The following is a 288,358-nucleotide window of genomic DNA, read 5'->3' as shown; positions in this document are numbered from 1 at the left end:
AGCATCGCAGAGTTGGTGAGAGAATGCAGAGAAAGGAAATTTCCACTTAAGAAGCTTTTTAAAAGAGATAGTGTTTGGGGGGTAGAAATGCCCCAGAAAGACTCGTAAGTCAAATCCCACAACAGGATTCAGTAGTTTACAGATCCTATCCTGATCTCCGAGGCAACCATTTCAGAATCCCTAGGTGGTGTTTGCCTGTATATGGGGATTTTGCTTCTCACTGTCTTTCATCACTCTCAATACCCCCACGAAAATATCCACATAAAAAGGGAGGTAGACGTGAGTCAGCTTCTAACGTACAATTTAACTCTCAACTCCTGCAAAGGCTCGAGTCCCTGGAGGTGCCAGGGTTCCTAACCGCCGCGAGCAGAGACGCTTGGAGCAGGAGGGGCCGCCAGAGCCTCCTCCTATTGGTTGCTCGAGAGCCCCGCCCCTCCCCGCCCCGCCCCTGGTTTCTGTCGCGAAGGACGCTGTGTCTGTTGGTTGTCAAGATGGCGTCGGCGTCGGCAGGGTCGCCGCTGCCACCTCTCCCGTTGTCAAGCCAGTTCGCCGCCACTGCTATCGTCGCCACCACAGCCACTAGCGCTCCTGCGCGGGAATCAGAGCTGCGGCGGTCAACCTTTCTGCGCCCGTGACTCGGGCGCTGAGACAGAGTGTAGGGAGGGGCCGAGGAAGAGGAGGAGGAGGAAGTGGGAGCTGCCATGAGGGAGGCGCTAGGGGCGAGTCGGGAGACGGTGCTGAGGTGAAGGATGCTGGCCTGGAGGCCGGGAGCCCGGAGCGCGGTCGCGGGACTGGGCACTGAATCCTCGGACACCCGTGACAGACCCCCGCTCAGTCCTCGGTTTAGCGGCGGGCGTCATCGACCTGGCGCTTACCTGTATCCTTCCTTCCCAGCCTTGGTTGTCGGGGTAGCGTGTTGGAACCGGGACCCATCTTTTTTCTCATTAGATTCCCATTACCACTGACGCAAGGTAATAGAAAGTAGCTAGTCATCTTAGTGCGGGTATTTGCTTTAGCACTGTCGTCGCTCCCCTTAGACCGGAAATTATACCGTTTTATCCTATTCTATGACTGATTCCTCCCATAACTCCCCCCGACACACACACCGTGTTATCTTACCCCCATTCTTCAACTTCGTTGTAAAATTTTTGCGAATTTCAAAATACATCAACTGTGTGTTCTTTGGGGATTGTTTTCTTGCCTTCTAGAATTGTCATCATGTTCTTCATATTATTCATCTCCTGATTAATCAGCCATGCCACTTGGAGAGAATTCCACAAATAAGTAAAATGTTTTGCTATCTTAAAGAGTCCATTTTAACACTTAACCTAACACCCCAATTCATTTACCAGAGCTACTAAAGCCTAGCACAGTTAAATAATTTGTTTTGTTTTCCATCCTCTGCCCAGTCTGTTGTCAGAGAGACGGCAGAGAAAATGAGAAGCAAAAGACCTGGATGCTTCATGCGTGGTTATCTCTGACCTTTTCCTAAGAATTGGTCGAGCCCACCTTTGATGTTGCTGTTGATTGCATTGCAGAAAATTGAATTTTTCTTTTCAAAATATGTAAACCATGTTTATTCCTTCAGAGAATGTTGCGATAATTAGCATTTAACCTTTGTATTCTCAAATTGCTTGGTTGGCAGTGATGGTGTTGTATAATCATCTTTATTCTTGTCTTCTCTTTCCAAGTTGACCCCGTTTTTTTTTTTTTCCACATTGTCTCCTACTTCTGTGATGTTACAATTTTAACAGCAAGTTGACAAACAATTTTAGTTTGGTGCCTTGTTCTTTCGCAGACTGTTCTAGGTGCTAGGGATTAAACTCTAGTGAGGAAGACAGATATGTACAGAGCTTCAAATCTGTTAAAATATCCCTCCTCTGATCATGCTTTCCTTTTGCTTCCATTCCTTCTGTCTTTCCTTTCTTTGGCTAAATTCTAAAAATGGTAGCCTGCAGTAGCATCTTCTAGTTTCTCTTATCTATTCATTATTAACCCCATTCACTTTGGCTTTTGCCTTTGCTACTCCCCAAAACTGTCCTCTCGAAGATGTGTTCTGAAATAAACAAAATCGTTTTCTGTATGAATTGGATTCTATCCCCTTGACATTGTATTTTTTTGGAACACTAAACTATTACACTAACCCTAATTTATCTTTAAGCATTGTAAATGGCTCATTGACAAAGTATACCTTTCCATTGTTTTCATTAATGAAATGGTCATACATTTAATTCTTTTAATTTGATGTGGTATGAATGTTGATCTAAATATCAAAGAAATTCAGCAGTACCTCAAATGAACAAAATGAAAAAGACTTAATTACAGAATTGTAATGATGGCTTCCTCTAAAGACATATTACTAAAAATATTCTTAAATACTAAACCTATGGTTAAATTTTAAAAAGCTGTAACTGATCATTTCAGTAGATGCCCAAGAAGCTTTGATAAAATTCAACAAATTTTGCCACATATATATATATTAGTTTATTTGTGTTTTTGCTAGTATATATATAAATATGTAGTGTGTCTATATACATACATATTTAAATAGGGATAAAGGAATTCTTTTGACTATATTGAAGACACTAAATCAAGAATCTCATGTTACTAGTTGAAGAAACCATTAAACATCTTTTAAAAATATTAATTTGGATATTCTTAGTATCCATAATGCTTCCCATTGAATACCCGGTACAACGTAGCTGCTCAAATTTATTAAATGACTGACTAAATGAAAAAAATATATGAATTTAATACTCAGAGACCATCCAGCTTTCTATGTAAGTCAAAATTTCTTGACTCTAAACGCTATAAAAGAACAAAACTTGATAAAGTTTACCTAATTAAAATCAGCTAAAGTTCTATTATTTCAATCTCTTATAAGAATTCAAATAGAATAAAGTTTGGGTTTTTTTTTTAACCTAAAGGTCTCCCATGTCCCTTTTACACTGAGCCTCTTTTTTCCTTCATGTCTCCAATCTTTTCCCCTTCCATTTTATCCTAGCACCTACTTTGTCTCTCATCCTTACCTGATTTATATCTTATTCTTAATTATCTGCACATATTCTCTCACAAACATCCTTGTTTCTTCGTACCCCAAAAGGATGAGTAGAGTTAGCCAAGCATGAGCTAAGTTATAATGGCATAATATATTATGGCATGTTCTGTTAATAATAAGTATCTTAGTGTGGCTGGGGATAGGATTTATGTAGGGAAATGTTGAGAAATAAAGTTGAAAAACAGACCAGATTATAGAAATCTTTGTATTCCAAGAAATTTGAATTTATCATGAAGATGATAAGGAGCTTTTGAAAACAACGAAGAATGGAAAAAACAATCAGATTTGCATTTAGCTGGCTTTGTGGAGTTTCAAAGGGAAAATGACAAGTTTAGAAGTAAAAGGTGAGTTAGAAGACTGCTGATTCCAGGCAAGGGATTTAGAATGCCTGAGCCAGGGCTGTGGAAGAAGTTACAGAGAAGAAAAAGGGTCAGAATAGCTCTGATAAATTCAGCAGAAATGTAGGTTGTGTGATACATAATTATTTGTTATGGTAACACATTTAAAACATCCTAAATGACCTCTGATTGGAAAAAGATAAATTCAGGAGAAGGAGAGATTAGGATGAAGAAGATAGAGTAGATTAGACTGTGCTTTTAAATTATAATCGTGTGTTACTTACCCAATCCATCATCCCATAGTATTCTTGGGTTTGTTTGTTTTAATGTTAAGTATATAGAAATTACCTTCCTTCTAACAGGTATTTAACAGTGATTCTTATGGAAATATCTTACCTATATGGTATAGCTTATATGAAAAACAAAATTTAACCAACCATCAATTATTTTTTAAACTTAAAGGTCATACTTTGAAAAGATGCAAAGGCAGCAGCATCTTTATAACTCAGCAAGCAAAAAATTATATATGTATATATGGAGAGAGATAGTCATATGATCAAATTTAAGAATATATAGTTGTCATAACACTACAAACTTTACATTTGTGATTTTCTTTATGTTCTTAAGATGAGATCTCAAACATGTTGAACAGAGTACAGAATTAACTCCACTTGCATCATAGTTCTGTATGCTTCTTACCTGAGCGAATGCATCTTCCCCTGAGCCTCTTGTGTATCCTGAAAGGAACTTGTACTTTCCTCCACTGCCATGTTGTGACTTTTAGGAGCCAGCCATCTTGTTGAAGTCTGACTCCATCGAATAAAGTAACTCTATTAGAGAACAAAAATCTTTAGCCGTTTCTGTGCTAGCAAAGAATAATATTTCCTTTTCTTTTATTTCCATTTTTATAAGTCCTTCAAAAGAAACTTTAAGTTAAAATGTGTATGTGTGTGTAGGTGTATGTTTGTATTGAAATGGTACAAATTTTTACAGTAAAATGAAGATAAAATGAATTATGGCCAATGGTGTAGAGGTGGTTAATAGCAACATAATGGAAAATGAATAAGCCCCCATTAGTTTCAAACATGCAAAAGTTCAAATAAACATGATGGTTTTGAAATATATATAAATTTTTTTTTATAATAGTACTGAAAGGATCCTGAAATTTACTGAAAAGTATAATTCATCTATTTTCTGTTAGTGAAATATAACCTCCTTCATTTTCATATACATGCTTAAGATAGTAACTTGTTAATCAATACTCAAATATCTGTGTAATGAAAGAAATGATATGCATTCTCCTTATCTGATGTCTAAAAGTAATTTTTTCCTCTAGAGAAAGTGAGACGTATCTTCAATTCTAATACTAAAACAGAATTTTTTACATAAAACACTTGCTGGTCATATACCAACACTAATGTGTATGCATACTAATTGTTCTACAAAAATCATTGTGTCATTAGTATATGGCTATAATTACATTTATCAGATAGCACTGACACTTATTCACTAAAGACATGAACCATTGTCCTTAATTTTATGCTATCATTAGAGATATGAAAATCCATCTAGAGAAAAATTTAGAAGAAGAACGCCAAATATTACTGCAGCAACAAAAAATATGTCGAAATCAAGCACGTAAATATTTTGTGGAATCAAACCGGAGAAAAAAGTAAGTGTATTTTATTTATAGTATAGAAATTAAAAGTCATTATAAATTAGTAGTGTCTCTACTTTGTACCTTTTTATGAACCTAAATCCTGACATGCTTTATCTGTAAAACACTAATCAAAATTTATGTGGTTTTCTACATTTTATATTGTTTGTCTACCTAAAGCACAAAGAATGTGGTGTATTTATAGTATTGACTATGACCATAGCCATCTGTTCTTGTTATAGAACTTCTGATCACAATGTCATATACACTTCTTAAAATGGCTATAAAATGTATTATCTTCTTTATGTATTATTTCATGATAAATTAAAAGATTACCAATTAGTATTTAGTCTCTAATAGAATATGATTTGGTTTTAATTTATTATTCACTTCTGTATAATTTTTCTGTATGCACTATCTTCATTCACCTAATCAGAAAAATGGGAGGAAATCTGAATAATGGTGGAAATGTGATAAAAGAATTTTATAAATGACTGCCATTAAAAAAAGTTTTCTAGTATAAGCTGGAAACTAAAGTAAAAATGCAAACCAAAGACAGTGTTTTTCAATATTTCTTTAATAATTAGATTTTTAAAGATAATGTGGTAATGCCATTTTTTATTGTTTTTGCTACCTTGTTCATATTTCTACAATATATGAATAGCATAAAAACTCTAAAGTTTATTAACTACCTCATTGGACATATGTTGCAAATCTCATTTGGGGAATACAAAATTATTTGCCTGTAATTTTTTCTAGCATATTTCTCTTTAGATTAACTCTTTAATTGTCGAGTGTACTTGAAATTATTGAATGACACTTGTTTTTGTTTTGTATTTGTATGCTTGTTTTTCTCCTATTTTTTGGTTCCTGAAGGCTATAACAAGCACATGATAAGTGTTCAATAAAGATGAATAATCATATGTTGAAAGAGTCATGGGCTTTGGAGTCAGAGATCTAGGTTTCAGTACTAGCTTCATGAGTTAGAGCAAGTTATTTAATCTCTTTGAGCCTCAGTTTCTCATTTATAATTTAAAGTATTAGCATCTATTTCAAGGGATTGTTATGTAGAACAAAAAAGAGTATTAGGAATAGTTGAAAACACCTAAAAATAATTACTATGGTATCTAGCACATAGTGCTTCTTCCCTATTAAGCTTATTTATTTTGTTGATTAAGAAACTAGTATTTGTGAGTTGTGTTTTCTAATAATTGACTTGCTCTGTGAAATAGCAGACTTTGTATATGGAATTTGATTCATAACTCCCTGTCTTCTCTTATCACATATGAATTCTGATGTAGGAAATATAGAAGAGAAATTTTGGTTTAAAATTCTAAAAGGCAGAACATTTTCCAATACAATTTCATTATGTTTTATTTTTCTGTTATCCTACAATGCTTTGTAAAGACATAAAATTTTTTCTTTTAAACACTAATTATTTGTCTCTATATTTCACCTCATATAAAGGAGATCAAATTATTCACTTCTGAATTTCAGAATACGTCTATCCTTATGCTCTTTTTTGGCCTTACTATTATTTATCCATTTATGCTTTACATCATCTAAGTTTATGCTGTCCACTCACATTATGGTCACAGAGTTGTTGGGTTTTTTAAAGCATTTTTCCTATAAGTAAAGACAATCTTCTTTCACTATTTCTGTCAGTTATACTTTGACATTGTCAGTGCTGTCCTAGTAGTATGCAAAGGAAAATGTTCATAGTACCAAGTGCTCTTTATTTATTTCCATTATTTAAAATCACACATTTTTGTTTTCTTTTTTCCCTTTTTTTTTTGCTTTTTTTTTTTTTTTTTTTTTTTTTTTTTGCTTTTTTACTTGCCAATGTTTTTCTTGTGTGTTTTTATCATGTTCTCCATTCTCTCATTCAGTATCCATATAATGGAGTCCTCTTTGTTTTCCTCCAACACCTCTTCCCTTCCTTCACCAATAGGTACTAGTTACCTTTTAGGCCTATGCATAACTGGCATCCAGGGACTTTCCTTTCTTGCTCTTAGGAGTAGGAACCACAGTTTCTTGCAATTCCTTTTTTTTTTCATTTTGTCTTATACCATTAGTTTGCTAGAGCATATCCTCAAGTAACTTTCTAATACGCTGCTTTCTAGACTAAGAAATTTTAACATATATGCACACGAATAGGAAATAAACCAATTTATTTCCTACATTGTTTTTAATTTTGAATTTTAGAACTATCTTTTGGTAAATAAGTGAACAGGTGTTTATTCATTCAGCAAACATACTTGATTGAGTAGCAATTATTAAACATCAAGAGAAAAATTATTTTATCATTAAACTTTAGAAATGACAATAATCTGATTAAATGTGACTTCGTGAAGAAAAGAATTTGAAATAAATTTTATGAAGTAAAGAGCCCAAAAGAAGCCTTTGGATAGTTTTAAAACAATATAATGTAAGTATATACGGGTGGTCAGACAAAATGTCTATGTAACTAACTCGTAGAATAATAGAATAAAGGACAGAATAGGGGAAATTGCCCAAATAAAAAAAAAAAAGAGAAACATTACAAAGTAGCAGGAAAGGGACAAGAACTTTAGAACAGTCACTAATATTTACAATTATAAAGATTCCTTTAAATATCCTAAAGGCAGAAAAAAATTACCTAGAGAATCATGGAATGAATTATTGGCAAACATGAAGTGTGGGGTAGCTGCGTTATCTATTAGTGAGAATGACAGAGCTTAAGAGTTACCCATGAAGCAGGAAAAATATACCCTTAGAATATAAAGGAATTAACTTTAATCAAACCACATATAAAGACATAGTATAAGCTAAAAAAAAATAGATTCAAATTCTGAAAAGTTGCTATATCAATAGGTTTAAATACCCACGAGTATTTACCAAACCACATATAAAGACATAGTATAAGCTAAAAAAAATAGATTCAAATTCTGAAAAGTTGTTATATCAATAGGTTTAAATACCCACATATAAAGACATATAAAGACATAGTATAAGCTAAAAAACCACATATAAAGACATAGTATAAGCTAAACCACATATAAAGACATAGTATAAGCTAAAAAAATAGATTCAAATTCTGAAAAGTTGCTATATCAATAGGTTTAAATACCCACGAGTATATTATCTATAATATTTTAAAGGAAAATTAAAGAAATTTAGGATATTTAGAAGCTATCTTTGATCATTTAAAATAATGTCATAGAGAAGAGCCATTCACTCAACCTTTACTGGGTTTAATATACTGGAAGATAAAAAATAAAATACATGATTCCTGTCCTCAAATTACTAATAAAGTAATAAAAGATGTCAATGCTATACAATAAATACTACGATAGAGTCACCTACAAGGTACTATGGCAGCATATTTTATTTACTATAAGACAAGGAAAAATTCCTGGAAGAGTAAAGTCTTACTAGATAACCAAGAATTAGCCAAGGAATATGAGGGGTAAAGGTATTTTAAGGAAAGAGAACAATATGTGAAAAAGCTTAATATTATGAAATATAAAAGTTTTGTGTGATTTATGCACAGAAAAATGCAGATGAGAATCAGAAGATGAAGCTAGAGAGTTGGTAGGAGACATTTCATTAAATAGCTTTTCTGCCAATCTAAAGAAGTTAAACTTTATTCTTAGGACTCTGAGATGCTGTTGAAAGAGAAGTGTTATGATCAGATTTACATTTTAGCTCATTATAGCAAAGGGGTAGAGGGCATATTGAAAGCACAGACTAGAGGCAAAGAGAACAGGTAAAAAGCTATTATACAATCAGTAAGAGAGTGAGTATGGAGGTAGAGTTGAGATTAAGTAGATAGGGTCAATAGGAGTCAAAGATCAATATGGGCAGTGCATGAAAAGCATTGTCAGAAATGGAATACTTATAGGTTATGCAAATTTTAACATTTTAATATGAATCTAAATTATAATGTACACTTCTATTTTTTATATAAATTATGATAAATATGGTTTGATCTTTTCTTCATGCCATAGAATCATTATTGTGAGCATGAAATATTCTACTCTGTTATATTACCATACTGCCCTTTAGCTTTTAAGCTTATTTAATTTATAATCATAGCCTCGGACAGGTAAGCTTGGTGAATTCTTATATTAAAAATTTTTTTCTCCCTCGCTGTTAGCTGTAATTTTTCTTAAACTCTTTATTTTGAGATAATTCTAGATTCACACACAGTTGTAAAAAATAACAAGGAGAGGTCCCATAATACCCTTTATTCAGTTTCTCCCAATTGTAACATCTTGCAAAGCTATAGTTCATTCTGACAAACAGGATTATGACATTTATACAGTCAAGATACAGAACATTTCCATCATCACGAAGATTCCTCATGCTGCCTTTTTATAGCCAAACTTATTTCCCTCCCACACCCACCCCTTGGAAACCACTAATCTGTTCTCATTGCTACAATTTTTTCACTTCTAGAATGTTACATAAATGGGATCATACTGCAAGTTAGCTCTAGGGTTTGGCTTTTTCACTGAACACAATTCTCTGGAATTTTTCCAGGTTGTTGTATACATCAGTAGTTCATTCATTTTTGTTGTTGAGTATTATTTCATGATATGGATGCACAAGAGTTTTGTTTAATCACTCACCCTTTGAAGGATATCCAGGTAATTTCCAGTTTTGTTTTACTATAAATAAAACTGCTATAAATATTTACGTGTAGATTTTTAGATGAACATAAATTTTTATTTCTCTGGGATAAATGACCAGGAACATATTCGCTGGATCACATGGTGGTTGCATGTTTAGTGTTTTAAGAAACTGTCAAACTGTTTTTCAGTGTGACTGAACCCACTTGAAGTGTAAGAGTGATCCAGTTTTCCATACCTCACTAGCTTTGATGTTATCACTATTATTTTATTTTAGCCATTCTTATAAGTGTGTAGTAATATCTCATTGTGATCTTAATTTTCATATCTCTAATGGTTAATAAAGCAAATTATCTTTTCATGTGCTTATTTGCCATCTGTCTGTCCTTATTTTTTTCCTGTCCCCTTTGAATGAAATTTCTCTTAATGTCTTTTCGCCATTTTCTATTTAGATTTTTTTTTTTTTACTGTCAAGTATTTGATAGCTCTATATATTCTAGATAACTAATCTTGTGTCAGATATGTGGTTTGCCAATATTTTCTCCTACTCTGGAGCTTATCTTTTCATCTTAATTGAGTCTTTCCCAGGGCAAGGGTAAATTTTAATGAAGTCCAGTATATCAGTTTTTCTTTTGGTGTCAAGTCTAAGCTCTTTGCTGATCCCTAGGTCCTGAAGATTTTCTCCTATGTTTTTTCCTAAAAGGTGTTAGTTTTGTAAACTTTTTATAGCTTATAATTTTATGAACTGCATAAAATTTATAGTTTTATAGTTGTGTCTGTGATAGATTTTAAGTTAACTTTTGTATAAAGTGTGAGACTTAAATCAAGATTCTTTTTTTTTTTCGCCTGTGGATGTCGTTAGTCCAGCATCATTTGTCGGAAAAGCTATTTTTCCTCCACGAATTGTTTTTGTATCTTTTCAAAAATCAGTTGAGCATATTCAGTTTATCTATACATCTGTCCCTCCACCAATACTACACAATTTTGATTACATAACTATATCATAAACCTTCATTTTATTTCTATTTTTCAAAATTGTTTTAGGTATTCTAATTCCTTTGCCTTTACATATAAAATTTAGAATAATCTTGTCTGTATCTGCAAAAACCGTTACTGGGATTTTTATAGAAATTTCATTATTACCTATATATCTATGTGGTGTAGGGAGAATTAACATCTTTTCTATGTTGTCTCCTAGTAAATCTACTGAGTTTTTAATTTCAGTTGTATTTTTCAGTTCTAAAATTTCCATTTGGGTCTTATTTATATCTTCTATTTTTTTTTGAGACTTTCTATTTTTTTCACTTGCAAACATGTTCATACTCATTGAAGCTTTTTTGTCATGGCTGCTATAAAATTTTTGTCAGATAATTCTAATGTTTCTGTCATCTTGTTGGCATCTTTGGATTGGCTTTTTCCATTCGGTTTCAGAATTTTCTGGTTCTTGGAATGAGGAGTGATATTCTATTGAAACCTGGACATTTACTTATTCTGTCATGAGACTGGAAATTATTTTAACCTTCAACTTTAGCTGACTCTCAGTGGCACTGTGGCAACAGGAAGACACCATCTTATTACTGACAAACAGGTGTAAGTCTAGGTTTACCACTCAGCAATTGTCGACCTCAGGTTGGGGGAAGGCTCCTTATGACTGCTAGACAGTAGTAGGAGTTCCAGCTCCACATTGTCTCCATTGACACCCTGGTATGAGTGGCCTCATTTAAAAATGTTATATTTTATTCTTAAAACTATTTTTTTCCCAATTGCATTCTTTAATTTGAAAGAGTGCTAGTTTATCCTGTTTTTACATTTCTTTAATTTCTAATCATCTCAAAATATAATTGAATTTTAAACTTAAATATGATCATATCTCCAGAAAGTTGTAACTACATAAATCTGAAACATGGTTCCATTCACAAAATACATTATATATATATATATATAATCACAAAAGGCCAACTCTCCAATTCTGCCTGTGTCTCCTCTGACCTCAGATACTCTTCATGCTACTGCTTGGGTTCTACTGTTAAGGGAAGTGTGGTCGTGATGGTTATCTGTTTACTTCTTAAGAGTATTTCCAATAGAACAGAACAGTTATTGATACTCCATAGTTATGGATTCCTGGGAAACCAGGACAAACAGTTTGGCATATGGCCATTATTTAATGAGGTAGCTCACTTTCAGCCAAAGTACTCTACATGTTTTATGAGACAGCATTGAACATGGTTAAACAAACCCTTCACAAGTTGCTAAGGCACATTATCCACAGTTCCCAAGATATGGAAACAACCTAAATGTCAACAGAGACATGGACAAAGAAAATGTAATATATATGTGCCATTGAATATTATTCACCCTTTAAGAAGAAGGAAATCCTGCCATTTGTGACAACACAAATGAACCTGGAAGACATTATGCTAAGTAGAATAAACCAAACACACAAAGACAGATACCATATGATCTTACTTATATGTGGAATCTAAAAAAAAGTTGAACTCAGAGTAATAAAGTAGAATGGTGGTTATGAGAGGTTGGGGGGAGGGGTGAGAGAAAAGGAAAAATTCAAAGGGTACAAATTCTCACTTATAAAATGAATAAGTTCTGGAAACTTAATACACAGCATGGTGACTGCGGTTAATAAGAATGTATTATATACTGGAGGGTATTTGCTAAGAGAGCATTCTCACCACACACATGCAAAAAATAGTAACCGTAGGAGGTGATGGATATGTTAATTAGTTTGTGGTACTCATTTAACAGTGTACAGATATCAAAACATCATGTCATATACCTTGAGTTTATATAATTTTTATTTATCAAAAATAAATTTTAAAAAAATCTTAAGTTGCTAAGGCAGACCATGTTTCTTCTGTGAAAAAGGCTAATTCCAGGGTTAATGGGAAGAAGCAAAATAATCTTCCAACTCTGATTTCTAAAATGGCAGAGAAACTATCATTCTTATTTTCGTCACCAGCTCCTTTCATTCGCACACTTACCATAGTGCATAGCACATAATAGCATAAAAGGGAGTCTGTAACTAGTCATTAAGTGAATAAGGAAAGAACTATATTAATCATCACTACAATTGCTTATTAAAACTTTTTTATTATTGGGCCTATCATTGAGTTTAGAAGTGGAAACTTCTGCTTGTTGGTCACATTATATCCCTGGGGTAATTTGATTCAGACCAACACAGGCTTTATTCCTTATGATCCTGGAAAGTATTGTGGGAAATTATTATTACTTTATATATACATTTTAGCCTAGAGAACAGGGTCCTTATGGAACAATAATAAATAATAGTGATGGTAATTTGCTATCAAAATGACCTTCTGATTATATCAAAGAACATATCACCTCTTAGCTTTGGAAAGCCATCATTCCTTCACTGGCAAACTTTGCTGAACTGGTGGTGATTATTTTCTCAATTTCTCTAAAGTTGCGATTTTTTTTTCTTTTTTCCAACTCGAGGTTTTTGCATGCTGTTTCTTCTGCCCAGAGCACTTTTTTTTCTCCCATTATTTTCATGACTAGTCTTCTTATTCTAAAAATTTTAGCTTAAGTGTCGTGTCTCAGAGACATTTTACCTTATTTAAAGTGAGTTCCCTTGGTTTCCTATGTCAGACTAGAGTTTCCTTACTTCATAGCACTTATGACAATTAATGATTCTTTATTTACTTGAGGCAAGCTACCAAAATAAATGCATAGACTATGTCTAACATATTGTTATATTTCCAGAAGAGAAATTATTATTAAGTTAAAATAATAGAAAACTGCTTTTATAAGTGCTCTGATCTATTTAAAGTTGACATATGGGCAAACATTTATTCTATTGTTATTTATTAAGCATCTCTCAGGTGCAAGGCTTTGTGTTAGGCCCAGAAATTCCACAAATTAAATTTTTAGTCCCTGCACTCAGTGAACTTAGAGTCTGATGGGAGAGGCAGGCAGTTAAAATATAGTTAATTCTTTAATTCAGCAATTCAGTGGAGTGCCTGCTATGTTCCAAACACTATGCTATGTGTTGACACAGACACTGTCCTTCTTATAACACTTAGAGTCTAATAAGCAATACAGAAATTAAAATAGATAATTACAATTTAGTGAGATAAATATTATGATAAAGTTAAGCTTAAGGTTCCATGGGAAAACAAACTTTTGTTAAGTGTGGATGTTGGAGATAGAAGTGCTTTAGAAGAGAAGAGAAAAATTACAAAAAGTTTGTTACATAGTATATAATATAGTCGATATTGTAGAAAGTGTGAAGAGACAAGTAGATATTTGATAGCTATAAAGGGATGAGGTATAAGGAGTGATTTGTGCTCTTCACTGTCACTTTTAACTATTATTCTTTTTTTTAATCTAAAATCTTCCAGGTCTTTTAAAGTACATGTCATAAAACTATACCTCTCACCACTATCTCTCCTTATTGCAGTCATCTATAGATCCTCTACATCATTACTTGAAAGTTTTAGCACTCAACTCTTTTTGTCTCCCCACCACTATTCCAGTGATAGTGGACCATCCATCCAACTTGGTGACCTGTGACAATTCCTTTGTCAGAGGTAAATATGTATTCTTGAGCTTCATATATTCAATGCCATTCAGCTGTTACCCTCGACCTCCAAAATCTCAATTTCAGGCATCTTAATCTCTGATCTACATTTCCTATATTTCCATATAACTCTTTCCAATTCCCTGAATTTAGCAATTTTAAGGCCACACCCAAATCCATTTATCTTATCACCCTTTCTCTGTTCATCTCATCCCTCGTATCCTCACTTCTATTAAAACTGAGTTTACTCCATGTTCTATCATTATCATTTCCTTGCATATACTTTCAAATCCTTTGTAGTCAGTCTCTACCCATCATAGCAACCACTGTTCTGATTTCTAACATCAGAATTCGTTTTGCCTATTTTTGCACTGTTTCTGGTTTCTTTCACTCAATGTTAAGATTTATCCATGCCATTACATATATCAGTAGTTCATTCTTTTTTTATTGCTGAGTGATGTTCCATTGTAAGATTATACCATGATTTGTTTATCCATTCTCCTATTGATGGACATTAGGTTGTTCTAATTTGGGTTATTAATAAAGCTACTGGCTGAAAGATAATTCGAGCCAAAATGGCAAAACGTGAGAGAATAAGTAAGACATCTTTTATGGACAATACGTTTCATTTCCCCTGAGTAAATCCTTAAAGTAGAATTGCTGGGTCTCAATGTATTATATGTTTACCTATATAAGAAGCTGTCTGTCAAGTTTTACAAAAGGGCTGACTGACTATTTAACACACACACCAATAATGTACATGAGATCCAGTCGCTTCATAACCTGCTCACTCAATATTTTTATAATTTTAGACATGCAGTAGGTATAAAATGATTTTGATTTGCACTTCCTGGATTAGCCATTCGTATATGATTTTTGTGAAGTCTTTGTTTAGATATTGTCTATTTTTATTTGAGTTATTTGTCCTATTTTTTGAGCTGAAGATTTTTTATTGTGGTTACAATTCCTTTGTCAGAGATAAATATGTATTAAAAGTATTTTCTTGCAATCTGTGGCTTGCCTTTTCAATTACTTAATGAAATCTTTCAAAAAGTAGTTTTTGGTTTTTATGAAGTATAGTTTATCAGGTTTTTGTTCTATGGTTACTTCCTTTTATGTCTTTTCTAAGATATTTTGTCTACCCCAGGGTTATGAAGATAGCCTTGCATTCTTTTAGAAAGTTTATATTTAGCTTTTAGGTTTCGGTTTATCATCTATCTCAAATTATTTATGTGTGAAGTTATGGAAGGTTTGAGATTCATTTTTCCATAAGTTTATCTAGTTGCTCCAGTACCATTTGTTCACAAAATTTTTTTTCTTTCTCCATATAGTGGTCTTGGCTTCTTTTTCAAAAATCAACTGACTATATATGTAATGATTTACTTCTGTATTCAATATTCTGTTTTATTGGTCTATCCATCCTATACCAGTACTACACTGCCTTGATTATTGTAGCATTTTAGAAGGAATTTTCAACAGCAGAACTGTTGACATTTTGGATGAGAACATACTAGATACCAGTAGCTTATCCCAGTCGTGACAATTAAAAATATCTCCAGACATTGCCAAAGGTCCTCTAAGAGGGGAGGGGCATAATTGCCTCCATTTGAGAACCACTATCTATAGTGAAATGAGGTAGTATGTATCCTCCAATTTTGTTCTAATTCAGGATTGTTTTTTCTATTCTATTTTTGCTTTTCCATATAAATACACTTACCTAGATTTAAGTAAGATTGTGATGAATTTACAAATCAAGTTAGGGAGAATTGCTATCTTAACAAAATTGAGTCTTGTAATACATGAAATCTGTGAATAGGGTATATCTCTCTTTTCCTCATCCCCTCTTTTTGTTTTGCTTTGTTTTGTTTTGCTTACTTTCTCTCAGCAGCATTTTCTGGTTTTCAACGAAGAGGTCTTATAGGTCTTCTGTTAAATGATTCCTAAGTATTTTTTTATTTTGCAAATTTTGTTTAAATTTTATTTTTCATTGATATGTGTAGAAATACAATTGGTATTATACTGACCTTGTTTTCTGAGAACTTGTTAAGTTCACTCATTAGTTCTAGGAGTTATTTCAAAATTTTCTTAGGATTTTCTGTTTATGTAATTGTCATCCACAAATAGGGAAATAGAGTCCTATCTTTCCAATAGATATGACTTTTTTTTATTTTTGCTTTATTGAACTTCTAAAACCTCAGTACAATAGGGAATAGAAGTAATATGAATGAGCATCTTTGTCTTCTACCCTTTTGCAGGGAAGTAGTCACTATTTCATCATTCACTATGCAGTTTACTAGGGATTTTTGGTATATGCCCTTTATCAGATTGAGGAATTTCTCTTCCATTTCTAGTGTACTAAGAGTTCTTCTCATAAATGTGCATTGACTATTGTCATATAGCTTTTATCTTTTATCTGGTCAATATGGTGAATTGGATATATACATAAATGTATGGATTTTATATATATATAAATGTATAGATTTTATTTGCCAATATTTTGTGAAGGATTTTTGTATAATGTTTATAAGAGATGTTGGTCTATAAATTTCTTGTCATGTCTTTGTCAGGTTTGAAATCTGGGTTATGCTGGCTTTATAAAATATGTTGTGGAAGTGTTTTCTTCACCTCTATATTTTAAAATGATTGTATATAATTGTTATTTCTCCTTTAAATGTTTGACAAAAAAAAGTAATAAAATATCTAAACCTGGAGTTTCTTTGTAAAAAGCTTGTTAATTATAAATTAAATTTTATTAATAGAGTTTTTCATATTTATTTTTCTTCTATATCAAGAATTTGTCCATTTATCTAAATTATTGAATTTATTAGCATAAAGTTGTTCATAATATTCTCCTTAGGTGATATTAATGCCGTGGTATTTGTAGTGATAGTCTATCTTTCATTTATAATCTTGATCATCTTTGAATATTATTTTTCTTTCCTTCTTTGTTCTTTTTTTCCCATAATTTTTTGTTTGTTTTATTTACCATTCTTGTTAGTAAGTTTATCAATTTTACTAACATTTTCATAAGCAACTTTGTGTGGTCTCTTTTTTGTTTACTATTTTATTGCTTTCTTTTCTTATTTTGATTAGTTCCTTTCTTCTTTCTTGAAAACAAATTTGCTTATCTTCTAGCTTCTCAAGGTGGAAACCGAAGTCATTGATTTTTAAACCTTCCTCCTTTTCTATTATAGGCATTTGGAAGTTACAAATAGTTCATAGTTCTCTCTGAACTATCTTATAACTGCATTTAATTAATTTGATATGCTGTATTTTCATTTTCATATCATTTAAAATTCTCCATTTGATTTCTTCTTCGACCTGTGGCTTATTTTAGAAGTATGTTGTTGGGTTTTTGGTTTTTTGTTTTTTTTTAAATTCCAGTTGTTTGGAGCTTTCCTATCTATTATAGTTGATTTCTAATTTAAATCTATTTTGGTCAGAGGACATACTCTGTGAGATTTAATTTTTATGAAATTCATTGACATTTATGTTATAGCTCACCGTAAGATCTCTTACATTGTACTTAAAAAGAATGTAAACGTATATTACAATTGTCAGGTATAAATAGTTGTTCTATAAATATCAACAAGGACAAGGTAGTTGATAGTGCTGTTCAAATTTTCTGTATTCTTACTGATATTTTTAATCTGGTTGCTTTATCAATTATTAAGAGAGGATGATATCATATGCAAGGATAATTGTGGATTCACCAGTTTCTCCTTTTATTTCTATTTGCTTCATGTATTGTGAAGCTCTGTGATTAGGTGTATACATATTTATGATTTTTATGTCTTCCTAAAGAATTGATCCTATCATTATGAAAAGTTATTTTTCATTCTGGTAATACTTCTTGTCTTAAAGCCTGCTATGTCTGATATTAACATAATCAAATAAATTTCTGCTTTCCCATCCTTTTGCTGTCAACTTATCTGTATTTGCAGTGGTTCTCTTGGTTCTTTCTTTATATCCAACCTAGCAAGTGCTAAATCAGAAACTAAAGAACTGTGAGGGGTCTGAGATTTTAACCTACTTGCAAGCTAGTGATTTAACTTACCACAATTTCATAAACATTGTGGTAGGATAAAAGCAAACATAAAACCCCGCATTCAAAGACAAAGACTGTATATTACGCATGGGAAAAGCAGCAGCCCAAAAGATAATGCAGTGAGTGGGGTTCATTACAGACTAGAAACCACAAAATGTGGAAACTCTGATATTATATATGGCTGCCACCCATCCTCCCCTGGAGAGAGAGACAAAGAAGCCTTATCTTTACTGTGGAATGTAAGCAAGTGTTATCCAGGGAAGGGAAGGAGAGATATTTATCTTTAGTACCCAAGACTATCTCCAAAAAGGGAGATCATCACTAAAATAAATCAGTAATACTAAGATCTCCTTCTTACCTAACTAGATAAATACAAATTTTTCTCATTACCAGTGAAATACTTTAGAAGAAAAATATAAAATATAAAATATCTCTGGAACACACATCTCTGTTTTTAAAACATATATATACATATGTGTGTGTGTGTGTGTATTAAGTGTAAGTTGTTTTGTCTAATTACATGCTGCACTATCAGCCTGAGACATAAAGATGACAGTTGCCTAAGGTGGCAATTGCAGTCCATTAATACTCAAACTGAATAATTCATGGCATAGTGCTGATTACTGAGAATACTTTATTATCAAAATACTAATTTCAAATTTTTTAGTCAAAAAAATGTAATAAATAGATGTAATAAATATTTTATTAACATGGAGAAGTAAACAATTTTTATTTTAAATATTCCTACCCCACTAAATAAATGTTAGTTAAAATATATATATTGATTTAAAGTTATTATTCTGATTATTTACTGTTGTGTAACAAAGCACTCTAAAACTTGGCAGCTTGAAATAACAACTTATTATAGTTCTCTGTGTTGACTGGTTCAGGTGGTTGAATCTCACTTGGAAGTCTCATGATGTTGCACTCAGATTTCAGCTGTGGGTGGAGTTATCTGAATGTTCAACTGAGCTAAACATCCAAGATACCTTCTTATCACGTTTTGTTCTTGAGCTGGGGTGACTAGATCAGCTGGAAGCTAGGCAGACATCACTTTACATTCTCTTTCCCTTTAGCTAGCTTGGACTTCTTGGCATCATGATCTCAAGGGCATCAAACTTTTTACATGGCTCTGTCTTTCTTTCCATAGAGTAAGCATTCCAAATGACCAAGTGGGAAGCTCCAAAGCTTTCAGTCTAGCCTGGGAAATCACGCAGCATAACTTCTGTAACATTCTGTTGGCTATAAGAGAGTCACAGGGCCAGCCTGATTAAAGCAGAAAGGACTACATAACCATTCATTGGAGACTATCTTTGGAGACTAGATACCATAGGAGGACACTCATGTTTTAGTCCCCTTGACACTGCCATTTTAATCTCAAGTAAGAGCATATGAATTTAGAACTTTTTGAGTTGACGATCAGCTTCTGCCAAGCAAGCCTTGGCTCCCTCCTCCTAATGGAAAGTAAAATATTCTATTAATACCTCCATTTAATTGCCTTTTTTTTTTAACTCTCCGAAGTCTGCATTACCAAAAAAAAAAAAAAAAAAATGGTCTGCATATACTTTATTTTTCTTTTCTCAACTCTCAGTTGTCTTTATAGTTATATCCAATCTAGGTGTCTTATGATTCAGATACAACTTGAACCTGCCTTCCTTCTTCCTCAAAGGTTACCTTTCTCTAATGTAGTGGAAATTGAGGGTGAAGTAGGGAAGTGTTTATTTTACCCTCTACCCTAATTGTTCACCTAGTGTTTTTCCTCAACTGACTCTAGTCATCCCCAGTTTTGTCTGGGGCTGCTGCTGGTTAGTGCCAAGAATTTTTGAACCTAGTACCCTTGATAGAATGCTATTAAGTCTACATGTATGGCAGCAGAAGTATAAATCTCTGGCAGGTCCACCATTCTCCAAGGTTCCATCACACAGGGTTGTTAGGGGTATATCATACTTCATCAAAAGATTTCCAGTGGTGAGCCTTTACTATTTAAAATAGACTAATTCTTTTTTGTATAGAATTGTCCTGTGTATTATATGACATTTAGCATCCCTGGTCTTGGGAAACTAAAACCTAGTAACCTACTCAATTATTGTGAAAATCAAATTCCACAAATTCCCAGCCCTCCTGGAGAATGGGAAATGTCCCAGGTTGAGAACTATTGGATTAGAGTATTTAAAGGATAGAGAAAAATTTGGTAAAAGTAAATGACAACTATATTCTTTCCTACGGTCTAAGGGAAAACTTACAATGTTAAATGAATCCCTTTAAAGAAACTAAGAGACCGTCTTAGTTTCTAACCTGGCTTTCTTGTCCAGAAGTCTAGCTATAAAAACCTTTCCTCTAGAAAACATACCACCCTACCAGCAGAGGTTCTTGTCTATTAAGATAGCCACTAGTCTCATGTGTCTATTGAGCACTTAAAATGTGACTAATGCAAACTGAGATGTAAAAATACACTTAGTACACTAAAGGATATAAAATATTCCAATTTTTATATTGATACATGCTAAAAAAATACTTTTTATATTAAGTTCGAAAAATATTGAAATTTCTTCCAGTTTTAATGTGGCTACTAGAAACTCTAAAATCACATATGCAGCTTACATTTTCTTTCTAGTAGACCATGCTGAAAAATTATGTCTTAGTACAGAGACTTTTAGAGTTTCACTCTGATTAGACAAAGGAGCTTAAAGCTGCACTTACATTGTATATTACATAAGTTGAGGAAACATCATCAATTCAAAGACCTGGAGGATTCTTATGTTTTTATTGCAGCAAAATAAACATAACATAAAATATACCATTTAAACCATTTTTAAGTATATAGTTGTGGTATTAAGTACATTCACATTGCTGTGCAGCCATTATCTATCTCCAGGACTTTTTTAACCTTCCCAAGTGAAACTCTGTACCCATTAAACACTAACTCTCCATGTCCTCGCTCACTCCAGCCCCTGCAACCACTGTCTTTACAAATTTAACTACTCTAGGTACCTCATATAAGTGGAATTGTACAATATTAGTCCTTTTGTGATTGGTTTATTTTACTTAGTAGAATGACTTCAAGGTTCATCCATATTGTAGCATATGTTAAAATTTACTTCCTTTGTAAGGCTGGATAATATTTTATTGTATGTGCATGCCACATTGTGTTTCTCCATCTGTGAATGAATACTTGATTTGCTTCCACATTTTGGCTATTATGAATAATGCTGCTATGAACATGAATATATAAACATTTGCTTGAGCCTTGCTTTAACTTCTTTTGAATATATTCCCAGAAACAGAATTGCTGGATCATGCCTTAAGTCTAAGTAATTTTTTGAGGAATCACCATACCATTTTCTACAACAACTGCTCCATTTTACACTCCTATCCAGCAAGGTATAAGGAGGATCCCAAATGTTGTCACATCCATGCCAACGGTTGTGATTTTCTGGCTTATTTGTTTGTTTGCTTCTTTGTTTTTATAGTAGCCATTTTGATGGATGTGGAGTGGTATCTCATTGTGATTTGGATTTGCGTTTTCCTGATTATTAGTGACATTGAACATCTTTTCGTGTGCTTATTGGCATTTGAATATCTTCTATAGAGAAATGTCTATTTAACTACTTTGCCCATTGTTTCATCAAGTTATTTTTGTTGTTGTTGAATTGTAAGAGTTCTTTATATGTTCTTGATATCAGTTGTTTTTCAGACATATGATTTGAAAATATTTTTTTCATCCCCTGGGTTGCTTCTCACTGTTAATAGTGTTCTTTGATGCATAAAAGCTCTTAATTTTGATGAAGTCCAATTTGTTTTTTCTTATGCCACCTGTACTTTTTACGTCATATGCAACAAATCATTGCCAAATCCAGTGAGGTTTTTCTTCTATCCTCTAAGAATTTTACACTTTTAGCTCTTACATGTAAGTCTTTGATTGATTTTGAGTCAATTTTGTATATGCTATAAAAGGGTCCAGCTTTATTCTTTTGCACAATCCAACATGGACTCTTGAAGGAAATTGTTTTGGGAGATAAACATCTTCTCTCACCTGCGGCACTACTCCACTACCTTCTACCTACCACATACCACAAGGGTTAGACTACTTGAAGATGTATAGCCCTATTGGCCAGAAGTATAGTTCCCTAAATCTGAGTTATTTAGACAGGAATAATGCCCCAACTAGTAGATGTCATTTCAAGGATGGTTAATAGTAACCTATGATGCTAAAAATTTTCAGAAGTTCTTACCATCACCCCAATATCATCAATTCCAAAAATATCACTTGGAGGTTTCTTTATCAGTGAGTTGCAGGCTTCCCTTTTCATTTTTCTTATTGTCCAGTAGATAATTATTGAAACACACACACAGGTTTTCTACAGACAAAATTAATTCTCTGAAAGTTTAAACTGTAGTTTAAACTAGAGGATATAACTCAAGTGCCTAGGGGCAATCAGAAATTTATGGAATAAGAAAGTAAAGAAAAACAGGGAATGGTAAGGATTACAGGCAGGTGTTTGTAGCCATGTGAGAATAAGAGTACAGGGATGCCAAATCTTCATTTTCAAGAGAAGCTGGAAATCAAGATTTTTATGTAAATTGTCTGGATTTTTAGCACAGTGCAGACTTAACGTGACAGCCAATTTTAAAGTTTTGGCCTAAAAGAAAAAGAAATATACAGTATTTTCCTGACCGCCCTATAATTTGCAAGGCTGCTTCTTTCACCAGTGAATTAGTTCTTCCTATTACAAAATGTAACTTTTTAGAAAAGATTTTTTCCACAGCAAGGCTTAGGAGATGGAAAATTAGAAAGTCTCATTGCAGACTTCTCCAAATTGTCCACTATATTTGTGAGTCTGTTTTTGATTAGTTTGTTCTTTTCGTTTCTTAGATTCTGCATACAAGTGAAATCATATGGTATTTATTTTTCTCTGTCTGACTTATTTCACTCAGCATAATAACTTCTAGGTCCATCCATGTCGTTGCAAATGGTAGGATTTCATTTTTTTAATGGCTGAGTAATATTCCATTGTATATATGAACCATAATTTTTTTATCCAATCATCTGTTGATAGGCATTTAGGTTGCTTCCATATCTTGGCTATTGTAAATTGTGCTGCCATGAATATTGGAGCGTATAGTCTTTATGAATTATTGTTTGGGGTTTCTTTGGATAAATACCCAGAAGTGCAATTGCTGGGTCAAAAGATTATATCCATTTTTAATTCTTTGAGAAACCTCCCGACTGTTTTCCATGGTGGCTGTACCAATTTGCAATCCCACCAACAATGTATGAGGGTTCCCTTTTCTCTGCATCCTTGCTAACACTTGCTGTTCTTTGACTTATTGATGATGGCCATTCTGACAGGTATCAGGTGATAGCTCATTGTGGTTTTAATTTGCATTCATCTCATGATTAGTGACCTTAAGCACCTTTTCATGTGTCTATTAGCCATCTGTATTTCCTCTTTGGAGAAGTATCTGTTCAAGTCTTTTGCCCATTTTTAATTGGATTGTTTGTTTTGTCGTTGTTGAGTTATATGAGTTCTTTACATATTTTGGATATTAACCCCTTATCAAATGTATCACTAGCAAATGTCTTCTCCCAGTCAGTTGTATTTTTGTTTTGTTGATGGTTTCCTTTGCTGTAAAAAAACTTTTTAGTTTTATGTAATTCGATTTTGTTTATCTTTTCTTTTTTTTCCCTTGCCCAGGGAGATATATCCAAAAAGAAATTACTGTTAGTAATATCAGAGAGTTTACTGCTATGTTTTCTTCTAAAGTTTTATGGTTTGGGGTCTTACATTTAAGTCTTTAATCCATTTTCAGTCTATTCTTGTATAAAGTGTAAGAAGGTGGTCCAGCTTCTTTTTTTCTTTTTTTGGCGTGTATCTATTCAATTTTCCCAACACCATTTATTGAAGAGAGTGCCTTTACCCTATTGTATATTCTTACCTCCTTTGTCATATATTAAGTGAGCATATAGGTGTGGATTTATTTCTGGGCTCTCTATTCCATTCCATAGATCAGCGTATCTGTTTTTATGTTAGTACCATGCTGTTTTGATTACTGTAGCCTTGTTGTATAGTATGATATCAGGTAGTGTGATAACTCCAACTTTCCTCTTCTTTCTCAAAATTGCTGTGGCTATTTGAGGTCTTTTATGGTTCCATATAAATTTTAGGATTGTTTGTTCTAGCTCTCTGAAAAATTCCATTGGTATTTTGATAGGGATTGCATTGTTTTTCTAGACTCTATTTCATTTATTTCCACTCTGATCTTCATTATTTCCGTAATTCTATTCAATCCGGGCTTTGTTTGCTGTTTTTTTCCTAATTCTTTTAAGTGTAAGGTTAGATTATTTATTTGAGCTTTTTCTTGCTTCTTGAGGTAGGCCTATATTGCTATGAATTTTTTTTTTTTAGGACTGCTTTTGCTGTGTCCCATAGATTTTAAGTCGTTGTGTTTTAATTTTTATTTGTCTTTAGGTATCTTTTAATTTCTTCCTTGATCTCATTAATTACCCATTCGTTGTTTAGGCACATGTTATTTAGCCTCCATGTGTTTGTGTATTTTCTAGGTTTTTTCTTGTAGTTGATTTCTAGTTTCATACCATTGTGATCAGAGAATATGGTTGATATGATTTCAGTCTTCTTAAATTTATTGAGACTTGATTGGTGTCCTAACATGGGGTCTATCCTAGAAAATGTTCCATGTGCACTTGAGAAGAATATATATTTTGCTGCTTTGGAGTAAACTTCTCTGAAAATATCTGTTAAATCCATCTGGTCTAGTGTGTCTTTTAGGCCCATTGTTTCCTTGTTGATTCTTTGCCTGGAATATCTGTTCATTGGTGTCAATGGGGTGTTAACGTCTCCTACTATGCATGTATTACTATTGATATCCCTCCTTTGTCTTCGATGTTTGGCAATTTAATTATAATGTGTCTTAGTTTGAATTCCTCTTGTTTGGGATTCTTAGTGCTTCCTGAACTTGTAAGTCTAATTCCTTTGCCAGGTTAGGGACATTTTCTGTCATTATTTCTTCAAATAGATTCTCAAACCCTTGTTCTCTCTTTTTCTATTAAGGTACTCCTATGATCCAGCTAATTCATGCTTCATGTTGTCCCAGAGGTCTCTTAAACTATCCTCATTTTTTAAAAAATTCTTTTTGTTGTTGTTGTTGTTGTTGTTGTTGTTGTTGTTCTGATTGGGTGTATTCTGCTACCTTGTCTTCCAATTTGCTGATTCGATCTTCTGCTTCTTACAGTCTATTATTGAATCCTTCTAGTGTATTCTTCATTTCAGTTATCATATTCTTCATTTCTGTCTGATTCTATTTTTATGGTTTCTTTGTCTTTTTTTATGCTTACTATCTCCCCGTCAATGTTCCCATTGTGTTCATCCATTCTTCCCATAAGTTTGTTGAACATCCTTATAACCATTACTTTGAACTCTGTCTCTGGTAGGTTGCATGTCTCCATTTCATTTAGCTTATTTTCTGGAGTTTTCTCCTGTTGTTTTATTTGTGCCATGTTTCTTTGTTTTCTCATTTTATTAGCCTCTCTGTGTTTGTTTCTATGTGTCAGGAATATTTGTTTCATCTCTCAGCCTTGGCCAGATGGCCTAATGTGGAAGGTGTCCTGTGTGACACAGTGGCACATTCTCTCTGATCCCCTACGCTAGGGGCTCTGGACATGATCTTTGTGTGGGTTGTGTGTGATCTTCTGTTGTTGCCAAGCCTTTATTGTTCTTAGTACATCAGTGTATAGAATTGATGCTCAGGCTAATTGTGGGAATTGGTTGCACTCACAGGGTAAGAGTTACTGTGTTGGGGCTGACCCCATTGAGTAGGATTTGCTCTATCAGGCTTGTGTACCTTTGCAACCACCCTTGGTGGGTACCACTAATTGGACTAGTCAGGAGTTGCTCTTTTGCTGTCTGATGCCAGCCTCTGGATGCATTGGTTTTGTGGTCCCTTGGGAGGAGCTCCCCTGTAGGCCAACATTAGCCACTGCTTTTGATTGCTTAGGGCTACCCGGTGGGAACTACAAAGTGATACACAGATAGTTGTTGCCTATGCTGGATCTGTAGGTAAGTAGAAGAGACAATGCTGTAGGCAGCGGTTGGTTATCCCCTGTCCCTGACCTAGGGGCAGTTTAGCAGAGGGACCAGTGCTCCTGCAGGTTTGACACTGCCTGTCAGTTGCCTGTAAGTTTCCAAAACTGGAAGAGCCTCTGGGTAATATGTGTATTGGATGGTACAGGGACCCCAGGAGTCTCCTGGATCTATTGAATAAACTTCCCCCTGCCACTGCAGTGTCAGTTTACATTCAACGCTTTCTCTGTGGCTCCTGTACAAGTTTCCAATCTTTGCAAGGTCAGCCGCTGCCCACCTGGGCCTGAATGTGCCTGCCACCCCAGGGCAAGGGCAGCTTCCTATCTACGTGCAGTGGGCACTTTGTATATTAAATGGGGCAAGAGCTCAGGGAGTCAAGGGCCATCAGGCCAATACAGACCTCTGCAATTAAGAGATTGCAGCTCGTACAATCATCAGTGGCCTGCCCACAACTGTTTTCCCCGAAATGTGTTACTGCACTAGCCAAGGTATGTTGCCTGCGCAGACTGCACAACCCCAGAGCCAAGCAGAGCATGAGAGGCTGCCTGTCAATGGGCTGCAGGCCCTTTGGGGCTTGGGTGAAGTGGGATCTCAGGGAGGCAAGGGCCTCAGTTTTGCTGCAACTTCTGTGCCAAGGTGTTCCCGCTGGAGTCACAGACCACAGTGAGACCAACTACAGTCTGGGGCGGTCCCACAGACTCCTGCGCTCCACAGACTCGGTATTGCAATTCTTGCAAGCAACAGAGGTGTGCTTGCCACTGATTTCCATGCAGTGCCCACCCTGTGCTAGCCAAAGTTTGTTCCCTTGTGTAGATTGGGAGATGGTGGGGGAGGGGCAGGGCTGTGGCAGTTCACTGTCAGTGGGCCCACCTGGGGAAATTAGTGAGTAGGGTGGGGTGGGGTCTCAGAGAGACAACTGCAGTCAGATCAATACATCCTCAGGCTTGCTGAAACTTTAGTAACCATTCCTACATTCCCGCAGAAGTCCCAGACCACAGCAAGACCAGCTGCTTATATGGGACTGGCCCACAGGTCCCTGATATCCACCCAAGTTTGTGTTGGCAGCAGTGATCTGTCGGAAACTATCTTGGAACTGCGGTTCACAGCACTAGCTGCCAACTGGGAATGTTTGGGACTGAATTGGTGCAGGGCATGGTAACCATCCAGCAAAAAAAAAGCCTAGGCAATGTGCAGGTTGGGTGGGGACCGCTGATCCCCTCAGGCCAGTGTTTCCTAAAGTCCCTGTGGTAGGGGTCTGCACAGTTAAGCTGGTGTGGTCTGTAGATTGCCCAGTGGGGGGTCCGGGCTAAGGCACAATGGTGGCTGCTCTTCCAGCCTTTGTTCTGGCACCAGATAATGCAGACTTTCTCGTTATGAATCCCGGTGAGCCTCTGACCCGCTGCCAGTGTCTTGGGTGAGTGTCCACAGGTCCGAAAGCCTGTGAGCGGGTACTTCAAAGGGATGCCAAGGGTTTCAGTCTCCTTGCATCTCACCCAGATGGCCAGAATCCCCTCTGGTTTTTACAGTCAGAGTTATTGGAATCTCTTTTTCCCTGTACTGGGTTGGCGAGCCCCTGAATGAGGCCAGGACCCCACTCTTCTTCAGGAGAGCCTCTGCAGCCTCACTCTCCCTCCTTGTGAGTCTCTACCACAAGGGGGTGCAGGTCCCGCCCGATTCATGACTTTGCCCCTCCTACCGGCTTTGATGTGGCTCCTTCCTATTATCAGAGGTAGGTTTTAACAGTCAGCTGGACTTCAGGTGATTCTCCACATTATTTTATAATTTAGTCGTAATTTCAATGCAGACCAGGGAGGAGACAAACCCTGCTTTTACCTAGTCCTCTATCTTCCTGCAAACTCCGCTGCAGACTTCTCTTTGTAGCAAAAGACCTGGATAAAGTTTTGAAATAACCACTCACAGAAATATTTAAATTCTTAGCCGAGGGTTTTTTTTTTTTTCGTTTCAAATGTGTTATTCCTAAGTAAACTTTTAAATATGAAAACATCATTGCATAATAAATGCATTGTTTTTATTGCCTAATTCTGTTATCTTCTCTATGTTTTAAATATAGAGCTTTTGAAGAGAAACGAAAAGAACAAGAAGAAAAAGAACACCAAATCAGAGAACAAATACTTCAACAAAGGAAACAGAAGTTTGAAGAAGTTACTGAAAAATTCCAGCGTGCCCATATTCCTCTTTCACAGAGGAGGAGAGCAGGTATCTTAATTTCTAGAAGAATATGAGAACGAAATGAAAGTTATAATCACATTTGACTTGAGCAGACTATAAAATAATTAGGTAACAAAGTGGAAATTTAAACTAAAAAGATTAATATGACTTTTTAAGTAGTAGGACTTCAACCAAATGAAAAATGGCAATTTAATTTAGGTTTAATTTGGAGCATATTTGGTTGTTTCTTTTGATCAATTTTAAACATTCATATGTTTAATTCTACTTCATAATGGCGTATAGTGTTTTGTTTTTTTAAATTGATCTAGTAAGCTTAATAAAGGAAATTTTAACATTTAGGTTCAGTAAACTAGTGTCACATTTACTGACATTTTGGTTCAAATTCATATTTGAGAGACTGGCAAAATAAAGAGAGTCTACAGAAAGATATAATGCAACAATCTAAAACCTAGAACCAAATAAGAATTTAAATGTGATTATGGTTCAGTCTTCAGTATCCATCTACATTTTTTATACCTTAAATAGTAACAGAATTAGCAACAAAATGTCAAAGCTTCAAATAGAAAAGGAATAGGCAGCACCTTTATGTATTCAACAAACATATGTTGTACCAAGTTGTACTAAGCCCTGGGCTAAGAGGAGATACAAAGAAATCCAACTCACAGCTTATTGTGGAAATGAGAGTAATATAAACAACATCAATAAATATGATGACAATTGCCATAGTAGCAGAATTCAAAAAGTACTGTAAGAACACAGAGGAAAGAACACTAAACCTGTACAGGGACATCAAGGACACCACCCCTGGACAAATGACTTAATATCAGTTTTGAAGAATAAGCATTTTGCCAGGCAAAGAGAAGGTAAAAATCTTCCCAGAAGAAGGAACAACTTGTGCAAATAAATTATTTCAGTATACTGAAGCATCAGATGGGGGTAAAAAAAGGTCTGAGGCTAGAAAAATAGTTGGAACCACTTTTCAAATTAAAGTTTTTTAACTGGAATGTAAGATCATACTGTAAGCAAAGGTAGCTAGTAATACTGCTAAAAATAATAATAGTTTAAATATGATAGAGGTTTATTTTTCTCTTGTATAATATGAAATCCTGAGGTAGACGGTTGAAAGCTTGTTCGACAGTTATGCGGTATCACTGGAAACCCAGACTCCTTATGTCTCTTAGCTTGACCATCTTTAGTATGTGGTTTAGCTTCACCCTGATGGTCACATAGTAGCTGCTGGAGCTTTAGTCATCATGTCAGTGCTGTAGGCAGGAAGAAGGAAAAAATGTAAAGGTCATAATGGTATACCTCTTAGCTACCTTTAAATTGTTTATATCTTTATTTGTTTATATCCAATTGGCAACTCCATCTGCAAGAGAAACTGAAAAAAAAAAAATTTTATGTGGCTACATTACCACCATTAATAATATAGATTCTGTTGCCAAGAAAGAAAAGGAAAATTGATATTAGATAGGAAACTAGGGGTCTCCGCTATAAGTAGACTTGTTTGTTAGAAAGATAATTATAGTTACAACATGGAAGATGCATTGAAGTAGACACATACTAGATTAGACAGAGTATAAAGAGATTATTTTAGTATTTGCAGTAAAATGTGTTAAGCTGCTAAGTTAACAGACTACACTGGATAGGATGATAAGAGCTAATATAGTCAGGAGGTATAATCAATAAGATTCTGTCCTAATTGACAGAGCAGTTGAAGAAAGGCCAGGAGAACAGTCCCCCTCAACACAGAGCCTCACACATTTTTAGCATTCAATAAATACTTTTTTAACGAATTAATTTTTGGCAGGTAATAATAATATTAATCAAGTTTACAAATAAAGAGGAAAATTGGGTTAGAGGTAGGAAAGATCATTTACTAAATTTTAAATGCACTGACTTTGAGCTTCCCATGGCTCATCCAAATGGGGCAATCAAATCATCAACTAGAAATATGGGTCTAAAATTTAAGAAAAAGATATTAATAGAAATGTATATTTAAGAGTCACTAATGAATAGATATATAGTTGATAAATGAAGCCATAGGAAAGATAATCTAAATAACAGAGTATAGACAGAAATTGAGGATGGGTCCTAAAATAAAATTCTTTATGCACACTAAGTATGTACTGTAAGTGGAGCAAGAAAAACTACAAGTGGATTTTGAAAAGCAGAAGTACATGGGAAACAAAAACAAACAAAGAAAATAATATATAAGAAGGCAAAAGAGAAAGTAGTTTTTAAAAAAAAAAAAAAAAAAAGATATGATCAGTTGTGTGGCTGCAGAGGCACCCCTAAAGGAGACAGGAGTCCTAACCCCATGTGGGGGGCTCAGCAGCCCAGGAAGAAGTGTTACCACAAAATCTAACTATAAAAATCAGGGGAGATTCTGGCCATCAGGGTGAGATAGATGGAAGGAAACTAAAAACCCAGATGTCCCCCACTTAAAGTTCCCATGCACAGACTCACCTGCAGACACTCATCCTGGGCGCCAGCAGAGGGTTGGCAGCTCAGGAGGCACAAGAGACATAGGAGGAAAGGCTGAGTTGTGTGGTACTGGAGCAAGGGCTGGCGGGACAGCCACGATTGTTCCTTTTTTGGAAGCCCCTCCAGAGCAGTGTACAGATGGGAGCCATTATGCCTGTGTTGAACCCTTCCTCCACACAGCCAATTTTGAAGCTGCATTGGCCTTGTGAGATCAGCCCTCCCTACCCAACCCACAAATTGTCCACAACGGCCTGTTGCCAAGATGTCACCACCATCCTGCCCTTTCTCGGGGCCATACATTCTGTGCAAGAAACAAAACATCGGCTTGATCAATATGCACAATTTAGGGCAGACATGTGGTGGCTGACCCCTGCTGCCAGCACGAGCTGTAGTATCTTGCATGGATCACAGGGCTTTGTGGGCCTGATACAGATGGCAGCTGTCCTCACTGTGACTTTTGAAGGAGTTTACGGATTCAGAACTGACAGCAAATCTGATGCTGTATTGGCCTGATGGTGCTGCATCTCCCTGAGACCCTGTCCTACCCAACCCACAAATTACCTGTGGTAAACTCATTCCCAAGTAGCCATCCCTGTGCTTTCCTTGGGCTACAAACTCAACAGCAAACAATAGCACTTAGCTCCTGCAGCCTGCACAAGGCCTATGCATCACAGGAGAGACTTAGGTGGCAGGCCACAGTATTTCTTACTACAGTATTTTTTAAAAGATCTCAGGTGTTTGCAGACCTGAAGTGGGCAGCAACTGGCCTTGCTATGATCTGAGACTTTTGCAGGAAGCCACAGAGATAGCACTAGCATGAAAACTGACACTGTAGTAACTAAGGGAAATCTGCTCACTCTATCCCAGTGACTCCCTGGGTCCCCAACCATCCCAATTTGTGTACCACCCAAAAGGCTCTTCCAGCTGCATAGTCTTATGGGCAACTGGTAGGCAACCTCAACGCTTAAGGTGCAACAGACCTTTTGCTAAACTGCCCCAGGATTGGTACTGCGGGTGACTGGTCTGCCGCTTGCAACACTGTCTCTCCTGCTCACATTCAGATAAGCAACCATCCACGATCACTTTGTGTCTCTCACCAGGTAGCCTCGAAAAATGAAAGCCAGCAGCTGACCTTGGCCTACTTGGGAGCCCCTCCAAAGGGGCCCCAGAACCAACACATCTGGAGGCTGGCATCAGACACAGCAGAGCAACACCTGACTGGCCTCATAAGTAGTACATACAAACGGTAGTCTTGACCGGTACACAAGCCTGCTAGGGCAAATTCTACTCTAAGAGTCAGCCTCCACACAGCAATTCATACCCTGTGGGCATGGCCAATCCCCAGTTAATCAGCCCAAGAGTCAATCCCATTTACTGACATGCTAACAGCAATAAAGTCCTAGCTACAACAGGCGAATACACACAATCCATACAAAGAATACACCCAGAGCCCCTAGTGCAGGTGATTAGGGAGACTACGCCACTGGGCCACACTAGTAACCTACTATTTAAGGCCATCTGGCCAAGGCAAGGAGACATAACAAATCTTCCTAAAACATAGAAACAAACACAGAGAGGCAACTAAAATGAGAAAACAAAGACACATGCCACAAATGAAACAATAGGAGAAAACTCCAGGATAAAAAGAAAAAACTAAACTAAATGGAGGCAAGCAATCTACCAGAGACAGAGTTTAAAACATTTGTTATAAGGATGCTCAATGAACTTAGGAGGACAATAAATGATCTTAATGAGGACTTGAACAGAAAACTAGTAAGCATAAAAAAGGACATAGAAACCATAAAAAAGAATCAGTCGAAACTGAAAAATATGATAACCTAAATGAAAAATACACTTGAAGGAATCGATAGTAAATTAGATGAAGCAGAGGATCAAATCAGTGAGTTGGAAAACAGGGCAGCAGAAATCACCCAATCAGAACAGCAATGAGAAAAAATTTTTTTAATAAGGATAGTTTAAGAGACCTCTATGACAACATCAAGCATACCAACATCCACATCATAGGGGTACCAGAAAAATAGAGTGAAGGATTGAGAATCTATTTGAAGAAATAATGACAGAAATCTTCCCCAACCTCGTGAAGGAAAACCAGATATATAGATCAATAGAACAAGATAGAGAGACCAGAAATAAATCCATGTCTATATGCTCATTTGATATATGACAGAGACAAGAATATAAAATGGTGTAAAGACAGTCTCTTCAACAAATGATGTTGGGAAAACTGGAAATATACATGCATAAAAATGAAATTAGACCACCTTCTTATACCATATACAAGGGTAGACTCAAAATGTATTAAAGACTTAAATGCAAGACCCGAAACCATAAAACTTTAGAAGAAAACGTAGGTAGTAAACTTTGATATTGCTACTAGCAATCATTTTGGCTATATCTCCTTGGGCAAGGGAAGCAAAAGAATAAACCAATGGGACCACATCAAACTAAAACATTTTTACACAGCAAAAGAAACTATCAACCAAACAAAAAGACAGCCTACTGAATGGGAGAAGATTTTTGTCTATGATATATCTGATAAGTGGTTATTATCTAAAATTTATAAAGAACTCATACACCTCAACAACAAAAATACAATCCAATTAAAAAATGGACAGAAGAGCTGAATATATATTTCTCCAAAGAGGAAAGACAGATGACCAATAAACATATGAAAATATTATCAAGCTTATTAATCATCAGAGAAATGCAAATTAAAACCACAATATGATATCAGCTCACACCTGTAAAAATGTCTATGATCAATAAATCAAAAAACAAGTGTTGACAAGGATGTGGAGAAAAGGGAACCCTTGCACTCTGTTGGTAGGATTGCAAATTGATACAGCCACTATGAAACACAGTCTAGATGTTTCTCAAAAAATTTAAAATGGAACTACCTTTTGGTCCAGCAATCGTACTTCTGGGTATTTATGCAAAGAAAACCAAAACACTTAATTCTGTGCAAAGATCTATGCACCCTAATGTTCATGGCAGTGCTATTCACAATAGCCAAGTTATGGAAGCAAACTAATTGCCCATCAACTGATGACTGGACAAACAAGTTATGGTTCATATGTACAATGGAATATTACTCAGCCATAAAACATTGAAATCCTACCATTTGCAATGACATGGATGGACCTAGAGGTTATTATGCTGAATGATGTAAGTCAGAGAGAGAAATATAAATAAATACATATGATTTCACTTATATGTAAAATCTAAGGAACAAAAAGAACAAACTAATTGAAAACAGACTCACAAATACAGAGGACAATCATGATAGCCAGAGTTGAGGGGGGTTGGGAGGCTGGGTGAAAGGGGCGAAAGGTTAAAGAGGAACAAATTAGTAGTTGAGAGATGGTCACAGGGATGGGGAACACAGAATAGGGAATATAGTAAATAATGTACTAATAGCTATGCATAGAGCCAGATAGGTGATACAGTAATCAAAGGGATAATTTCATAAATTATATAAATGTCTAACTAATGTACTGTATACTTGAAACTAATTTTAAAAATAAAAAATATATAAATAAAAATAAATGAAAACAAGATCCAAATCAAGATACATACTATTCTGATTCCATGTGAGAAAAGAAGAAAATTAGAATATATATTTTTATTGCTTGTATTTGCATAAAGAAACAGTGAAGGAACACATAAATGACCAAGGAGAGCAAAACTTTCAAATGTGTATCATATATATTTATTTCTGAATATGAATATATTACCTATACAAAATAAATTAATAATTTAAGAAAATTCACTATCAGTGAAAAACAAAACTATGTAAGACAACAATTTGTCTATTACTTTAGTTTATTTCCAAAATGTGAGTGTTATACTAATGTTTTGCCACATATGCATAATAGCTGATTCTTCCCCTTGCTACAAAGAAGGGCAACATATTGAGGGTGTCAATGAGGTTAGAAAATTGTTAGAGTGAGAATATTAGAGTAAAAGATTGGGAAGGATTGGAGCTAGTGGATTAAATGATATAATAAAGCCCTAATACACAGTAAGTACTCAAAAATGTAGGCTTAAATTATCATCAGTGAATGAGAGGTATTGACTAGAGGTCATTTGATAACAGCGACAAGAAGTAATAATGGTGGCTGTAAATTGACCTAAGATAGTTTTAGTTAGTTTCAAAGTTCTCTTTGATAGACAAGTGGTGGAAGTTAATAAAAGTAAGTCTCAGACTATAATCTAGCATAACTAGACATTCATTAGCAAAACAGATGCAAAAAAAAAAAAAAATCATATAACTTGTTCAGTATGCTCAATAAGGTCCCAGTTCTCTATTCTTTTAGGTTCTCTGACTATACCTTAAACGAAAGGCCTACTTAGGCATTCAAAACCACATTCCAAAAACTGAATTCTGTACCTTCTGGCATTGAACAATCAGAAATGTTTCTGTATTAATGTCTGGGCCCAAGACTGATTAGAGATCAAGCCTCAGATGCCATCTATAAGGGTGAAGGATATAAACCTCCCTAGATTCTTATTCTGTTTGTGCAGCTGTTGGAAGTGATTAAAATACTTGTAGCAAAATTCACTTGTTTTGAATACCTTGAATTTCAACAAAGAAAGCCTATATTTAATATTCACCAGGCTACTCAACAGGCTATTATTTTCACTAATAAAAACCCATTTTGGAGAGGTCAGGGGCAAAATGGCATAAATGATAGAAGCTTCATTCTTCCCCTCTTGCAACCACATCAAAGTTGAGACTCAAACACAGAGCAAACTGCAAGCAGAGTCACCTGAGGGTCTAGAGGGACAAAAGTTCTACAACTAGGGAGAGAATAAGAAATCACCCTGCAACAATTGGAGGTAGGAGGGAGTGAAGACACAAGACTGCCCAGTCCCGAGTGGCTGAGTGGGACAAAACCTATGGCAATGGCAGAGGGCAGCAGCAGCAAAATGGCCAGTCCACAACCAGACCTTCAGGGTAATGGACCTGCTTGCTCTGATCACCAGCGCTGGGTCAGCTATTCGTAGGGCACCAGAGACTTAGAGGAGGACACTAAGTTGTCAGAGCAAAGACTGGAGGTGAGGCTCTCTCCTGGGCAGAAGTGCTGGCAATATCCATTGTTGTTCTGTTGAGCCCTCCCCACTCCCAGTGCTCCAGATGCAGCACTGCCATAGCTGAGACATCATCAAACTGGATAATAGAGGTTGCTCCACCCATAGGATTTCCTGAAACTCCACCTCTCTCAACTCTTGGCCCTACCCAAGCCATATCCAGCTGTGTCCTTGGCAACTCCTCTGCCATTTTCTGAGCAGCGCCAAGACTCACACTGGTGGCAACTGACCTCAGTTTCTGGTATGGCTTCTTTAGACAACTATAAGCACGGCATCTGTGTATTGCTTACTGAATCTTAACAGGTGGCCCTGGAGAGGCACAGGCTGGGGCTAAACGTGGCCTGCAGTAGAACCCCTCTCAGAACTGTGCTACTGGACACCCACTACACAGAGCCACACTAATAAGACTGGGAGACTTAGGAGCTTTGATTAATACATAAAAACAGACAGGCAGCCAAAATGGGAAAACAATGAAGCAGAAACTATATGAAAAAATAGAACATAGATCAAGGGAAAATGGAGTCAAGCAATCTTAACAGATGCAGAGTTCAAAACACCGGTTATAAAGATGCTCAATGAAATTAAGGGAAGTGTAGATGAACTCAGTGAGAACTTTAGCAAAGAGATAAAAAAAAAAAACATAAAAATGGAGATGGAAATTATAAAAGGGAACCAGTCAGAAATGAAGAATACATTATCTGAAATGAAGAGTATTTTAGAGGAAATCAACAGTGAAGGAAGAAGAGGATCGAAACACCAATATAAAGGATGGAAAGGCAAAGGACACCCAATCAGAATGGCAAGAAAAAAGTAACTAAGAATACAATAATTTAAGGATCCTATGGGACAAAATTAAAGCTGACAACATCTGTGTCATAGAGGTATCTGAAGAAGGAGAACAAGAAGTTGAATATATATTTGAAGAAATAATAACGAAAAATTTCCCTAACCTGGTGAAGGAAATAGACATACAATCCCAGGAAGCTCAAAGAGTTCCCAAAAAAATGAACCCAAAGAGGCCTGCACCAAGACACTTCATAATTAAAATGCCAAAGGTTAAATACAAAGAGAATCTTAAAAGCAGCAAGAAAAAAAGCCGTTAGTTACCTATGAGGGAACTCCCAAAAGAACGGCAGCCAATTTCTCAAAAGAAACTTTTCAGGACAGAAGGGTTTGGCACAAAATATTCAAAGTGTTTGAAAACCCAGAATCTACAACCAAGAATACTTTATCCAGCAAAGCTATCATTTAGAGTCAAAGGACAGATAAAGAGCTTCCCAGACAAAAATAAGTTAAAAGAATTCATCAACACCAAGCCAGTATATCACAGGAAATGTTGGCAGGACCTCTTTAAGAAGAAAAAGTACGTATCAAAAACATGAATAAAAAATGGTGATAAATACATATTTATCAACAAGTGCCTCAAATAGAAAAGAATTAAGTGCTCCAACCAAAAGGTAAGGAAGCTGAATGGATGAAAAAAAAAAAAAAAAAAAAACAAGACCCCTACCTATGCTGCCTACAAGGGACTCACTTCCAATTAAAAGACACACAGAGACTAAACAGAAGGGAATGGAAAAAGATATCACCTTGATGGATCTAGAGGGTATTGTGCTGAATGAAGTAAGTCAGGTAGAGAAAGACAAATACCACATGATTTCACATACATGTGGAATCTAAAGAACAAAATAACAACAACAACAAAAATGGAAACAAACTCATAAATACAATATTTTGAGGGTTACTAGACCATGAGAAGGATTGGAAGTTTGGGGGAGACTGTGAAAAAGTGCAAAGGGATTGAGAAGTACAAATGGATAGATAGGAAATAGTTAAGGAGATATAAAGTGTAGCATAAGGAAAATAGTCAACAATATAAAAAATATGTAAGGAGGAAGACTGTAAGTAACTTGATTTAGTGGGCTAACCACTTCGTGAGTTATATAGATCTCTAATCACTATCCTATACAACTGAAACTAATATATTTTGTATGCCAACTATAATTGAAAAAAAATTCATTGAATTGTACAATGTAAATATGAGTGACTAATTGTCTATTATACTTCAGTAAAGCTGGGAGAAAAAAATGTAGATCTTTTCCATTGTATACGATATTTTCTTAATCACATATTGTATGCACACCAGTGACTGCTGCTTTACTATTTTCTTCCCTTGATCTGTCTCATCATATTGTTTTAATTATCTAAGCATTAAAACATATTAATGTCTAATAAAGCAAGTAATCTCTTCCTTTTTGTTTATTTATCCAGAAATTTTAATTGTTTTGATGTGATAATTTCCCTCAAAATTAAGTTGGATTTTTAAAACTTGGTTTGCATTAAATTTATTCTTTGATTTAGAGACTGACAGATGTAAAAGATGCAAAACTTTTTTTTACATATATGTGTTTTATTTTATCTGTAAGTGTATCTCTATTACATTTATCTACATATATTTATCTAAATGTATGTGTAGATATTTATACACATTTATTTGAAAACATATGTAGACATGTGTTTAGTTATTTATATACTCGTATGACATTTTCAAGGCTAAAATCCTAGCTAAATGTCTTCATTAGGGAAAATGAATGCGGCAAAATATGCTTCTGCTGCCGCCACACACATTTAACTATTTAATTGGGAATTTGTACTTTAATTAAATCAATTGGTGATTATTAGTAAATAAAATTTGCACTTAGATTTCCAAAAAACCATTTTGGACACTAAATATGCTAATTAAAAAATAGTCAAAATCTATAGCTTGATAGTATCTGCCTCAAGAGGATTGGTTCTTTATGATTAGAATATCTAGCAAACAATCTCATAACTGTGTATTCTTCACTAGTATATACTATTACCCTTTGATTAGGGAAATGGAGAATCTCTGGAGTTCACGTTTGAACTAACCCATGCATAGTATTATACTGGTTTCACTTAAACATTGTAGAGTAAATAATAAACATTGTAATAGTGGGATAGCCTAATGACATGGGTTTTTAAAGGAGAATGAGAAAAGACAGTTTGGAGGCGTCAATGAAGAGCAAAATCAACTGTGCTACCTCTAGGCCCTGAGGTATATGTAGTATGTGATGGGAGAAAAATAACCTCTCTACTTAAGAGGGCTTCAGGAGAAGCAGTATTCTTAAAAAACACTTGTGTTTTAATTTAAACAAGAAGCTAAATTAAAGGTTATCAAAGTAGTGTGTAGATGAGTGTCTATATAATGTGTGACTTTGAACAAGTCACACACATTCTCTATGCCTCAGTTTCTCCAGTTGCAAAATGGAGATTCAAATAGCATCTATCTCTCAGATGGGTACTGGGTTTATCAGAGTGAGCACTTCATAAGTTATGTAAACGTCTAATCACTATGTTGTACACCTGAAACTAATATAATATTGTATGTCAGCTATAATTGAAAAAAATCAAAATATAAGCTTTTTTTAAAAATAGGCCAAAGTGAGCATTAAATTAGATAATACTTATGAAGTACTTAAAAATAATCTCTATACCAGTAAGTGCTCAATACATGTTGATATTTTTACAGCTTCCCCTTTTCTTCATAAGAATATTTATAAATTTTGTCAGAAATATATGGAACTCTGAGATCAAATATAATGGGGTTTGCATGCAAAAATGAACAGCCTCAAAATTTCTCAAAGTTTCTTTTTTCCTGATAAATATCCTTAATATTGGTGATGAGAATTTTGATGTAACAATCTCTCTTTGGAGAATTAGATGTCTAAATTTAAACAATTTAGATTATTCTAAAAAATATTTTATTTTTATCAGAGTTTTAAAGTAGTATTTTATCATCGACTAGTTAAATTATGTATAAAGAGATCATTAAAGATGATTCTGTACTATTTGATCTTTCTTTATTATCTCCTCAGTTTTTCAGAAACCAGTTCCTCCATTAGAAGAGGCCCTCAAACAAATTCAAGAACCCAATTTAAAATCAAAAGTGAACTTTCCCTCTTCGCACAGACCAACAATAAACTGGAGGTAAATAATTTATTATTATAATATGTAAATATTAATGCACAATAATTGAATAGCTTTCTAGTTGCTGAGTTTGTAGGCCTTTTTATCGGTTACTTCTCACCTCTATTTCAGTTACTATTTTGTTTTCACAGATTGAATTAAGTAGAGTGGAATATAAATTGCCTCATGAATCAGGGAAATTTTCAATTTGTTGTTTTTATTATTATAGTGCTGCTTATGTTGAATAATTTTCTATGGAAACTATCATCAAAACCATTTTAAAATATTGATACTGGTTATTCATCTTTACTGATGAAAAATTGTGTTGATTGGAATAATATATATAAGTAAAAGGAGTAACTATATAGTAGAAATGGGTTTTCCTCAATGAAAATCTTCCCTTGTTATTGGGAAAAAGCTACAGTGTCTCCTGCTTCCTCTCCAAGGTTAGCTTAAATGAGTCATCTGGAAACAATAGAATGGACCCTCCAACTACAGAGTACCCTCTGACATCCTGTATTTTCCATTTATTTATTACAAATGTTTATTAAAGCCATTGCATGCATAGCACTAGATCAAGCACCGTAGAGAAGATATGGAGAAGTATAACATTATAAAATATAATCTCTAGTATATAATGTAGGAGAGAAGTGAAATAATGCTTTAAAGGTATAGAATAATACCAAATGAGTAATAATGATAATATTTAATATTTATATAAAAACAGCTACAGTTCAGACATGAATTATGTTACCATTTTACCTGCATAGTGTTATTTACCAAAGTATTTCAATTTTTAGAGTACTTGTGGCCAATAGTTCCCTTGATCAGAACTAAGGACAATTAAATTCATCCTCAGTCTTCATTATAGTTCAGGAAAGACTTCAAAGAATAGTAAACTCTTCATCAAAGCTTTGAAGAAAACAGAAATTAATCATAAAAATAGTAAGCAAATGGCATTCCAGATAGAGGGATGAGCATGTGCAAATGCCAAGAGTAATTGAAGGAAAGATGTGTTGTAGGCATAAGAGTGTGGTTGAATGATAGAATGGAAAATACCAATAGCTTGGCTAGATATGAGATTGGTGAGATAAATACATTTGTATGCTTAGGAGTAAAACTTTTATCTTGAGAGTTTAAGAGATGTCAATGAAGGACGTAAAGCAAATGGATGATAAAATCAACTTTTCTTTTTTAACATCATTCCATTCTATTGTGAACAAGTGTGGATAATGGATTGAAGAGGACAAAACAGTAGGTTATTTTATTATATGTAACTGAAATTATATGGGTCTAGAATTCCAGAGAAAGATCTAAGCTTAAGATATTGGAAGCCAGCACAACTGATGAGATCAGCCATGGAGAATATGTACTGTGATGGCAGGACTAGGCTGGAACACTGAATAACAACATTTAAGACGTGAAAGAGAGAGAGAGAGAGAGAGAGAGAGAGAGAGAGAGAGAGAGAGAGAGAGAGAGAAGCCTGCAAATGGGAGCAGAATGGTTGATGGTAGAACTAGGTTGATGATGAAAACTAAGGAAGGAGAGAGTTTCATGGGAGGGAAAAAACAGATTGTAGAGATCGTTGCCTTCTAGGGAACTAATAACATAAAAAGTTATATTCATCAGAATCTTGACAGGAAACAAGTGGTACATTTAAAAGGGTGACTGAAAAGAGGTTAAGAAAGGGACTGGGAAGCCAACAAAGAATGGTAAAGCACCTCTATAACAGAAACAAAGTCAGTATTACCACACAGATCTGAACTGAGAAAAGCTGTAACTATAGAATAGGACTGCCAGACGGGATCTGTAGTCCTAAGCAGAGGAACATTGCCACTGCTAATCCAAGCCCAGCAGAGAGGAAACCAAAAGAATAATTATCAAAAAACCTCTTTCTTCTGTCACCCTTTCATTTTTTGCTGAGTGCCTTCATTGGCCAAACTTATCCACAAATAAAAAGCCAGGGATCCCTCAGTCTCTGCCAAGCAGAGACAAGTAGAGAAGTGAATCTGGAGTGGCAAAGAGAATATCCAGCATAGAAGCAATGCGTCATTTTTTTCTACAACAAAAAAGTCACACTAGCAACTTTTGTCAGAGCAATTTTATTGAAGTAATCAGGACAGAAAAGAGATTGCAATGAGTTATAAAGAAATAGAGAGCAAGAAAGTAAAGATAACAAGTGTAGCTTGGCCGTGAAAGGAAAAGAGTGACAGAACAATCGCCAAGATAAAACAATAGACAAGATAAAAACATGAACTAGATAGGATCCTCTGCCCAAAGAAGTCTTGCAGTTACATTATAATACATTGTAATGATAGTTAAATTATAATACATGTGTAATACCATGTAACAGGGGCTGTTACAGAACTATTAGCAACATGATAAAGAAGTACAAGATTGAAAGTTGGAAAGGAGACTTAAAAGATGAGTATGAATTGTCCAATAAAGAAGCATAAGTTGGATTTAGGTATGTTTAAGCCTACAGTGTTGTAAAAGGCACAGATCCCTAATGAAATAGGATTTGTTAAGAGTGGCAGGGCTGTAGGATATGTTACTGGTAGGACAGAAAATGATCTAGAAATGCAGATTGAGATCAGATGTGAAATTTTGTGTGTCTAGCTGGGAAGCTTGAACTTTATCCTATAACAAGAAGAAAACCAGTGGAGGATTTTAAGGGGGGTGTGATATAATCCTCTTTATTATTTTAGAAAGGTAAATGGTATGAGTGTTGGAGAATTAAAAGGATGATGAGGAATTAGAGGCAAGGAGACGAGAGAAAATTAATGGGATGATCCAAGGGATGGATCATTACTGCCTAAACTAGAATAGTATTATTTTGTCTAGTGGAGAAAGGACAGATCTGATAAAGAATAAAAATCTTTTGGGTTGGTCAGAAGAAAAGAATGAGAGAGAAAAATGAATGAAAATGCCTTTTCACTGCAGAGAAGTGATATAAAGATAAGAGTTAAGAATGTTAATCATGTGGAAGCATAAGAATTGGAGTATGGAGAGTATAGTAGCAGGAAAATCAGGAGGATCTAGTTATGAATTTAAGAGGACTAACATTAAAAAGGTGGTAGTGAAGGAAAAAAATATTTCATGGAAAGAATAGATTATGACTTCGGTATATGATGGAATAAAAATGGAAAAACCAAAAAAAAAATCAAAAGAAGCTGAAATTTTGAGTTTTGATGACTGAAGGAACTTGGTGACTTTAAAAATAAAAAGAAACATAATGAAAGGGTGTAAGTTTGGCAAGATTACTAAATTTTATTTGAGGCTTCTGAGTAGAGATAAATATTCAAGTAGAAATGTATAAAAACAATTTGATCTGAGATAAATGAGAGATCAGAGCAATTAGAAATAGATTTGAAAGTCATAATTGTATATGTTATTGCTTAATTTTTATAAGTACTTATGTCTCCTGAACCAGATTGTAATTTTCTAGAGAACAATGGCTAAATTTTACACATGCAGGTATTCCCTACAGTGCTTAGCTCAGTGCTGTGCATATTGGAGGTATTCAATAAATACTTTTAATGGAGAAACATCACTGACATGAGTGAACACTTCTCAGAGGGTGTAAACTGGACCTGAAGCTTAATAAATGAGGAGCCTCTTCATCAGAGACAAACATTAAGAGAAAACTCCAGACAGAGGAGTTTTTGTGAAAAAGCATGAAAGGACATGTTGTATTAAGGTAGCTGAAAGTAGTTCAGTTTGGCTAGTGTGTATAGTGAAAGATAGGTTGGTTGGAAAGGAAGCCAGCAGTTTGCTCTAAAAACAATTGCTGAAAGATAAAGCAAGCATACAGCATTTAAATTTTAGAAATATTGCCAGAATGGGAAAGAACTGGGTAAGACTAAAGGTGGGAAAATCACATTAAGTGGTTCTTTACTTAATGAATATGATGACTTCTTGAGCGCTTTTAGGAGCCAGAATCAATGTGATTTGGTAACTGTTTAAGAACTTAAAAGTGATTCAAAGGAGTCAGGGATGACTCTGGAGATTGAGTTTGGTTAATTAATAATTAATTAATTAGTGAAATAATTTATCAAAATGAAGGCAGTAGGGAAGAAGAGGCTGAAAAGAGGGAGTCAATGAAAGGGGGATAGTAAATTGAGCTTGACTATGGAGAGAATAGTGGCAGGAAAATCAGGAGAATTTGGGGATGTTCCAGGGCCAGTTTCTCATGGTAAAATATCTCGGCCATAATATAGATATGAGAGTTACAAATGAATGGATGAAGCTAAAAGCCATGGTTCAATACCCACCAGTGGTAGTCTTGGGTTTGGCTAAACAATCAAATTCCCATGACTACAATAAGCCATGTTTGGCTTCAGTCAGAGGACAGAAAACACTGCATGTCAATCTTCAATAGGAGGAATCCTCACAGCAGGCCACAAAACATTCAAAGGGCCAGTCTTTACTATGCCCCTCTCCCCACAAGTGACAGACGGCTCAGCTCTAAAGAAAAGAGATCACAATGAGTGTGCATACACCCAGTGTAGATTGGAAAGTCTATGTTCCAAACAGGACCAATATTTTTTGAAATGGTTCCATATGTATAGCTTTCAGGTCCATGCAGGACATGTGCAATTATAAGAATTACCACACTCAGGGAAACCCAAAACTATAGCTTCCTACCAGCTATCTATGGTTTTATTCACAGTCTTCTCAGTCCAGATGCAGTTTACCAATGAAGGGTCATTTTTAACATAATCAATGTGCATTATAATACAGTTGAAATCCTACTAATAATCCAAAGTAACAGACTTAGAAAATTAACTCAAAGTCAAATTGGTCCACAGAGAAGAACAGATTTTGTTAATTCTTCACGCACATATAGATAGATAAGATCACATAGATAATATAAATAAGATTACACAGAGAGTATGTATGAATAGGTAAGCACAGAAGGTCACATAATTTTCAAAAATTCTAGCATATAAAGGAAAAGCAAAGAAAGAGGAGCTCAAGGAAGACCCTAAGGAAGAACAACCAGAGAAGTAGAAAAATAACCAGGAAAGCATGATGATGTGGAAAACCAAGGGAATTAAAATCAAGAAAGATAGCAGTCGAGAGTGTCTATTTTTGCAATTATTAGGTCAATTAGTTAATTACTAACACAATCAGTACATTGAAGTAGTAGAAGTGGAAGCCAGATAGCAGTGTGTTAAGGACCAAATGGAAATTGAGGCAGTGAAGGCAATATAATTACAGAGTACTTATGGAAAAACTTGTCTGAAAGGGGAAGATGACAGGCAATTAGAAAGGGTTTTAGGGTCCAGGAGGAATTTAGAGTGATAAAAAATACCAAACCATTTAGTGTAGAAATAAGTAATGTTCATTTTTATATATAGGTTTTTTTCACTCTCAGATTTCATTTTCTGTGTATCAGTTGTTATTCTTCATGTTATCAGACATTTTTAATATAGAAGCTTTTTGTATTATGAATGAAAGGATAAACTTTTTTTTCAACAGTATATAGTCCTTAAAGTCTTAGAAGAGGTAAAGTATCAGAGAAACTTTAATTTCCCTATAGCAAAAAAATATATAGTTATCATTATACCAAGTCTGTGCTACAACTATTAAATAACATACATCATCTTTGTTTTATGAGGAATTATCTTCATTCTAAATTAGAATCAATAGTTTCCATATTATTATTATAATATGGTATATTACTTTAATATACTATAACTTCATGATATCTATATCTACTTACATATACACATACACGCACTAAATTTTTTGTATTTGAAGAACAATAGATGTATATAATTCATAGAGAACACTATGGTTTACTTACTTAAAAGTTGAAATTTTCTCTGCAGATAACTAGCAATATTAAATAATGTATGTGAAGATGCTTTATAAACTATAATATACTGTACAGAGATATTAAGGATATTAAGGATCAGGTGTTAATTTAATAGAAGTATTTATATGTACTATTTATAACAAATATAATTAAGCTGCAAATATTGATAAACTATTGTTACATTAAAAAGACAATTTCTGTAGAATATAAACCTAAAATGTGTTGAGGAGCATTTGACAAGATAGAGCATGCATTTATGATTAAAACAATTAATAAAATCTGTATAGAAAGAAAGTACCTCAACATAATAAAAGCCATATATGACAAACCCTCAGCTAACATCATACTTAATGGTGAAAAACTGAAAGCTTTCCCTCTAAGATGAGGAGCAAGATTAAGGATGCTTGCTGTCATCACTCATATTCAATATAGTTTTGGAAGCTATCTAGAGCAGTAAGGCAAGAGAAAGAAATAAAAGACATCCAAATTTGGAATGAAGAAGACATTGTCACTTTTTGACGTGATTATAGGTATAGAAAATCCTAAAGACTCTACCAAAAAAAAAAAAAACTATTAGAAACATTAGATAAATACAGTAAAGTTGCAGGATATAAAATCAATGTATTAAATATGCTGAGGAATATAGTACTATTATGTGCTGCTTAACTGGGATACATTCTGAGAAATGCGTAGTTAGGGGATTTCATCATTGTGCAAATGTCAAAGTGCGCTTACACAGACCTAGATGGTACGGCCTACTGCACACCTTGGCTTCATGGCATGGCCTATTGCTCCTGGGCTACAAGCCTGTAAAGCATGTTACTGTACCAAACAACATGAGATTAAATCAAGTGCAAGAGAAAATGATGCAATCAAGAGACAGTAAACATGAGATGTATGAGGCTGCTGACAGTATAGCACTGCACACTATTTTACAACAAATTATTTCTATAAGTAGAAATAGCATACTCTAAAATAATGATAAAAATATATATATAGCATTGTAAACACATAAACCAGTAACATAATCATTTATTATCACATACTTTATATTCTATACTTTCACACAACTGGCAGTGCAGTGGGTTTGTTTACACCAGCATCATCACAAACATGAGGAATACATTGGGCTGAGATGACAAGATGGCTATGCTGTGACTAGGTGATAGAAATTTCTCAGTTTCATAATAATCTCATAGGACCACAGTCATATATGTGATCCATTGTTGACCAGAACAGTGTTATACAGCACATGACTGTAATGCCAAGAAACAGGGAGCTTCCAAAGAAATGGAGGTACATCAGTACCCATAAATAATTGTTCTAATATGGGAAATATTAATGGTAGATAAAAACAATTTATCTAAAGGAGAAAAAAATTATATGAAGACATGGAAAGAATTCAAAGATAAGCCTCAAGAAAAATCAGAGAATGTGTTCATAGGAAAATTGAAGCAGCCTCAGGAGATAATGAGATAAAGGAATGTTAATAATGGATTGACATTAAAAATATAGGTAATCAGCCTTCCATCGCATCCAAATCCTTAACACAAAGATAATATACTTGACCCTTCTGTTAGATATAGGGTAAAAGAAGCTATAGTTTCTCCTACATTAAATTTTTATAATTTACAATGATATTAGATATCTATCTCCAATATCCATGTATTTGTGGTGGGACCATCAATTCTAAACCACATGCCACCCTGAGAAATCTAGCCAGAGCTGAGCAGTGTTTTATTTGACCTTTATTTGACCTTTGTACTGGTGCTTTAGAACAGATTGTCTAGCCTATATAAATTATCTGTACGACTATCAGACTTCTGAGAGGTGAAAAGACTCTAAAAGCAAAAAACGGGAAAGGGAAACCTGAATAAGCTATGTACATTTCGCAGCCCATGTGAAAGCACACTGATCAGATCATGTGTGGACCTTAAGGACAAAAAAAATATATAAATCAAAAGACTAAAGGCAGCCCAATAAACCAAAAGCCATCTTAATAAGGCTGTCTCTCTACCTGCCTGTCAAAATGCTTTTCCACCTGTGCAGATCCATTCCTGCCTGTCCAGCTGTCTCCACACCTGATCCCTCCTTACCTGATCAGCTGTCTCCTTCACGAGCCTACCATTCCCAAATTCTTCCTAACTATCCAACTGTTTCTCCCACCCGCCAGCCCCATATCCTGCCTATCCATTCATCTGTTTCTTCTACTCTTCCTAAGACCTTTTTACCAGCCCCATTATTGTCGAACCCAATCAAATATCTTCCTCGTCCTCCAGCCCCAGTTGCTCCCAGATTTTCTAGCAGTTTCCCTTTTCTGCCAGCCCCAGTTCCTTCTGGACTACCTGACCATCTACCCCACCCACCCCAAAGTTCTTCAACCATTCCTCATTCTGACTCACAGAGCAAGTTATTTTACAAAACTTTCAAACCCAAACATTTCCTTCCAGTACGGCATTGTACCCCAACCACTCTAATGCCTGCCCTTGTTCATCGTTCCCTTCCAACTCAACTGGTTGTTTCTCCAACCCCTTTGGAAGCTCTTCCTGTTTTGAAGCATTCTGGTTTAGCCAGTCATCCCCCTCATCAATCAGTGCCCACTCTTTCTTATATCATTCCATTGTCTGAACATCCTGCTAGTTTAGATCCTTTTCAGTCAGTCCAGCAATCTTTTCCACAAAACACAACATTGTCAAATCTGCCCCAGGCTTTTGTAGACCATCCACCTGCCTCAATTCTCTCACATCCACCTCCTCATCGTTCTCCATCCTCTTCTTTGTCTTCATCTCCTTCTATTTCTACATCCTCTTCTTCATCCTCCATACAGTGTTCTTCCTCTTCATCGAGTCTTGCCTCTCCTTCACCTTCCTCTTCTACCTCTCCATCTTTACATCCTTCGTCTATTCCTCTTTTTTCCTCACCTTTGCATTCATCTCCCTCTCCATGTTTGCTTCCAACTTATTTAGATTTTCCCTCCCCAATTCCTCCTGTTTCTTCTTCCTTTATGATTTCTTCTTCCTTTCCCCCTATGCTTCACTCTCCCTCTCTTTCTACTTCCCCGTCTCCTTTTATTTCTATCCATCCCTTCAATCCTCACTGGGGGAAGAAAGTAGAGAAGAGAAGAGAAGCAAGTGGAATAGTGAAGAAAGAAATAGAGAAGAAAAAATTGAGAGACGACAACTGTAAAGGTAAATAAATTAAGTTTATTAGATAATTTGTAGATTTAGCAATATTTGTTTGGGAAGGGTGATTGAAGGGGAAGGTATATATAAGACTAGACATAGTAAGCCTAAAAGGAAGAGAGTGAAACGTACTTTCAATGTTTAGAAACTTGTGTTAAATAACATCTTGCCCTTCTTGATCTCCCTGTGGTCACAAAAGGATAGTCAGTAATCTAGTACTCACTGACTATTCCAGTTCGTCCAAATAAAGATATATATGGGTATTGGAGATAGATATATGTCACATGTGTCACTTTCCAAAATGTTTTTATCTTCATTGACTTGATAATTGAATTCAAATAAATCAATAATAAGTGCCCGTAGGATTCACACTAATGGCCCTATTGCAGAAGCTTTCAGCTTTTTTATATACCTCTTCCCCATCCTACCCCCCTCCCCAAATCTTTCTTTGTCTGCTTTGTGCATATGCTAAAATGTAATATGCTATGTTTCCAGAAGATGAAAAATTCTAATAGAAGATGATATCATCCCCTAAGAATTTTTGAATGGCACTTTGGCACACTAAAAGTAGACTCTACATTAAAGGTACCCCTTCTGTGGCATGAAAACCATGCCTATATATGTGACACAACTAAAAATAAATGTGTACACTCTTCTCTGTAAAGTAAGATCCAAGCATCTAAACCTAGTAAACTAAGATGGAAATTCCTACCTACCCTGATAAGTGATTTTTACCTTTTCTATCTGCCTGAATCTTCGACCAACTCTATTAAGGTTATAGGAATACCTACCACCCATGGCATCAACTCAGAACAAAAGGTAATGCAGATTATTATTATCCAGATAGGAATGCTCTTAAAGAACTGAGGGCTGACTCTACATATCTACAGGATTTCCTTCTATAGATGTCCTAAACAACAGAGGAATACGACTTAATAATCAAAGCTGTGAATAATTGGGCATTCCTACATAAAGATGGAGTGCTTTATTGCAGTGGTCCCCAAACTTTTTCACACCAGGGACAGGTACTCCTATGAGAATCTAATGCCTAGTGATTTGAGGTGGAGCTGAGATGGTGATGCTAGCGCCGGGGATTGGCTACAAATACAGATGAAGCTTTGCTCACTTGCCCACTGCTCACCTCCTGCTGTGTGGCCCAGTTCATAAAAGGCCATGGACCAGTACGAGTCTGCGGCCTGGGGTTTGGAGACCTTTGCTTTATTGGAACTAGAATCCCACAACCATTTTTATTCTATCGATTACCCTAAATTCCCATTCCATTATATCTACATATTTCTCCAATATCCTTATATGTGATTATCTGGACACACATGCACAAATACACATACACTACATGAATGTGCCATTTATATGTATATAAAAAGAAGTTAACTTCATTTAAATGTACTAAACATTTTTTGTATGATTCACAGAGCTATAGATAATGCCTTGCCTTCATCACTGTCAAAAAATGATCATAAACATCAGAAACATCTCTTATCCAAAATCAATTGTGATAAAGAAATGAAGGAAAACAGCAGGACAAACTTGGCTGCTAACAAAGATGTGTTCCAGCTTAAACTGGTGGCAACTCAGAAACTACTAGAAGATCAGCATCTAAGCAGCTTGCAAGTATGAAATTATAAATATGTTATTAATATTTTAATACCTAGTAATAATATTTCCCATTTTTCCAGTGCTTTTCACTAAAGAAATGTATGCCATTAGCCAAAGATAGGCTATGAAAGAGAATGTGGATGAATCAGCACGAATTTATCACAGATACTAGAAAATATTTTTTTAGTTTTTTTCTTCACCTTTTATTCATTTTTCTACTTCCTCTGTTCTTCTCTTTCTATCTCTTATTTAGAAAAATATTCTTTATGAATGTTATTTTCTGACAAACATGAAAGCTCTTTGAAGGTACTATGTAACATAAGTATCATTGTTAAAGATTAGATTATAAAAATTAAGCTCACTATTATAATACATGTGGACATTACATTCTTAATAAATATAGAGCACAATTAGATAGAAATAGTGTTTCTATTCTATAATTTAGGGAATTGACTTTGTTTTTTTTCCCACCAGTGAATGGGATTTCCACTAATTTTCCTTAAATGTTTATACACTTTCTTTTTCATGAGTAATTACACACATTTATGAGATTTTAGTAGGCTGATATAAAGATTAAATTCATAACCTTGCCCTGATTCATTTAATAATTAAGTGATAGTGGCAAGGCAAAAAAAAAAAAAAAAAAAAAAGCAAAGCAGGAGGCTTTTTCTTGTTCTGATGAAGTGTCTTTCTGTCATAAACAACTATAAATTTGAATGAAATATATGAAACATGTTTTTAGACATTAGATAATGGGCAGTACAGGATATGATCTTGAAAAGGGGGAAAACAAATGAAGTAAGCCCTATAATCACGTAGATTTTTTTACCAAGGCATATTCTCTGGATAAGCCTCAGAAAAATCCACAGGTTACCCAACTGCTTATCAAAAAAAAAAAAAAAAAAACACTCTCTTAAAAAAGACTGAAGTCTAGTCGTACAACCTAATGCTTACAATGTCCAACATTCAATCACAACTTACTAGACATGTGAAAAAGCAGGAAAATATGGCTTATAACTAGAGGAAAAATTAGTCAATATAATCAGATACAGAAATTACAGAGATGATGGAATTAATAGGTAGGAAATTAAAATCATTTGTATCAATATTTTCAAGGAACTAAAATAAAATAAAAATAAATAATGAACATGTATATTTTAGAAGAACCAAACAGACCTTCTAAATCTGAAAAGCATAATATCTGAAATGAAAATTTCACTGGATGGGCTTAATGGTGTAGGTATTACAGACAAAAAGATCAGTGAACTTGAAGACAATAATAATCATCTAACTGAATTACTGAGAGAAAAAAGACTGGAAAAAAATAAGCAGAGTGTTAGTGGCCTGTGAGACAATATCAGGCAATATAACATAAATTTATTATTATTATGTATTATTATGAAATGGAATATTGAAAGAAACAGTGGCTTAAAATTTTTCAAATTTGATAAAATTATAAATCCACAGATCCAAGAAGCTCAACAAACTCCAAGAAAGATAAGCATGCACAGGTGCACGCATGCTTACACATGCACCCACACACATACACCACAAAGGCACATCAAAATCAAATTTTAGAGAGAAAAAAGATACATTACATGTGTGTGAACTTTTAAAAGTAAGAAGGACAACTAACTTCAAGCTGAAAGGCAGTGAAACAATATTTTTTTAAATTCTTAGAGAAGAAAAATGGCCGATGTAGAATTATGTGTCCGACTAAAATATCCTCTTGAAATGAAGGCAAAATATGCATTTTCAAATAAACAACTGAAAACCACTGCACCACACCAGCATCTTCACTACAAGGAATGCTACAGGAACTTTTTTAGGCAGAAAGAAATTTCTATAAGGTGAAAACTCGGATCTATTACTGGTTGTTATGGTGAGTAGGGACTGACTACAAAGAAGAATGAGGGAACTTTTGGCAGATGGGAAGGTTCTATATGTTGTTTGATATGGTGGCTCTGTGTGAATAATTTGTCAAAATCCATTGAACTATACATTTGAATTAGGTATATTTTATTGTAGGTAAGTATACCCTCAATAAAGTTGATTTAAAAATAAAACACACACACACACACACACACACACACACACACACACAAACCATGTTAAGTCTAGTACAGTTGATACCAGCAACTTATAAGCAAGACTTGAATCTGATGATATTTTATTGTTTAATGGTACAAAAAATTCTGGGGGGAAAAAGTACAGTGTAGTGAAATCGGAAGTTGCTGAACTTCTTTTGAGGTACTTCAGGAAATGAAGCCATTACAGACCTATGCAAACAAATCTTAGAGCCATGGACATCACACTTATACCTAAAAGGACCTTCTAAAACATCTCATTATAGGTAATTTCAAAGAAAGTCCTCCAAACCTTATTACTGTCAATTAAAATAACCCAGTTTCAAAAACAGGCATTGGAGGATCTGTGCTTTGTTTTGTTCTCCTAATTAGGTTGAAATGACCATCACTTTAACAAAAGATCACAGTACTGAAGAATGCAATAAGCAGGGACAAATCCTAGTAATATCAAAACAAATTCTTGTGAATCTTTTTCAAAACTTATTTCACAGTAATATATCAATCAGTAAACATTCTGTGCAAACTAAAAATATTTCTATTCTATAACTGATTTCCTTGGTTTCTTAGCTAAAAAAATAATGTATTTTAGTTTAATATCAAAGTAATTTTTCTAAAATTTGAAAAATCTTAAGGGACACTTTGAGTTCATTTAGCTTTTTGACTACCTCTACAATTTAAAGTATTCTTGAATCTATTTCTATATATGTGATACAGATTAATACATTCTAGATATGTGTGAGAAATTATAAATATTTTAAAGCATTTATTATACTTTTATGTTATAAAATTATAATATATACTAATAAATTTTATGAAATTTCAGTGATATAGTGATGAGAATGTCCATGGAGTTTATGGAAACTATTATTCTGCTGAATCTCAAAAAAAGAGCCATTAAAAATCAATAGTTCTTAACCCTAAATCCACATTAGAATTACCTGAGGAATTTTGAAATTATAATAATACCAGTACATGGAACCCATCCAAGAATTAAATCACGAGGACTAAGGCATAGATATTTTTATAAAGCTCCTTATGTAATTCTAATATGTAGCCACAGTTGAGAACTCTACTATAGAGACGACAACATTGATCTTTATAAAAAGATGTAGCCCTTCCAACAGGGAATTCATTTTAGGAACATAGAGCTTTTAGGAGCTTCATTTAAGCCCAGTGAAGATTTCAGGAAAAAATATCATTTGAAAATAAGCTATTTTTTAGAATTTCACAACACTCCATATTCTGGAATAGCAATAGCAAAATTCTTTTCTAAGCTATAGCTGTGACTAGAATAATTGTGTAGTTAACATTAGGTGTAGAAATTAAGGCAAACACATTATATTATAAGTCTCTGTTAGCTTGCTCTTTCTTACTCTAAAGATTGCTCCAGGGATATAGATTATTTATACACCTACACTGTTTATAGTCATTTTACTTACTGTATTTTATATGCAAAGGAGGATTGGGCTTAGTAATAACAGTGTGTTGAATCATTACTTTTGGCATTTAAAAATTTCTAAACTATAAAATAATATTCTTTATTTTCTTTTAGAAATTTTGTGATGAAGTTAATCAGATAACAAATTCTGAAACCCTTTCAAGTATAGACAGTCTTGAGGCTGGAGAACACGAAGAAATATATTTAACACTTATTAATAAGGAACCTTCCAACTCGATCCAGAAGAATTCTATTTTCCTCAAATCAGCAAATCTACAATCAACTAATCTAAGCCTCTTTGATGAAGATAAACTGTCATTCTCTAAAACTCAACATATAAATAATTGGCTAATAAATTTAGATGATCCAAATACTGAAACTGCCACACCCTTCTCAGATATTTTAAGTAAACCTAATGTTCTACCTTCATATGAATGTGTTAATAGTAAAGAAGAAAATTCTTCTGCTCTAAGTAGAACTGTGGAAGGAACCACAAATACTGTTAATAATTCAAGAGCCTTTGTATCTAGTCCACCCACACATGTGCAAGATAAAAGTGAAAAGACCTCTGAAACTAGCACTATGAGGACAGCTGACTCCTCTTCTGAGGCATTCAAAAGAGAGAGACCATTAGTTAGTGAGAGCCCAACATTTAAATTCAGCAAAGCATGGAACACTTCAGATTCTTTAACCCAGGAAATGGCTACAATTTCAGACCAAGAGAAATATTCTGAATTAACTCAAGAAAATAGAACTACTTCAGTTCCTACTTCATTTTTACCTGTGGCAACACCTTTAGTTTTGCTCTCTAATACACAATCAGCTAGACTTTTACCAAAGAACAGTATACATATAAAAGAAATTGACCCACTGCAGTGTTCTGATAAGTTAAAGAAACTGAAAGATGTAAAAGATGAAAAGATAAAATGTTTCAATAGTAATAAAGAGTTGCCTTTATTTTCAAACAATGTTCAAGCTGCCTATATACCTCACAACTCTGATGCAAAAGACAAAAAACAGAAAATAACTGAAACATCAACATCATTGTCTAATGTAATTTCTAATTGTGACTTAGTTGGTCAGCACAAGAAAATGAAATACAATGTTCATGAAAGAAGTAGTGTAAGGTTTCTTAAAAGTATTTTGAAGAAAGAATCTAAATACGAACATGATTATTTTAAGGCACTAGTTATAAATCAGGGCTTTAAGTTAGGAAATCAAAAAGCAGAAGCTATCAAAGATAGTATTGAATTAACAAAAGAAAAAGGAAACAAAGCAGGAATTCCAAAGACTATTAAAAAACTGAGGTGGTTTGATGAAACTGGAGATATGGGGAGAAATACTGAAGATAATCATTCACTGAACAGTGGAATAGAAATATCTCAACAGTGGTCTCAACCATTCCACATTCAAACAGAAAGTGGTGCTGACAGCAACGTAATTAGTGTTCCTGCTTATGCTGTGAATTCTGCTGATAGAAAAAAGCCCAAGGATGATTTCTCTGGAAATGATGCTGCATTGGGAGGATCTGGAACAGACCATGTGTCTTTGAACTCTTTTATACCTTCAGGTCATAACATTGCTAAACAAGCCTGGCCAGCCTCAAAAAAAGAGGAAGGTAAATCTTCTATACATAGTGGTGATTCTAAAACTAAGAAGGGTAATCCACAAAGAGGTGGAGCAAAAGTAATCAGGACAATATCTGCTAAAGTCCAATCAGGTTTTATATATCCAAACAGAAAAGGCACTGTTATTCGACCACAGTCTACAAGCAAGGCCAACACATTTCTACAAGCTCATGGTAAATTAATTGTACCTCATCCTCCTCCTAAATCTCCATTGAATATTAGGAGTGATAAAAATATACAAGTGTCTCAGTGTCAATCAGTAATGCCTGAAAATTCTCAAAACATTACTACAAATAACTATTTTAATACAAAACCTGTGCTTCCAACAGAACACAAGTTGAATCAGTGGAATCAAGAAAGTAGTCTTCCACTCTCACATATTTGTTCTGACTTAGTCACTGTGATACCATCTGTACCATGTTGTTCTTCTGAGGGCCAGACTTCAGCAACAATAGATCATTCACATGGCACTCAAATGATTACCCAGCAAGAAGGAACATTACATTACACCCAAAGATCTCCTGTTTATGAAGGAAGTCATCACTCTGTGACTTTTAGATCTCCTAAAGAAGAATCTGTTCCTGCATGGAAAAGACAGCATAATATTCTAGGTCAAAATGAAAAGGCCGATGGTAAGAATAAATTTATATATTTTTATAGATAAAATGTACAACTTTTTTAATTCATGTGAAATGTATTAAGGCATAGCAATGTATATCTTATAGATATTAATGTTAAATAATAGCTTAGCTTTATAGAAACAACTTATTTCCCTTATTATTGTGCCCTTGTCTATCTAGTAACTGAAGTTTTTAAAAGAATGACCCAACCTTTATTCAACTAAAATTTGAAACTTTGCTAGCCTCCATTTTTTCCATTACTTTTCTTTTTAGTTTAAAAGAGGGAGAACAAAGAGTCAGATCTGATTCATATTCCTTATCATTTTGTCATTACCTCAATATTATAGTCAAAATGTCTATCAAAATAATCATAGTAAAAAATATTGTTTAACTTATTCTAAATAGGTAAATAAATGTTATAATATGTTTCTTTATTTTTCTTTAAAATGTTTGTTGAATTGAATTGTTATAAGCTAATAATAGAAGTGCCAAAACTCTTCATCTTCTTTCTAAAAGAGTGGCAGCTCTACTGTTATCAAGTATAGATGTTGGTTTTCATATGGAGAAAAAATGATAGCATTCCTTTAAACATTTTTGAAAATTAATTCTCTACAGAATGTCATTGTGCTTTATAGCTGGTTGATGCCACATAAGCTATTTTCCTCTAAGGGAATGGACTAGAAGTCCAAAAATTTTCCTACCAGTGGGAATCAGTTGACTGTTAAGAAAAAGGTAGGACTTGAAGAGAAAATCAGAAAAGCACTGCTTTCCTTTTCCCAAAGATATGAATAAATATTAAGAGGATATAAAAAGAGAATTAGTTTAAAATTGAATATTCAAAGTCTTCTTCAGTTAGACCATAGAATTTAAGGACCATGGGATTATTTTGTGATTCATCACTGTATCCCCATGTCCTAACTATGCCTGGCACTTAATAAAATACATGAACTTTTCTTGAATAGATACAAGCCATATTAACAGATGGGAAGCTGAATGCAAAGACTGTAATCTAAAAATCTTTAGCATTTACCTACAAGAGCCCAGATAATATATATATTTCATTCTCTTCTTATCCAGCTATTTCATCATATAACTTTAGTTTTCACACTACTTCCAAAATATGAAAGCATCATACAGATTTGATATGCAAAAGCAAATAATGATGTTATGATTGTTACTTTTTTTGAGTTCCTACTCTATGCCAGTTACAGTGCTAAGTCTTTTCACTTATTGTCTCATTTAAACCTCATGACAACCCTGAGAAATAAGTATTTTTTAAAGCCCTATTTTGCAAAGAAAGAAATAGAATTGCCCAATGTCAAGAGCTAGTAAATAGCAAAATTGTTATTTTAATCTAAATATCTATGGCACCAAGTCCCATGCTTTTTCTACTAAAACTGTATAATAAATATAGTTATTAAGCAAATATATATGTGTGTGTGTGTGTGTGTGTGTGTGTGTGATGTTGGTTTTCATATGGAGAAAAAATGATAGCATTCCTTTAAACATTTTTGTATACACATACACACACACACACACACACATATCGGAATCTGAGCTGATCAGGAAAATTTTAGTAAATATAGTTTTCCAATAGCTCGAGCATGAGAGGGTAGCATATTAAAGTTATGTTCGCATTCTCTGATAAAGGAATAAAATATATATATTCATATAGAGACACCCTTATTTTCCCAACTTTTAATCTAAGAAGGTAGTTATTAAGGGTCTTTGTATAAGGGACACTGAAAAATATAATGAATTTTAACATTTGCAGCCACGTTTTTTAAAAGATAGAAATAGTCAAACTATCGTACATCTTTATACTTCTTAATACAGTGATTATACTTAGAAAATCTAATACTAGCAATACTAAATATTTTCTATATTCAACCATTCAAACATTTTTTAAAACTGTATAAATATTAAACATTTCAAGTAAACCCTAAATTATAGTTCAATGAGCATCATTTCATTTCTTTTTCCTACTCTCCTACTTACCAGGTCATTTTTATTCTCGCACTCAGTGTACTCAGGGTTGAAAATTGTGGAGGGCATCTTGCTCTCTATTAGCATTTCCAGAACTCTCTAGCAGAACTCTCCAGTAAAAACTCTATTCCCATGAGGCCCAAGCTATTCAACTATACCACCTCCTGATTTCTCAAGTCATTTCTCCCTTCAAAGATGACTTTGACATCTGATTCACAGTCTTCCTTTCCCTGAAAAGTCTGCAAAAATACCAGTGATTTGGTATTCAGGTGAATGAACAATCTAATACCCTATTCTCTCTCAATCTTTTTTCATCTCTTGATTTTCCGTACCATTCTGCCTCGAGTGCCCATTCCCTTTGTCATACTCTAGACTGTGTCAACACCCATAATTCCTCTACTTCAAAATCAGTAATTCAAGTATATCCTGCTCTTTGACCACAATATGGTATTTGCACAAGGATATTTAGACCAGTGGAATAGAATAGATTCTAGAAGCAGACCCACATATTTGAAACCCACATACTTGATTTTTGGCAGAGGTGGTAGTGCATAGCAGGGAGGGAAGATTTGTATTTTTTTAAATGGTGCTGAGTCAGTTGGATGATCATATGGAATAAGCTGACCCTTACCTCACACCATACATAAAAATCAATTCCAGGTGAACTGTAAATATAAATATAGAAAGTGAAAAAGAAATACTTCTAGAAGATAATATAGGTAATATGTTTATGACTTGAGGATGGGCAAGATTTCTTATGCTGACATAAAAAGCACTAACTATAAAGGAGAAAATTAATAAATTGTACATTAAAATTAGAAACTTTTTTTTAATCCAAAAACACCATTAAAATATTGAAAAGGCAAACCCTGGAGTGAAAGAAGATATCCATAATGCATAATACTGACAAAGAACTCATATCCAGAGTATATAAAGAACTCCTATAATTAATAAGAAAAAGATGACCTACAACCAGAGAAGCAGAATCAGTTAAATATATTAAGATTTACTACAAAGGATTGTAATATGTGAAAATGAGGGCTGTCTAGACTTGTCGAAATTTGCAAGGTGGGCCATGAGGAAGGGCAGGCCAGAACTCATAGGGAAAGACTAAAGCTGTTATCCACAAACAGAATTTTTTATTCTCTTAAGGAAGCTTCAGTCCTACTTTTAAGGACTTTGAACTGAATGAATCAAGTACACGCAGATTATCTAAGCAAGGGTCCCCAACTCCTGGGCCACAGACTGGTACCAGAACCGGAGCCACACAGCAGGTGGTGAGCAGGGGGCAAACAAGCGGAGCTTCATCTGTATTTGCAGTCGCTCCCCAGCACTAGCATCACTGCCTCAGCTCCACCTCAGATCATTAGGCATTAGATTCTTATAGGATCACTGGCGCCTGGGGCCAAAAAGGTTGAGGACCACCAATCTAAGGTAATCTCCCTTACTTAAAGCAAACTGATTACAGACTTTAATAAAATCTATAGAATACCTTCACAGCAACACCTAGATTCATGTTTGATTGCATAATAGCAAACTGTAGACTAGATGACACATCAAAAAGACCATCATACCATTTTTTTTTAAAGCCAAAATATTTGAATAAGCTTTTCATAAAGAAGGATAGCCAAATGGTCAATAAACATGAAAAGATCTCAGCTTCACTCCTCAGGAAAATCCACATCATAATTACACATCACAATGTCTAAAGTTAAAAAGATAGAATGATAAAGATATATAACACCTAAAAACTCATATCTACTAAAGTTGAGCGTATGCATATTTTATGACCCAGCAAGTCTAGCCCAACAGATTGTGTGTGTGTCAAAAATTCATTCATATGTAAACCAAAAGACGTGTAAAGATTTTCATAGCAGCTTTGTAGCCAGAACCTGGAATTATCTCAAATATCTTTCAACACTACAATATATAAATAAAGCAAAATTCCATCATTCATTCCATGAAATACCATAATGAAAATGAATGAGCCACTACTAAGAAACATTAACATGGATGAATCTCACACCATAAAATTGTGTAAAAAAAAAAAATGTATGTTTTATGTACATTTTTTCACAAAAAAACTATATATTTTTTTTCTACCACTTTCATGAACAGGTAAAACTAAGGCAGAAAGTATATGGAAACAGGTAATGAGAAAACTTTTTCAGTGCTGGTAATTTTTTTTTAATCATAAAATATGGATATTTTATTCCAGCTCTGGGAAATGAAAAAGAGGGAGTAGGGAACAAATTCTTCCATACACCATTCTAATTTAGCCGACATTAATTACAAAATGGTAAACTAAATATATATGTGTATACGTATGTAGATATATACATAGCTATTTTTTTTTCAGAACTTAGTCTCATAAGTGCTCATATATTTACACTGTTTTTTTTTTTTATAAACACCCTTAAAAGTCATCAAATGTCTCTTCGGTAATCATTTAATATTTTTTGGATTGTATTTGCTGTTTGCATTTTAATCACTTGTGATTGGTCAAAGTGTACATTAGAAGGTGTAAGGGGAAATCTTGCTTTTAAGTTATACTATATGCATTGCAGTTACCAATGACATGATTTTTTTCATCATCATTTGCAAATTCACACATCTTGTAATTCTCTATGTAGACTCTTCCAGCTTCTGGTGCTGTACATATCTGCATCTTCTGGATGGGACTGCCCGTGATCCATGAGCTTGGGGTCAGGCACAAACAGTGAAGCACCTTTGGTGAAGTCTCATTTGGTCTTTGTTTCAGAGTTGAGTTCTGTTGGCAAAACTACTGAGTGTTTCAGATTATAAATTGTTTTTGCAGGTATTTCTGTTTCAGCAGAGCTTCCCAGCCTAGTTTTTACTTTAGGTTCAGGAAGTGACTCTTTTTTGTTTTTGTTTTTGTCCACAATGATTTAACTGTTTCATAAATTTGCTGGCTTGTAGCATATGCCTTTTTCCCAGTTACCTTTGCAATTATTACTGACTACACTGGGTAACAAATGGTTGCTCCTAAAATGGCCATTCCCCAGTGGATAAGCAATTTTCTTAAGCCTAGAACTTTTTCTTGCTGAAACCAAGCCTGCCAATCCTGAAACTGTAATCACTCAGATGGAGGCAAAGCCCATTTGTAAATTATCTGGCAGCTCTTCAACCTATTTAGACTGGAGAGGTAGTGCAGTATATAGATGGGGAACTGCTCTGGTTTCACTAGCTGCTTTCTGGATTCTTCTTTGGCTGCATGCGCACTTATAGATGTACTCATCAGACTTGCGGGCACGGTTGTCACCTTTCCCATCCTAATGGCCACCATGTCTGTGACCCTCTCTGCCCAAGTTTTCCTCAGTGCTGATAATGTTTTATTTCTTGATTGGGTAGCTGTGCAATTTCAGTGTGTATATATAATTCTATACTTATAATCTGTGCATATTTCTATAGGTGATTGTTCTTCAGTTTTTTAAAAAAGCAAATGATGTTGGCATATTAAATACTAAATATGAAATCAAAAAGAATGCATTTTATCCTTTTCCAGGAAGTATTAAGAATACCTTCAAGGAATCAAAAATTTGATTACTAGAAAGGACCAAAGATTCAATTGCATTTAACTTCCATATTTTATGCATGAGGAAGTTGGCACACATAATAGTGAAATTATATAGCCCAAGATGACACAGCTTACTTTAAAGCAGAGCCAGGATTTTTGTCTTGTAGCTCCAGTGTTCATACCTTAAATAATCCTAGTTTTCATGAGATCGGACATTTAATCAGAAACACTGAACAATTTTTATTCTAGGTAAAAATTAGATAGCATTTACTATATGCCAGTCACTATTCTAAGTACTTCGTGTATGAAAACAAATTTAATTCTCCCAAGAACTCTGTGAGATAAATAACATTATTCCCATTTTGTAAATGAGGAAAATGAGGCACACAGAGGATTCATAACTTGTATAAGTCACATCACTAGGATAAAAGGCATAGCAAGGATTAAAATGCAAGCCCTCTCTCTCTAGCATTTGTGCCCTTAACCACATAGCTATTATGCTTATTTTTAAAAACACCCCCTATGTGGGGGGAATGGAGATGTTAATGTATATAATATATAAGAACAAGTTAAAGACTAATAATAAATGAAAAACCTCGTACCCACTGTCCAGTTTTAGAAATAGAAAATTACTAGTATTGTTGAAATCTTATATGCCACTTCCCAACTGCATTCCCTTCCTCTCTTACAGAAATGACACTATATAGAATTATGTTAATGATTCCATGCTTTTTAAAACTAATATTGCCACACGTAAGTGTATCTCAAATGATATATTATTTAATTTTGCCTAGTTTTGTAATTTATATAAATGGAGCTAGTTCATCTACATTCCTTTTTTTCCATTTTTTATGATTTGCATTCTATATTTCCTTTTTTTAATTATAATTGACATTAAATATCATTTTATATCACCTTCAGGTGTACAACATAGTGATTAGACATTTATATAATTTATGAAGTGATCTCCCAAAAAAGTCTAGTTACCCACCTGGCACCATACATAGTTATTACAATATTATTGGCTATGTTCTTTATGCTTTGCTTTAGATCCCCATGACTATATTTTAACTATCAATTGTACTTACTCTTTTCACCTTTTTCACCAAGCCCCCCACATCCCCTCACATCTGGTAACCATCATTTTGTTCTCGGTATCTAAGAGTCTGTTTCTCTTTTGTTTATTTAAATTGTTCTTTAGATTCCACATGTAAGTGAAATCATATGGTATTTGCCTTTCTCTCTCTCTGACTTATTTCACTTAGCATAATACCCTCTAGGTCCATCCGTGTTCTCACAAATGGTAAGATTCCATTCTTTTCTATGGCTGAGTAATATTCCATTCCATGTATGTACCACATCTTTATCCAATCTTCTGTTGATGGGCACTGAGGTTGCTTCCATATCTTGGCTATTGTAAATAATGCTGCAACAAACATAGGAATGTGTATCTTTTTGAATTAGTGTTTTGTATTTCTTCGGATAAGTACTTAGTAAAGTGCAATTCCTGGGTCATGAGGTAGTTCTATTTTTAATTTTTTGAGGAACCTCCAAACTGTTTTCCATAGTGTCTGCACCAATTTTCAATTCCACCAACAATGCACAAGGGTTCCCTTTTCTCCATATTCTCGCCAATACCTGTTTGTTGATTTATTGATGATGCCATTCTGACAGGTGTGAAATGATATCTCATTGTGGTTTTAATCTGCATTTCTCTGATGATTAATGATGTTGAGCATCTTTTCATATGTCTATTGGCCATCCGTATATTCTCTTTGGAGAAATATTTATTGAGGTCCTCTGCCCATTTTTTAATTGGATTGTTTGGTTATTTGGTGTTAAGTTGTATGAGTTCTTTATAAATTTTGGATATTAACCCCTTTTCAGTACATCATTGGTGAATATCTTCTCCCAATCAGTGGGTTGTCTTTTCATTTTGTTGATAATTTTCTTTGCTGTGCAAAACCTTTTTAGTTTGATGAGGTCCCACTTGTTTACTTTTTCTTTTGTTTCCCTTGTCCAAGGAGATATATCCAAAACAAAACAAAACAAAACAAAACAAAACAAAACTGTTACTAGGAACAATGTCAGAGAGTTTACTACCTATGTTTTCTTCTAGGAGTTTTATGGTTTCATATCTTACATTTAAGTCTTTAATCCATTGTGAGGTGTTTGTTTGTTTGTTTGTTTGTTTGTTTTTGTATGTAGTGTAAAAAGGTGTTCAAATTTTGGAGTTTTTTGCATATGTCTATCCAGTTTTCCCAACACCATTTGTTGAAGAGACTGTCTTTATCAAAGGGTATTTTTGCCTCCTTTTTCATAGATTAAATGTCCATGTAGGTGTGGGTTTTATTTCTGGGCTCCATATTCTGTTCCATTGATCTATGTGTCTGTTTTTATGCTAGTACCATGCTGTTTTGTTTACTATAGCCATATAGTATAGTTTAATATCAAATAATGTGATACCTCCAACTTTGTTGTTCTTTCTCAAGATTACAATGGCTATTCGGGATCTTTTATGGTTCCATATAAATTTTGGGATTATTTGTACCAGTTCTTTGAAAAATACCATTGGTGTTTTTATAGGGATTGCATTGAATCTATAGATTGCTTTGGGTCGTACAAACATTTTAATCATGTTAACTCCTCCTATTTATGAGCATGGTATATGCTTCTATTTGTTCATTTTCTTCACTTTCTTTAATGTCTTGTAATTTTCTGAGTACAGGTCTTTTGCTTCCTTGGTTAAATTTATTCCTAGGTGTTTTGGGGTTTTTTGATGCAATTGTAAATGGGAATGTTTTCTTAATTTCTCTTTCTGATAGTTTGCTATCAGTGTATAAAATGCAACCAATTTCTGAATATTAATTTTGTATCCTGGTATTTTACTGAATTCATTTATCAGTTCTAGTAGTTTTTGGTGGAACCTTTAGGGTGTATTCTTCTATGATTTGCTTTTTTCAATCAATTTTGTTTTCCAGAGTTTTGATTAATTTAGCTACACTTCTTCATATTCATTAATTTACTACATTTTACATATTACATTAATACGCAAAAATTTTTAATTCTTCTACTATTGAACATTTGGGTTGCTTTCAGTTTCTTGCTTTTATGAATAATGCTTCTAGGAACAGTTTTATACATCTATGAATATACAATTTGCTGGGTCACAGGGTATGTATATTTTCAACCTCACTAGGTAGTACCAAGTTATTTTCCAGAGCAATATGCTCACCAAAACTGCCATGTCAGGCTGTGTAATGTTTTCAATCTTATGGGTGGGAAACTGTGTCTAATTATAACAATTTGCATGAATTGAGCATTTTTCACGTTTATGCACTTAATTGCATTTCCTTTTCTGTGAAATGTCTGCTCTTGGTTTTCTTTTTTCCTTTACTGATACTTTTTAAGTATATTTTGTGATTCTGTATCAATTATATGTGTTGCAACTATTTTCTGCCAGTTTGCGATTTGTAATTTTACTCCTCTTGATGATTAAAAGTTTATTTTAATGTGGTCTTTTCCTTTTCAGTTTGCTTGCTTGTATGTATTTGGGTATTTTTTTTTTTTTTTGCAGTTCTGAGAGAAAAAATATTCATCTTGACAATTGTTCTTTAAAAAGAAAACACACAAAACTAAATTAAAAAAAAAGAGTTTGCCATAGCTGTTTAAAACAATATAATTTTAGGCAATAATAATCAGATCTTTGGAAGTACTTCTGTACTCTACATTGTTTTAGGCTATATATGTTAAGGGCTATCTAAACATACTGTGATGACTCAAGACTATGGAAGGAAGAGTTAGGTCTGAAGACCAATTAAAGGAGACTACAACTAAAACACATGATAGCTAAATACAAATATTTGAAGGTTTATTCGAAGGTGTGGAAGAAGGAGAAAGGAGAACTAAATGAAGGTTAAAAATTGCAAAGATGTTTTCAATTCAGCATAAGAAAGGGTTTGAGCTAAAACCACCAACAATGGGGTAGTAGCTCCCGTCACTATACCATTCAAGCATAGGTTGAATGTCCACATCTAAGTAACTGAGATCTATGAATAAGAAGTTGAACTAGTTAACTTCTAAGATAGCTTCCAAAACTATAATTCTATGACTGTCTCCTCAATTTGTTTATAGCTAAAAATACTACAAATTCAAAAAAATATAACACTTTACTAAAGATTAGTAGATTTATTTTGAGTTTTGGTAGTAAAACTGTCATACCTAGAATTTTCATGTGAGCCTAGGAATTTTGCCAGATATGCCAGTACAAACTATATTATTTTTGCAAAAATATGAAGGTTCTCAGCTACTATATTAATTACTGATAGTATTTAAGTTCTTAAGTGGAACAGTACATAAACAGTTTTAAACACATACTGTATCTATTCCTGGCATCAATAATTTACAATCCATAAAACTGAACATCTACACAAAGAACAATAAGGCACAAAAACAATTATGCTACAAATCATGTACAAAAGTGTTGGTAAATCTTGCTTTCAGATTTATGAACAGCCTGAAAAGAGGTAAAGATTTTTGATGCAGCAGTTATATGGCCAAGTTAATTTACATTTTTGGTATTTTTAAAGCTCTTCAAAAATGCAAAGAGAGGGACTTTACGAGATTTAGGAGAAGACAATTCCAAGCATAGAAAACAATATGCATAGAAAACAACATAGAAACTTTATTGCTGTCCAAATTATCTCCCTAGAAACTATAACATTTAATATATCTAGCATTTAGCTTCTTTAGCATTAGCATACCCATATGGATGGGAATAAGCATAATGCAGTGCTTTTTGAATGATAGGTCATACTCATGAGTGGATTATGAAATCAACTTAATGAGTGATAAGAATTTTTTTAATGAAATATAATTTTAGAATCAGAATGTTCTAGAATAAAAACTACCAGAGGACATCATATATTGTAAGGGTAAATATGTTTTGCAAAACTGTATTTGCATCCTGGATCACAATGCAATATGTGCTTTTTTCTGTGAGACACAGTGAAATCAGAATAAAAGTTACTAGCACGAAGAGTAAGAGCTAGAATTTTAAATTTTAGAGACTTAACTGCTTGGAACTAAATCCCAGTTTTGCTTTTTACTGGCTCTGTAACCTTAAGTAAGTTGCTTATCCTCTCTTGTGCTTTACTTTATCTGGAAAAATAGTGATGATAATAGTGCCTATAGCTTTAGAAAAATGCCTGGGCAATGATAAATGCTCAACAAATACTAACTAGAATTACATTATTTCTTATTATAAAAGGTCAGATGTTCAATTACTAGCCAACTGTAAAAATCAAAAGCTTTTGTGTCTTTGTTATATAGATTTAGAATGATATATAGTTGTATATAGTTATAGTTTTATATGTAGAGTGATATGCACATAACTATATATGTATAGCTGTATATAGAAAATATGTAAGATAGATATTTCAAATATCTTATCAATTATGATGACTTTATTTCATATCATTAGCTATAGTAACATCAATTACATTCAATATTCAAATTTATGTTCTCCACTACATAGTTTCAGGGTTAAAATATTTTCATTTTTTCCTCCTTACCTGAACTTTGATCACAAAAGCACACACATACACACTTCCATGTACTTCTCAAGACGTTTGTGTGTTTACACATATACTCATACTCTGTGCTGCAGACCAACTGAATTTTTTGCCTTTCAGCCCCAATGAATTTTTTAACTTCATCATTATTATTTTGTGCCTTTGGTCATAATTTTCTCTTTGACTCAAAGAGTCTTTTTACTTGGTAGCTTACTCCTCCTTTAAGACCAAGCTTAGGAATAACCTATGTGAAACCTTTCTTGATTCTTACAAGAACACTCTAACCTCTGATCTTTTGCTTAATTCTGTTTACAGCTCTACATACAATTCATTTTACTGTAATAATCCATTTAAATTCTCCTAAAATAATAGACTCCAAAAGGTTTTATTGTACCACTATTAATAAAGATTTTGAGCACATATTATATATATATGCCATACACATGTATTACTGTTAATATACGTGAAGCACCTTAACCAGAAATAGAAATATTTTAAAAATGAGATAAAGATGAAGTACAGACTTTTAAAATAGTTTTTAAATTTTGTATTTTATAAATAACATACTTTAAAAATTTATAAAAATAATTTTATTTATTATGTATAAATACTTTTTCTCAATATTAGTAATGTTCCTCTGAATGCTTAGTTTCAAATATCTTATCAGTTACAATGACTTTATTTCATATTATTAGCTAATATCTCCAGGTACAATATGAATTTAGGCTGAAGTTTGTTATAGTTTTTTAGATAATTATTTAATTTGTGATTCTAATTTGTTACAAACATAATTATACTTCATTGCCATTATGTAGCAGAGTTTGTAATAAGAATAAGAGAGGTGTCAGTTCTGCCTTTCTTATTTACTTGTGCTTGCTTTATTAGTATTATCTTTGATCTGTGATTTTACAAGAATGTGTTTTCAGTTACACAAAAGATGTAGAAAATAACATAATAAATATTCATCTACCCACCACTCATCTTAAATAATGAAACATTACACATACAATGGAATCCCTACAAAACTCTTTCTTAGCCTCTTTCTCATTTCATGAGGACTCATTTAGGTACTACAAGATATCTATAAATGCATTTACAAGGGCACACACAAAATATAGTACATTGAAGGAAGCAAAAGCGCATTAATGAATAACACTGCCAACCTCCTCCAAGATAACTTTGTTTACTGTGTGCAATACATAACCATCTACCTTGCAAACTGACAAGGGTGCCAGTGTCAACCATGTGTATTTTTTACATTCGCAAATGGAAATCCTCACATGCTGAAGGCTGACTTAAGTTATACTGGATTTTCGACTGCACAGGTGGTCAGTACCACTAAATTCTCCAGGTTGTTCAAAAGCCAACTGCATTACCATAGTAGGTTTAATTTCTAATTTTTAGATAATAAATATAAAGTGAAATTCTAATATGTTCTTCCTGCACAAAGGTGATTTATTTGCATATCCTTCTGGTATTGTACCACACTTTGGAGATCACTGCTCTAAACTATAAACCCCTTCAGCAGAGATTTTTAAAAATTCATTATTGTAACTGTGCCATGCATAGTAAATATAAGAGAAGCTCAAAAAAAGTTTACTGACTGAATGAAACTTAGAGTTTTCTGTAATGTTTGAAGGTAATTTGGAAATCTGTGGTGGATATATACTCCTAATTCAATTAATGTAAATTTTGACATTGTGCTGGCATTTGTTTAAGATTCAACTGTTATGAGAAGAAAAAGAATCGTTGAAAATAAGCAGAAAAATATTTTAGAACAGAAAAAACAAAACTCTGGATGTATAGGACAGAAGTACAGTGAGAAAATGAATGTAAGTACATCATTAGTAAACACCTCCTCCATTCATTGGTGGAAAATTGCTTAGAAAACAGAATGTTCTAAAAGGACTGTGCTCTTGCTGAACTGTGCATTACTATATAAAAATAGCATAGCCAAAGCTATTGTGAAGCATTATTGGACTCTCTATGCTAGGAACTTATTGTACTATAATTATTTGGTATATAGTCAACTCTGGAAAAAAACTGAAGTCATTAACAGCAATGTTATTTAAATACACATTTTTAAAAAAGAAAAGTAAATTAGAGCCATAGGTAGAGGAAGCAAGTATGCTACAGCCATGCTACCCTGAACAAGCCTGATCCTGGCTGATCTCGGAAGCTAAGGATGGTTGGGCCCGGTTAGTACTTGGATGGAAGACCCTTTAGGAAGATTAGGTGCTGTTGGCATAAAAAATAAAAAATAAAAAAATACAGGATTGTAAACTGACAAGGTCTTCGCAATCTGTGAGGTCAACCAAGGGTTGCCTCACTTGAAAAAATATAAATAAACAAATGTTTGTTTGTTTACTTGTTCATTTATATTTACATATATTATGGGTATATAAATATATATATATCCATATCCTATTTGGATCCAAGCTTCCTGGAGGACATGACAAAAAGGAAAGTAGGATGTTACATAGTTTTCAGGGGATATTGATCATGATTTTGTTTAAGGTATTGAGAATCTTCTTTAAGGGACCTTGAAGTTCATAATGGATATATTCCTATTAACGGTCAACAACAAATGAAGAGGAAGTTTCATACAGCTGTTTGAAAAAGAGATCTTTGATAAAAGTCAAAAGCATAATACTATTAATTTTAAAATGAGCAAAGGTAATTCTGTGAGCTAAGTAAATCCGACCTAAAGACAACATTTTCTAGAGGTCTAACTTGATCCAAGGATTGAATTTAAAATATTAAAAATTTTAGATAGATGAATGAGTAGCATTTTGCTTGGAGTCTCAACTATAAATATTACTACTTTTGATTTTTAATAAAACTCCACTAGTACCTTATGAAGACTTTCTATTCCAAGTTATAGGTTGAGTGTCCTATTCTTTGTTATAGGAACTATTGATTTTTATATGAGTAAGATAACAAATATGAAGAAAAATCTGCCATGATATATCTTATCAGCAGAACAAAAGTCATTTAATTATTTATGTTAATTAAGTTAACCTATTAACAATATATTCTTACTGCTTAATACCAAATATAGTACTTAATTACAAACATAACTTTCTAATTACAAATATTATAATGCCTAATAAGTACTTTGTACATGTAATAAGTACATGATGTTCACATCAGACATCTCAAAATCTATAAACTGAACAAATTTTTACGTTTATTTTTTATTAATATATTTTAAATTTAAAAGTAATAGGTTATAACCAAAAAATGAACAAATTATATTTTAAATGCCTGTTGTTATTGCCCTCTCTAAATTCATCTTTATTTTTCTGGGTCTTATTCTATTCCTCTATGTCTTGCTCCTTTGCATTCTATCTTACTGTATTTAGAGTCTATTTTTGTTCTTCTACCCAGAAACCTCACATCCACTTTCACATACACATTTTCCACTCACACACCTACTTACACATCTTCCAAAGTCTTGATATCTTTAGAATAGGTCAGAGTTTCTGAATCAAAATCAAGTTTCGAAGTTTAACTTTTCCATCCCTGTTGTTTTTGCTTTGATTTAGGGTTTGGGGTTTTGTTGGGTTTTATTTATTTATTTATTTATTTTCACTCAAAAGCCTAAACAAGGGTTGCTCAGTCACTATAGCATTGTTCCCTATCACCTTGAATTAGAAATGTATTTTATCATACTAGATTTTTTCCAGCCTACTAATTCTATGTAGAGAGAATCTAAAAGATAACAATGAAAGATAGAAAAAGCACAATTATTACTTAATGACAGGGTCTCCATCCAAGGTATTTTGAGTCTATAATAGAGATGAGGCAAGGCTACAAGAGCTATTGAAGTCCTGTTACAGAAACCATCATCAGTTATTCTTCAGACCAGATGAACAAAAGCAAGGTATAGTCATAGCCAGGAAATTTTATCTTAGAGAAAGTCATTTTTTTAAGTGGAACAGAATGGGAGTAAAGAAGCAAAATAGACCACGTCCAGAGAAAAAGAGTTAGTACCCCTCAGAGAGTGTTGAATGGGTATGCTAATTGCCAGTGCTCTAAGATTTCCCGTTTCCCAGTTGATATGCAGCATCAAGGCAGCTATTTCTGATTTAAGTTTTGACTAGTAGTTGTGATTCACCCCTACAATGATAAATCAACAAGATTATAAACCTTTAAAGTTTTTTTTAACTTTCCTTTAATTAGCACTTTTGATTGCCAGCTTACTTCCCTCTTCCAGATATTCAAGACAACACAGCAACCTGAAAATTTTCCAAAATTAACCTAAAACATTTTTTTAATATTCAGTTATCATTGAAGGGCCTTAATTCAGTAATTCTTGGTTTCTACTCAAAAAAAAAATAGACAATTTACTTGAAAATATATACAGCAAATAAAAGTTTTTCAAAAGTTAATGTATATATCATGAATTTTAAATATGAAACTATGTTCTGATTTAATATTCTATTTTTATAGAATTTTGGACAAAGTGTCCAGCTAAGTTCATGTGAGCCAAAACAAACTACAAGGGGTACTTCTAATATTGAAAAAGGTATGTTCTAGTTTAAACATTTTTCTATGTGCTTTGTTCCCAGTGATCTTTTTTCTTACATGTATTTTCCCAAATACTTACATATTATGTGAATATTAAACCACCGTTTTGGACCTAAATTCTCCTCACCCTACACATTTAGGTTGTTGTTTTTCTTTATTTTAAATAATAATGTACTGAACATCTTTCTACATTAAGCTTTTCCCTGATTTTTCAATTATTTCTATAAGGTAGATTCCCTGAATTAAAATTACAATAATTGCCATAAAATTGACACCTAATAAATATTTGTTGAATGAAATTCTGTGTATTAAATGCATTCTGGATCAAAGGATATAAGCATTGTAATGGCTTTTCACACATAATACTAAAGTATTTTTTTTGAGTGTATTATCAATATAAATTCTGGCTTGTGTGCTAACCTAAGATAGAATCACTTCCATTGCTTGCTTACATCACAGGCAAAGAAATGTTGTTTTGTTAGATTTAATTTGTACATCTTTAATTAATAATATGCTTAATTGTTTTTGTATGTATATTTATTTTTGATGAATTGTTTCTTTATATTTTTCTCTGTAGATATTGAAGTTTGAGTATTTTCTTACTGATTTCTGTAAATCCTTTAAATATCAAGGATTCTTACCCTTTATATTAGTTGCAAATATTTTTTGCTGCTTTATTATTTGCATTTCATTTTACTTATGTTGTATTTCATAGATAGAAGTCTTATTTTTTAATTTGTCATTCAATAAATGATTTTTGAGAGCTAATTTCCTGCCTTCAACTACATATTGGATATATAGTAATGAAGAAACCATACAAAAGTCTTGCCCTTCAGAAATTTAAAGCCTATTAGGGAAAACTAGCCTTAAATAAATAAGTGTATAGTCTTTTCTTAGTGATTTTGCCATTACTTCTAAACTCAAAGAACCTTCCCAATACAGAAAGTTAAAAATGTTTCATTTTCTTCTAGACCACTTCAATAGTTTGATCATTAAATTTAATTATTTAATTTCTTTGGAATTTGTTTAATTGGATGGTGTGAAGTGCAATTCCAAATTATTCTTTCATAAAAAACAAATTAATTTATTGAGCGATCATTCCTTTCTCTCAAGTGTCTGATCATACGTTAAGTTCTTATATCTAATTTGATCTATTTCAAGGCTGTCAGTTCTATTCAGCTGATCATGTAATTTTTTAATCTTTCCTTAAGTTTATTTCTCTTACCCGTTCATCTTAATTGCTATTCTAAAGACAATTTACTTTATCTTCTCTTTGTACTTCCAATGAATAAAAAAAGAATAGCATAAAAATAATCTAAACAGAATGTGTTTTTTCTTTAGTTCTGGTAACACTCTAGGAATTCGTATTACCTTACTGCCATCGTTTTGAATATATATATATTTTTTTAATTAGAGATGGGAAAATCCTAGATATAGAGGATCCTGATAACTAACATGCAAACTAACAGAAGATTCACTGGGTTTCTATTAGTGAAAAGAATACATACAGATATGTCAGTTAAGTATGAATAAGGGCTGATCCCAAGACAAAAAGGGATCAAAGAATAGTTAATGTAAAGTTTCTGTAGTTTCAGAGAGTACTTCTGAATTTTTGATGGCTGAAAACTTAGTGAAAGCTTCAGTGCCTGAGGATGAAATTCTAACTGTCATGAGTAGCAAGCAGCTACAGAAACCAAATCTGGCTTTAAATAAGACTCAGCAATTCAACATCTGTGCACTATCAGCTGAAGAACAGAAAATCCTACAGTCCCTTAACCGTCTCAATGAAAGGTTATACTGTAAGTATGGAAGAACACCTTTTGTAAGAAGTGTTATATTTTGTACTTCAGTTATTTTAATTTAAAACTTAATTCAGCTTAAAATTGAAATTAAAGATACAGAATCTATCCAGGTTATCACCTCTTAAATCAAGTATATTACAACTAAAATATTTTTGCTATGCCATATTATTTCAAGTATGTCATACTCATGTTGTTTACAATGATACCAATGTCTTTGGCAGGGTTAGCTGTCTTTTAGGAATGTACAAATACACTTCTCCTTCAGCAATGTGACAGGCTAGGTATCTGTACTGACCATCCATCAAAAACAACCATAAATTCTAGATTAAACACTTTAAAATTTTTAAATATAGAAATTTTAAATAAGAATAGGAACTTAATATAGATAAGAACTCAAAAAGAAATTGAGAGTGCTGTAGCTAGCTTTCATCTTGAAAATATTTAACACAGAGTGTGAAACACAGCTTTGCTTTTCATGGCTTCTCACAAAAAAAAATATATATATATTACAAGAGACAAAACCCAGGCCTTACTCAAGATGTATAGTCTTATAAAATATCATCCCACCTTAAGCTGAGTCTCCCAAAGAGCTACACCCTACCCAGACACACACACACACACACACACACACACACACACACACACACAGAGAAGTGATGAAAAAAGCTAGCATATCTTGAAGTGAGCAGATGAGCAGAGCAGACTTCAAGCTTTTTTCACCTCACCTCTCTTTCTGTCTCTCTGTGTATATATGTCTATGTAGAATGTAGCTCTTTCTCTAAGAGATTTTGTTAACAACAGACTCTACAGAAAATTCTAAAGGATATACTTCAGCAGATGGAGAGTAATCTCATATAGACAGTTAGAGAGGGTAAATTTTAACAAACATTGTATAAAACAATAAATGTAATAAAGAAGTGTTTCAAAGAGAAAAAAAATAGAATTTAAATACCAATCAGAAATAATACATAATTTGAGAGAACAGAAACGGTGTTAAAGTGTACTAGTATTCTGTATTCTTAAGGAATTGGGTAAAAATACAGATTAACTTTAGTTGTTGATAACTGAAGTATGCCTGTGGCAACAACTAAAGAAATATATTATGCATCATACAAACTGGTAGAGAAGGAAAGTGGCATACAAAAAATCAGTCCAAAATAAGAAAAGAGAGAAAAACATAGACAATATAAGACAAATAGAAATCCTGCCCTACGAAATGGTATCTACACGTATATTTACAATAAATAAAAGCAGATTAAAGGCTACATTTAAAGACAGGCTGTTGAAACTTTATAACACAACTGTATTCTGTTTATAAACAAGATGTTTAAAATATAAGGATATGGAAAAGCTAAAAGTAAAAGATAAAAAAAGATGAAAAATATGTACCAAGTAAATTCTAACCAAAGGAAAACTGCTTTAGATGTATTATTAATAGACAAAACTGACTATAAAGCAGAAAGCATTACTGGACACAAAAATGATCACTTCATGATATTCGAAGTTTTAATTCAGGAAAAATATATAAAATATTTTCATTTTGTATGCATTTAAGACCATAGCCTCAAACTATATAAAATATTTTTAGCCATTGTGAGAGATTGTTTTTTACTTTGTCAGTAATTGATAGAATAGACAAAAATATTAAACAGGTGTATAAGAATCAAACATGATTAACTAACTTGATCAAAGGGACACATTCTTTGCAAGTGCACATAGAACATTTATAAAAATGGACCATGTGTTATGCCATAAAACAAACCATGACACATTTTAAAGGATTGGAGTCAACCATATCCTCTGACCACAATACAACTTAAATAAACATGAGTAACAAAATGATATTTATTAAGAAATATATTTCTAAATCATAGTTCTGAAAAAAAATACCATAATGGAAATTATTAAATATTTAGATACAAACAATAATACAAATATCTTATATATGTATATATTTATCATGGCCTCACAACCTTGCCACTACTGACATTTTGAGTAAAATAATTTTTTTGTTGTGGGGGGCTATCCCGTGCATTGTAAGTTGTTTAGCAGCATCTCTGGCCTCTACCGACTGAATGCTATAGTATAAGTATCTCCTAACATTGCCAAATGTTCCTTGGATGGCAAAAAATCACCTATGATTGAGAACCACTGAAGAAAAAAGAACATAATATATGTACATACATTCCTATATAATGCATAGTATGTGTATGTATTGTGTGTGTATTCTGCTCTTGCTGAAAATATGGAAGGCTGGAATGTGTCAATGTGACCCTAATAAAAAACAGATAAACAACAAAAGTGTAGCTTTTCTTGAATGCATTAGAGAGCTAAAGTCATAGCACAACCAAGTAGCCTAATATCCAAGGAAAAACAGGGACTCCCTAGGAGAGACAGGACATGACTATTGGCTCACCTGTAGCAGAGTATGGGAGAAAGAAATACCAGGTTGCATACAAGCTTATATTAGGAATTCTGCTTATATTTTTAACAAAGTGCTAGAGGATAAGTGTGAACTATTGTGAGAATATGAAACCCCTGGAAACCACACACACGAGTTCACACTCACTCGCAGATTTTTTTCCATGAACCTACATGGTGTATTAATGGGGAAAATAGAGGGCAGGTCAAGAAACTAGAGAAATCCTTCCTTAGTCCTGCAGCCCAGAAGAGGGGAGCAGCCACTGCATTAGAAAAGGCATGAACTTTTCTCTCCTACTGCATAAAAACTATGAGGTACTGAAACAGAGGCAGACAACTTTATTGATTGCCCCCAGGGCACAAATAAAGTCTTATAGTGCTGGCAGAAAGGTAAAAGAAAAAAGCCTGTTCCTGTTGGGGAAGGCCCAAGCAACAGGTATGGACCCAGATCATTAGAAGTATCTTGCTATCAGAGGAGAGGCGCAAAACTCTTGCACAAATCCAGCCAAAGATACAAGATGAAGTTGACTTCCATGGCAAAGAGGAGCAGGATGACTAAGAAGATACGGAGGACATGCCTCGGTCTGAGCCTGGACCAGGAAAACAAAAAAAGTCCCCTACTCCCTTACCACAAGGCCAGCAAATGCCAACAAGCAAAAAGAAATCTGCTGTAAGAGAGGCAAGAGCATAGGGAGAGCCTCCTTCTATTGTGAAGATACACAAAAAGGCCAAAATCTGAGAATAAAGCAGGAACACTGAATTAAAAAGCCTCCATGATCCTTGCAGAACAGAACTTTAGAGGAATTTGAAACCAGTGATGTACTGAAGGTAACCATAGCAACGACAAAACCAAACCCAGCTAAATTCCAGACTAAGTTGATTAACTACACACACACACACACACACACACACACACACACACACACACACACACAATTGCCTAGGAGAAGAGGCATGCTGATTTCCAGACACACATACTGTTTACCTGCATATCCACTATTTTAAACATGAATTCTGGCATTAAATCAAAAATTATGAGACACATCAAAAAAGCAAGGAAAGAAACTCACTGTCCAGGATACAAAGCAATCAACAGATTGAGACACAGAGATGACCCAGATGTTGGAACTATCAGGTAATTTTTAAAAAACTATGACTAATATATTAAATGTTAAAATGGAAAAGGTAGACAACATGGTAGAGACAGCATACATGAACAGATGGAGAATGTCAGTGTAGAGATGAAAACTATAAGAAAGTCAAAAAGAAAAGTAAGTAATAAAACACCGTTAACAGAAATGAAAAATGTTTTCTACGGGCTCATCAGTAGACTCAACACAGCTGAGGAAAGAATCAATGAATTTGAAGATAGATAATAGAAAATTCCAAACTGAAACACCAAGAGAAAACAAAATGGTAGGGGGAAGAAAACCCAGAATGAACGATCTAAGACCTGTGAGACAATATAAACCAGTCTAACAAACATATAATTTGAATCCCCGTGTGAGAAATGGTAGCTTTTTTTTTTTTTTTTTTTTTTTTTGCTAGGAAGAGGAGCTAATGATCTTTTCGGGTTTCAGCATAACCCCTCTCAAATAGGATGAACACCCATTCTTGGATCCCAGATAGCACACTGACAGAAAAGCTATGAAAAACTGGGGTCATTTTGAGACAAGCTGTTTGTCACTGTATATTAGAATAACTGGATATCAAGTAGAAAAAAATTAAATTGAATTCCTTTCCAAATACCATACATAAAAATAAGTTCCAAGGTGATAAAGATTAAATGTGAAAAAAATATGTAAAGCTTTTAGGAGATAATATAATATTTTCTAGCCTCAGGCTAATGATTTCTTAAGCCCGACAAAGAAATCTTTAGAGGAAAAATCAATAAATTTGACTATATTCAAATTACAAACTTTCTTCATATCAGAATCACTAAAAGAATGAAAAGAGGGGGAAAAAGACTTAAACAGGGATTTCACAAAGGAAATGCAAATGACAATAAACAATAAACATTAATAGATAATCAACTTCATTAGAAATAGGGAAATGCAAATCAAAACAATGAAACATAGTTATGTTCTCATAAGAAAGATAAAGGTTTAAAAGCCTGGCAATGCTAAGTGTTGGTAAAGACATACAGCAATTGGAGCTCTCACTGGGTAACCTCTTTAGGAAATGTTTTGCCACCACCTAATAAATTGAACATGAACAAACCCTATAACCCAGCGATTTCACTTCTAGATGCATATCCTAGATGAAACCCTGCATATGTGCATCAGGAAACATGTATAAATCTATAGAGATCATCATTATTTAAAAGCCAAACTTTGAAAACATCTAAATATGCTGGAGTACTATTCAGCAGGGAAAATGAACAAACTAGAGCTACGCATATCATCATGGATGAATCTAAATAATATATAATTTTCAGCAAAATAAAAAATCAAGGGGAAAAAAACAGTACAATTTCAATTATGTGTAGTTCAGAAAGAGGCAAAACTAAACAATATTCTTTGGAGATGTATGCATATGTGTTAAAACTATAAAGAAACGAAGTCAGTATAGTGGGTTGCTTCTGTGTGAGTTGGAGAAGGGAGTGCAATCCACAGGCAGTGTGGAAGTAGGGAGCTCCAGAAAACTTCTAGAAAAGTGAAAATGTTCAGCTTTCATAATCAAGATAGTTACACAGACATTAGCATTATTACTATTATTAATATATGCATATGTTTTATATACTCTGTGTTAATTCTAAAACTAAAATAAGAGAGTAACAAAAGCAATGTAAAACTAAAGCTATAAGTTTAAGACACAAAATTAGTCAGGTAGAGTAAAAACCTTAGGTCAGTTTTTTAGAAGGCTTTTTTTCTATTAGATACTTCTACATATTTAAATGCTTCATGTAAAAGATTCTTCTTTAATTTTTTTTCCTTTGCCCAAACCTTTCTATTACATAGACAAAAGCCTAAACATTGAAAATGCAAGAGTTGACTTAATTACTCAAGTTTTTTGTGCCTTAATGGCTAAAGAAATATCTCCTCTATCTTAAGATACTCCAAGAATGAAAGTCATTTATTGGTTAAAAAAAAGAAAAAAAATTAAAAAGGAATGAAAACCTAACATTCGAATAAAGATTGTTTTATAATACTCCAAGTACTATTATTAACATAAGTTTTATGTAATTGCTTTTAATCAAATTACTTCCATTTCCTAACCTAATATAAGTATAAACACTGCTTCTGGGGACAGTAGAGAAAGAACTCTCACTCAATTTTGAATATTTTGACACATTAGAATTTAATATTTGATTCTTTAGTCATTCTTCTCTTTTAATATGCATAACAATTACTTTTATATCATGGTATAATCATTTCAGATATGCAAGAAACCATTTGCAAAAATCCATCAATCAAAAATACCTTACAAATAAAGCACTTTTGGTAAGTATTTTAAGCTTTTGTTTTTATTTTAGGAAACCATGTGTGTAAGAATCCTGTACTGATATTAATTTTTCTTGAGATTGGCTTTTAGAGAGTTTTTCTCCACAACTTTCAATTATGTTTTGCTAATCAAGCAAATATATTCTTGTTTTTAAAAATTGTAATATAAAAATTTTTACATCCAGAGTATTTTGTCAGTAATGGGAACAGCAACATGTATCAGTGCACTATTCTTCAAATAATTTTAGATATGTAGCCTAATTGGAAAATTGTTAAGAACTTTACATTAGTGATGAGCCCATTCTTGCCCATAACCCTTTCATATCTTCAGGGTTCAAAACTAGACATTACTATTTTGAATTTTCTTTTCTTTTTTTTTTTTTTTTTGCCTTGGCACTGGATTCTGGTAAAGATAACATAAATGAAAAACAGTCCTTGCATTCAGAAATTCTCACTCAAAAAGAGAAAAAGACACGCATGGATAGTATATACAAATAACCCTAATACAAAGTAAACTAAGTCTGTGTGATACAATCTTAGGAAATCACACAAGGAAGAAATCATGTCTGCCCAGAGGTGATTAGGAAACATTCAAGTCTAAAGAAAAAGGGCATCTTCAAACTAAGACACTACCTGTACTCTCATAGTCCTCAATTTAGGTGTTCAACAAAAAAAAAGCATTTTGTTATAGAATTAATTACATGTTTGCTCAATTATTTTTTATCATGTACCTTCAATTTTGAAATCTTGACAGGAAAAAGTAAGATTATGAAAGTATATTTCATTTCTTATTTGCTTTTACATAAACAGTTATATATTTCTTACCCATGTTCAGATTTTAATATGTTCTGGGTACAGTAGTAAATAATGGTGAATAAGAAAAAGGCTATGCCTACCCTCATGAAGTTTATTATTTACCTCTAGGGACATATTTCTTAGAAGAGGCCCTTTTGGTGTGGCAGTCTTGGTGCTGTGATTTTTAGACACAACTCTTTTGGCAATGGTCACCTTGACTCCTGATATATTTTTTCATGGTTACTTTTTACATGCTAGTTTGATTTTTTGCTCATTTGCATTCTCACCAATTCAGCAATTTAAGTAGCTTTTGCATGATAATTTTTCTGTCTAAATTTTGACTGTGCCAATTTTCTGACATTTATGACATTTATGATTCTTCACTTCAGTAAGATAAGACTTGCAGTGATTGAGATCACTCTTCTAAACACCTCAGCTCAACTTGAAAACAGTGTACTGACTACAACTAACTGAGCGGGATTGTAAATACTACTCAATAGGAAGAGAAAATTATGTAATCAGCAAATTATTTTGCTGTACACATTGGGACACGGTGTCATTATACTTCTGGAGTATTTGACAAATAACGGAAAAGTTAATGGTCTGGATTAGGGACCACTGGTAGACTTAAAATCATTTTTCTCTTTCATCTTTTTCATTCTTTGTGACAGATGGTAATCTTAGCTTTATTTGGTTTCTTTGTCTCCAAATATGTTACTCTTTCTTATTTTAACATTACTAAAATAGGTCAAAAAACTTCCATTTATTTTCAAGGAAAATAATGTAAAATCACAGAGTTATGAACTACCTGTTTAAAAGAGCAGGCATCAAAATTACCCCCTTTCTCCTTCCCCATCAAAACTTAGCTGCCATATTCTGCATGGGAATTTGATTGTTTTAATTTTTCATTTGCCCTTTTTTCTGCTATTTTCATGTTATTGTATTCTTCATTTGGATTTACCAAGTGTTGACACTTGCTTTATCTGATGGATGGATGGATGGATGGATGGATGGATGGATGGATGGATGGATGGAAGGATAGTGGATAGATGGAAGAATGGAATGGAATGGAATGGAATGGAATGGAATGGAATGGAATGGAATGGAATGGAATGGAATGGAATAGAATGCAATGCAATACAATACAATACAACACAATACAACACAATACAATAGAGTAGAATAAAAGATACATACATTCATACATACATACATACACACACACACATATATACATGCATACACGAACATATAATTTAATGAACTATTTAAAGTAGATTACAGACATAATACTTCCCCTCTAAATACATAATACAATATTATCATTACACTCAAGAAATTTAATATTGATACAATATTATCTAAAACACATTCCATATTTAAAGTTCCTTTGTTTGAAAAAGTCTTCTGTAGCTATTTCATTTCTCTGATCCAGGATCCAACCCAGGATTATACATTACATTTGGTTGTTATGTCTCAACCTAGAAACGTCTCTTCACTCTTTTTACTCTTTCACGTGCATTGACACTTTTGTGGAGTCCAGACCAGTTGTCTTGTTGAGTATCTCATGATCTGGATTTGTCTGATTGTTTTCTCATAATTAGAATCAGGTCAACATTTATGGTGGTTGCAAAGTTTCAAAGTTTATGTTTTTAGAGCCTGTTTGTTTCCTTTTTATCACCTGGGATTACTTCTACCTACATCTTGTTCTATTTAGCTGCTTGTAATTTGTTTTGAGCCCAGAACAGATGTCCCAACTTTTCAAGTGATGTTTAAAGCAAGAATAAATAGGTATAAATAGGTGTCTCATCTAGGAATAAAGTATATGGGCTTTAGATATATTTTGGTCTTTTAAAACCTTTCAAAATTTGTTCCTGGATCTCCATTATATTTCAAATAAGTAAAATTATTTAATATGTAAATTCTAAAAAGGCAATATAGAACCCTAATTATAAACTTTCTATATGTATGACAAAAGAGATGACCAAAACTATATTGTATTTACCAGGACAATGGTGGTACAGCCTAGTTCTTCAATAGGGAATTTTCTTTAAAAAAAAAATAATAATAATAATTCATCTCTTCATACAATAACAGAAATATCTATTTGGGAGTATTTGTTGTTTTGGAGATGTTGCAGGTAAGCTTTTTATTAATATTTTTATTTTACATTTCAGCTCCAGTGTTTTCATACCCATATGAACTTACAACAATTTTGTTTTTAAATTATATGTATCGTATATATCTGGCTTTACAATTTATGTGTATAGTGTAGTTAATTTGGGAACTGAATTTCTGAACCTAGCAGCATTACACCTACTGGGTTCCTACTACTGAAAATGGTTTCATACATATCTCTTCTTTAATCTTCTTAGCTTGGGACATCAAGTAATTCTCTCAAGTCTAAGAACTTTTCAGTGGCAGAGCCAATATTTACACTTTCTCCTCTTCCCCAAAATCTATTCTACTTTTTAAATCTTATTTTAATTAATGACACCATCATCCACCAAATTTCCTAGACAGATTTGTATGTCATCCAGGCTTCTCATTCTCCCATACCCCTAGACAATAAATCCTAAATGTTATTAGGATTTATTGTCTAGGATTTATTGTCTATTACCCGCCCCCATCCCTACTAATAGTGTCTTAGTTTAAGAATTCATCATGTCCCATCTGGAACACCATTTCAACAGCCTTTATGTTTACTTTTTCCAGTGTATCTTTCACACAATTATCACCAGAGTAATTCTTTACATGAACATATATCACTCTCCTGCTTAAAACCTAACCTCAGTGGTTACCACCACCTAAAAGATAAAATTAAAACTTCGGAGAACTGCTTTCAAGACCTTTCTACCCTCACCTCCATTTCCTACCCAGCTCAGAATTTATACACTGTTGAGTACAAGTAGATCTCCCTTGATCTCCTCATATGCTTCCAGGGCCCATGCTGCTCCCACTGCCTCATAGGGCTTACTCTCTTAAAAACCTTTCTCCTACTTACTCTTCAGTGTCACCCCTTTTAGAAAAGCTTGTTCAGCCTCAGCTTTGTGCTGTTTAAAATTTAGTACATTCTCCTTTTGGCAACCATAGCAGCCTAATTTTTTTTTTCATAGAAGTTATCATATTGGTCTCTTCCCTGAACAGATATTTCCTTAGTGTTATCATGTGTCAGGCACTCTGCTAAGGCTAGGACTAGAAAGAAGAAAACACTTCCCCTTCCCTCAAGTAGCCTGTGTTCTAATACAGACAATGTAGAAGCAATGCAGTGTCCTAGAATTGCTACGGGGCATCCTCAAGGCACCTGCCATGATTTTTCAGTGTAAAAACTATGAGCCTTATAAGCAAAACTTTTATTTGGAATATTTTACTTACTTTTAAAAATAAAATAAATTTAATGAACTTTTAACAATTACCTTTCCAAGCATCTTTAGCCCAATATATGTTGTTAAACTACTCCTAAGGTGTTAATGTTATATGGCTCCAAGTGCTTCCCCATAAAAAATAAAATTATTAAATTTTGACCACTTACTCATCAGATTACAATAAAAAGTACCTCTAAAGCATATCTTAATCAATAGTAAAGAGTGAAGATTGTGAATTATTTTTAGTCTGATACCTTGCATAAAGTGGTACTCATTATGTTGAGACTCATGTATATGTAGCATTTGAGAATTTGAATTATGAGTTTAATCTTATTAAAATCTATAATCTAGAAGGAAATGCACTTTAAAGTCTATGAATACTACAGTAAAAGAATATTCTGAAATTATGTTACAGAACAGTCAGCCAAGGACCAGTCTATCTCCTGATGTCGAATCCAGATTGCAGAGAAAATACTGATGAAATATAACAGTGACTATTAAATGGAATCATTAATTTTGAAAATCTCCTGTAAATATATATTTCTGCATCTGTTTATGATTAAAACACTATAACCATAAAATAATGCTAAATCATAATATGGGTAATGGAGACCAATTGACTGGTTTACATATATGGTATAAATTATACTTTATTATGTATTTAATTGATAAATGCATTTTTTTGTAAATGGAAATACTTCATTATTTTCAACATGCATGCTACTGGAAATAAATTCATTATATTTTAAAAGAAGAGATATTTTGTTATTCAAATTATGTATTAGCTACAGCTGTAAAGCTTTGTTTTTCTGAAATTCCTAATAAATTCTATTAAATTTTTGTACAGTGGTGTAAAAAGTTTATGATTAATAACATCCCTCATAAATAGTAGAGCTATTTGTTTAAGACTTTGAAAGATCTCTGTACTTCAGAGATGTTACCAAGGGGTCTTGTTCTCTATTTTGCATGTTCAGAAATTAAAGTTATCACTGTACAGGGGTAATTAGTCTCTAAAGAACTGACTACACTAACAAAGCTCATGAGGTAAATGATAAATATAAAAAATAAATTGCAATCCTAACTGGATTACTTGAATTGCCTTGCCTGTTCAGTATGTTTTTTCCCCCAATAAGAATGTCTCCTGGGGACCAGGTTTATATTAGAAGGTTGTTTTTTAAAGTACAGAAACAAAGCCAAAAGTTGTATGATGATAAAAAATATTTTTTTCATAGAATTTTGATAGTCTTATACATTCTTTTATTTTCCCTCAACTTTCTACTTCAGGCTCTCATCACCTCTCATCTGGACTATTTCAAGCTGAATTTCTTACCTTTGGCACCAATAAGGCTGCTAGAATGACATTTCTAAAGTGTGAGTAAAATGGCCAGAGTGAAAATCTATCTTATCAACCTCATCTTAAAGGTTTTCAGAGCTTCCCCTTTGGCTACTGGAGAATATTTGCACTCCTTAGCATGGCATTTAAGGTTCTTCATATTCTGAGTCCTCCCTGCTTACCTACCATCATCTCATCCTTCTTCTCTACCATATCACTTTATCCAATATACCAAACTCCTTATAGTTTCCCAAATACTATGCTAGTTCATGCCTCTCTGTCTATATATCTGTCTATATATATACTATACCCTTCTCTCTCACTCTACTTACATCTGCCTAATAAACTTTTATGCATTATTTTAAATTCTGCTCTGGTTAAACTTTCTCCAGTTTTTTCTAATAATTCTCTGTACTACCTCCTCTATATAAATTATGTCCTTTGTACCCTGAATATAATTTTTTGTGTATTTATATCTCTTCTTCTAGATCAAGAGCTCCTGGAAAGTAGAGATTGACATTCATTTTTGTGCCCTTAGGAATTACAATATGGTACCTCGTATCAGATGAAATAATGAATAAAGGAAAAACTATTTAATGTTCAATTTATCAAGCCCCTGTTATGTGCTAGTTACTGCTTTATGTGTTAGAGATACAATAAACATAAACTAATTATTAAGTTGCCATTATGGAACTTAAATTTTAGTGGAGAATGCAGATTTGAAAACATAAGAATAGACCATCAGATAGTTACAAAGTATACCGAATGAAAACCAGAGCATGGTAAGGGGGCAAAGAGTGATAAGAATACTATTTTAGATAGAAAGGTAAAATGGACAGAGAAGGTCTCTGAAAAGGTGAAGTAAGAAAGTTAACCTTGATGGCGGTGGGAGAATAGCATTCTACATAGAGGGAACAAATGCAAAGGACCTTATACAGGAACAGGCTTAACATATTTAAGGAGTAGAAAAGCCAACACGGCTAGTGGAAATGAGGTTAGAGAGGATCGTATAGGGTTTGTAGGCCATAGGAAGGATTTGGGATTTCAATCTAGAGTAATGTGAATGAATCTTTTGCAGAATTTAAAGGGAGGGAGGGGTGTGATCTTTTTAAAGGACCACTCTGGTGTCTGGAGAATATATATACTTAGGGGAGAGAAGGAGGTGGCAAGTATTAAGAAGGAAGACTAATTAGAGAGTTTTTGCTGTATCCTAAGTGAAAGTTTATAGCTTAGATAAGGTTAATAATGGTGATGGTGATACGAAATGGTCAGATACAGGGTGTATTTTGAAATATTTATTTTATGATGGATTGGATGTGAAGTATAGAAGAAAAGGAGGAATCAAGGATGATTCCAATGTTTTTTTGGCCTGAGTAGCTGAGTGAATGATTTACTGAGATGGAGAATACAAGAAGAAAAGCAGGCTTAGGTTGAAAATCAGTTTTTAGGTTTAATATGCCTAATAGCTATCCAGGTGGTGATATTGAATAGACAGTTAAATACAAAAGTCTGGAATTCAAGGGTGAGGTCCTGGCTGAACATATAATTTGGGAATTGTCGGTGTGTAGATGGAATGTATAGCCGTGAAATTGGATGAAGTCACCTGGAGAGAGAGGGTATATATAGAAAAGAGATCTGAGGAGCCAAGCAAAGAAGGGAGGGATCAACTAGATCAAAAGCTGATAATAAGTTTCAGATTAAGACTGAGAAACTCTCATTGGCTTTGGCTACCTGGAAGCCATCAGTTGCTTTGACAGAAATGGTTCCTGTGGTATTTTGGAATAAAAACCTAATTGGCATGAGTTCAAGAGAAAGTAGAAAAAAGATAACAGGATATTATTAGTAACTTTATGGTCATAAACTTAAAAGTTAGACAAACTAGACGTGCTAAGCAGAATAATGGTCTCAAGATGTCCACATGTTCCTCTTTGGAAGTCATGAATAGATTAATTTACATAGCACAAGGAATTTTGCAGATATGACTAAGTTAAGGATCTTGACATGGAGATATTATCCTGGATTATCTGGGTGGGCCCAATGTCATCATAAGGGTCCTTATAAGTGAAAGAGGAAGGCAGGAGAGTCAGTGTCAGAGTTAAGGGAGATTTGTATATGCTAAACTACTGGCTTTTCAAATGGAGAAGGGAGCCACAGGCCAAGGTATGGCCTCTAGAAGTGGGAAAAGGCAAGGAAACACATTTTACAGAAGTAACACAGCCTTGTCAACACCTTGATTTTAGTCCACTGAAACCCATTTCAGATTTCTGATGTTTATAACTGTCAGGTAATAAATTTGTATTGTTTTAAGCCAGTAAGTTTGTGGTAATTTGTTATAGAAGCAATAGGAAACTAATACACCATTTTATATAATATTCATGTGAACATCTTTGGGGACAGTTATTCTCTCTACTATAATCCACCTTCTGGCCCCCAAAGATGCACATTTATTTCACATACAAAATACATTCACCCTACCCCAAGGTCCCCAAAGGTCGCATTAGATTACAACATCAACTCAAAGTCAAAACTTTTATCTAAATCTCCTCAGATCAAAAGCCTCATCTCATCATCTAAATTAGTTATGAGTAGGACACACTCTTCTCCATCTGTTTACTTGTAAAACTCAAAACCCAAGTAACCTGCTCTCAAAATGTAATGGTAGGATAGGCATAGGATAATAGTAATGGACATTTTCATTCAAAGGGTAGATAATGGAAGAAAAAAAGGAGTCGCTAGTCCCAAGAAATCTCAAAATCCAGCTGGGCAAATTCCATTAGATTTTAAAGCCTGAGTAATTCTCTGTTGTTCAAGGCCCTACCCTCTGGCTCTCCGTTCCACTCTGTGGGCTATCCTGACTTTCTCCTGAAAGGTCGCACACGGTTGCTGCCAAGTAGTCTTATCAGCCTGTTACATGCCTATAGAATTTTGAGTATTAGACCACCTTCTTTCATTTCATATTCTGTCTGGGGGTTTTTTGGTCCAAATTGACAATGTTTTTGCTGATAAAAATTTTTCTAAAACCTTGTGGGTCTCCTGGGTATGTTATAGGAATTTATTCCATTAGACAAGAAGCTCCTCCAAGATGGTCACACCACTATTTTTGGCTTCTGCTGAGATAGCTGAAGGGATCTATGAGTCACACACTTAATGTTTATGACATTATATACTGTGATGTTTTGATCTTTCCATAATGTTAGGAAAAGATTGTACAACCATGTCATTAGTTTTTTCTATCCTGACAATGAATCTCTTAAGTTTAGTGTCTCTTGCAATTTGGCTAGACTGAGAATTTCTCAAGTCAAGTCATATTTCTTTTTTCTTTAACAGTTCTTCCCTAAATCTATCTCTTTCCTCTGGTGTTTTACTATAAGCAGCAAGAAGAAATCAGGAAGGACCTTCAACACTAGAAAATCTCCTCAGCAGAATGGTTTCCTATAGGCAGAGGTGTCAGACCAGGGTGCATTTTATCTCCCTATTTGTTCGATATCTGCACAGAACATATTGTTTGATATCTGCACAGAACATATTGTACAAAAAAACTGGACTACACTCAGAGGAAGGAGGAGTGAAAACTGGTGGAAGAAATATGAATAACTTAGGATATGCAGATTACAACATCTTACTACCAGAAAATAGCAATGTTTTGAAATGGCTTCTAATGAAAGAAAAAGAAGAAAATGTAACAGCATACTGCATTTGAACATCAAGGAGACAAAAATCATGACTACAGAAGAAATATACAACTTTAACAGACAATAAAAACATTGAAATGGTTAAATATTTTTGTTTACCTTCATCCACTCATCAGTTCAAGTATAGACTGCAGCCAAGAAATCAAGAGAAGGCTAAGACTCAGGCATCAAAGAAGAATTAGTAAAGATCATCAAGAGCAAAGATGTGTCATTAGAGACCAAAGTTAAGATCATCCATGCCCTTGTAGTCTCAATTATTATGTACAAATGAGAAAGTTGGACAGTGAAGAAGGCTAATAGGAAAAAAAAACAAAAAACAAAAAACCATGATTCATTTAAAATATGGTGTTGGAGGAGAGCTCTACGGATAAGGATACCGTGGACTACCAGAAACTGGAGGGTCCTAGAACAAATTAAGTTTGAAACATTGCTGGAGGCAAAAATGACAAAACTGAAGCTGTTCTACTTTGGGCACATCATGAGAAGTCAGGGTTCTTTAAAAAAGACAATCATGCTGGGAAAAATAGAAGGCAACAGGAAAAGAGGAAGACAGAAGATAAGATGGATTTACTCCATAAGAGGCTTGAGTCTACAGTAGCTGAGCAGGGTTGTTGAGAGCATTATATTGTGGACAGCATTTGTTCATAAGGTTGTCGGGAGTCATTACTGATTCAACAACAGGTAGCACACCCACAAATTCCACTTTTCCATTTAACTGCAGGATACAATTCCACTAAGCCTTCTGCCGCTCTATAACAAGAATGCCTTTTCTTCAAGTTTTCAATAACATATCCCTCATTTTCATTCTGAATCTTTACCAGCAGCTCCTTTAACATTCCACGTTTCTACCTATAGTTGTTCATAATGACCTTTGTATTCTGCAAAATGACATATGTTTTCTCATCCATGTTCTTTGCTTCCTTCTGCGTCCTCACTAGCAGAGTCATTAATATCCATATTTCTTCTAACAGTTTTGTTCAAGGTACTCTAGGCTTTTTCTACCTTGCTCCAAAACATTTTTCCAGCCTCTGCCCATTGCCACTTTCACATTTTTAGGTATTAATTACAGCCACACCCATGTTTACGTGTTAGAATTAGCCAAAAGAGAAAGATTGGAGTGACCAGAAGCTGTTGTTCTTAGTAGATCACCATGGTTAGTCACAATGGTAGACACAGCAGTGCCCAACAGGTCCCAGCTTGTATTTACTCTTCTACACTCTACAGCATCTTCCCAACTAATGGGCTCCCTGCTAAACCAACAGCAGCTCCCAGCCCACCATCAGACACTAGGCTGCAGACCCACAGGGACAGCTTCACCTAAGCAGAGTTTTTCCACATGAAGCAGTTTCCATAGATTTTTTTCAACCTCTCTCTTCATGTTTCCACTTTGGCCACTGGGCATGCTTGGATTATCATATGTCCCTACAAGCTTTAGCTTGCCTACTGACAGTAGCTCGTCAAAGAGCCTAAAGACTGACTGCTTCCCTGATCCTCATTGGCATCCCTCACTAGTGCAGGCTAAATATTGATCCCCTGCCCTATGTACTCTGGTCCTCCAATTCTCCCCTTCCAGACCTTCATTCTCTCAGCTCCTCTCATGTTCGGTTAAAATATTATTCCTGGAATAAATCCCTTAGTCCCATAATTCTTATAATGGCTCTGTTTTCCTGACTGATACAGTCTGAAAGAAGAGACATACAAATAAGCAGACATTTGTAAATCAGTGTAAAAAGTGCTCACTTTGCAATCTATATGAATACATAAGCGATAAGTGACATTCCTAATTCTGAAAAAAAAAAGCTTCAGAGTTAGCCAAATGAGTATTGTTTCATAAAATAAAGAGAGAAGAATCTCCCAGGCCTAGTTGAGACAAAGAGCCAGGAAAGCGTGAGAGAAAGCCAGAGAGGGAAGCAAGGGCTGAAGTACTCTGTAGGTTGCCTTCTGACGTACCCACCCTAACCGTGTGAAATGGGATATCATTTGTAAAATTTATAAAATGATATTCCAATGGGATAAGCAAGCCAAAGGGGTATGTCAGAATGTTTGTGAAGCATCCCAAGCACCTCAAATAAAAGCTCATCTTTATATATATTTTTAAAAAATTGTATTTATATGCTTTTATAGATGTACTCAGCAGCATCCTGCATGCAAAACCAACTTTACAGTTAATAATCCCTAACTCTAATACCTTTTATTTGTACACCAAAGGAAGGGCAGTTAAAAATGATTAAAATCCAAAGTCAGGCTACGCCAACAAAAACAATTAGTAGGCTGGCAAAGCAGGACAAAATTTGTATTTTACTAGTACTTATACATTATTGCTTTGTCCTTTCATGAAGCTATTGTATAACCAGAATCCCTGTGCAATACCATAACACCACCAGAAAGAGATGTAAGAATTTTAGTAGATTCAAAGTAGGTTCTGTTTAAAATGTCAAAAGTAGAAAGATAAATGAAGAGTAAAGATTTCTTGTGAATTAAAATGGAAGAGAATAACACACTATAAAAGTGAAGCCTAAGTGAGAATGCGGTAAAATAAATATTTAACTTTTTAAAATAATATAAGAAAGAAAATTGCCTTATACAATCAGTTTTAAGTTTTGGGGAAAAAAAATAATTTCCTTTAAAATTGAGACATTAATTTGGAGAAAATCAAAGCATCACTTTTCTTAATGAATACACTTATAAAACTCATTACAAGTGATAGTCATCTCTTGGGCAAAAGATATCAAAAAATCAAAAGAAAGGTTTGGATACATTTGTTTAGAGAAATTTAGACAGGTTTATCTTTAAAAGTGGAATCAGGGAGGATTACTTGCATACAAGAAGAGAGCATGGAAATACATTTGGATGTTTGGATCTAAGGATGTGTCCTGGAAATTTTTTAAGTAAAGGTTTTAATTAAGATATAACAGAAATAACAGGTGAATAAACAAATGCATATATAGCTTGACAAAATTTTATGAAGTGGACACGCCTGTGTAACCACCATCCATATTAAGATAGAGAACATTACTAAGCACCTCATAAGTATCTATGTTGCTCCCAAAAGATAATTGCTATTCTGACTTCCATCACCAGAGATTTGCTTGTCCACTTTGGTCTTTTATATCAGTGAAATCCTACTTGGAAAAACATGTAATTAAATAAAATAAATAAAATTAAAATAAAATAAAATATAAAATAAAATAAAATAATACAATTAAATAAATAAAATAAAACAGGCATTAGGAAGGATTACCATGACAATCGTATGTAATTGTTAGCAATTAAATGTACCAACACCACTCAGTAAAAGAAACTTAGAAACAAATTTTTTTTCGGTAAGTTTTTTTCCCATTTCTATAGATCTACATTTTAATGCAATAGGTAACTGTATTTTCATACACTATAAACATTAGCATACTGTTATAATTTTTATGTTTCTTTATTTTAATCTTAGCTGTTTCCAAAGAGGTTGCTATTTCCCCAAATAACATTATTTTTCTGTTAAAAATATTTTTCCTTATCTACTCAATTTACATAACTCTTGAAAGAAAATGAAATTATAAATGATATATGGGATTGTGTAAAAGGGAGAGTTGTGCATGACATATATACATTTTGCTCAATTTTGAGACATAAATAAGTTTTACATCATGCTGAAAAAAAAACACTAAAAGCACTTTAAAATCCATTATTAATACAGTTCAAATGACTTGCAAATTTCTAAATTTGTTACTTCTCACAACCCAGTCTATGAAATATAACACCATTGTATAGCTGGCATCATTTCTTATCTACCTTAGCTGCATGATTTTAAGAAATTTTAAAGCAATACTTTTTATTTCATTTGATTTCATAAACGATTGGTGAGGCCATAATTATGTCCACTGTTTTGCTGTAGAGCCATGTCACAACCTCCAAAAACATTTCTGAATATGTTTACTGAAACATATGCTGCTTCCATAAGTGCCCTGCTCCTTCACCAAGAGGCAGAAATTACAATTGGACAAAGTTTGGGGTCATTTAGAATATATAATATGAAGAGTACAACTGAGACTTTTTATCTCAAAAATAATTTCAAATAACATAACTAATATTCTAATTAATATAGTCATCTGAACAAATATATGTATTTTTGTTCCTTTAAAAATAAAAATTATCTGTAAACAATTAATCTATTAAGTGGCTGTAAGCCTTTACTATCTTTATGTGCATATACGTTCAGATATCTTAGAAACAACTTTTTAAACCTCATTAGTTTGAGCCAGAATGACAATGCCTGTGTTCCTGTAAATTTTGACACTTTTAGAGGAAACTATATTGTATGCATATACAAATAACCATACACACACTTGTATATATTTTGTTAGATTATTGCATGTGCTAGATTTTCTTAATGTCATGTAGCTTTATCTTTTTCAATAAAAATAATTCTTTAAATGTATAACAATATAATTTAGTTTTTATATCTCTGTAAATATTTTATATAAAAAAAATCTAAAAATTTTTATTGCTCTTTTTTCTTTGACATTGAGAAACAGGCTCTCCTCATTCACAATGCATGCACTAATTTGTTTAACCCTAGTAAACAAAGTGGTTATAAAACAAAGTACTTTCAGAATTGCTAACGGAGAAACAAATTTACCAACTAAAGTACAGGTACAGTGTTTATACCATTCTTTTTCTCTTTAGCCTTATTCATTCATTCAACAGACTGTTTTCTAAAGTTACTTCGGTCAGCTCCTTTCAACCCAACCCCTTTCAGTGCAGTTATGTCATTAATTTTAATACAGTTAGATTTATTCATCACAGTCTGCATTCTATGATGAGTCATACATCTTGGCTGATTTTTTTAATTTGCACATAGTAAAACTCACCTTTTGTATTATGCAATTCTATAGGTATTGACAAATGCATAGAGTTATGCATTCATTACTACTGTACCATGAAGAATGGCTCCGTCGAGCCAAAAATTCTCTTGTGCAGCCCTGATCCATTTTCTGTTCTTTTGATTTTACTTTTTCCAAAAACAGAGAATTCTAGACGAAAACTTGTGGTACTAAATTGGCATCAGAGGTATCAGCATAAAGTCATGCTTTTTAAAAATATATATGCAGATAAATGAATAGAAATAAACATATTTCCTTGCTCTGTCTACTAAGAGGACCTGATACTTAGATCTTTGTTTCTAAATATCACTGTCTAATAAAAGGAAGTAGGGCTTTTAAGAAAGTGATTAATTCCAGGATTAGTATGGGGAAAATACATAGGCCTGGAGTAAGAATATACTATTAAAAAATTAAAATGGCAACATTTCAAAAAGACACAGGAACCAACGTGAGAGCTCTCCCAATAGCCAAAGCTGGAACAATTTGAACGAAATAAATAGTAATAATATTATAACACAAAGGATAAAACAAATATATATGGCCGTACTGATATAAATAAATGATTGAATAAATAGATGGGGAAGGAAGAGCAACTCTCCTTTACAGAAGAATTTCAATTAATAAATGTAGAGGAAATGAGGAGAATAAAAAACATCATAATTAGAAAACCATGCAACTGATTATTGCAAGCGAGATCCACAAATGAATACTAAAATTAGCTGGAAAATTTAAAAAGAAAAAAGATATTTACGTAGCCTCAGAATATCTCCACCAAAGTATTTATTATTTATAAAGGGAATAAAGTAACTTTACAGTAGAGAAACTTGGCAGATAGTGCCTGAACCAAGTAAGAAAACATGTCAATATCATGTTGTACCCCTCCTGAGATAATGCACTGAGAAGGGTACATCAATTCTGTGGTATTCTTCCTGAAAATCTGTAACCTTCATTTAATCAGTAGGAGGGGGGGAGGACACAAAATCAGACTAATTGAGGACATTCTAGAAAATGCCTGATACTTTTCCAAAAGTGCGAAGGGCATGAAAGAAAAGAGGAATAATCACAAATTAGAAGAAACTAAAGGACATAAAATGTAACATGATGTCTTGGATTGGACCCTGAAACAGAGTAAGGACATTAGTGAAAAAACACTGGTGAAATCCTAAGAAAGTCTGTAGTTTAGTTAACAGTATTATACATGTTTGTTTTTAAGTTCTGATGACTCTATCATGGTTATGTAAGATGTTAACATTAGAGAAAGCTGGGTAATGAATATATAGGAACTCTCTGTGTTATCATGACAACTCTTCTGTAAGTCTAAAATTATTTCAAAATTAAAAGTTAAAATTTTTTAAACTCAAAACGTTTTAAATCTTTGTTGTACCATATGTCCCAATTTTTGGTTCAGAACAAATGTCACTATAATTATATGAAACATTAAAATATACACATAATAGTTTGTTTAAAAATGTAGTGTGTGTGTGTGTGTGTGTGTGTGTGTGTGTGTGTGTGTGTGATTTAGTTTTGGTATGGATTATACAGAGCAATGTACCTACTCACGGAAATTAACAATTTAGACAATCTGTTTGAAAGCCATATTCCAAGTCCAACATCAATAACACTAAAGAAGAGAAATTTCACTCTTGTCAAAGTAGTAGAAGAGCCTCAAGGTGTTTAACAACAAGGTAGTATTTCCCACTGTGTCTGCAGGGGCAGCAAAGGTAAGAACTCTGGATGGGAAACACCGAGAGAGACTTTTTGAAGCCCACAGAGTTCCCCCTGGGCAGAAGGCTTCACTTCACCTTCACCAAGGTTCTCATGGTCACAAGGCCTCATTTGCTTATGACATATGTCTTATCAAAATGAAAAAAATAACACCTCTTATTGCCATAGTGGGGGAAAAAATAGTAAATACCAGTTATTTGAAAGAAAAAGAAGTCTATTTGCCAAGAAAAAGTAATTTTATCTTGCAATAAAGATCTTTATCCTGTAATAATAGCTAACATTTATTGAAAGCTTACAATATGCCAAATCTTGTGCACAGCTCTTTAGATGCAGGATCTCATCAATCCTAGCAACCCAATGAGGTAAGTATTGTTGTTGTATTTATATTTCAAATCAGGGAACTGAGGTGCAGTGAGGTCATGTAATGTACCCAAGGTCACCAAGCTAGGAAAAGACACATACAGGAGTCAAACCAAAGTCTATTTGGCTTTAAAGCCCTCTTAACCCTTATAATGTACAACCCGGTCTCATTACAGAAAAGAATTTTCTAGATGATTGTGAGTATGGGTATATCTACAAGATTTAAAACAAGCAAAATTATTTTTTCATCTTTTTGCAAACATATCTAAAGTGAATATATAACAAAATGTTTATAAACAAACACTTATACCATTTGGATGGAGACTTGTTCAGTTCGTTGCGTGGTATGTAGGGCATGTCGAAGCTTGACTCTAATTCCTTTAGTTTTTATAGACCACAAGTGAAATGTACTAGGCACCATGTCTTCTTGATGCTACAGATGTCCAGTATTACATGCTAGCCAAATGGCAAACAAAACCACTTTACCCACTTGACAGTGTAAATAATAGTGTAAGAAAAGTATAGAGGAACAAGGACTATTTAGTCTCAGTCATGTATTTCTAAAGTACATATCATCATTCCCAAGGTGTCGTGGGGGGAATACCTTGGAAACTTAAATTATCCTCCAAAATTCCCTTTCCTTTTCTTATATGGGCAGAGCCTAATTCTTCCTTGCTATCATCTAGTCAAAACAGTCTGTCTTTGGTTTGCTTAGGAGGTTAACAGCTCCTTTTTTAGTGGTATATATGGAAGGAGAGGGTAGAAGGGTCAATAGATTACACAGGAGATTATTTTATTACATCATCTGTTCATAGCACTTTTATTTGCACATTTATTAAATGTGCATTTTAAGCACTATGTTGACAGGCACTACCACAGCTAGAGAAACCAAAACAACACATCCTCTGCCTTCCAGTGTCTCAGTTTCCTGGGGAAAAGAGACATAAGTAATCAACTGTAACAGGGCTAAAATTGGCCCCAAAGGAGCGAAGTAGAGAAAACACATACTGGAAAAGTCAGGGTATTGGGGCTTGAGGTGTAAGTTGGGGTTCACTAGGCAAAGAGAAGCACAAACAATTTTCCAGGAAGTAAGAACAGCATGTACAAGGCAACTACAAGTAGTTCAGCATGACTGTAGCTCAGGTTGCAAGTTGGGGAGTAAAGGGTATGAGGTTGGAAAGGCAGACTAAATCAGAAAGACATAGATAACTGCCTTTTATTTTCACAGTTGTCTCCTCACTAAATTATAGAATGTCTTAGTTCATTAATATATTCCCACCTAGGTGTATAGCACATAGAAGGGCCTCAAATCACATTAACGGTCCAACATATTTTTAAGTGTAATTTTATGTCGATCATAATCAGTTGTAAAACTAGGTTAGTATGTCTTAAGCCATTGTGTCTGAGATTTAAAAAAAAAAAAACTAATGTAATATGCTGTCCTCTAGTGGTTATAAAACAATGGACTTTTCTATCATGGTCAATGCCAGTAGCTTTTAGTTTTCAAAATCAATTCTAGTTGTTTCCATATCTTGGCTATTGTAAATAATGCTGTAATGAACATGCAGATGCAGATATCTTTTCAAGATAGTGATTTCGTTTTCTTCAAATAAATACCCAGAAATGGAATTACTGGACATATGGTAGTTCTATTTTTAATTTTTTGAGGAATTTGAAAGTTGTTTGGATGTTAACTAAACTTCTCGTGGTAATCATTTTGCAATATATACATATATCAAATTATGTTGTATACTTAAAAATAATACAATGATATATGTCAATTATATCTCAATTGTTTTAAATGCTGGTTACAACCAATATAATACCTTCACTCAGACTGCCACTCAGTTTGAAAATAAGTGGTCTCTGACAAACACTTGTTTTATTTTAATATATATTTTATATATATGTATGTATGTATATATGTAGACCGATTCATGATATAATTCATTCTAAAAGTAGATGTAATCTAATTTTTCTCAAATAGTAAGTTGGTTAAATTTAATAATACAAATAAAATTCTCCATATACTAATATTAATAATTAGAGTAATATATTTTCTAATTTATATACATTTCACATGTATTATCTCAAGTCCCTACTACAAAACTCTTTACTTTTATCCTTCAGTTAAAAACTGAATATCCTCAAGAGTAACCAAACGAATGTATGTAATAAAGCTTATTGTTATAATAGGAAAATTTAATAAATCACTCTACATGACAATAGGAAATCTATTAAATTATGTATTTCATATGACGACCATTATACAACCATTAAAATCATGCTTTTAAAGAACACTTAATAAAATAAAGTCTTAGCAATGATTCATTACTAAGAGGAAAAAGAAGGCTATTTGAGTTACACTTTGTGTGCCTTAACTATGAAAGGAAATAAACATGGTGAAAGAAAAGCAAGGAAATTAGTGCAACAGAGTATTAGCAGTAGTGGCTTCTCAGAGACAGGACTTCAGGAGATTTTAAGTTTTCCTTAATAATTTTTCCTTTGCTTTTCATACTGTCTACTTTGTGTACTTATTACTTTTTTATCAGATAAGTCAAAAAAATTAAGAGCATAAGGGATTGTCTCCTTTGATAAAAGTATACACATGAGAGGAGAAAGAATGCTCCTCCAAGTTAGACTTTCCAGATTTCCAATAAAGCTGAATTACAGACCAAGTAACAGATTTTCCACAATGAAGGATGAGTTTGCTTGTCACAAAAGCATCTTCCAGGGCATTCTTTAAACAAATATTTCTAAAAGGGGCTTCTGTGCCTTCAGAATCAAAGGTGGGTAACTAAGCATAAATGTGCTTTTGTGAGCCTTTATTAGCCGGCCGGGGACTGACTCTCCACCACACAGGGTTAGAAGAGATCAGCCCCGAGCTCCCAGAAGAGGCAGTTTATATGGCCACCAGCACATCCCTGAGCAGATCACCACACCCTGGTTAACAGTTGGCCGTTAGCATATCCTTGATCAGATTACCCTGGTTTACAGCATCTCCTTGATCAGCTTACCATACCCTGGTTAACAGAATCAGAAATAAATATTTAATGCTGGCTTACTGGAAAATTGTCCACCCATAACAAAAAGTTCCCTTAATGATTGTCAATGCTTACATTTCCTAAAATTTGAATTATGACCTAACAAATTTATACAACCCTTAAAATATTTTTAAAATATATTCTCCATTTTTAATGTTTTATCCTCATATTTTATTGTTTATGTAGTAGTTGTCGTAATGCCTTTCTCCTAGAGATTTTTATATTGCCTAGATATTAAAAGAAGTATAAGCAGTAAACTTTCAAAGAATTTTAAAGTAAGAAAAGACTTTACACATTATCTATTCTAATCTCTTCATATTAGTGATGAAATCCAAGTAATTTTAATGGCATTGGTTAAAGCATTAACATCTATGATTCTAATGTCCATGGAAATAAAACTAGTATTTTGCCTTTTTAGTTTCTACACTCCAGCAAAGAAAAAGAGAAAAAAAGTGAGAGCTTTATAAGTTACTGCATTTTTTGGAAATCAGTTCAAAGTTCTGTGATTTATTTATGTATTTACTCAATAAAACTCTGTCAGATACCCCTTACATCATCTCTGTGCTTGGGACTTCAGACTTCAATAAAGATCAAATACAGCCAGCCCCCTGTCAATAAATGTATAGCTTATGAGTTCTTATAGGCTGATAAACAAGCAATTACAGCAAAGTATGATAAATACTACAATAAAAGTGACAGATTGTAATGCAATCACATAGAAGGAGTATCTAACCCAGACTTAGGCTGTAAAGGAGAATTTGACTTCTAAACTGAGACCTGAAGGATGGGTTAGACAAGCAAAGAGAGAGAAAAAAGAAAGGGTAATTTCGGGCATCAGAAACAGCATTTGTCAAACTTCACCTGCTTTATCTTTACCTCATAAATCTCTAAATCAGAATACTGAGGGGATGTCCAGGCAAAGAGATCAACTGAACATACACTTTTCCCCCTGCTCCTTTTGGAATCCAACTTAAATGATGACTGAAAAATAAAAAGAAGAGAGTACAAGGACAAAAATAACAGGAGAGAAGATAGCACCAAACCTTTGAAGGTTAGAAAGCAGGTGGCCGAGTTGTAACTTACTTAGATAACCAAAGAAAGCTAACACCTATGCTAGTGGTGGGGAGGCCTAAAAGCAAGCCAGTCCATCCTGCAGAGCTACAGAAAAACTCAGGTTTGAAGGACAACAGGTAGTTATGAAAACAGGGCTAAAGGTAAGACTGAAATCAGGATTAGCCAAAAGTCTGTTTAAGCAGATCCCAGATCCAATTCCCCACACGATACAGCTGGGCAACTCCTCTACCAAAGCAGGAATGTTTCACAAAACTAAGAATAAAAGAAAACTTCTTTAACCCTGTTAAAGGGCATTTAGTGATTGCTGTGACACTCTCCTGTGATTCCCCTTTCACGACTGACTCCTCTTTGCCCAGCCTGTGGGAATGTTGGCAGCTGACCGGTCTCAAATGAGTCACTCTCCAGGCATTGCCCTCAGGCTGAAAGACTCTTCACACAGGGTCACACTCAGTCCCTGAGGGCAGCCCCTATCCAAAGCCTCCCTAATGTGTTATCAAAGGCCAAGCCCCTTAGCCTCAAGGTAGGACAACTCTGAACATATAACTATACAACAGCAAGAAAGAGAAAATGTAAATTTTTCAAGAAAAGATACCATTTACATCAATGGAAAAAATTTAAAGTACCAATGATGAATCTTTAAAAAGATGTGCAAGCCTTTTCTAGGAGAAAAATAAAACATTCAAAGGCATTGTAAAAGACTTAAATAAAAGGAAGGACATATCACATCCTTGGATTGAAAGACAATCTAATAAAGATGTTAGTTCTTCCCATTGATCTTAAATATTCAATGCAATTCCGATGAAAACACTAAAGGGCTGTTTGTGGAACTTGAGGAGCTGATCTGGAAATTTATGTGAAAGAGGAAAGGGACAAGAATAGCCCAGATAATACCTGTGTAAGAACAAGGCAGAGGTACTTGTTTTATCAACTAACAGGACTTAATATAAAGCTTTTATATGTATCCACAGGGATACATATAAAAATCAATGGAACAGGATAGAGAACACAAAAATAAATCCAAAGAAATCCAATTTATGGCAAAGTAGACATTACAGATCAATGAGCAAAGGATAGAAGTGACAGCTGCGGGATACACTGCCTAGATTTCCTTTCAAGCGATAACCTGTGCCAAGGAGGATACTGTCTGATGGCCTTTATCTGCTGTACTTTCAGCACCCACAGCAGCAGTCACAGGACTGCCACGCTTCCCCTGGGCTGTTCCCAGTAACTGAATATGCAGTCATGTGCCATATAACTACGTTTCAGTCAACAACAGTGGTCTCATAAGGTTATAATGAAGTTGAAAAATTCCTATTGCCTAGTGACAATGCCACCAGAACATCATAGCTCAACACATTACTCATGTGTTTGTGGTAATGTTGGTATACAATGTTTATAAAGTCTACAGTGGTGTACAGTAATGTCCTAGGCCTTTGCATTCACTCACCACTCAATGACTCAGAGCAACTTCTAGTTCTAAAAGCTCCATTTATTATAAGTGCTATATACAGATGTACCATTTTTCTTTCACAAGTGTTTCCTCCTAATCAGTTACATATACCTTTAATTCCATCATGGTATCTCAGAAGAACTGAACTAACATAGCTGGTACTGGGAATGGTCCAAGAAAGCAGCCTATAGGGCAGAGATTGTATCACTCACTGGCTGGCAAGGAGAACTCCAACCTGAGTGGAATGTTGGCCACAGATTTTCCCTGGAGCAAGGTGATGTCTCAACTGCTGAATATTTCACAGGTAATGACCTGGGGAAACATTCCAGTGGAGAAAAACAGGCTGACCAATGCAATAATTCAGGCCTTTAAAAGACACAGGAGTGACAACACCTGCAAGGACAGTGCTGGTTATTACTAAGTGAACTGAAGCCTTTCAGAAGGAAAATGAAAAACTGGGAGCAGTCAACAAACAATTAAAGGCTAGGTGTGAGAGCCAGTATATACTTGCAGTGGTATTACCTACAAAGAGATCCTTATATCCCTGCAGTGGAAGAGAGAACACAGCTGAGGGGCAATCATAGGACTTTAGAGTTAGAATTTAATTGCAGAGGAAAACAAATGCTGTGTTACACTAAACTGAGAGCAATGAAACATGGCATAGGGATGCCTGAGTAGATATCCCCAAGAATCCGGCCTCAACAGACCCCCAGCTCTATGCACACTCTCCTGTCATTGGCCCCAAACTGCAGAAGAGAGCCACCATCAAAGTCCTTAGCGATGCTGGTGCCTCTCGCACCGCACAGATTCTCCTTCCAGATCCTTCAGGCCCAGCACTTCTCTAGGTGTTTTGTCCTGCAATTTAACAATAGTTATCTTCCATCAGCTGGGAGAGGAAGTGGGCACAATTTTGAGGGGTACCTATTGCTCATGGTAGAGAGGCCTCGGTAGGGACTTCTCATAAGCGGTGTTAGCTTTTAACAGAAAGGGGTTACTGTATCCCTAGGAACTTCAGTGTTGGTTCTCTATAGTCCAGGGCCGAAGGTATAACAGTGATGGACATGATGAGCCCCCAAATTAAGAGAAACCTGGAAGCAGCACTTAACTTCCAGAAACTATGGAGCCACTGTTACTGTACCAACCAGCAAAGTTAAAGAGGCAGCCAAGAAGAGAACTTGATTGGAAAGGAGATGGTTAAAAGAATTTAGAGTTTCTTGGGGCAAAATTGCCAGTCTCCCTTGAAGGGTACTACTTAACATCTACAATCAGAAGGTAAGAAAGAAGGAACAGGAGGCTGAGGACAGTGGTTCCCAAAAAGTCACAATTCCTTTCTCAATTCCCAGACACTAGCCAATTTTTAGATGTGGAACTCATTCAATAAAGAGATGGCCAGATCCCAGGAAGAAGGACCCCACAATACCTCCAACAAATATGTACTATAAAGATTCTTTCAGTGCTCTCCTAAGGAAGGTAACCTATGCTATGGCCATTTCAGTAAGGGGAATCACCAAATATTTAGGGAATACTGGACACAGACTTTTAGTGCACAGTGATCTTAAGCTCCTAGAGGATGTGATCTATCAAAACAAGGAAGTAAACTGAGAAAACAAAGATATGTAATCTAAGAAATAAGGTGGCTGTGGTAGCCATTAGATTGCACCTTGCAGCCCTCCGATTATAGGAGTAGAATGGGCCAAGAGCCCAAGCTGCTGTGCTCTGAAATCCAGCTCAGTACATACTTCTCATGCATTGGTCCCAGAGAATGACTCCATGACTAAGGCAGGCTCACTTCTGGAAGACATAGGACTCTTCTGACAGGTCACTTGAAGACTTGCTTAACTTTCATTAGGCCACAAGAGGATCTAATACTTCTATCCAGCCATTCTCTCAGGGTCAGACTTGCCTTGTAGGCTGATGGATCCTTCAACCTGTCTCAGCTCCCTCCCCATTTTTGCTCACAGGTATTTTTCTAATAAAATCTTTTTCAATTTAACCCCATCTTGGCATCTGGTTCTTGGAGGACCTAGTGCCAACACACGAAAACACTAAAAAAGAAATCCCCAGGATGATGGCAAAGGAAGATCCGGTTGTGCATCAGACCTAGAAAGCCACCAGCCAAGACAAATACAGAGGGGATAGCTACAAGAAGATAAAAATGATAGAAAACCAACTATGTTTGAATATTATGTCTTACTCCACAGTCTGGTAGAGTAAGAATCAGCAATAAATTGCATTAAAACTAAACAAAAATCATAATTTTTCATAATAATAATAATAATAACAAAAACAAAAAGTTGAGCAATGAAAATATATTCATAGTATTCCAAGTGACACAGCAAAAAAATTATATTTACACTGTCATAATACAATTTTTAAATACTAATATAACAAAAATTATAATATATTGGTAAGTACTTTAGCAAGCTGAGAGAAAGAGAAGTGTGCTTGAGTATAGAGAATAGCATAAATAATATGAAGTAGGAGTTTAATACACCAGATATGAAACTGAAATATAAAGAGTGACAGTATAAGCATGTTGTTTAGAAATATGGAAGTAAAAAGAAAGGCTAAAAGTTATTACCTTGGGGGAAAGGAATGAAAATGGACCTGCTAATTGTTTCATAATAACTTGTAGACTTTCAAGCTCTGTGTAACTTTGGTAAAGGTTAAATTTTAAATAATTATTAAAAATCAATGAGATTGCAACAATTTGACAATTATATCATATATATCATAGGTATAATATATAGAGTTATTAGAAATCAATAAAAGACGAACATCACATTGTACCTTTGGGTCCACCAACTGATGAATGGATAAATAAAATGTGGCATACCACATAATGGAATATTATTTGGCAATAAAAAAGAATTAATTTCTAATTCATACTAATCTTGAAAACATTATGCTAAGTGAAACAAGCCAGTCACAAAAGGGCCACATATCATATGATTCTATTAATATGAAATGTCCGGAATAGGCAAATCCACAGAAGCAAAATACAGCTTAGTGGTTGTCAGAACCTGGGAGAGGGGGAAATAGAGAGTGACTGCTAATGGATATGGAGTTTTCTTATGGGGTTATGAAAATATTCTAAAATTATACAGTGGTGATGATTGTACAACTCTATGAATATTAGAAACCAATGAATTGTATACTTTATAATGGTAAATATTGTGGTACGTGAATTATATTTCAAGCTGTTGTAAAAAAGAAAATAAAACCACGAATAACATTAAAAGCAATGAAAAGTGTAGAGCAGAGGAAAATAGTAAGATTAAAAGAGGAAAAAAAGAGAAGAAAAGCAAAAAACCACAATTCTAGCAAATGTCTTTCATTTAAATAAATGAGTAATAAAGTATAGAGATCCTCACTCATGGGGTCACACTAAAGTTTGGGTCTCAAATTCTAACACAATAAGGATCATATTCCTCTCAATGTGTCATTTCTGTATACAAAATATGTTATTTTACATTTTAATTATCACAAAAAAAAAATATTCAAATAGCTCAGGACGGCTTTTTAAAAACACTTTTAAGGGCTAGGAATTAAAATAAAAATGTATCATAGAATCTTATTTCATCAACATGGAGAAGTAGAACTGTTTTCTCCTTGGCTTGAGGAAAAAAAAGAAGAAGAAATGGGATTTTTTAAAAATGTACTATTAAAGCTACAGGCTTAGCAAGCAGATAACACATTTTAGAATCTCGTTGATCTATACTGTTACAAAATATTCCGCCATATTTATTTAGGTTGCTTTCCAGATGTATGTATTACCTGAAGTCAGTAAGGTTTTCAAATGGCTTTTTTCCAAATGGATTGGGAAGGCAAAAATATTATCAAAGACCCAGTGATGCTTGTAGAGCCATTATAAGAAAAGATTTGGAAGGTATGCATGGCTAGGAAGCCAAGAGGACCTTTAATCCAAATGAATCATGAGCCAAAAGCATCATTTTAAATGAAAGAGAATTGAAATCAGTCTCTTCCATAAAACCATCCCCTCTATTTCCAGGCTATTTTCATGACAAGCTGGAAACTACATGTGATTTAATTGGCAAGATTAGTTTTTTAATCATTTAAGTCATATTTGTAAGTCAGTTATAAACAAAAGGTAATTTGCTCCCCAAAACATCTGCTAGAGTATTTCTCCTACATGGAGCTTTCATTGACACATTATTTTAATTAAATCAATTCTAAGTTTATGTATCCTCATCTTTCATCTTGAGTACCTAAATAAACATCAAATAAACACAAACATTTTTTAAAAAAATTTTTAAGAAAAGAAAATAAAAACAAACAGATAAAGGAATTCTTTTTAAGGAATAGGATATGTAAGCACTGCATTTTAGATATTTGAAAGATAGGATAGTGTGTAAGCCTCTAAGCTTAGCTAATCTATCTGTCTCTTGAATCTATTTTTTATTGTTAATGAATTAGAAATGCTGTAGCAATATTAAAATTTGCATATTATGTCCACACTTTTGTTCAAATAATCTTAAAATAATTTTAAATGTTTCTATTCAGGTATACCATTTTGAGTATTTCCCACTTTCAGAAAGATTTACCATTTTTATGTCCTAGAATTTCCAGAATACATTTAATCTTAAGGTAAAATTTAAACTCCCTATTAATAAAATATTTTAATATGCTTTTTTAAAGATTAAAGCAATCAAATAAAAATAATTTAAGTGACAATGATTTAACATATATAACCTGACAATAGATTTAAGTACCCTGTAAACAGAAAGGCAGGAAAGCTCCAACTAAATTTCAGTCAGCTTTTATTAAGGATCCACTTTGTATTAAACCCTCTTGAATCAAGGTACTCTAGATAATTTTCCAGAAGTAAACAGTGGTGTGCAGTCATGGGCAGATTTTAAACAAGTTACAGTAATGATAATTTACCGACATTTATACTTGATGCAAATGATATTGACCACTTAGCAAGTGCCAGGCATTTTGCTAGGCACAGTACATGATAATCTCATTAAATGCTCTCAGAACCTTATACAGTAGGTAAGACAGTCTTCCTCCTTTTAATAGAAGGGAACTGTGAAGCATAGAGATGTTAAACTTAACCAAAGCATAGAGAGATTAAGAAACTTCCACAGAAAGTGTAACAAGCTGGAATTCTAAATTAGGCAATCTGACCCCAGAATCTACTACAGTACCTCATGAAATTCAGAATGAATTTTCCATTGGAACCATATTGTAACTGGAATTAGTTTCATAAGCTAGTCTGTAAAAGCCTAGAAATATGACTAGACAATAGACTATACATACATAACTGGACCTGAATGACTGGTGAGCCAATTCAGACACAGAAAGTATTGGTAGCGATAAGAGTATTTCTTCTCTATTTTTAACAGTGGTCATTACCTTGAAAAAAGGGATTTTAAAACATTTTAAATCCAAAGAATCCTCAGTGCAAGTTATATCTCACCCAGTACTTCAATTTCTGAAACAAAAAAGAGTAGGATTGCTCTAACTGAAGTGGAAAAGAAAAAACCATACTCTCCTTCCTCTAGTCCCCAAAATAGACCCTGACATTTACCCAGAAAGTCAATGTTCCAAAGAAGACAGTCTGGAAACTGACTGTCTAGTGAAGTAGACAGAGATTGCCATAGACCCAGCAGATCTTATATTCCAGAAACCATTAGATAAAGTATCTTATAATGTTCTCATAGGAAAAATAGATAAATATGAGTTGTAAGATAGTACAGTTATGTGTAACAATAGAACAGCCCATCTAATGGAAGATCTTCAGTGTCATGCCAGAGGATTTTGTATCTGGTCCTATCTCAGTCAATATTTTTCATCGATAACTTGTATGAAGTCATAGAAGGTATGTCGACGAAACAGAATGAAAAACAGTTGTAAATTATCACCAAACATAATCAAAGAAAGTGTGAGCTGCAAACAGGAATATACATTTTAAAATGCTGAATATTTTCCACAGAAATCTCTTTTGGTGAGACTAGTATGCAGGAGTAGACTTTTGAAGGAGTCAAAGCATTCAAGACTTCATCTTAAACTCAATAAATCCAAAAGTTAACTCACTTCTTTTCTTATACAGAGTTAACTTTTCAGTTGTATGAATTCCCCAGGCTGCAGAAGAATTGCTCACAAGACCACAGGGAATGTCAAAATCAAAAACAGAAAACTAAACTTCAAGAAGTCTGAGTGAACTACAAATTAAATAGTCTAGAAACAGATACTAAAGCCAGTGTAAGGCACCAAAAAGAATCCAAAAACCAGGGAAAAGCAATAACTGATCCATGGATCACAAAGAGAGGTCTGAGTCAAATGTGGTTCTTTTGTTTTGCTTGTGTAAACTGGCCAGGGTGTGGGGAGCAAGGGCTGACAGCCAAGTTTAAAAGTCCAGAGTCAAAATTCTCTCAAAGGTAGGGTGGACTCAACATTTTCCTAGTTAACCCAATGGGGAGTTGCAATAAGTTCCAGGCTATTCTTGAGGTGAATGCATACTCACACACTCTCTTTCAACCACCAAGCACTATTACAAATATACTAAGTACCTGAGCTGAGCTGGTGTCAAAGCAATTTGTGTTCAGTTCCCTAACTCAGACTAACAGAATGTGAAGTAGAAGGCAGGGTTTCAGTTGGCCAGATGAAGCAAGAAAGTGTTGGAAGATGGGGTAGATAATCATGGGAGAGAGGAATTATGGTGGTAATGTCACAGCATTAGTGAATTCCACAAAGATAAAAGACATATCTCTAGTGAGTGCTGTTTTTGGTGTTTTTTTTATGGGAAGGTAGTGCATTCGTGTTGGAAGGCTAAATGAACAGTGCCCAGTAATTATAGGTCTATGTTTTATACTTTATTAATACCGGCACAAGTGTTTTTGAGAGAATTAAGTGATAACTCATGGAAAATGTTTAGAACAATGCCTGATAAAAACAGTACATGTTCAAAAATATTAGCTACTGTATTCTTATTATACTATCATCATTGTGATTGTCATTCTGACACCTATCAATCCTCTTCAGCACCTGTAAATCCTTCAGTTGCTGTTCAGCCACTGGAGCAGTGGTACAAGGAGATTGCAGCACCATGAAACAGGAGTGTTCCAGCCCAGATCTGAGATAAGGGAAAGGCTAGGTCTAGAATGTATGTGACTTCGACTGCCTTAGGTGTGTCTAGTGTTAATTGCTCTCTCTGGACCAAATGAGAAGTGATGCTTCCTGTAGGTTTAAGCTCTGGGGAGTTTGTCTAGGTTGGAGATCAGAATAAGTAAAAGCAAGTAATGATCTAAGATGCTCATTAACCTAGTGTCTCGGTAATGGTGACACAAAAGGAGCACTAGGGAGGTGGAACATCTGATGAAATCTCTATAAGTTCGCAACTACATAGGTATGAAGACACTTTGTTTTGGACTTAGGTAGGGAACGTACAGCTCACGCCCTGACCACCAAGCTCTGTTTTGAAAAGTCCCTGATTTAGGAGATTGCTTTCATTCCCAGGCAGAGTTTAAAAATAGCCTATAGTAAGTGTGACCTTTGCTCAGGATTCAAGGCCTATGTGTGTTGGGAAGCTGGGATGGGGTGGGGGTGGGGGGAGAGAGAGAGTATGACCATTTATGCAACTCATAAATAATGTTATCGGCAGCGCTCAGATGCAACAAAAGGGTAAAGTGTGAGTTTCCTGGCAGAAGAGACTGAGAGCTGGAGAGAGACACATGCAACATATGAGGAAAATGATCAGTCCTCATAGTTTAACCCCATGTGTAACTCATGGGGACAATTTTATAGATCACCACGGCCCTTTGAAGAACTACCAGCAAATGTTTCCTCTTCCAAAGCAGATTTGGGTTTAATGAGCATCTAGACCAGGACCTCTCTCTCTCTCTCTATATATATATATGTGTGTGTGTGTGTGTGTGTGTGTGTGTGTGTGTGTGTGTGTGTGTGTGTGTGTGTATACATATATATATATATATTTTACAAACAATGAGATCATTGTTACACAGCTTTTCTTAGCTGCTCTTTTTTGCTTAACAATATAACAAGAAGCTCATTCCATATCATTAGTGTTTTATCAAATGTTTTATTCATTTGACAAATATTTCCTGGCACATACTCCAAAAAGTTTCTCCCTGCCTCTTCATGGTCAATCCCCTCTTCTCTAACAACTACTGAGCCGCCACTAGAATTTTAACTTCTCTAAAATGACTCGTCAGTGGAATCATACAGTTAAGACAACCACATAATTTGCAGGACCCAGAGCAAAATAAAAATGTGGGGCCCTTTGTTAAAAGATTATTCAGAATTTCAAGGCAGTGAAAACAGAGCATTAAACCAAGCGCGTAGGCCCTTTGTGATTGCACAGATCACCAGCTCTACTTTCAGTATGCAGTTTTTGTGTGTCTGGCTTCTTTCACTTGGCATGGAGATTCATTTATGTTTTTGCATGTTTCTGTACTTTGTCCTTTGTTATCATGGAGTAGTATTTTATTGCCTGAATGTGTCACAATTTATCTACAAATGGATAGACATTTGTGTTGCTTTCATTTGAAGCTATTATGAATGAACCACTACAAGCATTCAAATACAAGTCTTTATGTTATATCTTTTGAAGAAAAGTTTTTAATTTTGATAAAATACAATAGATCGACTTTTTTCTTTTATTGTTCAGTTTTTGTGTTGTAAGAAATCTTTACCTAATCCAATGTAACAAAGATTTTCTCCCATGTTTTCTTTCAGAGTTTGAAATTTTGGGGTTTTACATTTAGTTCGCTCCATTTTGAGTTAGTTTTGTATATATGGTTCAAAGTACAATTGAAAGGATAGTGGTTTTGTGTTTGCTGTTTGTTTCGTATATAGGTAGTTGTTTTAGCTCCATTTGTTGAAAAGACCATCCTTTCTCTACTGAACTGCCCGTGCACTTACACTTAAGTCTATGATCTATTAAAGGGCTTTAACCAGAGGAGTGACAAGATCTTTTAATAAGATCATGTAGCTGCTATGAAGAGAGTGGATTATAATGAAGCAAAAGCGGAAGCAGAGACATAGTTAGAAGACTATAATGCAGGTGAGACATGATGAAAGTATGGACTGGTTTTCAGCAGAGAAGTGACAAGATCTCGTTGTTTTAATTGACATTTCCCTAAAATTTAAAGATGCCAAACATTTTTCATGTGCTTATTTTGTCATCCATTTTATAACTTTGGTGAAATGTCTATTCAAATCATTTCTCTATTTTTTTTTTTTTTTTTTTTACATTAAGTACCATGATCCATCGGAAATTCTTTGGTTGGTTTTTCGTTTTGTTTTGTTCTGTTTTTCTCGTCTTTCATAAAATATAATAGACAACTAGTTGCCTGCATTTACATTGTACAATTCGATGAATTTTTTCCCAGTTATAATTGGCATACAACACACCAGCCTCAGCTGTACAGCATATTGATTAGAGATCCACACAACTCACAAAGCGATCACCCCAACAAATCTAGCATCCCCTCCTTCCGCCAACAAATTCATTCCAACATTATTAACCATCTTCCCCATGCTATATTCTACATCCCCATGTCTACTCTACAACCATCCACCTGCACCTCACAATCCATTTGCCCTCTTTTTTCCCCTAATCCCCATCCCATCCAGTATCCCTCAAAATATTCTCTGTATCTATAAGTTTATTTCCGCTTTTGTTGTCATTGTTGTTGATTTTGTTCTTTAGAATCCACATGTACATGAAATCATATGATATTTGTCTTTCTCTATACAACCCATTTCATTCAATGCAATACCCTCTGGGTCCATCAAGTCAATATCTTTTTCCATCCCCTTCTTTTCAGTCTGTGTATATCTTCTGATCAGAAGTGAGTCTCTTAAAGGCAGCATATGTAGGGGTTTTGTTTTCTTATCCATTCAGCCACTCTATCTTTTGGTTGGAGCACTTAATTATTTTCCATTTGAGGTACTCGTTGATAGGAATGTAGTTGTTATCATTCTTTATTCTTGTCTTTAATACATGTTTTTTCTTCTTAAAGAAGTCCCTCCAAGATTTCCTGTAATACTGGCTTGGCGATGATAAATTCATTTAGCTTATTTTTGTCTGGGGAGCTCTTTAGAGTTGTCCTTCAACTCTAAATGATAGCTTTGCCTGATAAAGTATTCTTGGTTGTAGATCCTGGGTTTTCATTATGTTGAATATTTTGTGCCAAGCCCTTCTGTCCTGCATAGTTTCTTTTAAGAAATCAGCTGCCAGTCTTATGGGTGCTCCCTTCTAGGTAACTAACTGCTTTTGTCTTGCTGCTTTTAAGATTCTCTCTTTGTGGCCATGCCACCCTTAATATGCCCAATCTCATCTGATCTTGGAAGCTAAGCAGGGTCAGGCCTGGTTAGTACTTAGATGGGAGACTACCTAGGAAGACCAGGTGCTATAGGTGTTAAAAAAAAAAAAGATTCTCTTTTTGTATTTAACCTTTGGCATTTTAATTATGATGTGTCTCAGTGTTGGTTCTTTGGGTTCCTGGTTTTGGGGACTCTCTGAGCATCCTGGGGTTTTATATCTATTTCCTTCACCTGGTTATGGAAGTTTTCCATCACTATTTCTTCACACAGCTGTTCAACATCTTGTTTTCCTTTGGGTATCCTGATGACACAGATATTTTTACCTTTACTAGAGTCTCATAGGTTCCTTAAATTATTATTATATTCTTGGCTTCTTTTTTCTTACCATTCTGATTGAGTGTCCTCTATTTAGGGCATTTGATCCTCTTCTTTATTCCTTTATTTATTCCATTTACTATACTGTTCATCTCAGATAAAGTGTTCTTCATTTATGACTGGTTCTCTTTTATAATTTCCATTTGCAGTTTTATTTTTTTTTTATCTCTTTGTTGAAGTTCTCACTTAATTCATTTACACTTCCCATTAGTTCATTGAGCATCTTTATAACCAGTGTTTTGAACTCTGCATCTGTTAGATTGCTTGACTCCATTATTTCTGGATCTCTGTTTTGTTCTCTCATATGGTTTCTGCTTCTTTGTCTTCCCATTTCGGCTGCCTTTCCGTGTTTGTTTCTTTGTACTAAAAAAAGCTCCTAAGTCTCCTAGTCTTATTAGTATGGATTTGTGAAGAAGGTGTCCAGTGGCATAGTCCTGAGAGTGGTTCAACTGCAGGCCAAATTTAGGCCAAGCCTCTGCCCCTCCGGGGCCACCTGTTACAATTCAGCAAGCAATCCACAGATGCTGTGCTTATAGCTGCCTCAAAAGGCCACACCAGAAACCAAGGTCAGCTGCCACTAGTGAGAGTCTTGGCGCTTCTCAGCAAGGAGCACCTGACTCGCTGAGGATACACCTGGAGGTGGCTTGTGTGGGGCCGCAAGTTGGGGGAGGCATTGTTTCAGGGAATCTGCGGAGCAACTTGTGTTATCCAGTTTGATGACATCTCAGCTATGGTGATGCTGAGTCCGTGCACTGAGAGTGGGGAGTTCAACAGAGGAACAATGGATACCGCCAGCACTTCTGCAGGGGAGAGAGCCTCACCGCAGCCCTTACTCTGACAGTGTCAGTGTCCCCCTGTAAATTCCTGTGCAGCCGAACTGGCTCTGGTGCTCAGAGCAAGCAGGTCTGTCACCACAGAAGTATATTCGTGGACATGGCCCCATTAAGAGGCATCTATAGCTGGTGGCCGCAGCTGCTGCTGTCATAGCCTCTGTCCCATTAAGCCTCTCAGGACCGGGCCTCGAAATCTCGCCCCGTCCTACCTTCTGCCATTGCAGGGTGATTTCTTAGATTTCTCCCCAGTTGTATTTCTTATTTATCTAGATCCTAGATGATTTTTCCTTGCTGTTTTCTCCTTGTTTCTGTCACAACTTCGATTTGGTTACCAGAGGGATGAACAGAGCATCTATCATCTATGCCATTTTCTCTCCTCCTCCATTGGAAATTCTTAAACAGAGGAATGAAAAGATCTTTTAACAAGATCATGCAGTGGCTATGAGAATGTATTTTAATGAAGAAGGTAGAATCAGAGATGTCATTGGGGAAATTATTTATAATCCAAGTGAGTTATAATGGAGACTTGTTCTGGTGTAAGAATGGAAGAGAGGAAGAGAAATTTACAGATTTGGGATATGTTCTAGAAGTAGAATTGATAATGTCTAACCACTATGCTGTACATCTGAAATTAACATCATATTGACTGTCGACAGTAAATAAAAAATATAAAAATAAAAATAAATTTAAAAAAATTTTTAAAGAAGTTGAGTTGATAGAAGCTGCTGGTAGACTAACTGTGGAAGACAAGACAAAAATGAGGAATTTAGGGTAATTCTTATATTTGGGACATAAATAACAAAGAAGATGGAGGTGCTGTTGACTAGAATGGAAAAAAAACTAGAAAGTGGTAGAAGAAGCAGGAGTGTGTGGCAGTTTGGCCATGTTAAATGTAGGTGCTTATTCAACATCAGTATCAGATATGAAGAAGGCATTTGGAGATACAAGACCAGAATTTCAGAGAGAGGTCAGAGCCAGGGACTTTTTTAATTGGTATGTAGATGGTGTTTAAATCTAAGATAACTTGTTACATATGAAATTGTGTATCCTTCCTCCAAAATTCATAGATTGAAGTACTAACCCCCCATGTTATTGTATGTGGAGATAGAACCCTCAAGAAAGTAATTAAGGTTAAATGAGGTCACAAATGTGGGGCTCTAATCCAAAAGAACTGGTGTTCTTATAAGGAGAGGAAGAGACACCTGGACTACAAAACTCCTGTAAGGTCAAAAAAGAGGAACATAAAAATAAGATTTGGAAACATTGGAGGTCACTAACTACCTTGACAAGCACAATCTCAGTGGATTGGTGCAGACAGAAGTTTGACTGGAGCAGATGGTGGAGAAATTATGATATCAGACAGTGACTACAGACAAGTCTTCAAGATGCTTTGTGGTGAAGGAGAGCTAAAAAACAGGGTAGCAACCAGAAAGGGATATGGAGTCCAAAGACATTTATATAGGTTTGTTTTTGTTTGTTTTGTTTTTAGAATGGGAGGTAATAGTGCACACTTGTGTAAATGATCAAGTAAAAAAGATTAAGTAGAGAATCAAGTAAACAGAAAATCTAATGCAAGAGCGAGGGAAATAAATGCAGAAGCTAAGTCCTTGGGGGAGTAGAGGAGATGGAATCTAAGTAAAGGGTTTGATGTTTGATGGAGGACAGGGCAATACTTCATCTAGGTTGTCAGAGTTGATGGTGTGAAAATGAGGGAATTCTCTTTGATTTCTTCTATTTTTCTCATTCAAATAGGAAGCAAGGTCACCAGCTAAGGTGTGAATGAGAACGTAGAATTTAGAGGCTATAGTAAACAGTGCAGTATAGTTGTTTTAGAAAGTGGGCAAGTAAATGCACTACAGAGAAATCTCATAGGATTGCCCGGCAACGTTGAGAGTCCAGGGAGTAAAGTCTTCCTAAAAGATTTCCAACCGACTTGACCTTCTATTTTGACAGCCTACATAGCCCTCAGGTTCACCCCAAATAGGGGACTGGAAATACCTTCACTGAGAACATCGAACCTATACACAACCAGAAAACATAACTGTGATTCTGTTTGCAGGGAAGGAGGCTGGGTAGGCAACCAGTAGTATCTCCAATACTTTGCCAAATTAATAAATGAAGAAAAAGGATCTCATTGTTTTGATTTGTACTTATTTCTTTTATTATTAGAAATTTCATGGTTTTTTTTTTCATTTTGGTTGGTTATTTAATATTTTTCTTTTTGTAAATTGGTTGTTTACATACTTAACCCAACTTTCTATTTTTAAATTGATCTTTATGAGCTTTTTATGTATTCAAGATAGCAATTAATCTATTTTATTCATTTCAAAATACATTTCCAGTTATCATTTGGCTTTCTTGTCTGGTTATGGTATTTTCCATGCGCAGATATTTCTAATTTTTTATTTAAATCTGTCAATCTTTGTCTTTCTTGAGTATCATGCTTAGAAGAATGCTCCCAGGTAACTCCTGTGGCATCATGCCTTGAAGGAAAACCCCAAGATTCTGAAAATATTTATATATTTTTATAGTAATTTTATGATTTGATTATATGTATGTCTTTAATCTACCTGGAAATTGTTATACAGTGTGAGGTGAAGATTTGATTTTTTTTCCTGTGGGTCTAGACATTTGCCTGAATGTAGCTCTAATTCTGTTAATCCCTTAATTGAATACTATCAGTATTTTCCCTACCCTTCTAACTGTACCTTCAAAATAATATCCAGATTTCCTGTCCTGGCATTTAAAGCATTCCATGGTTCAGCCTATTTTATTTCCTATCCCATTTCATGGACTCTGATTTCCTTCTGGTTTTCAAACTGTATTCAGATGAGACCCAGGGGGGTGTGTAAAGCTCTCTGAGAATCATCTTGACATGGAATAAGGGAGCCAAACAGTTAAGAACCCAGCCCTCACTCTTGCTTCAATGTCAGAAACTCCCCTTTCACCTGATTTACATATTATGCTTCCAGACAAGAATTTCATTGGAGATTCAAATGCATTAAGAGGGGGAAAAATTCTTACCTCTATACATAAATTGATCCTCCTGTGCAAATCTCACAATGTCTACTTATCATAAATTAAGTTCCACAGGAAATAGACTTTGAGGTAAAGATCTATCCAGGAGAGGTTTATTGAGGCATGCTCCCCTATAAAGGAGTAAATGAAGTAGGACTAAACCAAGAAAGATGTTGAAAGTATGAAGCAATTACACAGAAATCTCAGTCAATCCTAGAAGGAACTCTGAAACTTGGATAAGATATCCTTAATTGAGGTAAGGAACAGTGTTGTCCAATCATTGGATTGTGGCTGCCCTAACACACTTGGATAAAAGAGTTATCTTCTGTGTGGGCAATTGCTGGAGAGAGACTCAGTTGTAAACCATCCACAAACCACAATTCCATCAGTTGGAGGAATGAGTGCCTCAGTTAGGCCCCACACACAGCATCTACACCATTTATATGCATTGACACAGACTATTTTTTCACCACCTCCAAATTCTACCCATCCATTAAGCCTAGCTCAAATACTATATATATATATATATATATATATATATATATATATATATATATATCTCCTCCATTAAATATTCCCTGATTGTTGTAATTGTAAGTAATATTTTTCTCCTCTAAATTTCAAGCACTCTATATTCCTCTTATGGTACTAAGGCATTTATCTTGTTCTACCTTCCACTAGAACTATTTTTCACTTTAATAAATTGAGAACTTTCAATGATTCAGGCAATATCATGGAGATATAGAGTGAACAAAACAGTGGTGATCCTCATCATTTTTTAAACAAATATTAGAAATTTAAGAGTTCACAGTAGTAAAAGAGTATGTAGGACAGAATTTAATTCAAACAAGGATGTCAGGGAATGACTCTCCAGAGAAGTGCTATTAAATGCAAAAGGCTAAGTAGAGAGTAGCTCAGTGAAAGGAGGTAGTAGGGATAGGAGAGGGCTGTATTCAAATAAGAGAGGGCTGCAAATGGTAACGTTGATATTTATCAACAAATATATATATTGATCCCTTCCTGAGTGCCCGATCATCTTAGGTGCCGGAGTTGAGTTCCATCACTAAACTAAACAGAAAAAAATTCCTTCCTCATCTCCACCATTAAGCTTACATTCTAGGAAATGAAAGAATCCAGTATAGCTAGCATTTAGAAAACAAAGGAAAAGGTAGTGCAGGATGGTGAAGATGCGGCCGTAGTCATGTAGAGGCAGACCACGCCAGGTAAGAATTTGAAAATTTTAATACTGTAGAACTTGATCAGATAGTTTTTTAAACAATCACTCTGGCTGTAGTATCTATGTCCTGCCTCCCCTACTATATTATAAGCTTTTTAGAATACTGCTTCGTGACTAATAAGCACATAACCCCCCTTTGTAAATAATGGACACCCAATAAAGAATAACAACAGCTAACACCTGAATTTCCTCCTGTGTGCGGGAAGCTGTCCTAAGCACGTTTTGTGTATTAAATCATTAATCCTCACAACCTATCACTTCTGGCTGAATGAGAGGAGGTATGCTTTTTCATATGGAGCATTAGAACCTAGACACACCTGAGAATCCACAATTACTCTCTAAGTAAGGTAAGGAGAGAAAGAGCAGAGAAAATAAAATCAAAATGCCACATGAATAGTTCCATATCCTTCCCTATTCATATCTTATTCAAACCAAATTATTCTAATTCACAGTGAATTACAAAAATAAGAAATACCTAAACATGAAAACAGTGTGATCCTTTAGCTGAGAAAGCCTGGCATACACATTTGCACATCTCTATGACCTTCATCGTATCATCTATATTAATAATTACTCAAGTGTATTTTTAAAGAAGATGATGAGTTGATGTAACAAAATCATTGTACTTTCTGAGGAGCCCTTTTATACAGATCATAACAATCCCATAAGTCTCAGTAATTGTCCATTCTGGCAGGGAAGGAGGGCAAGGAGGAAGTGGGGAGATTCTTAAATCTCAAGAATTCATCACCTGAGATCTGTAGAGAGACTTGCCTAATTGGGAGACCACCCCCCACCAACCCCTCCCTCATAGCACCCTGACATTGCCACACACAAATGAGAGATCCCCTGTGGAAAGAGGGACTGTGCCTGCATGACTGAGAAGCAAGTGTGAAATGGCTTAATGGTCTTTTCCTTCAAACAATCCCAAACAGTCAGCTCTTGGATTAAGTATAGGTTTATCTATAGGTTTACCCATTAAGAAAAAAGTATAAATAATAATCAAGAGTCACACCCTCCCCAACTTGAGCTTTAGAGCTTTATTTCTTCGCATCAGTTTCTCTAAGATCTGATGCCCTGCTGTCTCTAGCATTTTCCTCCATTGCAGGTAATAGTTATAGCCCTTCCCTGGGCCTTAGCTCCCCTTCAGCGCTGAAGACGTTTTGGATTGATCCGAGTAGGAAATTAAGGTACCTTGCTTTATGATGTTTCACCAACTTTGTTTAAACAAGTGTAACCAGGATCTTGCTATAAAAAAAAGTATTTTTATAGAAACTAAACAAGACTAACCTGAGTTGTACCCAGCCATTAGGAAGGCAAAAGGACTGTTTTTCTTGACAGCCCTAAGAAGCTTTAAATTATCGTCAAAGACAGGAGTTCTGTCACATTCCAGCCCATACTTGTTTATGTCTTCCTGGGGCCATAACTCCACCCCACCCCATCTCCCCCTCTGCCCCACCCCCACAGGAGAGGTCTTCCAGAAACAAAAGGTGGTCAGATTTAACCCTTTCCTTTGCCAGAGGGCCTTTTAACTGCCAGCAGATAGGTGACATGATAAACAACAGTCTACTGCTGTACAAAACATAGTCAGTTAATAAGCAAATAATAATGTTCATTTAGTTTGCACAAACCAGGTACTGTAATAAATATATATATATATATATATATATTTCCTCAATAATTCTTGCAACAACTCGGGTGAGGAAAGTGAGACTTAGAGAAGGTAATTTGCCAAGATACCTTCATACAATTAGTAAATGGCAGAGCGTCGAGTAGATTGGCTTGACCCTAAAATCCATGCTTTAACCACGATACTATACTACCTATAAATTAAATTAACAAAATGTTATCTTTAAATAGGCTTCTTAATCATTAAGAGCTCAAATTGTCTTAAATATACCCAGACAACAGTATACCTGTGAGTAAATTTAATGCTTACAACAAAAATATAACTGGTCAACCTAATCAAATATTTGTCTTTTTCATACCCAATATATAATATAGGTCAGTGAAATCATACTAGTTGATTTATTTACTCAATAAATTTTTTGGAATTTCTTCCTGTATGTCAGTCACCAAGAACACAGTGTCAAACAGAATGTTAAATAGAGGTCTCTGACTTATTGAATTTTACTTGCTACTGAGAGAAACAAATATCAACTAGAAAAGTATACAGATATTTAAATAACTGCACATTGTTATAAGTACTGTGAGAGACAAGTATGTGATATGAGAGAATAACAAGAAAAATCAATATTGATTGGGCTCTCAGGAAGGTTTCTAATCTGCAACTTGAAGGATGCACAGTAAGTAGTTAGGCTAAAAGTAAAGAGGAGGAGGTGTTCCAGGCAGAGGACATGATTTTCACCAAGGTTCTGAGCAAGAAAAGAGTTTGGCTCTTTCCAGAGCAGTGACCTCCAAGTAAGGGAGCCCAGGAAGGAAACAGGAAATGAAGCTGGAAAGGAAAAATATACACTATCGCAAGTTTGGATTTTACCTTATGTTCAATAGAAACCTATTAAAGGATTCTCAACAGTGTAGTTTTAGAATCTGATTTACCATTTTGAAAAGCTCATTCTGGCTGCTGTGTACAGAATGAGAGTCAAGAGGGCAAGAGTGGAAGAGGGAGACCAGTTAGGAAGTTTTACTAGTCTTCCAGGCAAAAGAAGGACAGTGACTAGGACTAATGTGGCAGCAGTGGAACCTTGAGAGACATGATACAATATACATTTATATAGTGTACACATTTAGATTATTATATTGCATGATGAATTTAATCTGGGAGAGGATGAGGAAGGTGTGGGACAAGGTGGGATCAAAGTCTTAGGTTTCTAAATTGAGTAACAGGGCAGATGGCAGTGTAGAATACCTTGAATATAAGAATAAAAGAGGGCAGAAGTGAATGGATATTACCTAGAGCAGTGCTTCTCATTTAATGTGTATGTGAATCACCTGATGAATCTTGTTAACGTGCAGATTCTGATTCAGTAGGTCTGAAGTGGGGCCAGAGACATTGCATTTCTAGGAGCTCACAAATAATAATGCTGTTGGTCCACAGATCACATTTTGAGTAGCAAGGCTTAACTCCAGCAACTTTATTTTATACACACAAGGTTATAACCTTCAGCCAGATTTTTCTTTCTATTTTTTTTATTTTTTTATTTTTATTTATTAGTTATTAGGCGAGGCAACCCTTGGTTGACCTCACAAACTGCATGAACCTAGTCAGCTTACAATCTCTTATTTTTTAATTTTTTACACCTACATCCCCTGGTCTTCCTAGGTGGTCTCCCATCCAAGTACTAACCAGGCCCGACCCTGCTTAGCTTCCGAGATCAGATGGGATCTGGCTTGTTCAGGGTTGTTCAGGGTAGCATGGCCGTAGAGTCAGATTTCTTTTTAAACCCCTTTTTCTTTAATCAGCCTGATTTCTTAAAGAAATGATATTTTAATTACAAAAAAAAAGTGAGCATAATTTAAAAATAAAGTTTCTGTAATAGGAAGAGATTTAATTTTAGATAGAGTACTTCACCCTTACTTTGTTCATTTGGCCAAAGATGAAGTGAAATATTTATTATGGACTGACTTTGAATAGCCAATGATCTAAACAAAATAACTTATTGATGAGTATTTTTTGTTTCAAGTAGTTGTGATCACTGTCACTATTTCATACTTAAAAAAAGTCAAAAATCAATTATTATTTATCATAAACATTCAGCCACTAGCATCAACCTAATATTGTTCTTGACTTCTAAGTACTTGCAGTATATCTTTTAGAAATCATTAGAAACATAGCAAATTTACACCAAGTAGAACTACAGAAAGAAAATAAGTGCTGTTTTGGCATATTTATATAAGTTGATGTAAAAATTAGCTCCCTCTTCATTTTATTGAATACTTTTGATGAGATTTACTTTAGGTCATATATAAGTGTGTTCTAAATTATCAGAGAAAAGCTAGTATCTTGGCAACTTTAAACAGTGACTAGAGAGCAAGTAAATAGTGAGGAGAGTAGTACTGAATTTTAGATGGATGAAAGGAAGCAAGTATAATTTAAATACATGAAATAGCGAGGTGACAAAAATTGTTCAATAAATTCCAACTAATTTGTAAGGGCTTTACGAGCAGGATCGATATGTTATACATTTTGGAATTCCCATAATGCCTAGTAATATGCAGGGTATGCAATAGTCAGAAGAAATGAATGTAAACCTGAAAGAATAATAACAGCTAATTACAAAATGATAATGTTTCACTTGTTAAAATTTCAGTTAAGTGAAGTGAATGGGAGGCAGCAGTAATAATTAATATATTTCTCTTATAGAGCCAATTTACAATTTAATGAGATAGTCAATATTGGTGTCTATGTTTCAAGGATGCAAAACTAAGCTTATAGAAACTAAGTGATAAAAAACTAGAAAGAGCTAACGAAGAAGAAAAACAATTATTTCTAATCCCATTAGTCTCTAGAGAATAGCCATAAATAGAGATATGTCAAGTCAAACCTATATATATAATGAGATTCTGTTCTTAGAAGCCCATATGAATAGAGCTATTAATATTAATGACTACCATACATTATAATTTTAAGTGTCAGTCATTGTGATAAGCACTTCATTCAAAAAAACTAATTTAATCTTCATTATCATGGGGTAAAAAAATTTTATTTTCAATTTACAGATGAAGAAACCTAGGCACTAGAGCTGGAATTGGATTTCTGATGTGACTTCTGATGTCTTTAAGCTATACTGTGAAAATACAAAAGTGATCATAAAATCAATAAAGATAAAACAAACCACAAACATGTAACACTAAACACAATACAAGAACTGCTTTGTAAATTTATATGGAACCACAAAAGACCCTGAATAGCCAAGGAAACCTCAAGAAAGCAAGCAAGAATGAAGTATCACAATCCCTAATTTCAAACTACACGGCAAAACCACAATCATCAAAATATTCCGGTGACGGCTTAAAAACTGATAGATACACATTTCTGGGCTATTTTATTATATTGAGATAGATATCCCAGAATATCTCAATGTAATAGCCCAGAATATCTCAATGTAATAAAGTAGCCCAGAAACAAACCCACACCTATATGGTCCATCAATCTGACAAAGGAGACAAGAATATACAACGTATACTGTAAAGAGATGGTAAAGACAGCCTCTCTGATAAGAGATGCTGGGAAAATGGGACAGACACATGCAAAAAATAAAATTAAATTACACCAACTTCTTACGGTATATACAAAAATAAAGTCCAAGTGGATTACAGACTTAAATTTAAGACCTGAAACCACAAAACTCCTAGAATAAAACACAGGCCATAAACTCGTTAGCATTAGTCTTAGCAACGTCTTTCTGGATATGTCTCTATGGGCCAAGGCAGGAAAAGAAATGAAAGAAACAAATGGGACTCCATCAAACTAAAAAGCTCTACCCAGCAAAGAAACCATCAACAAAATGAAAGACAACCTGCCAACTGGGAGAAGATGGCCACAAATTATACATCTAATAAGGCGTTAATGCCCAAAATATAGATAGAACACATACCATTTAACAGCAGGGAAACAAACAAGTTTAAAAAGGGGCAGAGGACCTGAATAGACATTTGTCCCAAGAGGACATACAGATGGCCAACAGACATATGAAAAGATGCTCAAGGTCACCAGTGAGATGAATGCAAATTAAAACCACAATGAGATACCATCTCACACCTGTCAGAAGGCTATCATCTATAAATCAACAAACAACAAGTGTTGGCTAGAATGCAGAGAAAAGAGAACCTTGTGCACCCATTGTTGGAAATGTAAATTGCTGCCGCCACTAAGGAAAATAGTTCAGAGGTTCCTGAAACAATTGAAAATAGAACTATCTTATGACTGGGCAATTCTACTTCTAGGTATTTATCCAAAGACATCCAATACACTAATGCAAAAAATATATATGCACCCTTATGTTCACTGCCGCACTATGTATAATAGCCAAGACATAGAAGCAACCTCAGTGGAAATGGATAAACAACTGGATAAAGATGACGTGGAACATATACACAATGGGATATTATTTGGCCATAGAAAAGAACAAAATCTCACATTTGTGACAACATGAGTGGATCTGGAGAGTATTATGCTGAGAAAGACAAATACTACATGTGAGCTCACTTATTCTATGTCTGATCTAAAGAGCAAAGTAAAAGAACAAGACAAGAAACAGACTCATAGATAACAGAGAATCAAGGGATGGTTGCCAGAGAAGAGGGTGGAGTCAGGGAGTGTCCATGTAAAAAAGTTGAAAGGATTAAGAAATACAAAGTATTTCATTGGGATTTCAGGTATATGTCTTCTTTTTGCTTCTTTTTCTTTTCTCTATTACATATGTGTTGTTTATGTGATTAAAAAAATAATAAGATAATTAGGAGTATCGAGCCTGAATTCATAAAGGTCGTATAGAACATATACCAATAATGCATATATAAATGACAAGTAACAATTGGAAAACTATCAGTTTCCATGTAAACACTGAAATTTAAGACTATATACTTAAAGTATAATCGCTGAGTATAAGGTTGAAAAAAAGATGAACTTCATCAACACATTAAAAACGATTTACTTTTGAATAATGAAAACGATAAGCAAAGAAGTTCCTAAACTTAAATTAGCATCTTAAACCCAAAATGAATATCACATATACCAAACCTCATCACATTGTACACTTTAAATATGTTCTGTTTATTGTATGTCAGTAATATCTCAATAAAGCTGGAAAAACCAAGGAAAAAATTACTATTTGGTTAGGTCCTATGGAAAATGTTTTTATAAAATATTAAGCAGAAACAGTGACCTGATTTTTTTTAAGAACCACTGTAATTCAGAGGGTTAGAAATGGTCTTATCAATGTACAGAGCTAGGTCAAATAGAAAACCATGAGGAAAAAATAAAACAAGATTAAAAAAATTATTTGTACCTGGACTATGGACAAAATGTGAAAATATCCCCATGACTCTGTGTAGGCAAAAAATAAACATAGCCCATAAAAGAAAATTAATTGGTCTTCATTAAAATTAAGAATTTCTGAGCATCAAATCTACATGCAAGCGACAGACTAAAAGGAAAATATTTGCAGTACATGTGTCTGGCAATAGACTCATAACCAGACTATCTGAAAACTTCCTACAAATAAGAAAATGACTGATAAAACTTTTTGGACAAAACACTTTAATAGGCACTTCACTGAAGAAGATATTCAAACAGCCAATAAGCAGATAAATAATTGCTCGACAACATTAATTATCAAGGAAATGCAAATTAACAATCATGATGAAAAATTAATACAACCTCACCAGAACAGCTAAAATTTAAAGAGACTGAAAATACTATGTGTTTGCAAAAATGTAGAACTGAAAATATCACACACATTGCTGACTGGGGTGTAAATTGATCTACTTTAAAAAAAACTTTTTGGCAGTATTTAATAAAACCAGTATGCCCTATGAGTAATTCTAACCTTACATATATTTCCATTTGGAACGAGTACATGTCTGTCAAAAGACATGCGTCCAAATGCTGATAGCTGTTTTCAGAATACCCTCGAACTGTAAACCACCCCGAAACATAAACTGTGGTATAGTGATGCAATGGAGTAACAAACAACGATGAAAGATAGTAGTGTGTGTGTGTTTCCCTCTCTCCTCCTGCTGCTCAGGAATAATCAAGATCAGTTTAAGACTAGGGGGAAAGGAAAAGGAATTAGCAAAGATATGGAAAAGAACGCTGCATTCTGAAGCCAGACACACTGCAATTAGACAAAACAACAAAAATTATAGACACAAAAGGTAATTTTCAACAGAAAATGAGAAATATGTTTCTATTAAACAATATATTGTACTATGTAGTGTGTATATGGAAGTTAACTTTTTTAAAAAGGAGGCAGATAGTAAGAAGTTTCCCAAGTAGTCACATAGACATATTTCTTCCAAAGTAGATAAACCTAATTAATTCAGAATAATTTTTCTTCAGAAATGTTTGAGTCATCAAACTCAGATAACTATAAATCCAAGATTACAGTGTTTGAAACCAGGAAATTGACCCACGCTGAATAATTATTACTAAGAGTTAATTTCTACAAGTATGTACTGGCAACTTTCCTTTTTCTCGGACCCCTAGTTTCCATAACTGCCAGGCCAAGGGTGGAGGAGTAGGCGTGCTGGGGCGAGAGAGGAGGGGTGGCACCAGCACCCAGGAGAGCCGACGCCGATTCCCTTCTCTAGGAGCCCCCTGCCCCGGCCGCCCTGCCGTGAGGTTGGTCTTCAGGGTCGGGTGGACGCGTAGCCCCGCCCCGTCCCGTTTCGTCCCGCCCCCACAACGGCGGGCTGTCGCGTCTCTATGGAAACGGCCACACTAATGCGCAACCAGGACCACGATGGCAGCCGGGGAGCCCGGGGATTTGGACTGCTACTACTTCAGATTCCTGCCTCAGAAAACCTTCCAGTCTTTGAGCACCCGGGAGACAACCAGCCGGCTCCGCCAGTGGTGAGAGGCGGAGGGGCAAGGAGAGAAGAGCCCCTTGGCCTTGGCTGCTGTGGAGACGTGGGCTGGGCATCGAGGCCTCGCAGTTTGGGTCGGCCTCATCCTGAGTGAAACCCCGAGGCCGCAGTAACACCTGCCCAGGGGCGGACTGGGTGGGTGGGACTGGCCGAATGTGTGCTCTCAGGGGGTGCCTGCCCAGAGCTGACCTTTTTTTCTTCCTTCGCTCTAGGTCCATGCTGGGCAGAATCCAGGCGCAGGCGTTCGGGTTTGACCAGAAGTTTCAGGCCTATCGGAAGGATGATTTCGTTATGGTTGGTATGGAGGTTGGAGAGTTCCATGGACCTCCACTGATTTTAAAATTTTTTTCCCACTTCGGAATGGAGTCTTAGGAACACTCCATTAGTTAGTGAAGTCGTTTTCTTGGAGCTTGAGAATAACGAAATGTGCAAATGGTAAATTTTAAAAGGTACTTTTACATTTTCCATCATTATACATTAACTCATCTTCAGTATCTTGCCATAGAGATCTTTTTCAATTTTGGAAAGTCAGTCTCTATTTTTAGTACGCACACCTCATTTTGGGGTATTATTACTGGGCTTTATTTACTAGGCTTAGCTTCAAATTAATTTTGGTTTCTCGAAATCAAATCTACACTAAGAACGTGCTCTTAACAGCAGTTCCAAATGAGGAATTCCAAAAGGAATAAGTCTTTCTTTAGCCACTAGAAGTGAGTGCTTTGAAAAGGGAAAAAAACTGGTGCATTCGTTATAATTCAGTCACGTTATTTTAAATCCTTGGGGGGGGGGTTCTCCTCAAGCAAATGGAAAATACTGCTATGGCCTATGATACTATCTTTGCCATCCTTGTCCTTAAGGCATTGACTTTAGTATATAGTTGGCGTAGTTTATTCACTTATTCACAAACACTTCCTGAGGGCATTCCATGTGCTAGAAACTCTGTCAAAAAGTGCTGTGGATACAAGACGGAACAAGATAGACAGGAGCCTGGCTTTCAGGGATCTTAAAAGCCTGTGGCAAGACTGTCAATAAACAAAAAAGTCATATCGTCTCATAGAGTGATAGGTGCAGTGAAGGAAATAATAATCTAATTAATAAACCAAAGTATTTACCATGAGTGTATATTAGTTTCCCGGGGCTGCCGTAGTAAAGTATTGCAAACTGGGTGGCTTAAAACCACATAAATGTATTATCTCACAGTTTTGGAAGCTAGAAGTCCAAAATCAAGGAGTAGGCAGGATTATGCTCCCTCTGAAATCTGTAGTTTCTACTGGTTGCCAGCAATCCTTGGCACTCCTTGGGTTGCAGCTGCAGAACTTTTATCTCTTCCCCTGTCACTTAGCCCTCTCCCTTCATGTGTCTCTGTGTCTCCTCTTGTTATAAGAACCCTGATCATATTGAATTAAGGGCCCACCCTACTCCAGTAGAACGTCATATTAACTAATTACATCTACGATAACTCTATTTCCAACTAAGGTCACTTTCTGAGGTTCAGGAAGGACATGAATTTTGATGGGCACATGGTTTGGCCCTTAAGGAAGGGTAAATTAGTTAAATGTCTATTTCCCTTTTCCTAAGATAGTATTATAACGTTAATATAATGCTATTATGCTACCTATGATGATGTTAATGACATTTATCAAATATTCCTGGTTAATTTATATTTTTTATACTAGTACTGGCTCTCCATAATTTTTTTAAAAAATTCAGGATTTAATTTGCCAAATTAAAGTGCTGTAAGGCACTCAAATATTTGTCGAATACTTACTATGTTCCTGCTGAGGAATGTTAAAAAGATAAAATGCTCTAATCCCAGCTTGCAAGACATATACAGTGTTAGAAGTTAGAAATGTAAAATGTTCTCTACAATACAAAATAATTACTGTAATGGAGGATATATCAGGTGCCCTAGGCACAGAGAAAAATATCACCAATTGAGGGACATTGGTGTCCAGACAGATTTCACGAAGGAGAGAGTAAAATTCATTTGGATTGTTGAATAGACACAGAATTCTTCATTACAGTCAAGAGTCATCCATAAAGTACAGCAGATTTCCTTAATACCAGCAATTTTTTTCTAATTTTCAAAATATTCATTTTATTTATCCTAATTTTTTCCCATGAGGTAGATATTGTTATTCCCATATTTTAGGTCAAAGAAATGTACCCTTACAATCATTGTTTTTCCCCACATAACTAATTTGAGAGAAATAAAGCATTGTGGCTAAGAACATATCCTAGAAGGAGGTTTACGTTAAAGCTGATGGATCTTCATAGGACTCCTCACTGGCTCAAGCTCCTCCCTTGGAAAAAGCACTTCGAGGAACTCTGAGAGATTCTAGCAGTATGGTCAGATGGCCATATGTTTTTTGAAAATGTCCAAAAGTAGATGTTTTTGTGTTCTTAGAACCACTACAATTATATAAGCTTAAGGCCCTATAAAACCTGAATCCTCCCCTGTTTTGTCCTCTCTTAGCTGTGTGTTCAAATTCCAACTCTGCTACTTATAAACTGCATGACATGGGGCAAGATACCTAACCTTCCTCAGCCTCTTTTGCTCCCCTACAGAACGATCATGTGCTTTTTGAATATGAAAATAATCTGATTATATGATGCAATTGTTATGACAACAGAAATTATATGTATATAAAATATTTCGCAAAATGACTGGCTCACATAAGTGCTATTGTAAACATTTTTATACTATTTTTCAAAGTGCTTTTCTATAGCAATAGTGGCTCACGTGCGCCAGATTTAGCTTTCATCACTTTTTATACTTTTTTTATACTTTTTTTGTCACTTATCTTTACAACAATCTGATAAGTTTGGTTTTGACCCCCATATTATAGCTAGGTAAACTGAAGCTCAGAATGGTTTAATAATTTATGCAAGAATTTCAAGCAAATAGTAGAATCCAGGCTTTCTGATTTAGCTTCCGTGTCATTTCTACTACAGAAACTCATAACTGAACAAAGGATATTGCTTAAACTAGAATTCCAGATTTTGGGTTTCCCTTTCAATTTAAAACAAATTATGTTCTGACGTTCATTTGTGTGGTAGTAAATGGATGGAGAGAAGAAAGGAAATATTCATCCAACAAACTTCTTTAATTCCTAGGTCTGTACGGATGAACAAGACACAGTTAAGAGGGGAAAACACCAAAAATTTCATTGTAGAGTGAGAAATTATACATAACATGTGCAAGCTACTGTGGTGACACAAATGAGAAAGTAATTTGTTTTCGACTGAGGTGGTCAGATGAGGGTTTATAAAACAAAGTCACTTGCACTAGGCCCTGAAAGATGAGACATTTATCAGGTAGACAAAATAGGTAGATAATGTTAGATAGGTGGAATGATACTTTAGAAGGCCTTTTGTGCCGTGTAAAGGAGTTTGAGCTTTGTCTAGATCTAATGAGGACTCACCGAAAGCTTTTCAGCTGGATAATAAAATATAAAATCAGTGTGGCAGAAGTATGGAGGGTGGATTGTTAGCACTGAATCTAGAAGCAGTAAGACCAAATTGGAAACTTGTTCTCCAGACAGTATATGGTGATGTCCTGGATTAAGACAGGAGCAGCAGAATGGCCTGAAGAGATGTTTAGGAGAAAAGCAATACTCTAAGACTGATAAGATATTGAGAGGAAGGCAGAGGAGGATATGTAGGATAACCAAGTTTCTAATGTGGTTGACTAGAGTGACAGATGATGCTGTCAAATGAATAGAAAATGCAAATGAATAAATGAAACGAGTTCAGTTTTAGGCACGTTAAATTTGAGGTATATCCAGGTGGCAATATCCTACGTAGTTGAATATAAGATCTCACTTTGAGTCTCAAGAGAGAGCTCTGGACTCAGTGTATAGTGTTAGCATCCTCACCTTGGGACTAGGGATAATGAGGGGAATCTGCCATATAAACTGTAAGGAAACACCTTAATTTACAGAGGTCTAGCAACACTTCCAATTACATTTCATGACTAGACTGATTATATCTCATGGCCACATACCACAGAGACTAGAAAGTGCAGACTTTTAGCTGAGCATATTGCTGTCCCAAATAAAATTGGGATCCCTTAAAGAAGGAGAGAACCGATATTGGATCAGAAGTGAGCAGTGTGCCATATAGATTATATAGTTACATACCTACTTATATTTCATATGTATGGCATATAGTAGACATACATTAAAGATTATATATAAACAGTATATTAATTTAGTAATGCTTTAAAAAAGAGAAATACTTTTCCACTCTCACATTTTATGAAACAAGTTTATTCAAATCTCCACATGCATTTTGACATTAATATCTTTGTTATCACTGTAATTAGTTTATGAATCATTAATGTTTTTCCAAAGTATATTAACTTAGTTATTTGAGATAACAGGGAATCCCTTCTATGCCTCACTGGAAATTCTATAACAAACCCAAAATACTATTTGCATTAGAGTAGGGTTTTTTCCTTTCTAATTCATTCTTGAGATGTATAATTGTAATGTTGATAACAGCTATCATATTGCTTTATTTAAGGGCCTCTATGAAGACATTTTTACTGGCTCCAGGTCAACTCACGGCAGGCCACTTAGCCTACTTCCATTTCTAATGACATCTAAATGTAATTATAAATTGATATCACCCAGAAATAATTACTAAATCTGAATTAAATTTCCCCTTTTACCGATTCATTCAGAAGACCTCTAAACAGCATTCAAAACCAGTATTGATTGAGGTTAATTCCAGTTTATATTTTTTTCACCCCTCAAAATGTATATTACATAAACTAAAATAGTTGCATGAACACTAGTTTAAAAGACTTTGCAAAGTTATAAGGTAACTTCCTCTTTTTCTGAGGAATAATTTGAGGAAATGCTATTTTTTTGTAATTGAGTATGTATGAACCTCTACCATGTTTACCTTTATCCTCCACCACTAGAATGTAAACTCCATGGGAACAGGGATTTTGTCCTGCTTGGCACAGTGTAGACATTCACAAATACTTGTTGAATGTATTATCTTTACATCATACACCTGATCCTCTTCCCAACCGCCCCACCTGTCCCTCACCGCCACACCACAGCAGGAAGTGAGCAGCTGTCAAGTGAACCAAACTTCTGTATTCGCAGCTGCTCCCCAGCACTAGCATCACCACCTCAGCTCCACCTCAGATCATCAGACATTAGCTTCTCATAGGATCACTGGTCTCTAGTGCCAAAAAGGTTGAAGACCACTGTACTAAATGGTATTCATTCTTCCTGGTTTTTCATGCAAAAATTCTAGGAGTCATCTTTGATTCCTTCTTCTCCCTTTGTCCCTTCCTCCTAAATATTAACTGAAATCCGTCCACTTTCCTACCTCCCTACTTTCTATCAGCTTGACTGATGTGAATATCAGATCATCTTGCATTATAACAGCCCCCGTCCCTCCTAACCAGTCTATATAGCCCTTCAATTCATTCTGTACACCTCAGCTAAAATGAACCTTTAAAAATATAACTCTAACCACTTTTCCTCCATTTAAATCCTTTCAGTGTCTTCCCACTGTCCTTAGATCAAAATACTGATAAATCTAGAGCGATCTTAGATCAAGATTAAAATTTTTGACTTGACGTACAAGGTCTAGTTTAACTCCCCAACCTCATCTGACCATTACTGAACCTCTTTATTTTCCTTGACTAGGATGCCGCCTCTTTTCTTACCTTACAGACCTTAAACTTGCTATTTTCTCCTCAAAAAATAGTCTTTCCACTGTCCTGCAAAAACTAGAGGATAGCATGTCTGCTAAATTTTCAGGAATCTTTGTTTGCTGGTTTCTAAACTCTTGGCGGTTTAAAAATCTACCATGGAAATCAGTTGCTACAAATTAGCACTTTTTTGGAAGGAAGGGGTATCAGTTGCCCAGCTAAACTCCTACTCATTTTTCATATCTGAACCTAAATGTTCTTTCTGCATTAACTTCTCAACACCATTACGTTAGGTCTGCCTATATGTATTTCTATAGCACCCTGTGCTTTATAATTCTCATGGCACATTAGTTAATGTTTCTCCTTTTAGAGAGGGAGAACGTAAATTCCACGAAGTTAGGGACTGTGTCATTTTTTTTGGAATTAGGAAGTCAAGTGTACTTTTAGTTGAGGGATGGGAGCCTGAGCCAGATACAGAAGAATTACTGATAGACAAAGAAGTGAAAAAGATTTCTCTTTCATGAAGCTATTTAGGAAAAGAGCTTAAAGGGAATGTTGGAATACAAGAATACTTACTATAACAATCTGAACAACACATAACACTTCATAGAATTGACAGTCTTTCTCTATCCCAATCCTACTCCCTACCTTCCCCACCTGCTCTTCTCACAAGCCTACAGCTACCACTTCTGAGATAACTTTTTTTGTTGTTTGAATGGTTTGGTATATATTCTTCTATATTTTTCCTTATGTAGAGGCTTTATTTTTGCTTCGTTTTATCATACACATTACTCTTACTATATTTCCACTCAAAATGCTTATGGTTTTCTTTCAAAGTCAGTACAGCAGATGTTTATTGAGTAACTGCTATATGCCAGACCCTGTTCTAGGCCCTGAATATACAACAATTAGTAAGAAAAACAAGGCCACTGCTCCTGTGGAGTCTACATTCTATTCTAATATGGACTTTCTTTTCAATAACTGCATACCGCTAATGGAGATAGACTGCATTTTATTCAATCTTTCTTCCACTGATGGACATTGAAGTTGTTTCTGAGTTTTCACACTACAAACAATATTATAAAAAATATCCTTATGTATAAATCTACTAGTGATTTCATTTCTGCAAGACATATACCCAAAAGTGCAATTTGTTGGATCATAAAATATGCATGTCTTTAATGTTCAAGATAATATCCCATTACTTCACAAATGTTATAAAAATCCACATTTCCACCAGAGGGAGTACATATTTTCCAGTATTTTTACCAACAGTCACTAGCCTTTAAATCTTGCCAATATAATGGGTAAAAGTGATATCTTCTAGTTTTTATTTTCATTTCTCTCACTGCTCTTGAAGCTGAGCATCTTTTCATAAGTTTATTGGCTATTTATTCTTTTTATGTGACATTTTATATCATTTGGCCATTTTTAAATCATGTTTTATCTTAATTATTGAGGATCTCAGCCTCCTTTTTTAATAAAAAAATTATATTTGTTGCAAATATTTCCTCCTAATCTAATGTTTTTCTTTTATTGCTCATTATTATTATTATTTTTTTTTTTACTTACTGGCACCTTTTGAATATATATGTGATTTGGGGGTAATTTTATATTTAAAAAGTTAGAAGTGGAACTCAAAACACTCTCCTCTTGTACACTAGAAGCACAAACCTGAGATCTAAGATTACTAATCAGACATATCAGTGCAAGACTGAAATTTCAAAGCAAGCAACTTAAGAAAAGAGATGTACAGAGAATCCGTTTCGCTGGCAAGTTGGTGCTGAGGTGTCTGGCTTTCAGGAAGGGCAGTCCTGTCACAGCAGTAGCCTTGGTGAGGAAAGGATAATGGTAACTTCCTTTGGTGTTTGATGATGTTTGGTGTTTGAGGCTATTTACTCATCAGGGCAGTTCTTCATATTATTTTGGATTATTCACAGGGCCCAGCTGTTAGCCTGATTTCACTCTACCTCTTGGAAACTATGTGGACTGCCGAGATACTTTTAATAAATTTCCCTTCTGATCTTTTGAGCCAGAGTAGCAGCTTGTGCTTGGGACTAAAACTCTTGACTACTTTATTTTATTTTGCCATAGAGAAAATTTTCATTCTTAGGAAGTCAGATCTATTGCTTTACTATGGTGCTCCTTGAATAGAATTAAATTGGTGATTACTTTTAGATTTAGATCTAGTTGGGGGCAGGGGTGGGAATAGTGATTAGTAAGACAATTGAGAAAACAAGATTAAAGGAAAACAAAATTTTCAAACATTATATAAACTGCTTTTCACTGTAAATCATTATTAAATTGTCAAAGGTATGTGTACTTTGACAAACAGTGTTGTTAATCCTGTTCCATCTTGAAGGTAACAAAACGTCATTTCTTTATAAAGCATTCATGTCTTAGATATAGTACCAATTTAAAATTGTCCTTCTCCAGTTGAGTGAAATGAGATTTTATTATAGCTTTTTTAGAAGTTAATTCTTATTGTTTGTAATAAAGTATCTAACTTATTCCCCTCGAATTTATATTTTAGGCTTTTTTCAAAGACCCAAATGTTATTCCCAATTTGAAGTTACTTTCAGATTCTTCTGGACAGTGGATTACATTAGGTAAATAAAATTTATTTTTATCTTTTTAGATGACTATTTTACTATTATAACAAAATTTTGCCTCAGGAATTTTTATTAAGATACAGATTGTAAATAATGATTCATTTGTTTGAACATCAAGGTCAAGTATGATCAGCTGTGCCGGGGCATCTTTCTCCCAGGAGTCTACTTCTATACCCTAGCTTAGCACAAAAATGTAATTTTTCTCTCTTTTCATTAATTTGGAAAGTATTTATTGTGCACCTTCCATGGACTCTGCCGGATGCAGGGAACATTAAAGTGAATAAGAGAAAACCTGAACTCAAGGAACTTTATATATACACGCATATATATATGCGCATATATATATATGCGCATATATATACATACATATATATATATACATACACTTTTTTTTTAATGTGCAATAATGTATCACAGGTGCTACTATAGCAGTGGGAGCCAGAGGAGGGGAGTGGTAAATCTGCCCATGGGGGGAGAGGTCAGGTAAGATTCTACTGATCTCAGGATACTTGGGCAAAATTTCAGTTGGGGCAGAGTAGTGGATTTCTGACAGAATGTAGCTATCATGGGACATTCTTTAAAATTAATAATACCTGTCACCCCAATAAATGTAAATTTTAAGAAAATAATATGTTAAATCTTAGAGAAGAGAGTCTTAAATTCTCAAAAGGAGAACTTTAGATAATATTTTCATAGTACATTAAAACACAATTAGAAATCTTTAAAGAAAATTATCCAGACAATAACACTTAGATCTCTTAAATAACTCTCAGGTCAGGGAATAAATAATAGAGGTAATAGAGGACTATTTTGAAAACAAAAAAAAATTAACAGCCTTTTTTAAAAAAAATTTTATTTATTTGTAATTTAATTTTATTTTTTCAATTATAATTGACATACAACATTATCTTTGTTTTAGGTGTACAACAGTGATTAGACATTTATATAACTTACAAAGTAATCACCCAGATAAGTCCCCATCTGACACCATACATAGTTATTATAATATTATTGACTATATTCCCTATGCTATACTTTACATCCCCATGATTTTTCATAACTGGCAATTTGTACTTCTTAATCCCTTCACCTTTTTCACCCACCCACCCCCAATCTGGCAACCATTTGTATATGAACACTATATTTTAAATTTTAGATTGAGGCCTCTTAACAATAGAGCAAATCATTTCATTTATAAGGAAAATCTGGTTGGTAATGTGAATTTGTACCCAAGAAAAAGCAAGTTGATTTTAAATTGGAAGGGATTGTTTTGGTGGATTATAACATTGCATTTTTATAAAATTCTAGTAAACTTACACAAAAATAACTTTTCTTAGTGTTAGTTAAAAACAAGATTACAAGCAGTACATGATGTTAGACTTAGTAGGTCAGATTTTATTGCTTTTGGCTAAAGGACTATTGCAAAATTTATAGAGTACTTACAAAGTTAAATGGAGTGAGCAAATACATTTACCAATTCAAACATCTTCAAAAAGAAAATAATCAGAGCTATGTATCACACTATTTGTAAAGCATATTTACAGTAACTTCAGTTAATTCATTTATAAAAAATAAGATTCATTGAAAAAAGTGTTCAATCTTTCTCCCATATTGGTATGTACTTCACAAAACAGCACTTAATTTTTTCTAGTTTTTGAAAAAGGCATTGCTAAAAGAGAGGTTCTAAAATTCCACATGTGCCTGACAGAATTAATTAGAGGTACTCTGAAAAATAGGGCAGAAGAGGCAGCACTCATTTCAAAAGCAGAAGTTTCTAGTAGATTGCAAGTACTCTTTTTATTAGCTTGTTTTTTCCTCCTCCTATTTGCTTTTCTGAAATATTGGCCATCTTCTCTCTAATTTTCCTCTGGGGTCCTTGATAAATGAAGAAACAGCTTTTTTAAATGAGAGAAAAGACATTTTTCTAGCACATGTACCAATTTTAAAGAGTAAGATGGAACCTACTTCCCTTCTGGTTGCAGTGCCTCGATAGCCAGTTGTTGGTGCTGAGTCATCCTCTCAGCTAGCCCCTTCACGGAAACACATTTTGCCATTTTTTAACTAACATATAATGGGTGCTTTCCATGTGCTCAGCTAAGAGCATTATACACATTACCTCCTTTAATTCTCAGAACAACTCTGAGGAAGGTATTACATAATCCCTGTTTCAGAAATGAGGAGTCAGAGGCATGAGCTAAGTAATTTGCATAGTTTTACGCAGCTGGCTAGGTAGAGTTGAGATTCAAATGTAGGCTTAAGAATTCAAGACCTTGACCACTACACCATCCTGTCTTTGCCACTTCCATATTAATGGGGTTGCCAGAAAAGCACCAACTTGGACACCAGATAAAAACCAGACAACCAATGTATTATAATGTTAGCATCAAGGGGGAAAAGTAATACATTTTTAACTTTCTGTGTGATCATGGTTATGCAGTAATGTCTTATAAATACTGGAGACATAATTTAACCGAATTCCTACATAAAAGATAGCATGAGCTATGGACTGATTTGTGTCCCTCCAAAATTCTTATATTGTAGCCTTTAACCTTCAGTGTGATGGTATTTGGGGATGAGGCTTTGGGGAGATAATTAGGTTTATATGAGGTCTTGAGGGACCGTCAGTCATGGGATTAGTGCCTTTATAAAAAGAGGAGGCTGTACCAGAGCTCTCTGCAATGTGTAGACACAGCTAGAAGGCAGCCATCTGCAAACCAAGAAAAGAGTCTTCACCAGAAACTGAATCAGCCAGCACCTTGATCTTGGACCTCCCAGTCTCCAGAACTGTGAGAAATAAATGTTTGTTGTTTAAACCACCCAGTCTGTGGTATTTTGCGATAGCAGCCCAAGCTAACTCATATAGATTTTGGAAGTAGAGTGATCCTGTAAAAACTATCTAAAAATGTAGAAGTGACTTTGAAACTATAGTGGTGATGGATATTGTCCGGACAAGTTTTGAGGTGCATGCTAGAAATATGTTAGATGTTAGGATTGACTGTGGTGGGGTTTCAGATGGAAATGACGAATGTGTTATTGGAAACTTTAGGAAAGGCAGTCTTCATCAGAAAATGGCAGAGAACTTGTTGAACTGTGTTTTTAGATCAGCAGTCCCCAAACTTTTTGGCACCAGGGACTGGCGCTTCTATGAGAATCTAATGCCTGATGATCTGAGGTGGAGCCGAGGCAGTGATGCTAGCTCTGGGGAACAGATGCAGATACAGGTGAAGCTTCACTTGCTCGCCAGTCATTCATCACCTGCTGTGCGGCCATAGCACAGGCCGTAGACTGGTACCAGTCCGCGGCCCGGGGGTTGGGGACCCCTGTTTTAGTGTTTCATGGAAGGTAGAACTTAACAAGTGATAAGACTTCTAAGCAAAGTGTTAAAAGAGTGCTCACGATATGAAGAGAAAGATGAATTGAAGAAGGAATTGTTAAGCAAAAAGGAACCTGAACTTGATGATTTGGAAAATTCTCAGCCTATCCATATAGCAAAAAATTAAAAACCTCATTCTTTTTTTCTTATTTATTATTATTATTTATGCTTACAGTACCTAGTCTTCCTAAGTGGCCTCCCACCTAAGTACTTAACCAGGCCCGACCCTCCTAGCTTCCAAGATCAGACATCAGGCTTGTTCAGGGTGGCATGGCTGTAGACTATGGACTGTGGTTTTACTGGGGCATTAATCCAGGACCTTCTGCATGTAAAGCAGACGTGCTAACCACTACACTATGGAAACATGTCCGAGAGAAACCTTATTCTGAAGGGAACACTAATAGTGTGGCTGAGCTACTATGTGCTAAAGAGATCACAGGTGCAATTCATGGACTTAATCAGCCATTTCAACAGAAGCCAGGAACAGAGATGGGATTGTACCAGCAAAGACACTGCTAGTTTGAACTAAAGGGGACAGAAAAAATGAGATGAAATGAACACTGTCAGATTTCTTAGACCCTATAGGACCAACCGTACGATAGAGCCATTTGGCTGCAAACATGCTCTATTTTTCAAGAAGAGAGAAGGATGGAGAAGGCAATTCAGAGATCATCAGAGCCACTCCCTCAGTTTCAATACACTGTGCCTTAGTGGGGAGATCTTAGAGGTGGGGGCACTCCCCAGTGGGTCTGGAAAGCAGCACATTGAACCCAGGAGGATTATTCCTGAAGATTAAAATTTCATGGAATTTGCCTGGATTAATTTTAGGCTTGCTTAGGACCATCATTCCTTCCTGTTTCCCCCTTTTGGAATGGAAATGTCTATCTTCTGCCTGTCTCACTGTTGCATTTTGGAAGCACATAATTTGTCTGGTTTCACAGGTTCGTAGCTGGAGAGGAATTTTGCCTCATGATGAATTATACCTCTAGTCTCATGAATATTTGATTTAGATGAGACTTTGGACTTTAGACTTTAGAGTTGATGCTGAAATGAGTTAAGATTTGGTGCTTTGGGGATAGAGGAGATGTATTTTGCATATGAGAAGGACATGAATTTTAGGGACCTGTGGGCAGAATGGTATGGACTGAATTGTGTCCCTTCAAAATTCATATGTTGAAGTCTTAACCTCACTCATGACCTTATCTAACCCTAATCACTTCCCAAAGGCCCCTTGTCCAAATGCCAATACATTGGGGGTTAGGGCTTCAACATATGGATCTTAGAGAGACACAATTCAGTCCTTAGCAAATGCTATCTCTGTGCCTCAAGTTAAGTAGTTTGAATTTAATTACCTTCTCTCACTATCCAAACCTTCCTGTCACTCCTCAAATTAGAGCTAAGATAGAATTGTTAAAATGGCATGTTGCCCAATATCAGTCCCTTATTCTGTGGCCACCAACCCATCTTTAGAGACTGTCTGGCTCTTCACTGCCCTTGTTCTTTTGTCATCTAATATTGCTCAGACCTACTCCATCATTTTCTGTGGTCTTTTCCTTTTAATCCTGTAGAGAATTTTACCTCTGATAAAAAGCTTTTTTTTACTAGCATTGCTTTTGAAATTACTGAGGCATACACAGTTCCTGGCTCTAGGCATCCTTCTAGCCTTTACACTAGCCTAGATCAAGTCCTAACAGGACTCTAGGTGGACAGCCAGAGGGAGAAGTATAAACAGTCTCCAACATTACTCTTAAACTCAAGCTACTTCTCAGGTCAAAGATATACCAGATATATCGGGAGAGGACACACCAAGGGCCACCACAGCTAGGTTTATAATCTCCCTAGAACTTTGAAGAAAGAACAAACACCACCCTTCTATATTTGAGTGAGTGCATTTATCTATGTGGGTGCATAAAAGCAAGAAATTGAGTGATTCACTTAGGCAATAATAAAAATATTCATTTAATCTTAATGTCTTTCTGTAACTTAATAGAACTTCCAGTAATGGAAAATCCATTCCTGAAAGACATGGTCAGGAAATCAGTGTGGGGTGGGGAAGGGGTGGAAGGGAGATGAACTAGAACTACGAGAGAAAAATAGACAAAACACCATGATTTCAAATTTCCCTAATTCTAAACTTGTAATGATTAGGGTCTGGTTTGAAATGTGCCTTAAAAAGGAAGACCTTTATTTTGTAATAAACACTAAATGAGATCACAAGGGAGAAATTTAAAAGGATAGGAACATTTTCAAGACACCCTCAAGGATTTTAGAAGTAGCCATTATGATGTTAATTAAAATTTTTGTAACATGAATTATATAGCATCGAGCATAATAAAAATCCAAAGTCATATAAAGTAATTCCTGTGCTTTTATAGGCAATTCTAATATACGTATTAAAACTGATCTAAGAACCCCATACTACACAAAAAAATCTATTTCATTTTCAAGCATATTCTAATTTATACATCTATTTTCTAGGCCTGAATGGTGAAATTTTTTTATAAACTTCTAATGATTAATAAAAATGAAAAAGCTTGCAAAATACAAATTTAATAAAATCTCTAAACTAGTGTGTCTTTTAAATGTATCAAAACATATGTCAGACTTCATTACTTGGAACCTCTGCATAGTGGTATTTGTTTTGGAAATAATTGAGAATTCTAAATTAATTTTTATTTGTCTTTATAAATTATCTTTTTTTCAGGAACTGAAGTGAAAAAAATTGAAGCTATAAACGTTCCTTGCACACAGATTTCAATGTCATTTTTTAATCGGTTATATGATGAAAACATTGTACGAGAGAGTGGACATATTGTTAAATGTTTAGATTCTTTTTGTGATCCCTTTCTTATTTCTGATGAGTTACGAAAAGTAAGTACAGAATTTTTAAATTTCACCATAGAATTTTATTTCAAGAAATGCTTAATTTCAAAATCTTTTGCCTGTCTAAAACCCATTAAATACCTCTTATCAATAAATAATGATCAATAATAATCATTACATTGGTAGATTTCTTCTTGGATGGAACTTTTGCTGTCAACTTAATTATTTGTGTATCTCAGTAGTTCTCACCTGCGCGCTACTGATATTTAATGGGTTGAGGCCAGGGATGCTGCTAAACATCATGTAATGCACAGGACAGCCCCTCATTACTGGCCCAAAATGTCAGTAATGCTAAAGTAGAGAAATCCTAACCTATTTAATTGATGGCTATTTTTCTTCAATGCGGAGCTCAACATACCAAATGAAAACATCCCTGAAGTAAAAGAATCTTTCATCACTGAGATCAAAAAAGCTATTTGATTAAGTTAATTTTCATTTCAGCGAGAGATGTACTAACCTAGGAATCAAAACATGGATTATTTACCTAATTTCTGAGTTATTTGTTTTACAAGATAATGCTACCCTGAGGCAAATCAATATCTTGCACCTCAAGATCTTATCTCCATGACAAGATTAAAATGTCCATTCTCTCCTCTTCCTGAAATTGTTGAGAAAATGAGTGGAGGAAGCATTTAAATGAACTTTTTAAAAAAGTATGAAATGCTGTTAAAATGAAATATATTATTATCATTATTTTAATTATTGAGAAAGAGTATTTACAGAGTGGTTATAAATTAGGGCTTTGGTATCAAATAGGTTCAAATCCAGGCTTTGCCACTTAATAACTGAGCTTAATCTCTCTAAGCTTCAGTTTCTTTATCTATAAAATGGGAATAATATAAGAATTATATGAGATAATGTATTTAAAGTAGTTAACACAATGCCTGGCACTTAGCAAGCTTTTGATAATATTAATGACTACTGCTCATTACTATTACCATTCTACATTAAGAGAGAAGGGAGACGTACTAGTCTAATGTATTGCAAATACAGATGGAAATGAACTAGTAAAGCTACTGATGCACCATTCTGGACACAGGAATCTTGTCTGTGAGAGACCAGGAGGCATCTGGCCAGTCTATACATTGCTCTACACCAGTACAATAACTAAGAGAACTCTTAGTTTAAGAAAATAAAATGAACCGATGGAGAATAACATCAATAACACACAATGGAATGAGACTTTATCTAATTTGATTTTTAGTTAAATGAAGTATATTTCTGTATAACAATACTTTCATTCAGAAAGTATCTGGTCTAGTGTGGGTTTCTCTCCTTTCGGGTATGACTGAGCTCTTCTGTCACTGATCTGTGTTGGCATACTTTATTAACCTTTTTGTCTCAAAGCCCTTACTCCTAATTTTGGAGAGTTCACCAACACTTCTACAGAGAGAGCCTCAGCAATAGACTTCTTTTAAAGGAGGATTTGCTTTCCAATAGAGTACTCTTTAACACTGCCTGCTGCTGCCTGTCTTATTTATGTCATGAATAGCACCTCTATTCAGGAAGTGCTGGGACTCATGTTTTTCTGCTAGTTGCCTGTATGTTTCCCTCTGTGTTCTTTGCTACTCTGTGGCAACAGGGAAAGTTTTAACTTGATTGCTTTCTGGCTGAAAAGTAAATAAATACCAGATTTAGCCTGAACTAAAAAGGGCCCCCCATTGTGCAGCAACACAGATTCTATTGGCACATTGTGTAACGTAAGTACTGGTAATAACCTTCCTGACTGTGGCTCAGAAGTTTCATTCATTAACCATTTCATACCAACTCTCTGAGGGCTACAAAACTAAATAGACCTGTATGTGGATGGAGAGGGAAATCAACCATAGAATGTTATTGTTTTAACATTCATTCCAAATTTTTTTTTAATTATTGTAATTTTTAAGTTGCACAGCCTAATCAATTCAATATCTGAGAGTGCTCGTAAGGGATGTGTTAACTATTCATTCTAAAGGAGTTCAGTCATCTTTATAGTAAGCCAGATCTTTAAGTAGCTACAAAATTGGGCTTCGATATCACGTTATTCCTCACAGAGGGGGAAGGAAGGAAAGAAGGGAGAAATTCAAGTGCCACACCCAGAGAGCAATAAACAATGACCACTTCCCTTTACCTATATTTTACTATGTGTAAATTTGGCTTTCATCAGGTCTTTACAAGTTAACTGTATATAAATAACACCATAGAGTTTATTTTCTTAAATGTTTCTTATATAATGATCTTGTGATGGATTTTTGAGATTGGGGTAAATAAAATGTTGAGCTTATTGGTTTTTCTAATTAAGGGTATTTCTTGCTATTAGTGATCACTGTATAACTCATATTTCCTTCTTTTATCTGTATGGTACTATTAAGTGTTATATGCAATTTTTATAGCTTTTCTCCATTCCGAATTTTTCATGTGTGTTTGTTTTTCTTCCCACTTTATTTCTTGGTTAGTTTCCTGTCTTTTATTATTTTTTCTCACTTTATCTGTATTTTATTGTTAGCTATTTCACATTCTTTTTAATAGTAGGTGGAGTATAAACAACCCAATAAAAGAAAAGAAATGTATGTTACAGCATGCACTCATCACCTCATTCATGTCCACCACAGTCAACAATTAATCAGTTGTAATGCCCAATGGTATAAGAAAATACCCAACATCAGACCTAGTCAAACTGTTTTCTGAAAGAAGTAGCAAGATCTCAAGAGAGCAAGAGTCAATGTAGATTAGTGCTGTGTAAAGTGGTATTATTATTAGAGGAGAGTGGGAAAAGGAGAGATGGTTATGAGGCTCCAGTTACCTGACTAGTTCAAAGTGGAGTAACTGGGGGGGGAGGGGTAACGAAAGTAGTGATTTAAACACTTTAAAGTGAGAGAACTTAGAATGACCATTGTGTTTAACATCGATAGAACCAAAGACTATGGACTTTGTGGGATGGAGAAGTTCCTCCATTTATATGTGCTTCTATTGTTTCCCAATAAGATTTAAAGTGACTCAGTACTAAAACTGAAATACTTCAATTACTGAAGATACAAACTCGAACAAAGAAATAAAGTAGAAGAGGTTTATTCCTTTCATCAAACTTCAGTGCCTGATGATAAAATGGATGGAAACAGTGCTGTAGGTCTCACAGATCAATCTCTCCAGTTGCTTTCGGATTGGTTCTTAAAATAGGACAAAGATTATTTTTAAATATATAAATTGAAATTTTCAAAAACATAAAAGTTAGAACCTCAAATTATGTTACTTTAAAATGAATTTTATCAACATAGGTTTTGTTAGTGGAAGACTCAGAAAAATATGAGGTATTCAGCCAACCAGATAGAGAAGAGTTCCTGTTTTGTCTTTTCAAACATCTTTGCCTTGGTGGAGCGCTTTGTCAATATGAAGATGTGCTTAATCCATATCTGGAAACAACAAAACTTATCTATAAGGATCTAGTGAGGTAATGTTGCTAGATTACAATATGTAAATCTTTGGTTAATAGAGTAAATTATCTGTTTAACTGTGGTGGGATTACCCAGCATCTGTTGTTTGTGGTCCTATTAACAACCAAAGTATGTAAAAATGGCACCACCCTGACCCCCTTCTCATAGCCTCTTCCTCTTTCAGGCTAAAAAATTTCTAGATTTCCCTGACCGTCTTCTAGTGCTCAGTCCCCTCATTCTTTATCTGCCTCTTATTAGTTCCTCACTCAGACCTGTTACCTGCTCCACCTCTTATTAGCAACTGCCATCTTCCAAATTTCCTGTTTTAACCCCAGGCCTCCTTTTAAAAATCTCAAGAGAACATGAGATCCCTTAGGATATTTGATTTTGCTGGACTAACAGTCAAAAAATGCTTGCCTTTGTTCTAAAGAGGCAGAAAAGTTTTCATCTAGATGTAAACTTCACTTTTCAAACTAATCCCAAACCCCAGGTTGTTTTAGGTATTCCACTAGGGTTATTTTTTTCTTTTTGAAGATCAAATAAGGATAAAAACTTTATAAATCTTTTAGTTATACTCTAATTTTAAATGAAGTAAACACTTTTTGGTTGGGATTTTCAGTGATGAAGATATTGGATCATCTTTATAGGCCAAAGGGATTGGAACAAGTGAAAGCAAAGGGTCACAGAGTTTGGTTATAAAAATTACTTTAATAGGAAAACAGCAGAATTGGCTTCTCTTTGAACTCTTGATTGTTACTTTACTTATACTCAACACTCCAATTCTCATATCCATTCCATGTATCATACAACAAACTGAATGATTTACCTACTTTATTTTGTTTATTTCTGACATGGTTTTAAAAACATATTTCTATAGGCTATCTCTGATTTTTATGAAAAAAGTTATTAAAGATTATTGGAAGAGTTATATTAGAAACAGAATTTCAGAAAAAGCATACACATACCTACATCAAACATATTCTGTCTTTATCATTTGTAGCTAATGAAAACTTACAAGACTACTCCTAGCACTTCTTGTAGATACCCTTCCTCATACCCTAGACACACACACACACACACACACCACTGCCACCATAGTGTATTGTCCCTCATCAGTCACATGAACCTGTAAAATTTCTCGCTACCATGCACTGTAGAGGAAGAAATTCTATTAGAGATATTTGAAACAGAAATAACTTTAGAACCTAAACATTGAAGAAACTGCTGTTTTTTACTAACATTTCCTTTCCTGGATTCTCACCTGTGATTCTCATGTATACTCTTTGAGTGCTAAGAAAAAGCATGCCTCAAAGAATAATGGTCATTTGTTAAATGAGTAGCCAAAATTCATGACATCTTACAGAGAAATAGGAATTGTGTCCATGCAATCACTTAATTAGGCAACCAGCAGGTGTTAATATTGTAAACAGAACTCTGCCAAGCTCTAAAGAGACCACAAAAGGAGCATCAAACAATCCTTAACTCTAAGGAAATTCCAACAAACTAACATTAAATAATATTAAAGTAATTGTTTACAATATTTTATAAGTAAAAGTTTTTATATAATCAAATATTCAAGTAGGTATAGGAAAATGTCTATAGCTCTTTATACTATAATAAATACCCCCAGAAGTTTAAAATAGGAAATTGTCAGTATCAACAGTCAGAAGTCTTGATGGAACAAAGTCCACAAGGGACAGCAAAGAGGAGAGCAGTTTGTTCCCAGTTCAGGGGAGACGCACTGCAAGTCCTCATTCTAAAGGCGAGGGAGGGGAAGGAGCCCAGCCAATTACAGCATTACTTTTTTTGAGAACCATTAAATATTTCTCTCATTGTCCAAACTTAAGCATGCTTATGATTTTCTTTGCTGAATGAGGAGAGGATATGAAATTGTCTTCCTTCAGTATAAATATTTGCTTACGATGGCTTAGGTACCAACACAAAGCAATTGAATGGGGTAAGTTATCTCAGAGTTCCTTGAGAGCTAAGTTGATTTGCTTATCCCATGGTCATGCTGATTTGGGTCAGTTGTGTCATTTGGTTAAAGTAAAGATGTAGGGTGGATTGTATAGCAGTTATCAATGAATATATAAGTAGAGGACACATAGGTGGAACTTGAAGTATTATCAGTAATTTATCAGACTTGCGAACCACATAGCCAATTAAATTATTTTTACAAATCAATTTAACAAAGAAGGATATTTTTTTCTGTCCCTTTACCTAAATTTTGGGTGCTTTTACATTTTTTAAAAAAATATCTGCTATCTTTCTAGTTATACATGTAGTAGCTGCTTGATAGTATTTAACCTGCTCTTATAGCAAAGCATCATCACTAATTCATTCTAGCAAAGAGTCCATTTTTACTTATGTTTGTGGATGTTGGGAGCACATTACAGAGCCTGATTTTAGGAGTCTCTGGCTCAAAAAAAGGGATAAAAACATTCTTAAGGTAGTTTCTCCCTCATCCATTATTACAAGTCCTATAAAATATACCTTTTAAATGTGTTGGAAAATACCTTCTTTTCAAGTATTATGGTTCCTTAAATAATGTCGGCAATATTTTAGAGACATGTTATTAGAGAGTAAATGATCAGCTGTTTCATTACATTTCAAAAATATCTGTGCAGAAATAATTCTATAGTTACTAATGTTGCCTGTGTCTTTTCTACTTTTAGGCATTAAACACATGCTTTTGTCAAAGTTTTCGGAGAGGCTCCCCAAACTACATATCTGCCTCAGATGTGAAATTTTATGATTTGAACTGAGAGGCTTAGATTATAGCCTTCAGATGCTAATTAAACAGTGGGATTCTTGTTTCTTAAAATGATCAGAGTTACCTAGAATGGTCTGTAACCATTTTTAGAGTCAGTATGGGACTAATACTCAGTAATCGGCACAAATGATATTGATTTAAAAAAACCATTTGTTATATTATTTATTTCTAGATCATTAATATAATTGCACTTTTAAAAAGAACTATATGGGAATTATGTCCCAGCATCCTTAAAAACCATGGTTATCAGGAGAATGAGTTAGTGACTGCCAAAAATCTGATACAATGCAATTGTTAGTAGCACATCTGAAGTCACTAATAAATATCACTTTACATTTCCTTTTCTTTCTTTCTTAAGAGATATCAGATGTATGATACCAATCTATAAAAAATTAGAAAAATTATAAGATATTTTAAAGTAACAGTAATATAGAATTAGAGGTGATGGAGTAAATGATTTATTTCTGTTAGGAACCACCTTTTAATAATGTATAAATTGTAGCTTTTTAAAATAATACATTTATAGTAAATGTTAATATTTACTGTAAGTGATTGCTAAATGAAGTATCACATTCTACATTTTCCTTTAAGTTTATTTGAAAAGCACAAATTTTTAAAAGGTTTTTTAAAACATTTTTTAAGCTGAAGGGTAATTTACATATAGTAAAGTGAACAAATCATAGTGTACATACAGGTTAGTGAATTTTTATATATGTTTACACCTATATAACCACCTCCAGATCAATATTTAAAATTAGATATAACTGTAGATATGTTTTGTATTTTGATCTGGGTGGTTATGTAGGTATATACAAGTGTTCTATATGTAGTGGTTATAGTCATCCCTTGGATAAGCACAGAATTTTAAATGTAGCCTTCAACTTTCAAGCAGTGTATCTTAAGCATTAGAGAAAAAAAAATAGACCTCAACTCATGTCATAGAATTATACAGAAATCAATTTAATTACATGCTGCTTGGGTTTAAATCTGAACAAAGTGTTTCAAAGATGAAAACTGCCTAAGAATCTTGAACCCTGAAATTACTTAGGTCTGGCCATCCCCAATAGTTGCACAAGCTCAAACACACATACATACCCACATACCATCACCCTCCCACGCAGTCCACTTTCTTCCTTCTCTTCTCTTTCATTTTACATAAATAGGGAGGAGAAGCAATCTTTCACCTGATAAGATGAAGAAGAGGGATATCTTCCTTTAAATTTAATGTACACATGTCACACCTGAATAATACCCTGAGCATATGTATTTATAGCGTAGGTATAAACTGTTGAGGTGTAGGGAAAGAGAACCAGACTCTGTATTACCTAGATTCTATTTCCAGAAATACTACTTTTAGTTAAAATGTCTTAAATATATTATTAAACTTCTCTAGTTTTATAAAATTGGCAAAACAATGGCTATCTCAGAGTTTGTGTGATCTTTATGAAGTAAATTATATAAAGGTATTTTGTAGATTGTAAAGCATTCTGAATGTGTATATATGCAGATTAATATATAAATATCTATCTGTAGCTTATTTCCACAGTTCTCAGTTTGCTTCTTCACTATATATTGCCACAGGTAATCTTTTTGGGGTGGGGGAGAGTAACTGAAAGAGAGCTACTGAGAGAAAATGCCTTTAATATGATACAGTTTAGTATTATATAATTTAACAAATAGTTTCCATATACATTATCCCACTTAATTCTCCTATAATCCTAAAAGGAACCATAGTATGCCAAGTTTACATGTGAAAATTGAGGTTCAGAAAGGTTAATCTTGCCCAAAGTGAAATAACAAATCAGCGGCAGAACTAGCATTTGCATTTATCTGCCTCCTAAAAGTCTATACTTCAATGTGACTTTTACCAAATCCTGTTTTTCCATTTATTGTCTGTGGCTTGGGAGTCATTTCATCATCAGAGTCTCAGACTAACCTGAAACCTTCTAACTATAAAATTCAATTTTCTGCAATTTCAATTGAGTTGATTTTGCCTTATCCTTGAATGAAACTGCAGATGCCATCCTTTTCAAACCACTTTAGTTGACTATTTTATATTTCCATGTTATATATGAATAAGAATACCTGAATACTAAAAGGTATCCTTATTTTAAATGTATTATTCCAATGCTTATTATATTTAAAATGTACCCTTTCCTCCTCCTCCCTCCCCCATTTTAGTGTTCGAAAGAATCCTCAAACCAAGAAAATACAAATTACCTCTTCCATCTTTAAAGTTACAGCATATGTAAGTGTTGAGGGGAAATTTGCAACCAATGAATTTAATTATTTGTTATTAATAGCATTGTTACAAATGGAGTTAGCAACTAGAGTGATATACCAAGGAAAAAAGACGATGATATTTAGTTTTTTGTTAAAATTAGAAGTTGATAAGGTATGCTTTTATTTAAACAGTAAGAACTTTTTTCGTTAGCCTCCTTTCTATCGTACATGTCTAGTGATAGTCCTTATTTATTTAATAGCTAAATCTGTAACAGGGTAAAACATAGTTCTCTGTCAAACCATGACTTATAGGTCAAATAAGTAAGAATGTAATAAATGTCCTTATATCACAGAATCAGGGGGTTGAATTTTAGTATCATACAGATTATTGATACATATAAAACAATTTCTAAGTATCTTCATTTAATCAGTTCAATATTTATTGAGTATTTATTGTTTATCAGCTACTTTGCTGGCTAGGCACTTTTTGTTGATAAACAAAAGAAACATAGCCCCTGCCCTCCTAGTATGCATGGATCATGTTCTTAAAAAAAAAAAAGCAAAGATAGAAAAAAAAATAGAAATTGTTGCAATATTAGCAGTTTAAAAGCACTTTTTCAAACTATAGAATTTCCTTTTAGACTATAAAGGTCAAGAATTACTCATGTTTGTATAGTACTGTACATACATATTATTAGCACAGTAAATTGCTGTCAATATTTTTAAATTTTAGTTAACTGCCTATTGTCAAAGATTTGATTTATGTATCATGACACTATAACAAAAAATATATTAGTTAAATATGTTATTCTTTAAACATAGTTGTATACTACATAATTGTTTTCTCTTTTTCAGGATTCTGTTGGTATGTGTTACCCTTCAACAAAGAGTCATGAACAGACATTTTCTTACTTTATTGTGGATCCTATCAAGCGTCACGTTCATGTTTTATACCACTGTTACGGTGTGGGAGAAATGTCTTAACAATATTCTTTCAGATTATATTTACTATTTACTATTTATTATTTACCAGTTTTTTTATTTTAATACTGATTTATAGATAAACAATTGCTCTGCTAGTTAATTCAAGTAAAATACAAAAAAACCCATTTAGAGCAGAAGCCCAAAAATGCCATGATGCCTTACTTTAAATTTGGCTGGAAAACTAATATAGGAAGGAACCAAATTCCATTCCTAACATAATCTATACCAATGCATCTGTAGAATTTTTACAGAAAGTTACAAAGAACTAAAAATTTAGTTCATATTTATTGCATTAAAATTCAAGCAAGTCCTGAATTTTCCATGTATTTTATTTTAGAAGCTAATTAATTATGTATTGAAATTGTGGCAGAAAACTAAACATCTGTACCACAGATCATTAATATGAATTGTTAGCTTTTTAAATTTGAGTTTTATTTAATTACATTTTTTCATTACATAAAAGATTTATATCTAGAGGGCTATGAAAAGCATAACAATTCCTTTGCTTCATTTGTCCCACTTAAAATCCTCAATTAAAAAATAATGTTCTGAAAGTAATCGTAAACTCTTTTATCACATAATAAATTAAAATTGCAGCTGCCCCACAGCTAATATCAGATCTACACATAAACAGAGAGCATTTCCCTGATAGTATTATTAAGTTGGCAAACGAGTAAAGAACAGGGTCTCTTGGTACTGTTTCCTCATTACATTCATAGAATGAATATATAATTTAGATTTTTTGTTAAGTGGAAATAGTGATTGACATGTGTCCCAAAGGTAATGGAGAGCCTGCAAGAAATGTTGAGACTTTGAAAAGGAGCAAGTTTGGAATATGTTTCTGTGTTGTAGGAATAAGGATGATAATCTTGGATTTGAACCTATGGTTATATCTAGAAGGAAGCTAGCAATTTGGGGTTAGAAGTCAGGGGAGAGAAAGTTTGTTTTACTTCTAAGACCAAGCACATGCCTTAGCACATTAAATATTTATCAAATGAATATTTTCTAGATATGTTCATAATAGCAATAGATTTTTTAAAAAACATATAAAAAACATAAAATCAAGAACTGAAATGTGCTGCCTACCACACAGACTCCTACAACCTGGAGTCTTAATCTTAATCTATCAGTTGGTTAATCAATTTTTTTGAGTACCATTTCCATGCAAGGCACAGTGCTATTTACTTTGGGGAAATATACTCTCCCTATAAACCAGCAGTTCCCAACCTTTTTGGCACCAGGGGCTGGTTTCATAGAAGACAATTTTTTCATGGACCAGGGCAGGGTGGGGATTGGAGGCTGGGGGGTGGGGTAGCAGTGGTGTTGGTTTTGAGATGATTCAAGCACGTTACATTTATTGTGCGCTTTATTTCTTTATTTTTTTTTTTTTTTCCCAGCAAGGCAACCTTTGATTGACCTCACAGATTGCAAGGACCTTGTCGGTTTATAATCCCTTATTTTTTATTTTTTACACCTATAGCACCTGGTCTTCCTAGGTGGTCTCCCATCCACGTACTAACCAGGCCCAACCTTGCTTAGCTTCCGAGATCAAATGGGATCAAGATTATTCAGGGTGGCATGACCGTAACCTATTTCTATTATTAGTACGTTGTAATATATAATGAAATAATTATACTGCTCACTATAATACAGAATAATTGGGAGACCTGAGCTTGTTTTCTTGCATCTAGATGGTTCCATCTGGGGGTGATGGGAGATAGTGACACCTGAAGTGTGTTGCTTATGTCCAGTCCACTCCTAATCTTTTTTTGGTTGCTGTCACTACAGAAAAACCTGCTTTACAAAGACAGGATAGGATGTTGGAAATGGAAGCAGGCTTTTCAGTGCTTTTGTGACAATCTGAGGATGTTCCACCTTGACTTTAATCCAAAACATATGGAAATTTGAAGTTGTCTTAAGTTGTCTTAAGGCCACTGTCATTTGCTGTATCAAGCAGTTAATACAGCACAAAGTTGATTCACCTGGCTCATTCGTAAATGGGTCCCAGTTCAAGTGTCTTTTGTGGTTGGGAAGTAATGTTCAAACTCTTTTTGAAAGTTGAGACAGGTGATCTTGCACTTGCTGGGAGAAAAAAGACCTCTCATTCTCTTTCAAAATTTCTGCTAATGTTTGAAACGTCAAAAGTCCCAATATTCACTCATCGCCATAATTCAAGTTTGGCTTTGAATGCAGCCACTTTATCTTTCACACAGTTGTTGTTCTCCCTCGAAGTGACAGATTGAGTTGGTTAAGCAGGTTGAATATGTCACCCAAGTAAGCAAGTTTTGCGACCCTTCTATGTCAATGAAATGTGCTGCCAGTGGTGACTGTTTTTCTAAAAGAAATCTTGGGTGTGGCTCTCATAACTCAAAAACTCTGACCAGTGATCTACAATTAGAAAGCCTTCTCACTTCTTGTATAAGAGAAGATGTGTGTGCTCTGTGTGAATCTCCTCACAGAGCTGCGCAAACAGATGTGAGTTAAGGGCATGCACTTTGATGTGGTTGATAATTTTAATAACATCCTGCAAAACGTTAACTTCGGGTGACATTTTTCATTTCAGCTAACTGGCATTTCTCTATGGATGACACAGTGCATAGACTTACATCCAGAAGTGACCTCTTTGACCCAAGTGGTGAAACCAGAAAGGTCCAGTCATGGTAGCTACTCCATCTGTACATATACCAACACAAAATGACCAATTCAGTTATCCTGATATATAATCATTCAGAGACTTGAATATTTCTGGAGCTGTGGTGTTGGTTGGCAACAAAAGTGCATATAACATATCCTCATATACATCTTCCTGAAAATGTATTGCATAAAAACAAGCATTGTTGCCTTGTTGTCAACATCAGTAGACTTGTCAACCTGGACTGTGTATTATGGTGACTCATTAATCCTTTCTAACAACTGTGTCTCAGTATTGTCTGCTATTTTATCAGTTTGTCTAGTTATGGCGCTAGCTGAAAGAGGAACATGTGCCACCTTTTGAACTACAGCCTCCCCTAAAAGTTCACGACAAATGTCCTTAGCAGCAGACAGGATCAACTCTTCACCAAGAATAAAGGGCTTCTTAGCTTTAGCAATGTAGTTAGCCACTAAGAATGATGCTCTCAGTGCAGACATATTTGATGAAATGGTGGCCTTCAATAATTGCTTCTGTTCTTCGTGTTCATGTTTTTTTCTTTTGAAAAATTCCAAAGACTTGTCTTTTAATGCAGGGTGTTTGGTCTCCATGTGGCAAAATGGTTTCGAAGGTTTCATGGCTTGTTGGATAGCTGGTTGCCATATATTATTATACAAAGCAGGCTTGGAAAATGTGAATCACCTGTTGCAATGAACCCGTAATTCAAAAAACTTTTGGTATTTTCTTTTAAATGGAGCTTTTTGTTGGCAGTCTTAGAATCTTCTGCTGTCTCATCATTGGGTCTTTCCCTTTTTCAAAGAAGCTCTCCAGTGACATTTGTTTTTCATTCATTTTGGCTAGGGTTAGCTTGTGGACTTACCAAAACTGACTGAGATAAGTGCACAGTGCAGGAAAGAGGTGCAGATGGAAGTGGTAAATAAAATAATGGACAGGCCACACGCAGGCTAGAATAAGTATTGGAGTCTGACTTAAAGCCTGCCACCAGATGCAGCTTAATTGTCACCTGCCACTCACTGATAGGGTTTTGATATGAGTCTGTAAGCAATTGATTTTTATGGTCTCTGTGCAGTCAAACCCCTCTGCTAATTTACAGCCGCTCCTCAGCACTCCTCACTGCCTTAGTTTCACCTCAGATCATCAGGCATTATATTCTCATTAGTAATGTGCAACCTAGATCCCTTGCATATGCTGTTCACAATAGGGTTCACGCTCCTATGAGAATGGAGCCTAACGATCTGAGGTAGAGCTAAGGCAGTGATGGTAGCACTTGGGAGTGACTGCAAATACAGATGAAGCTTTGCTAGTAGACCCGCCACTCACCACCTGTTGTGTGGCCTAGTTCCTAACAGGCCACAGACCAGTATCAGTCCAGTGGCCCAGTGGTTGGGGGACCTGCTAGAAACCTGGTAGAGAAGGTCATCTGTAAGAGTTTATCTATAAACAGTGATTGTTATGTGAATTTAGGGATGGAAGAGAGCACTAAGAACTTGGCCTGGGAAGAGCTTGGTCTGGCTTCTATAGAATAATGGGTGGAGTTTCAGCAACTGAAGAGAGCAGTCCAACTGAGTAGAGAAGCATGATGTGGCAGGGTCCTCTGGGTCTCACTATGGGATGCAAGTTCAGAGGCAAAAGATTGGGAACTGATACTAAGGGGTTGCCAATATTTTTTCTCTGCTTTAAAGATGGAAGTAGAATGCACCTCTGAGGAAAGATTGATCCATTGTTTGGGACAAATCATTTTAATGACCCATCTGTGATTATGCAAATTATCTGTATTAAGAGGTAGTAATAAAGAATTGGGGCTGGGCAGTCAAATTATCTGGATTCTGAATTCTCCCATTACTTTATGACTTTGAGCTAGTTATCATTTTTCTGTGCCCTAGTCATCCCTGAACCTTGTGTAAAATTTTGCACACTAGTATAATCTCGGTGTGGCTGTACTATATGGAATTAGATATGTAGCCTAGGAGTATGCTTGGGACAAAATCATCCCTGGAGAACAGTAGCAGCCTGTAGAAGCCAGCTTCGAAAAAGCAAACTGTGATCAACTGAGGGTGGAAGATTATTCTGGGGTGAGAAACTAAGCATGGTGTCAAGTGACAACACAGTCTTTTTCTGAGACTTTGAGAGCATTCTTTAGAAGTTCTGAAAGTTACTTAAGAAGAGAAGGCTCACAGTATTATAATTTGGACATTCAAAAAAGGGACTTAGGTTGAAGACTGGAGAACTTGGGACATTTAGGTTCCATGAGCAAAAAAATAAATACAGAGGCATAAAAACACAAAGTGGTTTGGGGGGACATGAGTACACCTGACTAGTTGGAATTGAGGACATGGAATTGAGGAGTACTGTCCAGAATTTCTGGGTAATAACACAAAGAAGACAGATTAATGGGGGAACTAGTCACTGAGGGCTGTGGGTACAAAGCTAAGAAATTTAAATCTTTTAAGTAGATGACATATAGCAGTCATTAAAGACTTTTGAGCATGGCAGTAGCATCATGAAAGTGATATTCTGGAAAGATTAGTCTGGCAGTGATGAATTGGGATGAGGAAAGTCCAAAGATCAAACAGAAGATTATAGTAGTTGTCAAAGCACAGAATTGACTGCTCTAAGTTAATAGCAATGGAAACTTTTTTGGGAAACATGAAGTATGTGACAATGGAATGCTGATTAGAAAAAAAATAAATAAAATATGGCTCCAAAAAGATTAGCGACTGGATGAATGATGAAGTGTTGGGTATTTGAGGTACTAAGACTGTGAAGTGGGAACTATGGTAGGAAGATGTGGTCAGAGAGGGGAAATCCCTTGTCCTGCCTTTCATTCCTGTCCCAACCCATGCTCAACCAACTATAGTCCTTACAACTCCAAAAGCCTAGGTCTGAAGTTTCTAAAAACTGACTGGAGGCTTTGTAGAGAAACAATCTATTCTGAAGACTTCGCTGTCATCCAATTAAGTATTTGCTAAGAACTAATATTCATTCTTTCACAAATGTTCATTGATTACCTACTATATGCTGGGCACTTTCTATGCACTGCAGACACACCAATGAACAAAACAGACAAAAATTTCTATATTTAGGAGTTTATATTCTAGTTCTCATAACAGTGTTAGGTACGATGATAGAAATACACAATTACTCTGAAGAAACTTGAACTACTGTTGGAGACATGACACACTCACATTTTTAAATATTTTCCAATCTGATGGGTGTGAAATGGAAATTTTAGTTGCTCTGACTTTTTATACAAAGTAGAACATTATTTTGTATTATTTCCTCCAACATGTGGTTCTACAATTGGGAACTACTGCTGTACTCTACTTTTCCCTAGTTTAAAAAATGGGGGAGTGGGGGCAGGAAGAAAGAATAGATGAAAACAAAACAACAAAGGAAAGACTAAAAGACAGGGAAGGTATGCTGTCTCTTACAGTAAAAGCTGAATTAATTAGTACTAAAAGCTGCATTTAGTGCCACATTTAGCAGTGTCCAACTGGCAAACTCTAGCAGCTAGTATACCTGATATCCTCTAATGTAAGTCTTCAATCTCCTGACTTGGCTCACATGTTAAAGTTCATTCAAATAGGCAGGCTAACCTGGGTTTAAATAAGGTTGAGACTTACCATTTCTGTTTATCTTTTTTTTTTTTTTTTTTTTTGGTAAATAAAAAATTATCACTGGACTTTAACAAACACTGGGAATCTGTAGATTATTTTTCTTATATTTTATTACTGGAAATGTATGTGAGAGAAATTATAAAATGGAAATATAATGACTATACAAATTATTCAAATTTTTGATCACCCTTTATTCCCTTAACATATTGTAGAATAAAACACTCTTAAAATACTTGACACACATAAAGTAAGGTTAAACATACCACTGAAATTCTGAGGGAATCCAGAGTGATCAGAGTCAAGGATAATCCATAATGAAAGGCTTTCTTGAGAAGGGAATTGAAGTACATTTTAAAAGAAATGACAGTCATGGATTGGCTTACGGGAGGAAAGATTTCTAGGCAGAAAGAATGTTCCTGCTCTTGTGCAGAGAAAGGAAATACATGTAGAATTACAAACTTCCTTGAATAGAGCAGCAGATATGCTTAGCAAAGTAGATCATTCAACTAATATCTGCTGTGTCTAATAAATGGAGAACATCTGGACGTCATCTCTAATAACCCTTTATATACTTAAATATAATTATTAAGTCTTCCTTCAGTCTTTTTTTCTAAACAATTCCAGTTCCTTAACCTTTACTCAATGTCTTGTTTCTCAACTCTTTAATCATCTCCTGAGTCCTCTCCAAGTACCCTGTGTTTTTCTCCAGTTGTCAATGTCACAAATAGATACTATATACTGTCTAAAACTTCATTTATATACAGTTGATTAAAATTTGTATAGATTATAATTTACATATTTTCTATGTGTAAAAGTGTAGAATTTAAAATTCTTTAGAAATATATTTTGTTTTAGGAATTCAAAATTTAAACTCTCATATTGTACACATGGATTTGTTGTGCCGAATTAGAATAACAGCATTTTAGAACTAAAAGGTGAAGGAGATCGCTTAGCCCGACTCTCTCCTTTTACACAAGATCTTGAGAGGTTAATCTGCACTGTCCAGTATGGCAGCCACTAGCCATAAGTTAGATAGAAATTTCAGTTCCTTAGTCATACTAGCCACATTTCAAGTACTCAGTAGCTACACAAGTGGCCAATAACTGGTATTAGCACAGATATAGAACATTCTCCTCATCACAGAAAGTTCTGTTGGGAAGCAGAGGGTTTAAATGACTTGCCCAAAGCCAAACACCTCTTCAGTGACAGAGCCAGAACTTCCAGTTCCTGGTGTTGAGATCCCACCATACCTTTTGAAGAGGCAAAATGTGATAGATTACTTATCTATATAACATTTGAATTTTTTGTACAAAGCATTGTGCAAGCCATAGATCCTGACACCAAGAAGATTTTAAGACAATTGCTTTAGGTGGGTTGCTGCCTATATAAAAATTCCTGCAGTTTTGAGTGGGAACGCAAGGGTGAAAATGGCACTTGAGGGAAATGGGTGTAGACTCATAGAAGATTGATGGGAGCAGGAAAGGCCGGATAGAGCCTGGGAAACCAGCCAGGAATTTGGCTGCAGGAATTGAGGTGTGAGCTGAAAAGTGTCTGATGTCTCTGGTAAGGTCAAAGGGACTGGAGACATTTCAATACACACATATACACACAAACATATATACATTAAATAGCTGGAGGCAAAAGCAGGATGTAACTAAAGACCCTGCCATTTTCTATATAGGCAGCAACCCACCTAAAGTAATTTGGTAACATATTCATATCTTCAACATGATATTCAGCACAAAAATATGTTTTTAAAACCATTAAAAACTAAATTTCTTTTGAGAATATACCAAATTCTGGAAGTGCTTCTTAATATCTAACTTATTCCTCTTTAACCTTACTTAATGGTTTTAAAAACATTTTTGTGCCACATGCCATGTTGAAGATATGCATATAAAAACAATAGTCACAGAATATTTATAAACAAATTGGAATCTTGCTTAATAGATCTTTTAAAATAGGATTGTCAGCTTTCAGGTAAGATTTAAGACATGAGTTTTTGAGATCCTTTATAACATGAATATGTCACCAAATAGATTTTTTAAATGATCAAATACATGTTATAATCAAGATATAGATATTTCTAGAATAAATGAGATTTAAGAGATAGTTACCTATTATATGGTAAAGGTATTACCTTGATGTATAATGTTTACAAAGCAAGATATTTAATATTTATAGAACAAAAACAATGTGGAATATAATATAGAGTGGTTCTCAAACATTAGCACACATCAGAATCACCTACAGGGTTTTGTAAAAATCTAGATTGCTGTGTCCACCTCTAGAGTTTCTGATTCAGTAGGTCTGGGTTATGACCTCAGAATTTATATTTCTAACAAGTTTTCACTGATGCTGATTTGATGACTGCTGGTTTGGGGACTACACCTTGAGAACTATCAAAAGGGAATCTATTTAGCATTTTTAGAAGATAACTTTTAATTTTTAGTGCAATTTAGTAAAGTATAGTAAATGAGGAGATCTAGAAGCCTTTACTTTCAAGCCTCAATGTAGAAAGCACAAGCCCGAATTTGACAGTATGTATGGCCTACAGCACTGGAAAGGCTCTTGGGACCTCTATTACATGCCACACTTGGTTCTGCCCTAAGCCTAAAGGGTTCATACTCTAACATTTCCCACATCCAGCTCTCAGAACAAACTTTAATGTCCCCCATATGGATAACTTTAGCAAGATATTAGAAGAAAAAGAAATCCAATTTAAAATTTTGTACTGAAGTATACATGACTTTATATTTCAAATGAAAAATATGAAAAAAATATATATTTCAAAGGAGTGGGTCTTTCTGTAATAGGCCTAACAGGTCCTCCAACATACCAGAAGAACAGGATTGAGCAATTTACCTGGGTCCCCAGCTCTTTCTGGAAGGTTGTTATATCCTGTTGTATTACTTGTTTAGCTTAGGCAGCTAGTTCACCCAGATACCTTTATTGTAGAGCTGGTCATAAATATTTTTTCTGCTCTTAGAAAAAAATGTCCACTATACAACCAGCGTCAGAGAAGCCAATTTAAATGAGTAAAAAGTTGGCATAAATTTTTTACAAAAATGTATGGTCATAGATTGTGGTTTATTTCTTTTCTAACTCCAACTGATACTGTATAACTAAACAGGTAAATGTGATTTTGGTTTTTAAAATAATTATTTACAAGGAGATGTTCATTTGTAAAGTACTTTAAAAATGCTTATTCTCTAAAATTGGTAAACAGGTGACACTTTGAGACATTTTCTTTCTTACTTAGACTTATCATAGCTATAGCATAGGGGGAAAAAAACCCAGTCTAATACCACTTATTATCATATATCTCAAAGTAATGAATAGATGTAGTTCCCCAGGAGTTGCAGAATCTACCCTTTGGCTGAGTATATAGCTTTGCAAATATCTGAGTGCCAAATTCCTTTTTCAATTCTGCTAATATCTAGTAAATAATGTCAATAATATATACTAGTTTTTGAAAATTTTTTAAAAAGTAGGTAGTTTACAGCTATAAATTAGAGGTAGGGCTATGAGATTTGCAATTCTATCCATAACTAGACTGAAAAATGGTGTTTAAAACCAGCAAGGCTCCTGGTCATTACCATATGTATTTATTACTCACAGTTGTTTCCTGCTATTGCAGAGGGATCTCCTTCAAAGCCAGATCTCCTTCAAGCTTATAAATTATTGATTAGTGTTTAATGCATAATAACAAAGGCTGTGGTAATAAACATTTTATATTTTAGAATTCAGAGCATATATTAGAATGAAAGAATAATTATAGGACTATATTAACTCACAAATCCACACAAAATATCTTCTAAATGTTAAAATGGAGAGCTCAGAAAAAATCTCTTTGACTCCAATAATCAAGTCCTATTAGGTCAAGAAGAACTTTCTTCAGCAAATCGTTCCTTAATTTCTCATCATGCAGGTAGTTATACCAAGTCGACTAAATCTCAGGCCTTTTTAATCCACATGATGCAATAATAAAAATTCATTCACACTCCTTATTTAATCCTCATTATTATCCTGTGAAATAATCATTATTATTACCAATTACTACCAATGTCTGGAATATAATCAGCACTTTACAAGTACTTATACAAATGTTTCATCTTAATTTCATCCACTGAATGCCAGACATTTAGATAGCAGAGAGTAGGAAGACCCAGAAACAAAAGGAAATAAACAGAAAGTTTGAGGTTTTTGAAGCCATGAGTGAACAAAAGTCATGAGAAAGACAGGGAAGGAGTTTTTCAGTTTTAGCAAAAAGGGAAACCCAGTCCCTGTAGTGGATCATTATGATAGGGGAACTAACAGAGAGTGAGTGAGTGATTCTGGGGGATTAGGAGGTCACTTCCCACCATGTTCTTAGAACTACAGTGAATCCCAAGCAAAACATAGAGCTCTGTGAAGCCCAGCTCCATGGGCTAGAACTGTTTCTTCTCTCTGTGTATGAATTCTTAAGTTAGACCCTCATTAACTTAATTAACCTATGTCCCTTGCAGTATGAAAATCGCTAAAAAATATACTACCCAATATTTTTTTTCTAAACTTCTTTAGAATGACTGTCTCTTCACACTTTCAATCAACTTCCCAGATATCAATCCAGCTTTGTTCTTAAAAATTTAACATTAGGACTACATAACCCTAAACCAGCACTTATTGGTCAATAAAAATAAAAGCTTCCTTAACTCAGGGGTCCCCAACGCCTGGGTCATGGACTGGTATCAGTATCGGCCAGTGGCCTGTTAGGAATTAGGCCGCACAGCAGAAGGTGAGCAGTGGGCCAGTGAGACAAACTTCATCTGCATTTGCAGCCTCTCCCCAGCACTAGCATCACCACCTCGGCTGCACCTCAGATCATCAGGCATTAGATTTTCATAGGGAGCACAGGTTCCTAGTACCAAAAAGGTTGGGGACCACTGCCTTAAATGACAAGGTTCCTAAAACCACTTATCCTCCTACATGCATAAATTTGTCAATAAACCTTCTGGACTGTCTGAAGTTAAACATGATATTCCAGATAGGAAGTTTGGGCTCTGGAAGCAAACATAGATTCAAATTCAGTTCTACCACCAACAGTATGACTTTGGTCAAGTTATTAAACTTCTCTATGCTTCAGTTTCCTCATCAATAAGAGGTTGTTTTTAATTTTAATTTTTAATTTTAAAGAGTTGTTATAAGTATCAAATGAAATACTCCATTTAAAGCACTTAGCACATTGGCTAGCACAGTGTTAACTGTTACTTTTACTCCATCAAGAACATTTGAGAATTCAAGCAAATTCATTAACATTTATTAAGTGTTGTGAAGTCTTAAAGGTACATGGTATAGAAACATCTGTCTGGTCTGCAGAGATTGAATTTTCAAAACTGTTATCATGGCAGCAAGTTAGTTGTTTGGGATTCAAACCTATACCTCTACTTTTAGGCTCTAGGATACTTCCTTACCTTTATCCCCTCCATTTCTATATTTGATGAGCACCTATTGTTAACCATTGCTGACATGGAGATAAAAAGATGGGAGACACTGTTGCAGAAGCACCCAGAGAAGAAGGCTCTCACCTACTGTGGGGTAAGAACTAATGAGAAGGGAAGAGCCAAGGAGGGCTCTCTGTTAGAGGTAGATATATGATTTGAAGTTTGAGCACCAAGGAAAATCAGGTAAAAACAGAATAAGGGAGTAGCAAATAGCAGGAATAATATCTTCAGAGAGCAAAGGGTAAGATGAAAAATGGCATATTCAAGGAACCACAAGTTCAGTACGCCTGGAAAACATAACACTTATAGGTGAGTTGCAAGAGAGCAATTGAGAGAAGCAAGACCTTAATATAAAGTAAGGGCCTTATATACCATACAAGGGGTTTTAATTTTTCTTGAATGATTTCATACAATGATCAGATTTACATGTTGGAAAGATCACTCTGACATCAGAATAGATGAAGCCACATAAAACTAGAAGCAGGGATATGATTTTGGAAGCTCTGCAAAAAAAAAAAAAAAAAAAAAAAAAGTATGTAGAAGCAGAAGTAGAAATGGGCATGGAAATAGGCTGCAGATTTTCAGAGATCTGAAAGAACATTAACAAATTATTAACTAGTTGAATATAAGTGATGGTAAAGGGAGGTAATTAAGAGGACACTGTTTTCTGGCTTGATGCCATTAATTGAGATGGTGATCAGAAGTAGGGTGCGGCTTGAGAGGGGGTGTGTGTGGTTGGAGGTGAAAGAGGTTAAAGAGTTTGATTTTGGATATGTTGAGCTAGAGAGTAAATGAACAAAAGGTGAGGGAGTAAAGAACAGACATGTGGACTGCTCTTCCCAAAAATGGACCTGTGCAGGGGAAATCTTTTATATAAGTTTCTGTAGGGTCAGGGGAGATTTTTAGGGCTTCTATGCATGATGGCCTCCGTTCTCTGAGTTGGAGATGATATAATTTTCTGAAGGTTAGGGTGATGATGAATAACCATGATGAGGAGAATGGTAAAGTTTAAAGTAGCCATATCACATGAATGAGGAGCTGATTGCAGACACAAGGAAACAGGCTCTACAAATATGCAGGGACACCAATCTACTTGCCTGAGAGCTTCTCTCCACTCCCTGGAAACCTGGGTGTCAGTCAGGCTTTCAGAGGCTGATAGAGGGCTGGCTATTTCCTCTTTTAAGTCCCCAGTATACTCAAGCATGCTGGAATGCCAAGAGAGGGTTACAAAACCAAGATATGTTTCAAATGTTTACACTTAGGAAATAAATGCTTTTAACACACAATGATTACAGTGAAATGTAATTGTACTATTCACCAGATAATTACAGAATTGACTTAAAATATTAATCCACAATGCATTACAGAATATCATTTGGTAACAGCACAGTTTAAAGTTCTACAGTGGATGCCTCCTTGTAATTGTGTAGGTATAACTGTGCAATGCTTGAACAACCTCAGTCTGACAGAATTTCAAAAGCTTTGGATTGAAGTTTTTAATGAATGTGTGGCCCAGGCCCCCATAAGCCTTATATGTTGGAATGGAAAAGACAGATGACTGGATTAATCTAGTTTAAGAGATCCAGTTCATTGAAATACATGGGATAATGATGTTGCGGGCATAGATGATTAAGAGAGGTTGAGGCAATGAGTTATGATTTCTAAACTGAATTAGGAAAGAAGTTAAAACAAGAGGGGGTGATAGGTTGGTAGAAAAGAAAGGTTAATAATAAATGAGGTGTGAGTAATGAAACCAGAGAACCAAAGGGCTATTAAGAGAATAGTATAACATAGTTTGATTTCACAGCTGAAGTATTTCTGCATGATGATGGGGTGTGGACATAGGAGCAGGTGGTCAATGTGGAGTGGAGATGAGGGTCCATCGTAGTTGGGAGGGCAAGTCATTTTAAGGCTAGCATTTTGAGATAGTGATTTACATGGATGCTGAAAATGATCCAGGATAATGGTGGGTCTTTGTATGAAGAAGGAGACTCCATATTTCAAGATGCCTTAAATTGATAATTGCTCCAAAAGTGGGGCTGGAGAGAAGAGAGGGGACAAAGGATTGAATCCATGTTATCATTAATCCTTTGCTAACCTGTGATTGAAATTTTATAGATGAAGAATAGCAAATTACAAAATCTTCATCGATGATACAGAGGTGCTTACAGAACATAAAATCACTCCAAACAGTCTTTCAATACACTTATCAAAGTAATTTTGTTCTCAGTTTAATGGCAGGTGAGACAATATTGAACAAAGCAACCTCCGCTGTACCCTAAGCCCTTTAATTATAGTGTTCATAGTAGTAAATGCTCTAGTTAAGGGACAGCTTCCATTACCGTACCAGGTTTTTAATCACTTTGGTTCTTTAAAAGTTTTTTTTTTCAGTTCAAGTTTTTAATGTATAGTTTCTGCCCAAAGGCTTTGTGCGGAATGATTATTGGACATGAGAGGAAGGGACTGCCAACAGGATCCTGATGAGTTTCTGCAAAGGAGAGGTCATGTCACTACATGTGAAGCAATCTGTGAACAGGGACAACAAAGATAGCTGACATTTACGGAGAACTCATCACAGGCCCAAAACTGGGCTAAGTACTTCCTTTATGTCCACTGACTCATTTAATGCCTCAGTGTTTGAGGTAGCTGTTATCACCCTTGATCCCAATATTAAAGAAATTAAAGAACAGGAAACGAGTAATTTGTCCAATGTCTCACAGCTAGTAAATGGTGGGATCTGAATTCGAATCTCTGTAACTCTAGAACCTACAAGTATATGGTTAAATGCACTTGACATTTTAGTATGGGGATGGGGATAAATCCAAGAAGCAGTCTTTTTTCAGATGAAACTGGGGTTGATTAGAACTTTGCCTGAAGCCTTTGCCCTGGCCCTGCCCTACCTTACCAAGTGATACAGTTCCCTCTACAGAATTCTCCTGGGCATGTCCTGGCTGGAGGAAGATTATCTTTTGGCTCAAGGGACCTTTTCTTGCTCAAACCTATTTATACATCTGTTCCACCAGCATTACAGACAAAATCATTAAAACAAACTAGATTTCTTTAAAATGAGCTAATGGATTTAAAATCAGAATGATGCTGCATAACTGTGAATATACTGAAAACTGAACTGCTTAAATGAATTATATGGTATATGAATTATATCTTTTAAAAGCTGCTTATTAAAAATCAGAATATATGAATTAAAATTTGTCATTGCTTATGATTTCTAATGGACTCCTCACAGTGCCACATAGAGAACTAGGTGCCTGGGGTGAGTTCTTCTCTCATTCTTCTTCAGTAGATATTCATGGAGTTCACCCTTGTGCCAGGCACAGGGATAACAAAGAGGGGTGGGTTCCCATCCCCTGAGGACGAAGGGCAGGCACACGGAGGAATGCTTGTAACCGAAGTTACGCACAGATTTTTAGCGCCGAGGTTTTCGCGACTATGTTGCAAGTTGCAGTGCTATAAAGTTTTCACTTTTAAAAACGGCAATTTTGGTTTTTTGTAAATTACATTAGTCATAGATCTAGTCTGAAAGCTTCAAATTCCAATAATCGTTTATCCCTTTCCAGTTGGAGGGGGGTGGCATATTAGATGGACCTTATTAAAATAACTGCTTGTTACGGGTATCTATTTTAACTTCAACCTATCCTTGAGGCTTTAAGCCTGCGTTGGGACTCCGGTTGGTCCAGCCGAGCTAACGCCGGGAGGGTTTAAGTGGATTTACACGTCCCCTCCCGACTTGTTTCGGCCTTAACCATTTCGCATCTCCGGGTGAACTTGGAATCCTTTCACCGTTTCCCGAGGACTGGCCGGGAAAGGGCCGGGCTGGGCGCAAGGACTTCCTGAGGCCGCGGGCGGCCGCGTTCTCCCCAGAGAACCGAGTTCCGACCCAGACTGGACCCAACGCTGGTCGTCCGGTCGACGACCTCACAGCACCGACCAACAGGCGCGCTCTCGGCCGGGCCCGGCGAAGCTCGGGCGGAGGCCGGCACCGAGGGCGAGGTGGTCACGTGCGGCCGGGAGGGGCGTTGGAGGCCCGGAGTCTGCAGGAATGTAGTAACTTGCAGGGGAAAGTTTCCCTCAGCGGCCGGCCCGGAACCGGTGCGGGCGGGCGCGCAGAGGAAGGAAGAGCCGGGAGGAGGCGGAGCCGGCGAGCGACGCGGGCGGGCGGTTCTCTCAACTTTAGTTTTGGCGTTTGAGGCGAGTTTCTGTCTCAGTCGGGCGCTGCCGCCGCCGGGGAAAAGAAAGGGAGGAAGGAAGGAACAAGAAAAGGAAATAAAAGAGAAAAGGGGAGGGAAAAAGCAACTAGCTGTCCGGCATCCGTCAAGGGAGTGGAAGAAAAAGTTCTCAGGCGCCGCAGGTCCGGGTCTCTCGCAGCCCCTCCCGAGGCGCAGCCGCCAGACCAGTGGAGCCGGGGCGCAGGGCGGGGGCGGAGGCGCCGGGGCGGGGGATGCGGGGCCGCGGCGCAGCCCCCCGGCCCTGAGAGCGAGGAGAGCGCCGCTCCTGCCGCCCAGCGCAGCCCGGCCCGCCGCCCTCGCCGCTTCTCCGTCTCGGCCCGTCGAGCAGGGGCGCCCGGGCGGAGCCCTCGCCCGCCTGGTCGGGGTGCGCGTCGGGGGAGGCAGACACCATGGATCCCGGACAGCAGCCGCCGCCCCAACCGGCCCCCCAGGGCCAAGGGCAGCCGCCCGCGCAGCCCCCCCAGGGGCAGGGCCCACCGTCCGGGCCCGGGCAGCCGGCACCCCCAGGGTCCCAGGCGGCGTCGCAGGCCCCCCCGGCCGGACACCAGATCGTGCACGTCCGAGGGGACTCGGAGACCGACCTGGAGGCGCTTTTCAACGCCGTCATGAATCCCAAGACAGCCAACGTGCCGCAGACCGTGCCCATGAGGCTCCGGAAGCTGCCTGACTCCTTCTTTAAGCCGCCGGAGCCCAAATCCCACTCCCGACAGGTAACCTCGCCGCCTCTGCCCACTTCCCCGTCGGGCTGGCCCCAGGCCCGGGGGCGCTCGGGAGCGGCGGTGCCCAGCCCCGGCCGGGAGAGGGGGTTCCGGGAGCTGTAGCTGGGCAGGGGTCTCGCGGAGAAGTGCAGAAACCAGAGGCGTCCGCTGGGCCGCGGGTATCGGCTCCCCGCTCCTCCCGGAGTCCGGGGCCGAGATTTGTTTTTCTCTTCCAAGTTTCTCTCCGCAGTTGCAGCTCCGGGGGGCGCGCTTTCCCCCTTCTTTCTGTTTCTTTCTTTCTTTCTTTCTTCCTAGGGTTTTGGAAGGTTGGCGGGAGTGGCGGGGGAGGTGGGGAGGAAGGAAGGGGGTGGGGAGAGTCGGCCCGGGCCGCGGTGGGCTTGCACAATGCGCGCGCCTCCGCGCGCTCAGCACCTTCGCTCCCCCCGCCGCCGCCGCCGCCGCCGCCGCGGGGCGGGCGGGGGAGGGGGGCCTTTGGCATTCGTGTGTGGGTGAGTTGCCAGCGGCGGCCGAGTTTGTGAAGTTGAGCCCGAGCCCCCTTTCCTTCGAGGCCTCTCGGTGCACTTCAGCCTCCTGGGGAGTCAAATAATTGTTCCCCTTTTTTCTAGTGTTTACGAGGGGTGAGAGTTGCACCAGTCCCTTTAGTTTCTTGCTCTTTCTACCTCTCGCATTTATGCTTCGCGGCCCCGGCGCTTTCTGAATACAGGATCCAGACTTTCCTGGAAGTTGTTTATGGAGTTAACGCTTTCACCCCAGCGCTTCCCTTGTGCCTTGGAACTCTGGCAGGCTCGCTCTTGTCAAACTTAGTAGGTTCACGTGTTGGTTTACCGACTGTAGACTATTACAGTCTGCTGAAATGCTTTTAAATTAGCCTTGCGCAGGACCTCAGTTGCGCTTTACGGTGCCTTGGTTTTAACACAAGCCTTTGATAATACAGTGCAGGTTGACTCATAGGCAGATTTCTGCCTAGTTCAACTGTGATTAGAAGTTGATGTTTGGGAAGCGATGACTAATTCGAGGCTCGCCATTGCTTTTTTAATTCTTATTGAGGATATGAACATGGCTATTGACGTACAAAGCATTCGATTATTTTGCCAACTTGATGCAACATTGAAGTGAAACTATCATGAAAATGTTAACATTCCATCAGGTCCCAGTAGATTTGTTTAGTATAGGTTTTCTTTCTTTCCTTTTTTTAAAAAAGAACTTCCTTCAGGCTGTTTCAGCAAAGGAACTTTGCCCAAAATTTAATTGGTTTTCCAAATACTGCGATGTATTTAGCCCGCTCGGGCTGTAACTTGAATGGAAAGAAGAGTTATCGCCCCCACTGCCATTCCCCCCACCTATTTGTCGGCGTGTTGTGTGTTCTCTTGCCGCAGACCAAGGGGTTTAGGAACTCGGAAAAACTCACTTGACCTGTTGAGTAAAACCTGGGCTATAAGAAGGAGGAAGGAAAAATAATTTATCTGCTTGCCTAAACGCTAAGAAGTAGACCGATACACTTTTCTCTTTTACCCCTGGAAGTGGGTTTCTGGACTCTCTGTATGTGTTAGCATTGCACCCTGCAGAACCACACAGCCATGCTTTTGGTTACTTAATATGTTTTGAAAGTATAATACACATGGGAGATTGAATTCTCCATTTTGTGGCATCTATAAACCAAAAGAATTGCAACTGAAAAGTGTACTTCTTCTAGTAAATAATTGCACAAGAACTTAATGTATAGCAGTTTATAGATTCTTACTATTCATTGTCTGGTATAGTTTTGTTTTTAATAGTTTCTTAGTTTAAATTTATTCTGATTTGAAACTCAGAAGTGTACATTACTGGAAGACACAAATGCTTCAGCTGATTGCTTCCAGACTCTTCTTGTCTATATGAATCTAGGAAATTCTTTTTGATAACATCTAATTCTAATAAACAAATTTAACTATAAATTATGAGTAGTATGAAAATGGGTCATAGATACTATTATCCACAAACTTGGATATAAATCCATTCACATATAAATCCATATACATATTTTTTCATCACAAAAAAAGGTGTTTTACAAATGAGAAAGCTGTGACTCCCAGAGATTAAGATATTTGTAAAGTGTCATACTAGTGAGCTTGGAGTGGAACCCAGATCTTTGGAGTTCGAATGCAGGATTTTTTTCTGCTATTACACAGTGGTACATATGTATGTAAGTTCCTAAGTTATACTGTAATTGAGCTGTTGACATCTTTATCATCTAGATACAAATACATGATGGTTTCTTTTTTCATTTTATTCATTAGGTGGCTTTTTAAGAACATTTGGATAGTTCTGAATCTTTTGTATTCATTAAAGTCGTATAACTTGTGATGATTGCTTTATTGGTGGCATTTGTCCATGACAAGAAAAAAATGACAGTTGTCATGTGTTTAGGGCTTGACTTAGAAAAAATATTAACTACTTAACACCTAGTTTTTTAGAAAAAGAATGAATAACTATTATATTCCTTGGATTGTATTTATACCTGGAATATTTTAGAACTTGGAAAAGCAACCATACTGCCTTGGCCTTTTAGAAATTAGGTTTTAAAATTCAGCATTTATTTTAGGGATGTTTCATTCATTCTGTACTATTTGCTTCTAAAACATGTAGAAGGCACATCTAATGTGTAGTAGGTAGAAATTCACTTAGATGGGTCTGCTCATCAATAAAATTACAAATGTTTGTAAAAGTATATGCTGAAATTACATAAACCATTTAAAATTTCAATCTGCAAACCTATATTCCCCTGTGTCAAATTTTCGATGTTGAAATTTGCTTTTAGTACTTAGATATTTTATTGCAGTGAAATTCTATTTAGGAAATTTAAGGGGACTCTAAAAACAATTTTTAAGAAAATTTTATTTTAATATTCCTATAGGCCAGTACTGATGCAGGCACTGCAGGAGCCCTGACTCCACAGCATGTACGAGCTCATTCCTCTCCAGCTTCCCTCCAGCTGGGAGCGGTGTCTCCTGGGGCACTGACCCCCACTGGAGTAGTCTCTGGCCCAGCAGCTACACCCACTGCTCAACACCTTCGACAGTCTTCTTTTGAGATACCTGATGACGTACCTCTGCCAGCAGGCTGGGAGATGGCAAAGACGTCTTCTGGTCAGAGATACTTCTTAAAGTAAGTGAAAATAATGGTGGGAGATAGTTTTTTAAGAAAAATATATTTTGGAAAACAGTAAAGTGATATCAAGATATAAAATGTCATTTTTATGTTTTGTTTAATATTTCTGTCAAATTCAGTTACATTTTCCATAATTATTTTTTTCCAGTTTAGTATGACCTAAATACTTTCTTTATCTTGGGCAATATTTTGAAAGTTTCATTGATTCTTGTTTCGAGTCTTTTAATAATCTTTTGTGGCAATTAGAGTATACTCATTTTGGGTTTGTACCAAACCTATTTATTTGCCTAGCTCACAACTAAAAAATACCATAAGAAATTTCAAACTGTGAGGATTATAGGATTGACATAGTCTTATAAAATGAAATATAGATGGTACTAATATCTTTTTAAATAAACATTTTATTGGTAGAGAAGAACTACAAAATAAGTAGCACTTCCTGCAAGTCTCATTTTACAGTATTTTAGATTGTGAAGTGACAAACTAACTGCAATTTGATGTGATTTATCGGGGATTTTTTTTCTAAAATGTTAAGAGAAACATGAATTTTCAGGTTTCATATACAGTCTCTCAGTGGCAAACTTCTTTCATGCTAGCAGGTCTTTAAAATAATCCCTCTTCTCTGGGAAAACAAAAACAGGGACATTGAGTGATTTATTTTTATCAGACTTTTTGTCTTTAACAAAATAGTAAAATTCATTAAAGCTAAAAAGATCAAAATAGAATTTTTTCCCCTCTCACTTTGGAATTATACATAAGACCTTAATATTTTTATTATGCTTGTTTGGATTAAGTGTATACAAAATGTTTTCTAAAAGTGATTATTATAGACTGAAATTGATACTTTTAAAAAGTAGCTTATTTAGTACTACTTAATCAGGTTGAAATAATAAAGTGAAAAACAATCTGTGTTTTAATTGAGATTTGTCTTGGCAATCTACTCCTAAGACAAATGCAGCATTTATTTATTAGATCATATACGATTAATGATATTGTTTTTTTGTGTGAGTCTTAGTGTTTTATATTGATTGTCTTTCAGGGTAGGCTGTTTGTAATGTAAGATTTAGGAGAGAACAGAGGAAAAAGATCTCGAAAAAGTTTTACAGTTTTTGCTCCCCCTTCCTGCATTATTTTTTCCTTTTAATTTGTTTTCTGGTGTCCTGGTATCCATTTCAAAGGGTCAGATTTCAACCAGAACAATAAAAGGCCTGAGACTGGAAAGTACACACACGTCTGGCAAACTCATCTGCATGAGCAAGATCATTTGTTCTCAAGCAGACATCCAAAGTAAATGATTGAAAGAACTGCTAGCTGTGAGGATGTATCTTTAAGGGGAAAAGAGTGGAAACAAACCAGGTTGTTAGGAGGAAAAAGAAAGGCTGTACTTTTTTGAACCTCTCCCTGCTGGGTCACATGCTGACCTGGGGAGATTTTTAAACAGCTTAATGACCTGCTTGCCTCCTTTCTTTGGTTGATTCTGTAGCTAAAAGTATAAGGTTAAAAAGCAACATTTATGTTCTTCTTAGTATTTATACCTTATAATAGGTGTCATTTGCCTAAGTTTTCATTTTGAATGATATTTTTGTTTTCAGCTGAAGTATTCTATGACTTCTTTTTTAAAGTTTCCAATGGTGGTTCTTTGAGAAGTGTTTTTCTTAAAGATATTGATAAAGATGGATTAATAAAGGGTGTATTACACAGACACACTACACCACTCCAAACACCCTGCTTAGGTGAGCCCACAAGAGAAGGTAAACCAGATCAAAATGATATGGAAATTATGCCATATGGGTATGATTGCAGTGTTGAGAAGCTTACCTAAAAAAGAAAAAAGTGGGGAAAAAAAGTAGGAAAAAAAGACAAACATGTTTGTTCTTCAAGATTTTTGAATTGTTTTTTTGAAAGTTGCTAAAACAGTAAATCTTAAAAGTTCTCATGACAAGAAAAAATATATATATATGTGATAGGTCTTAACTAGACTTGCTGTGGTGAGCATTTTGCAATATATGTAAATGCTGAATCATGTTGTACACATGAAACTAATGTGTTGTATGTCAATTATACTTAAGTTTTTTAAAATAAATTTTTAAAAAAGCATTTTTAAGGGACTTTTGTGCAGAAATAAAATAAGGCTTATTATATAAGAAACATGAAGATTTTTGACTCCATAAAATAACTTTCTTGTATCAAACCTTTCAGTGATAGAAAGGTGTTTTCCCTAAGAGAGACATCTTGGTCAATAAAGTAGGCAAAATCATGAATTAGTTGGTACCTGTCTAGAATTGTACAGAGGGCCCCTAAGCATTGGATGTGGAAGATGGGTACTATTCTTCTGTTCTTCTAAAGAGTATCCACTTTGTGAACAATACACGATTTAGAGAAAAGTTTTCAAAAGATTAGTTCACATGCAGTTCTTAGCTGCTTCCATGACATTATGGGCTGTATCAGTTGTCATAAACAATTTTTTTGTGTGTACTGCAAAGGTAAATGATTAATACCTGCCCTTGACTATGAGTCAAAGATGATGAATGAAGCTTTTGGAGCCAAGTTACTATTATCAAAAGTTCATTTTTATCCTAGTTTTGATGTTTTAAAGTCAGACTCTCACAATCAACCATTAAATATTTTCCTCTTGTGTCTAAAGATTTTTGTTGCCATCTAGATGTATAATGAAAATTCGAACTAGTTACATACTTTACCCTCATTTCAACAGTGAAAAATTATATCTTACTAAACATCTTTTTAGATACTTGTTGGAACTTTAAAGTTACAAACTACATAATTTATTGAGATTTATACTTGGCATGGAGAAATCTAACCATAAATGGTCCAAACATGCAATGTGATGTAATTCGATTGAAAACTTGTTAACTTTGGAAACAACTAATTGTTACCTTGTGACTATAGGTGAATGATTTTTTGAAGTCAGTTGGCCCATCTTCTAGTTTCAAGGCAGCATGAGTACCGAAGGATTATAGATAGGCAATCATTGGTATTTTTAAAACCCTTCCTTAGGTCAGTGAGATCTTCTGGAGAAGATTAGTGCCTTTAGCTTGGCAAGTGATAAGGTGGAATGATGGTACTCATTACATTTATCAACACACATTCAAGCTCTGGCATTAATTTTGAAATATGTAAGAAAAGCTTAGTCTGTACATAATGTATAATATCGGTTCTATTTATTTATTGCTCAAAACTAAGTTCTTCAACACTGTATACTGAGCTTTTATTTTTAAAAAATCCTTTCTTTTTATTCTTAAAATTATTGCCATCTTCAGCTGTCGTATAGTTTTCCTACAGGAAATAGTTCTTCAAGTAGTTGGTCAACAACTTCCTATTTCTTTATAAGCTGCTGAATAACTTCCTGAATTAGTATTCTATAATATGTCTGGTTACAAGGAGTGGTTTTCTCAGATTTATTTTATTGAATCTGATACCTTGTAACTGTTACCATGTACAAAAAACTTCTTGTATATAATGTGCTACATAGGACGTTATACTTTAAGAAATCTAATTCAGTGATTTTAAAGGTTTATAGATTTACATTGTTTTAATAATGTTCTAATTTTTAAAAGATCATTTTATTTTTAGTATTTATCACTTTGTGAATAATAACTGATCACAGTGTTTTTAAACCTTGAAGATTCAAAGTTTCTTGTGACTATGAGCTAATTAAAAGTTCAATTGAGTATCTTGATCCACAGTTTAAAAGGGTATTTTCAGCATTGCACAAATAACTTAGCCAATTTTCCAACATTAAATGAACTTGCCTCGCAGATATTATTGATTACTATAAATGGTTTGATTCTTTTTTGCTACATATTGCTATTTTAGAAGTTACTGTTTCACTGCCCTAAAGCCACCTTAAAAATGTATCAATTAAGAGAGATGAATTAAACTATTTCTTGTTATAGTTTGATCTGTACCTCTCAGAAACACTTGCCCTGTAGAAGAATAAACACATACACGTGTACTGTCATCACAATAAAGATAGGTGTTTTTAAAAGTTTCATAAAGAATAAGGCAATTCTTTTTTTGTTTTTTTTGTTGTTGTTGTTGTTGTTTGCTGTTGGGCTATGTCAAGTATAACTCAAATGAATTCCCTTTAAAAGTGAAAAGCTTGTAATATTGCCATTAAATGTTGATTAAGATGCAAAAAAACAATTCAGATTGCAATCAAAGTATTTTCCTATCTGAGGGAAAGGCCAGTCTCTGCCTGTTTGTGTTGCTATTGAAGCTGAGTGGAGAGAGAAGATGAAAGTATGCCCTCAGCTCTCAGAAAAAAATGCTTGCTTCTGCTCAGTGGGTGGGCATCCCAGGGAAGAATGGCCCGAAATGCCACAATGATTTAGGCAGAAAAACTCTGAAAGAACTGTTGAATACAGTGGCAGAAGAGAAACAGTTGGAAGATAGGGGATGTGACAGAGTAAATAGAACACAAAGATTAATTTATTTACTGGGGAAAATAATGAGTATTTTTAGTGTGAAGTAAGAAAGATGTTTAGTTAAACTAGATGTATAAATGCAACAAACTCAATGGGCTATCAGGTGGTAGGCTATAAAAACTAACACTCTTTAAAAACATTCAAAAAATATTCCTCCCCAAAAGCTGCAAGTTAACTGTTAAGAAAAAAACCTAGGTAGTATTTGAATAATTTAAACTTTTAAAAATAATGTTTTTGATATCCTAAGATCAGTCCTCAATAGTAATGTAAAGAAATATATTTTACTTTAGAAAAGTAGTAGTTAGAAAAAATAATGCAGATTAGTATTCTGAAGTAATTCTAGCATAACTCTGAATTGCCTTTTACCTGAAGGCTTTTGGGAAGAAGTAAACTCAATCTAACTTTTTAGCTGTCAATATATATAGTGAAGCTTAGGCTTAGGGCAAATCAAAGTGAAGTCATTTTAAAAATCAGTTGTTAAGACTTGAGATTATTCAAACTTAATTTGCTACCTTCAGTAATAGCACAATTTAACCATTAATTATGGCTTGAACGTTTAATAATAGTTGAGTAGCACTGTATAAAGGGAGGTCTTAAAGAGCTGTGTGATTCTATAACTATGGTTACTAAGTGATGGCGTTCTTACAAAAAGGTCTTCTGATTCTAGGATTAATCAGAACTTCAAGCCATGAAAGGGGCATTGCTATTTTTATGAAGAAGAATTGCTTCATGGTTCTGGTTACTCAAGTACTATAGCACCAAGTGTCCTGGAAACAAGTACTGCCACTGAAGAAGCATTTCTATTTGCCTAGGGCCTGACCCCTTTAAAAGCAAACAAAAAAGTTTGGTATAAATCACCATGATCTTTTTTTTTTCTTCTTCCCTTTAATATTTTAGACAAGAAAAAGTTGTCAATTGAATTCTTATTTGGCCCTTAGCAAGAATGAGAAGAATCATAATCTTTAATACATCAAATGATAAGCTGTTTCTCTGAATAATGTTGCAAATCAACAGAATAATGCAAGTGGGGGTATCAATTAAAATTCTGCTATTTTCTTCCACCAAATATTTACAAGGCTTTATTTGTGCCTAGCACTATTACTTATCTATATACTTAGTGTGGTACTCTATCTCTTCACTGGATAGTGTTAGTCATTAAACTTAAATGTTCAACTGGGTACTGATTAGGGGATAGTGAGGGTACATTTTGTTAAAAGCTTTCCTTCCTTTTGCCATTGCTTGCTTTAAGTGAGGAGGTTTTTTGTTTTTAAGATAAGGTGTTTCTTTGACCATCAAGTATGTTTAGAGGGATGTACTTTTTGATACATGCATGAAAAACTTACTATAAACTATTTGATTTGATGTTTAGAGTAAAGAGAACTTTACTTCAGAGTGCTACTATGTGGTCTTACAAAATTGAATGAAGTACAAAGCTGAAATTTAACTTCTCACATTCTAAAGTGACTATAATATGGAGCAGGCGTTTGGGAAGGAACTAAACCCCATGGTTTAGTTCCTAGGAGACGGGGGTAAAATGTGGATTTTTTTTCAATGTAAGATTCTCTTATTTTTCTTTTACGAAATTATCCTCCCTCTTCTTTCTCCTCCATGTATCAGATTTCATGGCTTTTTAATAAGGTGTGTTTTTTTATATTATTATTATAAAAGTAACAAATGTTTATTAAACATAATTGGAAAATTTAGGAATGGAGAAAGGAGAGGAAACACTTAGATTCTGCCAAGGAGAGTGGTTTGAAGATACTTATTTTCGTTGCCTCATATGTAAATTTCGTTTTGAAATTTAAGTTTTAAGAGAGTAACATATACATAATTTTAGAATGCCCCATAGTACTATGAGGTTTGTAAAGAAAAAGAGCACTTTTCTTTATCTTTGCCTTACATTCTCCAGAGGCAAACACTTCTAACTCCTTTGAAATATTTTCCTGCTGGTACTTAAAAAAATTCCATATTTATAAAAAATAGGCTATACTGCTATTTCTTAAGTATTCTGCATATCCTAAAACTCTCCTTTTTTTAATCCTTCCAATATAATTACTGTTAACTTTTGTTAAGTATTTTTACATTGTTATGACTCTGTAGGGTTTGCCTGCAGCTGAGCTGTGTACTGTAGTATAATTTTCCGATGGTCTTTGAAATTTTCTTGGAATTGTTAATCGCTTTGTTTTTCATTTGTACTTCTGTTGCATTTTTGCCCCATTAGAGACATCTCTGAATCCTTTGTCTTCCTGCTCGGGGCTAAACTGGTTGCTCTCTATTTGCTTCACAGTGTCAAACTGGGACTTGTTCTCATCCTGGCAGGTCCCTGCATCACACTTGGTTGGATACCCTACTTACTTCTTTTTCTTAATTTGCTCACCTTTAGAGTTAGTTCATCCTACAGGAATTTGCTGGGGGGGAAAAAAAAGCTAAAGCTACATAGTAGGTAACTGCATTGAGATCTTTCATAGCTAAAAATATCTTTATCTGTTAACATTTGATGGGCAGTTTGGTTGTAGAATTGAAGGTTTAGTTATTTTCCCTTGGAGTCCTGAAAGCAATGCATCATTTTATTCTAACCTCTCATTTCTTATTGAGTAGTTAAACACAGTTTGCTTCCCTTGGGGATTATAGTATTTTTTTTTTCTTCTGAGGGAGGGTGGTCTTAAATTTCATGGTGTGCCTTGGTATTTGCCCTTTTTTTTATTCATCGTGAAGATTGCATTGTTTGGAAATTCAGTCTTGAAGTGAATGGTAGTCTTTAAAGTTTTGCAATATAGTTGTTCTAAACTGTCCTGTCCTGGGAAGGATTTCTTTTATTAGTTCTGGATAATTTCTTTCAATCTGTTGTATCTGTTCTCTTTTTCTGGAATTGGCTATCAGAATAACTTCTTAATGTTCTTGTCTTTACCCTCTATTTTCCTTCATTTAGCCTTTTATGCTTTCTTGGAGATTTCTTCAATTTTAGCTTTTAATTTTTCAGTTGATTTTTTTTATTTTGTTTTCAAAAAGCTATTTATCTTTCTTAATTTCCAGGGATTCTCTTCTGAGCTCATTGTTCCTTTGTTGTTTTTAATAGCATGCTGTTCTTATCTTATGTATGTAGTAATAAAGTATTTTTCTGTGAGGATGTTACAGAAGGTGTGTCCTTAAATTTTTTTCTGCTACTTTCAGTGTCTTAAGTGGGCTTCATATAACAGGGACCAACCAAGCCCTGAGGTTTTGGAGTGCCCTAAATGTTAGTGTCTTACTTGGCTTCTTATAGTAGCCAGTTTCTCCAGATAAAAATCTGCAGTGTTCTTTCTAGAGAGCATTGGTGGTGATAGTTAAGACTGGTTGCTGGTGTTTTAGGGCTGAACAGGTGTGGGGCTTCATCCCTGCTTTTGGCTGTGCCAGGTATCCAAATCCAGAGCCTCTGGCTCCATTTATTTGGAATATAAAATGTCCCATCACCTGCTTGGGCCAGGGAGGGGAGTGCGCAATAGGTTTTTTAAAAGTTATACATAGGCTAAATTTTTGTGAATTCAATTTGTTACTATTAGATTGACCACATTTAAAGTTTCAGTTTTCTAAGCCTAAAACAGTAACTAGGCAGTTTCATAAGATTTGACTTAAATATTACAAGATCATTTTTTAACTAAGTGCTTTTATCAGGCAAATGATTAATTCAATTAAATTTGTCTCATTTAGTGTCAGTTTTGATAGTTTACATCTTCATGTTTTAGATTTTCTTAAAGAGGGAACTGTATACTTTGACAGCAGATTGGTTGTTATTGGGCAGTACACAGATTTTGTTCAGAGGATTTGGATTCTGAAGTACTGTGAAGAAGCAGAGAGTCTGAAGACTTAATTCCTATTCTTATATATGATAATGGAGATAATTATTTCTTCATGCCATTTTCAAGTACTTTGTGTAGTATACACAAAGCTTTAAAAAGTAGGGTTTTAAAGTAAAATAGCCTTATGAAGTTAGCATATATATCTGCATTCCTATATTTCTTCCTTTTGCCTAGTTTTCATCAATATAGGTGGTTGTAGGATAGGAAGGTATTTATGCATATCTAAATTGATTAAATAATTATTGGTTTACTTTTATAGGTTAACCCCCAGAGGTATATAACTTGGTTTTATTTTAGTCTAGGTTGTTGTTTCCCAGGCAAGTGTTCTTTTAATAGATAGCTCAGGAAAGTAGCTTGCGTTCAGCCTTCAATAGACTATTGTAGATGTCATAGGGTAATATTAATATAGGGAGAATATTTTCTTTACCTGTAAACTAACCACGGAGATATACTTAGAATTTCTTGAAAACTGGGTTTAGGTTAAAATACATTCACCCAGAAATGGTAACCGAGGTGTATGAGGACCCTTTGTAGTTTTTGATCTCAAGTTAAATTTCTCCAGACTCACTTTTCATCAGTCTCTGCCTTGATTAGGTAAAAAGCAGTTGTGTGGAAATCTTTTGTGGAAAATAAGGAAGCAAATTTTTTTAAAACTGCATAAAATGTTAAGTGACCAATACAAAGTCAGACTATAGCACCCTAGCCATCAGTGAAGTGTTAATCAATACCAAAAATATGGGTATTTCTGGGTTGTAGGAGATATTAAAATGTTGAATGGTGTGGAGGAATAGAACAGAATCACTATATCTTAGTTAAATATGTAAATAAGGATGTGTGTTAACATAGGTAATTGCTGAAGTTAGAAATGAGCTAAATAAATAAATGGAGATTTCTGAGACCCTGCCTGGAACTAATCCTAACCAGTGATAGGGCCATAGTTAAAATTTACCAAGTTTTTTTTAAGATTAAAAAAAAAAAAAAACTCTCAGGAAGAGTTGGCCAAAATACAGATGTTTCTGTTTTTCTTCTACACATGTTCAGACTGATATAGGTTATGTTTCAGAAATTGTGTAGTTTGGATGGGCTCCAGATGATGTAATAGGATCACTTTTAACCCCTCCCAGCTGGAGGGTGTACAGACTTTCCTGTTAGAACTGGTATAAAAATCTCCTTATAGGTGACAAAATAATCAGTTTCCAGACAATGATATATAAAATTAATATCATTGTCCTCTGTATTTGAAGACAGAGCATGCCTTTTGTGTACCTGTCTAGTCTTAAGTTTTCAGTTAGTGCTCATCGTACTACAGATAAGAATTTGCACAGCTTATCTGCCAGTGGCCTGACTGCCTCTCCTCCTTCAAACACAGAGTGATTTTTCTCAAAAAAGACACACTTTGTTGTGGATGATGTGTGTTAGAACGTTTGTGTTGGTGTGGTTCTAGTTTCTCTCTGCTGTTCTTGGTTATTTTCTTTGAATTCACCATGTGTGCTTAGTGGTCTCTTGATTTCATAAACATCTACCTAGTGGTTTTATGTAGCAGGCATAGTTTTAAAGATTCGCTGGGTCCCACTCTGGTGTTGGGACAAAATTAATAATTGTTTAGTCTTGGTGGACTGGATGATCTCAAGACTCGATTGATTGTAAGTCATCTTGTTTGCTTTTTCATTGCAAACTCACTCTCATTGAAGAACCTGTTGAAGCTAACTAACTATAAATTCAATAAAGACAGATTTTATCATCTTTGTTCAGCATTATGTATGTAGTTCTTGACGTATTTATTGGCAGACGACATCCCTTAGACTGCTCATTTACTTCAGAGTCTCTTGGTTGATAATCACCCTGATTAATGCCTGTAGTCCTTACATAATTATTGCTATGCAACTTTGTGCTAAAAAGATGCTGGAGAATTTACCTTGTATATTCTAAAGTTATTTTTGCAAGTTTGAGGTTATTCTTAAATGACTAGAACTATTTTTAGAAGACATATTTGTTTTCTGGATATAAATGAATAGTAGTTCTACTTTAGGGAATGACAAGTCTGTTCCATGGACAGGGAAGATTTGACTGCTTTAGAATTAAATAAATAAGACATAAAATTCTGTTGTAAAAGTGGTACCCATGAGGAGACTACTGTGAGTTCAGGGGAGAAGTAATGAGATGGTGGCAGTTGAATCTTGAAGAGACTGTACTCAAGTTATGCCATAATCATATTTGGCTCCTTGAATGTGGGTGTAGAGAAAGTGGGGCGTCAAAGACTGAGCTGCAAAAGGTTTTTCTAGTAACAGGCAAAGAGATTTATCTTCCCACCTGGAATGATAGTTATATCTTAAAAGATTCTTCCCTTTATCAAAATGAAGCTGTTAATTGTAGTTTACTCTGCCCTCTGATTTATGGCATTAAAAAAAATTTAAAACATTTCTAATAATAAAACCCTTGAAAAGCCATTAAATGGCTTGGTTTTATTCACTGCTTGAAAAAAAAAATAATGTTTCATAAATGAGGACCATCCGTTACAGGCACATTGTCAAATACAATTGTATCCTTTATGCATTTTAAAACTTGATTTTGATGTTACAGCCTATTTAAGATTTTTTTTTCCTGCTTTTTGACACCATTTGTCAGAAAATGCTAATGGAAAAGGACTGTTTTCATTTTTCTGATACTGTTTAAATTTAGCTTAATGTCTGTTTACCAAGTAAACTTTATTAGAATTATGCAAAGTGAATATAAACTCTTCATACATTGATTATATCTGTTTTAGCTATTATCACTGCACGAATTGAATTAATAGTAAAATATGGTGTAAAAGTTACAGGTTTTTAATTTTTAAAGTTGCATAGGAAAACTGCTGATGACATTTTCTTTCAGAGAGATAAAGAGTTATTTTAAATTAAGCTTAAGAATTTTTTAGATAAGCAGAGTCAGGTGGTTTAGTGCATTTTACATTTAAAAAAATCAGATAAATATTTAGATGTTTATTAGTCAACTTTATTAAAATAAATCGTAAAGCAAATCTAATAATCTGCCTATCACCATTCTTTAGTTTTCACTAAGCTACAGTGAAAACTAAATTTTGTCTTTTAAAATACTATAGGATTTTAAATTATTAATAAAACTTTTACAGTACACAGAGCAGTCAGAATTCTTCACTTAAACTCAAAGTTTAATATGGTTTTGGAAGGAAGTTAGGAGTTTCAGGAATGCTAGTAATTAAGACATGAATATAATCAACAGCAACATATTAGGCTAAGATTTCAGCTCTGTTTTTTAGTAAGACACATGGAGGTCATTTACTGTTGTTACTGGTTGTCTTAGTAAACTGGGCTGCCATAACAAACCATAAACTGGGTAGCTTGAAGAACCACCCAGTATTTCTCACAATTGTGGAGGCTGAGATGTCCAAAATCAAGGTGCCAGCAAGCTGTAGGTTTCATTCTGAAGCTTGTCTCTTGACTTGTAGGTGGCTGCCTCTTGTTTCTTGTTGTGTGCTCCCTCCCATGACCTCTTGTATATGCACTGAGGTTTCCTTACATGTTGGTGGGAGCCTTCTAAAAGGATGAAATGCAGAAGCTGCAAAGCTTCTTGAGGCTCTTATATAATGTCACTTCTACTATATTCTATTGGTCTAAGTAACAGGGTCAGCCCAGATTCAAGGGGTTGGGAAGTAGACTCTGCCTCTTGATAGGAGGAGTTGCAAAATATTGTGGCCATGTTTTTTATTCATAAATGGATGTTTTTCAGTCTATCACACTTAAATGGAAAGTTTTTAAAAATAATGTTCAAGATAGATGAATTATCATCTGGAGCCTAAAAAATTCAGGGCAGAACATAATGTCACTGAAAGACAGTTTATACTGTTAAGAAGTAAAATCTTTTTTGTATATGAATAATGTAATATAAGTCGATAGGTGTTTCTTCTTGAGGCCATCAAATCAGGCTAGTAATTTTTAAACCATTCAGTAGGTTAGACAGAATATGGGCTTTTTGGTTATAATTTAGCATTTATGTTCAAGACCATGAATTATAATTGACATCTAATTGTAATTATCCTCTGAACTTGACCCTGATATTTTACCACCAAACTGTCTCATTTTAAGTTACTTATCTTCAGATTAATTTAGGCATGAATTTACATGGAAAATGGTAGCAGAATTGGAACTCAGATTCCCTGGCATCTACTTGTGTTCGATTTTATTACATTGCTGCTTCCTTTTCCTACCCGACTTCAATTAAGTTGAGAAAAATCTGTATTGTTATTGTTAAAAGATTTCACTTTATTACTTGGCTATTCATTGAATTTCTTTTAATTTAGAGACTAGTAAATTATCTGAATTATCAAGTTATACACATGTATATGTGTAAATATACATAACCATTAGTAATGCCTTGGTAGTTCACGATGACTTTAGAATGCCTGTATTTATGTTGTTCCTGCTGCCCAAAAGTGTCTTCTGTCAGCACATCACAAGTGTCTAGGTTTCCAGGTTGCTTATGAATGAACATTTGAGGATCACTGCTTCACTGGGATTTAATGAAGACACTCAAACATTTAGTTTCAAAACTAAGCATATATCTCTTTTTCTAAAGACCTATAAAAACAACATTTCTTTTTCCTCTTTATGAACTTGAATGATTCTAAAAAAATGATTTAAATCATTGTATTTTATGTTTATGTCAACCTAAAAAGTTGAAACTTAAACAGGGAATTAGGTTTCAGCACTGTGATTCATACTCCCAATATGAATTACATGGTTAGCAGGACATCCCTAGTTGTTCTCTTGGCTTTTTTTTTTTTTTTTTTTTTTAAGGTCTGTAGTGACTCCTCCATTTTTGGTAGTGGAGTTGTATTGGGTCTATGAAGAGACTTCACAAGAAAAAAAGAGCAGCTATTTATGGAGCATTTCCTCAGGCCTGCAATTTGAAGCCATTACAGCAAAGTTGCTGAGCAAGTCAGTGATTACATGCCAGCAGTCAGTGAGGCCCCCACCCTGCAGCCTGTGTAGAGTAAGAGTTCAGAACTACTGCTGTGCAAAGTTTGCCCTCTTCAGTTATTGTCATTTGCTTACCTTTTAAAGAGTCAGGAGAGTTTCAAGTATTGTAAAACCCACTTAGATTATTAAGCGGTTATAGGATATAAGCTTGTATTTGAGTTTTCAGGAAATAGTTCAGCACTCAAAAATAAGGTCCTCCAAACCCCAATACTTTTTAATTAGTTAAAATCAGGTTATCTTATCAAATGTAGATCTTGTCCATCAGTTTTGCTTAAGCTCATAAAAACAGATGTTGGGAGTTGTCTGTCAAAGGGATTCCAACTTAATGTATACATCCTTTAGACCTGCAGTCTATGTTTGAGAGAAGTTCGATTTTCGGATTTTAGATAACTTTGTCGTCTATCTACAAAAGCATCATTTATTTCCCTATAGAGTTTTTTTTTTTTTAATAGTGATAGAAAATAAAACGGCCTCATTTGTGTTTGAAAATAGCATATGATGAAGTGAAAACTAATGAGCTTCAATCTGCTCAGGATAAAATTACTAGTAATGGTTTAATCTTAAACAGGACTCTTCTAATATGTCGATTTGCAGCCTTTCAACTCTTTGGTGTCAAACTTTTAAAACTTTGGTGTCAAACTTTTAAAAGTTTAAAGCTTTTCTATATTTTAGTCCGATGTCTTAAAAAAATCACATTGTTCCATGGAATTTTCTTTGTCTTATTTAAAAAAAAAAAAAACATATTTCTTCATTGTTCTGAATTCAGTTTCAGGAGATTTTTTAAAAGACTGAGAAAAATGATTTTAGCTATACATATAAATTTAATTTTAGGAAAGCATCAATCGATAAAATCAGGAATTAGGTTACAAGAATTAAAATTTTTTAACTCAAATTATTTTAAAATGTTGACATTCGTAACTGTAATAATGTAGGATATTTTAAATAGTTTTCTAGTCATGGATAATATAAGAGATAAATATTTCCTAATTTACTATGTCTCTGTAACTCTCTGCCCCCCCCCGCAACAACCCAAAGTAGTCAACAACATAGACTAAAAGCAAAAAGATTAGTAGCATTATAGGATGCCCCCCAAATTATTAGACCTTTTAAAAATGGCAACCTAATCCCTGAATAATCCTCTAGAGATTTACAGATTAAGAGAAATAGTGAGTTTTCTTAACCATGGCAGTTATAATAGAGAGAAATTTCCTACTGATGTGACCTGGATTGAGATCTAGGACATTTCTGTAGTATTTAGCTAAATAATAGCTTTTGGAAACTGCTTTTTGGATTTCCTTACCCACCCTCTTTCCAGGAACTATTTAAATGAAATACAGATTCCTTCACGATTCAGCTCTCATAAATTAATTAGCTTAGAGTGTCTTCCCAGATTTTTCCTAGTCCCAAATCAGCCTTAGAGTCTATTCTTCTGTCTTCTCGTGAACCTGTGTTGTAGAAATGTTTTCACTACAGATTTGTTGTACTATATTTCCCGCACCTTGTATATAATGCCAGCACATATTAACTGCTCACCAAAAAGTGCTAAGAATTGCTTTTACACATTTTCTAAGTCATCTCAGAAACACTGAGTTATTTTTATCTCTTTGGGTGTCTTCAGAAAGCTTCAGCATCATACTCAGAGCTACAGAGAATATAAGGATTTAAGAGCATATGATCCCTGTCCTCAGCAAGGTGTGTGAAATTTAGAAATGGTGTGAGAAAATATCTTGTTGATTGTTAAATAATGCAGTAAGCCCTATGTACAAAGTAGTCATAGTTAGTAACCCAGAAAAAGAAGAGATTGATTGCCGCGTTAGAGTTTTTGGAGAAGTTTGTGGAGAAGTTTGGTCTTTAGTTGTATTCAGAGGACAGATGGGAAGGATTAGATAGAATAGGATTTTATCCTATAGTGAATCCTTTTGTTGACTTTGCTTTTTTGTGAATGGCTTTGTAACTTGACAATATGTGATTTTAGTAAAATCCTATGTCTGGTAAAAAAAAAATTCTCTTATTTGAATTTTTGTTGCCTGATGGCTTATCTCCCTTACTGCATGTTGCAAGGCCCATTCTGTTCATCTTTATGTCTTAAGCACTTAGCATAGTGTCTGGCATATAGTAAATGCTTAATAATCTGGCTGGCTTGCTGGCTGATTTACTCACTTAATTTCAGGACCCTTGATTTCCTCATCTGTAAAATCAGTGGATTGAAATATATGATTTCTGAGAACTTCTCCACCCCTAAAATGCTGTGAAAATCAATGAAAAAATTCATGTGGATTCCCAAGTCTATACATAAATATCAACTTAGGTATTTTCTGAGGTGATGTTGTATTTATAATATTTTGAATTTAGTGTAAAGTATACTAAATTTAATACAGAAATATTACCATTAAACAAAAACAATAATGTTGGCAGTAGGAGGGATATTTTAGAGGAGGGATTTTTCTGATCATGACCAACCTGGAAGAGAATGAAAGATAAAGAAGCTCTAACAGTGATGTTAAGGGATTTAGATAGAAATTAAAATAGAATTAATATTTAGGGCTAAAAGAGTTAGAAAAGAAAGGGTTGACCTTTCTAGATAAAGAAACGGATTGATTTAGGGATATAGTTTTGGTAAGAATGCAAACTGGTTTTAAGAACTATTCGTTCTGTTTGAGAAAATATTGCCATCACAAATTGTTTATTATCTAATGAACTGTAAAAAAGATATTAGAAAAAGCAATTCGATATTTAAACTGCCAGCTCTTTCTCATTCATGTGTTCTGTTAGCACAAAAACTGAGAGGCAGTCACCATCCCTGAGAGCCTAAAAAGGCTTTTTATAGCCTTTCCAGAGAATAGCTGTTCATTGTTGTTAGAGCAGCAGCATAGCAGTCCCAGACACTTTCTATATCTTTTGGAACTTCTTCTTTATAGTTTTAATTTTGAACTGTTTTGATTGTCAAATACAACTTGGAAATCTTTTAACCCATTGTAGCCAGTAATGCAAATTGCCGAATGATTGTTTATTTTATCATTCCATGTATGGAAGAATTTAATACTTTGTGAGTAGGGTAATGATTTATGTTTATATTTAGTTTAGGCCCAAAGAAAAACATTTGAACTTTCTTTTGAGTATGTAAAATTTGTTTTATGTACTACATTTGATATTAATGTTTTAAAGTTAGAGTAACTGTTATAAAACTTGCTGTGTAAATATTTATCATGCCTTGTTTCATTTAATCTTCATAGTCTTAAAATTGTAAATGTTATGTGTATTTTATAGATTGAGGGTCTGCCTTGAAGAGGTGAAGTAACTTACACCCATCCGGGCCTGTGTCATTCCAGAGCACCAGCTATTTCTATTAAATCTATGGCTATCTCTTTATGATCAATAAAGATTTTTTTATAGACTGAGTTAAATCTGTACTCTATTTCTTATAGTCAATATTGCATACTCATTTCGATGATAAACATTTGTTGAATTAAATTAGGATGCTTTAATTTCTTTACCCTGTTCCTTAAAAGAAATGATGCCAGTAAGGATGAATTACCTGCTCGTTCAAAAGCTTTATGAGTGATTTGATGTGTATATCCACTTATCAAATCGTTGTTGAATGAATTATAAACACTTTTCAGGTCCAACATATAATTATTATATACTCTAAACTATTAAACACATGTATCAAGCTATGAGACGAGTGGTTCCTCATTTTATAGATTTGAAAGTTTAGCCAGCATTTCCTCTCCTCTCCAACTGATGCTGATTTAAGTTCTCTTTATTATTTTATATATATTTGTGAGAGTACTACATAAACTGTAAAGGATCGTATAAATGTTGTCCTTTATTACCTGGCCTAGTTTATTGCTCAGAGCAGGTCACATGGTGTAGGCACTAAGGAGAAAAAGTTTACATAGACATCTTACTTTATCTGAAAAACAGCATTTTAGTTGAACAAATTACGTGTTAGTACTTAACATTGGATTAGAATTTAATAAGGATTTCATTTAGCCTCATGTCGCTCTGCTTTTATATGATAACTATGAAAACAGTAGCAAATTGAAGTCGACACTCACTCATAACTTCCTTAATAGAACTGTCCTAGTTAGGATTTTCTACTTGTAGGAATGTTTAAGCAGTAAGAATGATTTTTTTCATAGTACCTGATTAAGAAAAAATGGCCTTCATCATAAAGACATATAAAGAAGAATAAGCAAATGTGCAGTTTGGTAGGTGTGTGGTAGAAGGCATTCCAGCACTGACAGTCCAGTATGGGAAGAGCCAAGATGAACTCCTGAGTATCTTCTGGCTCCACACCTATGATCAAAAGTTCATAACTAAACCCATTTGAACACTGAAAATAGTGATACCAGACATGAAATGTCTAATGAAATGAAATGAAAACTGAAAATTCATGGCATTGTAAAAGATTATTTATACCCACACACACATGATTTTTTCCCAACTCTACAAAATTAGTTCAAGTTATATAGTTTTTATTATGATCTTAAGGCTGAATTTTTCCATGGAAATAAAATTTAATTGTATAATTTTAAGTAGGGAAAATAATTTTATTTAAAGAAATTTACCTCAGGATATTTTAGGACCTCTGTATTCTTTAAGACACCTATTGTATGAATTTTAAATGAGGCCTATTGATCTTACTGGGATGCTTGTTTTTAAAGCACAGAATAAGCTCTGCTTTCAGAAATTTAGCCGAGTGCTTCAGATGAGAGCTCATGTATTGCAACATTATTTATCTATTTTTGTAAAGAGCTGTTAATCACTTGGTGCCACCCTGTCTGAGTTGTGTGCTTGTGGATTGTCTACATGAAATAACTTGATATGGCCTCTCATTTTTGCAAAATTTTTGCCTATATTTTTAGCCCACCACCCTAATATGAAGCTAAATTATTTAACAGAAATATTTTGAGAACAGAAGTTTACTTTTAATAACATCTTTATTGCAGATGTTGCCCTGTCCTTTTTGGAACAGGGCAGTGTTTAAAAGCAAATGTCAGTGTAGTTAATGAAATCTAACTCAAATTCATTTATCCTACCTCTGGCCAAAACACATGCACATACTCATACTCTTACTCTCTAAGCACACAATCTTTTGCTTAGGAAAGAGTATTTATATACCCAATTTATTTCCATATTGTATTTCTAATTTGAAGTTTTATTGGATTCTTGGTTTTTGATGGGACTGTCATTTAATGCCTCCTGAATTTTTCTACAGGTTGTAAGCTAGAGTTTTTGTGTGAAATGTGAGACTTAACTCTTGTTCCAAAAGCCAGGAGTGTTGCCAACTGACCCAAACCCTGTTGTTTCCTAAGAATAGAAGTACTCTGCTTAATTATTGGAGTTCAACTCAGTACTTCTAGTGTTCTCCAATAATCGGTCAGAATCCCAGATAACACTGTTGTTTTCGTACGTCTTTTGAGTGGACAAGCAAGTATTGCTTTATAAGGAAAGGTGAGGCAAAATGTGAATAATTTCTTCAAAGAATTTGGGGAGGAGCTCTAGTTTACCAGAAATACCACTGATACCCATAGAAGGTGCCTTTAAACATGGAAAGAAGTATCTGTTTTTATGTCAACTGTAAGCAAATTAAAAAATATGTAATATATATCTAAGTCGTTCATCCATGGAAACTTAAGCCCTAGAAACCATAAATAGTGAACTGAAGGGACTGAAAATTGAAGGTAAAGAAAGTTATTGGGAAGCATGAAATATTTATAAAATGTTGGCCATATTTTTCAACCTATTAGTTTCAACTGTTCAAAATCAAAACACAGCAGGTCTCATAGATCTTCATTTTATGGGCAAGATTAATAATACTTCATAAATTCACGATTCTGTTTCTCAAATCCAAGCTGCCTTATATGTCTTTTTATTTTTCCTACTCCTTTTTGTTTACTCACCTTTATGCTTTTCAGAATTTGCAGTGTTTTATTGCCCAAATATTTTAAATTCTTTTCAGGACAAAAGTGGTTGTGAAGCCATGGTCCACCAGAGAGAAGTCCTGTTACCTGATCCAAATAGTGTATATAGGTCACTTAATCAAAATACTGTTAAAATGAGTTAATTGAGTCAATTATGTCAAGGTATTGGTTTGGTTAGTTAAATTAGTTAAGTTACCTTTAAGAATAGACAAGTCAGTAGAACCAGTAGCCCAGAGGTTAAGGTCCATAGCCTGGCCTCAAATCTCCTTTCTAGCCTCATCTCTGTCACCCCTTCTTCTTGCCACCGTTTCCCCCTCACTCTCTCCCCCTGCCCACTATGCATCGCCAATCAGTTGCACTGCAGTGACCGACCGTGCATGTTCACACATTTGTAACTTTGCATGCATGTTTCCACTATTTGGGCCACTTATCCAGGAAAGTCTCCCCAACCTCCCTTCATTTTTATTTCATCGTTTAAGTCTCAGCTTCAGCACAGATGCCTGTACAAATTTTTCTATAGCTTGGGTGGACAATATTTGAACTTCCCCATCTCAAATTCAGTGGCATTAACTTCACTCATTTTTATTCCTCTAGCATTTCTTTGATTCTAATAGATATAATCTTCAGATTTTAACCTACTTACAATTTATGGGGCCTTAGATTTGTTTAAATAGATTAAATATGGTACCTCTTTGTTTTGGTCTGTATTAGAGAGAATTGAGGTTCTGTGGTTGCCTTCCTTCGGAAACTTGCACTCTTTGTTGGGACTATATTTTTAATTTCTCTTTCAGCACAACACCCAATAGTTTCAGCTCAAATATTGTTGAATGGAATTGGAATACTTCATTTGGCTTCCACTATATTCACTTCAATTTTTAGAGCATGATTTGTTCTAAAATATATCAATAATAATAATACTAGCATTTGTTAAGTGTTATCATGTACCAGTATTGGTTTAAGTCCTTTATGTGGAGTAATTCATTGAATCCTCACAACTCTATTATCCCCGTTTGACGAATGAGAAAACTAAGGCACAGTCTATACAAGATCATATAGTTCATAGGTGGCACAGCCAGGATTCCAACTCTGTCAACCGGGCACCAAAGTCTTTTCTTTTAACCACTATTCTGTACTAAAATATAATTGACTCTCTATTTAACCAGGCACTATATTATATGCTTAGCTGCATTTCTCATATAATCCTCATCACAGCCCCATGAGAGTTTATAATGTAATATAATAGAACACTCCTACTAGTCATCTCTAGATGTAAATTCTAGTCCTTGTTGTGACACTATTCATAGATAAGCAGGAGAAAGTAATTTTCTACTGTCAAGGAGTGTATATGGTAAAGTATAAGGGTTAATAAAATGATCTTTCTAGGTTTCTTCTACCTTTTGAAATTATTAAGTTCAATCGCTGAAATAAATATAGACTCTAAAGGAAATGAACTAACATATTGGGCATCATCCCCATTTACAGATGAGGAAACTAAGAGATTAAATAACTTGACCAACTGAGTGAACAAGAAGCAAAGGCAGAATTCAATTTCAGCATTGGATCTCTGCCTTCAAGAATGACTTCTAAACAGGCAGATGCTCTGTGGTATTCTTTTATTTTTACTTTTGGTAGTTTTTAGTAGTCTTTTTTTCCCCACCACCGCTCTTTTATTTCACCAAAGAATTATCCTAAAGCTCGTTCAACAGCTGTTACACAAATTTCATAGTCTTGTATTTATATTTAATATTAGCCACATAATTTCTCTGTCAGCCATACCATAGAGTTTAAAAACTGACATTAAGAAAAGAGATTAGAATGATGGTCATGAAAAAGGAGAAAATGTTTACCGTTTGGCTTTTAGAAATATTTGAATATATTATGGAATTTTGGTAAAGCTTCAAAAAAAAGTCTTTAAAAAGCAGCCTGGTGAATTTCCTAAGTGTGTACTAACTTTAATTGTAACTGTACTGATTATTTAAAATGATTAACACAGTCTGTATGGGACACAAGAGTTTTGAATGTGTTTTGTCTGTTTTTAAAGGCTAGTTCATTTTATAACAAAAATAATAGAGCATGCTTAAACTTGGGAAACTGGTGTTTCTTAGTTGGCTTGTAAGAGATTGCAGCTTTGATCTCTAAACCGTAAGTAAATATCTTGTCTATAACCAAGATATTCAGGGCTTTGGGGAGCCTAAGAAGACCATCGGTTTGAAAGCTGAGATAAATGTGCATTATGACAGCCTGTATTTCTGCAAAAGGAGAGTAGGGTTGGATTCAGTTTATCTGAAAAATCTTATGTAATAGATAACTGAGAAAGCAAGACCTACATGGTCTAGCAGGGTTCAGTTCAGTAACTCCTATGTGTTCACTATGTGCTGTACACTGGTGGTTTCTGGATGGCATTAGTGTGGCAGTTTTAAAGATCCCATAAGAATTAATGATACCTAGAATTAATGACAGATGTTTTAAGTACTATCTTCTTATACTCTTGATAATACCTGAATGTCTGAAATGTCTTCATCTTCTGCTAGTTCCTAATCATTACGTCAATCCACTTTTAAAAACAAACACATTTTTTTTTTTTTGCATAAGTAATGGAGGTTCAATGTAGACAATACAGAAAGGCCAAAAGAACAAATAAAGTACTCAATCTCATCACTCATTGATAATAGTTTGGCTATACATTTTCAGACTATTTGCACTATGGTGCAAATAGTTTTTGAATATTACCAACGACACTTCAGTAAATAGTTATAACTTCAGTAAAGTTATAACTATTTGTCCTACCACTAGCAGCATAAGATAACGCCTGTTAAAATATGACATTTTATTGCTCTCGTCTTTTCCCTCTTCACATGTTGCTATGTAGTTTTTATTTGATTGCATTTTGAATTCTAGGTTCCTTTTGGTTATTAAAGTGACCACTCTGGGCAAAACACCATACTGGAGCATATAAGAAAAACTTACGATTGTTCCTATCAACAAGCAAGTAAAAGGAATATTGATGCTGTACAACTTGAGCACATTTTAGATAGGATGATCACCAGCCAGTGGAGTCAATCTACAGCTTCCTGAACAAGCCGTTTTGGAGTCAAATTTGAAGGGGCTATAGGATAAGAGAAAGAAGAAGCATGGTTTATACAGGAGATTGGAATATAAGATGAGCATGACCTGTGTGCTAGATAAGAAATAGATAGCATATCTACACAAGAGAAAGGAAGCTGGTGAGAGATGGGAGGTCAAATTGAGGAATAGGCTAGGGAGTAAAAAAGGGGGGAAGCTAGGTTTATTGTTGTAAAGGGAGGGGAGAGACCAGGTATGAATTGTGTTTAAAAGAAGCTGGCCTAGCAGCTTGTGTGGAAGGTGACCCACAAGGCAGGGAGGTAAGTTTAAGTCTTTAAGATGTATTGGAAACTATTAGCCAAACTTGTTATTGCTGAGTATAGGAAGTGAAAAAAGGATACGTAAATGATTTAATATTGCTTTTGTGATCATAGAGAGTGAGAAGAATTTGGGAAATGATTACTTTTGGTTGAAGTTACATAAAATATTAAACTTACTTCCTTCTTACCCCTTATTCTGTTGAGACTTGGGACTCTTGTTGGGGACTGGGTCTCCTTTATTCTGTACCTCACATCACCATGCATGATGACTGCCCATAGTTGCTGTTCAGGAACATTCATCGACTAGTTACATAAATGAAAGGATGTACACTACTACATGACATTACAAGACAGTCCCGTGGAGGAAGGACATAAGGCTATCATTGCATACAACTTCTAAGGGCTAAATAGGAAAAATTATCATAAACGAAGTGAAAAGACAGCCATGGGTCCACTTGATCAGTGCTAGAGAGAACTTTTGAATCTCTCCTCAGTGCTTAGACCAGAGGAGAACACATACTCGTTTTCTTTACATTTCAGTTTTTAACTCCTCTCCTATTTTGCCAAGATTACAAACATTGTGCTCACTTATTTCCATAGAAATTAGGAATATCATCTTAGTGTCCCTTGCTCTTTTGTCTGTCAAACAAAATATGTCTCAGGATGTTTTGCTCTTTGGCCAAGTGAAGTACTGCCCGCCAGTATTTTAAAATGCTGGCTCAGAGCACAGTGATCTTGCTTGGCAGATTGTTGAGATAGAAAATTTAATGACATAGCTTTAGTTTTTAAGTGGTTACTTAATAGTTTTATCCAACTCTTTCTCCCTTTAGATGGCATCCTCCAGAGAGTTGGGGTTTTCTATCTTGTCATTTTGTGGTTTCCACAATGTCTGCAGCACTTTGCATGGCCTGCAATAATTAAAAAATACCATGTATACTGCCCTGATACTTTTCAATTTCTAAAATATTTCATAACATTACAAATGTTAACTTTTAAAGGATGAAAAATTCTGACACATGCTGATCTTTTTGGTTTTGGTTTTTGTTTTTTGTCTACATTTCCTTATAAAAAACATATATACAAACAGTATTTCTTTTATGTACTTATAATCATAGATATAGTTTCATTTTCTTTACCTCAATGATATTACCAAACATTTTCCACCTCTGTATGTTTGCCCTTTTATTTATTTTTATTATTATTATTATTATTATTATTATTATTATTATTATGCCTACAGTACCTGGTCTTCCTAGGTGCTCTCCCATCCAAGTACTAACCAGGCCCAATCCTGCTTAGCTTCTGAAATCATGGCCGTAATATGTTTGCCCTTTTAATGGCCAAGGATTTCATTTAGGAAATGTTTACTTAATTTTGGCAATTGTGTGGGAATGTCATAGAACAATGGTCCCAGTCTTTCACCCTGCACAGCTTAATATTCTACTTTGACTGGTGGCCAAATCTACTGTTTTCAGAGTTAAGTAAAAGTATGTCTCTTAGGGGTATGAAATGAGTCTGAAACCTTTACCTAAATAGAGTAAATCTTCTTGTTGATTGCCCAGAAGACTGGTCTGTCTGCCTTTATAGTTTTATAGCTAGAGCTCTATGTTTATAGCTCTACTTCAGTTCATCAAGAATTTCTGCTGCCTTACTTGCCATACTTGTTCGTAGTGCCAAATCCTTTATATGCCATTTGTATCAAGTGGATTTGTGAAGTCAGCAGAGACTGGTTAGAGATCTTGATGTTCTTTAAATTTTTTCTGTTTGCAAATTCCTTTGTTTTCAAGCTGGTAGAAAACAGAATTGAAAATGTAGTTCAGTAACACATTTACAAGAATTTTCCTGGGTCATACATAGACTGTGCAGGAAAAAGAAACATCAAAGAGGCTGCATGGTTAACTTTCTTACTTTAAAATAAATTTTTTAAAGTTATATACATACATACCATAAAATTTACCATTTTAACCATTTTTAGTGTACAATTCAGTGCCATTAAGTACATTCTCAATGTTATGCAACTATCGCCTGTATGCATTTCCAGATGCATATTGTTCATCATCCAGAATTTGTTCATCATCCCAAATAGAAGCTCTTTATTATATTGAATAGTAACTTTCCATTCTTTTCTTTTCCCTAGCCACTGGGGGAACACTTCATTTTTCTGTCTCTGTGAATTTGTCTAATATAAGTAGAATAGTGTAGTATTTGTATATCAGACTTTATGTATCACACTTTCATTCTTGTTATGGTTGAGGAATATTCCATTGTTTGTGTATATTACATTTTGTTTATTCATTCTTGTGTTGATGGACACTTGGTCTGCTTCCACCGTTTGGCTCTTTTGGATAGTAGTGCTCTGGCCATTGGTATACATGTATCTGTTTAAGTCTCTGCTTTTAGTTCTTTTGGATGTATATCTAGAAGTGGAATTCCTGGATCATACGGTAATTTATGTTTAAGTGTTTGAGGACCTGCCTAACATTTGTACAGTGGCTACACCAATTTATATTCATATCAGCAGTACACAAGGGTTCCTAAGTGCTCCACATCCCGCTAACACTTGTTTTCTCATTTTTGATTGTAGACATCATAATGGGTGTAAGGTGGTATTTTATTGTGCTTTTGATTTGTATTTCTGTAATGGCTAGTGTTGTTGAACATCTTTTCATGTGCTTATTAACCATTCTTTGGAAAAATGTCTATTCAAGTCTTTTTTTTTTACTTAAAGATAGTAATTATAGTGAAAATCGAATGCTTATTTCTGTGTAATAGGTAAAGAGTTTAGAGCCTATAAATATCCTTCAGGAAGTACTTAAGTTTTAAACATCTGAATGGACATATTGTTAGATACTAGCAGTACTTTTCTGTATAGATACTTTTTGACTTACGATAGGGTTACAGCCTAATTAAACTCATCATAAGTTGAAAACATTGTAAATCGAAAAAGCGATTGATACACCTAACCTACTAAACATTATAGCTTAACCTAGCCTGTTTCTACTGAATGTGTATTGCTTTCACATTATTGTAAAGTTGAAAAATCATTAAGTTGAATCATTGTAAATTGGGAACCATCTGTACTTTGTATTAAAACAAGCCTATGTTATGCTGGGTAATGATCCATAAGTCTCAGTGGCTAAATAAACACTATTTCTCATTCACAAAATAATTTTTATGATCTGGTGGCTTGCCAGGGTACACCCTTCTTAGAGGTGATTCAGGCATCCCAGATATCTCTCTTGTGACTGCCATTTTGACATTTGCCTTAATTGTCAATATACAAAAGGAAGAGAAGCAAGGAAAATTCAAACTATTGTTCTGTGCCTTGGCCTGAAAGTGAAGAAACACAGCATAGAGACCATTGTCAAAAATGAGTCACTAGATCCCTCCTCACTATATGAGGCATAGAAAGTGGGGGAACATTTGGGTTTGTTTGTTTGTTTGGTAATCGGTAAATGTTTATGCCACATAGAGATAATAGGGACTTCTGAATTTGGAATCAAAGTTGTAGCATTTCATTCTTAATAAGTAAATATTAAGATTATTAGTATTTTCTAATAATCTGCAGTAATGGGAATTGAACCATATCTGTTCTTATTAATATTATAAATGTTCTGTGTATACTCTTTAGAGACATGTAGCCATCCTTCTTCTGGTGATTCATGTATTCCTAGAACTATTCATATATTATATACACACGTATAGTATTTGTTGTGCATTTATAAATACATGCATATTTATAAATATATATTATAAAACAATATATTTGTTTTATATATGCCTAGTATTTGTTAAATGGTAACATTTTAGTATAACATGTTACTTATCATTAAGAAAGATAGCTTAGTTGAAGCAAAATTATTGAACATGTAAGGGACTCTTTAGAAGTTAAAGAAGATAAATAGAACATGAGCTTTATTTTTAAAACTAGAGTAGTACTTTCCAACCAGGGTTAGTTTTGTCTTCTCTCTTCCTGAGGCATTTTGTGATGTTTGGAGACATATTTGATTGCTAGAAACACATTAAATCTTTTTCAGCCAGAGGGGTTTAATTGAAATATACTTCAGCTCTTTAATTCAAGTGGACCAAAACCACACCTCTGATTTAGTCCATGCTTGCCTTGCTTTATGGAATGCTTTTCTAGCCTCGTTAACTAGCTAATTTTATAGATTCTTCAGCATTCAGGTCAGAGGTTATCTCCTCTAAGTGTCCTCTTTATTCATAGGTTGGACCAAAAACCTTCCCACAAATGTCGTGAGCCTATCATTTTTTTAATTAAAAATTTATTTTTGTGGAGCTTCCTCACTAGAAGGAAACTTCTCTAGGTCAGGGACAATGTCTTACTCGTTTTGATGTTCAGCAGTACTTGGTGCTTAGTAGGTATACAGTAAGTGTTTTAAATGAACTGTAGTTCAGATAATGTTCTTTGGCTTGGGTTTAGTTTGTTTTTGTTGTTTTGGTATGGGAGAAGGGTTAGGGTTATGGAGAGAGAAGCTGACAGGAGCCTTGAATTCTATTTTTGTCTTAACCCATGAGTGTCATGATCTCAGGTGGTTGAGTGACCATCATTAGTCTCAATTCTGTCATCTACAGAGTAAGGGAGGATTGAATTTACAGGATCAAGAATAGTACCCAGCTGATAAGCACACATTTAACTGGAATCTAGAGAACCATATTGAACATAGCTTTGTCCAAGAGTTAAAAGAAGAGACCTTAATTTAACTTCCAGGTATTTTCCCCATAATTTAAGGCAGAGATTAGAAAGAGTAGTTTATAGTAAATAAATACCAAACACTTAAAATACAAATGAGGAGGTCCATTCACTTACCTCTGAAGGAACTTATAGGGTAAGCCTCCTTAATTGATGACCCAGATAAGTGAAATATTCTCATATTTAATCTGATTCACATATAGTATTCAGGAAGTATCTCTCACCTGGCTAATGAAATGCTGCAAGATGCTGATGAAATGACTTTGTTGTGAGTTGTTTTTCAACCTCTGAGTCATTGGCATCAAAGCAGTTAGTTGTAGATGCTGTTCCTACCAGTGACATTGATGTCAGCAGTTGTTGAACAGGTAGGCAGTGCCCATGCACCTTTCACTTTGGCCTCCCTAGACCAAGCTACTTAATTTAAGAGATGAGTCCGGGTGTTGTCTAAGGAACCCATGCTACTGTGAGTCAGAAAATCTGTTATAGCCCATTGCAAGCACTTTAACGACTATTTATCCATTTTCTCATCTATAAAATGAAAAGTTGGTCAGATGGTCTACAATTGTCCTTCTAGCTCATTCATTGTACTGTATGAGAGGATTGGGGTTGTAGAGAGAGAAGCTGATTGGCAGGAGACTTGAATTCTAGTTTTGCTTCTGCCCACTCGTGTCATGGTCTCAAGCAGGTGGTTGAATGACCATCATCGGTCTTAATTCTATCATCTGCAGAGTGAAGGGGACGACATGTAAGTTTGCTCTTTGATTTTAGTAATTCTCTTATTTGTATTGACTTAATCACCAGTTAATGATTGAAAATATTCAGATTATACCTGGAGCATAATTGAATTATCTCAATATTATTTTAGGTCTGCTTCAATTAGTAGAAATAAGTTGTGCTATCTTTGGGTGATTAAAGGGGGACTTTAATCACCATATTGAAATATAGAATGCATATTGTATATTTTTTAAAATATAGATATTTATTTCCTTGTGTTGAGAACTCTTAGGATTTACTCTCAACAACTCCCTTGTGTACCGTAAAGCAGCATTTAGCTATAGTCATGATATTGTACATCACATCCCTAGGACTTATTTATCTTCTAACTGGAAGTTTGAACCTTTTGACCACGTTTATCCAATTGTTCCTTTCCCCACACCACTTCTGATAACCACATATCTGATCCCTCTTTTCAGGAGTTTGGGTTTGTTTGCTTTATTTTTCTTTTTAAGATTCTCCATGTAAGTGAGGTTATACAGTATTTGTCTTATCTAACTTATTTCACTTAGCATTATGCCTTCAGAGTTCATTGATGTTGTCAAAATGGCTGTATTTCCTCAATTTTTTTTAACAGCTGAATAATGTTCCATTGTATGTTCCTCCACTTTCTGAGAGTTCTCATTACTCCACTTCACTTTACAAAAGACCTTCATTTGTACCTGTTTGTGCTAACTGAAAGATATCTGAAGAGTATTATCACTTTTATAAAAAACGATTGCTACCGTACTAATGGAGTTCTTTCATAAAAATTAAGTGGCGGAACACAAAACTTTTGGATAGTTGGGGGACACTCTTCCTTTATATTATTTCATCTTACAAAAGATTTCATAGGAATACTCTACTTTTGAATAGCAGGGGACACCTGTTCCAGAACTTCTTTAGTTATCCATTGACAGACACAAGTTATTTCCTTATTTTGGCTACTGTAAATAATAGTGCCATGGATGTGAGAATAGGGTACATATCTCTTTTCAAATTAGTGTGTTTTGGTTTCCTCAGATAAATACCCAGAGGTGGAATTGCTGGATCATATAGTAGTTCTATTTTTAATTTTTTGAGGAGCCTCCATACTGTTTTCCTTAGTGGCTGCACCACTTTGTAATCCCACCAATAGTGCATGAGTTCCCTTTTCTCCATATCCTGGGCAATATTTGTTATTCCTTGTCTTTTTTATACTGTCTATTCTAACAAGCTTAAGGTGATTTTAGTTTGCATTTTCCTGATGATTAGTGATGTTGAGCACCTTTTCATGTTCCTGTTGGTTATGTATCTTTAGACAAATGTCTTTTGCCCATTTTAAATTGGATTATTTGGGGGTTTTGCTTTCGAATTGTATGAGTACCTTGTATATTTTAGATATTAATCACTTACCAGAATTATGGCTTGCAAATATTTTTTTCTACTCCATAGGTCGTCTTTTCATTTTGTTTATTGTTTCTTTTGCTGTGCAGGTATGGGATCTTTTATGCTGCCTAATTTTGCTGGTTTTCTCGAGGCTTTTACATGTCTTTGGAGATTGCTTAAATTAGCAGAGTTTTTTTTGTTTGTGAGCTATTCTCTCACACCTTCCCCAGCCACAGAAGCCACTATATGTTGCTTATTTGGACATTTTTAATTATAAAAGAAAAAGTCACTTTCACCTTTTGTTGCCATTTTACTAATCTGTAACATGAATGTGTTGGATTAAGTAATTCTGAGATCTTGAGGAGCTCTTCTAACAAATATTGGATCTTCTACCTGATGCCACTTGGCTAATCACATAAAAACTCGGTTGATACAAACGAGTTTCCACTTTCATTTATGATTTTGAAGTAATTCATAGAATAGAATCAGAGTTTGGTCTAATACTATTAATAAAACTAATGCAAATTTTTAGGCTTATTCTCTGCCTTAATATTTGTTATGGTGGTGTAGTAGTACTTTTTTTTCATACTGCGTCACACTTCATAGAGCTTTCATAAATCTACAAGATTCCATGAATGTCCTCTTTTGTTCTTCAGAACATTAATGAATGTGTATTATGTATGGAGAGTCCTGAACCTTAATGAGTTTATAGTCTAGTGGAGGTTGAAAGACAGGTTTGTATAACCCTTTCATCAGTAGAGTGGTTAACACTGCAAAGAAATTTCCGTTAAAACAGTAGGGGGCAGTTGGATCTGTTACTGGCTAAGTGAAGGTGAGGAGAGCTCAGGGAACCCTTCCTAAGGGCAGACATTGGAGCTGGCCTTAAAGGCTTTTTGCCAGGAGAGAAGTGAGGGAGGAAAAGGAATTGAAGGCCTGGATACTATGTGAGCAAAGGCATGGAGACTTGAAATAGTGATTGACTAAATTTTTTCTTCAGGTGAGAAGTATTTTTCCTATTTTGAGAATCTTAGAATCCTCTATTTATGATTTTAATCATATCTCCACTCGGACTTCACCTTTATAGATATAGGCATTCCAGTTAAGCTTAGTCCATTCTATTCCTTGAGCCATTTTAGTAATTTGTCCAGCAGCTCCATTATGTCAATCTTGAGCAATAGTGACAAAAACTTTGCCCAATTCCACAGATAGAAGATATTCATAATAGGCAGGTATTATTGCCCACTCTGCCATTCAGCCGCTACTCCGACCCACCAAAGGTGTACTAGACAAAATATTTTGTGAAAACTTCTATGGCATTTTTTTTTTAAGATACAAAGGAATAATCTTTATAAGTCAGATATTTCAGTCTTTTCACCTTAAAATCCGATAGTGTGTTCTTGATACTATATTAAAGAATCAGTTCTTTTCTGTATGTACATTATATGAGAATTAGAAGATTAACAACATGAGTTCCATAGATAACCAAATTAAGTCTCTGTTTTGGGGACCTTTTTCCCAGCTATTATCATTTTAGTTATTGAAAAAGAATTTTAAGAAGATTTTCAGTGAAACTCTCAATCTAGTAAACAGTTTCTTCTTTAACTTTTTAGATTCCTAGAGCTTGAATTTATTCTCAGTAAGCTGGTGGATGTTTGGCATCTTAATCAGAGAGTAGAGGAATGCCCTCTTCATCCTTTAAAATGACACTCATTAATAACTAGAAACCTGTGAAACTACTCTTTGGGCAGTATCATGGAAAATTGAGGATTCAGTCTTCTGGCATGGTTCTCAAAGATTGTCACAAGGCAGTCCCTAAGTGATCATGTTACTTATGTTTACAGTTAATTTCCTTTTAATGACCATGACTGTGACTATTTGTAACACTTTCTACCAACATCCATAAAAATCTCCTTCAAAAAGGTGTTAATATATTTCATAGTATAATCGAATTTCATAGTCATTTAGTTTGAAAGATTCAAAGAAGAAAACTGTATTTTCGCTGACAGGATCACATATCAATTACATCTTTAAAAAAGCAATTCAAACACTAGTTTCCAGCCTGAACAAATATTCTGATTCTGATAAACTGGGGGATTTACAAAATGACTTCTCTTTTTTTTAATTGAGGTAAAATTGGTGTATGACACTATATGAGTTTCAGGTGTACATATATCCTTTAATGAACTTGTTAAGCCCAAAGGAGACAGAAGGGAGACATTTAATCTGTATTTATGTAATAGACTATTGAGTATTCTGTGGGCACCAGCCCTACTTAATAACTAAGCCTGGTTCGGATGAGTATATATAACATTCATTTTCTTTAAAAAAAGAAAAAAATTAATAGTATGGCATGACCATACAAAGAGAATTAATGGAAGGAAGAAAGGTAGACAATGACTTGGCTATGAATGAAAGAATTCTGCTCTCCCTTTGTCACATTCATTCTGAAAATACAAGATAGAATATGTAAAAGTTAACTGTTTTAGATTTTGGGGTCTTTCCCCAAGTTATCTTTCAATATAAATATTTTTAGATAATTGAAGACATTCTACAGTGTTATCAAACTTATTTAAAGCAAATAGTAATTAAAGGGAAAATATGTAAGCTTATTTAACTAATTTATCAAAATGGCAAGGGTAGAGGATGCTGGCAGTTTGTTAAAAGTTCCATATGTGTTTTGTTCTGTTAGGGCCATTTGCTTACTTTGCTTGGAAGTGTTTATTATGGATTTTGTTGACTGCTTTCCTGGTGACTTACCATTTGGGAAATGTTTCTCAGGCTGTTAGACTCATCCTATATTAATATTTTGGGTGTCTAAAGCCTTGTTGTGTTGGTAACAGTTGAAAACTTGAGTATAGCCATAAGTATGCAATGAATGTGTTTCCAGGTTTTTAACTAAATGTTATTTCCTCATGGTAGACACATGAACCATCAGACTGAACACATCCTTATTTGGAAGCTACTAGTGTCTGTTGAGACACAGAATACTGATTATAGCTTTGTTTGACTGCCAAAACCTGTCTCCCTTCTTGGTCCTTGGTTGAGGGCCTCAGGCCTAAGTCATGTCATGGCAAATGAAATCATAGTTGGTACTCAACACATTTGTTTCCTTATTTTCACAGATATCTCTCTCTCTCTCTCTCTCTCTCTCTCTCTCTCTCTCTCTCTCTCTCTCTCTCTCTCTCTCGTTCCTTTCCTTTAGTTCCTTCCCTCCCTTCCCTCCCTCCCTCCCTCTCTCCTTCCCTTCCTTCCTTCCTTTCTTATCCCTAGACTGACAGTTATAAAATGAAAGGTTAATACTGCAAAAGTCTTTAACATGTATAAAAAAGTTCACTTTTCTTTGACATCTAACATGTGGTAGTTTCATTTAAACCATTATTTGCTCAGGAGTAACAATTTAAGCAAAACTGTGGAATTTGAGAAAACCAAACATCTTTTGAAGAGATTGCATTTCTTATCTGGCTCTTCTGGAATAAATAAAAGTGTCTTATTATTGCACATAAGGATCTCATATTGTAAAAGAATGTGTAAAATTGCTAGATCAATTACTCCAATCTTATTGTGCTTAGAAATAAGTCTTCCAAGTAATTCTGATGCACATGGTTTAAGGAGCAGACCACATTTTGAATAATATTCATAGATTTTCTGTGAAATTCTAAGAGCGTTCGTTTTGTTTTCTGTTTTTGGAGGGGGGGTCACAGTTCTGCCATTTCTTTTTCTTTTAAGGTGACTCTTAATGAAAGAGCTAGGTAGACTTAACAGTTGAGAAACGAGGCTTGAATTATGGTTTTTGTCCTATTAATACAACTATGAGTCTCAATTCATACCGTGATGACATGTCGTTTTTTGTATCATGAAATAAGGACAAATAAATAAATAACTTTGGGTGAGAATGTTCTCAGTTGTTGTGGCATTATGAAAAGAATATTGCTAATAATAACTACAGATAAAAGCCGTTTGAGATTGAGAGAACTCTGTGTTTGTTTCAGGAAGCCTCTACTTGAGCTTTGGCATCATTCTCATAACTGCTCTATCCTCATCCCTTCCTTAGAGAATAACCATTTCCAAGGAGGAGATATGTAGTATAAGCATATTACTCTTGTAATATTACTCTTGTATAGCAACAAGGTGAAATTGTGTTTAAATTGATTTCATACCTGTGAACAAATATTAATTTTGGGCTATCACTCAAGGCTATTAAATCAGATCATAGTGTGGTGTACAATTTGTAGAGTAGAATATAATCAGTTGTCACATTTGCTTTTATGTGTTTCTACCCACACGTGCAGAATTTTTACCCATTTTAAATAGCCTTGAGTGATAGCCCAATTATTTAAATTTTAATTTAAGATTTTTATTTCCAGTAATATAAAAACTATGTTATCATAGAGGCAAAGTATGTAAGTCTTCATCCTTATCAAGATGGTATAGTATGTGCATATCTCTACTTTTGAGGGTTCCAAAAATAGCCCATAGTTGACATATACAAATGTAAAAAGCATATGGTTGTAGCTTAGAAACTGTAGCTCATACAAGGATTAGATTGAACAATGTATCATTGTTCCTAGAGTCAATTAAGCGTGTAGGTTTAGCTAGCTTGGGTACAGCCTCTAGCATGTGACTCTATAAATAACACTTGCACAACAAACATGGGCTTGGTAAGTGAGCAATAAATCTGGGCTGACTGCCCACTTTTCTAAATTTTAGAAACATCTCTGCCATCATAGTATTTTGAGGGCCTGACAGCAATAACTGAAATTTTAAAATTAAAACGTTGCTCACATCTATTTTCTGTTGTTCTGGTTTTCCAGTTTTAAGCTTACTTTTCTTTCTTAAAAGTCATCTTAATAAAAAGAATCCTTTAGTTTGGTCATTTGGTTTATTTGGTACTTAGCTTGTGGTTTTACATGTATTTAAGTACAAATTTTCTCACTTTATTCAGAAATGGTGGTGATTGGATTGTCCAGATGTCTCTAGCTTAAAAGCAGAAAAATTATTTATTCTTTAAATTTCCCCTATTGCTATACAATGAAGAAGGTCTGAAAGGCACATTAGGAGATTAAACACTTGTCAGATTTTTTTTTTTTTAGTTTCCAGTCATATAGTTTGTAGCTTGTTAAATTCTTATAACTAACTTGTGCCACCTGACATCACAGTTTTGGCAGAGTTGGAAAGAACCGTTTGTTAGGTGACAGTGTACAGGAACAAACAATTTACAACTATACTGGGATTTTGTGAGAAGTAGCTTTTATAGTTAAGAAAAACATTTTCAAAAGTGGATTATGAAAAGGGGATACACCGTATGTAAAATATGGTTAGGCCTAGATTTATAACATTTTAATTTTACTGATACTGCCTCTAGATGTTAACCAAGATAGCATCATTTTACTAATTGACAGGGAGTGTGAAAGGACACTTAACACCTTATATTGAAATATTGGTGCATATTTCTCACTACTACAAGAGTCTTGGGGATAGGATTCTGTCTTTATTCTCAAAATTTAGCTAACATTCATTACAGTGTACCATGCTCTACTTGTCAGTTGATCCCATTTAGGATTTAGGTCACAGTAATACTTGGTAGTTAAATAACCCAATAGAATAAGCTTTCAAATCATCAAGTAGTTATTGAGCACTCATTTGCAATGCATTGTGTTCATTTATCCAAGGTAGAAAGGGAAAGATGGAGAGTGAGATAGTTTACTCCCCAGAAGTTCATGATCTGATAAGAAAGACATTAAATTTGTGCTATAAAAATGCTCTATTTGTAGTTCATGATTTCTTCACACAGTAGTTTTTAATGGTGTCAGCCCCATTAGCCCCTTTTAGTAAGAAATATTTTAGAAAGTGTTTATTCTAAAATGAAAATCAACATCGTAATTAATATAAAATAGAGGACTAATTTGTGATAAAATAATATGTATGTTAATATATAAATGCTCGGGAATGACTATATTAGAAACTATATTAAAGTAGTCATGTGGCTTCATCTATACCTATAGTTGCCATGAACATGACAGTTTTGAATAAAGGCCAAGTGTGTTGAGTTGGTAACTAAAAATTGATATAGTTATCCATAAAAGATATACTATTAATAGATTTCCTAATAATTGATTGCCTTGCAGAAAATTTTGTGATATAATTAAAATTGTACAAGACGTACTTTGTGTATAAAGTGGAGTTCGTGTGTAAATGTAGCTTATGCTTACATGAATGTCTGGTAAGACATTCCAAAATTGTGGAAGACTTTGCCAGAAATGTTTGTAGGACTGTGATAACCCAAAATGTCCCACCCCAATTTCTAAATTGATAACCATTGTTCTAAATAAAAATGTGTTAGTACAATATCAAGTCCATTTTTGAAAGGCTACAGTGCTTTTTGTTTTGTTTTGTTTTAATTAAATATAGGCATGAGACAGAAATGTTGAAAATCACATGATATTACTTATATGTGGGATATAAACCTAAAAGCAACAAATGAATAGAACAAACAAATAGACTCATGGACATGGACAATAGATTAGTGGTTACCAGAGGGTCGGGAAGAGGTAGATGGAGTAAAACGGATCAAATATGTGGTGACAGAAAGAAATGTAACTATTGGAGATAAACACAATGTAAATATATATATGTCTTACTGTTAAAATGTATAGCAGAAACTTATCGGATTTCATTAACCAATGTAACCATAAATTAATTAATTAAAAAATAAAAATAGGCATGAAGGAGTAGAGAAAACTATCACAAGTGTAGCCAGTGATGAAACAAGTAGTAAGAAGAATGCTGTTTCCTTGTGGCATAAGTGGTACTTATTGTGGTACAATCCGTGGTGGATAGATTTTAGTGTACCCCTCTGCAGTAATGATCCAAATTAAATTTTGAATTTTGACCATAGATTTTGCTTTAAGTCTCATATCTAAACCATATAGTTTTACATGTAAACAAAATAATTACCCTCCAGGCATTAGTCATCCTTAAAACATAGTATAGGTGATCAAGTCTCACAAATAGTATGTAAGGCAGTGAGTACTCCTCAAACTTTAATGTGCATACAGATCTCTTGTGGATCTTGTTAAGCTGCAGATTCTTAGTCAGTAGGTTAGGTGGAGCCTGAGCTTCTGTGTTTCTAACATGCTCCCTCCCAGGTGTTTTCAGTGCTGCTGGCTGGAGACCCACTCTCTTGAGGAGGAAGGATATAAGGAAATTGATAGTTATCCATTCCATGAGGTTTCTAAACCTTATACAGTATCAGAATCAATGTTAATCACTAAAATTATTTTACTAAACTACACTAGCTTAGTTCTCTAATGCTTTCACTAATGAGCAACATAAAGTTAAACTTTGAGAGTAAATATAAGAAAGTCATTAATATTTTTCTGTCACTGTAATCATGTTTCTCCCTGTTCCTTAAATAAGCGTTTGGAGTCAGTATTTGATAATAAAACATACAACCAAGAATTTGAAGAGCATCTTAGAATTTGTTGTGATGGGCTTTGGCTGGTACATAAGAATGTTGCTTTTTCTTTGCCTTGCTTTAAATTGACAGAGTCAACCATTTTATGGCTTAAATAAAAAAAAAATAAATTGAAGAGATTTTCAACAATATTTTAAGATATTTTGTTATAGAAATGAGGTGATTATTCTATTCGCAAATTATTTTGCTGTTCTTCCCTTGGGAGCCATTATAGCTATACTTGCATGATTCCTTTTCTAGTTCATTCTTACTGTAAGCTGATAGCTCTGTGAAAGTGGATATAATGGTCCAGAAACATTTTTATTATTTCAATTTCCTGCCCTGAAACCTGTAGTATCTACCTACTATATTTCATCATCATCTTTCAGGAAAACTGAACTCAGTCTTATTCTTAAACATTTACTTGACTCGGCCCGTTTACTATGAAGTGTTTCCTATTTCAAATACTGGACTTGCACAGGAATGAAGTCAGGAAAATATTTGAGGGCCTTTTGTGTACCAGGAGCCATAGTACTAGTTGCTTTTATATGTTACCGAATTTAATCCTCCCACCCCTGAGAAGGAAGTAAATAAATCAGTCCCACTATACCAAAGGTAAAACATTGATAAAATAACCTGCCTGTACAACCCAGATTATTAAGTTTATTGGGGTAACATTGGTTAATACAATTATATAATTTTCAGGTGTACATTATAATCTGACATCTATATATTCTATTATGTGATTACCACCCAGAAGGATATTTTTTAAAGTAACATACATTGTCTAAGTTATCTTTCTATGACCCACTTCCAGAATGGGTTCACTGCTCTTAAAAACGTGTTTTCATTGCATTGTGACAATATATTTTGAAGTAAACAGTAGGGAGAGTTACTTTTGGTAGATTCTGAGAGATGATTTAACAGGAGTCTTTGAAACCACTTTTATAGGTGATTAAACATTACAATATAACAAGAAGTCAGTGTCTAGATAGGGAAGCAACTTGCACATTGTAGCTGTATCTTAATTTATATCAGTGCCAGAAATGTTTCTAAAGAAGAAACAAAGTAGGAGGAACAAAGACAAGCGTAACTTTTTAGAGCTGTAAACCACCAATTTAAAGTAAAAGAAATAATAAGCATAATACTCCCATAGTCAATTCCTCTCTTTACCAGTGCCATCAATTCACCAATCACTAACGTACTCTAGTAATTTTGTATTTTGTATAATAAAGATAGCTTTCTGTCAAATTTGCTAGTCCTAGATCATTTGCTAGTCCTGGATTAGTTTGGATAGTTGATGAATTGAAAAACAAATCATTTAAAATGATTCTTATTCTCCCGTTAAATTACATTCCTTGAAAAAAATTTGTTCTACTAGAATGGCAGATTATCATTTTAGAAAATCCTTTTCTACTTAGAGACCAGTAAGATGGAATGAAAAGAGCACTGAGGCTAGAAGCTAAAGGACGTTTTGATCCTGGCTCTGCTACTTATTAGTAGTGTGACTGAAGACCAGTTACTCAATTTTCCTAAGCCTCAGTGTCCTCATTTGTTAAGGAAGGCTTGCTCTTAGAAGTGAATGAGAATTATTGTGCTAAATTTCCGTTCTTAAGTCTTGACTGTGTCCAATTTCTGCTGCTCACCATCCCAATACCAGATTCTTTTTATTGTGTGGTGTCACTGGCTCCTTGCAAGATCCACATCATCCTGAGAGCAGTTAACAGAAGTTAGCAACTTTTTCCTGTACAGTAAATCCCCCGGTTTCGCTGGGGAGGCAGCTCATGTATCTAATATGTGGAGAAGTGTCAGTCGGATGTTCCTTTGACCTTCAAAATTCACATAGAAGACTTTTATCCCCAACCCTGCCCCCAGTATCCAGGGAATCTATAAGAAGTTATTCCAGTCAATCATTGTTCCCATCTAAAAGGCCTGGGAATGTTAATTATACCTCAATAAAAAAATTAGAAAGAAAAGCCCTGGGAACTTCTCTCAACTACCATATTTTCCCTTTGTATTTGAGTGGGAGAGATGCAAAACAGTATGATCCTGGATTTTTGGTCTACTGGGTGTTGTTGCTGAGGAGATTTCTGTCTCCTTGTACTTATTACAAGGGTTGGAGGAGCGGGGGTGGTGATGTAGTGGTAGTGTAGAGTCTTTAAAAATCCAAAAACACCCCAAATTCTCTTACAACATAAGAGGAATTCTGATGTAGTAGAATGAGTACAAATTTTGCATCAAGTAGTTCTCAGTTTAAATTCCAGCAGAGCTACATACTAGTCAATGGCCCTTGGACATATCACTTAATCTTAATAAATTATAGGGTTTTTTTTTTTTAAGTAATTATTTTTTTCAACCTTTGAGAGACTTACAAAGTAATGTCACGTTTTTATTCTCCTTGTTGAACACTGGTCCTGGGGAGTTAAGATCTTTAGGTCTCCCCACAGTAGCTTTAGGTAGCATTTCGTGTTCTTATGGTTCCCCACAATAATTTGAAGATGTGACAGTAATATTGTTATTTATTATAAAGTCAGAACCCTGAATATTCAAGGCCAAGGTTTTATTTTCATAATATATTTCACAGGAGAATATAAAACTCTTTAAGTATTTCTATATTTCAGAGCCTCAGTTCACCTGTATTATGTAAAAAGTCAGTTTTCTAATTGCTCACTTCAGGATTTCTGCCCCTTTTTTGGTTCTATATACATTTTGCTAAATCATCCAATATGTATGGCTAAATTCTGCAGTGTAAAATAACAGGGACAAAAGCCAACAGGAGAGGTGGCTGTGTTTACACAGGAGAGACTGCTGTTAGACATGGGCCTTGGTCTAAGTAGTATAGCAGCTGCTTAGGTTTCATCAGTCTAAACTTTGACAAATTCATTGTTTCCCAGCCTTAGCTTTTTTAGAGTGAGATCATAGGCTTTATCTTGGTTATAAATCCAATCACCTTTTCTTGCCCCAAAATAATAGCAAAGAATAGTTTATTTACATGTATTGAAGGTGCTGTAGAATTTCATGCTTCTTATTTACTTGTAGTAAGTTCATTAGCTAGACTAGTCTTAGGAATGAGATAAACCAAATCTTTATTTTCTGTGTTATATATAACCATTCATATTTTAACTCTAAAAGTACTGCTAAACTCTAAAAAATGAGTTTTCTTTAATTTTATCTCCTTGATGTTTATATATTTTGATTCTGTTACTTACAATTTGACATTTCTAAGAATTGGTGAAGTTTGAGTGATAAAATTCTTTTCAACTCTTTTCCAGATTAACATTTATAAGAATTCTTAACCATCACATTCTTAAATAATGCACACTACTTTAATATTCATTCAATTCAGTGCATAGTTATTGAGTTCTGCTATGTAGCAGGCACTCTCCCACGTACACCTCCTTCATGAAGCTTGTATTCTAATGGTAGTAGAAATTGTGTTTTGTAATATTCTGATATCTTTTATTGAATGTCCAATCCCATGTTTTTTTATTATATCCCTTAGTATCTATGCGATATGTTATTCAATATATATTACAAAGAATTTACATCTTTTAGTAGCATCTTTTTCATATGTATGTCTCAGACAGAAATTCTTTTCAGAATTCTTGGGTACCAGAAAAAGTCCTGTTGTGTACTGGATGTGTATCCTTGTGCAGGTCCTTCAATTTTCTGTTTGCTTTAAGCGGGATGCTAATAATGCCAATCTCGTCAATCATCTTAATGTTATACCTCTTGATAAAGAGAGTAGAAGTTATCATACCCGTACCCACTCAACTTTCACCTGCCAGTGAAACTATTTGCTTATGCCCTATCTTTTCTCACTTTTTTTTTTTTACAGTAGAAGCAGTATCTACATTGTTTCTTCCTACCAGCTGATGGATGACTCTCTTCAGTGAACCCTTAGCATATCTTAAGCTACTCTGTTCTACTTACATTTAAAATATATCTCATCCTCTTGAAAAAACAAAAAACTAGTATATATACTGTTGCATTTTTGCTTTCCTCCCCTCTACATAATTAAATATGTTTGCTTCCTTACCTCCTCTTCACTATACCCTCATCATGTCACTGAACCCACTCTTGCCAGTGTCACCAATAATCTCCTTATTGATAATTCTGGTGGATCCATAATCCTCACTTGTAATTTCGTTTTTAGAAAAGGTGGGTGTTGATAAAGTCAGTAGGACTACAAGGACTTTGGGAGAAAGTTTGATGTTCTTAGGGGGGAAAACAAAGTATTTTTTAAATAATTGCAAATATTTGTCAATCACTCTTGTAATAGTTAAAAGTACAATAGTTAATAAAACTGATGGAAGTCCCTATATCTTTTGAGCTTATGTTAGTTGGAGGAAGCAGGCAAACAAAGTAAGTAAAATATATGTCAAATAATGATAAAGGATTATCAAGCAAAAATAAAGAAGAGGGAGTACAAGTTTAGATAGGGTGGATTTTAGATGACATGGCTAGGGAAGGCCCCAGTAAGAGTGTTACATTTGAGCAAAGACCGGAAAGGGGTGAAGGACAGTACCATTCATATATATCCGGCCTGGGAAACTGTTGATTTGGTCTTAGCAAAAATTTTTGTGGCGTGAAATGTTTTTATAAAAATTCTTGATCTTATGATAAATAAGGCTTGGTATTTCGGGGTGTACTGTTGCAAATAGACTTATTAAGCTAAAATAGTGTTTTTCATGACTTAATCTTAATATTAAGTGAATACAAAAATTCTAAAGTTTATCTTACACTTTCTTAGGCATCTAAATGGTTGCATGCTTTTGTAGTTGGACAGTTTAGATGACGGCATTTTTATTCTGTAAAGAGAAGTAGGTATTTTTAAGTAAGTGGAACATTAGCTGAGGTTACATAGTACAACTCCAAACTTACCGAGGTTCTACAGCATTTTCAAGAGGAGAGATTTTAGCATATGTACCTATGTCAGCAAAATCATTGATCTTATGAGAGCAGTAAAACTATACCTTCTCTGTATTATATTCAAAACCCTAATTTATGTAAAGAAGAAAGAAGCCTTAAGAACAGATTGAGGGATTGGCTCCAACATTTTAAGAAGTACTGGAGATGAGTAGTCAGTGGCATACAATTTCATTAAAATTTAAGAGCAACCAGTAATGAATCACTGGCCATTTCCTTTCCTGGTTTCTTAACATTATAACAAGCAGTGACAAATATTTGCCTAAATTTTGGTGGTCTTGTGAGTTTTAAACTTCTTTCCTTGAGTATGACTATATTAATTACCATATATGTATTGCTTGCTATCTATAAGCAGTAGAAGGAAGTACTTTATATGTAAAGGACATTTTACGGCATAATTTGTTCAGTGGCTCATTTGGAGGATTGGAAAAGAAGAGGTATAAGCTCTCACTGGGTTTGATAAGGACATCATCTTTTGGAATGAGGTGCCTATATATATGCAAGACTTGAACAAGGTTTTGTCTATATTGTCTAGACCTGAGCAAATGCTAGTGCTACTGCTAAAGAGCCTATATGACCAGTGGGGATAAAGGAATGCTGATTAGATAACATTTGAGAAATCATGTAATCCACTAAATAAACAAATATTTTCTCTTAACATTTACAGTTGGTCTGTAATAGCCTTGAATTGACAGGTACCATTATCATTCCTAAGTATACACATCTTCCATTTTGTTACCTCCCTGCTTTCATTCCTTTTCTGCTTGCCTAGGACCTGAAGGAATTCTTCTCCCATCTTCAGTAGAAAATATTTAAGGGCCATTCTAGCCAGAATCTATGATGCTTTTTTTTATTGTGTTATTGATGACATTCTTGAAGATTGCATTCTAGTTCCATGTCAGTAAAGGTGATGACAGGGTGTCATATCCTTACCTAACAATCTTTTTTTTTTTTTTTTAATAAGTTATGTCTGGCCATTCCCCGCTCCCCAATTTCAAAAATAATGAATCCATGGTCATTTAATAATGGAAAAACCTAGCAAATCAGAGTTCTGTAATTTTGTCATCTAGAAATAAACATATTTTGATATCTATTCCATATGTTTTTAGTATACACATATTTAAACAATACACTTCAAATGGTACATACTGTTTTACAACTGACTTTAAAAAACTGCATTATGAATATTTTCCATGTTATTAAATATTCTAATATTTTCAATAGCTGCATTGTAGTCCATCATATAAAACAATATTTACTTAACCCATCTCTATCATTAGATGTTAGCTGGCTTTCAGGCTTTTGCTTTTATAAATTATACAGAAGAGAAGCTTGTATAACACTTTGAGTACTTCTCTGACTATGTATATCTTTACAATAGTTTTTTTAGGTAGTTTCATGTGTATAATATAAGTTTTTGTTTCACTGAAACAAATTTGCTAGAAGGAAAAAACTAATATTTATTGAATGCTCATAGACCAAATACTGTGCTGGATACCTTGTAGTTTTATATTTCATAGACTCTAGCTGTCTTTATCCCAATTTTATAGATGAAAACTATATGCATGTCTTAAGATATTTCACAGTAGGTTAAAAGTATGTAGAATAGGTTTAAATGTTTTGTTTATCAAATAACAGACCTTAAACAGTTATATAAGTAATAAAAACTTATAGGTGACGTTTTTGATTGTATTTTGGCTTTGGCATTTGTAAGACCTAATATCTTTGTGTTTTACCTAAAGAGTTTTAGGTCTAAAAATTATGGTAATTGGCATTCTTATCTTAGGGGGAAAAAAGTAGGTGATTCTCTTGTGAATTTTCAGTTTTTAGTAATATGACCACTGTTATAGGCAAATTGATAAATCACATTTTTTCTTTAAATTAGAAGCAGATAATAATTGTCTGCTAGGTGATAATGGTTTCTCTTCACTTAAATTCCAGGCATAGCTTTTTTCAAATCTTGCACTTGTAAGATCTAAGAAATGAAAGTTGAGTGATATAAGGATGAAAAATGTTTGCAGAGGAAGTGTAGGAGCAATGGGACGTCATGACTGTATGCTTTTGCAAAGCTAGTTTCGACCCCTTTGCCTATTAGTCCATATCTACCCTATTTTGATAAGTGGGATTGTTGTATTTAGGACCTAGTATTATCTAATGCACTGGTTTGTTTTGTCTCAGTCACATCGATCAGACAACAACATGGCAGGACCCCAGGAAGGCCATGCTCTCCCAGATAAATGTTACAGCTCCCACCAGTCCACCAGTGCAGCAGAATATGATGAACTCAGCCTCAGGTGAGTGAAACACTATAATTAGACCATACCGATTAATGCTCGTTCATTGGTAAAACTTTCTTTGGAAAACGGTAGTTATTCTTTTAGGGAAACTGTAACATGGGTGATGGTTATTTTTTATTCAGTTTCATATGAGAGACTTTATTTCAAAATAACATGCTCTATGCCAAAGCATTGTTTAGTCATTAATACATAAAGGGGCTGGTGACTAAAAGCCAACAGTATTTAAAGTTTCAGTTCTGAAGTATCTCAAATTCCTAATTTCATTCATTTTGACATGCTTGTGATTTCTTCTGTTTTCTTGAGTCCGACGTCTTAGAATTGAAGGCTTCCCCCTTCCTTTTGTGTTTTGGATATTTGCTCTACTTCGAGATTAACTGGAAGATAGCAACATGTAAATCCAAGGCATCCTTCTTATGTCTTGTATGTTATTGAACAGATTTCTACCGTTTTCACAGAAGATACCTGAGTATAAGTTTTTTTCTGCCTCTTATTTAGCATTTTACTTAAATTGTCGTTTTTCTCATCTACATAATGACAAGTGGCAATGCCCCTTACTACAGAGAGAAAGATATTAAAGTAAATAATATGGTACATATAAAGCTTTTATTACAGTTCTAGTACATAGTAACTACTAAATAAAGGTTTAGTTTTAGTTCCTTCTTCCCTAGTTAAATACTGTCTGGCTTCTTTTTTCTTTTTTATATGGGCCCAAGTAAGGCCATGGCTACCCCATTATTCATCTTTGTGCAGATTAGGAAAATGTACCCATTCTTCTGGGAAGCTGCAACCCCATGCCTAGCATCAGGGACTGGGGCACTGGGGCTTGATTTCTGACCATTCCCCTGCCCTCCACATTTTACCCCTTTTGCTGAGTGCTCTGGTTCAGAGCATGGATAACAACAGTAATTTGCAGCCCTAGTGGCCTTGATGTCTTTCTCCTTCACAGCTCATACATTTTCCTGCTCAACAAACTGACACATGATATTGATAGCTGCACTATATATCAAATTCATTTAAGTGGGTTTTAGAATATTTGTGTATATTTTATTTAAGCTCTGTATTTTGTTTATAAAATACAAAAGATTTTTATACACTGCATATAAATTAATAGTCATGTTTAATTACAAGCTATATTTTTATATTTTCCAATTACAGTTGACATTCAATATTATGTTAATTTCAGGTGTACAGTATAGTGATTAGACATTTATATACCTTATGAAGTGATCCCCCCAATAAGTCTGGTACCTATCTAACACCATACATAGTTATTACGATATCGATTATATTCCCTGTGCTGTACTTTCTATGCCCATGATTAATTTTATGACTAGCAATTTATACTTCTCAATCTCTTTCACCTTTTTCACCCATTCCCTCTACTTCCCTCCCATCTAGAACAGCTGTATTTAGTAAAGAGTGGTGCAGGAACAATTTGAGTAGGTAGACTGGGAAGAAGCTTGATTATAGTGGGTGAGGAGTGGAAGTGGGACAAGTATGAAGAGAAGGTTGGAGACGGAGTTGAAGGGAGGACCTGAAATGGGAAAACCACCCCCCAAAAGATTTGAGCATGTTTAAATGGTAGTTGAAGGTATTAAATAAGAAGAAACCCTATTTATATACCAGCATTCTCTTAGGTCTCACTGTACTATCTCATTTAATTCTCATACTGGCCATTTAGGTTAGGTGCTGTTAATTAGTCTCACTTCACATATGAGAAAATTTGTTCATAAATACAAATGGGGCTAAACTGTCAAATCAGTTGAGGTTATTGATAACATCTATATAGTAAATGCCTCTTGTTTACTCTGAATTATGTGCACGAGATTGTCTTTCATTTCCATTTCAGTGGACATTTAAGAATAGAGGACTTCTACATGGTGTTGAAATGCTTTGGAATGAATGCCACAAGAACTGTAATCTTGATACACCTCATGTTCACATAAAATTATAGCCAAAATGTCATGTTAATAAGGTTTCAACCTAGGGGCCTCTCTCCATCTGGAAGGCACCCGCAGTACTTAGAGACTATGCATTCTCCCGTGAAGCATTGTTTTTCAGATGATCCCCCTCTGAGTCAAGAGTTCCTCCTTGAGAAAAGCAGCAAACTGCTGATTATCTGTGCTTGGAAAATAATCTTTTAAGGAGTTTTTAGAACCTAGAGACAGTGAGGAATGAGATTTGTGAGGGTACTTAAATGAATTTTTAGGGCATTTACTGTAACAAAGCATTACATGGTTTCCAGTTAAGCAGGGTATCTACAGACAGTTTTCACCCCGAAGGGAATGCCTTCTAAGTCTGCTAATCTGTAGCCTTCAGATAAAAGAAAGCTATACAGCTCTTTTTAAGCACTTTACTGGGTTAAACTAAATGCAACTCGATTTACATTTTTATCATTAGTTTAACTAGAACTTTCTACCTTTCCGCTTTTTAGAAAAGAATTCTCATTCAAGTATTTGAGTCCATTTTGTGTTCTGGCCTAATTATTTCTAGTCAGACCACTTTCCTTAAAATAGTGTACTTTTTCTCTAGACTCTCCAGACCTAACTTTTAATAGTGGGCTGGACTGAGTGATTTTTAAGATTCTCTCCAATTATAAGACTTTATGGAATCCTATTTCTTTTATTCAGTCTAATGCAGTTTTAACAAAAATGATGAGTTTATTTTTGTTTTTACAAGTCCTTTTTCAAAATGTGAGATTGCAATGATGGATTTCATTGCTTGACTAGAAACCTGTAGTTTGTAATTAGCCAAATTTCTAAGTATATATAATTGAGAAAGCACTTAAAGATGCACCTGGAAGGGGTTTTAGAGGCAAGGAGCTAGTCCATTTAATTGGCAAATAAATGACTGAACTTTGTGAAAGAATTTAAATTAAATTTAATTTAAAAATGAAAGAAAATTTCAGTAATTCAATAAGATAATGGTTCTGTTTTACTTTATGTCAAAATATGTAATATATATGCCCTATTCTGTTCAATTATTTGAGATGATTGCTCTTTAGAAGTTCTATTAAATGTATATGTTATAGCATATTAATTTAATAGCCTTTTGATGTATATTTAGGATCTATATAAAATAGTTTCTCTACATACTGAGAGTTAGGTAAACATTAGTGATTTTTATGCTAGATATTAGGAAATAAGGCCTTGAGGAGAGGAAAGTGAAAACTTCTTTAACTAGCTCTATTTCTATGAAGATACTACTTTTTTTGGTAGTACCTTGTTAGCAGTGACCACAAGATTGCTAAATTTTAAAGCAACAATAAAGTCAAGAAGTATACTCTGTTAATAATTTAAAAATAACTTGATGCCAAAGGGATGGTAACTGTTTAGGAATATTAAAAATCATAAGTTATGATTTAAATTAAACAAAATCAATTAACCTAATTATCATCTTTAAAAACATTCCTTTGATAACAATCTGAAGTCAAATTTCTTATTACCACTAGTTTTAATGGATTCATTATTTTTAAGTTTTAAAGTCAGACATTTATTTGACTAATGCCTAGATCTACCAATGCAGCACTTTCAGATTTCAGTATAAGCCTACATGGAATTCCTAGGAAATACCTCAAGATGGGTGGAGAAAGGTGATACATATTAGAGGAATGTGCTAACCATCTTCATTGCAGGGGGGGAAATGTTGAGAAGCAAGCATAGTAGAATAGAGCTGCCTTAATGTTTGCCTTCTTTATTATTCCTGCTCTGTCAGAGTGCAAAAGACCAAATGGAGAAGAAAAATTATTACCAAGAAAAGTGGCAGAGAGTAGAAGTGAAATATAAAAATGACAGGTAAAAGGTAGGTGTAAGATTTTTAACTTTAGAAAGCCCAGAAAAGGGAAAGGATATGTGAGAGTTGCAAAGTCGACAGTAGGTTTCAGGAGTTGGTAATTCCTATTTCGTGTATTGTAGTTCACAAACTTTAAAGTTCTACTTTCCACCATTGGAGTGAACTGAGAAGGAATTTAGAAGAGAAGGTTAAGATCGTGGTCTCTTGGAGTCTGCTGGACGTGGATTTGAATCGCAGCCCTGTCACTTACTGCTTATGAGGTCTTGGACAAGTTATTGCACCTACCTGTGCCTTGGTTTCTTCACTTGGAAAATGGGGCTAACAATATAACACTGAACTTTCAGGGCTGCTGTGAAGATTAAATAATAGAACCTATATAAGGTGATTGGCACATAGTTAGAAATTATTGGTAATAATGTATAGTGGTTGTTATTATATATTGCATATATAATAGATAATTAAATGTGGTCTGGTATTTTATAAGTTAATTTGTTTATATTAACTAGTTACCACTGTTTCTTCATTTAAAATAATTTTAAAAATCTGCTACCACATTGTCTTAGGGCTACATTTACATGAATTTACATGAGTCAACATGTTTATGGTTATTTCACAAGTTCTTGATTATTATGAAATGGAAATTATTTGTCAGTCTGAAGTCATAGTTTATGTAACAAGACTGTATTGAAGTATATCAACAATATTTACAGGAATAAAAGTGTAGCAAAGCCCAAAGTCAGAGCAATGAGTGAAATAAAAGACAGAGAGACAGTATATTTTATTAGTTACTCTCAAGCTCCTAACTTAAATGTCTTTTAAAACTGCTGGTTTCTATTTTCTCATCTGGAAATTTAGATAAATTAAGAAAAGATGGCCACAGGAAAGGGGAAGGTGGTAAAAAGCAAAACAATAATAATCTAGAATCAGTAACACTAATCCTTAAGAAACCTAGTTATTTTAAATAGTTTGTCTTGATTTATTTGATGATTAAGTTCCTGAAAAATGGTTAGTAATATGGAAAGAAGAACTGTTTTTCTTGTTTTAAAGTATGGGCCAGTACATTTCATTTTAATAAAAGAAATAAATAATAATTAAGATAAAAACATTTGTGTGATAGCAAAAGTAATTCAATGAGAATGTTCAATCAAGTTGCAAATGATGTGAGCTTGCAATTATCGTATCTTCTCTAGTACTGTAGTTCTTCCAAAGTCTTTCTTAAACCCTGTGATGCCTTACACATGGCACTTTTTAATCTTGATGGCTTCTTGACCTTGCTGCTTAATGAAGCATGCCACTTATGTCAGGGCAGCTAATGGCCTGTTTTACTCTGTGAGAATGTCTCACTCCCTTTCCACTGGGGATCACTTTTGATGTTAACAGATTCCAGTCGTGATTTTTAACAACAATATTTTCTAAATAATATTAAAACTCAGCAACATTTGGCAAATGGAACAATAGGTGTTGGCTGATAAATTGTCATTCTTTGTGCGGAGTCTACCCAGCTGGGCTTCTAAAATAAGTTCCCAGAGTAAGAACCATTCCTACCCCCCACCCACACACACACACACACACAAATACATCAGCCAAACTATTGGCATGTATAATCTATAACATATTTAAAGTATTCATTTCTTCATTTCTTTTTTGAAGAAACCCAAATGAATCATTTTGAAAGGTGGATGTATAGAGTTATTTCAGTTTTTAGTAGCTTCAGATCAGTATTTTTTATAATGCTCCATATTTTTTTAATTATTTTAATTTGAGAATCTTAATATCCAAAAGAATTATCTAAATATCAAATGTGTTAGGAAATATTGTGTTCTTATATTTAGTTATTTGCTTGATTATTTTAGATAAGGTAATTTTTTCCTGCCTTCTTGACTTATTTTAAAAGTTATCTTCTAAATCAAGGCGAGAGATGTAGAAACTTAAGACTTTTCAGTTTCCTTTACCTGACCTTAGAGCACAAATAAGTATATTTTTTAAATTTATTAGAACTCTACGAAGTAATTGAGAAAGGATAGTCCATTTGAATTCTGAAAGTTACTAAGATTTTAGTGTATAACTGAATTTAATGAAAAAGAAAAGTATAAGGTTATTTCTGTTACTTTAACCAACAAACTTAGAAAAGTAAAAAGATATTATAAAAGAGTATAAAGAAAAAAATTTGGATACATTATTATCATTGCCACCAGCCCTAGTAAAATAAATTATTAGATAGTGGTGCTTAAAAATGGAAGTGTTCCTGTTCAGCTTTTCCTCTGTGATTATTTGCAGTATTTTGGAAATTTCATTTAGCTTTGGAGTAGAGTGGATGAAAAAGAGACTATAAATTATTTACATGTAAGAACCAAATAAACGCCTATTTTATTTCCTTCTTGATAAGTGTTGGAATATTATTTTTGTCTTTCCCACTGATTTCTAAATCCTTCTGGTTACTCTATCACTACAATAACTTTATGACTCATAAGAGGAATATTTGTGTGAAAGATTAAGATGCTAATTCTTTAAAAATGATATCCATTGACTACCATATATAGGCAGCATCAGTGAAATGAAAAAATCCTGCAACAATAGACAGAATTTTCCAAAATAATATTTTATTTTAATGTCAATTAGGTAAGGAGGTAGAATAACTTACTTTAGGTTAAAATTTTAACAAAAGGTCATTGCTTTATTCGAACATTCTGAAGTCTAAATGACCTTATCAGAAAGTTAATCTTTTAAAAATGTACTTACTGAAACTCTAAGCTATGAAGTTAAAATCTAAAAGAATCAAGTTGCACTGAAGAAAGTCTGGAGAGCTGCATATTAGGAAGTACTCCGAGCTGATACTTGGTCTTTTTCTCTTGAAAGGTCATCCAGCTATAACAAATAGGAAAATGGTTTTTCAGAAAGTCTCATCATTTCACCGTGAGATAATTGAATTGTTCCCTTTCTAAGTCATTGATTTAGAAATGTCCTACTTTCGGCTACATACTGTAATGTCCACTGGGATTGCATATAGCTATAGCAATAAGTGTTGTGGCAGACATGCACTGAGCGCTGAGAAAGAGGAGGAATATGTGAATCAGTAGTCAGGAGAGTAAAGAAGACATCTTTAAAGAGGCAGAGGTTCATTCATTCTATCAACAAATAGTCAATATGTGCCAGTGTGCCAGGTCCTATTCTAAATCATGAGATTACAGAATATAAACAATATGCAGTGTGTCAGATAGTTAAAATAAAAAGAGAAAATTAACATGTTAAGTAAGGGTCAGAGAGTGATTGGCTGGAAGGGAGATGATTTTACATAGATTCTCCAGTGAAGCCCTCTATAATTGATGTCTTTTGAGCAGAGATCTGAATGAACTGAGAGGTATGCAGATAATCTGGGAAAAAGGGGAGGAATGTTCCATGCTTAACACAAGAGGCAGTTCAAAGGTACTGAGGCGTGTTTGGGGAACAGCAAGGAGGCCATTGCAACTATAACAGAGTCAGTGAAAGGTAGCATGGAAGCCATATTATATAGAGACTTACAGTTTTGAACAGAGCGATATAATCTAAATAATTTTTTTTTTTTTTAAGTAGAGAGATTAGCTAGGGGTGATTGCAATAACTTTGGGGAAAGGATGGACCATTTCGGTATAGGTGGAAATGTGAGAAATGGTAGGATTCAGGACCTGAATTTGAAGATGAGTGGAAATTAAGTTTGCTGAGGAAAGGTAAAAGTCAGTATGTGAGAAATTACTGAGGCCTGAGACTCCCGGCACCACCACGTCACTAGTGGTGGAATGGTGGAGAAATGAAACTAAAGACATTTGCAGATTTATGTGTGTAAGAAGTTTGAACTTTATCCTGTAAAATTTGGGAGACCATTACAAATATAACTCTTCCCTAGGATCCTTTCCCTATGGGAGGGAACCTTCTGTACAGGGTCCCTGTTTTTGTTAGATGATCGTTTCATGTTTGAGACCCAGGTTTATTTTCTCATATAAACCTGCCTCTTTATATTATACACAAATTTTGTAAGTTAAATACATTTTTGGAACTAAGTGACAGAATTATTTCGAGAAAGAATAAGGAACTGAATTTTTTTTTAGATACCACAAGCCCTGCCCTGTATCAAGCACTTTCTCCAGTCTCTCAACAATTAATTGAGAAGAATGTTTATCTTCATTTTCTAGATAAAGAAAGTGAGCATCAAGGAGATTTAGAAACTTGCCCCAAATTAGAAGGCTAATAAATCTTGGATCCAAGATTTGAACCCAGGTCTGTCTGACTCAGAACCTTTTACAGTTTTCTCTTAACTATGCTGTCTTTCTAGATTTTAACACTGAAATTATCTTTAATTTCATTTGTAATACATCAGTGGTAATTTTTTTAAACCGAGTTACCCACTTAATGGTACCTTTGCTCTATATTGGTAAGTTTGAGTTAATAACTTGTTCTATAAAAGAGTTTAATAAAACAAGTTAACCTTGTTGATTTTCTGTATTCCAGATCAGTGGTTCTCAATTTGCAATGTGTGGAAGAATTGCCTGGGTATTTGTTAAAATGCAGATTCTGATTAATTAGATCTGGAATGGGACCTGAGATTCTGCATTTCTAACAAGTGTCCAGGTGATAACAATACTGCTGGTTCTTGGACTACACAGATAGAAAACTCTAGAATGGTAAACTTAAAACCATAGAAACATTAATGATCTACTTTATTTCCTATTTTTATTTTATTTTTATTTTCAGTTGGAATAAAAACTTTACTAAGTGCCTAAAATATATGAATAACTCCATCATTTCGTATGAGACCTTATTTAATATAAAAATCCTGCAAAATGTTATCAACTTTTTTTTATTCTATGATTTATAAAACACGAACTGAGGATCTAAGGGATTGTGACTTGACCAAGATGAATCAGTCACTTTTGCCACAGATAAGTTCTTAATTATTTCAGCTCAACAAACTTTGGTTTTGTTTGGTGGCAGTGTTATCCCTGGGGATACAAAGATGAAAAATAAATAAATAAAGGTACTTACTTTAATCCTTAGAGCCTGATAGGGAGAGAGAGCAGTGTAGGCAAATTAGGGTATAGTGAGGCATCTGCCCCAAACGGGACATGCACACAGTGGTTGGGGGCACAGTATGCTAATGACTAGAATACAGGTAAGTAGCAGTGCCAGGATTCCAACCTAGGCCTTCAGATGCATGGGCCAGAGTTTCGTCTTAATCTGCTACACTGAACATTGTTATCTTCAGGGGAGTTGGGCACATCAGAATGTTCTAGTAGTTTGTCAGAAGAATCATCCAGCTACCTGTAAGACGTTGAATACCTGAACTCAAGGAGGGGAAAAGGAATAAGCTGGCCATCACTCTTGTATTTGTTTGCCTGAAGCAGATTTTCATTAGTATATTTATAATCTTTTTAGTTTCCAGTTTCTAGGCCAATATGTAAAAATGACACTGCCAAAGCTCATGACTTAGAGCTGCATGCTTTAAGTCAGTTTTCACCCTGAGAATAAAATGATCACTATGGAAACCAGAAAAGAAATCTTTTTTTTTTTTTTAAACAAGACTTGATTTTATAAACTGCTCTTTCTTCAGTAAATGTATTTATACACAGTTGTCCTATGTTTGGCTTACCGAAGCTACAAAAATGTTAATGACAATAATTATTATACATGATAACATTTTCCATTGTGTCTACCTAAAAATTTGGTAGTGTGGGTGGAAATTTATGAAGGATTATTTAGTTAGGGCTTAGGAGGTCACACATGTAAATTTCAGATGTTTATGGACGACTTCTTTGGAATCAAATCTGTAGAAGAGTCAGCCTTGAATATATTAAGGTCCTATATGTTTTGAAAACCACAAGTCTGCTTAAGTCTGCTAATCAAAATATAAACTAAGCTGGTAGTAGTTTTTAATAACTGTTGCCATCTTTGTCCTGATCAACCTTATAAAATTGAGCATACTTAGTCATGAAAAGAATTCTCTATATTTCCCCATTCTAATACCTGGTCTATAGTTAAACTCAGTGTAAAAGACGCAATCTGCAGTAAGCATACAAAGAATCAAAAGAAGTGCAATTTCAACCAATAGGTGGGGAAAATTCTCACTAGTGGCATGAAGTTGAGAAAAGTTTCTCAAAGACATGGCATGAGAATAGAGTAGAATTTCAGTAGGTAAAAACAGTAGAGGATAGGAGGAGACAATCTGGGGTACATTGAGGGGAGATGTATGTGGAGGTGAAAAGGCCATGACACTGCTAAGTGCAGGCAGACCTCAGAGATGCTATGCGGGTTTGGTTCCAGACCACCACAATAAAGTGAGTGTCTCAGTAAAGAAAGTCCTAATCTTTTTGCCAATGAGGGGTCTTACCTTCAATTTGTAAAAAGCACATCTGTGAAGCACAGTAAAATCAGGTATGCCTATACTGGAAAGACAGGAGTAAACAAGCCTTGCGGCTGGGAAGACTCACACAGAATGGATTGCTTTTGTTAATATGATGGAATCATCTTACCAAAGAGAAAGCACTTGCATAGGAGAGAATGTTATATGCAGGCGAAGCTCTCTTGAGGAAGTAGCATTCACATTGGGGAGGAATGAGTAGGAGTTAGCCAAGCAATAAGAGTGGGTAGTAGAGTTCCTGTAGGAAAGTCCTAGAGAGAGAATAGAAGTGCAAAGGACTAAAAGAAGACTGAAGGAGGAGTATAAATGATAGTGGTGAATGCCTTTAGGACCTATGCAGTAATGCCTGACCATAGAGGACCTTGAATAACCCAGTAAAGATTTGAGAATTTTTCTTGTGGACTTTGGGTCAGAGTGCTCCTTCCTCAGAGGAGGTGAGGCAAGATGATTTTGCAGCACACACAATGTTTCGGATGTTGCAGTTGATTAAGACCAATTTGGGCACCACTATTAAAATTTAGCCATGGAAATGCGAAAATCTGTATTAAAGTTTTATTTGAGGAACAGACACAATTGTCATTATATCAGACATATTTTGTGAAATATCAGTGTCCAGCTGGTGAAAAAGGAGTAGTGTTGACCCTGTGAGAAACATTAAAGATATAGGAGTCATCTGTATGATTATGACAGAAGCTGTGGCATTTCATAAAAATTCTAGGAAAATAATTTTTTTTAAAAAACTACTTTTGATTGATGTTTGTCATATCTGCTGTATAGTACTTAAGAGTATGAGTTCTGGAAAACTAGAATTGTCTAGGTTTGAATCCTAGCTCTGCCACTTTCTAGCCTGGGCTAAGTGATTTTGGGAAACTTTTTGTGCCTTAGTTTCATCATCTGTAAAGTAGGGATAATAATAATACCTATGCCATGGGGGGCGGGGGCTGTTAAATGAGTTAATAGTTGCTTACAGAGAACTTAGAATAACGCATTACATATAGTAAGCACAGTTCATGGTTCATTGTAAATACAAAAGACCAGAATTTCAAAACAAATTGGTCAGAATTAGGTACCTTTTAAAGAGCGTTGCATCTACTTTTCCAGCTACTAGACATACACTCTAAGGACACTACTTCTTGATAGTCCTGTACTTTGAACCACTCATCAGGGTGTGTCTAGTAAATTTTCAGTGTCCTGGGTGACTTTTTTATTCCTGAATCGTGTGACCAGGTGAGAGGGAGAGGTTGATCACCTAACTTGTGTCATAAGACTTTCTTGTTTGATTAGATATTGCAAATGGTTTGTTAGTCATTACTAATGCAGGAGGGTCCTTAAGCAAGAGCAGGAAGCTGATGGTGAGTCACCTTTAGTATTATGACATAGAGTATTTTATTTGTTTTTAAAATATTACAGGAAGTTATTATTTGCTGTAGTAGATAAGTTATCGTTCAACCAGTAGTAGTAAATCCCACATAGAAATTTATTTTCCTCAAAGATAGTTTAATTCTAATATATGAATTAACTTTAGTTATAGCCTACCACTCCCTCTTGCTTATCCTGATATAAGTTTCTTACCCTCTTACATCTCATTAAAATACTGACCTCTTTCTGATTGCATTCTCGGTTAAGGATCTTTTTTATCTCTTTTCCCCAGAAAAACTTTGGCATGGTGGTCAGGCATGATATTCCAGCCTTGAAAAACTCACACATCTTTCCCATGTCTAAGGGCCTACCTTTAATATATGTAAATGTGATTTGGGATGAAAATGTTTATTGCCCACTCTGACTTGTTTAGAGCTTGATATGAGTTTGGAGAAATTGATATTACCCTTTATTCTTGGTATTACCCATTCAACCCTTTACCAGTTAAAATGATGGAAGGTTTTCTGGTAAAAACTTGATCATAAAAATGAGGAGGGCCACTGTACCTTGTTTATTCTGCCCCCTCCCTGCTGGCCTCCTCACTGTTTTTCCTGACTGGGATACTTGTGCCTAGATCATCACCTGCTTGGACTTGGATTGTGTTGGGACCATTCTTGGTTCACATTTCTTAAGACCATTTCCTTTTTTTTTTTTTTTTTTTTGGCATTCATACTGCTCCCTCCCCCTCTCACTGCACTTAACATTAACCAGAATTATACTGTACATATCAGTCTTACTGGCTAGAAGTTCCATGAAACAGGGATTGTTTTGCTTATTGCTGTATCTTCAGAACCTAGAACTGTGCCTGAATATAATAGGGGTTCAGTAAATCGTTAACTGAATAAAAGAATTTGATATTTCTCTACACCTTCAGTTTATGTGGTCCCAAATAATAGAGAAATTGAACTTATGAGGAAAGAAGAAAATAACATTTTATTTCATAAGCATAAATGAAGGATTTTAGTTGAATTTCATTTTGATTACATTAATTTCAGCCAACATTTATTCCCACTCTTTCTTAGTAGTTTACACTCTACTAAGCAATAAAATAGGAAAATGCATAGTATATACTCCTGTGTTCAGGTATTTCACAGGCCAACCTGGAAGAAAACAACACACACTGTAAGTCAGATAGATTCAAGAAGCAGGTCTGTACCAGCTAAGTTGTTATTTTAGGTCATTGGTTCTCAGTATGTGTTTCGCAGCAGCAGCAGCATCTGGAATTTTCAGGCCCAACCTCTAACCTACTGACTGAATCAGAAATTCTAAGTGTGGGGCTTGGCAACCTGTGTTTTATTTTAACAAGCCCTCTGGGTGATTCGGATACATACTGAAGTTTGAAAGCCACTATTTTAGATCATCTTTTATAAATGTTGCTACTTAACTTAAATTTGCTTCATTTTATGTACTCCACATTAGAAAAGTTATAATATTTTTGACATGCTAAAATCCGAGTATAAATTGAACTCAGAGGCATTCTAAATTAATTTTGATCTATCCCTTTGGTCTTCTTATAAATTTAGTTTTGTAGGAAGCCCCTTAAACTTATTGACCTTACTCCATTCTGACTCTATCCCAAACAGATCAAACTTTCAGTAGCCTGTGCAACTTGATGATTCAGAAAATTTATCACCCTTGCTTTCTCTGCAATAAAAATGGTTATTCGTGATTATTCAACAGTTAGCTTAGTTTAACATGATTACTTAGTATTAAGTCACTGAATTTCCTCTAAGGACATTTTTTTTTTAATGGTGAATAAAGCCCAGATCTATATGGTTTTATTTAATTCACATTTAAGGTTGAAGATTTGAGGGGGTGGGGTAGGTCAGTTTTCTTTTTTACTACAAAGATTCAATTGTGGTACAAAGCTATTAAAAGGTAATCTTGCTTCATCTACACTTTTGCCTTTGATCCATAGCTTTATTTTATATAAAGAAAACATTCTATTTTGGATCATCTCCTTCTATATAACATTATGATTTACCAGAATGTTAAATGAAAGGCATAAATGAATACATAAAGCATCCTTTTCTGTTTAGCATATATGTTTTGCTATAAATCTGAGTTCTTATAAAGTTAATTGTATGGTAATTCTATTTCATGTGCACATTATTTAATTATTTAATTAGAAATATGATGAAAACGTAGACAGACATCACTACACTGTTTATTTGTACTAGGCTTGTCTCCTTTATATCTGTGTCTAAAATTAGTGCTTCTAGGGGTTTGTTTCTAATTGTTTATGGTATACAAGAGTAGTATTGGTGAAAAGTTTCCTGAATTTAATTTTTTGAAGTCTACTGTTTTTAGTGAAATACTAAATAATGATTTATGTATGATAAATATTTGATACGTACTTTTATATATGATATTTAATGATTTAAACTTGGGTATAAAGAGATAAAGTCAATATTCCACTTTGAATTTAAGGTATGGAAACACCTGTACAAATTTCAGGGAATGGATTTATATCTTTGGGAGCAGCATATTGTATGTTTTAAAATCAGAAGCTCTGAAGTCAAACTGTCTGAGTTCACATCTTTACCTTGGGCAAGTTTACTGTCTATCCTGGGCAGGTTGACTCTGAATGTTCCTGTGTTTCATCTGTATGATAAGAACGGTACCTAGCATATAGAGCTACTGTATAAATGTGATGTCATCATAAATGTGATGGTAGTAATGGAACTAAGAGGGTTAGTTCCCAGGGTTTGCATGTTATACTTTTATTTATAACAGTAAAAAAATTTAGAAACAACTCTGATATCCAACGTGGGCAAAAGGGATAAATGAATTCTAAAATGCTTCATAGATTGAAGCCATTAAAAAGAATGAGAGAACTATGTGCTATGTCAAGAAAAGGTGCCCATAATATGTTAAAGCAAGTATGGTACAAATAGAGTATAACATCAGTGGTTATGCACGTGTTGTGTAATGTGCACAAGAAAAAAATTCAGAACCTATCGCAAAACTGAAATTGTTCAGTTTTTCATCTAGGAGTAGGTTACAAGAAATGTTTGCTTTTTCCATTATATATTTCTGTAATTTTTTCTGTTTTTAAAATTTTTAAATGAATTGTAAAAATGACTACATATATGAACAGATTTTAAGGAGCAAAAGATACTGGTTTAATAACACCATTCACATAATCTGTTAGTAAACATATTAATTGAAAATAATATATGTACTACATGATTTTAAGCTCATTTATAGAAAGTTTAAAATATTAAAAGGCAAGACATTCATTCATCCATCAAATATTTATGGACCAATTACCAGCTACTAACTAGCCTGAGAGTTAAAATATGAGCGACCTGGTCATTGCTAAGAGGACAGACATGTAAACAGGTAATTACAGCTCTATCTGTTAAATGTTAATACAGACTAAAGTGAAAACTAATAATTTTGTGTGGGGTAATCAGGAAAGGCTGAATTAAAGAGGTGGCATGGAGCTTTCTCTTGCAGGATAAATAAGAGTTTATAAGGGGGTAGGGCCGAAGGATATCTGCAATAACAGGAACAGCACGTACAAGGAGATGGCATAATTTTGTAAATAGTTGGAAGGGGGATGGGAATTGGGTGTGTGAAGACTCAAGAAATGAGTCCAGCTGGCATTTTCATTTCGATGGTGAAGAGTAGGGGAAATGTTTTAAAGGCAGTGGGTGACATATAAAAGTTAATTAGGTGATATTTTAAAAAGAAAACTCTGGGGTAGTCGATAGAAACTGGGATGAAGGGAGGAGGTGAGAAGTTAGGCATCAAGGAAAGAAGCTCTGTAGTGGTAAGGAAAAAGAGCTGGTAACCATTGATGGCTGAATTCTTAAAGATGTGCCGGAACAGATCAGTCAGCTTATGAGTGGAATCTGTAGGTTGGAGTGGGTAAGCAGATAGGGAAGGTTGCTTTGTATCTAAGATACTGCTCTTGGTTCTAACTCAAGACAGCTAAGGAGGAGAGTGATACTATTTTTTGTTTGTTTGTTGTTTTTTAAAAAGGGAATCCATATATTCAGATAGGTTCAGAGTCTGGAATGATGTCCATTGGGGTTGTTGAGTTGAGATTCCCAAAGGCATCTGGTGACTGCTGTTGACTTGTTCATCAACGTATCATCTTCGGAACTTAGAATTTTAGTTAACCTGTTTTTTTTAAAACATTTTACAGTTGAGCCATCTAACAATTAAAGAGAGTAACAAACCATTTGTAGTCAGTTTTAGAGGTTCTACCTTCCTAATAGAGCCCAAAGTGATAATGAAAGCTACTGAGAAAAGTGGTTTGATTTACGTGTATTGAACAAGTTCGCTTCCCATTCACCTGTTAGTAAACACGGGATCCCTTACAGCAAATTCCAACTCTGGACATGATTAGTATTGTGTATAAAACTCCACATGCAGGACTGGAGGAAGGTCTTTTCCTATTGGTTTCTCTGGATTACAGAACACTCTAATTAAACATGTCTGATTACCTGACAGGATTTTGTCCCCTCCCCACACACACATTCCACCACCATCACCATCAAAGCAGACCCTTGATAACAATCTAATTGCAGATGGGGGTGTTCCTGATATAAATGAAACTGCACTATGTGAGTAGATTGTTTAACCAGAGTTATATATTCAGCATCACTCATGAGGCTGGCTGGGACTGCCAGTATAGAAAAAAGGAGCTTGTTCTGTTTTTACGCAAGAAGCATGCTCGTCTCTGATCTTTAGATGTGGAAAATGAATAAAAAGAAATGAAATTATAAGGAACACAGATCAGGAATTAGGCTGCTGGGTTCAAGTATCATCTTTGACACTAAGCGGCTTTATGAGGGTGTACCAGAGTAAAGCACTCAATACCTCAATTTTCTCATTAAAGTGAAGATAGTACTGTTTGTTGCTTATGTCATTGCTTGATGTAAGGATTCAGTGAATTAATGTATTTAATATACTTAGAACAATGACAAGCACAGAGTAGGCACTCAATTCATGTTAGTCCACGTATAGAAAAATTTTAGGCATTTACTCAAGACTCAATTTGCAATTTACACTTGTCTCTCCTGACTCCTGATAGAGATGGGAAGTGAAAGGGTGGGGAGAAAAGAAATTGAGGAGGAAATATGTTTGAATTTAATAATTTATTCTGGGCCTCTCTTTTCCTTGCTGTTATCTCCTAAAAGCAATTGTCTAGGTTCTCTACCCTCATAAAGATAGAATAATCTTCTTAGACTTAACTATATTCTTTAGTCCTATTTCTCAGATGTTCTTTCCTTACTCCATAGCTTCTTCCTGAGAAATTTGCATTCCATCAAGTTACAGAACTTACCTGCCCCCTCCCTGCCAAGCCTCTGACAAACTTACACTTCCAACCACAACCCCTGCCTCCTAGCAACTTCTAGGCTGCTTAAAAATAAGTATTTTTTGGACTGTAGCTTTCTCTATTTTAGTTTTCTTGGTGTGAGCACATAAATAATGGAAATAGGGAGCTTGGCAGCCTTAGCTAAAGTGTGCTTTATATTAAACAGAATGTTTATGGATATTATAGATCTTTTGAAAACAATCGCATGTATTCCTTATTAAATAACCTTGGAGACCCTAGGAAGTTACTATCACAAACTGACTGGATTGAGAGGGGATAGTGCCTGAGCTGTAGTACTTCATGTCTTATGTTGACGGCAATAATAATTATTTGGGTTAGGATTTCCAAAGAATTTTTTGAAAATCTGACTTTTTTTTTTTCTTTATCTGTATCTTTGGGGATGTAGATTTTATTATTTGGTAATTTCTTTTTGGTGGAGAAGAATCTGGTATATTGGTTAACCTTTCTTCTCTGAACACGTGCTTGATTTTGTTTTAATTAATTGTTTTATGTCAAGATGTATTTTCTTTTTAAATTAGCACCCTTCCCACTTTTTTTTTTAAGGTACACCAAATAAAAACCAACCGTGATTTTTTTTCTGTATTTATAGGTCCTCTTCCTGATGGATGGGAACAAGCCGTGACTCAGGATGGAGAAATTTACTATATAAACCATAAGAACAAGACCACCTCTTGGCTAGACCCAAGGCTTGACCCTCGTTTTGGTAAAGGTTCATCTCAAAACCTTTCTAGATATTTTTGATTACTACTTTTTTTGTATGTGAATTTGGGAAAGGTACATTTTAATAAAATTGCACTGCTTTATATATTAAAAAATGACTGCCCACTCAACTTTTCTAGTACTATTTTTATACCCTTTACTTTAAACTTGAGAAATTCAGATGTAAATTAGCTCTTTAGCTTAGGCTCTTTAGGATGAGGTTGAGGGAATGTTGTGGTGGCTGACCACCAATCACTGTTCTTTTCACCTTTGGGGTAGACACAGTGATTTTTTAAAAAATGATCTTTGTAGCTACAATAATAATCAGACGGTCTTGCTACATCTAAAACCTATGACATGGTATCTGCTTATGCTTAACTTAAAGAGAGCAAGAAGTGCTATCCCGTGCCTGAATATTATAGTATTTTTCTATCCTAAATAAAGGTGTGAAGACCCTGACACCTTATAGATAAGATGAATTACAGCAGTTTTTCATCTTCTGGCTTTTTTTTTCTTTAAGTAAAAGTTCTTTTTTTTTTGGTTTGTTTTTCATTTAGGAAATGAAAAGCAAAGCCATATTCCCTGCCAAATCACATGACTAAATTACCAGTTTATACAAAAAAATACTCCCCTCCCAAATGTGCACATTTCTATACTAGTGTGCAAGCCCTTTAGTGCCTTTTTATCCATATTTTTTCACTGTTTTCAGTTTTTTCAGTTAGGTTTCTGAGATGTTTTTCCAAAGCCATGGAAAAACGAATCTAAAAAGAAGCAGATCATTGTGGTTTTGAAGTTTTCATCTTGGACTGGATGCAGCTAAATGAAAACAATGTGCAGATCACTGAGTAGGTCAGACTGAGGGGGTGCGGAACCTTTGAAGCTTTACAGGGGTTGACCTGACAACAACTGTGGGGCCCTTACGGGAAAGAGGAATTAACTCTGTGAATGCCATCAAAACACAATCCTGGGGGTAAAAAAGAAAAAACTATCCAGAGCTGGTTGGGTAAAATAACTTCTCTGTCAGGAGCATTATGAACAGTTCTCCTATGCCTTTATGTAGACCTTTAAATAACCCCAACATTTAGGTTTGCCCCAAACTAACTGGTCAATCTCATGGACAGATTGAACTCACTATCCAAGTAAAGTCAAAGGTGGGATCAGGGCAGAGATTGTCATTTTGACAGATATCCGGTTTGGCTTAGTTGCTAGCCTTTTGAGCCTCAAGACCTATTTGGGTGTTAAAAAAAGTTATGTGGCATGTTAATAATTTGCAACTTCAGATTCTATTTAATACTTGAATAAGCCCTTGTGGTTGAAACAGGAAACCGAGTAAGGTAGAGAATTTAATAAATGTTGCCATTTGTGTGGACTGGAACGATAACAGCCATGTTTCCTTAAATCATGTTTAATGAATTCAGCTTGTCCACGTTTTGGAAACTTTTTAAAATGTATTTTTTTTCTCTCCCAACATAAGATTATGAAAGATTATGGTTAACTTTTAGCTAACTATAGAAATCAGGAATTGGAGCAAAGCCTTTTTTTTTTTTAAGTATTTTCAGTTAAAACAGTGAAATAAAATAACTTGGCTGTGAGCTTGAGTAGATCTATTAATTACACACATAGCTTGGTCTTTTGTTTTAAATCGGAGAAAGTACCAAAGAAAAGTATCCTTCCCTACCTCCAACACATATGTACACACAGGCATACAATTAGATATGCCAAAAAAAAGTTTGATAAAATTCTCTTAATTGCCTTTAGTTTCCCTTTTCGGGCCCACTGTGTGTATGTGTATTCCAGACAGGCTTGACAGCGTGCCAAAGCTTTTTATTTTGTAGCCCGACTTTTAATCTGTTCCAGACCTTTTCAGTCAGAGAGCTCAAGTGTAACTGAAGGGGGGGGGGGGCAGGAAAGAAAAAAAAATAGTGGGTTTCTCTGATCTAGAGTGACAGCGAATAGAGACAAGCTGTTAGCTTCTGAATTTGAAGGAGTTTTCCTTGAAATCTGAAGATCTATAGTGGATTGTGTTTTATCTCTGCCAAAAAAATATAAACTATCCCCTTCTGACCCTTTGAGCCATGCAGACACAAACAGATGGATTGCTTTCATGGTTGTGGAGTTTACTGTCCTACGTTCCCCAAATCTATGTTAAAGTATTTACCAATTCTTAGTTTAAATCAAGTATATCTTTTGACATTTTGCTATGAAAGACACACCTCTGTATATGTTTAACTTTATTACTTACCTCATCAAACGCCAGCCTTTTTTATATTTCTGTTCTTTATGAGATGCTTTAGATTATAGTTAGAACAATGTATCAGTTCTTCACATCTCATATTAAGTTCATAAGTTATCCATATAATTTTGGTAAATTAAACAGTAATTTGTGAATGGGTTATTTTATCTGATTTCCTTGTTTTTTAACACTTAAAAACTATATATCTTTGACATTTATATTTTAGAGAATTTATTAGTATTTTGTAACAAATCATGAAGTAACATCCAGTGGCAATAAAGATTGCTGATATTTATTAGCTTTGAAAAAAAGGAGGGCTTTTGTTTGCTTATTTGTAAGAAATCAATGTTTTTAACCTGTATTAAAGAAAATCGATGCTAGAGTATTATGCAGGCCATTAAATTATTTCATATAAACACTTTTTTTCTAGAGATTTTGTACTTGTAAACATGAAGTCTCAAGTTTAAACATTTTTTGTACATCGTAGAATTGTTTTATATAATACACTCATGAATATTTTCCAGTAAAAGCCCTAATGAAAAACAAACAAAAAAATTATAATTCCTGTTCTTCAGAATGAAAAATCTGCTTCAAAACATTGTCAATGAACTGATCTTTTATGCAATGTTTTTTACATTGTTTATAGAAAAGGATATATTAAATAGTGTTAGCAAACTGTGTTTCTGGAAATAAGTGCTGATGGCACCACTGGGATAAAAACACTTTTGGTGAAAATAAAATATTGTAACCAGAGATTTGGACAAAAAAATATATCTTGAGTTTTAAAGGAAGTAATGAACAATCTGGCGTAGCAAAAGCAAAATATCCTTTAATTCCTAATAACAATTCTGTTCCTAGAAATTATGTTCATGGAAATGTCCAAAGTGATAAAAACCCAGGTGTTGATTTTGGTCCTCTGTTTCAGTTTCCCAAAGCTTACTATATGCTGTGTGCGTGTGTGTGTGTGTGCGCGTGCGCACGCACGCGTGTATGTCTCTGTGTGTGAGAGAAATAATTTCCTAAAATGATAATAAATATGTGTATGTTAAGTCCCAAAACCAAAAGTTGTTCAGCATACCTTATCAATAGAGGTTTATTAAAATTTCAGCATACCTTATCAATAGAGGTTTATTAAAATTTTTAACTGTTGAGAGATTCATTAATCTTTTCCCTTTAAGACCAAATATTTCTGATGGCTGTTATAAGTAATATTTTACTTTAGATGAAAATGTACCTAATGATCAACCAAATACCTAAGTCTTTCCTGTCAGAGATAGAAAAAATCACCAACGCTGTAGAAACTAAACCTGTAACTCTGTTAATGGAATCTCAGGTAGATAGAATGTCAAAATCTATTTGAATTTTATTGAAGAAGTTTCTTAATTTCTATGCATTAAAAACAGGGTTTTGGGGTTTTTTGCTTGTTTGTTTGTTTTCTTATAAATCTTTTCTGGTATTGTGTCAGTGTTTGGTTGTGGACTAAATTATTAACTGTTTAGAACAGGGAGGAAAGATGTTTCAATATGTTTTAGATAAGAAGAGCTGTTGCTAAAAATTTTTAACAGATAAAACACCAAATTTGGCCCTGAAAAAGAATTTATAATTTTTCCAGTCAACGTTTTTCCAAAAAGGAGGGGTGTATTTTGGGCACTGCAGGACATTTAACATCCGTGGCTCTTGCCCACCAAATGCCATAGTGGCACTTAGTCATTGTGACTCCCCAAATCACCAACATGTGTTTCAAGAAAAAATACAGAAAAAATAGAGAATACTGCCCCAAATCTTGGCTTCTTTGAGATCTAGGGAAATTGCGACTAATCCAAGGCCGTATACTAATGTGACAGAACTAGAATCTGTACTTTATCTTTTGAAAACTGGAAATTTTAAGAAATTTAGATTACATTCAGTTAATCTTTCAGAGACATACCTAATTCAACTAAAAATTTCAGAAGGAGGTGGACAACAGTGCCTAATAATGCATTTACTTTTATGCTGTTTTGTAACTTAACCATGAGGAAATTACCCAAAGGTAATGAGTTTCCAATCATGGAGAATTATAAAATATATATTATTGGAGCAGACTGTGAAACCATGTAGATGAATTATCATGCCTTACCTCTATCATATTTTTAAGAGGTCGTCTTCTAGCCTCACTTTTGGCTTTTCCCTTGACTAGAAGCTGACCATATTGCAAGGCAGTCCATTATATTTAAGGAACATTCTAATGACCAGAAAGTATGTGTCCCTTTTTTACACAGAAATTTATTTCCCTTCAAGTTTGTGGATACAGTTCTAATCGCAGAAGCATTCTCTTCTAACTATGGTTTCTCTGTTGTTGTTGTTGTTGTTGTTGTTGTTGTTGTTGTTGTTGTTGTTTTCATGTGTTAAGAGTTCTGGGTTCTTTATCTGTTCACTCCCATCTCTGGTAGATGTCTCGCATTTTACTAGTTTCTCTTTAAATGTAATACTCTGTATGTGCGTTATCCAGTGATAGCATTGCTTCAACCTGACATTTTATTTTATGTGCCCTCCAAACATCCATTTTTCAGGCCTACAGTAGAATTACGTAGCATCCTGTTTTCTACCTGATCGTTATATAATGTACTGAATTAAAAAGAATTAAATCATGATATTAGAAATTTTTACTCAATTAGGAGTTAAGAGACTTGAGTACTTCTGGTATCACAGTTACCAACCTGTGCAGAAAGATACCTGACTTTTCTTGACTTACTGGATTCATGTTTAAAATGTGACTGGATTATACCAGATGCTCTTAAAAAATATTTCCAGTCCCCAATTTAATACAATTTGCTAGATTATGAATTCTTTAGTGACTGCTTTGGACCATTGCTTAAGGTTACTTCTCAATATTCTTCGGTATTTGAGTGCATTGAGGTTACAGAGATACTTTTGAACTATTCCACCATTTTAGTTTAGCTTTTGGTTCTCTGGTCACAGCTGGAAATAACTTTTGAAGAGGAGAAAGGAATATCTTTCAACCTTTAATCTAAAGATAAGCCTTATCACATGGTGATTATGCCCAGGCAAGCAAATCTGATGGGGGATGAGCAGTGCTGGGTAGAATAGTTAAGTTGTGTCTATACTCTGAAACTGTTGGAAGCGTGTTAGGAGTTTAAACATACTTATATTAACAGGGTTCAGCTTTACTGCCTTAAAGATGGTGCATTTTGGTATGCTTTGTTTCTAAAATTTAAAGTTGCCATGATAGAAAGCCTTATTGATGTAGGCTGGTTTGAAGTATAGTTCCAGGCTATGTACTTAGTGAAGCCTGATTTAAATAAAACATACTCTTAGAGATTGTCCTCAAATATTTTTTTTTATTTAAAAACCAAGTGCTTAGGGAAATAAATATCTTATTGCATAAGATTATAGAATATAAAAATTAGTTTAATACTTGAGGTTCGCAGTTTTATTTTTTTTTAATTTATATTAAATTCACAAGGATGATGCCAAAATAGTTTATCAATCATAGTAAGCAATCTCTCCACTACTCACCAAAGGGGAGTAGACATACATTCATGAAGTTGAATTAATATGTAGTTTCCACTTGACAGTGGTTCAGTGATATGAAAAATTACATATTGAAAAAATACTTTTGTCTTTGTTTACATAATGTTATTAATATAGAATTTTTAAGCTTAAAGCTTAAGATTACCAAAGTCCTTGAATGATAATTTACATTAATGGTTTATTGTGTTAACTAAAACCCTTGTCAAACACATACCAAAAATCTTAAAATAGTTTTATTTGAAAAATGAATTGTAAGTTTTATTTGTATCAACTCTGCATTAATAGCAAGTATCTTATAAAATGTGCTAGAGAAGAGAGGCATTTGGCGGTGCCACTTTTGGTGCCAACCCAGAGATTCAGATTCAAGAAGCAGAGAAAGCGGCTATAGACTTCCTGAGGGAAAATTCAAATAGATTTCTGCTGAAGTAAACCAGAATGATTTAGAAAAAGAGTGGTTCATATTCTTTGTTTTGTTTTATACTCATTTTGTTCTGCTACCCTGGTTGGTTGAGGTTATTTTAGAAGTCATTTTGGTGCTTCAACTTTTAATTCTCCTGTGCGTTACTAGTAGTAGCATCTTACTAACTATGGATATAAACTATTTTGGAATTTATTTTCTCATTCGACAAATATTTGAGTGCCAGTTATGTACCAGGCACTATGCTAAACATCAGAGAGAGGGTTGTAGACTACTAAACAAATAAATCATAAAATGTGTTAAATACAATGAAGGATAATAAACAAGGTGTCATGAAAGGGAATAATGTGGGGTGGAAGGAACCTGCTTGAGCTCGGGTGGTCAGGGAAGGCTTTTTAAAGAGAGTCATTAAACAATGAGAAAAAGCAGTCATGCTCTAGACTAGACTATATAAAAGGACCAATTATTGTGCTTATCAGTAAAAACTAAGATCTATGTGTCTTCTGAATGATAAATTCCCCTGTGAAAGAGTATTAACGGTAATAGATTACATGTAATTAATTATACATAAAGTTATTATTAATAAAACTGTTTATTCATTAGTCTAACATGAATTCTTGAAGGCAAGTATATTTTAAAACATAATTCCCCTTCTCTTTAGACCAGTAGTCTCATCATCTGAACTTTCTCTCCAGACTAGATTTTAAATTTTTTCATAGAAGTGGGAAAAAACATGGTTATACTCTGGGGACATAGAGACCTGAAAGCTAGTTAGAACACTTTCTCCCTTTTCCTCTTCACCTCATTTAGCAACCTGTGCCCTGCCCCAAACTGCTTAATGAGGTGATGAGGAGAAAACGTTCTGTTGAATTTTTTTTAAGCACCATCCATAATTGTATTGTTTGAAAAATATCATTACAGTGAATTTTCATGCTGGTAACTTGGTGACAGTAGGAGGAAGAACTTGAATTGACCTAAATAATGATGTATTTAATTGATATCTTTTAACAGACTAAAGATTTAAATACAGTAAGTTCTTACTAAATGGCGTGATAGGATCTGCGACTTTAAGTGAAACAACTATAAACCATTTTTACCATAGGCTGATTGATGTAAACAAGAATTAATTCCTCCAGCATCTCATCAACATTATAAAGAATTGTCATTGAGTGAAACAATGTTGAGGATATGCTGTATTTTAGTTTTAGGGGTCTGGAGGTTGGTGCTTGAGGAGAGAAAGAAGCACGAAGTGTGAGAGGAAGAGATACCTCTGCTTGTCACATGACCTAGGGTAAAGTCATAGAGAAGGTGAACTGTTACCACATAAAGCAAAACGACAATAAGATACTACTTTATTTCCAGTAACATGGCTAAAATCAAAGACAATGACAAGAGTTGACCAGAATGAGGAGAAACGGCAACCCTCCTACATTGCTGATAGGATTGAAAAATGATGCAGCCACTTTGGAAAGCAGTTTGGCAGTTTCCTCAAAAAGTTAAGCATAGAGATACCATGTGACCTAGCAATTCCATTTTTAGATATATATGTAAAAAAAAAATTGAAACCATATGTTTACACAAAAACTCACACATGAATATTTATAGCAGCATTATTTATAATAGCCAAAAATTTTAAGTAATACAAATGTCTTAGTTGATGAACGGGCTAACAAAATGTGGTGTATCCATACATTGGAATATAAAAGAAAATTAAAATGTTGATACATGCCACAACATGGGTGAATCTTGAAAACATTATGTTACAGAAACAAGCCAGTCACAAAAGGCCACATATTGCTTGATTCCATTTCTATGAGATGTCCAGAATAGGTAAATCTGTAGAAACAAAGTAGATTAAGTGGTGTCCCAGTACTGGGGGAGGAGCAATTGGAAGTGTACTGCTAAGAATATGGGGTTTATTTTTAGAGTGATAAAATTGTTCTGAAATTAGATAATAGTGATGGTTACATAATTCTATGAATATATAAAAACTGTAAAAATTGAATTTTATGATGTGAAATATCCCAGTCTCAGTAAATTTAAGTGTAGGAAAACATCTTTTACATATCGATAATAAAAAGATATATTCAGTCATTAGATTAGAATCCCAGTTTTTTTTATAAGAGGCAGATTTTCAGTGAGTCAAATAGTAATTTTCACTGAAAAACTATTTTATATTTAAATATAAATTATTATGCGATAGTAGATGATTCAGTCCCCTAGGTCATGTAAACATTCAACTGTCAATGGGTGTTTTGTGTTGTGTTTTGACTATTTTAAAACTGACAGATGACGTATTAGTTTGTAACAACTCTACTGTAGTCTTAGTCTTGAGTGCCCTTGTAGGCAAAAACTTGAGTGCTCTTAAGGAGCAACCTAAAATTTATTTCTAAGTGTTATAAAAAAGCTAATATAGCCATGTAAATATGTAAACATGCAGTGTCTGAGACTTTATAAAATATAGAGAAAGCAAAGGAGCGCTTATGTTATTGGAGATTTTATACAGTAAATGTTTAAAAGGTTCAAAAATTGGTTCTAGTTTTAAACTAAATGAAGTTATTTAGGATTGAATTTATTATCCCAAAATTTATGATTGATTACCAGATCTGTAGTTCTTTGTAATAATCCAAGATCAAGGTTACAAATTATGTAAATCTAAAAATTGTGTGCAGTTTGAAAATTCAGGTGTACAGAATGAAATTTGGAGAGAGATCCATACTCATGGTGATGACCTTTCTTTTTGAAAAGGTGATCGCTTATTTTTTAGTAATTGCCGAGTCTTGGTTTGCTACCATAAAGCTGGCGGGACTGATTTGTTAAGTAAAATTTGAAACAGTTACTATTTCATAGTCCAGGGAACACAGAATCTGAATTTTAAAATACAGTAATTTTTTAAAATTCTGTCATAGTTTAGGGTTTTTTTTTTCTCTTTACTTTTTAGAAACTATTAAAGCTGGAAACATTGTGATTTTAGTAGTTGATCATGAAGAAGTTGGTTATGCTATTCTTTTCTAGCTGCCCTGCCCCCTTTTCCCAGGAAACAAAGCCCGTTTTGTTTCTTGTCTCCTTGTGAGGTCTCTGCTGCACCCTATGTGGGTGCACTGCTCTGTGCTTTGTTGAAATGCTTGAGATACTCAGAAGGTAAAGAACAGGATGCTTCTGGAGAAGGTTAAATCTCAGCTTCAATAGATAAACAAGATTGTTTGACTTGGTCTTTTAAGTGAGTTCTTTATATGGAAACTTTGTAGCATATTTGTATCCATAGGTAACAGCATTTTATGTAAGCAACCAAAAGTGCTCACCATTGTCAGATTGTTTTTGCCTCTTTTGTGCAAATTTCTGTTTAATTCTGTGGGGTTGTTCCTCCATCTTTTGATATCCTATTTTTCCCTTTCTGTGGCTTTGAATAATCAGATAGGCTTAGATTTGCTAAGGACCTTACCAACTAATTCAGTATGCCAGTCAGCAGTGGTCACTCATTAATGATTACTGCTTATGGTATCTAATTCTGGGAAACTGGTGGGAAGCACAGGATAAGGAGAGGCTATTTACCTCTGTATTTTCACACAGTTTTGTTAATGTCCAGTTAATTTCCACAAGGACTATATGTTTTATTAACTTTTTAAATGCTATATTAATAAAAATACCATGTGGAAAGCTGAAAAGTTTTTCTAGTGTTTCTTAATAGATGGAGTATTTAACAGTTTATATATAGCTCTAAAATCTGTTCTGCAATCAGTCATATTTTAGAATTCCAACACTCACTAATGTGCTATTTCCCAGCAGTTTTTTTTTTTTAATTTAATTGTTTGGAACTGAAAAAACATTTTTTTCCCAATGTAGTTGTTTGCTCTAGGCTTCAATCTATGAGATGTTTCGTGTATGTGATGGGTTCTCAGATCAGCCCTCGAGTTCGTACTTATGAATTATCAAACCTGACATAGCACAATGTATGAAGCATCTCTAGGGAAATATATTGAGTGTCCTGGAATGCCAGGAACATGTTTTCATTGAAAGAGAAGGATCCATCCCTAAGAAGGGTAAGTAAGGCTCAATCTCTACCACCCATTGTTTTCCATTTAGATCTTACAGGAAAAATAAGTGTGCGTATCTTCATGAATTATAGAATTCTTTGAGACTGTGAGTGGCATGGTAAAGTGGGAGGAGGGGGAGAAAGGAAGGGATGGGAATTCAAGCCAGGATGATTATCTGTAGGAATAACAGTCGTAAAGTTTAAAAAGAACTATTCTGGATAAGGGAGGAAACTAAAACATTTATGGAGCATTTACTGTATTTTAGGGCTATAATAAATGCCTTATATATTTTACTTAATTTCCATGATGATTCCGAAAAGGAGATGTTAATATCCCCAGGTATAGTTGAGGAAGCTGAGGGTTAGATGAATTACTGTGATTTGTTTGAAGCCGTGTTTTGTATATCATACTATGATGCCTGTCAATTGTACATCTAGTAATGTTGGTGACAGGTAGATATAAACAATTGTATTAAAGAGGTTGATTGGTGAATCTTAACTCTCAAAAGTTTTTGGCCTTTTTCCTTTCCACTCCCTCAGTACTTAATTGTAAACTATAATTATGAAAGTATTAGTGATTTGATCTTTGAAAGGTGTTTCATAAAAAAAGTCTGGCTGTGTGTGTGTGTGTGTGTGTGTGTGTGTGTGTGTGTGTCCGTCTGTCCATCTGAGATAAATAAGACTTTAAACAATATGGAACAGTGACTTATTTTTTTTGACATCCCTTCTCTGCTCCCCCATACAAAATATTTAAAAGAGATAACCAAAAAGACATAACTGGGGTCATAACCTTTTGGGTGAGAAAATAAAACTGCACAAAGCAATGAGCTAGGGCAAGGTAATGGACTTGCCAGGTTTAGGGGCCATTCAGCTCCTGAGGATATCAAGAACTCTTAAGAACAAAGGAGATATAGAAACAGGCTCAATGGTGAAAGCCAGGTATAGAGAGCTGACTGGCCCTATCCAGTTAAGATTGAACTTGTGTCAAGTCACAAGTTTCAAGAATCAATACCATTCTTTTAACCACAATGTAATTGAATTAGGTCACAAACAATAAAATTTTAGCTTCAAAAAAATATATGGCTTGCCCTACCAGCTATTAATAACTAAAGATTATAATTAAAAGCACGGTACCTAGTACAAGAGTAGTTAGATTAATGAACAGGACAGAAAATCCAGAAACAAAATAATAAAATATGGAAATTTAGTATGGTAGAGATGATTAGGGAAAAGATAACATGTTACATATAGTGTCAGATGGATAGTCATGTAGAAAGAGAGAATTAGATCCATTCATGCCATGCACCAGGATAAGTTCCAAATGGATCGAATTGCCAGATAAAGTGGAACCATATGATTTTAAATTTAAAAATTGATGAATTCCTCTGACACCTGGGAGTGGGGAATATATAACTACAATTTCTAAAAAGATTGATAAGTTTGACTACTTAAAAAATAAATATAAAAAATAAACTAAAAAGACAATAATCAGAGGGAGATTATTTTTAACATGTGTCACCAGTTTTTTTATCCCTAGTATACAGATTATCTAAAATAGAGAAAGATCAGTAACCTTATAGGAAAAAATATAAACACAATTCACATAAATGCAAATGGCCCTTTAAAATATGGAAATTCACCAAACTCCTATAAGACATAGCAAAATAAAATAAAGTCACACTGTGAAACCATTTCTCATCTTTCAGAATGGCAAAAATTCAAAAGTTTGGCAAGGCTGTGAGGGATAAACAGGCATTCATATATTACTGGTAGGGATACAAGAAAAGCTCTATGAGGAGGAAGGGGAAGATTTGTCAATATTGCTTATGATTTTAATCATTAACTCAGCACTCTTTCCCACCTAGGACTCTACCTCAAAGACACAATAGCAACAATACAAATATATGTACAAATGAGCTTCTGTATGGCACTCTTTAATAGTGAAAACCTAATAGAAAATTGGTTGAATGGAATAGTAATTGGCTGTTTTAAAAAGAAAATGAAAGAAAATTATATACTACTTTGGAGTAATCTCACGGAAACATTATTAAATATAAAAAAGCAAAGTAAAATAAAATATAGTATGCTACTATATATCTAAGAAAGAAATCTGTATGTTTGCCTAGATTGTTAAAAATAAAATAAATAAAAATCTGGTAAGAGTTACCAGTTATAGTATGATACTATATATCTAAGAAAGAAATCTGTATGTTTGCCTAGATTGTTTAAAATAAAATAAATAAAAATCTGGTAAGAGTTACCAGTTACCTGTTGCAAGTAGGAGGATGATTTGTAGGAAGTAAAGTAAATCTCTAAAATTCAAAAGCAAAATGTGCAAGTGAACCTGTATATTGAGTTGATGGCCAAATCACAGAGGAATTATTTCAGATGACTTTTAACCACAGTGATTTGACTTTATTCACCTAATGAAACATCTTAAGAACAAAAAATGACCAAAAAATTGGTAACTTTATGAGTAATGAGGTCGAATTGAACTATGGCATTCAGAGAGGTTGGTCTATAATTTTTTTTCTTCTAATATCTTTGGTTCTATACTGATGTCATGCTGGCCTCATAGAAGCATTGGTCAATCTGAGGGGAAATTGGTAGAATTTCTATATTGTCATATCTTAAATAGTTAAATTTCTGCTTCATTGAATATTCAACTTAGAAACATTTTAGTGAGGTTTTTTTTCCAGCACAAACTTTGTGCTAGGCACTCTGCTAGTAACTGAAGATATATACATGATTAGGATATTCTCCTCACTCCTGTGGCACCCCAGTCTAAGAGAGTATACAAATTTGTAAAGAAAATACTACAGCCAGGTGAGAAATGTAAGGAGACAAAATGAAAAAGTGCTGAGGTAGTGTGCCCTAAGAGAAGACTCTTTGTTCTTAGTGTACATGGTGGACTCTGGGAAAGACTGGGGAGTTTTGCTTAAGTAAACCAAAAAGTCTCCAAGAAGGGTTGGCCAAGTGGTCTCTGTGGTACAGCAGAAAAAAAATCACACGGAGTTTGCTATGTGGCTGGGAAGCCAATTAGTCACAAGAGCTGTTAGGGTATGTTATTTCAGATTTTGGTAGCAAGGTTCATGGGAGATTGGTTTGTGATTTTTCCTTCTAATGTCCTTGTTAAGGTATTAGTGTTATGCTGACCTCATTAAAGTATTGTAAAACATTTCTTCTTTGGTGTATAAGATTGGTATTATTCCTTCCTTGAATGTTTGTGGTTGTCTGAAGCTGAGGTTTTCTTTAGTCAGTATGTATTAAACACTTAGAAATAATGACCTGAAATTTCACCTTAAAAAATTGAAATGTGTCTGAAAAGGTGATAGATATAGCATTCTTAACATTCACATAATAAAGCTCCCATCCAATCACGGAGGTTACCACAATCTACAGTTTGATCAGTGTTGTATCAGTGACAGAAACTCACTAGTACAAGAATCCAGTACATTCTAATTGTCAAGTGATGTAATTAATGTAGGTTCAACCAAAAAACTGGCTACCTGGCCTATATTGGGGATATAGTGGTTCCGATTGAGACACATCTCTGCCATCCAGATGTTTGTAGACTTATTTTATGAGCATGCATCAGGTCATTTTAATCTACTTGCTTTATTAGAGGGGTGTGTGTGTGTGTGTGTGTGTATTTAGGATATATTAAAGATTGATAATTTTATTGGGCTTTACTGTTCGGAATGCTTTGTTTCTCTTTAGGAGATGTATTTTTTAATTAATATATATTTCTGTTGTGTAATAAGCAATGCATTCATATCATTTAGACTTCAAGTTACAAAAAAACATCTCTCTTCAACTCAGCTCTTTAGTCCCCCAGTCTCCCAGCTCCAAAGCCAACAGATGTTAGTTGCTCTTGGCTATTCAATTCATATTCTCTGGATATGCATGTAATATACATTTCTCCTTTTTTATATATATATGTACCCTGTTCTGCAGTTTGCTTTTAATTCAGATTTCTAAGACTTTTCTATGTCATTCGTTGCATTTTAGAGCTATTTCTTGTTTCTTTTCTATTGTGACTGCCTTGCAATCCTGTAAGAACAGTGATGATAATAATAGTCATAAGTTAATATAACCATTGTACTACTATTGATGGATTTTTAGGTTATTTCCAGTTTTACTGCAGAAAAGGCTACATCGAATATCCCCAGTTGCTTTTGAATAAATATCCTTTTCCTCTGCTAGTTTTTTTAGGACAGATCTTTTGTTTCATTTCAGCCATGAACCAGAGAATCAGTCAAAGTGCTCCAGTGAAACAGCCACCACCCCTGGCTCCCCAGAGCCCTCAGGGAGGAGTCATGGGTGGTGGCAACTCCAACCAGCAGCAACAGATGCGGCTGCAGCAACTGCAGATGGAGAAAGAGAGACTGCGACTGAAGCAGCAAGAACTGCTTCGGCAGGTGAGGCCACAGGTTAGACCAGCCTTCCACTTTTGGGGGTTTGTTTTCCTACATGAAGTTGAGTGTATTTCATTTTAACCTTTATTACTTAAAGAGGAATGTTGTTTCTCTAAAACTAGAATGACACAGCTCTGTCCTTAGTTTCTTGACTGGCCTTTGACCCATATGGGCTTTTACATGTAAATGGTTATTGCAGCCAAACAAAAATTAAAGGAAGCAAATGTACATAGAATTGTAGATTACTATATTTCTGAAGATTTCACTAAGGAGGAAACTCTGGGACATCACTTGGGGAAAACATCTTTTACTTTAAATGAATTATTTTGGCAACTACCCCAATATGATATTTCTTATGTGACAAATGTGTTTCAGTACTGCTGCTCTAAGATGTTTTATTTAAAATATAACACAGGTTATCCTAAGTTTGGAAGATCCCAGAGTGCCTTAAAATGACCTGCTTATAGATGTTTTTTCATGTTAGGAAAGGTAGAACCTAACATTAGAGATCTTGACGATTTTCCTTTATGTCCCTTTATGATCATTTCCATTAGTTTTCTTTCAGAAAGTACTGTTGGCCTTTATGTTCCATAAGAATGGATAATCCCTCATCTAAAAAATGATTTTTACTTTATCTTATTTGAGAGTGGTAAAGTCTAAGTTTAGATATTTTGATGTGATCTTATCAAAACAGCTATTTTTTTAAGTGTTATATAAGTTTTTTTTAGATGATAAAAGCATGGTACAATTTTGAAAGTGTGCAGAAAATGAAAGCTATCAGTTTCCTGTATTTTTTTTTTTCAGAGACAGTCTGTTTACAAACATTAAATAGATGTATCTGTACTATTTTTCCTCACCTAAATCATAGCATACTAAATGTAGGCATTAAAAAAATCATAGTACTCTACATTTTTATTAACAGGATGTAGATGCTTTTATGAGGTAAAACTTTATAAGTGCTATTTTCAAAGTTTCCCTGAAGTGTTCATGGAAATGCATGATCCCGATACAGTGATACAGTGTAATTCTAGCGTGGTTGGCACAAAAAGTGAGCTTCGATAACAATAAGAAAGTTTGTCAGCATACGATGTCAGGAAGTGGTCTTGAAAGAAATTTTTCATCTTCCATTAAGAAGATAGGGACAGGAAGCATATTAACCAGTTAACTGTATCGCTGAGTTTCTGACAAATTACTATAAAGGTAAGCTTTCTCGTTTAAATAAAACTTTATCATCAGAACAAGGTAGCACCATCAAGAATATAATTATGTAGCTACTAGAAGAAATAAAACAATTTTAAGAGTACGTTTTACACAACCTGTTTTCATTGCATGCATTTTATTTTGTTGTTAGTGGCTACTAAATGGTCTAAATAAATACAAGTCTTAATTTCACATATAAATTGAAGACTATCAAAACCAAGGAACTTTATTAAGAAAAATAATGTAATTGCTAATGTCAAAGTCTTACCATTTGTAAGATTATTTTTATAAAGTCTAGAAGAGGGCCATTCATCATTTTGTTGTATGCAATAGATCAGGCTGGTTTGTTTTTAGTGTTTTTTATGTTGTTTTGTGGGTAAAATGCTGCTACTTATAAAACTCTTTCTTCCAAAGAATTTTTCTAAATCTTATTCTCACTCTTACTCTGGGTGATGGGTCTTGGACAGAATAGTTCATTTCCTTTAAAGATAACTTCTTACTGTTTCTTTTCTACTACCAATCGTGTTGTCTTTTCTTACAATGAAATGACAGACCTACTCTATTCTTATACTAATAGTCTTTTTTTTTTAGGATTTTTATTAGCAATCAGTATAAATTCAGTATATCGTAAGTCTTTTGGCTTCCTGTGTGAATTTCTTCCGTTGACAGTTTCTCTTATCACTACAACATCAAATTATATTTTTCTTGCTTCATCTAATACTCAGAAGCAAAGAACCTACCTGACCAATATCAAATTATATAAGTTCTGACACCTAAAGTCTTGCTGTCCTATCCTCAATGCTGTGCAGTGCTTCTGAGGTTTCAGTTTGTTACGTGGTGGCTCCATTGGCTCCTGTCTTCCTAAGTCTGCTGCTTCTTGGGCTAGCTTGGGAATTCTGTGCTATGGTGATATGTCTGGATACAGTTTATAAGTCAGCCTACACAGCCAAATTATGTGGCTTAAAGTAATTTTTATCCATCTTATTTTTTACTCTTAGGCAATGCGGAATATCAATCCCAGCACAGCAAATTCTCCAAAATGTCAGGTAGGCTCTTATCTGATGTTTTAGCCTTGGAAAAAAAAAGAGAGAGAGATATTAGGAAAGAGAGAAACTTGTTCTCCAGGGGCCTGTCCTCACTGAAGATTAGCCTAGGGTATAACTTTACTATCTTTCTACTGAAATATTTAAGTTAATATTGCTGCTTCCAGAAAGTCTCCACTCTCTGCTCCCTCCCCGATCCTCCCAGAGAGCTTGCTAGTATTCATTTTGATTCCGTGGAGGTCTTTTTTTTATTCCACATTTGAAATATATTATGTCTCAATCGTATATCCTATCGGCATTGAAGTCTGCCTAATTTTTATTTGCATAACTTTAAAAAGTATCAAATTAATAATTTGAATAATAACAAAGGTAGTACAGATTATTTACTTGGGTAGGCTACTTCAGGAAATTTTATTAAGAGTCATAATGATAATGTTAGGAAAGGAAAAATGCTTTCTAGTGGACATTCCAAAGGAAGAATATCAAAATTACTATGAGAGAAGGATCTGCCTGGGTAGTGTTTTAGGTTTCTTTGTTGGCATTTATCAGCTTTTCTCCCTGATGAACCCCAGGGAACACTGGCTTGTGAAAGCATCTTACTTAGGTGGAAAAAATTATGGCTGTTTTTCTTTCTAACACAGGCAGTTATCTGACTCATAGGAAGAAAGTCATTCTTGAAACCAAAGAGATTCTCTGTGTTCAAAGTTCACAGGGTTTGAAGTAATTGCTAGGGGATCATTGCACTTTTCGCAGGTGGGCAGAATCAACCATGAAACACCTCATACTATCGTAGCTCTTCTGCACTAGTCTAAATAAGTTCATTGTGTTAGAATCAGCATCAGCTTTAGAAGTGGGAGTTGACAGAATTTCACTCATTTTGGATACTGTTAACTTGTCCATCGGAGCAGAGTCAGATATAGTCCTCATAGAGACCAATTAACTTTGTGAGAGAAAAAACTTTCTTCTCTATCTACCTCGTTAATGCCTCCTGTAATCAATAGATCAGTATAGGAATAACTCAGAGTCATCTTTGCTAAAGCAGAGAGCACAGACATTCTTGTAATGAGGGCCACTGATATTTGACTGGGAAGAGCATCGTAGCATTGGATCTTTATACAGTGAAGACATTTTTTCCTTGCTTTTTCTTTTAAAGTGTGTCTGAAAGAAGGCTTTCACTTGTGAATAATGAAGTGGAAACTAATATAGGAGCAGAAATAAAATGAGATTTAGGTTCAAGCAAAAAGTTTCCCATGCCGAAAGTGTTTTAAAATTGTTGTTTTTCCTTACTGAGATATTGAACCTTAAATTCAATAAATAGGTTACATACTTCTAGGTTTTTATTTCATACTTGAGTATAAGTGTAAATAGTCGTCAGGAGTTCTTAGATACTTTAGAAGAAAAACTTTAGAAAAGGTCACCCTTTTAAGTAATAAAGTTTAAATTTACATAGTATTTAAAATGCAGAATTTCATAAATTTGCCTCAGCTAGAGCAAGAAACCTATAAAAGATAGTTGGTTTGATTTTTTTTTTTTAATCAACTTTGCAAATGCTGGAGAATAAGTATTAGTTTGTTATATAAGTTTTAGTATCAATGTATTTACCTGGCATGATTGTGAAAACATCAATAAATGTGTGAAATTCCAGTATAGGGTTAAATTTGGAGTAACTCAGATACGATGCATGGAATCTGGTAGTGTTTGTATAAAGAAAGCATTTGTGTTTTTCTCAGCCTACATATTTTCTAAATGACTTTAAGGGAGATGTCAGGAAAGATTTCACAAAGATGGTCATATTTAAGTGAAGATGGCTTTAAGTAGGGTTACCAGGATAATTAAGATAACCAGTAAGAGCTTTCCAGTCTCGAAGAGCAGAGCGTAGCATTATAGAGGAATAATAGTGAAAAGAGGATGGATCCATTCAAAATCTGAGTGCCAGGCACCGTTGTTCAAAGTTTATTGTTTTACTTTTCTAATGGATATTAGTATGGAAGAGTTAACAAGCAATGTGAAATCACTGTCATTATTTTATATACTTCTATACCTCGTATGCTTTGATATATAATTCTATACTTCATATGTGGGAAAGTACCAAACTTCAGAATGTTTACAAATCACTCATTTCAAAAGCTATCTTTAAGAACTTTCAAATAGTATTAACAAAACATGGCTATATTGTAGAATTCTCCAGTCATATAAACTAATGTGAGTACAGGTAAGGTTAATTAAAAATTCTGAAAAATTAAGACAACTTAAGAAGTATTAGTATATCCTCTTAAAGATGGAAATCATCACCTTAATTTGTTAAGGTTTGTTCACAGAATTTTGGAAAAACTTGATCTTGTAGAGCTTTAAATTTTTAATTTCATTTTAACTATTCACTATTTTCATGTTTCAAAAGCAATTTCTATTAGAAAAAAAACTCAAACTGTGAACATCATCTTTACTCTGTGAGATTGGGCATGTAATGCTTAATTCTCTAGATATTTCTCTTTCTAATACATCAAATGCTCCTTTGTAAATGAGAGACATTTTGAGAGAGTGGATCGGGAATGCATCCCAGCTTCTGTTTCAAGGCCTTTTGAAACAGACAACTTGAGGAAAGATAGTTTGCCTTGAGTGTAAATGTTTTTACCTCCTTGTGCTGAAGAACGTGGTTCTTAAAACCTGTGCTTCCCTAATGAGATTAAGACTAAACTTTGCAACCTGGCTTATGATCTGTGGTCAGTAGCCTTCTCTCTTTAGTCAAGCCTATATACTCTTCCTTCTGTTGAATGCACACTCTTCTGTCTTACTGCCGTGATTCTGCTCATGAGCTTTACTTTCCTCTTACCAATTAAAAGTCTCCATTTCCTTTGATCTAGGTCAAAACTCATCCCCCAGTGGCCTCATCATAATTTTTGAAACTCCCCAGAAAATAAAAATAAGACTGCTGTATATAGATACCTTTTATTCTGAGCAAATAATTGCTTTAATCTTCATGGAAATTACAGTTATCAGTATTTTGCAACTAATGAATATTACGTAATTGCCATTTCTTATGGGTAATAAGAAATACACATCAGGGTCAGTCACTGGTTTAATGAGTAATAAAACCCCCACAGTATTTTTGTTGAGGATACTGTACTATGCCATTACCCCATAATGGTAAAGAGGTTCAGCTATCCATAATTTTTGTCACATGGAACAAAATAATACCACTGTTAGCCATGTGAAAAAATTGCCATCCATCCTTTTTTCCCCTGAATTTAATAATAGCAAAGAATTTGGCTCTTTTTTTTCCCTCCAGCTGTCTTTCTTGATAGTAGATACTGAAAAAGCTGTTTCAGAATCCAATTAACGCTTTTTCCAATATTGAATATAAACCATAGATTCATTTAGGTATTTTCCTGTGAATATTTTACGTTTTTAATTTTAATGGGCACATTGAAATGTTTGTGTAAAAGGGACAGAGGAAATTAAGTCTTGCACCCTGAATACTCTAATAGGTTTTCATTTTTTTTTTTATTAAGGTCACCATAATTTGAAGACTACTATAATAACTTTTATTACTTTAATTGAGACCATAATTAAGTAATACAGATTACACAAGACCTAATTCCAGAAATCCGTCAGAAAGACTGTTGCATCTCAGGATAATGCTGGGAACACCAAACTGCAAATCTACTTTAGATATCACTTACCAGAGCTTAGGATCATCATATAGTTATCATAACTATCCCCCAAATTCATGTATACACATTTTTTTAGTCAAAAATGTTTCTGAAGTTGAAGCTACTTTGTAAATGGCACAAACATTGAAAAACAAAAAGTGTTATAAACAGCGGCTAAATATTTTAGTAATTTCAGACATAGCGAAATATTTGTGACCGTTTAAAGCTATGGTGGAAAATGGGGCATGACAAGGCCTATCTTGAATAGTTGAAAGAAATGGCTTTTTGCCCCCTATTTTTGGAATTGTCACATAAACTTCTGTCACTAAGACAAACTGTTTATAAAATGTATATTTTTAGAGTTATTCTCCATTTCTAAATTTGGATTTCTAGTTTACAAAACTAACCTTCCTTTTGATCACCCGGGGGCAGAGGGGTGGGTACCTTCATTTATGTGCCATATATTATTCAAAAATGGGTATACTCTTACATAGCCCATTTGTTAAAGACAGAATTACTTTAAGAAAGTAAAGTTGACTTTATATTTTTAAAAATTTTCTGTAAATAGATTCATAACTTTTTCAGCTAGTAAGATTGTTTTGAGATTCATTCATGTTGTATCTATAGTTCATTCCTTTTTATTGCTAACTAATAGTCTGTAATAGGAATATACTGCATTTATTTTATCTATTTGCCTGTTGATAGACATTTGAGTTGTTTCTAAATTACATGACTGTGTATACAAGTGCTTTCATTTCTCTTGGATACCTAAGGACTTAATAACTAGAAATGTTCTAAATGTTCCTAGACTATGGACTCCTTCTGCTTTTCTCCTTATTTTTCTAAATGATATGAACCCAAACCATCCATTTTATGTAGGGTCAAAATACTTTACCGGTTATGCATTGAAGTGTCTCTTTATGCTATGGGAAATAATACTGCTATTTAAATGAAAGGAGAGAAATATAAAAAAGGGCTGGTAGCTTAAAGTCCACCATATAAAGCAAGCAAACGTGTTTTTTCCTTTATAAACCATCCTGGAAAGTTCCCTCCAGACCCAGCTGGGACTGGGTTTCATTTATGGTGCAGATAGCTCTGACTCAGTGTGTCCCAGATTAGCTAAGATTTACAAGCTCAATGGGAAAAGCAACCACATTTTTGTATTATTACAGAAGAAAATAAGCTAAAAATATTTGTTTCATTTAGAAAAAGTCAACTACTACTGCAAAAGAACTATTTGACCTTTTCAAATACAGAAGCATGATTAAATTTTGGCTGAATTTTCTATCAACTTGCATCTCCATTTTTGAAAGTCTGTCAAACTATTTTTTCTGGCTACCTTTGGGAAAAGAGACGCTTAACGAACTTATATTTTTAGCTCAGTATTCTAATTTTAGGCATTTGTTCAGGATAAAAAACTCCTTAGAGATAGATGTAACTTTCAACATGAAATGTTTCAACTGAAATCAGTTTTTGTAGATAATCCAGTTATGTCCCAAGGCTTATTTTTAAAACAGCTATGCCAGATTTACCCAATGACAAAATAATGTTCCTGTTTATCCAAAGCGTTTTGATAAAATTTATTGCACTAGAATAGGCTTATTCTAAATACACACATGATAGATGATAGATAGATAGATAGATAGATAGATAGATAGATAGATAGATAGATAGATACAGGCTTACTTTTAAATGCATATAATGGAGAAAGTATATGAAATACATTTTTGATAAAAAAAATTCAGATTATTATGTAATGTCACTTCATACTTTCTGTATTAAAATAACATCTGAAGTCACTAGCCTATAACAGCTTAAACAAATTTTCAATATTTTACTTCTGAAATTCTTAATTTTATATGTGTATTCACTTTCACATTTACAATCCTTGGCTAAAAATGTAAGGAATTATAAAGCTTATTCACAATGAAAGCCCACGATTTAACTGTTCCTCACTGGTAGCTGGACAGCATTAGGGAGGAACTCTCAGCTTTGACTCCATTTTCAGTCTCCTTCAGAATCTGACTAGGTGCAGCAGTGGAGCAGGACACTGCCACAAATTTCCATTTACTTCTAAGATCTGCTGCCTTAAAACTATGTCCGAATGGGCGTATGCATGCATACGTGTGTGTTTATGTGAGAAGTAGAAGTTACTTCTTTTTATATTCAGTTGAATTCCAAAGTCATAAATAGGGTAAGGAGGGGAAAATGTTAGGTGGTTTTCCTACCTGAACAAAGTCTCTCTCTCCTATTTTTGATACTTTCTTTAAAATAGCAACAGATGGGTTTCATCTTCCTTATTAAACCCAGTGAAATAAGTTATGTTTACAGTAGGTGAAAATATTAACATAGGAATTAATGACTTGGAGGGGGGCTACCAAGTCAACTTTAATTACATAAAGCAATTTTGTCTTTAGCAAGTACTGAGCTATTTAAGAATGTATCCATTTTTGGATAATATGTGTAAGTTATTATATATCATATATCTCAGAAAAGTTGTTCAAAATTTACTTAGGGCATCTAATCAACACTTCATTTTGCTGTAACTGGAAATTTTAAAAGTGAGTTGAACCTTCGTACCTTGAATATGGTGTCTATAATTTGTATGTTGTTTGTATCATTGGCCTTATCACATTATATTTGTTTTCATGCCACATTCTTCCCTGTTTGATTAATAATGCTGCCACCCTCTTACCATCACCAGTAAATAAAGTGGCATTTTTTTTTCTTGAGCCTTTCAAGTTCAATTTAAAATAGGACCTAGGTTAGTTACTCTCAGTCATGGCTCAGATATGAATTTAATGAAAAATGTGTTCCATAGCCCTTCGGGGATAGGATACTTTCTTAGCAACTTGAAATAATTTTCCTTCTTATTCACGTCTCTAAATTACCTTTCTTTGTAAATGTGGATAGTTGGTTCTGCAGTATTTTTGACAGTAGAAATTCAGTTGTTTAAGGCAGCAAAAAGTAGAAGTTAGACAGCTTGGAACAGGCCAAGTGACAAAATTGAAAATAGCAAAAACTCAGAGAGGTACACATGACAGCTTTAATCTCATAAAACAATCTGAAAAAAAAATGGGAATTTTATTAAAAAGGGTAAAATAAAAAGTTGTAAAAACAGTATGAAAATTACAGCTAAATAGCAATTTATTGGTTAGTGTCATGGCATGTACTTGCTTTGTGCTGCAAGGAGTTCAGAACTCGGTACACAAACAAGAACATGCCTTCTTTGCTAGAAAACAATTGGGGCTCTTTTCAGGATATTCACAAATCACTTCTATATTTGAAAGACCTGTAGTTTCTTCACAGACCTCTAGCTATCAGCCTCATTCAGAGCCTATTTTATTCATTCTGAAATTTATTGCTATTTATATTCTTATTTCAATAGCAACATAAATTCTTAACAGTATTAGATATTATTGTTTTACACTCCAAAGTAGTCCATTCATTCAGTGTGCCCTTAAGGGACAGAGAAGAAATAAATAATTAAAATATGATGTGATAACTACTAATGTCATTTTACATATATGTGCTAGGGTGTTAAAGACATAACATCTTTCTCTCCAGTCCAAAGATAGAGATGGGATCATCATGGAGAGTTACCTAGAGAAAGTCTTAAATGGAGAAGAAAAGTGATCTAGTCAAGAAGAGCATATGGAAAGATGTACTAAGAGACGACATATTATACTACAGACCTAAAGGGAGTGCACTATCATTGTTTTAAAGTCACTTTTCACTTCGCAAGATGAGAATGGGAGGAGTCAGAGAGAAGATAGAGAGAAAACAAATAAAATGGATCCCCTGAAGCTACTGAGAGAGTGGGTTAGCCTTTTTAACAGGAGGACAGGAACCTCATTTTCTGAAACTGGAAGAAAAGTTTCAAAGATTAGTGTGTGTGAAGAAAGCTTTGTGGGGAGCAGGAAGGGATGGCAGGAGGAGCCAGAAAATTGTGCCTCACGGCCTCAAGAAATAAGTGTCGACAAGGATGTGGAGAAAAAGGAACCCTTGTACACTGTTGATGGGAATGTAAATTGTCACAACCACTGTAGGAAACAGTATGGAGTCTTCTCAAAAAACTAAAAATATAACTATCATATATGATCCAGCAGTTCTACTTCTGGGTATTTATCCAAAGAAAGTAAAAACACTTATTCGAAACACTAATGCTGTTCATTGCAGCATAATCTATAATAGCCAAGATATGGAAACAACCTAAGTGTCCATCCATGGATAAAGAAGATGTGGTATATATGCACAATGTGATACTGTCGTGCATAAAAAAGAATGGAATCTTGCCATATACAACATGGATGGACTTTGAGGGCATTACACTAAATAAAATGAGTCAGAGAAAGCCAACCACTGGCGGGGGGGCGGGGCAGGAAACCAAGCTTATAGAGAACAGACTGGTAGTTGCCAGAGTGGGGGAGAGATGGGGGTGGATTAAATGTGTGAAAGGGTGTCAAAGGGTACAAAATTCCAATTACAAAGTAAGTCATGGGATGTAATGACAGTTTGGTGACTTTTGTTAATAATACTTTATTACATATTCGAAAGTGGTTAAGTAAATCTTGTAAGTCCTCATAAGAAGAAAAAAGTCTATATTTGTAACCGTATGGGGATGGCTAGTAACAAGACTTACTGCAGTGATCATTTCACAACGTACACAAATATCGAATCATTATGTTATACACCTGAAACTAATGTCATATTGTCAGTTATACCTCAATTCAAAAAAAAAATAGGAAAAAGGGAAAGAAACTAAAAGGGAGCCAATAGATTGGAATAGTAAGAGAGAGAAGTAACTGGAGTCCTGAGGTTGGAGAGATGGTAGAGTGAGAGTGACATCATGCAGGAACTGGGCGAACAGAAAAATTGTGATCCCAGAAAGTGGGCTGAATGCATTTAGATTTCCGGGGAAGAAATTTTACTTAGTTCCAGGGTGTTACTAAGCGAGTGCAGTTAATGACTGAATAATAGCAAAGTGGTCAGTGTCATTAAAATTTAGAGATCTAGGAATTTCAGTGATAGATTATTATACAGATTCTGTGCCTGGATGTTGACAGTTCCCGGTGATGGATACCGTTGCAGTGAAGTGAAACCCCAGTCATTGTCCCAAACATGGTCAAAGATTCTAGAGATAGGTTTTGTTTTAAATAACAAGGCCTTTGCTGTGCAAGCGGATGATTTTGGTAGGTGGAGATGAAGATCATTGGAATCCAGGAGGTCAAGGAGCTTTCAGGTTGAGTGAATCATTCACATAACAATGTATAAAAAGTTATAGCATCATGTCAAACAAAAAAAAGTCAAGGGAGGAGAAGCTGACTTTTTAGCAGAGATGTATTTTATAAGAGCTTGGGAGGCAAAATGGACATTCTTAGAGAAGGGAACAGTAAATGGATGAAAAGGTGAGAAAAAGGGCATAGTAGTAATAAAGGTGTTAAAGTGTTGGCCAGAGGAAGATAAACCAGTCTCAAGATCCCAGGCTATGGTATTCAGAGGCCTGTTGAGGCAGGCTTTCTGGAACTGTCAGGGTAATAGTAGTGACCCACAGCTTTTGCTCAGGTTTCCAGATAGAATCCTGCTGAGAAATTGGTGGATGCTCCTGAAGATAGCTCATGATAGAAAAACCTGAAGTTAAAATGAGATACTTAATAGCAAAGTATAAAAAATAATATAAGAAGGTAGGGGGAATTGTTGTCTTATAATAAATCATCAAATGTTCATTACTAGTGCAGAACATATAAAACCATATGAGGGTTGGTGAGTAAAAATAAACTTTAGGCGTCTCTTTTAAAAGACCAGAGTTGCCGTTCTACCCCAAAGAAGGGATTTGGGAGTGTCTGCCAAAGTAAGGAAAATAAAATGATATTCAATAATAAAGTATATATGTTTTGAAGTTAATAAGACTAGATAAACTCTCAATTTATATAAGTTACGTTCAGTTGAACTAGTTTTTTTTCTCACTGGGAAACTTGTTAACTTTAAAATAGATGTTAATATTTAACTTTACGTGCACATGGTTTCTCTAATGTTCATTTCTTTAAACCTAACAATAAAATTGTAACTCAGTATACTGATTCTGTTTGTGTTTATTTTTTCTAGGAATTAGCTCTCCGAAGCCAGTTACCAACACTAGAGCAGGATGGTGGGACTCAAAATCCAGTATCTTCTCCTGGGATGTCTCAGGAATTGAGAACAATGACGACCAATAGCTCGGATCCCTTTCTGAACAGGTTGGTGAGAGTTGCTACTGACCAATATCTAAAAAAGATCATAGCTTTGAGATTATTCTCCTTAGTACTTATAATCTGTTTAAACATCTGTTTGGGTCAAAAACCATAGTTGTAAAGGAATCTCTCTGTAAATGGCAAGTACAATAAAACTTGAGGACTAAAAGCTGGCTCCTGTGAGAGGAAGTAAGCTATTCAGACTTGTAGAAGGGGACATTTAATTCTAAGTCACATGTTTGCTTCTGCCTATACTATCACTTAAAATTACAGAATCAGGAAGAAACTTGTGAATACCTTTAAAGTATTTAAAGGTACGTTGGTTTAGGAAAACCATTCTACTGCCCGTTCAGTTCTTACCAATTGAACTGAAAACTTCATGATCTTAAGAAAAACAAAATTTACTCTTCTGATACATACAATTTAAATTTCTGCCAAATATTTAGTGTTTTTATACAAGGTTATATTTCTGAACTTAAACTGAAGTTAATTAGGAAAGATCATAGCCACCGAACCTTTTTTTTTTTCACAAGGAAAATTTCAAATCAATATAATTTCATTACCCATCTATTGAAGGCCCATATTGATCCAAGGATAAAATGAGACCATTTAGAAAAATGGTGGATTCTTTCTTAAAATTTTAATGAAAGCTGGGCTGTAGTTTGAAATACTGTTTTCTGGTAAAGATCACAGAGTAACAGATCATCTGTGTTTATTAATCTAAAGGAAGAATTCTATGCCTACTCTCTGTAGTGCCCCCAGTTTCTAAAACACATTAACTATAACATTTCTCTATTCAAAAACTTGATGGTTTCTTCCATTGCCTTTTATTCAACTTATACATATTTTTTAAGCTCTAAACCTTGTTTCCTTAACTTGCCACAGGGTTGACTCTTAGCAGTGGTGCAACATCTCTTTATCTCCCTTTTACTCTGAGAGCCTTCAAGGCCAGCTCGGATATCTCCCTCCACAAAACCTTCCCACAGTACATTTAAGCTCCCTTCTGTGTTCTAAAAGCACTGTGCTTGCAATAGCCCTTGTATGATTCATTAATGTATTTGTTCATCTCTCCTTTGAAGGTGTGAGCCTTGCAAAAAACATCAGTTGTTGTTTTTAACCTCTCTATCCTCAGATCCTGGTCTGATGCTGTAATAGCAATGTTCAGTGAACATTTATTGAATGAGCGGGGCTGCAGGCAGTGGAGTTCTGCAGGGAGCAGTCCTTAGTCAGGGAAATGACTCTGTGAACTCTGTCCCGAGGAATGCCCATGTGCTTCCCCTGTGGCTTAGAAAGAACTCTGCACAACTGGGTAAATTCAGCTATTCTGTACTAGTCTTGAGTGTCTGGTGTGTGCCCCGTGCTTACAGTGAGAATAGAATGATAGCTAGGACCAGGCCCTTGTCTCAGATCAGGGCAGGCAAAATAAAAACAAACCACATCCTGAGGCCGCCTCCTATGTGGCCGCATTGTATACAAATGGTCTCAGAGGCAAAATTGTGTTTTCGTGGATCTGTGTGAGGCTTTTGAATCTTGCCAAAATGTGACAGAAGCATTAGAGTAAACTATTGGTTGCAGTATTATACAGAGTGAGGGGGAGGAAGAACAAAGCAGATGCATTAAGTAATTTAGGGAAGAAATTTAAGGGACTGAGCTTTCGACCTTGAGCAACTGTTGTTAGTAGTTTCTTCTGTTTTAACTTTTGTGTAAGCTAAACAGCTACTTAAATGTCCAAGCTGTGAGAAAAGTTAAAGTTCACATCATGGCCAGACCCTTGAACAATTGCTTTGTTTCACACTTTGCCATGAAATTTTCTAGAATTAGTAGAACCTCAAATTTTATAGTCAATGCCAGCCGGCATCTGCAGTGTTCTATTTTTATGAAAGTAATGTTCTGGGGATATTTACCATACTTGTATGTAAATCTGGGAAACTTCATTTAGCCTAAAGTAAAAATCTGTCTTGGTTCATGTTTTTATGTTTTTCTCAAGGTGTGAGCCTTATAGCTTTTTTTTTTTTTTTTTTAATTACTCTTTCCTCTGGAACTCTTAAGGATTCCTATATTATGCTGAGGTATTTGGGCTTTATTCCCCTAAGCAGAAGCAAGAAGATCAAGTTATAGAAGTTCTCATCAGCAGTGACTCATCTCTTTTGTATCAGCCCTGAAAAGAATTCTGGTTCTTTATTTTGAGTTGATTTTTCCTTGGCTTAAACTCTGCATCAGAGCTAGGAATTTAACATGAGTTTAGTGCAGACCTATCTCACTGCCACTTAGAGTTTGTATTTTGACCTGTGCCTCTATCTGTGCCTCTATCACTACCACTTGGGGAATTGAGAGACCTTGAAACAAGGGAGCTATGTGGATCCCCCAGATTCAAAATGGTATTACAGAGAAAATACCTATACAGAGAATTTTCTCAGCTAGAAAAACTAAGTATTTCTTTTTTGCTCTATAGCCACCAACCAGAACCTTAGGAGAGAGAAGTTGGCCCCTTAGAGCTGCCAGCTTCAATTAGGATTACCTCAGCTGTTTCACTCCATAGCCTGAGGGCTGCGTATGGGCCCTGAAGGGGGGAGGGTGCTTGTTTAACATGTTGCGGGGCAGGAATTTTCACTAATCCTCGTTGAGAATCATGTTAGTGCTCATCAGGTGTTTGTTTTGTTTTATCTTGAAATCTTTTCTTTTTTTTCTTTATTTTCTTTTTTTCATTTTTGTCTTGGTCTTTAATTCTTTGTAGTGGCACCTATCACTCTCGAGATGAGAGTACAGACAGTGGACTGAGCATGAGCAGCTACAGTGTCCCTCGAACCCCAGATGACTTCTTGAACAGTGTTGATGAAATGGATACAGGTTGGTACTCTTTATTCCTCTTAGGAGTCTGACTTTCAGACCCATAAAGTCATTGTATCACCAAGTCTAATAAGCTATTGTGAGCAAAGATTATTCCGAAGAAAGCCATTAAAATCCTGTAAACTTCAAATTAAGCCTGCTTTATTTCTGTATAGCAGTTTGTAATTTAAAAGTCTTTTCTCAGTTTCAACATATCATAAAATCTTAGCTCTATTTGAACAAAACTTATGACATGACTTATTTTAGCATTTAAAGTACTGAATTAGTTGGCAAGACATTTGAAAACCCTCTTAGATTTCTCTATTATTATAGGTTTGTATTCTTAAGTTTGGAGAGAGCTTTCTATATGTGATTCTGTGTGTGCTTTTCTCTTTTTCATGAGGGTTTTTGGTCCTACTTAAGTGTTATGGGGCTCAGCAAATAAGTGGGAAAGGCTAGGTAATGGAGCTCACCTACTTTGTTGTTAGCATAGTTACAGGGGTCTTGTGGGAGTTAAGAAACACCTGGTTCACAGGGGTAATTAAGAACTTCTCCTGTGGCTTACCTGGTGACCACTGATTGCCCTGGACTTGGCAATTATCAGAGGACGTGAACTGGCAGGGAAATGAAACAGACCTCCAGCTAGCTGGTTCTTTCGCTGACAGTTTCAGTAAATGCTTGGCAAGTCTTTTGTGCCTGAACTCATCTAGCTCATGGCTTTGATGCTTCTTAGAATTTCTCCTCCACCCCACCTTCATCTCTGCTCTTCTAAATCTTAAATCATCCTTAGGAGTCACTTCAAACCCATCTTATTCAAACACCTTTCTTTACTTCTCTGTTCCCCATTTCTCTCTCCAAACCCCTATAGCATGTAATGGTTTACGTTAGTTTTTCTAAAAGCATGTTCCATTGAAGCTCTAAGGAATGTTAATGTTGTCATGTGTAGAAAAGGTCTTGTGGCCAGGTAATTTGAAAACCTAGAGCAGAACTAGGAAGATTTATTTATTCTAGGATTTCTGGGAGGCTTGTTTCACTACTATGAATGTGAATCTTCAAGAGTGGAGTAGAGTTTTTACCCAGTCCTTTTATTTCAGTTTAATTTTTCCTAAAGTGTACTTAAGGGAAAGATGAAACTATACCATTCATTTTTATATTTTATCTTATTTTGGTGGTACATATCTGGAAGAGAGTCAAGTAGTGATGCTTTTGTATATGTACTTGCTCCTCCTTTACTGTATATAATTTTTCAGAGAATTTTTATTTTTTTTTTATGACTCCCCTTTAGTGCTTAGCACTTAGTCATAAACAGGAGAGTTATTGGTTAGATATCTGAACAAATGGTTGAAGCAGAAGGACCCTTGGCATTGTTATTTTATGTATGGGATGTTTGGTCTACAATAAACTGGGCATCTGTTCAGGAAGTCAGTCAGGAGTGCTTTTCTTTCTCTATGCATTTCTGTATGTTCTCACATGATACAGCTCTGACATTAGCTTTTCAAAATGGACCTTATTCTTGCACTTTGTTCCAACTAGGTGATACTATCAACCAAAGCACCCTACCCTCACAGCAGAATCGTTTCCCAGACTACCTTGAAGCCATTCCTGGGACAAATGTGGACCTTGGAACACTGGAGGGAGATGGAATGAACATAGAAGGAGAGGAGTTGATGCCAAGTCTGCAGGAAGCTTTGAGTTCTGACATCCTTAATGACATGGAGTCTGTTTTGGCTGCCACCAAGCTAGATAAAGAAAGCTTTCTTACATGGTTATAGAGCCCTCAGGTAGACTGAAAAGGATCTAAGGAGATAAGACACACATACCAGAAATTTCCAGATAAGCCAGTTGCAATCTTCTGGCTAATACAGAAAAAGATGAACAAACGTCCAGCAAGATTCTTTCATCCACTATTTTGCTCTTCCTTGTCCGTTGCTGCTGTTAATATATTGCTGACCTCTTTTCATAATTGGCCCTAAAGAATCAAAAAAAAACAAAAACTTTTTGTTTCTTTTGCTATAATAACTACTGTTTGTTTTGGGGGCTGGGGAAAGTGAGCCTGTTTGGATAATAGATGTCATTCCTTTTGCCCAGTTAGGTATTCACCAGTCATTTTAACTAGTCAGACTTGGAAGTCAAATGCTTCATGTCACAGCATTTAGTTTGTTTAAGCAGTTGTTTCTCCAGCTGCCTTTGGCCATTGGAAAAACATGACTGACTGGTCTGACAAGCCAAAAATGTTGTATCTGATATTAAGTACTTAATGCTTATTTGAAGAGGTAGCTGAAACCAAGGCTGAAGACTGCTTTACTTTCAGCGTTTTTTTTCTCCTAGTGCTATATCATTAGTCACATAGTGACCTTGATTTTATTTTAGGAGCTTATAAGGCATGAGATGATTTCCATAGAAATATATTAATTATTGCCACATACTCTAGTATAGGTTTGGGTGGGTTTTATTGTGGGTTTGGTTTTGTTTTGTTTTGGTTGGTTGGGGTTTTTTTGTTTTGTTTTGTTTTTCTGGAACCAAGGCAAATTACCATAATAGTGAATCTGTTTATATTGTAGCTTGGAATGGTTATTGTAGTTCCTTTGGTAAAATCTACATTTCCTGATTTTTTACCATCTTATTTAAATCTTGATTATCTGCTCTATGTATACCCCCACACATACTTATAATGTTTATATGATAGTGTGATAGCAGAATGTAATTTTTTTTAGGTTTCCCTACTTTCCAATTTATTTTAAAATGGTAGCTTCGAATGTATGCATTTAGAATACATGATTAGTAGTTTATATCTCACAGGTAGTTTAAATCTGATTGGGGCAGTCTCCAGATGTTTGAGGTAGTTTAGTGTTCTAGAAGGGGCTGTTAATGTTGAATAGTGCCTGAGTAGTACTGTATACCCTCTGGGTACACAAAAAAATATATTATCTAATGAATTTGAAAGAAGCAAATAAGAAGTGGCTTTATTTTCCCCTTGTTACTCCCTTGGACTAATTTTAAGTCTTGGTGGGAAATCACTGAGTAGGTTCATAATGTACATGACAAAAGTAAGCTTTATGTGGTTGTTTACCTTCCTTTAGCTTTGGAAGTTTTACCTTCATCTTGGTTTTGGAAGTAAATTTAGTACTTTAGTTGTCATTTATAATGAACATGTTAAAAACCACATTGAAATATTGCCTACAGGATTGTTCTTAATAAGACTTGTTCCTACTCCTATATGCTAAAATTGACCCTGGACAGTAAAATACTGTAAGGTCATGAGTTAGCTGGTAAAGTGATCAGATTAATAAATGTATATTGGTAGTTGAATTTAGCAAAGAAATAGAGATAATCATGATTATACTTTTATTTTTACAGGGAGAGATATAACTAGAGTATGTGTCTACAGGAGTAATAATGGTTTCCAAAGAGTATTTTTAAAGGAAGAAAATGAGCATGAATCAACTCTTCAGTATAAGCTATGAAGTAATGGTTGTGAATTACAGTGGCACCAGCTAGCACCTCTGTGATTAAGGGTCTTTCAATGTTTCTAGAGTGAGCCCTTATTTTCAAGGGTTTATAATAGACATGAAATCTCTTTTCCTGGGTAGAACTGCTATGAAAAGCCTCAGCTTGGGAAGATAGATTTTTTTTTTTCGTAATTAAAAAATTGAAGTATTTTGACCCTTTGATTCAGAGGAATGAAAAAGTTGAAAGTAAGAAGTTTTATATTAAGTATTTTCAGTGCTCAAAAATGCAGTCACTGTGTTGTATATAATGATTCATAGGTCGATCACTCATAATAATTGACTCTAAAGGCTTTTATTAAGGAAGCAGCAGAAAGATTAAATCTTGAATTAAGTATGGGGGAAAGTGGCCACTGCAGATACATTAATTTTTTTTTTTGAGCAATAATGAAATTCTACCTAGAATGCATAATTGAGTATATGGATGATACTGCATGTTGGGTTTTTTATGTGCAGAAGATCAAAGCTACTTGGAAGTAGTGCCTACAGTTTGTCAGTAAGCCAGGATTAAGATCGTATCTTTATGTATCAGCAGAGTAGCTTTAGATAAAAGAGAAAGGGGGGGAAGGCGGGAGGGGGGTTGTGAAGACTTAGTAGGACTTCGATAGAGAACTTTATAACATCCTTTTTCTTCAATAAAGACTTATCTTGCATCTTGCTGTCATTAAAGGCAGTTCCTGAAATTTCAATCACTTGAGTACACCCGCAAAGTAAGTATATGGAGTTCTTCATTTCCCCTTGACTTTGACTTTCCCAGTTATACCTCAATGTTGTAGCAGCACTGTGGTACCTGACAGACACAGTGCTTTGATCTTGTCATACCCTCTGTACGGACCTGAAGGGGAGACCTCAGAGTCCTTTCTCTTTTCTGAGTTTGAATCACAGCCTCGACGGTCTTTCTTGTTTTATGTCCTTGTTCCTAATGTAAAAGTGTTTAACTGCTTCTTGGTTGTGTGGGGGTAGTGTTGGGGTAAAATTTTAACTGGGTATTCTTGAATTACTTTTACAATAAACCAATTTTATAATCTTTAAATTTATCAGCTTTTTACATTTGTGTTCTTTTCAGTTAGGGCTTCTAAGATTCACTTACGGTTGATGGAGCACGTTGATTAGAGTTTCAGATTTTTAGAAAGTACTATTTGCTGTAATAACTTTTCTAAATATAGTGCCTTTTTAAAAAAAGCAAACACAAGGAAGTGACTTTTATAAACAATGTTGCTGTTTTAAGTATTCATATTAAATAGATGCATTCTATATGGAACCTTGGCAGAAAAACACTGAAAAATAACAAATTGTGTAATTCATAATTCATACCAATCAGTGTTGAATCTCAAAACAGTGCAGAAGTGGGAGACAGTATCCAATGATTAACAATTTCATAGCTTTTGCACATCTGAGAAATGAGGGCTCAGATGAATTTTATCTTCCGCCAGCATATTTTTTATAAGAATTGTGGGTGTGCCTATCTTAACAATTGTTTTCTGTATCTTGAAAAAGTATTCTCCACATTTTAAATGTTTTATATTAGAGAATTCTTTAATGCACACTTGTCAAATATATATATATAGTACCAATGTTACCTTTTTATTTTTGTTTTAGATGTAAGAGCATGCTCATGTGTTAGGTACTTACATAAATTGTTACATTATTTTTTCTGATGTAATACCTTTTTGTTTATGTAGTTCAAATATATTCTTTCTTTAAACTCTTTGTTGTTTTTAACGATTAATATATTTAAAACAGTTTTGGCTTAATGGACTTGAAGAGAAAAAGTACTAGTGATAAGAGGAAATAAAAGGCGATTGCAGTAGTAACTGGTACACAGGTGAAACTTAAGGTTAATTTGACATTTGGAACTTCCGAAGTGTGGGTATTATTCTTTGAACTTTATGTTCTGTACTCTTCATGTATCCTCATTGATTATAGTGTGTAATCAGAATTGTTTCCTTCATTCTTAAATGACTTTACTACACTTAACAGCACAGAAGAAACAGAAGAACTTGACACAGTCTTTCAAAAGAGACTTTGGTTTAATTTCTCCAAAACATTGTCTCATGGTCTCTAAAATATAACACTTATATTAGTGGGAATTATTAGTTATTGTTTCATAAATAAAAACATTCACAAATTTAAGTGGTAGGTTCTGAACTTTGAATAAGAAGTAGATTGTCTTTGAAAATGATTTTTTCTGTTTATATATCTTTAATTATTGATATAAGTTTTGGTGAGGTAAATCTGAAAACTTCATATTTTATCATATATAATTTCTTTACAATAGAACACTAATGTTGTGGAACTTGAGATTTATCATTTATCTTATACAAAATGTGTGGTTGTACATCCTAGCTCAAAACTATACCTCGTGTCTATAGGCAGTGCACCGTATGCTGGATGGCCTGAAGTCCAGTTACCTTCATTCTGGATCCTGTGAAGCAGAATTGTACAACCTTTAGGTAACAGATTGAGTCCGATTCAGCAGAATACTCAGAAGACTATATTAATTTGGATTTAGGAAGAATAGCCTCTAGAGAGAACAAGGAAGGGGTATTCTAAATATTGGAGAAGTATAGTAGTATTACTTAGAATCATACTGAATAATTTACATAATGTTTTTCTTAGACCCAAAACGAAAGTAAAATAGCTCAGTAAATGAATCACCCAGCCAGGATAAACAGGCAAATGGTTTTCCAGAGAGAGAGAGAACAATAATAATAAAAGGAAACCTAGGTGGCAAGTGCAGGAGTGGTCAGTAGATCCACTAATTTACTGTTTAATTCTCCCCTAATTTCCATCTTCTCATCTGAGGTTGCCAAAGCAGAGCAGCACCAAAGACTCCATCCCATTTTCTTGCCTTCTGTAGTGGCAACCAGCCTGCCCCTGGTGCTGGCAACCATAAATTATATTAGGTTTATATTCAATTGTATTGAAAATCTGCCTTTATTTGGTAGTTATAGGTAATTTCATGTGCTGCTCTCCCTTGGGCCTCCAGGGTCGCACGTGTGCTAATGCTGCTGGAGTCAACCATGTCTCCAGTAGGGTGTAAACTGTGTCGTCCCTATGCCACCCTAAACTGTTGGCATTTAGTTGCTCTATTTTAATAATGAGAAACTTGATAAACAGTCCTTCTATTAAAATTTTACTACTGAATTAGAAATCAGATAAGAATCCTTTAATATTTAGTGCTGCAGTTTTTCCAAATCACATAGAATTTTTTTTTTTGCCATATTACCTGGATACAAAAAGCTCTGGTTTGAGTAAAATTGATAATTTCCTAACCACAAACATAGCCTTAAACTGGCAGACTTAATACTACCACATATGAAAGTTGCAGAATCAAGACACTAGCAAAACAAGATGATATTTAAAAGATAAACTGAATTTTTAAATCTGCTATATTTTAACAAAATTCCTGAACTTGGTAACCTGTTAGAGGTTTTAAAAAACTGGTATCTATGTGCTATTCAAAGCAGTACTTGAAAATATCTAAGCAAAAAGTCTATGTAAAATTCCTAAACAGCTAATCTGGTATTTGGAATGTTTCAATTTTTTTTTTAATATAAAGCTATTAAGAGCTAGAGTTACAGTAACTTTGTGAAATTGATGTTGGTTTGTACTCAGTAAGTGGGTGGGCATGTCTTTTTTCTTAGTAAAAGGAACCCCTCTAAGAAAAACAAAATAGAATCTAAATCAAAAGGACACCCTTAGTATATTTAAAACTGCTAACTTATTTGTTAGGATTATGATATACCTTTACCCATATTTCTTCATGTCTTGTCCCAAGTGCATTTTATAAAAAGACTATAGTTCCCATGACCTTTATAGAATCTATAAAAGTCTATCAGTTAAACATCACCTGGGTTTAATTTTCATCATGTCATTAGAAACCACATCTCAGTTCCTTTTAAGGCCATTTGTTCAATTATAAATTAAGTTGTTATAGTGGATTTACACAAGATTAGTATGATGTCCTGTTTAACTAATTGAAAGAGAAATTCGTATTCTCAAAGCTGTGGGATAAATGGCAGAATCTCAGGGGGGAAAAAAGCTGCTGCATTTCAGTACTATCTTCATGAGCTACTGAAGCCAGCTACTCTAAGCCAACATAGTGATGAATGGACGAAGAAACTTGGCTGAAGATCATTTCTGTAAATGAACCTTGTAGCAACTTGAAGTTAAGCACCTCTTTCTACCGATTAAAAGCTAAGCATATCTGCAGCCAGGATTCAACAGAGGCATCTCATTGGCTATAGGTCAGCAGGATCTAAATGATGGTCAGGATATCACAACTGTATAGGACTGATCTCCGGGGTGATCATGAATCAAGACCTTAGATTTTATGAGACATAAAAAATCATATGAACATTCAGACTAAGTCACACTGCAAAACCACTTGTACAGTATCTTCTAAAGAGTCCATTTGCAGGAGGGTTTTCTGTGGGCACCAGGAAATCTCTTGATCCCTATGAGAAAATCTGAATGGGACAGGCGAAAGGAGAATGTGGACTTAAGATTTAGTCGTCTTTTACAATCCAAACTGTGAACAACAATGTAGTTCTGCATTCTAGGCCAAAGGAATTTCTGCAAAATTCTGCAATTGGGTTTGCAGAAGAACAGCATGAGCCATGAATTGTTCAATAAAAAATAGCTCACGGCTCACAACTCCCTTTTGAGGGCACACTGTTGATCTAGAATAAGGTGGCAACTCCTGGCCAAATTTAGAATATTGTTTAGGAAATTTAACACTGATTTGAACTATCAGTCTTCCAAAGTGGTTAAGGCAAATTTCTCAAGGTTTGAACATTTCCAACAGTTTCGTTGTTTTAGCCTGCTAAATGTGACAAATTTCAAAAGTGAAGTATTCCAAACAAGTTGCTGTCCCACTGCCATCACTTATACTGTGCGACTTGAAGACTCTGAGACTTCTTCCATCAAGGGTAAAGTAAAAATACTATGTGTACAATCTCTTAACGCTGGTTATGAGCACCAAAATAAAATATCGTAAGAATAATTGGTAAACTTCTAACATTCTTTAAAAGTAATGTTTTGTTGTTTTTTTTTTTTTTTGACATGCCCAGGATCTTTCTGGTATCATCTTGTTTAGGAACTTTTATTGTTAGCGAATAATCCAAAATCATCCTTCAAACTTGAGTAGGTCTACTCAGGGTATTTGCATAGGTGTGTGAGGATCTGTCTTGCTCTCATTAGTATGCATACCAAGTAACTTACCTTCCCCATTTTTATATAAACATGCTACTTGTTTTCAATAACAATGAATATTTTAATATTCTATATTAAAACACTTTACCTTATTTAATCATACCAAATTCTATAAGATGTAGGTGTTGTTATTACTATTCTCAACTATGCTCAAACCTAGGCCCAAATCTCACACTATAGTTGTGAAGTAACAAAGTTGAGAGCATAGCCCATAACTGGAAAACTTGTGTACAAGGCTAACCATACTCAGGAACTCAAAACCATCTTTACTTCTTGGTTCTGAGCTTCCCTATTCCTTTCCCCACAGCAGGTGGGACTTTGCTCTCCACACAGAGGTAATCTGAGGAAGACTGCCACAATGATGACAATGCTTTAATAGGTTATTAAATCTTCTGTTCATTTTTTCAAAAATGCAAACACTGGTTCACTTTTCAGTAATAGTCTAGAGTAATAAGTAGTATGGTAAATTCCTAAAGTTGCTCACAAGATAAAAATAAAGACTGTTCAGTGCTAAAGAGTAGTTCATACAGTGTACCATGAGAGTAGTCTCCAGGAAGATCGCTTCCTCCTGGGATGATTAGGAAAGGCCTCATACAGGTGATGTTTACATGGGGCGTTGAGTGGTGGTGACTGGACAACCGAAGTAGTGTTAAAAGCAGAGGAAGAAGCTCAAAACAAAATATGTGGAAATGGAGAGTATTTCAGTTTGGCTGGATTGTAAACATAATAGATTAACCCACTCAACTAACATTTGAGTGTCTTAATATGTGCCAGGCACTATTTTAGGCCCCAAGAATACAATAACGAACAAAACAGACACAAATCCCTGTGCTCATGGAGTTCAGTACACTTGACGACAGGCCAGGACCAGATAATAGCTGATATATACTGAGCACTCACTATTTGCCAGGCACTTTCCCAAGCACTTTCCCATGAATTAACTCATTTAATCCTGGCAAAAACCCAGTGAGATATGCACTGTTCTAGTTTTTTTTGTAGATAAGAAAAGGTATCTTGGCAGCTAAGCAGGGTTGAGCCTGGTTAGTACTTGGATGGGAGACCACCTAGAAAGACCAAGTGCTATAGGCGTAAAAAATAAAAAAGTAAAGGATTGTAAATTGACAAGGTCCTTGTAATCTGAGGTCAACCAAGAGTTGCCTCGCCTAAAAAATAGAAAATAATAGTAACAATAATAAATAATTTTTAAAAAAAAAATAGTTAGAAAACTGGCATAGAGGTCAAACATCTCTGAGTAGTGGCTTTGGATGGTCGGGCTCCAGAACCTGACCCCTTACCACCATGTGCTATATCTATGGCTTAAATTCCAGAACGAGAAATTTGAAAATCCAATGAACAATGGAGGACTTCGAAAGTCTTTCAAACAAGAGGACAATACTAACAAAAAAGATTTAAAGTGTAGGCTATCATATCAAAATTTAAGGAAATTATGATTGAGCTTACCTAAAGGGTATCAAAATTGGGCTGGACACACAAATAGAGAAAGAAAAATATATAGATATCAGTACACATATGACCAGACATTAACACTAAACTTGAGGATTCTTTGATTTGCTAGTAATGCTGAGTCAATTTTTTTCTACCTGGCGAATGAAAGACAGGAAGGGGAGACAATGATTTCAAAGGCAACTGAATTGGTTTCTTCAGTAGGATAATTGATGAACTCATCTGCTCAGGTAGTGAAGTTCTGTAGAATACAAATAATTCTATCATACAGAGAGAGAAATGAGCAAAGCTGGTGTCTGAACAGATTCCTAACTTATGAAACTTAAGCAAAGAAAAACTATGGAAAATCTAATCTCATGAGGCCATCAAGACAAGAGCAGGTTCTCAAAGGCCAAAGGCTATGAGCCCCTTTGGGGGAGGGGAGCGTCCTTGAACAGGAATGGACCAACAAAGAGACCTGAAGAAAACGGAAGCCATAGAGTGACTTATGTCAACAAGAGAGTACCTCCATATGCACTAAAGGAAACATCCAGTCTAAACTCTTCTGTACAGCCCATGAGAAAAGATGTGATGTTGGCACAAGAGTGACATGCCAACATCTCACCTGGTGTGTCGTATAATCACAAGTCAGTATGAGCAGAGAGGACATGTAAAAAGTACCTTCGAGTGTTACCTCAGTGCAACCCTGCTTCTGTGTGGCTCACTGGAGACCAATGGTAACAAAGATGAGTAGAACTATGCCAAACAGAGGTAAGTTTGTGATGAGAGGTTGTTCCAGAAGGTTTCAAACTAGCCACCTATGGTAGGAATTGCAAAGGGAACAGGACCCCAGTGGTGCAGTGTGGATGAGTTCATACTACCCTTCACACTCCACTTCTCCAGAGGGATCAGTACTAAAGGAATTGTCTCAGGCCTCCTTCATTCAGGAGACTAAATGTTACCATAAAGAAAATAAATGAGCGTGTAGAGGGAGAGGAAAACAAATTTCAGAGACTAAGCCAACCCATTCGGAGAAACTATCACTTCTTCAGTCAATCTACAGAGCACTCACCATGGCTAAGGTATCCTGCTGGGCCCAGAGTTACAGCAACAACCAGGACAACATCCTTGGCCTCATGGGGCTTGCCATCTCAGGCAAACCAGAAACGGTCCGTAGTTATGTGATTGTAATCATTGTTAACAAAAGCGTTTGGGAACCATGAGTGTACAGGGACCTAACTTGGTTGGAGGAGTGAGAGGAGGCTTCTCTGAGGACACAAAGAAATCAAGACCTAAAGGATAGGGGAAGAAAGCTGGTTGGGAGCTGAGGCAGAGAGCTTGTCATGCCAGGTAGATGGAACAGCATGTTCCCACAACCTTGAAATAGAAAGAAGCTTCTATCAGCCCTGAAGAAGCTACAAAGAAAACATAGGCCGGTGGGGGCGGAGCACAACAAGAGAGCATGAGATAGGCAAGGCTGGCGCGGCAGGGCCCTGCAGCCGTGCTGCAGATTTGCAATTCAATCCTAACTGCAATGGAAAATCATTTAAGTTTTATGTAGGGGAACAATATGATCACACTAGAGACCCTAGAAGATCGCTCTAGTGGCTGCATGACATCGAACTAGAGGGTGGGTGAGTGGGGGCCAGTTAGGAAACTATAAGGCAGTCCAGGGGAGAGGTGACGGGGGCTAGCACCAGCGTTGTGGCTGTGTAGGTGGAAAATAAAAGCAACAGGCTGGATAATTGAGATGTCAGAGAGAAGAAAAAAAATGATATGAAACAACAGAGGAGGACCAGGTTGGGGTCGGAGGGGAGAATATCTCTGACCAAAAAAAAAAATATGTTGGCTAAGTGCAGATCAAAATTAAAATTTGCTGCCTGGCACAGAGAGTTTGCCGCTCTGTTAATCCCATGTCATCATGAAGGGCAACTGATTTAGATGGTAAACTTAATGAGCAGTTCTTGAGTATGTCTGATTTCATTAAACTCTAACACAAAAACCAGGAAACCCCACAAGTAATAATACCAGTCCACGACCCATTTAAAATCAAGAACCAAACCAAAAGAAACCAAAACTAACATGCAACAGTCCCACATGCACAACCTGAATTTAAGATTTGTCACTTCACTATTTTTAAATGCAGGTCAAATCTCATTAGAACATATCTGTCTATGGTTAAAACAAAAATCTCTGTTCCTACCCAAAGGTTCTCATTTAAAATAATCTAAGTACAACAAGAGAATGTTGGCAATTCTGTTATTTCATCCCTAACAGAAATTGACCTCATTTCTCCAATTGGTTTTGTGTATTTTAAAATGGACCTGACTGCCATGTGTGTTTGATTAGCACTTCACACCTTGTTTACAGTGTGGGGGTGGAGGGTGCCTGGGGACTGTTACTGGCATGTGTCCAGCTGTTCCTGATGAGCTGCCAAGCTGAGAAACCTCCTTTTGGTTAGGACAATTGAGGCAAAGGGGAGGCTGACTGACTGAAATGTCAGTCTTTTTGTTTGTTTGTTTTAAGAGAGAAATGCCCCCAAAACCTGAGCTGGACTCCTAGAGAGCTCTTTATTCCCCAGAACCAGCATCCAGGAAAGAGGAGGCTCATTTACAGTGCTACCCTTTCCCCTTGGCCACAGACAGCAGTGTTCTTTCTTTAATCTAAGGTGTAAATGGCAACTAGTTTCCAAGACCACGGGACTGCTGACCACTAGGCCTCCCCGGCACTATCCCCAGGTGTGCAGAGGCTTCACAGGGCACTGGCGGGACAGCTGGGCAGGGTAGCCAAGACCGAGGCCCACATAGTTATGACTGGGGAGCCGGATCCATCAGGGTCACAGAGGCAGAAAAGGCGGTGTAAGACAAGGTTCATTCAGGTTTCAATCACAGAACAGAGGAACTCTCGCGAGAAGACTGAGGCCCAGAGGGTCGCAGAGACTTGCTTGAAGAGCCGGGAGCAGAACCTTGGACTTTGACGCCCATTGAATTTATCCTGTAACCACCTCAGTAAAAAATATTATCGAGAGTCAAAATTATTCTTGAAAACTTAAATTGCCTATATAGTTGACCCTATTGGAATAATGGGTTTGAGCTATGTGGGTCCATTTATATATTGATATTTTTCAACAAATCTGTACAGTACTGTAAATGTATTTTCTCTTATGATTTTCTTTTCTCTAACCTACTTTATTGTGAGAATATAATATAGAATACATATAACACAAAATATGTGTTAATCGAGTTTATGTTATTGATAAAGCTTCCTGTCAACCACAGGGTATTAGTAAAGTTTGGGGAGTTAAAAGCTGTACTTTGATTTTCAACTGCTTGGGAAGGTTGCACCCCTACCCCCTGCACTGCTCAAGGTCAACTGTATTGTATATAGTACAGCAGGATGCTCCTATTTTGAAGGCACTTAGGACTCAGGCCAACAGAAGGATAGCAGATCCAAATCACCCATTTCAGGCTTACTCTGGGGCCTGTGCTTATTAAATACAAGGGTCCATGGAATCACCCAGGCTTCTAAAACATTATTTCTCTCTTCTGTCTTCAGCATATGTAGCTTAATTTACGTAAGCTAAATGGATGGTCAGGTGCCTACTCTGAATCAGGAACTGTGCTGGCCAGTGGGAGTCAATACTATTACTACTTCTACCAGCAATTAAACTATTAAGAGCTGAATGTATGCTGGGTACCATTGTAGGAGGTTTGCTAACTCGTTTAATACCAATGATGAATAAGCATTGCCCTGCTTTCAAAGAACTCGTTTAGGGAAGTGATTCTAAATTCTGGCTGAATATTGGAATCCTTTGGGGGAGCTGTTAAAACACCCCGATGTGTGGGCTCCGCCCCAGACATTTTGCTTTAATTGGACAAGGGTAGAGCCTGAACACCGGGATTTTAGCAAAGCTCTCCTGATACTCTTATGTGTAGCCGGGATTGAGAACCACTGAACCAGGGTGAAGGAGGAAGACATGTAAACCGACAGCGACAGGTGAGTGTGCTCTGGCTGCTAAGGGAGACCACAGGTTGGACACCTGACCCAGATAACTGAGGGTCAGGAAGAGATTCCAGGAGGAAGTGAAATGTGAGAGGGAGTCACTCTAGGCCTGTCACTGACTGAGGTATACAACAGGGGAGTTTCTGTTCCCATGTTCTCATCATGCTGCTTTGACTCACAGTTACCCAGTTAGCCCTGTCCCAGATGGAACCTGTTAGTTTTAAAGACCCTGAGGCAGTTATAGTCAAACTAGCACCCCTGGGGGTCAGGCTCCCTGCCTGCCCCGCCCCCACCTCATGAAGCCAGGCATTGGTTTTAACATCCAATAGGAGGTACCTGTTCTCTGCCTGAGTCTGGGGTTCAGCAGCAGAACCTCTAGCCCCAGAGGGACTGATCAGAACTGGGAATCAAGAAAAAGTAAACTGGCTTATTGGAAGAACCTCCCTTTTCTGGCAACACCTTCATAACCCAGCACAATCTTTAGGGTGAGGAGTTCTTGACCACAGAACTCCTGAATAATATTGTAGATGCACTGTAGATCAAATACATTTTAGGTTTGGGGTTGAGAACTATTCATAACATTGCTTTGGATGGGTAAATTAACTCTGGTTCCAAACAACCAAATGGCAAAGAGTTCTTAGAATACAATCCAGCTATGAAAATTGAGTCCATATCGTATACATTATAATCTAAGATAATAATAAGAACTGATAAAGTGGGTATGCAATGTGAAATATATTTATTTTAAAATCTATATTTGACCTAACTACATCAATGTGTCACATACTAATTCGTTTAATGCATGCAACAAAATGGGAGAGGGCAAAAAAGGGCAAAAACTCTGGGAATAACTCAGATTTCCAAAAATGGGAGAGTGGTTAAACTAATTATGTTATATTCATAAAATGAAATACTATGCAACTATTATGAATGATGCTGAAGAAGCATATTCATTGACATGGAAAGATGTTTATAATATTGTACACTCTGTGAAAAGGCAGGTTACAAAATTGTGTTCCTAGAGACCAATTTCATGACTAACATACAGCAGTTATTCAATAAATATTGTTGAGTAGCAAAACAATAGTATTATACATAGATCCCTATTTAAATCGAAATCTAGGTAAATATATTTTTTTTAAAGAATTATATGCATTAAAGTGATTACAGAGATTATCTCTGAGTGACAGGATTATGAGACTTTTTTCCCCCTCTTTATCTCTATTTGGTCATTTTTTAACAATTAGCATGTACTATTTTTGTTAAGTTAAAAAATAAAAATAAAAAGGCTTGGGCTTGCAATTTATAAATCTCTATAGTCTAAATGTCTTTGTATGGATGATATTCCCTCGGGCGATTTATAGTTTTGAAGGCCTGTAAATGGATACATCTCCAGTCTGAAACTTCCTTGGTCATTTGTTTAAGTAAGTACAATTGTTATATGTGATTTACAGGTCATAAAGCTATTTTTAAAATATTATCTTTAGTCTACAGCCATGCCACCCTGAACAAGCCCGATCCCATCTGATCTCAGAAGCTAAGCAGGGTCGGGCCTGGTTAGTACTTGGATGGGAGACCACCTAGGAAGAGCAGGTGCCGTAGGCATAAAAAATAAAAAAAAATAAGGGATTGTAAACTGACAAGGTCCTTGCAATCTGTGAGGTCAACCAAGGGTTGCCTCGCCTAAAAAAAATAAAAAACATAAAAAAATGCTACCCTTGGCTATTTTAAGGTGATAAGTTCTGTGTGATAGTGTAATGATGGATACATGACACTACATTTGTCAAAATCCATTATAACTAACTTTACAACACAGAGTTATCCTTAATATATGTAAACTTTTAAAAAATTATTCAGGAGGTAAGACAATCCCGGAATAGAATACAGAGTATGACAAAAGAATCTAAATGTACTACAAGTATATAAAACAACCTTACTGAAGGGTGTGGGCAAAAAGTTGGTAACCTACATAACCTTGGAAATGAATGGAGTCTGTAAGACTAAAGGGAAAGGGAACTATACAGAAACCCTGTAGTCCAGGGGTCCCCAAACCCAGGGCTGCAGACCAGTACCAGCCTGTGGCCTATTAGGAACCAGGCCACATACCAGGAGATGAGCGGCAGGCAAGTGAGCAAAGCTTCATCTGGATTTGCAGCCACTCCCCAGCGCTAGCATCACCACCTCAGCTCCACCTCAGGTCACTAGGCATTAGATTCTCAAAGGAGCACCAGTTCCTAGTGCCAAAAAGGTTGGGAACCGCTGCTGTAGTTCCCACAGAGTTGTTTCCCACAGAGGTATGGATTAACAATTCTGATACTACTATAAATGCATACTGGAATGGAACAATTAACTAAATGAATGTTAGAGGATAAGAGCTGGATTTTGCACTGTTGCAGTGAAGGCTTACAGATAAGCAAAGGGAGGAGGCGAAAATGATCCACATGGTAATGCATTCAAATTGGAGATGTCAGTATGAACTCATGTTTAGTTTAATGTAGACACAATTGATTACATATTAAAACGTTTATAGATATACATACACACATGGGTTAGTATACACACATCTATTTCCTTGCTCTGTCATCTGAGAGGGCCTAAAAGCTACAACAACTATTATTCCCTGTCCCCCGCTTTGTTGCACAAACAGTAGCACATTATGCACACTTCTGTACCTTGCTTTTTCACTACATATTTTCTATGTCAATACATAAAGCCCACATCTCTTTTTACAACTGCACAGTATTGTGCTGTGTGGATATACCATAGTTTATGTAACAGCTCTCTATTGGTAAACCTGTATTATTTTCAATCTTTTGCCATTTCAAATAATTCTGCACTAAAACACCTGGAACACTCATCATTTTGTACATGTGCAAGTCTATCTATAGGATAGACTCCCAGAAGTGAGAATGCTGAATTAAAGAGTACATACATTTGTAATTTGATGAATATAGAACATTTTAGAGCATAGAGGTTGTTTCAATTTTTATGGAGAGTGCCTGCCAGTAATTTATGAGAATGTCAGTTTTCCCATAACCCTACCAGTAAGGTGTAATATCTTAATTTTGGCATTTTGCCAGTTTGGTAAGAAATTGTATCTCTGCAGTTTTAATTTGTGTGTCACTATGAGTCGAGCTGAATATCTTTCACATATTTATAGCTGATTTGTATTTCTTTTACTCTGAATTGTCCATTTCTCTATTTTCCCATTTTATTGTTGAGTTCTTAGATTTTTTTCTCATGAATACAAAGGACATCTTTATGAGAGATTAGCACTCTGTCTGGGATACAAATTGTAGAAAATTTCCCAGTTTCTCTAGTCTTCTGACTTTGCTTAAGTTATTATGTTGACTTGTGAATATTTTTATAGTTATATTTATAAATCATTGTCACCTTTACTTAAGAGAAAATCAGACCTCTAGACCCTTACAAACATCATACAGTGTCAGGCCCCTGGGTTTTTGTGAAATTTATCTACCCTTCTAGGCTGCAAATGTCTTATTAAGTAATCTAGGTTATCTGACATTTCTGGCTCAACAGGTCCTATCACTTGTGAATCTACAAATCTCCAAAAGAGTGATTTAAAGTCAGGCCTCTGTTCACCAAATGTAGAGTTTCTTGCTTCATCTCATTTAGTTTGTTGTTATATATAGGTCAGGTGGGATCTGCATGGGCTGTCCTATAATTTGACCATAGGGAACCCATATATCAGTTGCTGCTAAGTCCTATAGGCCAAACTATTCTAAAAATGACCATGACCCTATTTTTGTCATGATACCCACTTTGCGTCTTTTAATTAATGGCTTCTACCTAGCCTCTGCCACCCTTGGATCACATTTTTTCTTCCCACAGAAATTAAGGTGCTTCTTTCAATTGGAATATTTCCTGAGAGCCACTATAACAATTTTCAAAGATGCTGGTGCTCCCCTTTCCAGTATTTCTCAAGGTCTTAGTGGTTTCTCAAGACACTTGTTGAACAGGGTGTCTTCTAGCCAGCCATTCAAGAGACATAGCTAGGAGATGAGCTAATGGTTCACCATTAAAAATTTACTCCAACATTCCAATCTCCCTAAGTCTTTGAATGTTCTCTTCACATTATACCAAGGAATTTCTAGCATCTCAACTTCAATTAGTATGGGTAAGCTAGGAGCAGACCACAAAGGTGAGTCATGTTTGTACACGGGTGAGAACGACAACTCAAACTTGGCTAAGACTTCTCTCGGTTTTATAGTTACTTCAAAATATACACAGTTGACTAAGGATAATACATGATGGTATGAGTAGGCAAACGACTCAGGATCTTCTCTGTTAATCGCAAAGGTGTACCCTAAGTTTGGCGGCCTCAGTGCTCTCACAGAGTAACGAATTCATCAGGTCAATAGCATTTAGAAACATGGCTAGCTGTCTTTCATTTCACTTTAGGCTGAAAGAAGGGTTAGCCCTGGTCATTGTTCAGGAGTCCATCTATTTCCATAAAAGGAATTAGCCAACTGCAGATACGTAATCTGGTTATTAGGGCTTCTATGGCTTTCTGCACCATCAGGCCTACTTGAAGCTTTGTTGTAGCAGGTCTGGGCAATGGTTTACCACACGGGGCTTCAGTCAGCTAACTTTTAATACAAAAATGGAGCATACAATTAGAATTACTACCAGCTGCTTGATCTAGCCCAGTGATTTCAGAATCTCTGGTAATGTGGCCCACGTTGATAATTTCAGTCTAAACTAAATTTTCGTCTTTCCCACTTGATCTAGCACCACCAGAATACCATTTAGGTAGAATGTCTTCCCCTCCCCCCCCTAACATCAATGAACAAAATAATCTCCCTTCACTTTGACTTTGTAATTGGCCACTCGGGGCATCCTGGGCTCTGATTCTAGTTATAATTTGGCAAACAATGGAGGGGATTGGGCAAGTGAAGAACTGGCTTACTCTTTGAAGCAGGCTAAATTGTCGTAGGGTCTTCATAGCTTTATAAGAAGGGGAAGTATGGCCACTTCCTCTAGCCAGGGAGGCTCACATTATAGGAGATTCCAGGCATGATCTGTTTCAATTCTTCAAGTAACATCCTTTCCCAGATAGTTTTAACTTATGCTTTTTAGAACTGGGGAATCTGTGAATTCAACTAGGATTATTTGGCAATCAATACGATTCAACCTGGAGTTTGGTTTTACCTACCTTAGTTCAGTAACTGCAAGAGACAAGTTTTCCTTTAAGTACTGATCATAGAAAGTCTTTTGTTTTTAGTTGGTCCTTAGCCAACAATTTAGGACTCTGAGCTGGAAATTCTCTTTCTTTAAACTCTCCAGCAGCGACTACCCACACCTACGGTTCTTCACTTCCTCGTGGCTTTCCTACTGTTCTGTGCCAGTCACCACTTGTTTCTTCAAAGTCTTGCCTTTAATGAGCACTTCATATGCTCTTCTGGTTAACAGCTTTGCCACCGTGTAGCACGGGCACCCAGAGTCCTGTCCTTTAATACTAGATGGATTTTTATTGCTGTCGCTACTAAGAGTCCGAATGATGAATTCCTGAGATTATTTCCTGAGAGGTTATTGCCTGCAGTTGCTCCTGTCACTGGTTTCTATATGAATCAAGGTTCTTGCTTGTTATAAGCAACAGAAACAAACTCAAGCTATTTGAAGCAGAAAACAAATTCATTAGAGAATTAGAGAGAGAGACGGGGGCCGGGGGTAAGAAAGGAAGGGGGGGAGAGAGAGAGAGAGAGAGAGAGAGAGAGAGAGAGAGAGAGAGAGAGAGAGAGGTCATAGACTCTGCAGGAGCCAAAGAATCAGATTCAGAGGTCGCAAATGAGCTAAAAGCCATGCCCAAACGCATGCTGGGCACACACACTTCCATTTGCACCACTAACATCAGTCTTGGACAAAGACATGAAACATCTGTCCCTGCTACTTCTGGGAGCCACCACTGTGGCCATGTGTGCCAGAATAGAGTCGGTATGATCTCTACTTTTTTGAATCACTAGCTTCCAATTCAGAGTCCTGGAGAGGGGCTTCTAATGGAGACCTTGGTCACATGCCTCCACTCTAGATGCACTATCGACTGGAAAAGCAAACATCCAGCATTTTCAGCTTCTATAGTGGAGGTGGGGTTTCTGCCAATATAGGAAGTGATATGTGGATGCCGGGAAGCCAAAAAAATAACGAATGTCCAGTTTGACTTGTAAGATTAATTGACATTTACAGAAAGAAGAAATTTCTCTTTCAAACTCCTCAGCATTAAAAAAGGGTATTCAAGGTCTTCATTTATTTACTGGCCTAGAATGCATTTTTGCTCATCTTTCCTTATTTGCACTGAATAAGAGAATAAATTTTTAAAATCAAATTATTACATTTTGTTTTGTCTTTATACTTTACCAATAAACTGAACCCATTTTATTTTCAGACATTAGATTTCATAGAGATCGATTTTACTTTCTTATTTCTTATGTTAAAATATTTGAAAAATAGTAGTCGTAAAATAAAATAAATAATAGGAACAGACTCTCTAAAGAAAGTTTTATTCGCAATATTTGTTGGTACAATACGCTAAGCCTCCTTGAGGTTTTTTTGCTTTGTTTTAGGTAGAACTGGTGATGGCCCCAACCCTGCTCAGGAAATTGGATTCGGTGAGTGGCAGGCACAGCCACACAGCGAGTCCTTAAGTGGCAGTCCACTTCTAACACTGCGCCTCTGGACATCGCACTAATCCTGGCGATGTGAGAGAGGGAGCCAGATCAAAGCCCATTTGGAGAAAGAAAGAAAATAATCCCAAACTGCTCCTTTGATGTCACATTAGGCCATTAATATACATCACATCTGTTTAATTTAAAACTTCTGCCCAGTACTACTATGACTTAATTGCACACCTCTTGAGACCCAGCATTAAGTTCCCATGTACTTGGATGGGGAACATGATTTGTGCTGTAGTTAATGATGAGGTTTAGAGTCAAGTCCAGAGTCATGCGTTTTCAAACTCTCCACTGGCCTGACTGCGTGCTCCTCATAAATAACACCTTCAGTGGACGAGGAGACCATAAATCTGTCCAAAGGTGCATCTCTTCATCCAATTCTGCTCTCTCCTTTGACTCTGCCTTTTGATTCCCTGGATTATAATGAGAAGTCTGTTAAGTACATGTTTTTCTTTTCCCTCTCAGCAGCCTGGTCATTTCCTTCATGTCTTACTCTGTCTCATGTTTGGGGAGTGGGAGACATTGTTAGGTTTTTAACAGTATCTTTAAAATTATCCATTATTCATCTATCATCTTTATTCGTATTCCAAGTATTTTTAGAGTATGACCTTGTTTTTTGATTATAGAAAGTTTCTCTTAAAGATTTTATTAAGCTTTGTTTAAAACCTGGAGGATGAGTTAAATAACAAAGAATTTTAAAAGACGCAAGGCTCAAAAATTAAATAAGTGGCATCATAAATGACGTTTACCTCTAGACAACTTGGGAAATGCAGCAATGACAGATAAGATTTTAGCAGAAAGTAGCTCATACTTTCACTTCTTGTGGAGAAGAAGCTGGACTTTCATGGAAGGAAACTGTAAGGAGTAACCACAGGTACCACAGAAGATGTAGTTATGTAAACAGATCTGATTCAGAGGGAAGGATGCCAAATGAGAGAAACTGGTGTGAATGTGCAGGAACTGGGACTCTCAGGAAAGGGATACTGAACAAAAGATAACCAGAATGGTCTAAAGCCATGAGCCTCAATCATAATACTTAGGCATTTAGAGACAATTTTTAAAAAAGAAAAAGAGTTCATAAAAGTTTGGCCTCTTCTTTCAGTCCTCTAGTGCAGCCTAAGAAAGAAGGCACCCTTTAGTAGGTAGTATAATAAGCTCCTTTTGTTGTTAGCATATGTAGGAGACAGAAAAAGAAGAAAGAAAGGAGAGAAGGAGGGAGGGAGGAGAAGAGAGAGGGAGGGGGGATAGAGAGAGAGAGAGAGAGAGAGAGAGAGAGAGAGAGAGAGAGAGAGAGAGAGAGAGAGATTGAGAGAAGTGGAATGATTAAGAACAGAGCAGAGCCCAGGTCAAGGTTAGCTAGCTTTCCTTAAGGTTACTTAGTGAGCTCAGAATGAGATCAACATATTAGGTTAGAGAGTCTCAAACTTCTCCCAAACAATCTCAAAGAAAAGAAAAGTGAGAAACAAATCTTCAAGCAATTGGACAGATGATGCTGGCACTGCAAATAAAATTTTTTTAAAGATTTCCTGTTTTATTTTAAAAATGTTGCATTCTATTCATAATGTGGCTTTTTAATATAAAATATTTTAGGCTAATGCCATTCAGCAAAATCGATGCTCCCAGAAATTTTGTTCCACTTAGTCTATAATTTTATAAAGCCCATAGCTCACTGTCATGGGAACCTCCATTTGAAAAACAGATGAACAGCAATTAGTTCAATTCCAAATGTTGAATCTGAAAATACTGTGACTTTCAGTTAACTGTATTCAATTATTTAGCCAAATATCTTAATAACCTGTAGAAATGCAGGGAATATAATTTCAAACTTTGGCCTGCTCTGTTCTCAGTTGAACAACTAAGCTTTGCATGACTCCTTTCTGGCAAGAGATGCTTGTTTCGATCAGAGACATTGCTCACTCTAAAAATTTGATCCAAATCTGGAGTTAGTGTTAAATGACACCATGTGTTTCCTCTGGTTAAGTAAGGTCAATAAATTGTGTTCCTTTCTGTTTCAAAAAACAGAAATTTTAGTCTACTTGTGTTGAAAAAACACTAATTGTGAATTTAAGAAATTTGGAGGGCAGTGGGAACTCTCAAAGGCTGCATCTGGCATGCCCGCTCATCTTGCCTTCAGAATTTTGGGGTATATGAGGTGTTACTATAAAGAAACAAGTCTGCTTTTTCTTTTCTTTTCTATTTTTAAAGTCTTTTTTTTATGGCCTAAAACATGTCAGAGATGTTTTGAGAAATGACAGACAGCATTGTTAAATAAACATTGTTATATAAACATTGTTAAATAAAGGCAACACTTATTCAAACAATTTAAATTAAAATTCAAAAAGCATCTGTACCTGAATGAATGTCAGAGATAAGGAATTCCTTTCTTTGAAAAATAAAAAATCATACTCAGGCCTCTATGACCTTTCAAACTACACTACCTAATATTAATTCTGCAGGGAAATATGTAGAGAAGGAGGTTGATAAAGATAATAATCTCTTAAGTAAATATAAATAATTTAACAGTTTCAGAATTCCCAGAGTAACACACACACACACACACACACACACACATTTTGTGGGTTAGAGATGGGGAGGAAAGAATGGTAGATGCAAAATTCAGTAATTTGCAGTTATTTGTCTGAAAATCTAGCTGCATCACTTCAGTGTATATAAAAAAATCAAATTAAGAAAGTGTTACCTGCTTGTTTCCAGTGCCTCATGCTTTATCTGGATGGATCTCCCTGTCTGATCTATTCTCCGCAGTCCTCCATAGGCCAAAGGGCAGTTCTCCTGTTTGGGGAGCTTTCCTTCCTGACTGCTAGGAGCTTATAGCCCTGCTTCTCAGTGCCAGGGACTGCTGATACAGGAACAATAGGATGTCTCTGAGTTCGCGGTGCAGCAGGAGAGACAGATAAGTAAATACCTAAGTTAAAAATGTGCGTTCTCTGTCCCAGGTAGAAATGTACCGGGTGTCTTGGGGCACAGAGAAGGGCACCAAACCTAATAGAAGGTACCCAAGAAGACAAATGCAGAGCAGTAACAGAACCAATACCTTGGGTTCCAAAGTGCCCCGTTTAATGCCCTGGTGAGATCTCAAGTTTCAATCAGAAGGCAAAGTGTGCGTGTGTCCCTAGCCACCGTCGCACAGCGGGCTTGCTGGGACAGCATAGGCTCCTCCACACAGGGTGGTCTCTGCCTGACCCAGACAAAGTCAGCATCAACTTATGGGAAGGAACAAAGAGGGGTAGAGCATGGAGAGCAGCTTCCAGTTCAGGCAGAGGAAAACATTCTCCAAGGAAGCGCCAGATTCCTGAACTGAGTCCAGCCCTTTGGAAAAGATGCATTTCGGGCTGCAATTCAAGTAAACTTCTGAGGAGCTTCAAAAGCTCGGACTTGGCAATTCAATTCAAAAGGCTCTTCCAAGCTCTTCCTATTTAACTTCAACTTCTAAGGCAAAGTCATTGTTTACAGCCTGGCGGAGTTGGACTAGTGTGGAAAAAACGAACTTGTGACGGTTGGGATTTAGAACCACCCTCAGACTTAAGCTAGAGGCGAATTTGAGGAGCTTTCAGCACCACGGCCTCGCTTCCACCCACCAGTCTATGTCCCGGTGTTTGGCTGCGAGGAAATGGTGGGCCTCGGGTTTGTAGGCAACTCCTTTCGGGAACACGGCTCCCGCATTCTCATTTGCCACGCCCCTTAGACCACCTGATGTGTCACTGTTCCCCACCATATTTCCACTGGGGACTGCTCTGCGGCTCCTGAACGCCCATGGCCGAGCTGCTGCGCCCACGAGGGCAGGGCCAGGGGTGAGCGGGGTGGATGGGACCTGCGCACTGACACCTACCAGCACCTGGGGAGAAATCTCGAGTTAGGGTCCCTGTGGCTCTGCAGGCAGTCAGCGGGCACCACTGTGCTGCAGAAGAGAGCATTGTACCCACTGACAACGACTCTGTACTCCTACCGGATGGGTACCTTGCTAAAGGGACTAAACTCTCAAGACTCATTATCCTCATCCACACAAAATGGGGCTAATAATCCTTACATTTCAGAGCTGTTTGAGGATAAAAAAGAGAGAAGTATCTAAGTTACCTACGTGCCTAGCACTGGCAGTGTTGTGGAGAGGACACAGCGTCTAAGCGAAAGAAGAGATGTGTGCACGCTTTGCAGCAAAGAAAGTAAGGTTTATTAGAGAGTTGCAAGTCCAGGAGACACAGGAAAGCTATCACTCAAAGGCCTGGTTCTCCAGGTGTCTTGGGAGTACGGATTATATAGGGGAAAATATCAGTAGTCAGGAAAACTATGGGAGCTGGGATCATAGATGCTACTGATTGAATGATTGCTGGGGGAGGAGGTAGTTGATCATTGTGTCCAGTTCTGGAATCAACCAAGTTGCCATCCCCTCTTGACCCAGTGGCCAAGTCCCGAGGCGGGTGAGATTGCAGTTCTGCCTCCGTGGGCCTGGGGCTGAAACACATCTAAACCCGAGATGTTATCCTTAGTCTAAAGTCCAACTGAAACCTATTGTCTTCATGATTATAGACTTGAGCCTTGGATAATCTTATGTCCTAAGGCTTAATGATTAAAGGAGCAGGCATACAGAGGATAAGGGCAGGAAAAAGCAAGTGAGTCACAATGCCATTATCTGGACAAAACCAGCTTGAATCAGAGGAAAAAAACTGTATTAAAGAAATGAAGTTTGTGCGTGGGTTACAGTAGCTACTCAGCAGTATTAGTTTCTTTCCAAATTCAATCTGATTAAATGTATAGCTACCAAGAGCCTACTAGTTTCCAGGCCCTGGGGATATAATGTAAAATAACCCTCAAGGAGCTTATTGTCTAGTGTAGTGGTCTCCAACCTTTTTGGCACCAGGGACCATTGACCAGGCAGAGGGGGCTATAGAGGGAGAAGATCTAACAGTTAGAGAGATCAGGATTGGGATGAGAGCAAAAACAGGGGAAGTCGGAAGTAGTTCAGCCGGCCTAGAAAGCTGAAGGTAGAGGGCCAGAAAGAATTCCCAAATTATAAAGTTTTAATAACTGTAAGTTTTTACCTTGAAGCAAAGGGAAAATCATTGAAGTATCTTAAGCAAGAGAGTTACATAATCTTATTTGAATTTTAGAAAGACTCCCGAGTAGAGATCATACAGTTGCAAGGTATAATTTAACTTCCAAGTTCCTCACCATTAGCAGCTTCATTTGAGGGTCAAATGAAGAATTCTTCTAGAATTAGAAAAAAAAAAAAAAAAACCTGTTTGGAATTTTTCAGGTCAGGTCATGTAATCCTAAAGCCTTAGAAACAACCAGAGGATTTGTTAGTTTTTTTTCTCTACAAGTGAGATTGAGTTGGGTTTTAACATCCCCTCTGTGAACCAGGCTCGGTTCCAAGGCAAATTTTATTACTTGGTTGGGGAAAAAAAAATGAAAACTTTTATACCTACATTACTTAACTACCTCTTTATAAACTTGGTTTTTCACTCACCTGTATGTATGTGGCTTGCTCCTAGGATCAAGAAGCCGGAAGGCAATGAAAAGTGTTATCAGACTTGCATAAGACCAGCCCCTCCCTAAAGATGTTCTGGAGACAAAGCCAAATAAGGTGGAGTTGGGCAGAGCTGAGGCTTCAGGCTCAGGCTTGCAGGCTGGCTTGGGGGATTAGAAGCCCTAAACAAGTTATTGGGGTTGTTCCTCTGTCTTTGTTTCCTGTTAGGTGATATGTGAGTTGGTTATGTTTTTATTTCAATGATTCGCCAGTGAACATTGCTTTCGAAACAGCAGTTTGCAGGATTAGCTAATAACCATGCTGTCGTCCTTGTTCAAACCCGGTGAACAGTGATTTAATCTCTGATTGCTCAATGTGGCTTCAGGTTCTCTCTCCCTAGCTCTAGACTTGCATGGAAAGGGTGACTGAGCGGGTTGGGGGATGAGTTATTTGCCTTTTTCTGAGAGATCCTCCAGGTGGGGAAGTTGTAGGAGAATAAGTTTTGTCAGCATCAACTCTCCCCCCTTCTCCCTCCCCATTCCCCCCACCCCACCCACCCCCCCACCCACCCACCCCCCCCCCGCTTGATTTTATGGTACACAATGCAGATCTGGAATTTAGCCTTGAGCTGTTCTTAATTCGTTCAGTGATCTGGGATTACTATCTTCCATTTTCTGAGACTTCATTATAAAATAGGAAAATTTGACTAACTGCTGGATTTTTCCTTCCAGCTCTAGGAGGGCCTGGTCATCAGAACAGTCAATATCAAATTTCTACATTTAAAGACACAGCAATGAAATAGGGAAAAGGCATGAGAATTAAATATTAAATCAAGTTGTATGCAGAGACTGCTACGTGCTGCCTGCACAGGAACCTAGCTGATCAGCATACAGTCAGACAGCCTGGAACCTACAACATTCCTGCTGAGATTACCAACAACGACTTCCCCATGCCCTTAAGGTTGCAAAACCGTCCCTGGGAAGGAAAACAGATTTAAACTGAAATCCTTGAACACTCTCATTC

The 288,358-nt window shown here is 35.1% G+C and overlaps 3 protein-coding genes, 3 long non-coding RNA genes, 1 other non-coding gene and 3 pseudogenes across 25 annotated transcripts; 7 read left to right on the top strand and 3 right to left on the bottom strand.

The window, feature by feature from the left end:
- Positions 1 to 481: 481 nt before the first annotated feature.
- On the top strand, positions 482 to 89,336 carry CEP126 (centrosomal protein 126). 8 transcript variants are annotated; one of them, XR_004950892.1, is made up of 13 exons: positions 482 to 877; positions 4,949 to 5,068; positions 28,440 to 28,585; positions 40,054 to 40,165; positions 50,584 to 50,782; positions 54,407 to 56,552; positions 69,357 to 69,469; positions 72,093 to 72,168; positions 73,760 to 73,969; positions 79,773 to 79,836; positions 84,412 to 84,525; positions 85,281 to 85,367; positions 85,818 to 85,830. XR_004950892.1 is itself a non-coding variant. In XM_016134004.2 (11 exons), exons 1-11 carry the CDS (start codon positions 750 to 752, stop codon positions 85,315 to 85,317), a joined length of 3,351 nt encoding a protein of 1,116 aa, XP_015989490.2. In that variant the 5' UTR covers positions 482 to 749; the 3' UTR covers positions 85,318 to 88,813. The 8 variants fall into 8 exon arrangements, 5 of the variants coding, with proteins under 5 accessions (XP_015989490.2, XP_036076854.1, XP_036076856.1 ...); XR_004950891.1 differs by lacking the exons at positions 84,412 to 84,525; positions 85,818 to 85,830 and adding an exon at positions 88,704 to 88,780; XM_016134004.2 differs by lacking the exon at positions 84,412 to 84,525 and having other exon boundaries at positions 85,281 to 88,813.
- A 22,502-nt stretch (positions 89,337 to 111,838) lies between these two features.
- On the top strand, positions 111,839 to 111,957 carry LOC118603445 (annotated as a pseudogene).
- Positions 111,958 to 120,580: 8,623 nt separating this feature from the next.
- LOC118603627 lies at positions 120,581 to 120,709 on the bottom strand (annotated as a pseudogene).
- A 4,972-nt stretch (positions 120,710 to 125,681) lies between these two features.
- Positions 125,682 to 150,365, top strand: CFAP300 (cilia and flagella associated protein 300). Its single transcript, XM_016134002.2, has 7 exons — positions 125,682 to 125,858; positions 126,085 to 126,166; positions 134,083 to 134,158; positions 140,239 to 140,405; positions 143,672 to 143,844; positions 148,782 to 148,848; positions 149,679 to 150,365. The coding sequence occupies exons 1-7, from the start codon at positions 125,749 to 125,751 to the stop codon at positions 149,805 to 149,807; spliced, it is 804 nt and encodes a 267-aa protein (XP_015989488.1). The 5' UTR covers positions 125,682 to 125,748; the 3' UTR covers positions 149,808 to 150,365.
- Positions 150,366 to 151,278: 913 nt separating this feature from the next.
- Positions 151,279 to 151,397, bottom strand: LOC118603502 (annotated as a pseudogene).
- Positions 151,398 to 165,883: 14,486 nt separating this feature from the next.
- On the top strand, positions 165,884 to 266,322 carry YAP1 (Yes1 associated transcriptional regulator). Of its 12 annotated transcripts, none has more exons than XM_016133997.2 (9): positions 165,884 to 166,511; positions 169,414 to 169,664; positions 213,645 to 213,760; positions 231,305 to 231,418; positions 245,869 to 246,050; positions 248,246 to 248,293; positions 258,046 to 258,176; positions 260,905 to 261,017; positions 262,530 to 266,322. In XM_016133997.2, the coding sequence occupies exons 1-9, from the start codon at positions 166,191 to 166,193 to the stop codon at positions 262,766 to 262,768; spliced, it is 1,515 nt and encodes a 504-aa protein (XP_015989483.1). In that variant the 5' UTR covers positions 165,884 to 166,190; the 3' UTR covers positions 262,769 to 266,322. The 12 variants fall into 12 exon arrangements, with proteins under 12 accessions (XP_015989483.1, XP_015989481.1, XP_015989482.1 ...); XM_016133995.2 differs by having other exon boundaries at positions 166,046 to 166,511; positions 245,869 to 246,062; XM_016133996.2 differs by having other exon boundaries at positions 166,046 to 166,511; positions 231,305 to 231,424.
- LOC118603023 lies at positions 169,697 to 186,340 on the top strand. The gene is made up of 2 exons (XR_004951119.1): positions 169,697 to 184,634; positions 186,210 to 186,340. It is a non-coding gene; the product is annotated as an uncharacterized LOC118603023 (long non-coding RNA).
- LOC118603024 lies at positions 213,773 to 218,996 on the top strand. Its single transcript, XR_004951120.1, has 2 exons — positions 213,773 to 217,564; positions 217,678 to 218,996. It is a non-coding gene; the product is annotated as an uncharacterized LOC118603024 (long non-coding RNA).
- Positions 266,323 to 276,650: 10,328 nt separating the features above from the next.
- Positions 276,651 to 276,769, top strand: LOC118603622. Its single transcript, XR_004951231.1, has one exon. It is a non-coding gene; the product is annotated as a 5S ribosomal RNA (ribosomal RNA).
- A 4,897-nt stretch (positions 276,770 to 281,666) lies between these two features.
- On the bottom strand, positions 281,667 to 285,042 carry LOC118603025. Its single transcript, XR_004951121.1, has 2 exons — positions 284,552 to 285,042; positions 281,667 to 282,266 (listed from the first exon to the last, which is right to left on the bottom strand). It is a non-coding gene; the product is annotated as an uncharacterized LOC118603025 (long non-coding RNA).
- Between the last annotated feature and the right edge of the window lie 3,316 nt (positions 285,043 to 288,358).

This window comes from Rousettus aegyptiacus, unplaced genomic scaffold (genome assembly GCF_014176215.1).
Source record: "Rousettus aegyptiacus isolate mRouAeg1 unplaced genomic scaffold, mRouAeg1.p scaffold_m13_p_5, whole genome shotgun sequence".
NCBI lineage: Eukaryota > Metazoa > Chordata > Mammalia > Chiroptera > Pteropodidae > Rousettus > Rousettus aegyptiacus.
The sequence above is the reverse complement of the archived record's forward strand: the minus strand, read 5'-3'. Positions and strand labels throughout refer to the sequence as shown.

What these genes read in the sequence shown, in the direction of transcription:
- CEP126 (XM_016134004.2), top strand. Translation starts at nt 750, where the DNA reads ATGCTGGCCTGGAGGCCGGGAGCCCGGAGCGCGGTCGCGGGACTGGGC. An exon ending in CATCGACCTGGCGCTTACCT is followed by an intron (nt 878 to 4,948) that starts GTATCCTTCCTT and finishes TGCTATCATTAG; the next exon opens with AGATATGAAAATCCATCTAG. An exon ending in AGTACAGTGAGAAAATGAAT is followed by an intron (nt 69,470 to 72,092) that starts GTAAGTACATCA and finishes CTATTTTTATAG; the next exon opens with AATTTTGGACAAAGTGTCCA.
- CFAP300 (XM_016134002.2), top strand. Translation starts at nt 125,749, where the DNA reads ATGGCAGCCGGGGAGCCCGGGGATTTGGACTGCTACTACTTCAGATTC. An exon ending in TTTCTGATGAGTTACGAAAA is followed by an intron (nt 140,406 to 143,671) that starts GTAAGTACAGAA and finishes TTATCAACATAG; the next exon opens with GTTTTGTTAGTGGAAGACTC. An exon ending in TCTTTAAAGTTACAGCATAT is followed by an intron (nt 148,849 to 149,678) that starts GTAAGTGTTGAG and finishes TCTCTTTTTCAG; the next exon opens with GATTCTGTTGGTATGTGTTA.
- YAP1 (XM_016133993.2), top strand. Translation starts at nt 166,191, where the DNA reads ATGGATCCCGGACAGCAGCCGCCGCCCCAACCGGCCCCCCAGGGCCAA. An exon ending in TATGATGAACTCAGCCTCAG is followed by an intron (nt 213,761 to 231,304) that starts GTGAGTGAAACA and finishes CTGTATTTATAG; the next exon opens with GTCCTCTTCCTGATGGATGG. An exon ending in TGACCCTCGTTTTGGTAAAG is followed by an intron (nt 231,425 to 245,868) that starts GTTCATCTCAAA and finishes GTTTCATTTCAG; the next exon opens with CCATGAACCAGAGAATCAGT.